The sequence below is a fragment of the Miniopterus schreibersii genome (assembly GCF_964146895.1).
Source record: "Miniopterus schreibersii genome assembly, chromosome: 3".
In the NCBI taxonomy this organism is placed as follows: domain Eukaryota; kingdom Metazoa; phylum Chordata; class Mammalia; order Chiroptera; family Miniopteridae; genus Miniopterus; species Miniopterus schreibersii.
In genome coordinates this window covers 12,925,022-13,205,026 of record NC_138103.1, presented here as the reverse complement: position 1 = coordinate 13,205,026, position 280,005 = coordinate 12,925,022, and the positions used below count along the sequence as shown (strand labels likewise).

The 280,005-nt window shown below is 49.2% G+C and overlaps 12 protein-coding genes and 1 pseudogene across 23 annotated transcripts in view; 9 read left to right on the top strand and 4 right to left on the bottom strand.

Annotated features, from left to right (window-relative positions):
- LOC308554718 (ectonucleotide pyrophosphatase/phosphodiesterase family member 7-like) overlaps positions 1-5,400 on the top strand; it is a gene marked incomplete at its 5' end in the record, with an annotated part of 31,639 nt that extends 26,239 nt beyond the window's left edge. Inside the window, 3 exons of the mRNA XM_081132169.1 lie at positions 1,485-1,722; positions 3,266-3,389; positions 5,061-5,400. Of these exons, the coding sequence (XP_080988295.1) occupies positions 1,485-1,722; positions 3,266-3,389; positions 5,061-5,130 (432 nt within the window). The 3' untranslated portion in view covers positions 5,131-5,400. The remainder of the gene's footprint in view (positions 1-1,484; positions 1,723-3,265; positions 3,390-5,060) is intronic.
- A 1,653-nt stretch (positions 5,401-7,053) lies between these two features.
- On the top strand, positions 7,054-23,470 carry EEF2KMT (eukaryotic elongation factor 2 lysine methyltransferase). Of its 2 annotated transcripts, XM_081133827.1 has the most exons (9): positions 7,054-7,174; positions 7,566-7,660; positions 9,437-9,496; positions 11,658-11,738; positions 12,927-13,028; positions 19,153-19,286; positions 19,368-19,663; positions 20,990-21,139; positions 23,302-23,470. In XM_081133827.1, exons 4-9 carry the CDS (start codon positions 11,679-11,681, stop codon positions 23,400-23,402), a joined length of 843 nt encoding a protein of 280 aa, XP_080989953.1. In that variant the 5' UTR covers positions 7,054-7,174; positions 7,566-7,660; positions 9,437-9,496; positions 11,658-11,678; the 3' UTR covers positions 23,403-23,470. The 2 variants fall into 2 exon arrangements, with proteins under 2 accessions (XP_080989953.1, XP_080989952.1); XM_081133826.1 differs by lacking the exon at positions 7,566-7,660 and having other exon boundaries at positions 7,060-7,174.
- Positions 23,471-24,965: 1,495 nt separating this feature from the next.
- ALG1 (ALG1 chitobiosyldiphosphodolichol beta-mannosyltransferase) lies at positions 24,966-36,073 on the bottom strand. The gene is made up of 13 exons (XM_081133825.1): positions 35,860-36,073; positions 34,882-34,959; positions 34,656-34,759; positions 33,045-33,193; positions 31,489-31,578; positions 31,039-31,149; positions 30,368-30,477; positions 30,142-30,180; positions 29,771-29,830; positions 28,900-29,010; positions 27,587-27,701; positions 26,620-26,695; positions 24,966-25,437 (listed from the first exon to the last, which is right to left on the bottom strand). The coding sequence occupies exons 1-13, from the start codon at positions 36,065-36,067 to the stop codon at positions 25,306-25,308; spliced, it is 1,383 nt and encodes a 460-aa protein (XP_080989951.1). The 5' UTR covers positions 36,068-36,073; the 3' UTR covers positions 24,966-25,305.
- Positions 36,074-41,987: 5,914 nt separating this feature from the next.
- LOC308554406 (UPF0764 protein C16orf89) lies at positions 41,988-52,832 on the top strand. 2 transcript variants are annotated; one of them, XM_081131682.1, is made up of 8 exons: positions 41,988-42,285; positions 43,674-43,823; positions 45,050-45,200; positions 46,402-46,519; positions 47,718-47,853; positions 48,470-48,574; positions 50,159-50,245; positions 52,408-52,832. In XM_081131682.1, exons 1-8 carry the CDS (start codon positions 42,081-42,083, stop codon positions 52,572-52,574), a joined length of 1,119 nt encoding a protein of 372 aa, XP_080987808.1. In that variant the 5' UTR covers positions 41,988-42,080; the 3' UTR covers positions 52,575-52,832. The 2 variants fall into 2 exon arrangements, with proteins under 2 accessions (XP_080987808.1, XP_080987809.1); XM_081131683.1 differs by having other exon boundaries at positions 42,025-42,285; positions 43,679-43,823; positions 52,408-52,731.
- Positions 52,833-62,771: 9,939 nt separating this feature from the next.
- On the top strand, positions 62,772-71,697 carry NAGPA (N-acetylglucosamine-1-phosphodiester alpha-N-acetylglucosaminidase). Of its 2 annotated transcripts, none has more exons than XM_081132142.1 (11): positions 62,772-62,871; positions 62,994-63,449; positions 64,370-64,509; positions 65,414-65,522; positions 66,782-66,910; positions 67,391-67,596; positions 67,700-67,747; positions 68,763-68,891; positions 69,095-69,226; positions 69,312-69,375; positions 70,686-71,697. In XM_081132142.1, the coding sequence occupies exons 1-11, from the start codon at positions 62,789-62,791 to the stop codon at positions 70,894-70,896; spliced, it is 1,707 nt and encodes a 568-aa protein (XP_080988268.1). In that variant the 5' UTR covers positions 62,772-62,788; the 3' UTR covers positions 70,897-71,697. The 2 variants fall into 2 exon arrangements, with proteins under 2 accessions (XP_080988268.1, XP_080988269.1); XM_081132143.1 differs by having other exon boundaries at positions 62,774-62,871; positions 70,767-71,481.
- Positions 71,698-75,984: 4,287 nt separating this feature from the next.
- Positions 75,985-123,629, bottom strand: SEC14L5 (SEC14 like lipid binding 5). The gene is made up of 16 exons (XM_081133525.1): positions 123,369-123,629; positions 122,603-122,717; positions 109,145-109,294; positions 108,660-108,791; positions 106,204-106,332; positions 105,349-105,553; positions 100,328-100,440; positions 98,671-98,860; positions 96,388-96,476; positions 96,229-96,299; positions 94,374-94,545; positions 91,515-91,649; positions 90,428-90,562; positions 89,815-90,042; positions 88,603-88,763; positions 75,985-79,724 (listed from the first exon to the last, which is right to left on the bottom strand). The coding sequence occupies exons 2-16, from the start codon at positions 122,663-122,665 to the stop codon at positions 79,619-79,621; spliced, it is 2,079 nt and encodes a 692-aa protein (XP_080989651.1). The 5' UTR covers positions 122,666-122,717; positions 123,369-123,629; the 3' UTR covers positions 75,985-79,618.
- A 14,599-nt stretch (positions 123,630-138,228) lies between these two features.
- Positions 138,229-183,263, top strand: PPL (periplakin). Of its 2 annotated transcripts, none has more exons than XM_081133522.1 (22): positions 138,229-138,443; positions 159,301-159,400; positions 164,350-164,504; positions 165,435-165,555; positions 166,135-166,266; positions 166,353-166,394; positions 167,452-167,613; positions 167,720-167,827; positions 168,915-169,010; positions 170,227-170,349; positions 170,480-170,626; positions 171,196-171,347; positions 172,287-172,384; positions 172,570-172,727; positions 173,531-173,709; positions 173,794-173,932; positions 174,711-174,904; positions 176,631-176,781; positions 177,540-177,623; positions 178,280-178,396; positions 178,898-178,990; positions 179,751-183,263. In XM_081133522.1, exons 1-22 carry the CDS (start codon positions 138,382-138,384, stop codon positions 182,412-182,414), a joined length of 5,277 nt encoding a protein of 1,758 aa, XP_080989648.1. In that variant the 5' UTR covers positions 138,229-138,381; the 3' UTR covers positions 182,415-183,263. The 2 variants fall into 2 exon arrangements, with proteins under 2 accessions (XP_080989648.1, XP_080989647.1); XM_081133521.1 differs by having other exon boundaries at positions 138,289-138,443; positions 179,754-183,263.
- Positions 183,264-183,896: 633 nt separating this feature from the next.
- UBN1 (ubinuclein 1) lies at positions 183,897-217,849 on the bottom strand. Of its 2 annotated transcripts, XM_081133523.1 has the most exons (19): positions 217,070-217,849; positions 215,830-215,935; positions 212,217-212,504; positions 208,429-208,515; positions 207,767-207,862; positions 207,293-207,427; positions 206,504-206,607; positions 205,367-205,805; positions 198,462-198,532; positions 197,055-197,184; positions 196,760-196,878; positions 196,481-196,609; positions 196,151-196,297; positions 191,960-192,010; positions 191,819-191,861; positions 189,432-190,649; positions 188,169-188,412; positions 187,798-187,887; positions 183,897-185,593 (listed from the first exon to the last, which is right to left on the bottom strand). In XM_081133523.1, exons 3-19 carry the CDS (start codon positions 212,463-212,465, stop codon positions 185,544-185,546), a joined length of 3,402 nt encoding a protein of 1,133 aa, XP_080989649.1. In that variant the 5' UTR covers positions 212,466-212,504; positions 215,830-215,935; positions 217,070-217,849; the 3' UTR covers positions 183,897-185,543. The 2 variants fall into 2 exon arrangements, with proteins under 2 accessions (XP_080989649.1, XP_080989650.1); XM_081133524.1 differs by lacking the exon at positions 196,151-196,297.
- LOC308554428 (Y-box-binding protein 1 pseudogene) lies at positions 192,527-194,213 on the top strand (annotated as a pseudogene). The gene is made up of 2 exons: positions 192,527-192,646; positions 193,345-194,213. The product of its transcript is annotated as a Y-box-binding protein 1 pseudogene (transcript).
- Positions 217,850-217,909: 60 nt separating the features above from the next.
- On the top strand, positions 217,910-255,271 carry GLYR1 (glyoxylate reductase 1 homolog). 4 transcript variants are annotated; one of them, XM_081131145.1, is made up of 16 exons: positions 217,910-218,021; positions 219,043-219,079; positions 219,980-220,059; positions 228,320-228,458; positions 229,011-229,253; positions 234,668-234,754; positions 235,495-235,551; positions 236,287-236,337; positions 236,428-236,501; positions 241,170-241,269; positions 246,210-246,320; positions 246,977-247,078; positions 248,059-248,221; positions 248,509-248,688; positions 249,005-249,129; positions 253,118-255,271. In XM_081131145.1, the coding sequence occupies exons 1-16, from the start codon at positions 217,984-217,986 to the stop codon at positions 253,190-253,192; spliced, it is 1,662 nt and encodes a 553-aa protein (XP_080987271.1). In that variant the 5' UTR covers positions 217,910-217,983; the 3' UTR covers positions 253,193-255,271. The 4 variants fall into 4 exon arrangements, with proteins under 4 accessions (XP_080987271.1, XP_080987272.1, XP_080987270.1 ...); XM_081131146.1 differs by having other exon boundaries at positions 217,912-218,021; positions 246,228-246,320; XM_081131144.1 differs by lacking the exon at positions 253,118-255,271 and having other exon boundaries at positions 217,912-218,021; positions 246,228-246,320; positions 249,005-250,087.
- A 152-nt stretch (positions 255,272-255,423) lies between these two features.
- On the top strand, positions 255,424-262,210 carry ROGDI (rogdi atypical leucine zipper). Of its 3 annotated transcripts, XM_081132250.1 has the most exons (11): positions 255,424-255,895; positions 255,973-256,044; positions 256,807-256,889; positions 257,054-257,108; positions 258,034-258,114; positions 259,108-259,203; positions 260,405-260,503; positions 260,842-260,955; positions 261,058-261,107; positions 261,194-261,320; positions 261,621-262,210. In XM_081132250.1, exons 1-11 carry the CDS (start codon positions 255,851-255,853, stop codon positions 261,660-261,662), a joined length of 864 nt encoding a protein of 287 aa, XP_080988376.1. In that variant the 5' UTR covers positions 255,424-255,850; the 3' UTR covers positions 261,663-262,210. The 3 variants fall into 3 exon arrangements, with proteins under 3 accessions (XP_080988376.1, XP_080988377.1, XP_080988378.1); XM_081132251.1 differs by lacking the exon at positions 260,405-260,503 and having other exon boundaries at positions 255,551-255,895; XM_081132252.1 differs by lacking the exons at positions 256,807-256,889; positions 257,054-257,108 and having other exon boundaries at positions 255,551-255,895.
- A 368-nt stretch (positions 262,211-262,578) lies between these two features.
- SMIM22 (small integral membrane protein 22) lies at positions 262,579-263,465 on the bottom strand. Its single transcript, XM_081132653.1, has 3 exons — positions 263,017-263,465; positions 262,835-262,929; positions 262,579-262,689 (listed from the first exon to the last, which is right to left on the bottom strand). The coding sequence occupies exons 1-3, from the start codon at positions 263,135-263,137 to the stop codon at positions 262,648-262,650; spliced, it is 258 nt and encodes an 85-aa protein (XP_080988779.1). The 5' UTR covers positions 263,138-263,465; the 3' UTR covers positions 262,579-262,647.
- A 5,197-nt stretch (positions 263,466-268,662) lies between these two features.
- Positions 268,663-277,767, top strand: SEPTIN12 (septin 12; the record flags this gene model as incomplete). The annotated part of the gene is made up of 9 exons (XM_081131720.1): positions 268,663-268,825; positions 271,069-271,197; positions 271,299-271,380; positions 272,952-273,089; positions 273,211-273,328; positions 273,420-273,515; positions 276,367-276,463; positions 277,432-277,483; positions 277,566-277,767. 9 exons carry the CDS (start codon positions 268,663-268,665, stop codon positions 277,765-277,767), a joined length of 1,077 nt encoding a protein of 358 aa, XP_080987846.1.
- Positions 277,768-280,005: the final 2,238 nt, after the last annotated feature.

The following is a 280,005-nucleotide window of genomic DNA, read 5'->3' as shown; positions in this document are numbered from 1 at the left end:
ATCAATACAAATTATGAGACATAAGTGAAATGGCGTGGTTTTTGTTAACTACCAACCAATAATTCATAACAGAACAAAGTTGAGATGATGTTTAAACATCACATAACAGACGATCATCTCAGGTATAGCTTGAAGAACCCCTGTCTAAGGCTGTGGACAGGAGCCAAACATTACAATTATGTTTGCAATCTGTATACTCTGGGCTTGCTACAAGTCCTGAGTGTAACAGGTATAGGAAAACTCATTGGGATGTTATCTAATGGTGGTGGAAATATTCACACTAAAATGCAACAATTTATTGGTATTTTACAACCCCTCAAGTAGCCTAAAACACTAAGGATGTGTGCCCAAAGCTAAGGCCTCTCCAATGGGAGATTCCAGAGTCAGTGGCCTCTTTATAAACCTGGTTCATGATGTAACAGGTTGCAAGTATTGTGAAGTCATTTAATGGAACGGCCACATTCCCAACATGACCAACCAGATACTTTGAGAAAATAGGATGCTATTTAATCTTCTGGCAAACTGACATTTGACAGAAAATCTTTTGATCTCAGTTCACCTCACTGAGCACATTTCTCAGATACCCATCCACCTGCCTGCCTTCAGGTGCGAAGTAGAGTGGATACTACTCTTTTCTCTTCAGGGACTAAGGAGCTTGCAAACCACATGAGGCCGTCACTTGGGCTTTTGATGGACTTCCCCGTGGCCTCAAAGGTCATTGGACTGGTTACTTTAGCGAGGGTGAGGGAGCCTGAGCTGGGTGACAGGAGATTTCTGTATTCACCAGGCCAAATACAAGACCGGCTTTCCAAAGTACAGAGCATTACATTTCTTACATGGTGGAATATCTGTTGGTCCTAATAAAATATAAACAGTGTAGTGACTGATGTTAGTCACCTGAAAAAGGGTACAAACAAAAACCTATCTGGCATTCATTACACAATTGCCTACAGTCTTTATTTCCTCCCTCCAAACCTCTCCTCTCTCCCTCCCAAAAAATATATACACACTTTTAGGCCATAAAAAACATACTTGGCTCTAGAACCAGACAGTCTGGGTTCAGATACCTGTTCTGAACCTTGCTACTACGTTATCTCAGGGCAGGCTCCTCAGTTTTCATATCTTCAAAACAGGGATGATAATAACAGTGCCCTTGCTGGGCCACTGTGAGGGTGAAAAGAGTTAACATGTATTTATAAAGCCCTCCGAACAATTCACGGTACACAGTAAGCGCTCTACGCCTGAGCCTGTCGTTATGGTCAGTACTGTTATCGTTGTCTTCTTGCTGTTTCTAACGAGTATGCTTTCTTTGTTCTCTCCTAAAGATCTTTCATTCCTTGCTCTTCTCTCTGCCACTGCAGAAAGCATACCCTCGTCATTTAAATTTTCAGAATTCATGGGTCCAATAAGCATGATATTAACTAAGGGGCAGTTTTCTTTCAGTGACCTGGAATCTAAAATGGCTTTTTGTTATTCTTTCTCAGCAACTTATAATATATTTCAACAAAGGAGATCATGGCTTTGATAATGCTCTCATGGACATGAAGACCATATTCAGAGCTTTCGGGCCAAATTTCAAGAAGAATTACCTGGCTGAGCCTTTTGACAGCATCCATATCTACCCACTGATGTGTAAGCTCCTGGGGGTTACTCCTGAACCCCACAACGGCTCCCTGGCAGTCACCCAGGATATGCTTGTGGAATCTTTCAACCAGCAGCCAGGTGAGATACAAAAGTAATCACCAGAAAATTGGCAGTGTGGCCTCTTCTGTCCTGAGAAAGAATAGATTCATAATGGGGTCTCCAGGAGGGGGTGAAATTGAGCAGAGTAATCCTGTTTCCCAGCAGCTTTGGCACCCCTGGCACAAGATATCAGCAGCTCTAAAAAGATAGCAGAGGAGGTAGGGAACCCCTGGACGTGCTGGTGACATTTTGCATAGTGCCTCTGGGGAAAAGGGAAGGCTCTCCATAGAGGAAGTCAGAGGATAACCCTTCTGATCCTCAAAAATCGTGTGCAGTCTGCCCCCAGATGCCCCTTGTAGATACCAAAAATTAGCCTTCCTTCTGCAACTCCATGCATGTTGGTGCCTGGATAAAAGCTGCTAACCACTTCATTCATTGCTGAAAAGGGGGGCAGGGGTTCCTGTAAATAAGACTGCTAATTTTTTTTTAATATGTCTTTATTGATTTCTGAGAGAGGAAAGGAGAGGGAGATAGAAACATCAATGATGAGTCATTGATTGGCTGCCTCCTGCACGCCCCCTACTGGGGATGGAGCCCGAAACTAGGGCATGTGCCCTGACCAGGAATCGAACTTCGATCTCCCAGATCATAGGTCAATGCTCAACTGCTGGGCCATGGCGGCCAGGCAAGGCTGCTAATTCTTAAGACTTCAAAATCCTAAATCTGGGCCCTAGCTGGGTGGGGCACCGTCCCGTACACCAATAGATTGCGGGTTTGATTCCTGGTCAGATTGCTCATGGGAGGCAACTGATTGGTGTTTCTCTCTCACTTCTGTCTCTCTCCTTCTCTCTCATCAATAAACATATCCTCAGGTGAGGATTAAAAACATCCTAAATCTGGGCGACATAAAAGAAGAAATTATCTCTGGGAATTCAGTTATTTGCAAATACCGGCCAGCTTTTCTTCTGCCAGGAGAGACTGAGATAGATACTGCCTGATGATTTAGCGAGTGCTTAGAGCAACCATACTCAATCAAAACAGAGTATAAAGAACGGCTTCCTGCACCCTTTTCCCTTCTTCCAAGCCACTGCCTATGATCTTTTTGTGAACTTACAGAAAGCAGGCCATTTTGCAGAAAACAAATTAAATAAATGAACACTTCACCAAATTACTGAGGATTTTCTTTTAAACTTTAGAGTTTTTCTCAACTATTTGGGCCCTACTTCTGTCCCATAGCACATTGGGAGGTGAGGTAAGGTGTGTTGGACCATCAGTCATTGATAAGCAGGACATCCCACCAACCGATTTTCAGTGAATTGGCTTTTAGCAAATTGGCCGTTCGGCAAAGTGGCCATTAGGCAAATGAGTCATTTGGCGAATAGGTCGTTTAGTAAATCGTCTTTCAACGACTTGCCCTGTGAGATTTCTCTACAGTGAGCACTTTCTTGGGTTAAATGTACATTTCATTTCCATAATTAATATTCACTAGTGCCTGGATGGGAAAGTTCCCAGGGACCCAGGAGCATCTGGAACAGCCTCTTAATAATCAGACAATTAAAAATCATCGCATTTTTTTTAACAGAAGCAGAGATGCAGAGGTCACCTGTTCTCCAAAATATAGCAATAGGTGTCGGGACTGTCACAGGAGTTCTTGTAGTTCTGTTCATTACTAGTGTGACATACACAGCCATTCGTCGGAAAAAGAAGTGAGTATCCTTGGGTTTCCTGTGGTTGGTGCACATTGTAATAATACATTTCAACCACTTCCTGCTGCAGGGGGTCCAGCACTTTGAGAACCCAGCAACCAGAGCCAGCTTGGGCCCAGGACTCAGAAGAGCCCCCAGCTTGGTTTAATAATCTACTGTCACAGTATTGAATTTCTTGATGTTTAACAAGGACCCTGCATTTTCATTTTGCACTGAACCCCCAAATTATGCACTAGTTGTATTAGTTTTCTAGTACTACCATAACAAAGTACCACAAACTGGGTGATTTAAAACAACAGAAATGTATTATTTCACAGACCTAGGGGCTAGAAGTCCAAAATCAAGGGTTCAGCAGAGCCATGGGCCCTCTGAAACCTGTAGGGGAGGGTCCTTCCTTGCATCTTCTAGCTTCTAGTCGTCGCCAGCAATCCTTGGTGATCTTCCTCCAATCTCTGCCTCCACTGTCACAAACTGCCTTCTCCCTGTGTCGCTGTCTTCTAAGGACACCAGTCATGGGATTTAGGGCTCCCTGTAATCCAGTAGGATCCCATCTGAATTTAATTATATCTGTAAAGACCCTATTTCCAAATAAGGTCACATTCCTAAGTACCAGGGATTAGGATTTTTAACATATCTTTTGGGAGGACACGATTCAACCCATATTATTGGTTCTGCCACCAATCAAAGCATTATATGAGCTGGTGCACTGCTTTCCACATCTCAGTAGTTTATCATTTGACTGAGCCTCCCATATTATTACACCCAATCCTGACCATTCTTCTACTTTGACATAGCATGGGGACCTCCTGAACACTATAAACTAAGGGAAGACAGAACTTTACTTAACCTTAATTCCATTCCAAAGCCCACATTTAAAGTATTTTATATTTAAACTATAAAATTTTCCTGTAAGTTGAAACATGAACTATAAAGGTCTCTACACCCTGAGGCAACATTTTAGAAAAGAAATCAATTGGTCCTTTTATACAGAAACCATTAGCCATACAGGAGATACAGGAAAAACTGCAATGTACTGATTGAATCGCCATGCCTACAGCATAATTTCTAAAAGGCGACCATTCCACACAGTTAAAATGCATTAGGTTTTTATTATTATTATTAAAGAAAGCCTCAGATCCAGAAGCGGAATCGTTAATCTAGCATGTGCTCATAACATCCCTCTTGCCACTGGAAGGACCACTGGGATATGTCCTAATGCTTCTCTCCATATCAGCGCCGCCCTGGAATTTTTACTCATTGCGTTAAATGACAGCCCTCACCTTCGCTTATGCCTGAACATACCACACCTATGAGATCCAGAGAACATTAGACATCCCTTCAGTGCCTTGATCCTTCCAGATGTATCACCTTTGTCCCTCCCGAGAGCCCGCACACAAAGATAAAGGTTTCGTCTGAGTGCAAATCAATGCTGCAGCCCACTCAGGGTCCTTCCCCAATCTGCTTCCCATCTATATGGCATGAAGAAAGGTTGGACCAGCCTAGGTTTATTAATATTGCAGTATTACATCACAGAGTATTGCTATGGCATTGACTATACATGTCCTTTCGCGCCTCAGAGGAAAGGTAATTAATAGCTGTTATGTGTGTTCACAGAACAAGGCCTGTATTTACGAGTTTCACTGACCTGTTCCCATTGGTTTTCTGCTGCAGGCAGAGAGATGACCAAGACATCAAAAGTCAACCAATGCACCTGACCAAGCTCCCGAGAGTCCGCCTTTAGGACCAAGACTCAAATCATAGTTAAGACTCATTGTTGTATGGCAGGCGACTCTCTCTCGGGACACTGTGATGAAGATGTATGCAGCACCTTGGAACCAGAAACCACGAGTTCCGTATAAAAACACAGCAATAACCACAACGCACCTTCTTTATTTAAGCCAACATGTGTTGAGGGAACGAAAGGTGAACAGTTTTTGCATCAGATCCTGTGCTCGCGTGCTTGTGGAAGAAGCACATCGGACGTGAGGGAATAAATGCATTCAGTTAGAATTAATTCTCTCTCGCTTTCTCATAGCCAAGCCGAGCTCCAGTGTTTCTCATCCAAAGGGGGTGAGGTTTAATCTGTCTTCCCATCTACCCTTCTGCACGTGTATTTAACAAATTAGCTCTCGAGATGCTTCTAAAAGGAGTTTGGTGAGAGATTTGTGAAGCTAACCGTGTAGACTTTGAACACAGTTCAAACTCCAGAGGCAGCACTGGTGAGCTGCGAACTGTCTGCCCTGCCTTTCACTCCAGACATAATCATGTCGAACGGAAATAATCATCTTTCTCTTTTCCTCCCCATCCCCACCTCTATATCACCCCCACAACACCCCAGAGCCCTCTCGCTCTCCTTTCAGACTCCTTTTTCCTGCAAAGCCAGCGCTCCCACTCAGCTCCGCGCCCGCCTGCCTGGCATATAAATGCCGTTACACGTCTGCACGTATCTGTGTGATCATTAGTTCAATGTCTCCTTCCCCCCCAAGAGCCCCTGAGCCCCTGGAGAGCAGGGACCCCTCCTGGCTTTTCTCACCTGCTGCATCCCCAGTGCCTGGCAGGACCAAGCACATAAGTGCTTCATAAGTATTTGGTGAACAAAGGTCCCTGTGGGTTAGAGAGCGAGACCGAAAGCCTGGTCCTGCCTTCTGTCGGAGGTCATCCAGAGGTCATCCAGAGGTCATGGCTGCGGGCTGACCCGGGAGCTGGCCCAGGGCACAGGCGGGCTCCTCACCCCTGCCTCTGCCCCGCTGTCCCCAAAGTGGGAGCCGATTCCAGGACACAGCCCTGAGAGAACTGGGGTGTTGGGGCCACCGGGACTGGGTCCGGGGCTGAACCGGTTAAGGCCTCTACAGAAACTTGTAGGATTCTGGCGGGCGGCGCGGAGGCCTACTCCTTCTAAGACACCCCAAGTCGCTTAAGCAGGTTCCCTTATTAAACCCGCCACCTCCCCATCTGGAGTGGCCTGCCTCTCTCCGTCTCTCTTTCTCCTCCGCCTACCAGCCAGTTTGGAAAACAACACCTTGACCTAAACGCCCTCTTCCAAGGAGAGAAAGGGGGGCCGCGGCCTGAGCCCACGGACCCCGGGCCTGAGGGGCGTGAGGACAGTCAGGGTCCCTTCTGCCCGTTCACACAGAGAGGTGACGCTAGGGCACGGCTCGGATAAGGCGGCAGGGCCGCCCCTGACCGAAAGACTCTCATGAAAGTGCAGGGACGGCGAGAATGATTACCGGGATCTCAGCCTCCCGCGACGCTCCCAAGGAGGCGCTCGCAGTCCTGCAAAACCCTAATCTGGCGCCAAACGCTGACTCCGCCCCGCCGGGCCGGGCCCCGCCCCTTCCGATCCTGGCCCCGCCTCCCAGAGCTCAAACCTCGCCCAGAGCCCTCCTCCAGGACCCGCCTCGAACCTTCCCCCCAAGTTCCGCCCCCTAGAACTCCACAGCGCCTTGACTCCGCCCAACACCGCACCCAGGGACCCGCGCACCGCCTGGCCCCGCCTTGACACCCCAGCCTCCGCACCCGGAGCCGGAGCAGCACCTGGCCCCGCCCCAGGCCCCGCCCCAAGCCCCGCCCCCGACACCACCTGCGGCCTCGGGCCCGCCTCAAGCCCCGCCCCCGGCCCCGCGAGCCGCCTCGGGCTGGTCCCGCCTCCTCCGGGCCCCTCCCCGCTTCCGCCCGGCTCCGCCCCCGCCATGGCGCCCGAGGAGAGCGCCGAGACCTCCCGCCTGCTGCACAGTTTCGAGCGCCGCTTCCTGGCCGCACGCGCGCTGCGCTCCTTCCCCTGGCAGGTGGGCGGCGGGGCGCGCGGAGGGCGAGCTGTGGGTGCAAAGGGCTGGTTGAGGGGGGCGCGCTGAGGGCTCCCGTCCCTGCCCTCCCCGCCGCGTGACGGCCTCGGCTTCCGCGGCGTCGGGGCCGCACCTCCCGTCCTCGACCCGGGGCTGCGCCCAGGGCCTCCCCGGCTGGCGGCGGGGAGCCGGAGGGGTACCTGCGCGCCCCGGGAAGCCTCCCTGCACCCAGCCATCGGCTCCCTCCTCCCTGGGCCCTTCCCGCCCTCGGCTACCTTTGCAGACTCGGGTCCCACGAACGGAAGGAATGCGGGGTTTCCTCCCAACTCTTTCACTCGGGTTTTTAGGGTCATGGACAGTTCCCCATAATTTTCATGACTTTACTTTTATTTAGTCAGTTACCATCCTGGCCACTGAGTAACAGCTGTTGTTGCCCATTGAAACAGTCAACGACTTTAGGACAGCTGGAGATCACGGTTCCCTGACCAGGTCAGAGACAACCCCCCTCATCCATCTGCAGACACACGCACACCCCTGGGCGTTCTCATCTGTATCATCAGCATTGGACAGAATCGTCTCAGAGGCAGCTCCAGGCTCTTAAGCCTCTGATGGAAGAGACAGGGAGGAACAAAACTGGCCAGAAAATAGATAGAGGTCTCACCTCCCCTGCCCTGGGGACCTGCCATTGTCCAACAGGCCAATGGTGTGGCTGCAGCTTTCTTCTGTCAAGGGGTGGGTGAGGGGGCCCTTCTAATGGCACTGCCTCCTTTATAATTCATGTGTGATGAGCTCACTGGGGTGACTCAGTTTGTATTCTTCCCTGGTCTTCCCCATCTTAAGGGGTGGTGATTAGTCACTTGTATTTTAATTGACATAAACCATTTAGCATTCTGGAGCTCATTTCCAGTCAAAAAGGAATATGTACATTTTTAACCCAAAACTTAAGCCTTAATAACACCATCTATGGGACCCAAATCCGTATCAACTAGAATTGTTCACATGAAATGAGAGCATACGCTATACCAGGACCATACTAAATGCACACTTAGCCTGGCCCACAACACCCATGTGGTGGGTACTATTAATGTCATTGTGTCTGACCACAAAGGTTGTTTGACTAGAAAAGAAGTAGAGTGCAGCAGTGGAGAGCTGCGAGCTGGGAGACAGCCTGGCTGCTTGGAATCCTGGCCCAATCTCATACAAGCTGTGTGACCTTGGGCAAGTGACTGCACACCTCTGGGCTTTAGTTTTCTTATGAGTAGAACAGGAAATATAATAATGTTTACCTCATAGGGCTGTTTTCATGTGTACATGAGAATAAAGCACCTGAGGCAGTGCCTGGCTCATGGTAAATGGATATGTTAGCCAGTATTTTTATTCCATCACCAAATGTTTACCAAATGCCTTCCACAAGCCAGGCACCAGGATCAGCAGCATACAGATGAGGCCCTGCTCAGATAGGAGAGCCAGAGAATAAACGCATAAGTGAATAAGCAAGAAAACACCAAGGGATGACTGGCTATAAAGCCAATAAAAAGAAAAAGTATCATCAAAGTAAGGGAATCAGGGAAGGCCTCCAAAGGGGACGTTTGAGCCAGAACCTGAACAGTGAAGCAGCGGACTGTGGGAGGTCTTGGAGAGCAGAGAGTGCAAAGGTTCTGCCAGTGAGAGCAAGCTGTTGCAAGGAGGCCAGTGTGGCTGGAGTGGCGTAAGCAGAGGTGGAATGGGGTGGTAGCAGATGAGGTAAGAGAGAGGGGCCAGAGCCAGGTCTTGTAGGGCTTTTAGGGTGTGATAAGTTGCCCTGGAGAAATGAAGTGATTTTCCCAGTGTCACATACCAGCCAGGCAGTCTGCCTGATTCTGGAGCCTGAGCTCACTACCAGGATGGAGTCCCCTGCAGGAGAGGACAGCATTATAGCTAGGCCTGGCAGCTGCATATTAACTCAGATGTCAAGTCAAAGGCAAGCCCATCAGGGGCTGATGTCGTGGCTGACCAGTACAGCCACCAAGCTGGTCTGTGACCCAGGTGAGGCTTAGCAGCCTGGGCTAATGCAAACCAAGAGTGTATCTCCTGTATTCTTTCTCCAACTCATCCAGTGTAACCTGGGAATTGTCAAGGTCAGGCTTTCAGCTGGCTGTGGCTTCCAATTGGCCCAGGTCCCTAGGGAGAGATCACTGAGCACTTTGCCAACATGTCCTATTGCATGTTTAATATTCCTGTGAAAATGTCTTGAGATTTCTCCCCCCCAATTCTGTCTTCAAATAGAGCCTAGAAGAGAAATTAAGGGACTCCAGTTCTGAGCTGCTGCTGGACATTTTACAGAAGGTAAGAATCACAGAATCACTGGGACACCTCACCAGCCTCCCGACTTGCCCATGAGGACATGACAGAAGTGCAGTAGGCGTGTTTATCTCCTTTAAAAAGGAAGAACACTGCATTTGGTGGTAGCACCTCAGAGATCTCTGGCTCTTTTGTTATCTTAGATGAAGATACCAGAATATACAAAAATCTACGTGAGAGGAGGGAATCTGGGGGATGTTTTTTAAACTGTCCACAGAGAAAACAAGTGACAGCTGTGGGAACTAGCATTTGCTAGCTATTCAGAGACTTTCTTCTTTACATTTAAGGAAAAAATAAAGATGTAAGTTTTGCCCACCTGAGTCCATTCTCTAGATGTTGGTGGTCACCTGCTTTTTGGAGGTGACTTTTAGATTCTAAGGTGCATGTGAGTGAGGGTATATATGGAACCACCACTCTGCCTGGCCTGGCACCAGCCTGCCCCTGGCCATGTGGATCAAGTGCAGAACACACTGCATCCTAGCTCTCAACCCTCTGAAGGGTCATGAACCCTTCTTAAAACCCAAAGCTGTGAACTCTCCCCCCAGGAAAAAAAAAGCACTAGAACACATTTTGCATACAGATTCAGGGGCATCACAGGTCTTCCTTCCACCACTAAACCAATCCAAGGGTCCCAGATTAACTCCTCTGTGGCCCTGGCCAGTATGGCTCAGTTGGTTGGAGCATCATCTCATATACCAAAAGGTTTCGGGTTCGATTCCCAGTTAGAGCACACATGAAAGGCAATCAATCAGTGTTCTCTCTCACATTGATGTTTCTCCCTCTCCCTCTCCCTCCCTTCCTCCCTCTCTATATCCCCCCCCCTTCAGGTAAGGATTTTTTTAAAAAAGAATTTCCTGTGTGGAGGGTAAACCAGGAGAGTATCCATCTGACCACCAAGTGAAGATGGAACTGTAGCTAGGGAGGACTTCCAGGGCAATCTAGTATTCAGAACTGTGAGCTCAGAGTAGTCCAAGGTCATTGTTCATGGTCTTGTAGCCTACTGTGATTCTCACCCCACCTAACACCAGCCAACTAGAAAGCCCCTGAGCAGTGTGTGGGTATTTTGTTGCCCTTGGGTAAAATCATGTCCCTCCAGCCAACAGGCCCCCTGTAACCTGGTCCATACTCTCATTGTTCCTGTCACCCTGCCCTCCCCAAAATGCCAGGCTGTGACTGCCTTGGAGCCTGCATAAACTATTCTCTCTGCCTGGATCTCACTCCCCTGCTCTTTGATTCTCTAGGTTTCCACTGAACTGTCACTCCTGAGAGTCCCCTTTCCCCTCCCCCATGTCCCAGGCAGAGCCCCCACCTTCCTCAGTCCTGGCCATCATAGCACTCATCACAGTCTGGCTCTTGCTCATCTCCTTGGCCCGGGATATGAGCTCCAGGAGGGCAGATGCCAAATATGCCTTGTTCCCACCGTTTGGGCTCTTGCCTCTTCCATGGAGCCAGACAATCCCACACTTGTCCTTACTACAAACTCTAATTCATGCTGGCTGCCCTGGGAGTGGGTATCTTAGTCCGGTCCAGCCGCTATAACAGTATACCATAGACTGGGTGGCTCATAAACAACAGGAATTTGTTTCTCACAGTTTGGGAGACTGGGAAGGCCAAGATTAAGGTGCCAGCAGTGTCTAGTGAGGGCGTGCTACCTGGTTCATAGAGGGCCATCTTCTCATCGGGTCCTCACATGATGGAAGGCACAAGGGAGCTCTGTGGGGTCTCTCTCATCCCACACTAATCCCATTCATGAGAGCGCCACCTTCATGACCTAATAACCTCCCCATGGCCCCACCTCATAAAACCATTGCATTGAGTGTTAGATTTAACTTGTGAATTTGGGGAAACAGACATTCCGTCGATAGTAGGTGTTAGCTTGGGTCCGTCTGCCTCATGTTCCTGCCCAGAATGGGCATTAGAAACACTGCCACAGTCTGTGCCTCTGCAGTAGGGAATTTTTTGGGAGGAAAGGGCTTATTCTGAAGACTTTCAGTTGTGTGAGGATCACCTGGAGTCGGCACCCCTGTGTCTGTACATGTCTTTGCTGAAGGATCTGGTAACTCGGGTTTGCCCTGTATTCATTTAAAGCTCATGGGAGACTTAAGGCCAGGTCTCTCCAGCAACTCACACGTGTCCTCTGTCACAGACTGTGAAACATCCTCTATGCATGAAGCATCCACCGTCTGCAAAGTATGCCCGGTGCTTTCTCTCGGAGCTCATCAGAAAGGTCAGTAGTGGGCACTGTCTGTATGGTAGCCAGACAGCGTCTGGGACTTTGCCTGTTGAATCTCAGATCCATCCCATGCCCTTTGGAGCTCTGTAAACCCCTGTATGGCAGGTGCTCCCTAGGCAACTGTCTCCCAGCTGGGTTTGACCAATGAAAGGCCATGGAGGGCAGGAGGAAGGGAAAAGCCAAGGTATTTCTCCCTCTCTGCTTTGAGAGGGGTCTCTGGCAGCAGCTGCATCTCCTCTGTGGTTCCTGTGTGAGTTCTCTTTTCTACCAGGCAGCCCTGAGGACCGAATCCCCACTTTCTCCCTCTGTTCTGCCACCTGAGAGGTTTTGGCAGTTTCTGCTGTTATCAACCTCTGGATTGCTGCACTGTCCTCATTGGAGGTTTTAGGTCTTGCAGTGCCTTTATAACTAGTTCCCCTTACTACCTTCCCCTCAGTGAACTACCTGGAATGGCACTTTTCCTGACTGATACAGGATGGATTTTAAGGGTGAGCCCATTTGCTGAGTTTCACATTAAACTGGACTTCAGAAAAGCGAAATCCTCAGTGGTCAGTGGCAGACCCAACATGTTTGGCCTCTGAGTACAAGGGCCACGCCTCACCCAGGCTTACATGGAATGATCCCAGCTTCTCCATTACCTCTATCCCCAGTCCTCACCAGCGTGGTGCATCTAGCAGTCACCAGCAGGTCTCCCCTATACCACTAGGAGAAGCATGGCCACCTGATGCCGCCCCACACCACCCCCATGGGGTGCAGAACAGGGTTGCCCACTGATGGAGCCACACCCTGAAGTGTAGAGGCCCATCCTATGGCTTTTGCCTGGGCCCACGTAAAAGCACCATTTGTTTTCTCTATGCAGGACATCATGGTCAAAGGGCAGAGCTCTCTGTCCCTGTCACACAGCAGCTCTCATGCCATTCCATTTCTGCTGCCCTAGACTACACCTTAGTCTCACCCTCACCCTCTCTACACCTCTTTGAAATACCCCAGGTCCCCCCACCAAGTGAAGTTTTTATATGCCAGGCGGCCTATATAGTGTCAGTCCATCCCAAACTGCCCCTCCAAATTTGGTGAAAATCCTCCAGCCATTTTTAGAAGTCAGAGTAAAAGCAAATAGTACCTTTGATTCATGCGGGTCAATATTTAGTGCTCTTGCTGAAGCTCTCACTCCACCCACTCCAGCACGAAGCTGTCCATGAAGAGCCTTTGGACGAGCTGTACGAGACGTTGGCAGAGATCCTGACAGCCGAGGAGCCCCCTCAGTGCCACCGGAGCTATCTGTTGGTAGGAGCCTTGTGCCTTCCAGTCCCCACACAGGCCAGACACCCGCCTCTGCACACAGAGTTAAAACTCCAGTCAGCTTCCCATGGGTTCAGAACCTGACTTATCAGCTCTGTGGTCTTAGATAAAGTCAGTTAACCTCCCTGAGCCTTAGTTTCTTCATCTGAAAATCAAGCACTTTGACAAATAATAGTACCTATCTTTTAGGGTGGCTGGGAGTTAAATTAGGTAATGCGCGGTATTTACACAGTAGGGACCTGGTGCTGAGTCCCTAATAAATACCTGATGGGTGGATGTTATAGGACAGCAGTCACTTCTTACTCCCCTGCCACCACCATCACCAGCCTAGACCAATGCTGCAGCCTTCCAACTGGTCTGCCAGCTTCTTGCCCCACAAAATTCCATTCTGCATACAACAGCCAAAGGGATCTTGAATGTTTTTGTCTGTTTTTTACCTTTTACTATAAAATAAAGTATAGATACAGAAAACCACACAAAAGAAGTATACAGCTTATTGAATCGTTGCAAGGCAGCCACCATGGTAACTGCCACTCTAGTCAAGGGACAGAACTTCGGCAGCCAGCCCACAAGACCCCCATTTGACCTGTCCCTCTTCCAGCCCCGGGTCCCTGCAAAAGTAACCACCATCTCCCTTTCAGACTAATCACTCTGAGGTTTTATCACTGCCCTGTCCACCTCTGGACACTACCATTTTGTCTTGCCCATTAACTAGGTGTGGTTTGAATCTCCCTTCAGGCGCAGGTACCCTACCTCCATCCCAGCTCTTTCTCTTCCTGGCAGTGCCTCCTTTGAACAGCCCTCATTGTTTGGCCTAGACAGCTTTCCGCAGGCTATCTTTTGGTTGCACACACATGGTGCTTTTCCACTTGTTCCTGCATCTTCTAGTTCCCAAAGATTGGTGTCTGGAGTCAGAGGCCCACTCAGATTTAGGTCCGTTTGGTTGCTTTGGCAGGAACACAATATGGGGTTACAGGAGGCACAACAAACCTGTTTTTCATGCCCTTAATGACAGTTGTTACGGACGCCCAAAGCTTATAGTCATTCACTGGAGGATCCAAAAGGGTGATTTCCTGATTCCATCATTTTGTTTTCATTCATTAACCAGAGAAATTTTATAAGGAGGTACCTCCCTTCATCCACTATTTAGTTACTCACAGGTACAGCTTGTAGAGAAAAGGCAGAATACAAACTTGATCTTTCCTTTTCAAAACAGTGAATTTGTTTCCTATCATCCCAGAAGGGGTTCAATCCATACAAATCGTGTCTTTATTGAAGCTCAAAATGTGCTATTTTGAGCTACTTCAAATAGGCTTCCGAACCCTTTTGACATTACCTTAAATAGTTTTCTTGCTTTCCTTTTTGTCAAACATCTTGTATATGCCTTGTCCAGACCAAGAATCAGCCATGTCATCAACAAGCCCTGGTTTCTTTTAGCGGGAAATGATATTTAAAGACCACAATCTGGGCATTAGGGTGCTCGTTGCTGCAGTGTAGGCCTTTCCAGTGAGCAGAACTGGATGTGAGTGGTGATATGTGTATCCATACTTTTTAACATAGGATACCATGAGTCCATGTTGATAGTCCTGATTCAAAATCAGAACTGCAGGGTTTCTTTTTTTTTTTATTGAATTTTTTGGGGTGACATTGGTTCACAAAATCATACAGGTTTCAAGTGTACGGTTCAACAAAACATCTCCCTGACTGAGTAGCTCAGTTGGTTAAAGGATTGTTCGTTACACCAAGGTTGCAGGTTTGATCCCCAGTCAAGGCATATACAAGAATCAACCAATGAATGTATAAATAAATGGAACAAATTGATGTTTCTCTCTCTCTCCCTCTCCCCCTCCCTCTCTCTCCCTCTTCCCCTTCCTCCTTCTCTCTCTCCCTGCCTCTATCTCAAATCAATATATAAATTTTTTTTAATATATCTTTATTGATTCCAGAGAGAGGAAAGGAGAGGGAGAGAGAGAAAGAGAGAAACATCAATGATGAGTCATTGATTGGCTGCCTCCTGCACGCCCCCGACTGGGGACCAAGCCCGAAACCCGGAATCAAACCCCAATCGCCTGGATCCTAGGTCGACACTCACCCTCTGAGCCACGCCCGGCCAGGCATATAAATTTTTTTTTTTTAATTTAACAGAACATTATCTGTACACTGCATTATGTGCCTATCACCCAAAGCAAAGTCTCTTTTATCCCCATTTTCCCCCCTTTGCCCTGCTCACCTATCCCCACCCCCCTTCCTCTGGCTATCATCACACTGTTGTCTGTGTCTGTGTCTGTGTGTGGTTTTGCTTAATCCCTTCACCTTCTTTCCTCCAGCTCCCAAGCCCTCTCCCCTCTGGCAGCTGTCAATCTCAGAACTACAGCGTGTCACTGAGCCTCTTACAGTGCATCTGTCTCCTTTCTCCTTCACTGGAATTCTGGTTTTCAAGAACACAAGGGATAATGCTGGCTATCCCCCAACTGCCTGTTTGCTTTATCCCAAATACTCCTGCAGCCGTCTCAAAACGAGAGTGCTAATCCCATCCACCAATTATGGCTGCTGAAAACAGTGTAAAATGTTTATACATGCTATCCCCACTCTCCCTCATTTTGTTTGTTTGTTGATGTACCATAACTACACTGTCATCATAAAGGCATTACATAGTATTACCACAAACTTAGCAGTCTAAGGCACATAAATTGTTGTATTGTCTTATAGTTCTGTAGGTCAGAAGTCTGGTGGGCTCAGCTGGTTTCTCTTCTTTGAGTCTCACAGGGCTAAAATCAAGGTGTCAGCAGGGCTGGGCTCTAAAGGGGAACCTGCTTCCAGGCTCCTGCAGGTCATTGGCACAAGTTCGTTTCCTGTGGCTGCAGGACTCAGGTTCTTTTCCTTTCTGGCACTTGACTGGGGGTTGTTCTCAGCTTCCAAAGGCTGCCCCCTGTTCCCTGATTCATGGCCTCTTCATCGCCAAAGCCAATAATAGCAGGTCAAGTTCTTCGTGCAATCCAAATCTCTTTCCTCTGCATCTCTCGGTCTTCAGCCGGGGAAAAATGCTCTACTTTTAAGGGCTCAGATGATGAAATTGGTCTCATCCAGATAATCCAGGATAATTTCTCCATCTCATGTTCGATAACCTTAAGCACACCTTCAGAGTCCCTTTGCCTCGTAACGTAACACAGTCACAGGGTTCAGGGTGAGGGCAGAGACATTGTTGACCTGGCACACATTCCATAGTCTCTTCCCTTCAATCTGTGTATCTTTAGAGCTCCCCCTCACTCCACATGCTGACGTGTCGCTAGCCATTTTGGTTGTCTGAAGTTCGTTCTCTAGTAGATTCTTAAAGGGCTTCTGGGATTGACCTTCCCGGAGTTCTTACATGTTGATAACACTTTGAGCCATTTATACTTGAATTCTGACTCACATTTTCTCTCCCTGAGTCTCTTAAATGTGTTTCTCCATTTCCTTTGGCATAAAGCATTGCTGTGGAAAAGCCTGATGGTAATCTAATTTTCTCTCCCTTTTATGCTCCGTGCCCTTTCCTCTTAGAGGGCCAAACTGTCTTCTTTCTTTAGAGTTCAGTCATTTTACTAGACTGTGTGTTGGGTTCATTGTTCTGGGCTGGTGATCCCAGATGCAGAGTGTGTGCTCCTCCAATATTATTTCAAATCGTTTTGTTTTTTCAGGAATGCTTTCTCGAATTATAATTTTTAGTATTTGTTCTTTGCTTTTGTGTTTCATTAAGAAATACCTAAACATGGGTGGCTTAAATAAAAGAAATTTTTCACCTCACAGTTCTGGAAGCTATAGCTCCACGGTCAGGGTGTTGACAGGATTGCTAGGGAAGGCTGGGTCCGGGCCTTGCTCCTCGGCTTACAGTTGGCCATCCTCTCTGTGACTCTTCACAGCATTGTCCCTCGTGGTGTTTCAATGTCCTGATTTTCTCTTCTTATAAGAACGTGGTCAGACTGGAGTAGGGCCCACCCCAATGACCTTATTTTATCTGGATTCCCCCTGTAAAAGCCCCATCTCCAAATACGGTCACATTCGGAGGCGCTGGGGGTTAGGACTTCAGCATATGATTGGGGGAGTACAGTTCCTCCTATAGCAATCTCTTTCTTAATTCATTTTCTATTTTTTAAACTCACTTTATTTCACCTCCTCTTTTGACTTTATCCGGTTTTTGTTTTGCTTTCATTCTCATGTTCCTTCGAGTAGTCTTTGTTTCTGAAATTTCTGTTACTGCCATCAGGACTCATCCCGGGTCCCTCACACTCCCTATGACTTGGTTAGTCAAGTTCCCTCCTAGGTGTTCTCACTGTTCTTGGCTGACCCCTGCATTCCCAGTGAGTGCTTGTGGCTCTGGGCTCTCCTGCCCTCAGGTCAGCCACATGCCCCCTTGCTTCCCTCATCTGTCTCCACAGACACGTTGAGCATGAAAATTGTGTCTGTCTGTGCTTTTCCCTCACCTGTTGATATTTTCAGGCTCACAGAGATACTTTGTTGTAAACGTCCCTATCTTGCTGCTCTGTCTGTTCTTATGTGGGGATTCAGGAAGATTCAAAACTATGCTGCAGCCATCTTCCACAGATTCCCCTGATTTGAGGTAAATCAGATCATGTCACTCACCTCAGAACCCACCAGTGGCTTCCCTTTGCACTGTGACTCAATTCTAACTGTTTATGTGGCCTACAAGGCCCCACATGCCCTGCCCCAGCCTTTCTCTCTTGTCTAGTTCCTTCTGCTCTGCCTGTGCTCTAGCCCCCTGGTCTTGTTTCTCTTCCTTGAACTCACTAACTGCAGTACTGCCTCAGGGCCTTTGCACTTGCTCTGTCTAGAATACTTTCCCCCCAGAACCTCACATGCCTCACTTCTCCTTTTCACCCAGCTCTCAGGTCATATGTGACCTCCTCAAAAAGGCTGTTCCTGACCAATCTATCTAAAATAGACCTTCCCTTCCCCACCCCCAGTCTTTTTTTTTTTTTTAAATATGTCTTTATTGATTTCAGAGAGAGGAAGGGAGAGGGAGATAGATAGATAGATGATAGATAGATAGATAGATAGATAGATAGATAGATAGATAGATAGATAGATAGATAGAAACATCGATGATGAGAGTCATTGATCAGCTGCCTCCTATATGCCTATCCCCTACTGGAAACTGAGCCGACAACCTGGGCATATGGCCTGACTGTACCTTGATCTCCTGGATCATAGGTTGATGCTCAATCGTTGAGCCACGCAGGCCGGGCTCCCTGCCCCAAGTCTTAATAGAAGATTGCATATTAAGGTGCCATTCTTAGCAGCCCTGGGTTGAAGAACACATTTCATTCAGGACTGGATGTTCCATGAAGCACATGCCAGCAAGCCATGAGTGGCGTCCTCTACCTGCTTTGGGAATGGGAATGATAGGAAACTCCAAAGGCCAGAGAATTCCCGGCCCCAAATGTAAGGTTGAACTCGGGAAGCCCCACACACTGAGACTGTTCACATATAGCTCACAATACCAGAGAATTATGACTTTTTTGGTTAATAACTCTAGATTCACAGAAAGCTACAAAAGTAGCACAGAGATGTCCCATGTGCCCTTTTCCCAGTTTCCCCCAGCAGAAACATCTGACACTCACGCAGCATCACAGCCAGGACATTGACAGTGGCGCAGTGCGTATGTAATTCTACATCATTCACCACATGTGGGGATCTGCGCAGACACCACCACAGCCTAGATACAGAACTGTCCTGTCACCACAAAGACCTCCCTCGGGCCGCCCCTTTATAGTCACACCCATGCCCTGTCCCCATCCTTGCCCCAGGCATCTCTACCACTGATCTGTTTCTCCATCTCCACAATTCTATAGTTTTGAGAATGTTAGATAAATGGACTCACGCAGTATGTGGCCTTCTGAGATTGGCTTTTTTCATTCAACATAACGCCCTTGAAGTTCATCCAGGTTGGTGTATGTGTCAACAGTTTGTTCTTTTTTATTGGTGTGTAGTATTCCATGGCATGGACATACCAGTTTATATAGCTATCCACCTGTTGTGATTTTTTTTTTCCCCTTCATTGCCAGCTCCTTGTTTTCTGTTAGCTGGACTATTCTCTCTACCTGTCTCCATCCAGCCTTCCGGGGACTCGGTCACACTCTCTGAGAGCACAGCCATCATTTCCCATGGCACCACCGGCTTGGTCACATGGAATGCTGCACTCTACCTTGCAGAATGGGCCATAGAGAACCCAGCGGCTTTCACTCACAGGTGACCTTAGGGCACAGGGCAGGGCACTAAGGCGGGCTTGCCCCAGCACAGTTGCAGAACGTGTCCCCTTCTCCTGCTCAGGACTGTTTTAGAGCTCGGCAGTGGAGCTGGCCTCACAGGCCTGGCCATTTGCAAGATGTGCCGTCCTAGAGCATATGTCTTCAGCGACTGCCACAGCCATGTCCTCGAGCAACTCCGAGGGAACATCCTTCTCAATGGCTTCTTGTTGGAGCCAGATGCCATCACCCCTGCGCAGCACCCAGGACACAACACCCACAACTCAGAGAACCCCAGGGTGATGGTGGCACAGCTGGACTGGGACATTGTGACTGCCCCTCAGCTCACTGCCTTCCAGCCAGATGTCATCATTGCAGCAGGTACTGTTCAGCCCTGGCCACTGGAGCCATGGCTTCCCTGTGGCGCCACCCAGCTCTCAATTCAGGGAAGGGGACTGTGGACACTGCAGGGGCAAAAGGGTACACAGGCAACTTCTGGAAGGGTCACTGAGCCTCCAGGGTGACATCAAAGCACAAGGTATGCCTCTTGGGTGCCCTAAAGCCACAGTCCTTCTTTTTGAGAAGGTGGCCACATGCACCCCCGTTGTAATGGTTCCATCAGATAAATGAACCTGACTCTTCCCTGCAAGGCCTGGGATGAACAGAACAGGCCCCAGGGCCTCATGCCAGCCTGACCTATTAGCCCAGCCACAGCCAAGTAGACAGACTTTTATGTCCCTCTGCAGCAGCCTGAGGGAGGCCACTCAGTTGCCATCTAGAACTTAAATAGCTAGAGCAGCCCCATCTTCAGGTGGAGTGGGTGCAAAGTGGCCATGGCAGCCTTGCCCTTTCAGGGCCACAGAGAACATCACAATTTTCCCAGGACCGTGTCTGATTCCTCAGTGTATCATGGCATTCATGGGCTTAGAGTCCAACTGTGGTGGGGTCTGACTCAGGGAAGACACTCTGAGCGCCCCCACCTCTGTCAGCACTGGTTTCCCTCTGCTCCGTGTCATTGCCACATGTCTGCGTGGCTCTGAGGAGAAAAGCTGCATGTTTCTGCCCCAGGTGCATACCTGTGTCCTGCAGAGATGAGTCCCCACAGAGGGGCCACCCACTTCTAGGGCAAGGTCCTTGAGAGAAGGGGCATTTGGCTTGGCCACCTACAGGCCCCTCATCTTCTGCCAAGCTCACCCCATCCCCTATCAGTTGGCAGTGCCGTCTGTGCGTCTGATCCTGGGCCACAGCCCTCAGACCCATAGGCACACTGGCCAGAACGCAGAGCCTGAGCAGCATGCCCCAAGGTGGCACCCATGCCTGCAAGCCCGGCTGTCAGGCAGGAGCGAGCTGATCCCCCCACACCACAAAGAGCAAAGTAGCAGGCCCCTGGAATCAAGCAGTCTGAAGCAGAGTCGGGACTTGCTTTATTAAGCACCTTCTAAATAGGCCAAAAGCAAAGAATTGATTTTTTTTTAAAGGAATAGCAGTGAGTCTTGGATATTTTTCAATTGTTGCCTTGTCTTTCAGCATCTTTTATTCTCGCCTAAGGATTTTCTTTTTTAACATCATTTTCTTTCCATCTAATAGAATTGCTGCTTTCCTGGCCCTTGCCCCACTGCTGCAGTTGGCACAACCCAGCACCCTCCATTCTGGGGTCCTGACTCCCAGAGGGAGCCCCAGTCAGTAACCTGGAGTTTCTCATTGCAGACGTGCTATACTGCCCAGAAACCATCCTCTCCCTGGTCAGGGTCCTGCAGATGCTCTCTGCCTGCCAGAAGGACCAGCAGACTCCTGATGCCTACATTGCCTTCACCATCCGCAACCCGGAGACATGCCAGCTGTTCACCACCGAGCTAGGTGAGCTCCAGGACCCCAGGATGGCTGCTGTCTCTGAGAGGCCATCCAGCGTGCAGGGCCACTGTGCTGGCCCCATATGGGACTCCAGTGAGGCAGAAATCAGGAAAGTAAAAGAATGCCCCAAAGACAAGTGGAGCTGGGCTGGGGCGATGACTCCCGCCCTCAGGTCAGCAGAGGAGGCAGAGCCAGAGAGTGGGCTCTGGGGGTGGAGGCAGGTCACACCGTGATCCTGGAGGGCTGAGACCAGCAGCCCTACTTCATGTTTAGAACAGGTTTCAAGAGCCTTTTGGCCTGTTTCATTGTCTGTAAAGTGGAAGGGATGGCAGATGCCAGTGGGTGTCAGGGTAGACAAAGTTCTAGCCACAGGCAGTCAGGCACAGCTCTAGAGGTGGATCCCACTACCCGCCCTGGTGGAGCTGGACTGTCACTGCCTCCGGGTCATCTGTACAGCAGAAACATCCACCTGAGAGGTGGAACAGGGCCTGGCTCACGGGAGCACCCAGGAAGACAGCAGCTGCTGTTACTGGATTAAGCACCCAGTAAATGGAAGAACAAGGGGTGACTTTAGAGAAGGGGTGGAGTCTGCCATTTACAGCCCTGAATTGGCATTGCTGTGGGCCAAGCACTGTCCTCAGACCTGACATGTGCCAGCCCCTCTAGCAGCTGGAAGGGATGTGCTGTCATCCTTCATGTCACCCATGGGAACACTGGGGTGTAGGGAAGCTAAGTAACCACCTGAGCTCCAAGGATTGGAGCCAGGCAGCTCGTTCTTGCTCTGTACCACTAACCCTCCACCCCACAACCACTGCCCTGCCATGCCCACCACATGCCAGGCCCAACTAGGACCTCCATGTGCCCCAACAAGCCCCCAGCAAAGCCCCATCTGCAGTAGCCTCTGCTGACACAGAGACCACCTGAATGCCCACCCACGTGCCCATGTCCAATTGGAGAGTACTGTGAGCCTCGAAAAGAGTGAAGTCCTCCTTCACATATTTATGGGGAAAATACTGTGTATGCGTATTTTTTATTTTTATAGTTGTTGATGTACAACATATTAGTTTCAGGTGTACCCCATGATTAGACATTTATGTAACTTATAAAGTGATCACCCCGGTAAATCTAGTACCCACCTGGCACCATACATAGTTATTACAATATTATTGACTGGGTTCCCTGTGCTGTGCTTTACATCCCCATGGCTACTCTGTAACTACCAGTTTGTGCTTCTCATTCCCTTCACCTTTTCACCCATCCCCCCAACCACACTCCCATCTGGCAAGCATCAAAATCTACAATATATTTTAGTGAAGAAAGCAAAATGCCAAACAGCATAGATAGTATAAGCCAACTTTTATTTTTAAAAAAATAACCTTTGTATTAATACTCATATGGGGGAAAATCTGGAAGAATATACACTAGTTAACAGTTATTATACTTGGACGTGAGGATTATAGATGCTTCTACACTTTTATCTCTCATTTCCTTTTTAAATATGTTCACTCAGTAAAAAACTGATGATAACATGAACCTCACCAACGGCTCTTCAGACATCTGTGCTCATGAAGAGGATGGGAGCCCCTTCAGGTTCGTGTCCAGCCTCTGTGAGGCGGCACTGGGCTGAACAGTCAGGCAGAGTGGGTTCAGATCTTGGCTGCACCAGTGACAGGGTGGAGGACAGGTGCAGAGCTGCAGGGAGCCAAGACAGGCCATGGCCTTCCAGGGATAGAAGTAGCCTGATGGGCAGAGGCGGCAAACCTGGCTGTCATGAACTTTTTAAAAACACAATTCCTGCCCGACCGGGCGTGGCTCAGCGGTTGAGCGTTGACCTAGGATCCAGGTGATCGGGGTTCGATTCCCAGTCAGGGCACATGCCCGGTTGTGGGCTTGATCAATGACTCTCTCATCATTGATGTTTCTATCTCTCTCCCTCTCCTTTCCTCTCTTTGAAATCAATAAAGATATATTTTTTAAAAAATATAAATAAATAAATAAATAAAATACACAATTCCTGGTCCTGCCCTGGAGGCTGATTCCAGGTGTCTGGATGGGGCTTGAAATTCTGGTTCGTACCCCATCCCCAGGCCTGTCCTACAGCCCTAAACTGATAGGGTGGTATCCTGTCCTCAAACCCCACCATCCTGAGACACATACTCTCTTTGCAGGCAAGGCTGGGATCTCATGGGAAGCCGCACCTCGTCACAACCAGAAGCTATTTCCCTATGAAGAGCACTCAGAGATGGCAATTTTGAAACTAATGCTATAGGTTTACAAACGTTTCTGAAAATTACCATGAAAATTAAACCACCTGGGAAAGAATTTTTATGTGAGAAAGCTGATAAAACTTTCATTGGACTTGAATGTTTGAAGAATGTTAAATTCTGAATCAGGGCCCGGCCAGGCGTGGCTCAGCAGTTGAGCATTGACCTACGATCCAGGAGATCGAAGTTCTATTCCCGGTCAGGGCATATGCCCAGGTTACAGGCTCAATCCCCAGTAGGGGGTGTACAAGAGGCAGCCAATCAAAGGCAACTCTCTCATCATTGATGTTTCTATCTCTCTCCCTCTCCCTTCCTCTCTCTAAAATCAATAAAGATATTTTTTTAAAAAAAAAATCTGAATCACAAACCACCAACTATGTCCTAATAAAATGTAACTGTTCAATGGGGGTGCCCCTTTCTGTCAGCAGTTCTGGTTTGTAAGCAAATCACTGTAAATCAGAAAGAAAGTTTTGGCTCAGAGATAAGCATTCCATTTGTGCAGGTAAAAACACATATATCAAGTATGTTTTCCCCCATCCTGGACTCACAGCCCTCATACAGCCAAGCCCATGGTGCACGTGACACACCTCTGCTTACAGTGCAATGGGCTGCAGGGCCTGTGTCAAGGCAGGAACCAAAATATCAGGGACACAGCAGATGCTGAAAGAGGCGGACACCAGGAGACAAAAACAGGGACAGAGATATTGAATAGGCCACAGGCAAACAACAGAAAAGTAATAAACAGGAAAGAAAAGACTCAAAGAAGAGAGGAAAAGAGAGAAGCGACTCAGGGATGAACCAGTTTCCTAGGCCACAAATTCCTGGCCATTAAATAACTTCATTCCAAGCCCAACACCGACACTTCCTCAGCTTGCCTGGTAAGCCTGTCTCTGGATGTCCAGATGTGCCAGGCCACCACATCCCCTTACTACACAGGTCATGTCAGCATCACATGTAGCGCTGTGGGAGCTCCATCCCGAAGTTTGAGATGCAAGGTGGCTACCTCCTCTCCCAACTTCAGTACTTCGGACTCCTAGTACATTGCTGTGTAAAGAAATCTTTATCACAAATTCTTTCCCCTTAACTGTGCCAATCACCCAAACCCTTTTGCCCTTGATAAGTGTGAAGAGCAGTGAAATGGTTTTCCATAGGTTTCCACTGACAATTTGCATTGGGAACTAGTACTTCACTTGGTAGACAACCTCCATCTTATTGAAAATTCCATTTGTGGCCCTTTGTTTTGAGATTTCGCCTCCATTTCTGATGTGCATTAATGTTGACTGACAGCCCAAGGCACACAACACTCCACTATGAGTAGTGGCCCACAGACTGGCTGGCTGGAGGTGTTTAAATCATTCTCAAAAACACAGGAAGTGATGGGACTTCCAACAGACTGTGTGCAGTGGACCTCCCAAGCTGGAGGCTGAGAGAGCAGCCAGCCTGAAAAGCACATCCCCGTCACAGAGGTGCGACAATGTCCGCAGTGGTGGGAAGCCATCTATACCAACACCAATTAAATGAAAACTTTCTTGCTGCCCTCACCTCTCTGTCCTGGACTGAGGCTGTTTGGCAACTTAAAAATGACCATGGGATTTTTTTATTGACCAAAAAGGTCATGAAACTGCCAAAATTTGCCTCCTGAATAAAGTTTAAAGGGGGGGGGGGGGTAACATTCCACAGGCGGCACCTGTTGCTGTCCTTGCGATGGCCACCCACTGGGAGGCGCTGCTCTGCAGTTTGCCCAGGGACTGGGCAGCAGCTGGAAGAAGCTGCAGGAGGGAAGCGGACCAGGTTTCTGGTGGCAAGGATAGGAGAGCAGGGAGGGGTTCGCATCTGCGTCAGGGTCTCCCTCTTTGTGACATCCAACACCAGGGCATGCTCAGGGGGTTCAGTCTTTGGCCCAAGGGGTCATGTGTCCACAAGCAAAGGGAGAACTGTCTGTTTCCAGCTCTCGTCCCAACGAAGCTGCTTAGACTCCCGAAGGTTCTTCCTGAACCGGTTCAGTTTGCCAGCAGGATCTGGAAACTTTGAGAAAAGCATCTAGAAGAAAAATGAAGACCAAAACGTCCCCATCACCACTTCCTGCCCCTTCCCTAGCAGCCTGGGCCCCTGCCACAGCCCAAACACCAGCTGTCAGGCCAATGACTCTGAAACCCTCCCCTGTGGCCACACTACCACCACTAGTGGCCTGGAGCCTCCAGTGGCCCTATGCCAGCCGCCCAGCTTCCACACAGTGTAGTGAACTTGTCTCAAACATCTCTGACCCCAACACCCCTGACTCAGCCAGCCCCCTCCCTCACGGGAGCCCTTACACCCCAGCCATGCTCCATCCCCTACTCTGCTCCTACCTGACAGCTCGGCCAAGCTGCAGTGCTCACCATCCATACACTGTGGCCTTCAGTAGCCCCCAGCCTCTGCCATGCTGTTCCTTCCACCAAGAGCACCCACCCCTCAGCCTCTGACCGGCACCATCCAGCTCATGGGCTGGGAATAAGACAATGTCTGTGTTCTTCCCAGTTTTGCTAAACTAAGGGTCCACAAACTAGAGCCTGTGAGCCAAAGTGGCCTTCCACCTATCTTTGTAAGTGAAGTTTTATTGGAACACAGTCACACCACAGATTTTTTTTAATGCTCACCCAAGGAGTGAGGATATTTTTTCCACTAATTTTTAGAGACAGGGAGGTGAGAAACATCAACATGAGAGAGACACATTGAGTGGTTGCCTCCCCCACACACCCCAACCAGGGGACAGGAATCGAACTTGCAACCCAGGTACATGCCCTTGACTGGGAATTCAACCTCTGACCCTCTGGTGCGCAGGCCAATGCTCTAGCCACTGAGCCACACTGGCCAGGGCACACCACAGATTTTTCTAGCTAGGCTTTCCAGAAAGTTTGCCACGCATGGTCTCAACTGTCCAAAATGATGTTATCACTTTTTGCAATAAGAAATAAGTATCCTCTGAAGACTCCCACCCATCTTGTAAGGCTGATCTAGGAAACTCCCTTCCCTCCTCCCTCTTCCCCGATTCCCAGCAGCAACCAAACTGACACACACAGTCGACCTCTGCACCATCATCTGCATGGTATAAGCTCACAAACCCAGGCCTCAGGTGCCTTAATTGTTCCGGGCCCACTGAGGCCCAGCCTCTGGGACCGCTGCTCCCTCCTGCTGCTTTTCACCCAGACCCTGCAAGCCCTGGCGAGGGGGCAGACACACTACCTGCAGTTGAACTGCCAGCTCCTCTGAGTCCTCGAAGACCAGGCCGTTTTCCTCATGTTTCACAAGCTCGTGTAAGCTGCAAAGAAAATTGAGGGAGGCCTGAGCTGCCTGGAGAAGACACCAGAACCCTATAGTGCCCACCTGGACCCCCACACCACCACTCCCCATCTGCAGGCTAAGCTAGCAGTCAGGAACAGTCAGCCTGGTTCCAACGAATCTGTTCTTAGATTTGACGTCTGAATAGAAAATAGGCCTGGGAAAATACACATAAAAACCCAAACTGATTCGGAGACAGAGGGGCAGTGAATGGGGATCTGGACCTTTTCTGCTCTATGGTCTTTTCAGTGAGAACACACTCAGTGGGTTCTGCATTTGTTTCTTAATCCCACGGTAGAGAAACAAGGTAAGAGGCAACCCCACTGGAGTAGGCTCAGCACATTAAGGATGACGCAGCGTGCAGAGCTCAGCTCACACCAGGGTCTAACATCCTGACTTCCCAGTCAGAGGCTAGCTCCTGAGCCCATGGAAAGGCACTGTTTCTACAGCCTCTCTTAAGACCATCCTCTCCAAACACCCACTTTTTCCAGGAAGAGTGGAGACAGAGAATTACACTCATTTGATGAATCTGAGTAAGAGTAAATGAGCTCAGACAAAAGGGGCAGAGAGAGAAGGAAATGAAATCATGTACATTGTGCGGGCAATTCCAGTCACCACTTTCTCCTGTGAGCAAGAGTTGAGTATAAGGAAACGTAGTTTTCATTCAACACGAGCTCTAAGTGGAAGCCAACTCCTGCAGTAGGGCTCAGCCCATCCAAGAGGACTGCTATTCCCCAGGGCCACCTGGCTGAGCTGCACAGGTCAGGAGGTGGAGCCTTTCTGGGGGGTAGCTCTGACCACACTGGTCCCCTTAGCTACTGATCTGAGAGCCCAGCTCCTAAATCCAGGAAGGTGTGGTTTCTGCTCCTACCACCGGAAGTTCATGGCACACACGGGCAGGCAGCATCCGAACATGTCCACCACCTTCATGGGCAGGTCCAGGCCACTGGACGACTTGTGTAGGCAGACGCCCAGGTCCGCTGACCCTGCAAGGTGAGGGGGTCGTCAGAGCACTGGCCATGCTCCCTTTGACCATGCACGCTGCAAGGACTGTGGACCGACGCCTCTGGTGGGAAGCAGGAGGGGGAACACTCCCAAGGCCACATACATCTGGCTGGAGCTGGCCAAGCAGCCCGGCGCAGGGCAAGGGCACAGCAGTGGCCACTCCTGGCCACTCAGCCCTATCTGAAAACTACTTGCCTATCACTAACATTTTAATTTAAACCGACTCCCTTTTCCTACTTAACCACAATTTATTTTAAAAGAACCCACAGCAATTACGCTGAGTGGGTTCAGAGTTTCTGCGTGGGATGATGAGACTGTTTTGGAACAGGCAGTGATGATGACTGTGAAACACTGAATATAATTCATGCCACTTGAGTTGTATGTACACTTAAAATGGAAAAATACTTAAAATGGCAAACTCTGTTATATATATTATCATAATAATTAGAAAAAGAGCCCACAGCAGACTCAACAGAAAACCAGCTGTCACTGTGAAAATAAAGCCAAATAAGCAACTTCGCATCACTAAACGCTGGCTAGAAATGCCTGCCTACCAAAGGCTCTCTGCCACACGGCTTCCTGGCTGCTGGAAGGTGAGCCTTAAGACCTATCAGGACCCAGCCAGCTCTTCCCTCCCCAGCATAAAGAAGACAGCAAGAGGGGAGGGGAGAGTCAACACTGCTGATGGCGTCATCTCTGCACTGCCCTCCCACACCTGGGGAACAGTGGGCCCCAAGCCAAGCCCAAGCCCAGCCCTCACGGCTGAATGGAAGAACAAGTCTGAATGGAGGGTGTGGAGGCTAAGAGGACATAACCCTCTTAGAATCCCTCGGCAAACAGCTCCTGAGCCCACACTGCAGGGAGGGCTGGCACATCAGGAAACGGCCCCATTCCTGGGGTTCAGCCAACATCTCCTCCAACAGGTTCTCTGTCCCAGGTGGCCCCTGGAGCAGGGCCCAAGGCAAGGCCCAACCCATCCTGAGGCCTATGTGTGTATGGCCCTTGAGCTGAGAATGGCTTTTAATTTTTAAAGGGCTGCAAAAACAAAGAATATGCAACAGAGGCAGGTAAGATATTTACAATCTGGCCACATTCAGAAAGAGTTTGTCCCCCAGCCCTAAAGCATTCCCTTTTAAACCTCAGCCCTCTCCCTGCAGGCCTCCTGCCAGGTATTCTTACCTAAAAGCAGGGGGTAATCCTCAGCCTCCAACCATGGGGTACAGACCTGGATGTGCTGGAAATGCTTCTGGCCAATGAGGCGGCTGTAATACTCCTTCAGAGGCCCTTTGCCTGGCAGAGAAAATCAGAGTCACTGCACTGGGCCCACCTCTGACTCTATCCCATGGCCTCAGGCCTGAGAAGCCCCTGCAAAGGTGTGAGCAGGAGGTCCACACTCCACAGCTCCAATCAAGCCTCTATCCAGCCCCTTCCAGAAACAACTCCCCAGGGGTGTGCACCCTGACTGCTAAGGCCACGGCAACCTGCACCCAACAGGCTGTGAGCACGGCCAGAATAAACTCTGGCCAGCACCAGAGTGCAAACCAGACACAGCTTCCCATATGGACTGCCCTGTGCCTGGCCAGACACCCCAGGTGGCATGGCACGTGCAGTGGGCTCCTGTCACCCTGGAAGCCCAGGGGCCAAGAGGAGGGGAGCAGGTAAGGTGGGACAGCTGGCCCAGGACCCTTTCCTTTGACCACAGTTCTCTGCTTCTCTCCCCACTGGGCTGCTTTGGAAGCAATTTTATGTCAGACAGTGGCTTTTTTTTTAAAAAAGTGTGCAAATCACTGCAGAAGTGAAAAGCTCAGCATCTCTGAAGTTGTGCTGAGATTCAAATCCAGACTCCATGCCCTGCCATGAGGCCCCTCAGCCTGTTTCCCTCTCTGTCAAATGGGTGTAGAAAACCCTATGTCAGAGAGCTGCCATGAAGATTAGCAAAACAAGGAGCATTATGTTCCTGACATCAGAAAGGACACCAGAAAGGCAGGTGCCTTCCCCCCTCCACTGCCCCCAAGCCAAATACAGGAACATGGAGGGTCCCAAGCAGTACCTGTTATGACACAGACCAGAGAAGGCAAGCTTTCTCCATTCAGGATCAGCTGTTCAAACTCTGTATTTAAGAAAATAAATACATGGTAACCAGGATCATCTAGTCAGGTGAGGGAGGGGTGGGGAACAGAAGTGGGGGAGGACAACTTCCAGACACAAGATCACTCTCCCAGAGGTGGCACTTCAGATCTAGGTCCCGGTCACTCAGTGACCCCAATGGGGACTCAGAGCCACCACCTCCACCACCCGAGTGCCCGCCCTGCAGCCCTGGGGGCAGGAACACTGCACAAGACACCATGCAAGGCGCAGTGAGCACCTTGCAGCTCAGCAGCCCCTCACAAGCCCAGCTCCTGATCACAGCCACACACCTACTTTCTAACGCTGCCAGCAAGATGGAGAAGTCTTCATCCTCTATAAGAAAAGAGAGCCAAGTGTCACGGCTGGTTTCTAGATGCCCCGCATGCAGCTCAATGCCCTCCCCTTTCTCTTCAGGGCCTCAGGGCACCCAGAAAATATGTGGGGCACAGCCCTGGCTGGGAGGAGAATACAGGCTCAGATGGGCTCGTCCAAGCCCCAAGTGCCCAGGGGGTTCTGAGACCTGTCCAGCTCGTGCTGCTGACCAACAGGGCCGGCCGCCCATGAAGGCGTGTCACCATCCCGCTCTTAGCATCCTTCTCAGTGAAGGCCGACCTCTCCGTGGCTTCAGAGCTGAAGGAGCAGAGACAGAGCCTGTGAGATGCCACAGAGCCAGCCCACAGGCCCCAGATGGCCGTCTCCCACCAGAGCAAGCCCCAGAGTCTCCTGAAGGTCAGATGTGGCCATGTCAGGGACACCTAGGTGACACTACTACCCTAGGCCTGGATTCAGGCATGCGCCTTGCTTTCTTTATCAATATTTATTTGTTGCTAGGTGCTGAGCTCACAACAGCAGACAAGACCACTCAGCCCCTGCCTTCCCCAGCTTCCTGTTCTTATCATTCCCTCAGCTTAGGATGATGCTGTGACCTCCCAACTGGCTCCCAGGTTACTGAAAGGGGCAAACAACTGGTGTGTGACAGCTGCTCAAAGGGCCTTTCCTGAGCCCTGGGAGACACTCCAAGAACACAAGGTCCAAGGACTGCGCCACGGGGTCAGGAATCTGCGGGCAGGGGGGCCTGCAGCCCTACTTAGCCAACCCGTGGATTAGTGGGTTCTCAGGTCTGCAGCAAAGAGACAGGGAGAAGCCAGGACAGCAGCAAACACAAGAGAAGACAGAAGATGGGAGGCCTACCTGGCCCTGAACACTGAGTAGGTGCGGCCCAGCTTCATAAAGAGCCGGTGTTGCAGGTCCAAGGGAGTCTCTTTAAAGAAAGATGCTGGCTTGTCGTAGAGAGTCACAGCTCTGCAATGAGATCATTGGGAGGCTCTAGGAGGAGTGGAGAATGGCCTAAGGAATAGAAGACCCAGGAGGATCCGGAAAAAGAAGGGCACTTGGGGGATGCGAGTCTCTGACAATGATAATAAGCAGCTATGAATTACTTGGGGAAGCAGAGAGAGAAGTTCTAACATCAGAACTGCCTGGGCCATCTGGCTGGCTGAGAAAGAAACTCCACCTCCTCCCTCAGCTTCCCAAAGACAAGGCTCATCTCCAAGGCTCCTGCATATTTCCAGATGCCTCGCCAACATGACACAGCAGCTGTGCCCAACCAGGCTCGGAACCCTTGCCCCTCCAGGTCCCTACTTGATGCCCCAGTTCTCTGCCAGGTCTTCCCGCATCTCACTGGTCACACACAGGTTCAGGTGGGAGAGGCGCCCGAAAAGCTTCTCGTACCTGAAAAGATAAAGCGGTGATCACCCAGAACCCTGGGCCAGGCCCCATGACCATAACCGCCACGCGACTCGAAACCTTCCCATACAGAAGAGGCTGCAAAGCTGGGGTGTCCCAAATCGGATGGCTGGCAAGGCAACTTCCCAGGGTTTGTACTATCTGAGTTCCACCTGTGCTATTATTTCCTTCACACCTTTCTTTACGTTGTATCGCTTTTCAGCTTAAATACAATTACTTTCAAAGGAAACCATATATCACTACAGAAGGGAAAAGCCAGTCTCTGTTGCCATAAAAAGAAGAAATACAATAAAGTGCCCCTTATTAAATTTCTGCCACACTGTGCTGATTCCTGCTAAGGCTGTGGGCTGAGGATGCTCTCCATGTGTTACAAAGGGAGTTTAACAAATGTTAGAGAGGCATTAACAACAGTCTCAGCTCCAAACTGAGACCTGCGACCGGATGACAGGGCAGAATTAAAAAGAGAATCAGAAAGGGAAATGAGCGACTCCAGGTTAACATCATTGGTGTATCAGGGATTGTTCCTAACTCAGGATGCAGGGAAAGCTCTGGAATTGAAAGGCCTGGGCCTGAATTTGGTCCTCACACTTATTAGCTGTGGCAAGAGTCTGCATAATGGTTCTCAGCCTTGGTTTCCACGCTTGTAAAAGGCAGGTAGTGTACACTGAATAGGATAAAGGACTTGGCCTGAGCCTGGCATGCAGCAAGTGCTCAATAATTGCTGTTACCACCATCAAGGAATGACCCATCAGGGGAAAGGTCACAGCCAATGGCTTGAGGCTACAAGTCCCCACCAAGGCAGCTGTTATATACTGGGGCTCAGAACAGACCAACTCTTCCTGCTCCAGGTCAAACTGGCTACCACAGGCGCTTCCTCCCTCTCCCTGTCTCATCCACTACAGCAAACTGTGGCCTGTGTCCCTATCTTCCAGCAGCAGCCCCAGTTTTTACTTGGGGACCTGGTCTGGGTACATCTGAGATCCCAGCTCTTGAAGTAGAGCACTTGTCCCAAGCCTGAGACAATGGGGTACTACAGCTCCTGGCCTCAGTGGAGGGGGGAGGTCACAGGATGGCAGGTGAGCAGGTGCTAATCAGAGGCTCACTCTCTCCACTGAGCCTGAGGGGGTGAGGCTGAAAGCAAGAGGAGCTCCCAGAAGCTGAGAAACACCTCCGAGAATCAGTATGGAAAGAGAGATGAGAGGGGTCCTAATGACACTTTTTTTGAGCTCAAAGTCAGTCGTTTCTCTGGACTTTTCTGTTTCATGAGCCAACAGACTCAGTCCTTGGCTTAAGCGTGTTTCCATCACTTTTAACCAGCATTAGCCCAATTTCCCAGCCTAACCCTTACTCCACAGAGTATACAAGGAACTGGCTTCACTGAGTCTCCGCACAGGCCCTTTTTCCTACTACAGGTTAGGGAAGGTGTCTGTACCATCCTCCCAGACCCTCACCACTTGGCCAGCAGAACGAGGCAGTGGCTGGGGCCGTGCACCAGACCCATAATGGAGTAGCCATAGTTGTGCCAGTCGATGACGAGCTTGCTCCCACAGAGGCAGCCCACAAACCAGCAGACGGCAATGGCAGGCAGGCCCGGGGGGTTCTGGGAAAAAGAGAGACGTGAATGAAGAGGAAACCAGACCATCACTGACAATAAACTGAGTGCAACATAAATGATCAATAAGCAGAAGACCCTCTTCTTCACTAAAAAAGGTATAAAAAGTCATAAAAGAAACAAAACTGACCAACCTGAAAAGTCCAAGATCATCAATAATCAAGAAGACAAAAAAATGAAACAAGGAGGTACATTTAGTTAGGTAGAAATTAAAATACCTAACAACAGCCAGTGGTAGTGAGTATGTGGGAAAGAGGCATCCCCTGGGTGGGGGATAAACTGGCCCAACCTTACTCCAGGACTATCCAGTAGCACACCACAGCATTTCTAAGTACATGAGTTTTGCCCTGGCTGGTGTGGCTCATTTGGTTGGGTATCGTCCCATGCACCAGGAGGTTGTTGGTTCAGTTCCCAGTCAGGGCACATACCTGGATTATGGGCTAGATCCCCCGTGGGAGGCATGCAGGAGGTAGTCAATCGATATTGCCCTCTCACATCAATGTTTCTCACTCTCTCTCCCTCTTCCTTCCTCTCCCTCTGAAAAGCAATTCGCTATTCTAAAAATAAAAATAAAGTGCATGAGTTTTGACCAAGCACTTCCACCCCTAAGAATTCATTCCAAGAAAGAGACTGGACCTGTGCACAAAACATACATTCACTGATGCTATTTACCACATTATTTGTAAAAGAATTTAAAAATTAGGAAGAATCTGATGGTCCATAAAGATGAGACTAAATAAATATATTAGGGTACATCAGCCAATTAAAAGAAGGTGCTTCTATATGCTAAAAAGTGATGGGAAGAAGTTAAGAGCATAACTCCAGAGCCAGACTGACTACCTAGTTCAAACCCTGCCTCCAGCACTTCCTAGCTGTGTGTCAATGGGCTACTTACTGAACTTCTCTGAGTCTAGGTCTCTTCATCTCTAAAATGTAAGTAATATAAGAACCTATTTCTTAGGATTGTTGTGAGTGACTAAATGAGTTAATACATGTAAAATACTAAGATGTGTAATAGGTGCATTGTATGACTTATCTAAATGGCATAGAAAAATAAACTGGATGGGTATCATAAATAAAATGGACACATACCATAGACTCCCATTCATAGTCTTAAAAGTTTATACACAGCCTGGCCGGTGTGGCTCAGCGGTTAAGTATCGACCTAGGATCCAGGAGATCGAAGTTCGATTGTCGGTCAGGGCACATGCCTGGGTTGCAGGCTCGATCCCCAGCAGGGGGCGGTGTGCACGAGGCAGCCGATCAATGACTCTCTCAACACTGATGTTTCTATCTCTCTCCCTCCCTCTCCCTTCCTCTTTCTGAAATCAATAAAGACATTTTTTTTAAAGTTTATATACACATATATGCCATTTATTTACCAACTTGTACATTTTTAGAGAAAACTGTTACAGTGATTCTCACAGAAAGAAGCAGGGCTGACATATACCTGGAGAAAGATGTAGGCTGCTGGCTGGCTGCACATCAACTTCCACAGCAAGTGCACCACCTGAAATACAACTTTGACTCCATACTGAAGAATGCGTGGCCCAGCTGCAAGTCAGAAAACAGCTGTCACTACCAAAGGAGTTCTTGGCAATTCACAGACACCCCCCCACAAACATACACACACACACACAGAGATTCAGAGGAATCTGGAGTTGACTGCATCCTACCTGCAAGTCTCTGAAGTTCTGTCAAATGCGTAATCCGGATTCTGTCACTCTGCAAGAACTCATCGTGGGGTTTGGAGTCTGAAAAGAATGTCCCCTTTAATGAACCAGACAGGACGATCTAATTTAAAGTCAGATGATTGGCCAACTCGGGCAAAATATTGGAGAGTATTTTGGAAAATAGGGATTTTCCACATAACTCTCTGTTCCTCAGTAGCCGGAACAGAGAAGGAGGCCAATTCTTGTCCAGATTCTACTAGACTTCCCACAGAGGGAGGGCCCAAATCTTATCCGCCTTTACCTAACACAATACCTGGCACATAGTAGGCCCTCAAACTTATCTCGGTTCCTTGGATGGTGGAATTATCCCACCACAGGGAGACCCCTATGAAGTCCCCCTCGGCCTGGGAGAACAGGGACCAAAGGCAACCAGCGCTATTATTACTGCTTTTCCCTGGCATAGAATTGAGCTACCCTTTAAAGATGTCACCATGGAGGGAGATGGAGGGACAGACGACGTGACCCCGCACACGAAGGGGAAAGGCTGGACACGCTGCGCAAAGGAAAAACACCCGCTGCCTGCAGAGCTCTGCCAGGAGGAACGCAGAGGAGACTCGGCCTGACCCGCGCGGCCTCGGAGAGGCGGTGCCTGTACCCCCCTGGAGTCGCGCCCCTGGGTTCCCGTCCGTCTTTCCACTTTCCAGGAGGGTTACGTGAGAACTAGGCAATGAGTTCATTTAGCTCAGCGCCGTCCTGGCACATGGCAGGCGCTCGCTTAAAGCTCCATCAGGCTGCTCCTAGAGACCCACCCCGCAGAGCCTGGGCAGAAACCTGACATCAGCTGTCCAGGCCAGAAGTGGGCTCATGCAATCTCGGAGGGCTGCCCGAGGGAGGAGAGAGAAAAGGGGCACCCCCGCCCCGGCCCCTCTGCGGTGATCAAAGCTGAGAGCGCTGCCTCCTTCCCAGGCCCCCGGCACTCACTGCAGAACCCCAGGAAGGTCACGGAAAAGCCACACTTGGCCAACGACAGCGCGTGGTACTGCATTCGGGGGCTGCGGCCCACGTCGCCCAGCACCACGACGACCACGTGCCGGGCCGTGAGCCCCCGCCGCCAGCGCTTCCACGCGATCAGCAGCAGCAGCGGCAGTGATACAAACAGCGCCAGCAGCGCCACGTAGGAGGCAGCCATCTTGGCCGGCTGGCCGCCGTCACGTGACCGCGCTCCCGCGGGGGGAGTGGGGGGGGAGCGGTGCGCAGCCGCACATCCAGCCCCGGAGGGGGGCGGAGAGAAGGCCGGCGAGGGCGTGGTTCCCTGAGCGCGGCCCGGGGAACCTCGAAGCGGTCCTGAGGTCCAAGGTTTAGTTGTATTACGGTCAAGTTTTTACCATGTGGAGCTCTAGGAACATTTTATTTCAAAGTTGAAAGGTAACTTCAAAATATGTTAGAACAGCCGGGCGGGCGTGGCTCAGCGGTTGAGCATCGATTTAGGATCCTGGAGATCCGGGTTCGATTCCCGGTCAGGCCCGGGTTGGGGGCTCGGTCCCCAGCAGGGGGCGTGCAGGAGGCAGCCGATCAGTGACTCTCATCATTGATGTTTCTCTCTCTCTCCCTCTCCCTTCCTCTCTCTGAAATCAATAAAGATATGTTAAGTGTATATATATATATATATATATATATATATATATATATATATTAGAATAATTTGAATGAATCTCATAAGCATAATCTTAAAAGAAGAAGCCAGACGCCAAAGAGTAAAATGCTGGCTGGTGCCATTTATATAACGTGAGAACTAACCTTCCATCTTTCAGTCAGACTGGCCGGAGATGCTTCTGGAGGTAACATCACCATGGCTGCCTAAGGAGAACCCCAAGTTCAGTTCAGACTTTTGTATTGCTTGGTGATGGCGGGACTGGGAAAGACGCTGGTGACCCATCACCCGGTGAATTTGAGAAGCGCCTAGCCACGCAGGCTGAGGTCCAGCCCCTCCTGTTACACACCAACAGAGGGCCTATGAAGTTCAGCGTGTGGCCAGGAGCGGTCCGGAGGGCCTCGCATCCAAGCCCAGTGTGCCATCCTAACGCTTGACGTCAAATCGAGTTACTCAGGAGAACGTGCTGATGTAGAGAGATCGGTGTTGGTGTGTGAAAACACCCCCATCGTGTTGTGTGGCAACAAGGTGGATGTGAAGGACAGGAAACTTAAGGCAGAATCAATTGTCTTCCGCCGAAAGAAGAATCTTCAGGGCTACCGCATTTCTGCCAGAAGAAACTACAATTCTGAAAAGCCCTTCCTCCGGCTTGCTGGGAAACGAATCGGAGACCCTCACGGGGAGTTTCTCGCCGTGCCTGCTTTTGCCCCCCCTGAGGTTGACGTGGACCCAGCTTTGGCAGCGCCGTCTGAGCACGATCCACAGGTTGCTCAGACCACTGCTCTTTCCGACGAGGATGACGAGCTATGAGAAAGGGAAGCTGGAGCCCAGCATCTGGAGTCTAGTTTTATAGGCAGCTGTCCTGGGATGTCAGTGCTGCAGCCTGTTTGGCACTTTATTTTACAGCTAAGCGGAACCTGTGCTTGACCTTTGGGATGCTGAAGGAGGCGAATGGGCTTCGGAGTGAAATGTGGCAGTTAAAAAATACCTTCATTTTTTGGACCTGCGTATTTCGCTGTTTTGGAACGCAGTTGTTTCCTTACTGAGTTTCAAATGTAAGAACGCTGCAGTAACATCACAATATTCAGTGGTGAAAACTTGTGTATTACTTGTCATTCCAATTCCTTTTTGTTTAAAATCAGAATAAAGTTTAATTTAAATATCTAAAGAAATTAATCTTTGCTGTTAGAAGTCAGGGGAATGGCCTGTTTGGAGAGTCGGGAAGTGAGGGGGAGGGGGCCAGTGGAAGCTGGGAGGGAGGGTGGTCACGCTCTGTTTCTTGGTCTGGGTGCTCCTAAGGTAGTGTGTTCCCTTGGGGAAAATTCATCGAGCATTCATTCGTTTTTCAGGATGTGTGTTGTACTTGAATAAAACATTTAAAATATAAAGAGAAAGGGGAAAAGACAGAGAAGAAAATAAAAACCATAATGATTTTAAGTATCCATAGCATTGAGGGAAAATTTTCCCCCGACCCTCCAATTTCACCTCCCAAAGTAGCCACACTAGAGTTTAGTGTGTGTCCATGCTACAACCTTTTGACTTTGAAAGGGGTCGCCTTGCTGACAAACATCAAGAACGTGTTGGTGAAGCCACCCCACTGCCTCTACCTTGGGAGCTGCCCCAGAATCTGCAAACCACCCACCCTCAGACCTGGCTCACCCAGTTACACATTCCACTAAGAAACAAAACAGCACCTCCTCCCTGGATAAGAGCCTGGGCAGGTTAGTGCCCACTGGACAGTACTGTGCTGATGCGTTTGCCCCGTGACCCTAGCTCCCAACTTGGCACATTTCCCATTTGGTTCTCACTATAGCCCTCTGACTCCCCTTTTTACAGATAAGGACACCAGGGTCACACCATTAATGAATATGGGGCAGAGGCGGGCCTTGAAACCTGAGCCAAAGAGGGGAAGGAAGGACGAGTAAATTCGTGCAGATGAGAGGGGTGGGCAGCCTCGTTATTGCCTCAGTTACCAGCGAGGCCCCCGCCTTTAGTTGCATGTGCCCTGCCCACTCCGTCCACTCTCTGTGGTGGGGTGGGGCTGGGATCTGGAGACCTCAGCCTCATGAGTTCCTTGATCTTGAGCAAGTCACTTCTGATCCATTGGCTTTCCTGACCTGTAAATTAAGGGAGGAGACTTTACATCTCAGAGAGCCCCTCTTGCTCTGACCAGGCACCACCGTTATGACAAATTGAGAGTAAACACCTTGCTATAGATGAAACCCCAATTGGAAAAGAAGTCGGGAACATTCTCTAGGGAGAGAGGAGCCAGGTGCATCGCCAGCTAGCTGCTAACGTTCCTTGTCCCGTTGATACATATCACAGATGAAATTCAGTCTTTCCAAAGGTCAGGAGGGTATTGCTTCCCCTTCCAGAGATGGGAGGTGAACCCTGGCAGGATTACCTGCTGCTGACCATGTCTACTCAGGAATTGGCATCCCTGCAGCACCTGGTACTGGCTATGAGACTGTGGGTCACAATAGGTCATCCCCTCCCCCCCCCGGAGCTAAAGATGTTTAAAGTATAAAAGGGAATATGACCCACTTCAGGGTTTCTGTAAGGATTAACAGAGGTGATGACAGTGACAAGCTTCCCCTGGAATGTTCATTCTCCGTGGCACACTCAAGAGGGCAAAAAATGGTTCTTGGGGAACAAAGAAAAACCTCCTCTTATGTATAAAGCCCAGATGCATACAGTGCATAAATAAATATACAGCATATCTGCAGTATTAACAGTTCATGGGAGTTCCGCGCAAAAACGTGTGCACGAGGAGCCCTCACAGTTCACCGGTGGGGATGTAAAATGGTGCAGCCGCTGTGGAAAATAGTTTGGCAGTTCAATAGTTAAACATAAAACATACCACGTGGCCCAGCAATTGCGTCCTAGGTGTATACCCAAGAGAACTGAGGACAGGTTTTCAAACAAAAACATAAATGAATGTCTATGTCAGCATTACTCACAGTAGCAGAAAGATGGAAACCACTCCAATGTCCATCAACTGATGAGTGGATAAAATGGAATATTCCTCAGCCACAGAGGACTGAAGTACTGACACCTGCTGTGGCGTGGATGAACCTTGAGGACGTTCTGCTGACAATACCTCCCACCCTTCCTTTCCAACTCGGGCCTGCGTGGTGGCTCCCCCAGAGCAGGGTGGCGAGAAGGGCCGTTGAGCCATGAGCAAGGTGGTGACCAGAGAACACACCATCAACATTCGCAAGCGCACCCGGGGAGTGGGTTTCAAGAAGCGTACCCCTCGGGCACCCAGAGAGATCGGGAAGTTTGCCATGAAGGGGACGGGACTCCACGTGGGCGCATTGGCACCGGGCTCAACAAAGCTGTCTGGGCCAGAGAAATAAGGACTGTCCCAGGCCCCGTCCAGATGCCGTTGTCCAGAAAATGTAATGAAGATGAAGAGTCACCAAACAAGTTCTATAGACACCTACATACCCGTCGCCACTTTCAAAAATCTGCAGACAGTTCATGTGGATGAGCATGAACTGCTGAGGGTCGAATAAAGTTATAAAACTGCCGGGGGGGAAAGAAGACGTTATGCTAAATGAAGGCAGTCAGACACGAAAGGTCACGTATTGTGTGATTGTGTTTTATGAAATGTCCAGAAGAGGTAAGCCCATAGAGATGGAAAGTAGATTAGTGGTTGCCAGGGCCGGGGGGCAGAGGGCGTGGGTGGGGGTGGGGAGGGACTGCGAATGGGTGTGGGCTTTCCTTCTGGGGTGATGGGAAGAGTCAAGGATGAGACAGTGGCGGGGCTTGCACAACTTTGTGAATATACTTTAAAAGGCAATGCCTGTACACTTTTAAAGGGCAAATTTTATGGTGTGTGAATTATATCCCAACAAATCTGTTATTCTTAAATGTTCAGGGAAAATGTCTAAAAAGTCTGGGAGTCAGAGATGCGGGAAAGGGCAAGAATGAAATAAACAAGTTGGGAAACCCTGACCTGGAGCCTGCCCACAAGGAGCGTCAGATGCCCATCCGTGTGGTGGCATTTTTATTATTTTTACAGATCTGTAATCTCTTAACAGAAGCCCTGGGGCCAGGTATGTTTCTGAATTCAGAATTTCTTGAGTTTTAGAAGGGTAATATGGTGCACATACACATGACAGTCGGGCAAGGTTTGGGATGGCACCTAATAAACCAACATTGAAATTTCCACAGGAAAACGGACATAGACGTGCTTTCACACTGGGTGAGTGACCTGAGGGCTCTAAGTCCTCACTGTCTAATAAAGAAGCACGTGTGGCTATCGGGCTCTCAAAACATGGCTAGCTGAGTTGAAATGTGCCCTGACTGTAAACACCTCTCCCCCTCCCCACCCAGATTTCAAAGGCTTCATACAAGAAAAATAATATTTTTAAAAGAATGTAATGGCTACCATCAACAAATCTTCAAATGACAAGTGCTGGTGGGAGTGCAGACTGGTACAGCCACTATGGAAAACAGTATGGAGTTTCCTCAAAATATTAAAAATGGAACTGGAACTGCCATTTGACCAGTGATCCCACTACTAGGAAAATATCCTAAGATCCCCAAAACACCAATCAGAAAGAATCTATGCACCCCTATGTTCATAGCAGCACAATTTACAATAGCTAAGATCTGGAAACAGCCCAAGTGCCCCTCAGTAGATGAGTGGATAAAAAGCTGTGGGACATTTACACCGTGGAATACTACGCAGCTGTAAAGAAGAAGGATCTCTTACCCTTTGGGACGGCATGGAGGGACCTGGAGAGGATTGTGCTAAGCAAAATAAGCCAGGCAGAGAAAGACAAGTACCACACGATCTTACTCATATGGGGGATCTAATGAACAAAATAAACTGATGAACAAAATAGATCCAGAGACACAGAAGCATGGAACAGACTGAGGAATCTCAGAGGGAAGGCAGGGGTGGGGGAGTGGGTGGGGAGAGATTCATCAAAGAACTTATTGAAAAGGTAATATTTTGGATCTACTGGATTAAATAAAATAAATCATTAAAATTCATTTCACTTGCTTCTCAGTTTTTTTTTTAATGTGGCTACTAGAAAATTTGTAAGTGACCGTGTGGCTTGTCTTTGTGGTTCATATTATGTTTCTACTGGGCAGGGGCCGCTCCAAGGAATCTTCCACCAGTTTGGCACAGGTGTGCCCTCAAATGAATTTATTCCAAACTTATTTAAAAAAAGAAGGCTTTGTATTTCAGCATGTTGGGATTTCTGCATTCTAATCACAATTGCTAGATCAAATGTGCAGCCTGTGGACCTGGAGAATCTGGTGAGAAGGAAAGGGTGGGAGCCCCTCTCCCAGCCTTTGGCCAGCTGGCTCCACAGCCAGGCCTGGCCTGACTGATGCCCCCACCCCCTCAGTCAGTCCCCTGCGAGTGCCCTTCCCAGAGCCTTCTGCCCAGGCCACCCCCACTGCTGGGTCAGCCCTGCCCAGCCACTTGTCTGCAGCTCTGCAGGAGGAAGGGAGGGAGGAAGCAGGGGGAGGCGCGTGGGGGTGGGCTGGCTGGGCTGAAGTCTCCACAAGCCTCAAGCAGAAGCCAGCCATGTCCAGCCTGGGACTCCTGCTCCTGCTCTTGCTTCTGCCACCGCCGCTATTGCCCTCCTCGCTGCCACCACTGGACACCCCAGAGGGCAAGGCGACCATCACTGGCCTCATCCTCTCGTCGCTGGAGAGAGCTACCTCCTTCTTGGAGAAGAGGCTGCCCGAAATCAACCTGGATGGCGTGGTGGGGTTCCGGGTGCTGGAAGGTGGGTCTGCTCCCGTTCCCCTGAACTGGCCGCCAGGAAAACCAGTTCCCACTGTGTCACCTGCCTGCTCTGCACCTCTGGGACCTGGCCACCTTATGGTTTAACCATAAGGAAAGGGGGATGGGGTGGGGGGCAGCTTGCTTCTTTGGGGTATCTGGAGGCCCTGCTATTATCAAATTTTTTAGAAGAGGGGAGGATTCGAAGGCCACATAAGAAGAGATTAGGAAATTATTATTTTCCCTGGAGGAAATGATCCATTCGACAGTCCCTCCCTCCTGACATGCCATGAACAAGGTGGGCTTTGAAGGGGTATTTATGGGAGGGCAGCCATGGGCAAAACCAGGGACCCCCAGGTAGGTTCTAGCCCCAGCACCCCCTACTTCCAGCCAAAGCCACCAGGAGGCTGTGAGAAAAGAGTCAAGTGTTTGTTCAGCTTTGAGAAATATAAGATCCCCGAGGAGGGAACTGGAGACAGGCCAAGGCAAACAGGGAGCCACCCCACACACACAATGAGTGGCTGCCACCCTAAGTGACAAAGAGCCAACTGGATATCAGCAGGGGACTCTGGATACCCCCCCCCCCCCCAGTCAGCCCCTCTGCGTTGCCAGTGCAGCTTGGGGCCCAGGACTCCAGGTCCCAGCAGGAGGAGGGGCTCGGGGACAAAGACATCTCCTTTCTTTTTGGCCACCACCATCTCTCCCACCCCTGCAGGGCCCACTGCTGGTTGGTCCATAGGGCACCTTTGTGAGAATTAGAAAACTCACCCCTTCCTCAAGTCACTTGACTGCCACCTGCTGGAAAATTGTCTTAATACGTATACAATCCCATGACAGGAACGTGTGTTGTCCTTGTGCCGTGTGCAGCTTGCTCTACTGCACATGGTGGTCCTTCGCCCTATGATCTGAATCCCTCCCTCACTTTTCTCTCCTGTATAACAACCCCATCTCCCTAATTAATACCAATAGCTAAATTTTATTAAGCACTTTGCACTGTGGACAATGCTAAGTCCTCTCCTGCATTAGCTTGATTAACCCGTATAAGCCCTCCTTCAAGAAGCAAGGACTATTTTACAGAGGAAGAAAATGAAGAGGAGGGAAATTAAATGATTCTCTGGTCACCCAACAAAAAAGCATTAGAGTCAGGATTTGAACCCAGGCCCACCCCTAGATATCTTAGACACCCACAGCCTTCTGTCACTCCAGCTCCAGCCCCACCACCCAGCTGAGCCCCACAAAGGCCAAAGGCCCTAATTTCCAACAAGCTCAGCAAACCCCCCCACCGGGAGTGGAGGAGGCAGAGAGGCTCAGTAAGCATTACACCTTGGGATCTTGTTTCCTCTCCGCGTGGTTTGTCAGATGGTGGAACGAGTGTTCTCTGTTCCCTCCCAGTGCAGCTAAAAGGCGTTGAGGAGGAGTGGGCCCGGGACCCCTGGCTGCAGCCCCAGAGCCTGCACGTGGGCCGGCTGGTGCGGAGGCTGGAGCCTCTCCTCCGCCGATCCATCTCCTACCTCGAGCTGAGTGACCCCCAGTACCTAAGAGGTAATGGCCTTCTTCAGGAACACAGCCTCTGGGGGTATTTACTGAAACAACAGCGCAGCTCCTCGGGTGCAAAGGGAGGGTCCGGGACGGCTTGTAACTAACTCGTCCTGGAGGCCAAATGTGCCACAGGCTGACCCTGGGGAATGTCTGTTCATCCTTGACTTCAGGTTGAGACGACCTCTCCCACCCACATAGAGGGGGTGGAAAGTAGAAAATGTCGCCCCTCGTTTGTTCAGCCTGTGCCCAAGCTTGGGGAACTTCCTCCCACGCCAGAGGGGATGGGAGGTGGGAGTCTAAATGGTAATTGGGCCCTTTGCACAGCAAATATTAGCGTCTTGCTAGCATAGCTCCTGTGCCTTATAAAGCTGAGTTCCTTCATCTCACCAGCCTTGAGCTGCCCAACCAAGGGCCCCATCCTATGAGCCTGGCCTGAACTGTTCCAGGGGCATAGACCCAGGAGTCATGCTCATCTGACCTGTCTCCCAGGCTCTCAGCTCACGTCAGGCCCCACTACATGTGGCCACAGCCCAGCCCTCCCTAGCCCTGGCCTCCCACTCTTCAGAGGAGAGCCTTCACCCTCTCCCAGGCCTGGTCCCTGAGCCCCTCCCAGCTCATGTCATCCTAGAAGCCCCTGGGCTGGGTATTTCCATTATAAGAGCTTCACTTCCTCACTGAACTGAAGGAACCAACTAACCCTTTATTTTTTAATATGTTTTTATTGATTTTAGAGAGAGGGGGAGGGAGAGGGATAGAGAGAGAAACATCGATGAGAGAGACATCCATCCGCTGCCTCCTGCACTCTCCCTACTGGGGATGGAGCTTGCAACTCAGGCATGTGCCCTGCCTGGTGACCTCTTGGTGCCTGGGATGACACTCAACCAACTGAGCCACACCGGCCGGGCCCAACTCACCCTTTTTATCCATCGTAAGCTTCCACGAATGCAATGGATTTAGCCAAAGGCAATTCCAACATTGTTCTAGTAAATTTTTGTATGGTTTTTTGTTTTGTTTTATTTAGACTTTAGAAAAAGAGGCTTCTGAGTGTTTCCAACAGTGCCCAGGCAGCAGGCAAAGCTTCGAGTCCTGAGCAGACACTGTGTGTGGTCAGGGATGCCCAGGGAGGATCACCCAGTTCCTTAGGTCCAAGCCACAAGAGCCTGGGGGTGGTTAAGCACAGCATGGCCCACTGCACGTGGGGCTCTTCCCCCACCCCTTCTTTCTGCCAGAGTTCCAGCCAACCGTCCAGCATGGATTTTGGAAGCTCCCACACGCCTGGACGCACACCAACAACTCCATGGTGTACCCCACGGTCGAGACCCAGGACTCCTTCTCAGAGGAACACAGTGACTTGTGCCTGGTGCAGCTGCTGGGAACCGGGTAGGCCCCCTGTGCTTGCCCCGCTTCCCAAAAACCCAAAAGCGCTTTCTCTCCACCAGTCCTCCTGTTCTACTAGCTCTCCAAGTCCCCAAGGGTTGATACAAAACCAGGAGCAGCTTCCCCAGAGCCACCCTGACACCGCCCTCTCCCACCCCCATCTCATGTGAGTCAGGGCCCACTCTCCACCCAAAGCTGCCACCCTGGCCCAGCCCCCCCCCACCTCTGCACTCCCACGCTCACCTCCTGACTGAGGGATCTTCTCAAAACCCACACCTGAAGCTTCCTGTTGTTCTCAAGACAAAGCCTTACCTCTTACCACCCTTCCAGGCCTCTCTGCTCCAACCCTGAGAGGCACCTTCCACTATAAGCCTGTCCTTTTGCTACGAATACACCTCTATGGGGCGCCCTCCCACCCCACCCACCTCACCCCTCTGCCTAAGTAGCTGCTCACAATTGAAGACCAGCCCCAGCATCCTTCCTCCAGAACCTTCCCTGACCCCACTGAACGAGGCTAACCTCCCATGATGGGCTGCCCCTCCTAACACCATAGGTAGCCACAGATGCAATATACATTTGTTTTGGGTTCTGTTTCCCCACCTGGCTGTGGGTCTGGAGAGCAGGACCCGAGCCCAGTTTAGCTCCCCCTTTCATCCTGCTGAGCCTTGGCCTTGGAGCATATCCCCAGGGCAACCCTAGATGCAGGGACCGCTGTGCAGAGGGGCAGCAAGTGCTCAGGCCACCATCCTCTCAGCACCCTTCAGAGAGGTGTTTGGGCCAGGACACAGCTGGGCTCATAGAGGGTTTGCGCTCCATCAAGCAAGGGACCTCCCCCCCCCCCCCCCCCCCGGGCCATTGCCCCATCACTTTTATGGGGCAGGCCTGGCACAGAGGGAAAGGGCATGCCGGGCCCAGACCCCAAGCTGTCTGGGCTCAGAGTTCCCGAGAAGCAATGGGAAGTTGCAGACTCCAGTGGCTCCTCCAACCCAAGTTAGCCCCGGGTCACCTCCCTGTGCTGGGGGTACGGATTTAGCCAATCAGAACCCAGCTGCCTGTGTTTCCTCTAGCAGCCCCTTGAGCCCAGCTGGGTGCCTGCAACCAACAGGGCTCTAATGACTAGTGGGGAATCGGGCCCAGGGAAGGGTCCAGGCCTTGGGGCTTCCTGTGGGACGCCCTCACCAGCCTGGAACCACCTCTACCCCAGGAACGACAGCAGCCCGCCCTGCAGCCTCTCGGACCTCTGCAGGACCCTCATGACCAGGCCTGGCTGCTTAGGTTACAGCCTGTCCCACCAGCTGCTGTTCTTCCTGTCGGCCAGGGCGGTGAGTGCCCCAGCCAGGCCCTGAGGAGGCGAAGGCACACGAAAGGGGGCTTGTGGCTAGTGGTCCTGTGGGCACCACACCGGGAAAACAAGCAGGGTTTGGGACTTGTGCTTTGGACATTAGAAGGGAGAAGTGGGAGTAGCCTGCCATCCGCTGGCCATAAAATCTAACCAAGCTGATGGGAGGGAGGGAGGGGGCGGGTATTGGGGATTCTGTTGCACGTAGAGCTTTGCATGCTGAACTAGGTTGTAAGGCATCAGAAAAAAAACAAAAAGAAAGTCAAAGAGAAGCAGCAGAAAGAACTCAGTAAATACCAACAAATGGCAAAGGACTTAGACTGAAGTTGATAGCTGCTTTCAGGAAACCAAATCAGGACCAACCGGCCCCGCCCTACCTCTCCAGCGCACAGTGCTCTTCCAAGTCCAGGAGCTCAAACTCTGCTTAATAATGATAATGACCATTTTAAAGCACCTAAATTTCTTTATATAGGAACGTAAGGCTCCCTATCTATATTCAAAAATGTTATTAAATGTCCAGAAATTGTAGCTGAAAAGGGACTTGCTGGGGTGGTTGTTTTTTTAACAGATTCTTTTATTATTATTCATTTGCAAACCATCACAGGCCAGGATTTTTGTAAATATAATAAAAACCAAATTACGAGGAACATTAGTCTATTAGATTCAACCAGTAGAAAGTTCCCCTGACACTTTGCTATAGAAGTTTTAAAGTCTTTCTCATTTGCTGCCCTCTCCCAGCCACGGTGGCCCACCCCAGAGTAGCGCTGAAGCCGGCAGCCCGGTGGGGCTGGGATCAGAGGAATCCTGGCCGCAGCCAGCGGCTCTAGAGTGCCCCCTCGTGCTGGGAATCCCGGCGGGCACTTTCTAGTATGGCAATGCCCACCCGTGTGAGCGCCCCTCCAGTGCAGCTCCCAGTAGCATGCCCTTTCCCTATAAAGACCCTTGAGGCTCCAAAAGGTTAACTTGGCAGGCCAGGGTCACATCGTTCCTAAGTGGCAGAGTCAGGACTCAAACCCAGCTCCCTCTGAGCCCTGGTGACTGAGCCTCCAGCAGGCTAGGTGTGTGGGTGGGGAAGAAATTCTGGGAAAAGGGGAAAAACCTCACCTAAAGGTAGCTATTTGAGGACCATCTTAGAAGTGCACATCTGTCACCTGTACCACCAACCTCCTTTGTCCCCACAGAAGGGATGCACGAGGGGGCTGTTCCGCCAGAGCCAGCACTATATGAACCTGTTCTGCGCCAACATGATGGACCTGAACCAGAGAGCTGAAGCCACCGGATACGCCTACCCCACCCGGGACATCTTCATGGAAAACAGTGGGCATTGCTCTCTAGGGACAAGTTAGCAGGGTGTCCCTGCTAATGGACACACACATGCAGAGTAGGGCTTCTCTGACTTCTGCAAATAAAGGTACAGGACGCCCAGGTAAATTTCAACTTCTCCAAAACAATGAATAACTTTTAGCATGAATGTCTCCTAAACATTGCAGGAGCTACACTTATACTTAAAATTTTTTAATTTGTTGTTTATTAGAAACTCAAATTTAACTGGGCCTCCTGTACTTTATCTGCCACTGTTTTGACTACTTCCTGCCCCCAAAGTCTGACCTAGTGACGAAGGTCTAGACGGACTGACTGACTAGCAAACAGACACACAGGCCTTAGAGATAAGGTAGAAAGGGAGTCCCAGGGTAGCCGCTTCTTGGCTTCGGTGTCCAGATCCCTCTCCTGGTCCTGACTCTCGATTTGCTTCAAACAAGGCCCTAAGTTGGAGGCAAGATCCAGGCCTGTCAGCCACTGTGTTGAGTGCCCATCTCCTGGCACTGCCTGGCCCTGGCTGGAGAAGGCAGATGGCACTGTGGTGGCCTTGGGGAGAGGGAGGAGATGGACTTGTGGGGGGAGGGCTGCAAGGGTGCCCTGTGTTTGCTTCTAGTCATGTTCTGTGGAATCAGCGGCTTCTCTGACTTCTACAAGCTTCGGTGGCTGGAGGCCATTCTCAGCTGGCAGAAGCCACAGGAAGGATGCTTTGGGAGGCCTGGTGAGCTGCCCTCTGGCCCTGGCTGGGAGCAGAGGGTGGTGGGGTCAGCATGTTCTAAGTCAGATGGGGAAAGGACGCAGTGGTGTTAGGGACACAAAGCGAGATCTGCAACACCCACACGAACACACACGCACATGTGGAAATAGGCTCGGAACTTTGGAAGCTAAAACCTTGTAGGACGGGAGTCAGTCATGTTGGAAGATGCTGGCCCCCCTGCACCTACATTAACAAACTCATTCCTTCAACGAGTATTCCCTGTGCACCTACTATGTGCCGGACACTGTGCTAACCTCCAGATCATCTCGGGTACTGTTTAGGCATAACCCACCTAAACAAGCCAATAAGTGAACAAACTGTGAGTTCTGAAAAAGCTGCGAAGGAGACACAGGCTGAGAAGGAAAAGAACATCAGGGAAAGTTCCTTAGGTGGAGTGGTCAGGGGGAATGTCTGGGAGAGGGTGACACAGAAGCAAAAGATGGAAGATGTAGTCCCTTTCCAGCCGTGTAATGCTCATTGAAGTAAGTTGCTTTACTTCCCTGAGCTTCAGCTTCCCCATCTGTAATTAAATGGGCATAATTCCTTTCTAAGCTGTGAGGAGCAGACATAATACATGTGAAACCACCTAGCCTGGCCTGGGTACAGAGAAGGCTCCCAGTAAATGCTGGCATCCTAAATGAAATGCTTGTGATGCTCAAAGCGGCAATGCTTTTGAAATAAGAGTCTGTTTTTTAAACAGAGTAGTTCACGAAATGAAGATTCTCAGGCCCCCAGACCTATAGATTCGGCAGGTGGGAGTGGAGCTTTAGAACATGCATTTTTTTATTTTTTTTATTTTTTTAAATATATCTTTATTGATTTCAGAGAGAAGAAAGGAGAGGGAGAGAGAGAGATAGAAACATCAATGATGAGAAAGTCATTGATCAAGCCTGCAACCGGGCATGTGCCCTGACCAGGAATTGAACCCTGATTGCCTGGATCCTAGGTCAACGCTCAACTGCTGAGCCACGCCCGGCCGGGCAGAACATGCATTTTTTTTTTTTAATTTAATATTTTTATTGATTTTTAGAAAAAGAGTAAGGGAGAGGGAGAGAGAGAAAATCATCGTTGTGAGAGCAGAACATCGATCAGCTGCCTCCTGCACGCCCCCTACTGGGGATCAAGCCCACAACCCAGGCACATGCCCTGACCAGGAATCAAACAGGCAACCTTTAGATGCACAGGCTGATGCCCAACCGAGTCACATGAGCCAGGGTGGAACCTGCATTTAAAATTTTTTTTTAATTTATTTTTCAATTGCAGTTGACATACAATATCGTATTAGTTTCATGAACCTGCATTTTTAATGAGCTCCTTTGGCCATTCAGATGTGGGTGGTTGGGGGAACCACAATTTCAGAAATACTAGTAGATGACAAATTTAGGCCTTGCAGAAGGGTCTGCAGACAGGTGCTCGAGGAAACTTCTGGAAGAGCCTCCAGATCCAAGGGAGGAGCTGAGTGGCTTGAGACGTTGCAAGGGGGAGGAGATTTAGCAAGTAATGTTTAAGAATCCATCTTGAGAAGTTCGTCTTTCCCCCTTCTCCCAGATGCTGAAGATGAGGCAGCATCCAAAGTCATTCAGCACCAGCAGCATTATTTGAAAAGAGTAAAGAGGCGAGAAAAACTATTTGCAGGTAATAAAAATACCCAAGGGACCTTGTTGGCATGAAATGGACATGTTCCAGAAAGGCTGCGCACAGATGGCCCTCAATGGGAAGCAGGCCCTAGCATCACTGAAGGGGCCGGGTCAAAGGGCACTTGTGTTTGGGAGGGAGAGGGGAGGCTAGGAGTCCCTGATGCCCTCCCCTTGGAAAGTGGGGAGTCCAGAGATATCTCAGTGAAAGGAGCACAAAAGAGAAGTTTCAGTGTATTGCTGAAAATCACAGAGAGAACCCTGCTCCATCCGAGTCTAATCAGGAGAACAGAATCCGTATGTGAAACTTCAAACTACGTTTCCCACGAGGAGACTGAATACAGGGAACTTGCCTGCTGCTGGTGGGCAAGACAGCCTGGGAAATGTAGGCTGAGGAGGTCAGTGCACTGGGATTTGGAGCAATGAAGGGCAGGGAGGGAATCTGAGAGCCAACACGCCAGTACCCCGCACAATCCCAGGGGCCACGTGTCCTGGTGTCCCCAGCTCACACCTGTTGCCCTGGTGCCATTATGAATAGTGCCCCTTTTCCTCCTGGTTGAAACGATAAGTTATGTGGTCAGCTCACCAAGTCAGGGAGACTGGGACTAGGATATAATGATATTGGAAAGGAAAGAAAGGCGAGATGTACATGGAATAAAGGGATGGGGGGAGGAAGAAAGTAGGAAGAGAGGACTTGATTTCAATCTTTTTATTAATAAAAAATAAGCAACTGCAAGGTAAAAAAAAAAAAGCAGGGAAGGAAGTGGAATAGCCAGTTCAGATGAGATGTCCAGCGTGTGCTGGGGGATAATTCCAGCAACTAAACATTTCCCCATCAACTTCATCAACCCCACCCAACCCCATCCTGCAGGTGGACAAGAGAGGGGCGTGAAATCACAAATCCAATGGGTCCATTTTGTAGCTGCCCCCAGGGGTTGGGCCGCGCAAGGGAGAGACTCTCTAGAGGCCCCCTGCCCCGGCTAGGCCTGCCTGACACAGAGGGGAAGGGGCTGCCTATGGGGGGTGGTAGGGAGCCTGCTTTGCACACCCTGGGAGTTGGCAGCTCCCTAAAGACTGACAGCTGGAGAAGGAGCTGGGGAAATTCAGAAGCCTAAGGCCCTTTCTGGCGTCCCTGGTGGTTGACCAGCAGCCTAGAACACTGCCTGGGAGGGAGTGACATGCTCCTTCCTTCATTTATGATGCACACCCATGAGATTAGGAGCACAGGATTTGAAGTCAGACTGTGTGGGTTCAAATCTGCTTCTGCCCTTATTCACTGTGGGAATCGCTCAACCTCTCTGAGACTCAGTTTCCTCATCTGTAAAATGGGGACCAAACAGTGCATCCTTCATAGGGCTGTTGGGGTTAATATCAGATCACTGTGCAAAGCACTCTCCATGGCATTTGGCATATAGTAGGCCACTGAAAAGTGTGGACTGCCAGGGTGAGTCATTAGGCTCCTTGAAATCTGCATTCTCCCTCCCTCCAAGGGGCCTGGCTGGGTTCTTCTTTTCTCCAAGTTTTTGAGGGGAGAGGAAAGTCTTGGCTCCCTCCACCTGCCTAGAGACTAAAAGTGGGCCACTTACTTTGAGTTCAGAGGACTAAAGAACATCTAAGGGGCTCCTGCTTCAGGCAGGTGCTCACGTGGGACCCACAGACCTGAGGCAGCAACATGGGAAGGAGGCTGTCGGGGTCAAGAAATGAGCTGTGGAATTACCAGGGCTGGGAGCTCAGCTCTGCTATCTGAGCCTCAGTTTCCCCAACTATAAAACAGGGCAATGAGATACTGAAGGTCTCAGAGGGCCTGAGAGCAGGGAAACAGGAAGGAGCTGGACAAGGGCATGACCTCAGGTCAGATCCTATGAATGGGGGCGCAGGCCTGAATTGAACCACAGAGTTGCACCCCAAGACAGGGGCCTGGCTTTTGTGTCCCTGTATTACCACATCATTGGGAGGAGATGTATCCCAGATGGCTGAGACATTTCTGTGGAGAAGGGAGCCATTTGCAGGCAACACACAGCAGCGGGTAGATGGGTGCCCAACCCAACCAAGTGGAGCTGCAGGCACCAGGCTGGCTGGGAGAATATCTGAAAAGTACTCCTGATGGAGCTGTGGCCCCACCCAGCACTCACAGGCCAGGCTGGACCCTGTCTCTCTCCCCAGATGGCTGCTCCTCCCACAACACAGCCATGGCCGTGGGGGCCCTGGGAGGCTTCCTCTACGCCCTGGCACAATACCCGCCAGCGAACAGAGCGCTGTGGCAAGCCACACCGGCACCACCACCAGCCACTGACACGGATGGCTCCGTTTCTGCCGCCCCAGGAAGATGAAGCCCACGCCTTCAGTCCTTCCTGAAGCCCTGGGTCCCGCCCTGCGAAGGAAGAACAAAGCACCCTGGCTTTATCCCTCTGGGTGCAGCGCCCGGGGGGGGGGGGCTGGGATGGATCCAGGGGTGGCAGCAGATGAATAAACTCGGTTCAGACGAGCGGGGAGTTGAGCCTGTTTCCTAGCCTTCTGGACAACTCCTAGAGCTGTGTTCTGAGTCCTCCACCCCACTCAACACAAATTCTAAAGAGATCCGAAAACTTGAGCCTTAGAGCAGTTTGTTCTGATGTCAACTATTGCCTCTTCCCCCGTGGGAGCAATAAGGGTCTTGAAAATAAGGGAAGTCATGACCTAGAACTCGAGATAGGAGCGCGAAAGGCAGCACATGAAATCTCTGTATCCTATGCAAATCCTCCGTGGTATCATGGGCACATTGTGGCACAGTCATGTCATTCTACCAAAGGCCATGGAGCATGATAAATAGTGAACGGCACGTTCTGTGCCCTGGCTGCCGGAGTCCAAGTCCCTGTTCCCGCTCATTAGCTCGGTGTCCCTGAGAAAAGTCATTTAGTGTCTCTGTGTCCTATCAGCACAATTGGGATGGATTAGAGCACCGACCTCAGTGCCCGCCCCCCTGCTGTGAGGGTTACATTTGTAGAGTACAGGGCACCTATGACACAGTGCCAGGTACGTGTTACCTGCCACCACGCCGTGGTGATGTCAGGGGACTGGGGGCTTGTCCCCAAGCAGCGGGAAGGGGCAGCTGACTTGTCAGCATTTCTCCTAACCCAGTTTGTGGCCCTTCCCTCATGTTCTGCCTCAGTGTGAGCACATTCAGACACGTCAGGGGCTCTGACAATAACGGAGCCTTCGAGGAAAGACCTTCCGGAACGTTCCTATGGGCCCAGGTTCTGTCTGTGCCGACTTTAGGCTGGCATCAGATGGGCATCAAATTAGATTCCAGGGTAGAAAAACCAGCTAAAACCCGGTCCTTGGGCCGGAAGGTTCTTTGGCTCTATCATCCTGCTTTGCTTCAAAGGGAGAAATCGCTGCTGATCATCCTTATGGGATAATTTAGTCATATTTGAGGGTCTGAATGAAAATACCCAGGGCAGGGGGACTTCTTCTGAATCTTTCCTTTGGGAGGCAGTCTCCTCTGTCTATTCCTTTGCCGCTGTCCCTGGAAGCTGTCCTGAAATTGCTCTTAAGTTGTCAGGCCCATAGGAACGTTCCTGGATTCTGTTGACGAGTTTGACTTGCTTTTGAGGTTGTATTTTTCTTGGGGAACCAGTGGCCAGAATTTAATACCCACTTGGCACTCGTGTGTGTGGGTGTGTTTCACGTTGCCTCGCAAAGTTCGCCAAGACAGGCGCACAGCCAGATTCGGGGGGACTCCCGCCTCATCTCCCTGTCCTTCCTGAACTGGGATGGGTTAGTCGCTGGGGCCTGACATCGATTCTTTTTAGAAGGCTTAAGGTACCAAACCAGGGGGGACGACCCTAGGAGGAACCGGAGCCTACAAGTCCCTCTCAAGAAGAGGGACTCCTAATGCAAAATGGGAAAAGTCGAGAGTTAAGACTTTCTCTGTTGAGCCACCTCAGTCTGAATCAGTTTGTGGGAACAATTTCTGCAGGACAGTTGTCTGAAACCACATCTGAGAGAACGAAGGGAAGAAAAATCACAATTAGGGAGAGCCGAGATGAGCCCAAGCGTCCACTCTTTCCCGTTTTCTCTCAATGGTTGTGCCTCTACTTCCCCCTCACACCCCATCGGTCAAGGGAACTGGGCCCAGAACATTCCTCCAGGGCCCCCTGCGTTTCCCAGGCCTTAACGCCCCTCCTTCCATCTGGATTCCCCGTCTGCTCCCAGCCCCGATTGAGTTAAGATTTTATTTGACCTTAAAGATTCAGCCCTAGCTGGTTTGGCTTAATGGTTAGAGCACTGGCCTGAGGACCGAAGGGTCCCGGGTTCAATTTTGGTCAAGGGCACATACCTTGGTTGCAGCCTCGATCCCCAGCCCCCCCACCACCACCAGTTGGGGTGTGTGTGGGAGGCAACCAATGGCTGTGTCTCTCTCACATCAGTGGTTCTCTCTCTCCCTCCCCCCTCCCCCACTCTGTCTGAAAAGCAATGAAAAAGATATCCTCGGGTGAAGATGGAAAAGAAAGATTCAACTGTAAGGTCACTTGTCCTATCAAATCTTCTCCCATCCTCCCACCTCCCTCCCTACCTACTTCTTGTATATACAGCTCTCTGGCACTTTACTCTGGCATTTATTTGTGTGCTTGTCGACTCTATCATCAAATTGTAAACTAGAGCATGGACAATATCTCTCTCCTCTTTATGTGCCTGGGACACAGAAGTGTTTAATAAATGTTTGTGGAATTAAATGAAGGGGGAGAAGAACCAGACTCTTTGGATCGTTGTATCCAAGTCTTAGCTAGTGGAAGAGACCTTGGGCTATGAGCATTGTTGAGTCTGATTTGGCCAGGTGGCAGCCCCCCCAACTCCACTCAGAATGACGGGGCCCTTAATGTCACCAGCACCCTCCAAGACATGGAGCATACGACAGAACCTCCTGCCTCTGAAAACCTCGAAGGTGGTTCTAGGATATTGTAAATACCCTTGTAGCACTTTATATAATAGATACAGAACACAATGCAAATATAAGAAAATGATCTCGGCCTATAATTCTTAAAAATGTTTTATAAAAAGCAACTTTGGTTTTCCAGACTCCAAAACAAACAGGCATCCCAACTTGAGAATGAAGTTGCTTCTAGGAGGGCTACAAGCTCATGCTTCAAAACCAGCTGCCCACTTCTTACAGCTGTGTCACCATGGGCCAGAGCCTGCCCTCTCTGTGCCTCCATTTCCTTCTCTGTATAAAGGATATCTTATAACACCCACCTTCTAGGACTCATGAGGGCATCCAATAAAACAGTGCAGGGTAAGCCCCTTACACAGTGCCTGAGGTTTAGATGAGCTCAAGTGGCTGTCAACTGTGACTTTTCTTATAAAACCCAGCATCCACACCACCTCTGGGGTTTTATCAGTCATCTATTATTTACTAACAAATGATGTCATCCCCATCCATTCGTTCAATAAATATTGACTGAGAGCCTACTCTCAGCATGGGAAATGCAGCTGAGAACACAAACAATGACCCTGTCCCCACCCATTTATTCAAGAAAAATCTGTGCCCTGGCTGGTGTGGCTCAATGGATAGAGGGTCAGCCCGCACACCGAAATGTCTCGGGTTCGATTCCTGGTTAAGGGCACGTACCTGGGTTGCAGGTTTGATCCCCAGCCCAGTCTGGGCATCTGCAGGAGGCAACCAGTCGATGTGTCTCTCTCACATGGATGTTTCTCTCTCTTTCCTTCCCTCCCTTCCGCTCTCTCTAAAAATCAGTGGATAAATATCCTCAGAAGAGGACTGACCAAAAAGAAAGAAAGAAAAAGAAAGAGAGAGAGAGAGAGAGAGAGAGAGAGAGAGAGAGAGAGAGAGAGAGAGAAAGAAAGAAAGAAAGAAAGAAAGAAAGAAAGAAAGAAAGAAAGAAAGAAAGAAAGAAAGAAAGAAAGAAAAGAAACGAAACACCCGTGAAGCGCCTACTGTGTGCCAGGCACTGTGCAAAGTGCTGGAGGAAAGCAGTGGCCTCTGTCCTCATAGATGTGACAGGCAAGGCAGGAGACAGACCTTAGGAATCAGTTTCAATCAAGCAGGTCGAGCTTATGGTAGGGAAAGACTGGATGCACTGCTTAAACATTTTATTCTTTCCCTCAAGTCATAATCGTACACCAACGCATAAATGCTGTTCCTGTTCTAGGTTAGTGGAGGAAACACAGACACTTGCTCTGTCAGAAAGCCTGTTGACTGCATGAAAAAGCTAAACAGCAACAGAGGAGGCCTCTTCAGGGAATGTGCGCCCCACAGCTGACCAGGGTGTGGAAACTCAGAGGCCAGAGCCTGTGGGCTGAGAGGGCCCCAGGAGGAGGAGTCCACAACCCTCAACACATCCTGTCAGCCTCAGGCTTAACACCCTCCCTGCAGTTCGCAACCACCCCCTGTACCCAGCCCCAGCTCCAAGCAACCACTAATCTGCTTTCTGCCTGCAAATTCGCCTTTTTTGGACATTTGATACAAATAAAATCACTTGACAAAGCTTTGGGTTGGGGGTGATTAAAATGTCCTAAAAATGCACTAAGGGATGCTGAGATATCCCTATACATTTAAGTGTACACTTAAAACAGGTAAATTTTATCTTATGGTCTATAAATTGTTCCTCAATAAAACTGTTAAAAAAAAAAAAAAAAAAAAAAGACTTCCAGTGGCTTCCTATTTTACTTGGGCTAAAATCCAAACTCATTTGCCTCAAGCCCTGTGAGATCTGGCGCTGGCCTGGCCCTCCCACCTCAACCCTCCCCTTTCTCTGCTCTCCTTGCTGGCTGATCTTTCTCTGCCTCTTGCCAAACTCTGCCCCACCTCCAAGTTCTGGCCCCCCTCTCCCCACAACTGTCCCTTCCTTCCTATCCTGTATGCCTCCATCTAAATGGGCTCACAGAGGCCTTCCCTGTCACCCCGGTGACACTGTTCTCTGTCTTCTTTGTTCCCAGCTCTCACCACGCTTGCCTTGTTTAGTGTCTGTTTCCCCATTAAAACCCAGCCCGGCCAGCGTGGCTCACCAGTTGAGCATCGACCTAGGATCCAGGCGATAGGGGTTCGATTCCTGGTCAGGGCACATGCCCGGGTTGCGGGCTTGATCCCCAGTCGGGGGCGTGCAGGAGGCAGCCGATCAATGACTCTCTCATCATCGATGTTCCTGTCTCTGTTTTCCTCCCTCTCTCTGAAATCAATAAAAATATATTTTTAAAAAGACTCTTTAAAAAAAGAATCTAAGGTCCAGGAGGGCAGGGGTGGTCTGTCTGTTTCATCAGCATCTAGCACATAGGGGAGCCCAACCTGTTGAATCCACAAATGACGGTGGAACCTGCATGAGGATGCTCAGCTGGGGCCGAGATGTTCCCAGTGAAGAACAGGTGTGAGCCCTGTCAGTCAGCTGGCTGGGCTAGAGCTGCGGGCCTGGGCTTGTTAAAAGATAAGCTGAGGCATATTTATCTTTTTATTCCTCACCTGAGGATATTCTTTCCATTGCTTTTTCAGAGAGAGTGGAAGGGGGGAGGGGGGGGAAACATCGATTGGTTGCCTCCCACACCAGGCAGGGATCCAGCCTGCAACCAAGGTACATGCCCTTGGCCAGAATCGAACCCAGGACCCTTCAGTCTGCAGGCCAACGCTCTAACCACTGAGCAAAACCGGCTAGGGCTAAGCTGAGGCACATTTAAAATTTTAAGAGTTTATTTGAGCAAAAATCGATTCAAATCAGGGAGCACCAAACGGGAAGTGGTTAGGAGCACTCGGCCACAGGAGCCAGGGAAAGCTTGCTGTGGAGAAAGTGGGGACGCAACGGAAGGAAGTTCACTGGCTACAGCTTAAAGCTTAGTGAACTGTTTATGAGGGGTTGTTTATGATAGCATTTCGATCTCATAACCTTGAGGCATTTGCATGTTTAAGTTTCGGTTTACTTACTTCGTGGGCAGCCATGGCATTAGAGCCCCAGCAGTCTAATAGCCTCCTTGTTTAATTAATATAACAGGCCGCTCAGTTCAAACGGAGCATTTTCTGTGGCTCTCATTTGCTTAGAACAACTTGGGAAAGGGCATAACTAACATCAAAGTAGGGAGAAGACCAAAGGTGAGACCTCGCTGGAGACTGCCTGCCACTTGCCAACTCCTAGTTGATACAGAGAAACTAGTACTGTAGAAGCACAGAAGTTGGGGACAGGCCGTGGCTTGTTTGCTGATGGTTTCTGGCAGCCTGGGTATAAAGAACAAAAAGACCTAATCCCTCCACATCAACATATCTGCGTCAGGCTGGTCATTTAATCCCCAAGAGGAGCAGTCGTTTTGAATGTGGTTAACTGAAGTGAACTAACTCTCGTTCCCCCACAGGCCTCGGGGATGCTCTTGGGGCCCATTTGAGGTCACTGACTGTTAGTTCAGAAATTAAGGTGTCAGCAGGCCTCTGAAGCCTTAAGGGAACAATCTGTTCCACCCTCTCTCCTACTTTCCAGCTGCTGCCAGCAATCCTTGGTGTTCCTTGCCTTGTAGCTGCCTCACATGGCTGTCTTCCCTCTGTCTCTCTCTCTCTGTGTCTCTTTTCTTATAAGGACACTGGTCTAGGGACCACCCTACTCCAGTATTACCTCATCTTAACTAATTGCATCCACAAAGATCCTATTTCCAAAGAAGGTCACATTCTATGATTCTGGGAAAGATAAATTTGGGTGGACACTATCCAACCCAGTACACTGACCCTTGAGAGGCTCTTAGGAGTAGTGGCTCAAAGAGGGGCCTGAGTTCAAGCACTAATCGTACTGACTGTGGACAGAAAGGGCCTGGCCTGGCCCTGAGGACCCGTGGCACCAAAGGCCAACCAGACTTCTGCTGGCTCCTAGGTGGCCCATGCATTGCACTGACACCAACAGTTGCCACCTAACCTTGGACACTGCCCTGGACCAGAGGCCTGAAAATGTTACCAGTAGGGGACCTGGTCCTGCGTGGGTCTGCCTAGGGCCAGCTGGTAGTGTGTGGGTTCTTGACTTCGGGCAGGAAAAATTTCACATCACGAGTCCAGGTGAGTTTTAGAGGACGTTTATTAAAGCTGGGGATGTGAAACAAGAAACGGCTGGGGAAATGAGCCTAGGCTGGTCTGCTTTTGCTCATTGAGAAGTTAGAGAAAAGGGGGCCTTGGGGACAGATTCAGGGTTTTTTTCTGGGATGAACTGCCACTGCCCATTGCTGCCCTGGTTGCAAGCCTCATGAGGTCCCTTAGAGTTCAGGAGATGCAGGCCTATGGGGAAAGAAGCGGGGGGGGGGGGGGCAGAGGGGAATAGAGAGTGGGGGAAATCGCCGGCGTGCTCCTGGAGACAGCACACACACAGAACCTTCCTTTTGAGAGTTTTAGAGGCTGGGCATTTAGGGGCGGTCTTAGGAGGGGATCAACGGAATATTCATCAGCTTTGTGCTGATATGCCAAAATGAGGTTTATTTCCATAACTTCATCTTGTCCTGGGTGTGGTTGGCAAATGGCACTAACTGGATCCGTGAGTAGAGTGAGTTAAGCTATTTACCCTCTGGTTGCAGAGAAGTGCAAACCATTTACTCTTAAGTGTCCCTGGTTTAGAGAAGATTTATTAGATGACTGCAACCTGCTCAGCATCTAGATTTTCTGGATGGCTGCAAACTGCTGTTTAACTATCTGTCTCAGTTTCCATATTCCACTTGTCCTGGCTTACTAACCTGTCTCAAAAAGAAGTATACTCTCAAAGGAATCTTGAAGTACATGCTACAAAATAACAGGCCAGTTTCATGGGCTTCTGACCTGTGGAGGTGCACAGGACCTGCACACAGAGGGGTCCCACACTTGCTTTCACAATCTGCTCTCGACATCTTGAAATTCTTAATATTTTAACAAGGATCCCTGCAAATTATGTAGCTGACCTGCCTGTCCTCTTCCAAAATGTCAAGATCATTAAGAGCAGGGTAACTCAGTTGGTTAGAGCATCATCCCAATATGCCAAAGTTGCAGGTTTGATCCCGGGTCAGCGCACATACAAGAATCAACTAATGAATGCATAAATAAGTGTGACAGCAAATCAATCTCTCTCTCTCTCCTATTCTCTTTCTCTAAAATCAATAAATTTTTAAAAATTTTTTTAAAGATTAAAGAAAAAGAGAGGCTGAGGAACTGTTCCAGATTCAGAGAGACCAAAGAGACATGACAATTAAATGCCACTCCTGGACCGCAGTCAGGCCCTTCTGCGACCTTCCGGCCACCCCAAGTGGTTTCCAGCGCTCTTAAGTGTTTGCAACTGGAGCAGTGGGAAGGGGCGCCATTCCAGGTACTCGGTAACATCACCAAGCAGCCCTACTGGTTCCACACTGAGTACCTGAAGAGTCCGAATGCAGTTCACCTGGAGGCGTGGCCATTGCAAGCAATCTTCAGCCGGGCAGAGAACACGTTCCTCACGTCCAGACTGTGTCACAGACCTCGCCTTGCATTAATCAGTGGGACCCTGAAGGCGAGGCTGAGATCTTGATATTTGGTCAGCCTTCTTACCAAAAGGATGTGTCCAAGATGATCATGACCTTGGCTTACTATCACCGCCAACTCTGTGTGCAAAGCTCAGGGAGGAATGCTGCCCAGGAGACAGAGACCCAGAGCTCCCCCATGCAGTCCAGGGGGTGGTGACCCAGTGGTCCCCCAATGCTACCCAGAGCCCAGTTCCCAGGTTATGAAGGCATTTGGGGGCCCTGGAGCACAAGCCAGGCAAAGTTCAAGTGGAAACCCCTATCTGGAGCTCCATTCTCCTAGGTCCTTCTTCTGCAGCAGAAGCTGGGCAAAGGATGGTGTGAGTTGTTCTTCATTCCCCCCCACCACCCCCTATGTTAAGTGTTTGCGAACACGAATCTAAAAAGTTCTAACAAGGAATCGAATTTCCTTAATAAAGAATCTAATTTTTTTAAAAATGCAACTCCTGGATTGGATCCTGGATTTGGGGGAAATAGCTACAAAGGATTGTTAAAAGAAATTCAACTACATAAATGTGAGGATCTAATTGGCTTTATTAAATGATTCTGAAATCAGGCAGCAGTCCATCTAGCAATTAGGGAGGAGCTCCAAGGAGATGTACAAAATGAAAGGCTTTTATGGGCAGAGGTGGAAAAAGAGTGCATTGTTTCAGGCAAGATCACCTCCTTCAAGAGACAAAAGGGGTATATCAGGCACATGTTGATATAAGAGAACCCAAACCTGTAGAGAATTTTTATAATGATGTATTTGAACAAAACAGAGGATATGCCTGGAAGCAAGGTCTCAAGAGACTGAGAAAAATGCTTCATAGAATAACAGTTTGAAGTTTCTTTTATGCATTTAAGATTAAGGAGGGATCATAAGGAAGAGTAAACGAAGGTGGGATAAAGTAAGGCAGGAATAGGATCATAGGACAGTTAAAATTTGTGCTCTCTTGAGGGTGGCCATGCTTTAGAAGGAGGGGCCTGAAAAGGGGGGGGGGTTCCAAAGGTGTGTTAACCTAGATGCACAGAAATAATGGACATGGCTTGCTTAAAGCTAAGATAAACCTTTTACTAGAGAAGTTATATGCCTGGGGCACGACTACCCACCGTAGCCTGCCCAGTTAAGAATCTGTGATGAGATCACCCCGTATGGTTACTTTCCACAGAACCACTTTTTTGTGTATACACATTGCCTCTGTAGTGCTGACCAGGAAAATCCAGACTGGCAGGTTAAGATTACCTTCCTGGGAGGGGCTGAAATTGCAATTAGGTTAGATGTCTCTATTTGGTGATGTGGGGCTTAGCACAAGTGACTCCATTTGGGGCCTTTTCTTTTCTAATGGGACATTATAGGGACAATTGGCAAAATTTGAATGTGAATTGTGGGTTAGATAATAGAACTCTACCGCCCAGCCCGCACGGCTCAGCAGTTGCGCACCGACCTATATGATCCTATCGCAGTTGGATTCCCGGTCAGGGCACATGCCCGGGTTGCAGGCTGCATCCCCGGTAGGGGGCGTGCAGGAGGCAGCCGATCAGTGATTCTCATCATTGAGGTCTCTCTCTCTCCCCCTTCCTCTCTCTGAAATCAATAAAAACATATTAAAAAAAAAAAAAAATAGAACTCTATCAATTTGAAATGTCCTGATTTTACCTGGCCTGTGGTTATGCAAGAAAATGTCCTTGTTGGTAGAAGACACATAGTGAATTACTGAAGTGAAGGATCATGGTGTCTGCAACTTTGCTGTAAATGGTTCAGGAAAAAAAAAAAAAAAAAATGCAGATGAATCAAGTACAAATACAGGAGCAAACGGAGAAACATTAACAATTGGTACATATAGGTCAAAGTTACATCCGAGCTCCTTATATTATCTTGCAACTTCCGTAGAGTCGACATTACATCATGAAAAGTTCCCGCGGCCAACCCGCCGCCGCGGCCCCTGCCGAGCAAGCGCAGTACCCTGCCGCCCGGACCGGCGGTGCACAAGCCCGAAGGCGGGCACCGACTCCGTGAGCGCCGGCGGCCGCCTCCGCAGGTCGTGAGTAACGTGGGTCGAGCCCACGTGACCGGAGGCCGGCGTCCAACATGGCGGCCTCCATGGGTCCCTGGCTTCTCTTCCTGACGCTGCTCAGCTTCCTCGGGGAGGCGTCCGGCGGCTTCGGTTGGGGGTGAGTACAGCGCCCGGGGATCGTGGCGTGGGGTGAGGGGTGAGCCAGGTTCAGGGGTGCCCCCTCCGCCCCGCCACCCCGGGCCACAGCCCTCCAAGCTCACGGCCGCCCCTCCCCCGCAGAGCCTCGCTGGACGACGACCTGCTGCCGCCCTACCCCCGCGCGCGCGCGCGCCCCCCCCGGGACTGCGCCCGGATGCGCGTGGGCCACGGCGAGCACGAGAGCTGGCCGCCCGCCCCCGCGACCCCCGGCGCCCGCGGCCCGGCCGTGCGCACCTTCGTTTCGCATTTCGCCGGCCGCGCCGTGCCCGGCCACCTGACGCGGGCAGCCGAGCCGCTGCGCACCTTCTCGGTGCTGGAGCCCGGCGGGCCCGGCGGCTGCGCGGCCCGGCGCCGCGCCACCGTGGAGGAGACGGCGCGGCCGGCCCGCTGCAGCGTCGCCCAGAACGGCGGCTTCTTCCGCATGGACACCGGCGAGTGCCTGGGGAACGTGGTGAGCGACGGGCGGCTGGTGAACGACGCCGGGGGGCTGCAGAACGCGCAGTTCGGGATCCGCCGCGACGGGACCCTGGTCACCGGGTGAGGAGGCAGGGAGCCCCGGGACTGTCGTCGGGAGAGGACCTGAAATGTGTGTTGAGCTGCCATGTTCAACTCGCCTACCCGGCTGCGCCGCCTCACCTGAGGACGGGATGAGTAACACCCTCCCTGCAGGGGGCAGGCGTCCTCCGCTCTCGCCGAGCCCTGCTGTGTGCCAGGCAGCGTGCCAGGCAGCGCGCTGTGCGCTGCGAGTGTGCGTAGCAGTGAACGAGACACACAGCCTTCGCTTCCACGGACCTCTCCCGATACGAGGGTCGATAAAAGCCAGGGAGATCATTAAGATGAATTCAGATTGTGTATGTGAAGTGAAGCAATGAACACGGTCAACCGGTTGTCCAGAGTGTTGGTTTTAGGGAGGGTGATCCGGAAAGGCTTGTTTGAGAAGGTGACACCTTTTGAGTTGAGGCCTAAATGTTATTCACAAATCAGCCAGGGTCAGAACTGGAGGAAGAGCATTGAAGTCAGAAGGAGCAGCAAGCGCTAAGGCTCAGAGGTGCATAGCGGCTTGGTGCTGTGAGGGATGAAGGAAGGAGCAGAGTATAAGAGGATGACAGAACTGAGTGTGATGATTATTTAAAAGCTTGCCTCTAACCCTGGCTGGAGACTAGTCTGGAGGGCTATTGTAGAAGCAAGGAGGCCAGTTAAGAGCTGTACAGACATCAGGTGGTAGTTTGGCCAGGATGACAGCCTGGGAAATTGAAGTATGTTTCTATTCAGTGACATAGCCTGGACTTACAGACTGTTTATAAGGCTGCTTTTGGGATTAGGACCAGGCAGGTTCCTGAGGCAGGAGGAGAAATCAAGCATCTAGGCCACTGGGGGTAGGGTGGGGAAGGGAAGGAGCCCCACTACCCACAGCTGCCCCTGCTGGTAAGTGAACTTCACACCTTCCCTGTGTCCAGGTACCTGTCTGAAGAGGAGGTGCTGGACACTGAGAATCCATTTGTGCAGCTGCTGAGTGGGGTCGTGTGGCTGATTCGAAATGGAAGCATCTACATCAATGAGAGCCAGGCGGCTGAGTGCGATGAGACACAGGAGACAGGTGGGGTGGGGGTGGCAACAGTGCTCCTGAGAACCAGGACCAGAGGGGCTGTAGGGGAAGTATTTCAATAAGTACTATTGTAGGTACTGGGGATCAGGGATTAAGGCAGATAAGATGCCTGCTCAATATATAAGAGAGAAAATAGATACATAATTTGCTAAAAAGAAGTGGTAAGGGCTAAGAGAAAAATAAAGTTGGGAGAACAGGGGTAGGTGGAAGGAAATGGAAATGGGGCTAGGGTCAAGGAAATGGAAGAGTGCTGCTAAAATGTTTGTGGACCAGCAGTGTCAGTGTCACCCAGGAGCTTGTTATAGATGCAGAACTTCAGGCCTCCCTCAAAGCTACAGATCAGAATCCCTGGGAGTGAGTCCCAAGCTCATGTTTTAACAAGCCTCATTGGGTGATTTTGATGGACGCTCAAGTTTGAAAACCACTGGGATGTGGAATGCTGGGGCAGGGAAGGGACACCCTGACCATAATGTGAAAATGGGCAGTTTTAGACTGAGCAGTCAGGGATGGCCTCATGGAGGAGGCTTAGATCAGAAGGAACAAACCAGAGAAGAACTGAGGAGAAGCACAGCCCAGCCAGAGGGAACAGAAAGTGGCTGCAGGGTGATGAGAGGGAAGCCCTGGGAGATATGGTAGGAGAACAGGCCAGGATGGTCATGCTGGGCCTTGGTAAAGTGTTTGGATATTGCTGTAAGCACAATGGAAGCCATAAGAGGCTTTTCACCTGGAGGCCGACATTACTTGATTTACATTTAAGAAGAGCCCTTTGACTCCTGTGTGAGGCTGGCTGTAATGGCGCAGTGGTGAGGCAGGGAAACACTGGATAGCATGGATTGGCAGGAAGTGGCAGACTGAGTCTAGAAGGCCTCCCAAAGGGCCAGTGCTTCTCTTTCAGGTCCCTTCAGCAAATTTGTGAATGTGATATCGGCGAGGACGGCTGTGGGCCATGACCGGAAGGGGCAGCTGGTGCTCTTCCATGTAGATGGGCAGACGGAGCAGCGGGGGTGAGTGCCAGGAACCAGAGCCTCTGGGCCTGGGCTGAGTCCTTTGAGGAACTTACACCCACCAATGGCTGCCCTCTGACTGCCAACTGTTTCCTGGGGATGTTCACACCCATCTGTTGCCTGCCTTCCCACTTCTAAGAACTTGTCATCTTCCACACTTTCTCTCAGTCTCCCCAGTTTAGGCTACCTCCCTCCTGAGTCTCAGTTGGGGTAAAAGGAAATGATCACAAAGTTAGCGAGGAGAAGACCTCAATTCCAGGCCCAGCTCAGCTGTCTGCTAGTTCTCTGGCCATAGACAAGTCACTCAACCCCTCTGAGCCACATGTTCATGCTCTGTGAAGAGAGTGTGTTATTGTGCTATTGCTGTGTAGCAAATGAGCATCCATTTGTTACATCATAGTTCTGTAGGTCAGGAGTTCGGAGGGCTCACTGGGCTCTGTGTTCAGGGTATCCCACAGAGTCAAGCTGTTGGCCAGGCAGAGCACTTCTGTGGAGCTTCAGGGAAAGAATCCTCTTCCCAGCTCACTTAGGTTGTTGGCAGAATGCAGTTCCTTGCAGTTGTAGGACTGAGGTCTTTGAGTCCTTGTTGGCTGACAGCTTGGGCCGTGGCTCCTTTGGCCACCCCTGTTCCTCCTCAGATGTGTACCCTCCCCATCTTCAAGCCAGCAGAGATGTGTCAAATCCCTCTGATCCCCTCAGATTTCCAATCTCTCTCACTTCCTTTTCCACCACTAGCCAGAGAAAGTTCTCTGCTTTTATTTATATTTTATTTACTAAACATTTTTATTGGTTTTTTAGAGAGAGAGGAAGGGAGAGGGAGAGAAAGAGAAACAGCAGTGTGAGAGTGGAACACCAATAGGCTGCCTCTGGCACGTGCCCCGACCTGGGATTGAACCTGCAACCTAGGCATGTGCCCTGACCGGAACTCTCCTGTTGTTGTACAGGATGATGCTCTATCAACTGAGCCACCCAGCCAGGGCAAGTTTTCTGCTTTTAAGGGCTCTCGTGATTCCATGGGGCCCACCCAGATAATCCAGGACAGGGTCCCCATTTGTGGGCAGCTGTGCCATGTAGCGTAACATAATCATGGGAGTGATCTCTATATCCGCAGCTTCTGGGATTAGGATGGGGGATCTTTGGGGGGCCATTTAGAAATTTGACTGCCACCATGGACATGATACCATCCACTATGGAAAGTAAAAAGAATTAAACAGGAAATGGTGGTAGGCACTGTCACTAGTGCTGCTCTTGTGCTACAGCATCAACCTGTGGGAGATGGCGGAGTTCCTGCTGAAACAGGATGTGGTCAATGCCATCAACCTGGATGGAGGGGGCTCTGCAACCTTCGTGCTCAATGGGACCTTGGCCAGTTACCCGTCAGATCACTGGTAAACACACCAGAGACCCCTTCTTGAGGTCTAAGTCTAGGCCTGTCTCTGTGTCATTCAACAAATACAGAGTACCTGCTATGTGTCAGGTCCTGAGGATTCAGCAGTGAGCAGGAAGAGCCGAGATCCCTGCCTCTCACTGCTTACAGGAAGCATATATAGTGTACCAGTACTACCTAAGCTGGTGAAGGAGGGTTGATTGGTCAGGAAAAATCTCTCTGAGGATAGTGAAGCATGAATGACATCTAAAGGAGGAGGAGATGGGTAGGCAGCAGGGGTGGAAGAGCCTTCTGGGCAGAGAGAATAGCATGTGCAAAGGCCCTGGGGTGAAAGGGACTGTGGGGGTTGAGAAGAACCTATGAAAGTCTGGAGATAGGACAGTGGTGAAAGGCAGCACTTCTAGGCTGCAGTTGAGGTTTGGGGGGACTGGCTGGTGATGGTCAACACCACAGCCTTTCTTCAAACTGTGTCCCCTTGCAGCCAGGACAACATGTGGCGCTGTCCCCGAAGTGTGTCCACTGTGGTGTGCGTGCACAAGCCCCACTGCCAGCCACCTGATTGCAACGGCCATGGGACCTGTGTGGAGGGGCACTGCCAGTGCACAGGGTACTTCTGGCGGGGTGCGGCCTGCGACGAGCTGGACTGTGGCCCCTCCAACTGCAGCCAGCATGGCCTCTGCACAGAGAGTGAGTGGACGCTGTGGAGAGGCAGCTCTAACCTGGGCTCCCAGCACTCCCTGCCCAGCTCTGCCTGCACCCTCACCTGACCTTCTTGGTCTTGTCTTGGCAGCTGGCTGCCGCTGCGAAGCTGGATGGACAGGGTCCAACTGCAGTGAAGGTAAAAGCCACTAGGCCAGCCCCTCCCCCACCCCGGGGCACGTGGGGAGAGGGTGAGTGTGGCAGCTGCCTTCATCCTCGCCTTTTGGTCTGCACATCGCTTGCCTTTTGTCTCTGTCGCTCTGTCCTCACATGTAAATCACTGCATTGGTGTCCTGGGACTGCTGCAACAAATTCTATAAACTGGGCAGCTTAAAACAACAGAAATGTATTCTCACACTTCTGGAGGCCAGAACTGCAAAATCCAGGTGTTGTCAGAGGCATTCTCCCTCTGGAAGGTCTAGGGGAGGATCCTTCCTACCTCTTTCAGCTCCTAGTGGCTTCCAGCGTTCCTTGGCTTATGGCCACATCATTCCAGTCTCTGCCCTCGTCTTCACATGGCCTCCCTGTGTGTTTACTCTCCCTCTCTGTTATCTTACCAAGGTCACTGAATTTAGGGCTCACCCTAAATCTAAAATGATCTCATCTCAAGATCCTTAAACTTAAGTGTATCTATAAAGACCCTATTTCCAAATAAGTTCCTGTTTACAGATTCTAGGAGTTAAGGACATGTCTTTTGGGGAGACTCAGTTCAACCCACTACAAACATCCACAGCTTAAACCCTTCAGTGGTTTTCTTTCACACTTAGTGAAAACCCAAACTACTCAGTGTGACCTGCCAGGCCCTGGGTGCTCCAGTCCCTCCCTGCTCGCTCTGCCCTCTGCTTCTCCTCTCTAAGTCTCAGCCTAACATCATGTCCTCAGAGGCCTCGCCACCACCCACCCCCTCAGTGGTTTGCTGCTGCTAAGAGGTTACGTCCCTGCTTTGCTTGTCCTCCCCATACTTGGACGTTTGCTTTCTAGCTTGCTGGCCACCTGCCCTCTTAGACTTGAAGCTCCATGAGGGCACAGTTTCAGGGAGAATATGTGAGCCCCAAGGCCACTCGGGGTGACTGTGGTCCATTTGCAACCCTGTTGGCTCCAGCCTGGGAGGGACAGGGCCAGATTTTGCAAAGACCTCCCTTCCCCCATCCCAGCTTGCAGCAGTGGCTCCTTTGGGGAGGACTGTGCCAAAACATGCCAATGCCAGAATGGAGCTACCTGTGACCCAGTTCAGGGGACCTGCACCTGTCCCCCTGGCTTCACTGGAGACAGCTGTGTTCAGGGTAAGCTGGATGGGCCCCTGAGTCAGCCAAGAGGGAACACCACCCAGGGCACCTCAGGTCTGGCTGGGGAGTGTATGTGTGGGGGGGAGGGGGTGCAACTCTCCTTAAGCTAGGCTCTGCACACCTGGGGCCTATCCTGTCAGTTCAGAGAGAGGCCCTGCCACTGGCACCTCCATTTCTATCTTCCTGCCTCTTCACTGCAGAGTGTCCCCTCGGCTGGCATGGGCCAGGCTGCCAGAAGCCTTGTGAGTGTGAGCACCAGTGTCCCTGTGACCCCCAGACTGGCAGCTGCAACCTCACCCAGGCATCCACCCTGAGCAGCATTTTCTCCCAAGGTATGCCCCCCACAAGTCCCCTGGGGGCAGGAGAGGGCAGACCCAAACCCTCCCAGACCCTCAACTTCACCTTGATTTTTTACAGTGAAGCAGTGTCTCCAGCCATCCCAGGTCATCCTGCAGACAAGAGAATTCTCCCTTCTCACTGGGTAGGTGCTTTGGTGGGACCTGGGGCAGAGGAGACCCCCTCCCTCTGCCATCGAGGGACTGGGAAGGCTAGCAGGTGGCAGCTGGGCACCCAGGTGACATTTCTCCAATGTCCCTGTGAGCACAGGGAGAGTCACAGTTGATGCTCAAAAGGATATGGTGAGAAGGACCTTGGTCACCACACAGGGGGAGTCGAGGGGGCTGGGCATGGGCTTACTGTCCTCAGGCGTGGCAACTCACAACTTGTTCTCAGCTCCAGGTCCAGAAGCCCCAAGGTACTTGCATTACTCCTCAGGCACCTGTGTGCACTCAGGCCTTGTGTTGAGGCTTTATTTTCAAGCCTAACCTCAGGGAGGAGAGTGTATCAAGAGAGTGCTGGGCTCCACCCCCGGCGTTTCTGCCGCTGGGGAGGAGCCGGTGCATCCGCATTCCCGATGATGCCCGCACTGATGGTCCGGGGACCTGCTATGAGAACCTTGCTGCTTGTGGTTCTCACCTCCCCTGGCCCAGGCCTGGGTGCCAGGCCTGACCCCCCACACACCCCGCCCCCTCTGGAGGTGGAAACCAGGTGTGGGTATGAATGAAGAGCTCCCCAGCATTGTTCCAGAGGCAACCCCTGGGAGCTCGTCAGTAATGCAGATGCCAGGTCCCTCTTGGGGATCCTGACCCAGTGAGTCTGAGTGGGGTGAGGCCTGGAGAATACTGAAAATGGGCTTTTGAAATGCACCAGAGCAGGGACAGGAGCTCCCAGGAATCCAGCCCCTGGCCTTAAGCTCAGTCTCCTCAGGTGTGAGACTTTGAGGACCCCCCTTCCCCACCCAAACCTGGAACCCATTGACAGCTACTTGCTGTCTGCTCTGAGGACCCTGGAGCAGAGTCCAGCCTCTGTTGTCAGCAAACATCCCGTGAAGCATTGGAAGCAGACTGATGCTGCCCGGGGCTGGGTTAGGTCATTTGAGTTGGTATTCCCAATTTAACTGTTGTAAAAGATTTATTAACAACATCTGAAAACCAGTAATATTCATGTAAAACTTTTTTTTTTATAGTTTATCTTGAAATATCAGGTGTGGCAGCACCAGCTGCATCCATGTATCAGCTGTCCCCACTGTTCCCCAAACATGTGTCTGGAGTGTGCCTGAGCCCCACAAGGCCCATTGCTCCTTGACGGTCCCTGTGTAGTCCCCAGAGGCCCCACCCTATGTCCATGTTGTGGGTGGAGGAGCGAAGTGAGAGGGAGGGACATCCCTCCAATACTCCTGAAGCCCTGAGTTTGCCCAGCAGTCCCCCTTCAGGATTTCTCTCCTGTCCGCAGGACCACCTGGCTGGCCCTCACCCTGGCCCTGGTTTTCCTTCTGCTGATCAGCATGGTGGCAAACGTGTCCTTGCTCCTCAGTTCCAGAGCCAGGTGGAGCCGGCACCTGGATGGGTCTTATGTGTACCACCCCCTGCAGGAGATGAATGGGGAGCTCTCAGTGGCCGAGAAGGAGCAGCCAGGTGATGCTGGCAACTCCTTCAAGGACTGAAACCTCCAGCTGCCCACCGTGGCCTGTTTTGGAGACTTTGTTTTGTCAGGTTCTGGCTTCTGCAGGGGAAAGTCCAAGGCCACTGACTCTGGGTGTCTCAGCCCCAGCACCAAGCCAAGCTTCCGACAGCACCTGTGCCTCAGCCCCTCACCTGGCCCTCGGCCGTCACCTGGATGTCTGCTGTGACTCAAGCAGCCTGAGCAATACAGTGTTCTCGAAGAGAGACTGCCTTCTCCCCACCTGCCTGTGTCTGCTGCCCGTGGGGCCCGTCCCCCAGGGGCCTCTGCCAAAGAGCCTCTGGCCTCCTGGGGCAGGGGCCACTAGCGAATGGAACTCACGTGACCGCATCGTGACCAAGTGGCAGGGTCCAGCCAGCCCCATTGGACTGGGGCAGATTAAAGAGACAATGGCCACGTCACGGGACCCTTTTCTATAGACCTCATCACTGCATTTGCCAACTAGAATTCAATTTCCTATCAGGAAACTCCTTGGAAGGGACAGGGGATGAAATCATGTTTACAGGCTTTCTATTTTGTCTCTTGCCACCGAGAGGGTTTTTATAATACTTGAATAAATTGATATAATTAAAGGAGCCCCTAGGCAGTAGCTGAATTTTGAATCATGAACTTCAGCGCACCCTTGGGTCTTAACAGGTGGGGCTGCTTTACCCGAGTCAGGAGTCCCCATCAGGCAGCCAAAGCACCTCTGGCTCCCTCATGTATTCCTCTAATTCAGGGCTTCTCACTTTAATGTGTACATCAGTCGCCTGGAGATCTTATTAAAATGCAGATTCTGGCCTGGGGCTGAGAGTTTCTAAGTCTAATAAGCTCCCAGGTGGTGCCAAGGCTGCCCCTGACCACACTTTGAACGGAAAAGGTTCAGTGCACACTGTATTTTAATAGAATTTAAATTAGGTACCAGAGTCTAAAAGAGATTAAGAACTCCAGAGGAGAACTCGGAGGGGAGCCAAGGTGTTTCTGGTTTCTCTTTAAAAGAAAGAGGTAGCAGCCCAGCTGATGCCCTCACAAGGCCACGGCTTGCCAGAGCTGAGAGTTTACAGCCCCAGCCTGGCCCTCTCCATTGAAGCCCAGCAGCCTGCTCCCCTCACCTGTGACCTCCCAGTTTCTGAGTACCAGTTTGTAACTTGTGGCCATGAAGCGTCTTCAGGAAGCCCCCCTGCTCCATGAATATGTATCACACTGTGTGCTTAGCAGCTATTTGGGGAGGGGAGATGGGGGAAGTGCCACAGCTTTCAGGAGTTCTTCAAACAGACCCATGCATATGATGAACTGCAAGCTTGTGTGCGCCCCAAACTCATGTTGAAGCCCTAACCTCCAATGTGTTGGTATTAGGAGGTGGGCCTTTGGTTTAAAGTTAGGTGAGGTTGTGAGGGTGGTGCCCTCCTGATGGGGTTGGCACTCATGACAAGAGGAAGAGACCAGAGCACCCTCCCCACATGCTCACACAGTGAGATGGCAGCGTCTACAAGCCAGGCCCTCCCCAGGAACCCAATGCGCCAGCACCTTGACCTTGAGAAATAATGTCTGTTTATAAGCCACCCAGTCTAAGGTATTTATCAGCAGCCCAGGCAGACTAAGACATGTCATAACCATAGTAGCCCGTGCCTCCTAAGAAACCAGTCCAAAACTTGGCTTAAAACAACAACCAGTTATTGCTTATTGTGAAAAAATAACTTTCTCATTATTCTAGGGTCAACTGGGTGATTCTGTTGATCTGGGCTGGGGTCAGCGATTTCTTGGGCTGGGCTGGGAGAGCCACAGCTGAGGAAGTAGTTCTGTTTCACGCCTTCCCTGTGGCCCCAAGGATTTTTTTTTTCATTGTCATGGGGGTATCTACTATCTTTGCCCGACATCCAGTGCCTCTTTTAGTAACTGCCCTGTCTGAGGTTGGGTCCTCCTAGCAGCAGAACCTGAGACAAGGGTGTGAGGGCAAGTAGTATATTTGGGAGGTGCCCCAGGAATCCCTGGGTGGGAAGCAGGGAAGTGAGGCGAGAAGGGAAGGCAGCCTGTGCATGGTACATTAGGGAGCAGCTCCCCACTGCGGGCAGCCAGTCTCACCTCGCTGGGGTCCCCAGGAGAGTAGAGCACGCCGGTGCCACCCATAGGCGGGGGAGGGGTAGCCTGCATGTTTACCAGCCTGTACTCATTTGGCATGGGCTGAGGGCTGCTCCTGGGGGCTAACTCGCACTTCCAGCCTGCTCTGCACAGGGGCCAAGTACGCTCGAGGTAGCCATTGGAGAGAAAATTGAAGTTTCATGCATCCAGATGCCCTTTGTGGTAGTGAGTGTCTAGGGAAGGTGGGCAGGGCTCAAGAGCAGAAACCACAAGCCACCTTCATATTACTTTGGAGCAGTACCTCTTCCCCATTCCCCAGCCCGTGGTTTGGCTGACACCATCCCTTCCCTGCAAGTCCAGGTGGCATCAGTGAATGGTTCAGAGACAGGTATATGTCCCAGTTGGCCAGTCAAAGCTCACCCTGGAACATCGGCTGGAACGAGGGGAAAGAAACTCTCCACTGGGATTATCCAGCTTCCAGGGTGTGGCCACATGGAGGAGGGAAGGAAAACCAACATGGAGAGCTGAACCCCTCATTTGAGCCCCTAGATCCAGCTATACTTGAAGCCAGTGTCATTCTTGGAGTTCCCAATTAAGTGGACCAATAAATCCTTATTTTTGTTTGAGGCAGATTGTGTTAGATTTTGGGGTCTCCGGCGACCCAAAGAGTCTGGCACTCATAGTGCCGTTCCAGGAGAGGCACATTTTGGACTCAGGCATTTGTGGAGCTTAGATGGGTCATGGAGCAGGAAGCAGAAAAATGCCTGAGATTCCAATACCTGCCTTTGGTGGTATGGGGACACGCGTGATACAGACATACAAAGAGCTAGTCATGAAGCTTCCGGATTGCGGGCTGGGGATTAACATGGTCTGGTTAAGGCAGTGCAAGGATCCCCTCCCCGCCTGGTGATAGTAATGGCGTGTGGATCGGAAGTCCAGATGCCTGATTTGGAACCCTGGGAGTTCAGTGTGCTGGACAGTTACCTGGTGACACAGAGCTCAGCTGCTGGGTTCTCTTTATAAAATGTTAGCATCGGGAAAGACTCCAGGAAAAAAGGTCCAATTCCAGAGCCAATGTGTGGGCAATGGAAGCAGAAGTCAAGCATGATGCCACAGCTTTCAACAGATTCTCAGAGAGATCTGTCTCAGAAAAACCTTGGCTCCAGAAAACTCTTAAGCCAGAGGTTTCAGATTGTGCTTTCTGGGGACCCCCATTCCTCAGAAGTACCCTGGGGGGGGGCACAAAGGGAAGGGAGGGAAGTGGGCTGGGGAGAAGTTTGAAAGCCACAGCTGCCTCTGATGTCCCTGAGGGTTACCCAGCGCCTTTCCTTCCTGCCCTTTCCGGCTCCTTTCCGGCCCTGCCCAAACCCCCACACCAGTGCCCTGAGACCCTCCACAGAGACCCCAGAGGTCTGCCTTTGATGCAAGCCCTGGCCTCGGAGGAAGATCTGGTCCCAGAGGCAGTCTCTGGACCCCAGGGAGCCCTGGCATGCTCTGTTCTCTCCAGACTCAAATCCCAGGGGCTTCTGGGGAAGTGATTCTGTGGAGACATCAGCAGTGACCCGTCACCTGCCCCAGGGAGCTCTATCTTTCTCAACACATCATATCGCTGAGTCAGTTGGCTGTTCCTTTGAGAGCCCTCATTCAGCCCAGCGAAACCCAGGGAAAGGCCACAGGGAATGAGTGAGTGCACTGTACCGAGGCAGGCAGGGCTGCTCCTCTCCCTCAATTAGATGTATTGGGCAGGGCTGGGTAACAGAAGCTGGTGTGGACAGGTGGCCCTAACACTGTCCCACTAAGGAGCCCCACCTCCTCTGCTCCCCAAGTGACGGTCCTTGGCCTCCTGATTCAAAACAAGGGAGCCTTTTCAGGATTGCATGGTGTGGCAGCCAGCACCCCTGCTGAGCTGAGCCCAAGGGAGCTCCTGGGAAGGACAGGTGTTGCCCTGGAAAAGGCCCTCCCCTTCCTGACGTCAGGACTGTGGCTGTCCTCAGATGCAACGCTGGGACTTGGGTAAAACTCCAGGGGACAGGGCAGAGTGGCCCAGGAAGATGGACATCAGGACCCTCACCTTCAGGGATACCTGGCAAGTAGAATTCAGGAACCTACCCCCAAGATTCCAAGTCGGCAGCACTGAGTGGGCCCCAGGGATCTGCATTTAATACCCTGGATAAATGCCACATAGATGTTTATGTGCTGCACGCGTATGCAGTAACTTGAATATGTCCCCTCAAATTCACACCCTCCCAGAGCCTCCTAATGTGGCCTTATTTGGAACCAGGGTCTTTGCAGATGTAATTAGTTAAGGATCCAGATGAGGTCACACTGGATTAGGGTAGTGTCCTAACAAGACAGGAAACAGGGGAGAGGGCATGGGGATGGAGGCAGAGGTAGGAATGCTGTGGCCACCTGCCCAGGAACGGCAGGAGCCACTAGAAGCTGGACGAGGCAAGCAGGATCCTCCCCTAGAGCCTGTTGACAGTGATTTCAGACTCCTGGCCTCCAAAACTGGGAGAGAATCAATTTCTGTTGCTTTTATGCCGCCTAGTTTGTGGCAATTTGTTACAGCATCCCCAGGAAACTAACACATCTGTGCTTTATATATTAAAAATGTGTCCTCTCTGGCTGTTTTGACTCAGTGGTTGAAGCGTCGGCCAAAGGACCAAAGAGTCTCGGGTTTGATTCCCGGTCAAGGGCACACACCTCAGTTGCAGGTTCCCTGTCCCTGTCGGGGCGCATGCAAGAGGCAACCAATCGATGTGTCTCTCACATCGATGTTTCTCTCCCCCCCGCCCCCTCCCTTCCACTCTTCCTAGAAATCAATGGAGAAAATGTCCTCAGGTGAGGATTTTTTTTAAAAGTGCCCCCCCCACCAGGGACCAGTTTGCATACCCTGAGGGTGATGCAAACTGTGTTGAGAAGGCTCCAGAGTCTTAGAAACAACAGCTGGGTAATTCTTGAACAAGCCGAGGAGAACCTCCAGGGTTTTAGGAAGTAGACAGTAGACGTATGTCCAAATCTAAAACATTTAATGCTTCTGGTGGAGCAAATATCAGGCCCACAGAAACCCCATGTTTTACTGGCCAAAACAGACTGTTTGGAAAAGAATTACACTATTCTCATTGAACAATTGGTGTTACAGTGGGGAAACCCAGGGAGTGAAGGGTAGGGGAAAAGTCTCACACTCCCCTTATGTCAACCTGTGGAGAGAACAGTCTCTAGCTGGTTGAGGAACACACCATCGCCACTCCAAATGGTGCTGTTCCGGGTGAATGGATTTGCCCCCAAAACGCAAGCAGTTTCTGAAAGGGTAAGTCAGAGGGAAGCAATATCCTGACACCTACTTTTCCCCCTGATATACCCAGCACTGAGCCTTCTGTCCCATGAAAAACAGTGACGGGCATCCTCAGGAAGGAGTCTGCAATCTTTGGATGAGAAACATTAAATAACCAGAATAACCGCTGACTTTTCTGTGACCTGGGTGCTGGGCTGTGGACTTCACAGCCCTGTTTTATTTCATCCCACGATGACCCAATGAATGAGGTAGGCACTGCTATCACCATTTCACAGATGAGGCAACTGAGGCACAGAGAGGTTAAGTCACCTCCTGGAGGTGACAACTAGATTTGAACCCCACCCTGTCTGAATTTTAAGACCCAGGGTCTGGGCAGGTCCTATTACAAGAGGGTTGTTTCTGTCCTGACCACAACAGGTTAATGGACAAGTTGGAGAAAAAAGCCATGCCAGCCCGGCCAGGGTGGCTCAGAGGTTGAGCATCAATCTATGATCCAGGAGGGCACGGTTCGATTCCCGGTCAGGGCACATGCCCGGGGCTGGGGGCTCGATCCCCAGCAGGGGGCGCGCAGGAGGCAGCCGATCAATGACTCACCATTGATGTTTCTATCTCTCTCTCTCCTCCCTTCCTCTCTCTGAAATCAATAAAGGCATATTTAATTAAAAAAAAAAAAAAAAAAAAAAGGCCAAGGAGCTTCCAGCTCTGGACCCAGGGAAATTCAGAAGCCAACAGCTTGGCAGACCTTTCTTGGATTTTTAATTCCAAGCCTCTCAAAGGTAAGAAGATGGCATATTGATTGATGATGTTCCAATGTGGGCCCCAGAGACCTTCAGCACAGGAGAACCGTAGCAGACACCAGACCATCTGTTGCTTCTCTGGCCTAGCACCCCTTGTCTTGGGTGACTGGTCCTCCCCCATACCATTGTCGCTTCTGGAGGGAATGCCAGTCACAGAACCCCATCCCCTTGGCCCGGACATCCACAGGAGTGAGCGTGCAACTTGTGCAGGGCCAGTCCGAGCCCTCTGTGGGCTTTGAAATGGAGAGTGCCTCTCTCAGCCTTAGGGATGGTGAACCCTGTGGCTGTAGGCTAGGGGGTGCTGGCAGCCACTTCCACCAGGTAGGGGAGAGGATGAGCCCGGTGTGCGAAGAGATGCAGAGCCCAGAGACATGGGTAAAGCCGAGAGGGAGAGGGGGGAGCCCTGGAGGGGGAAACTGCGTGGGCCTCGGGCCCCTTGCTCCACATGTAAAAGCTGGACTGCTGATGGCAGACCCTGGTCTCTGGAGTCAGCAGATCCAGATTCCAGTTCTCAAAAGCCACTTCTAACCCCAAGTCAAGGAAAGGCTTCTCCCTCCCTCACTGGGTGCTAGTCCTACACAATAAGTGCCCAGGGATTGCTAGGGCGGCTTACCCCAAAATCCTTCCAGGATAACACGTAGTTTTTAGAGGCAAGCTAGAAATTCATCCTAAAGATAGTTTATAGGATCACAAATTGCTCTCTGCAATAAGTGCCTGGTCGCATAGGAGCAATTGGTCTGAGGATGTCTCTAGTCTCCCTTCCTGTCTCTCTCCCTCACAAGTGCACACACACAGCTTGATGCAGGATGCAGTTTTAGATTTTGTTCCTATACCTGAGAAGCAAACGGAAAACTACAGAGGTGGACAAGGCTCCCTCCATTCAGGAGGAAGAGTGTCTCCTTCCCCCTGCTCCAGGTTTGGGGGATTGAGGCTGAGGTCGGTAGGGAGTAAGCTTGTTCTTCTTGCCCCATGGTGCCAAGCCTGCAGGGAGGCAACGATCCCCACGGTCATAAACCCACCCTTTGGGCAAGGCCCAGTGACTCTGGGCGTTGGCCAGAGACCACCCCCAATGGTAAGCAAGGTTATGAGATAACAGTAACGCTGAGCCTCTAGGACCCGGGCTGGAGCCCAGGCTGCCTGCCAAGTCATTTCAATGAGGTCTCTCCCAGGCAGACAACGCAAGTGAGTGACATGGGCTAGGGGTGGGTCTAGAGAGAGGGGTGGGGACTGGCGGAGCCCTTCCAGGGTAACAACTGTGCTTGTTGCCTTTACGTGGCAATGGTGGCCCTGTTTTGCCAATATTCCCAAATGCCTAAGGGAAACCAAAAATCCTGATTTCTGGGTGAAATGCCCCAATTTTTAAATCACTCTATAGGCAAAAAAAAAAACACCACTAAAGGCAGGCCAGATCAGGCTATAGGCTGCCATTTGGTGACCTGTTGTCTTTTTGGAGGCCCAGGAAAGGAAAAGAGAAATGTCCCCAGGCCCGAGGATATACAAAACTCTCCCATGCAGGACTCTGGGCCAGTTACCTGTGCCCGTGAATGGTTACCTTTTATGTGGGTCTCCATAACTTATAACCAAAAAATTCATAATAAAAGAGCTCCCAGGAGAGAAAGTAACCTCCAGAGGAGCCATCTCATCACAGCCTGAAACTTAACAGTAGCCCTGCACCTTCCCACCCTCTTCAAGTTAGGGCTGGTCAGGGGGAGGTTTTCCCAGCCAAGTGCTAGGAAAATGGACTTCAAGTCCAGGGTGCAAAGCCTGTAACTCATATAATTGCTCACAGTACTGGTCTTAGAACACAGGGCATTGCTATGGAATCAGATGCTGTGGTGAACACCTGTCATTTCTGCTTGTCCAATATTCTTTCCTCCTCTTCTTGGGGGGGGGGCCTACTATTCCTAGAGGCCCCTTGTGCTTTTTAGGCCAGGTGGTTGGCTCCAGGGATAAGCGTGGGGTCCAGGCTGGCCAATCACTGTACCCACCCCCTTCCCACTCAGTGACTGGTCCAGATTGGACACAGAACCCTGCTGGCCAGTGTTCTTCATTTCCCTGGCAACCTTGATTGGTTCAGGGACCAGCATGGGACCTGGGCAGCCGGATCAGACTCAATTCTGGGAGGTTGGAGGAACTTTGGGAGAAGGAAGTTCTCTTCTGGAGCTGAGCTGGGAGGAAAGAGGGAAGGAGTCTCGTGGCAATGCAGAAGGCACCTGAGAAGGAGGCTATCCCAGGGAAGGCAGAGGCGGGAGTAAAGGGGGCTGAGCTCCTGACATCCCTGAGCCGCCAGACCAGGCAGACCTGAAGGCGGTCCACCCACTCCTTGGCTTTTCCTTACACCAAGCACAAAGGAGATGGTCCTGACTTAGAGGGTCCCACCACACTCAGGCCACGAGCTGGATCATTGCTGTCAGCTCCAGACACCCTGACTTCAGCAGCGTCCAGACCTGGGCTGTGGCCCCCATGGTCCCAGGTGATGCAGCAAGCTGGCTTCTGGCTGTAGACACTTGAGGACACGGTAGGCGAGTGGGCTGCCCTGCAGGGCTCAGGCCTGGCTATCTGGAGACCAGGGAGCTGCTGTGGGACTGGCCGGAGGAGGAGGTGGTGGCGCTGAGGTGGGAGAAACGGCTGGTGCAGGATTCCAGGCTGGACATGGAGCCCCTAGGGAAGAAAGGCATATCATAAATATTGCATTCTGATGGAGACACAGCCCTGGGGCTCACACACAACAGAGGAAAAGCCGGTGATGCTGCAAATGAGGCCCGAGGGCTCTTTCCACAGGCTGGTAAACACCCCAGGCGCAGAGGGAAAGCGAGTGAGGCCAAGATGAGAAATGAAGATCCACCCATTTCCCTGCACCCCCTATGGCCAAGCAGAGCCCAACCTGCCACAAACCATTCAGGAGTTTCCCTGAACCAGGGACTCATCATAGCCCAGAGGGCATCCCACTCCCAGGGAGTCCCCAGCCCCATCTCCAGCCTCACCTCTCACCTCCTTTCAGCTCCTCTGACACCCACCTCTCCTGTCTTGGGATATTTGCATGTCTGTGCCTCCTGCCAGAAGCCTTTCTCTCCTGCCCACTTTATCTAGTTAACTCCCACTCCAAACTTCAGAGTAGAACCATCCAGAGTGTTCTGTGATGATGGATACATATCTGTTCTGCCCATCACAGCAGCCTTTGGCCACATGGGGCTACTGGGCACTTCAAATGTGGCTATTGAGACTGAGGAACTGATTTTTTTTTTTTTAATTTCATTCCACTCTAATAGCCAAGTTTAAAAGTGCTACCTGTGGCTAATAATTGGGTTGGACAGTGCAGCTTTAGGGCCTGACTATTCAAAGTGTGGTCCAGGAACCAGCAGCACTGTTTTCTGGAGATTGTTCAAGCATACACTCTTGGGCTGCATTTTGACAAGCCCTCCAGGTGATTTGTGGGCACACCACCTAGATCTCAACTCCAATATCACCTCCCAGACACTTCCCTCTCACCTCACTCACCCTGTGCCAGGCCCCCTGCTCTGTCTTGTCTGATTGCTATGACTAGGACTTACGATACTATATTGAATAAAAGTGGTGAAAGTGGGCATCCTTGTCTTATCTCTGATATTAGAGGAAAGGCTTTCTGCTTTTCACCATTGAATATGAGGTTAGCTGTGGGTTTGTCATATATAGTCTTTATTATGTTGGGGTATAATCCTTCTATACTCACTTTGTTAAAAGTTTGTATCATAAATAGATGTTGAATTTTCACAAATGCTTTTCTGCATCTATTGAGGTGATCATATGATTTTTATCCTTGGTTTTATTAATGTGGTATATCAGGTTGATTGGTTTGAGGATATTGAACCATCCTTGATTCCCTGGGATAAATCTCACTTGATCATGGTATATGATCCTTTTAATGTATTGTTGAATTTGGGTTGCTAATATTTTGTTAAGAATTTGTGCATCGATGTTCATCAGGAATATTTTCCTGTAATTCTCTCTCTCTCTCTCTCTCTCTCTCTTTGTAGTGTCCTTGTCTGGTTTTGGAATCAAGGTAATTCTGTCCTTGTAGAATGAGCTTGGAAGTGTTCCTTCCTCTTCAATTTTTTTGAAACAGTTTGAGAAGGATAGGAATTATTTCTTCTTTAAATGTTTGATACAATTCACCTGTAAAGCTATCTGGTCCTGAACTTTTGTTTGTTGAGAATTGTTTTGATTACTGCTAAAATTTTGTTGCTAGTAATTGGACTATTCAGATTTTCTGTTTCTTCCTGGTTAAGTCTTAAAAGGTTGTATGTTTCTAGAAATTTATCCATTTCTTTTAAGCTGTCCAATTTGTTGGCATTTAATTGTTTGTAATATCCTTGAATGATACTTTTTTTTTTTTTGATCCACTCATTCATGCATTTATTGCTTGATTCTTTTTTTTTTTTAATTTTTTTTTTTTTTACTTTTTAAATTTATCTTTATTGTTGAGAGTATTACAGGTATACCATTTTCCCCCGCAACTGACCCTCTCCACTGCGCTCCCACCCCCTCCCCAGGCCTTCGCCCCGTTATTAACTGTGTCCATGGGTTATGCTTATATGCATATAACTTCTTTGGTTAATCTCTTCTCACCCTCCACCCCCCTTCCCTCTTTCCTCTGAAATATGATCGTCTGTTGCATGTGTCAATGTCTCTGGATCTATTTAGTTCATCAGATTCTTTTGTTCATTAGCTTCTTCTTAAAGACGACCCCTCAACTTTTCCTGTAGTGCTGGTCTGGTGGTGATGAACTCCTTTAGCTTTTCCTTATCTGTGAAGCTCTTTATTTGACCTTCAATTCTAAATGATAGCTTTGCTGGATAGAGCAGTCTTGGTTGTAGTTCCATGTTTTTCATCACTTTGAATATTTCTTGCCACTCCCTTCTGGCCTGCAAGGTTTCTGTTGAGAAATCAGCTGACAGTCGTATGGGTGCTCCCTTGTAGGTAACTAATTGCTTTTCTCTTGGTGCTTTTAAGATTCTCTCTTTGTCTTTAACCTTTGGCATTTTAATTATGATGGGTATTGCTGTGGGCCTCTTTGGGTTCCTCTTCTTTGGGACCCTCTGTGCTTCCTGGACTTGAAAGTCGATTTCTTTCCCCAGGTAGGGCAAGTTTTCTGTAATTATTTTTTCAAATAGGTTTTTAATTCCTTGGTCTCTTTCTGCCTCTTCTGGCACCCCAATAATACAAATGTTGGGCCTCTTGAAGTTGTCCCAGAGGCTCCTTATACTATTTTCATATTTCTGGATTCTTATTTCTTTTTGCTCTTCGGGTTGGGTGTTTTTTGTTTCCTCATGTTCCAAATTGCTCATTTGATTCTCAGCGTCCTCTACTCTACTGTTGATTCCCTGTAAATTATTCTTCATTTCAGTTCCTGTAGCCTTCATATCAAATTGGTACTTTATTATGTTATCAATTTTCTCAGTTATTTCCCTAACCATTTGCTTAAACATCCTTATAAACAAAATTCTGAACTCTGTATCTGTTAGCTTGCTTGGATCTATTTCATTTAGTTCCTCTTCTAGAGATTTCTTCTGTTCTTTACTTTGTGACATGTTTCTTTGCCTCCACATTTTGGCTGCTTCCAGGTGTTTGTTTCTAGGTATTAGGTAGAGCTGCTATGTGTCCTGGAATTTGTAGAGTGGCTTTGTGTAGTAGGTGTCCTGTAGGGTCCAGTGGCTCAGCCTCCCCAGCCACCTGAGCTGGGCCTTCTAGGTGCTCCCCTGTGTGGACTGTGTGCACTGTCCTGTTGTAGTTGAGCCTTGGTTGCTGCTGGCGTCCCTGGGAGGAACTGACCCCCAGGCCAATCAGCTGTGAGGACCAGCTGCAACTACAGCCAAAGAGCTGCTGTTCTTGGAACACCCCTATGGAGCAGGATTTACTTCAGTGGAGCTTTGGTGTTCACCAGATGCTCCCCTTGAGTGTCACTCTTGGATGTGGTAGGGTTGTAATCCAGCGGGGTCGAGTCTGACCACCAGGTGCACTGTCTCTGGGGCCTCCCGGGAGGTGCAAAGTCAGCCTGTGCCAGTGCCTTGCCCAGGGCCACCCAGCATGAGCTACACAGCAAACTGTAGTTGGCTGCTACTTGTGCTGGGCTTGGAGGAGCCCAGGAGAGGCCAAGCTATGAGCCAGTGCAGCTGCCACTAGTGCCAGGCCTGGGGCCGCTTATCAAGCCGTATGGGGCACGCTGCTGCTTGGTTGAGAGATTTTAGGAAAGTCCTAAGCATGAGGCTCCAGAGGCCACTTGCACAGAAAAGCCCCTGGAAATGGCCTGGATGAGCTGCAGGTGGGGAGGGGCGGGGCCTCCGGGAATCACGGGGCGGGGCCGAAAGTGTGCGTCAGGTGCTGGCGATTCAAACATGGCGCCTGACTGCCGGGTGTGTGCGGGAGGATTTGCCAAAGGAGCAACGGCCTCTGCCAGCCCTTCTGCCTGGGAGGAAGCCGCCCCTCCACCTCTCGCCCGGATCTCAGGCAGGTTAGTTCCTCCCCGAGTGTCCCAGGTCCTTTCAGGCTGCTGCCCGGCGCTGGGCTCAGAGGGAGCGTCCGAGTGAGTCCGTGCGCGGGCCCTTTAGGAGGAGCTGCTGGGGCTCCCGCAGCCTCCGCGACCCTCAGCCACAGTCCCCGCTGGTTTCACAGCCCGAAGTTGTGGGGACGTCTCTTCCAGGCCCTGGAGCCCTGGACTGGGGGCCTGCTGTGGGGCTGGGACCCCTCCCTCCTCCGGGAAACCTCCCCCGCCGAGATGTCCCTCCCCCGTTTAACCCGCGGCCGCGTCTCCAATTCAGCCCCGATCCGCCCGCGTCTCCGCCCCTCCTACCCTCTCGGTGCTTCTTCAGCTCCCTGGTTGTAGGGCTTCTGTTCAGCCAGATTTCAGGAGGCTCTGAGTGATGGTGGTTCTTGTTTTAGTTGTAATTTTGATGTGGTTGCGGGGGCGGCGGGTGCAGCTGTGACCTACGCCGCCATCTCGTTTTTCCTCCTGAATGATCCTTTGTATTTCTGTGGGGTTGGTAGTAACTTCTCCTCTTTCCTTTCTGATTTTATTTATTTGGGCACTCTGTCTCTTTTTCTTGATGAATCTGGTTAAAGTTTTGTCAATTTTGTATATATCTTCAAAGAAACAGCTCTTATTTTCTTTGATCTTACCCATTATTTTTTAATTTTTGTCTCTACTTTATTTCTACTCTGATCCTTATTACATCCTTCCTTCTACTTACTTTGGGTTTTGTTTGTTCTTTTTCTAGTTCCCTTGGGTGCAAAGTTAGTCTACTTACTTGGGGTTTTTCTTGTTTTGTTTTTTTTTATATAGGCCTGTATAGCTATGAACTTCTCTCTTAGAACTACTTGTGATGCATGCCATAGGTTTTGGAAAGCTGGGGCTTCAATCTCATTTGTGTCTAGGTACTTTTTTTATTTCCTGTTCTACTTCCTCTTCAACCCATTGGTTGTTCAGTAGCATGTTGTGTCATCTCCACATGTTTGTGTTTTTTCCAGTTTTCTTCTTGTAGTTAAGTTCTAGTTTTCATACCATTGTGGTCAGAAAAGATGCTTAATATGATTTTAATCTTCCTGAATTTATTGAGACTTATTCTGTGGCCTAATATATGATCAGTCGTGCAGAATGTTCCATTTGCACTTGAAAAGAATGTGTTTTCTGGAGTGTTTTTGGATAAAATGTTCTATAATGATTAAGTCAACCTGGTCTAATGTGATGTTTAAGGCCATTGTTTCCTTATTGATTTTCTGCATGAATTATCTATTGATGTATGCGGGGTATTAAAGCCCCCTACTATTATTGTATTACTGCAAATTTCTCCCTTTATGTCTGTTAATGTTTGCTTTATATGCTGGAGGAGTAAATACTTACGATTGTTATAGCCTCTCCTTTGATTGACCCCTTTATAGTTACGCAATGTCCTTCTTTGTCTCTTTTTAGTCTTAGTTTTTAAGTCTATTTTATCTGATATGAGCATTACTACCCCAGTTTTCTTTTCATTTATGTAATGTCTTTTTCTATCCCTTCACTTTTGGTTTGTGTGTCTTTTGATCAGAAGTGAGTCACTTGTAGGCAGCATACAGATGGGCCCTGTTTTGTTTTGTTTGTTTGTTTTTAACCCACACCCGAGGACATGGTTAAAGAGAGAGAGAGACAGAGAGGAAAGAGAGCGAGAGAGAAGAGAGAGAAACATCGATGTGAAAGAGAAACACCGAAACATCAAAACATCGATTGGTTGCCTTCCACATGTGCCCCAGCTGGGGATCGCACCCGCAACCCAAGTAATTATTGATGGATACATATTTGTTGCCATTTTGTTCATTGTTTTTTGGTTGTTTTTGTAGTTATTCTTTGTTCCTGTCTTCTTCTCTTGATTTCTTACCTTTTGGTTGGCTGGTTTTCTTTAGTGTTTTGTTTAATTTCTCTTAATTTTTTGTGTATTTTTAATAGGTTTTTGGTTTGTGGTTTCCATGAGGTTCATATATATCCACCTATATCAGGCTGTAAATACATTTTTACTCCTTGCTTTACACTTTGTTTTTGACATCAGATTTGAGATCATTTTGTTTTGTGTGTTTCCAACCATTCATTGTAGTTATAGTTAATTTTGCTACTTTTTTCTTTTAACATTCGTACTAACTTTTTAAGTGGCTGATTTGCTTTGTTTATTATAAATCTGCTATTACCTGTGAGATTTTTTTTCTTTCATGTATTTTCTTATGTCTGGTAATGGCCTTTTCTGCTGAAAAAAGACATTTAAACATTTCTTGTAAAGACGGTTTAGTGGAGATGAACTCCTTTAGTTTTTGTCTTGGAAACTCTATCTCTTCTTAATTCTGAATGATAACCTTGCCAGCTAGAGTATTCTAAGTGGTAGGTTTCTTTATTTCTGCATTTTAGATATGTGCTGCCACTTCCTTTTTGCCTGTAAAGTTTCTGCAGAGAAATCAGCTGATGGCTTTGTGGGGTTTCCCTTTTATGTGAATACTTGTTTATCTCTCTCTGCCTTCAAGATTGGCTTTTAGCCTGGCCAGGCGTAGCTCAGCAGATGAGCGTCGACCTAGGATCCAGGTGATCGGGGTTCAATTCCCGGTCAGGGCACATGCCCGGGTTGCGGGCTCAATCCCCAGTCGGGAGAGTGCAGGAGGCAGCCAATCAATGACTCTCATCATTGATGTTTCTATCTCTCTCTCTCCCTCTCCTTTCCTCTCTGAAATCAATAAAGATATATTTATAAATAAATTAATTTAAAAATTTTAAAAAAGATTGTCTTTTAACTTTTGCCATTTTAATTACAATATGTCTTTGGTGTGGGCATCCTTGAGTTCATCTTGTTTGGAATTCTCTGTGCTTCCTGGACCTAGATGTCTGCTTCCTTCCCCAGATTAGGAAAGTTTTCAGCCATTATTTCCTCAAATAAACTTTCTGCCCCTTTCCTGCTCTCTCTCGTCCTACTGGGATTCCCTATAATGTGAATTTTAATGTGTTGGATGTTGTCCCAGAGGTCCTCACATCATTTTCATTTCTCTTATTCTTTTTCTTTTTGCCATTCTGATTGGGTTATTTCTATTCTATCTTCTAGGTCACTAGATCATTTTTCCGTATTATCTAATCTGCTGCTGATTCATTCCAATGGATTTTAAATTTCAGTTATTGTATTCTTCAGCTCTGATTGGTTCTTTATTATATTTTCTATCTCTTTGTTGAACTTCTCTCTGAGTTCCTCTATTCTACTCTCCAGTTTGGGGAGCATCTTTATGACCATTTCTTTGAATTATCAGGCAAATTACTTATCTCTGCTTGATTATGTTTTTTTCTGTGTTTTTTTTTTCCTTGTTCTTTCATTTGTGACATATTCCTCTATTTTCTCGTTTTGTTTGAATTTTTGTGTTTGTTCCTATGAATTAGATGAGATAGCAGTCTCTCCCAATCTTGAAAAAGTGACCTTGTATATAAGTGACCTCTGTGTAGGCTGTGTACCGGGTGGGTTAGAGTTGGGGCAGGTGTATGCGGTGCCTGTAGTGCTAGCTGACTAACTGGGAGGAGCAGGTTGGGCAGGATGGCCTGTTTTGCTCCTGCATGTGTGGTGCCTTCCTGTTGGTCTGGCTATCTGCAGCTGGAATGGGGTCCAAGTGGGGCAGCCCCATGCATGTGCTGCTGTGCCCTGTTGGTCCCACCAGAGCAAGCGCCAGAGAGGGTGGCACTCTGCTGTTTCAGTTGTCAATGGCAGGAGCAGGGCCCAGGCTGGGCACCCAAGCGCCCTGTGGGAACTACTAGAGCAAGCTCCACAGATGGGGCACCCAGTGCACACATGTGTGCATGGTGGTGCATGGTTGTTCCAGTTGCCTGTGCCCGGAGTGGGGTCTAGGCTGTGCAGCCCAGTGCATGCACACCACAACATCCTGTTGGTCCTGCCTGAGCTGGCTCCAGGCAGGGTGGCTGCTGTGTGTGTGGCAATGCCATGTAGACCTGGTTGTGTACGTGTGCCACAGCACCCTGTTGGTGCTCCTGGAAGGAGCTCCAGAGCAGGGTGGCCAGAAAAGCACTGCAGCACCCTTGCCTTGCAGGTCGGCTAGAACACCTGGATAAAACTCCCACCAGTGCTAGGTGGAGGGGGCATGTAAACAATAGTGCTCACCAGCACCTCGAATCTGAAAGAGTTCCCCCAGATGCCAGGGAGCTCTCGTGTTTCCCAAACCTCTAAATGATCTCTCTTCTTCTCTGTTGTGTAGAAGTTGTTCAATCAGCCCTCAGTTGTCTCTCAGGAGGAATTGCTCTAAATGTAGGTGATTTTCCAATGTGTTTGTGGGAGGTAGCGAGTTCAGCGTCCTCCTACGCCATCATCTTGGACCCGAGTCTAAAGCATTATTTTTAGACAGAAACTAACAGGTACTTCATGAAACAATGCAAAATCACATTCATTTTTAAAATATAAAACACAAGGCCTTAAAGAAGCTGCCTGCTCCACCTCCTCGCCCTCTACTTTACTTCTGCTATTGAGTGCTCACTGAAGGCCCAGGTGAAGGGCAGGCTTCCTCCAACCATTTTATCTCATGGCAATCTGCAACCTTGGGGCTCCAGTGGTCCTGAGGCTGAGAGAGGTGAAGTGACTCCTCTAAGGTCACACCGCAACCAGGACTCCCTGTCTCTCTGAAAGCATCTCTTGGGAAGAGTTATCTGCGAGGCACTATTCTAGACTGTTCTAGAATAGTTCAAACCCTGCTTTATGGAATTCTAGACATGAGAAGAGGTCCAAATAGCAGGACTTAGGCTCCCACAACCAATCAATCTGGTATGTTGGGCTTCTGTCCAGAATTTCATTTGAGAGGAAGGTTCTGCAGCCGAGGCAGAATTTGGACATCGTGAACAATTTCTCACACTCAGGTGCTGAACCACTGGAAATGTTTAACAGTACCAGTGTCCCACCCCTGGAGAAGCTGAGAGGCAAGTAGGAGAGGTGAATGCAATGCCCCAGCCTGGCCTGGAGGGGAGTTGGGGGCCCTTTCTGCCCAGGCCCCGTCTCCTAGCCCCTCGTACCTGAAGTCCTCAGACGCCAGCACCTCATAGTAGTACAGGAGTTTGCACCTGGGGCCAGGGCTGTGCAGAGCCGTCAGGACGTCCTCCACTACATTGCCAGGGGGGCCATGCATTTGCCACTGGAGCAGGTAGATGCCTGGCCACCGGGTCACATGGGAGCCCTGAAACAGCAGCCACTCTGAGGCTCTGGTCCTCCCGGGAACTAAGCCCCCTTCTCAACCAGCCCACGAGCAAGTCCTTCCTCTAAGAGCCTCCCAAAGCCATCCTTGCTCCCCTTGCACTGTTACCCCCATATCCCTGGCAGCTGAGAGTCTCCCTCTGAATCTGGGGAGGGGGCAAGGCCTGGGGGTGCGGCTGCAGGGCAGCAGAGGTGTGGTTTGCTTAACTGCCTGGATTTTGTTGGACTTTTATTCTGTTGAGTGGGCTTTGCACACTGAGGAGTCTGGAGAGGGATTTGGGAAGGGGAGCTCACAGGTGGTTGGAGCTTGTTGAGAACCAAGAGAAAACAATAAAGGTGGTGGTTAGCTGTTGTAAGAAGAGCAACTTCAGGGAAGGACTGAGGTGTTCAGTGGGACCCCAGAGGGTGCTGGTGTGCTAGACTCCCCATGAAACCTTCAGTAACATCTGCAGTGCTTGCCAGTGCATGTGTGTGTGTGTGTGTGTGTGTGTGTGAGCATGTGAGCATGTCTGAGCATGTGTAAGTGCATGTGTGTGTGTATGCATATATGTGTGTGTGTCTATGTGAGTGAGTGTGTGTATGTGGGGGGGTGAGTGTGTGTTTGGGGGCCTGTGATGTTCGACCTGCAAGCACTGGCCTCATGGAGGACATGAGGTCAGCAGGAGTGGCTCATGTTTGGGGCCAGGTCCGAGTTCTGTTTGCAAACCTCGTTTCTGTGCTGGGCCTGTTCTGGAACCTGTGCATTAGCAATAACCAGGGAAGGGGGAGGGGCACAGACCCCACATCCAGGGGTTCTGAGTCAGCCCCCAGGCTGGGGCCTGGAAACCTGAGTCTTTGGCACAATCCCAGGGGATTCTGAGGCTGGGGTCCTAAGGTCCAGGTCCTAGATCTGCTAGGATGTCTTTTTCTCCCACTGTCCCACAGGTCCCTAAGGCCGAGGACTGTTTGTCCACTGCTGTGCCCCCAGAACCCTTGCACACAGTGGACACTCAGTCCTGCATGATGAATGAATAAATGAACCAAGGAATTCGAACCTGGATGCTCTCCCCTTCCCGGCAGACGAGGGGGGCCTCCACGCAGCTGTAGTCTGCGCCCAGGGCCCCCCTTCTGTCCATCAGCTGCCCGCTGGTCCTGGGCCCGGGCTCACAGGGGCCCGGCTTGGGTGCCTGCTTGGCGTAGTACAGGCTGAACACCACATCCCCTCGCAGGATGTCGAAGTCCCAGGTGATGACTGACTCCGCCTCCTGAATCTCTACCACAACCTGCATGGGGACAGGCAAGGTCTGAGCAGGGACCCCCTCTCTATCTGAAATGACTAGGAGGTCCCACCTGCCTTGGGGGCTGACTTACAGCCACTGACTGACAGAGAGGAGGGTACATGAGGCTGGCAGGGCCAGTCTGTCGGGCTCTGCCTGCCCAGCGCTCCCCACAGGCCCGGCTGGGATGGACTGTGGCTAAAATAGCCTCCTAGCTTAGATTCCTGCCCACATCCTTCCTGCCCACACCTCTCCTTACAGGTTTCTGCTGAGAGCTTGCCCTCAGCAAATCGCTAGCATGAGAACCCTCGTTTCAGGCTCTGCTCTGGGGGACCCTGACCTATACCGACACTCCAGCCCTGTGGGCCCTCCCTGGCAGGGGGCCCAGCACCTCATGGGGGGTCCCGCGGAACACGCTGGCCGACTGGTAGGTCTCTCTCCACTGGTGCAGCTGATCTGCGTGCTCCTGTTCCTCTTCTGTCAGATAGAGGGACTTGGGGACCAGCCCTCCTTCGGGGACATTACACTGGGGGACAAAGACAAAGGTGGCAGGTCAGGGCCCAGCCAGGCCTGGCTGGCCCACAGAAGGGTGCTCTGTGATCCCTGAAACCACACTTATAGCAGCAGTCTCTTAGTGAGCTGGGCACTGAGCTTCCTTGACCCCATTTAACACCTGAACCACAGCAACACAGTGGGACCATTATTCTTCCCATTTCACAGAGGAGAAAGCCGAGGCTCAGAGAAGGAAGGCAGCAGAGCTCGTGCGGCAGAAAGTGGTTGAGCCTTTGTTATCAGGCTCTCAGGCGCAAGCTCCTTGCCACTACACTGGTCTTGCAGGCCCATTTGCTAAATATAAGTCATGTAGACATAGTGCAACAAGTGGAAAAAACAGGTGAGCTTGGCAAAATTCTTATGAAATCTGTTATTTTACCCCAAAATCATGCCAGTGTGCTAGTTGGTATTTCTGCTAGAGAAGGCAGAGGGGCCTGCCCTCCCACAGCCAGATGAGATAAGACAGCTGTGACCAGGGTCACCCCTGCCTATCATCTCACCCCATGGGGGGGCAATAAAAGGATAGGGCTAGGGCCACCTCCCCTGGAAGCAGTTGCCCAGTCATCCCATGCTCTGTGGTTACGAGTTGGGGAAAAACCCTTTGGGTATACGGCTCTGGGGTCCAGGCCTCTGGGACATTTGAGTCACATCTCCCTGTAGCAGAGGGTGTAAAAGGTAAACTCTGACCACATCCTAGCAGCCTAGACTTGGATGGGGAATACAGGGTGGGTAAGCCTTTGACTGGCCTGGTCGCTGGGCTTCAGGACACTCCGTCTCGCTCACTGTGTTTGAGAGAACCAAGGCTGCCCTCCTTCAGAGAGGAGCCACCGTGTTTTGGGGCAGCTTCTAAAACAAGCCCTGCCCAGCACCCCGGGGTCCTGCGGGCCACAGCCTGCCCCTCCCCCGCCGGGCGCCAGCAGCCTCACCATGCACTCTCCCCCGAGGAAGTCGGGGATCAGTTCTCTATCCAGGTAGTCCACGAGGCCTCCAGGGCCCTGGTAGTTGCTGCCACTGTAGATGAGGAACTTCTGCCTGGTGTTCTCATTGATGAAGGGGCTGATCTGAAATGGGGGGGAAGAGGCAAGATGGAAAGTTGTTTCTTTATTGAGGTATAATTCGCATACCACAGAATTAACCACCTTAAAGGAAACGATTTAGTGGCTTTTAGCTCATTCCTTATGTTGTGCGACTGTCACCTCTAATTCCAAGACATTTTCATCTCCCCAAAAGGACACCCCACACCCATTAGCAGTCACTCCCCCTCCCCCTCTCCCCCCAGCCCCTGGAAACCACCAGTGTGCTTTCTGTCTCTGTAGTTTTGCCTGTTCTGCACATTTTGTATAAATGGATAGGGTGTGAGGCCTTTTGCGTCTGGCTTCTTTCATTTAGCGTGATGTTTTCGTGGTACATCTGCGTGGAGCATTATCCATGCCTCCTTTTTATGGCTGAATACTATTCCACTCTATGAATGGCCACGTTTTGTTTATTCCAGATGGAATTTCAACACTGAGCTCTGAGCTGCATGTCTGTCAGGTTTTTCACAACATCCTCAGTGCTGGTGTGGTGTCTGATTCAATAAATAGGTGGAGAGGGAGGGAAGGAGGGAGGGAGGGAGGGAGGGAGGGAGGGAGGGAGGGAGGGAGGGAGGGAAAGACTGAGGCATGTAGCCTGGCAGGACACAGGCCAATTCAGCAAGGAATGTTATAGGCAAAAGACCAACTGGGGACTGGGATCCCACCTGTGTGGTCACTCTGCTTCAGCCCCCACCCGGGAGGCAGTCCCCTGCTCCATCTGTGTGGCCAATGGAGAGGGGCGGCAGCAGGAGATGGGAGGTGGGTACCTCTCCTCCCACCTCAGTGCCCTGGGAGCCACAGCCCCCCCCCTCACCCTTTTCCAGCTCTCATGGGCTCTGGTAGCAAGGCTGTCCCCCCCTTGTGTCCCTCCAGCCCTGGGCTGGTCAGGGCTTACTGCAGTGACTAGTCTCTAGGGGCCTCTCCATCCCGCCCCACCTCTGCGAAGAGTTCCTTTGTGTCATCCCACCACCACCGCCCCATTCGCACCTTCTAGCCAGGACCCCAACTGACTGGCTTCCACCCCTACCCAATGTATACCCGCTTAGGAAAACTCTAAACAGCAAAAGGACCGTAATTTTTATAAAGATCATGATATTTCGGGATAAAAAGCTTTAGTAGCAGATCCTATCTGTCTCTCCCACCGATCCTGCTCCTCAGCCTGGCTCTGACTTAGTCACAGAAGCCAGAGAAATTTCTGCCCCAGAAGTCTGCTCACATCTTCTCCTGCTGACAATCCTCTAAGGCTCCCTAATGCCCCAGTACAAGGTCCCACCATTGCCACAGCCTAGACCAGGCAGGCACTGGTCCCTGAGCATCTGTCTTCCCAGCCTCCTCAGGGCAGCCAGCATTTTTGCTCCAGTCCCCTGGACTGGCTTTTCCTTTCCTCTAAAGAGCAGTCCTGCCTCTGGGCCTTTGCCCATGCTGTGCAGGTTGCCTGCCATACCCTTCCCTCTGCCCCTCCCTGCATGACTCCTGCTTCTTCCTCAGGTCTCAGCTACAGGTTGTCTTCTCAGTGGGACCTTCCTCAGTTCCCCAATCTAAATTATGCCCCTGCGTGAACCCCTGCCTGGCTTAGTCTCTCCAAGAAAACTGAATGTCCTCTTGCCCTCATCACAGGGAACCACAAAGCATTTACTTGTGTAGGGTTATCTGGTTTCTCTCCCCTCCCCCCCCCCCATGAAAGTTGGTGACAGGGCACAGTGGCTGGCTTGTGTACTCCGAATCTCCAGGGCCTGGGGATGTGCCTGACACATAATAGGTGTTTAGTAAAACATTGAGTCCATTTAACTTTCAACTCTTGAATCTCTATCCTGATCAAACCTCTACTTACAGCAGCACTTCTCAGGCTTTTGTGGGCACTGAACACACAGACACACACACACACACACACACACACACACACACACGTACACCCTGTCACTGGGTAAAATGCTAACTCTGAGTCTGTAGAATTGGGAGAGGCCTCAGTGCAGTGATTCTAAACTGCAAGTGACAACCTGTCAACTTGTGAAATCAATTTAGTTGTATCTAGTTTACTGTGTGTGTGTGTGTGTGTGTGTGTGTGTGTGTGTGTGTGTACGTGCATGCATGTGCTGGGCTGCAACATAAAGTGCATTTCTTACGGTGGATGGTGGGCAAAATGTTTTAACATCCCTATAGCACAGGGTCCCAGCACCCCTCAGAACCAGCCCGCAGGAGTCCCGGCAAGCCTGGGGAATTCTGAGTGTGACTCTGGCGGCCACAAAGCAAGAAAAACGGATACATAAAATGTGCTCTATCCATACAGTGGACTGTTATTCAGACACAAGAAGAAATGAAGTACTGGGATATACTACACTGTGGATGAGCCTGACATCATTATGCTAAGAGAGAGAAATCAGACTCAAGAAACCTCATGCTGTTTGATTCCATTTATATGAAATATCTAGAATATGTAAATCCATAGAGACACAAAGTAGGTTCACAGTTGCCAGGAGCTGAGGGGGTGTTTGGGGGGGAGGCGACTGCTAATGGTTTCCTTTCAGGGTAATGAAAATGTTCTAGAATTAGGTGGTGGTGATGGTTGCACAACTGTGAATGCACTAAAAATCACTGAATTGTGCGCTTTAAAGGGGTGAACTTTATGGCATATGACTTAGAAGAAATGGCACAGGACAAGCAGGCAGGGCCGCCCACAGAGGGCCCCCCTCCCATCTCAGGCCCTGCTCTTACCAGCGTCCAGAGCACAGGGAAGACTCGGGGGGCGCGCACGATGAGCAGCCGGCCCAGCGTCTCCGGGTAGTTGTCCTCCACCACCTCGATCATCCGCAGGAGGGCCTTCACCCCCGGCCGCCACAGGTGCCGCATGTTGAGCCCTTCCAGGTCCACCAGGCAGGTCCAGGAGCTGTGGTAGACACGGTCCCCCTCACTCCACCTTGTTCTGCCGCCTCTCAGGGCCCCCAACGCCCCCTTGCAGGGACCCAGGGGCTGACAGGGACGGACAGAGAGGCTCAGTGAGGCAGGGCTGGGAGCAAAGGGGCAGGAGCCATAGGCCACTCTTGGATCCTGCCACCATGGCCCTATAGCAAAGAGGCTCAGAGCGTGGACTCTGAGGCTGAGCACCTGAATTCAAGTGTCACCTTCACCCTTGAGCTGTGTGACATGGGCAACTTCCTCCTGACATCAGGACAGTGGCAATGACAGTAACAGTCCTCAGCTTAAGCAACTGTTGTTAGGGTTAAATGAGATGATATATGTAAAGATCTCTGCAAGGACAGGCACATAGCACCCACTCAGGAAAAGCTAGTTATTACTACTGATTGTTGAAAAGACGCTGATGATGAAACAGAGTGTAATGCTAAGAGCGCACACTCCCAGGTTCAAATCCCAGCTTTGCCACCTGCTGTGTGGCCTTGACCAAGTTACTTAACCTCTCTGTGCCTCCATTTCATAAGTACTAATTCATTAGGGAAATGACCATTTGAGTGCTGTGCTCGTCCCTGGGAGCCCCTCTGTCCCAGCTTCCTTCCCTTCACCCTGCCGTACCTCTGTCACTCCCTGTGACACCGTCACCTGAGCCATCTGAGATGAATTCTGCCTCTGCCCAGGACCCCTAATTGACTGATTCCCCACCTCATCCCAGTATATATCTCCTTAGGAAAGCACCAAACAGCAAAAGAACGTAATTTTCACAAGGGTCAGGATAATTTGGGATAAAAGCTTAGCAGCAGGTCCTGTCTGTTCTTCCTTCCTAGGCTGTGATAAGAATGTTGAGCCCTTCCAGGGTGCTGAGTCAAGGTGCTGAGAAAAGTACCTGCTACATGGGAAGCTCTAGACACATGCATGTTTGCATTAACTCTTTTTAAATATATATATGTTTTTTATTGATTTGAGAAAGAGAGGGAGAGAGAGAGAAACATCGATGAGAGAGAAACATTGATTGGTTGCCTCCTGCACACCCCCCAGTGGGTACTGAGCCCGCAACCCCGGCACATGCCCTGACCAACAAGGAATCCAGCTGGTGACCTCTTGGTGCATGAGACGACACCTAACCACCTGAGCCACACTGGGCAGGGCTGCATCATCCCGTAATAAGGAAACCTCAGATCCAGTGATACTAGTCCCACTTTACAGAAGGGAGAGGTTCAGGGTCTTCGTGGGCGACACCACTGTGAGTATTGGTGTGGGAAACAGTTCGGGCATGGAAGTCGGGGGAGTCGGAGAGGAACAGTGGGTTACCAGATGTGTCAGAACAGCTGTGAGTCTGCAAACCTGGGAGACACAGTCAAGGTGGAACTTGGGGTGGGAAGTGGTCCCAAAAAGCAAAGGCCAAGAGGATGTATGGCATGAGCCTGAGCCAGACAGGAACAGGTTCAAACCCCAGCTCTGCCACTTACCCACTTAGCCCTTGGGAGAGCATCACTACTCTGAGCCTCAGTTTCCCCTCCGTAAAGAACAGGGACGATCCGGTCCCTGCCTCACGGGGTCACTGTGAGAACCAGGTGAGGCCACTTCTGTGAAGCGCCATGCTTAGTGAACCTGGGCTGTTTTTACTGTTCAGGGAATGTGTCCCCGGCGGGGCTCTTGCCTGATGGGACGGCCAAACTGCCTGGTGTTCCCTTCACACCTCTTCTGTCCTTCCTCGTTGACGGAAAGAACCTGGAAGGCAGAGAACGTGCTGGAAGACATGCGCCTGGCTGCTCACCGCAGGCAGCCCCGGGGCTCCAGGGAAGGGGCCCCCACTCACATGCTGCAGCAGCGCCTCCTCCCCCACGGCCTTCATCAAGCCCTTGGTGTCCATGTGGCCCAGGCGCAGGACGTACAGGGGGCGGCCATCTATGCAACGAGAGGGGGCTCAGTTTAGGGAAGGCTGGTGAGAGGGCAGGTCAAAGCCGGGATGCGAACTTACCCTCCCGAGAAGGCGCCAGGCTGTGGCCACCGAGGCCCAGCCACCCTCAGTTACTAACTCCCTGCCTGTTCCCACGCGGGGCCCATACCGATTACGGCGAAAGGAACAGCGCAAGTGTTAAAAACACGGGTTTACACCGGAAAGGAACTGGTGAGGGGCATATGGGAACCCTCTGTGTGATCTTAGCAACTATTCTGAAAACCCAAAACTGTTCTAACATTAAAACTTTAGTTTAAAAACTTTTTTTTAAAAAAAGGAGATGAACTATAATGAAGGAGCATGGAGAGAATAGATAAAAGTTGGCTATTAGCTTTCTGTCCGCTGAAGCCAAAAGGAAAAATATGGAATTATATACAAATAAGTTGGCTATTAGCTTTCTGTCCGCTGAAGCCAAAAGGAAAAACATGGAATTATATACAAATACAGACCCACTGCTTCTAGGAAAACACAGGCTTAGGTTCCTACCAGCCTCTAGTCAGAACATTTTGCTCAACAGATCAATACGTAACCTTGTTTTCTGTGTTTCTATCTAAGGACACCTCATTTAGCACACACTGTTGATTCAGTGGCATTGGACTCACGGCCAGCAGCACTGTACCGCACGTCTGAACGAAGCTGATCCAACACGCACATTTGCTTTGGAAGGCACATCGCAGCTGTCTTGCACTTAGAAACACAAGACAGCACCTCTGCACTGTGCTTGGGGGCCACTGTAAACTGCAAAATCACAACCAAAAGCACAAAAATGCAAAAACGTGGCACTAAGTAGACTGCGAAGGGGATGCTTGTTAACAGTACAGGAGCTGGGGCAGGAAGCGCAAAGAAGCCTCGCTCGACCTCAGCCAGGGACGTGCAGGTTGGGCGGCTCAGATTTTTTTGCCGCTCTGTACATGTCCGGGAATGACCACAAAAGCTTCCTGAGTATTGATTGAGGGCTATAAATAAACGTTAGTGGGTAGACAAATTCACAGCTATGCAGTACATGACTAGTGAGGACCGCTGTATATTGAAAGACAGTGTCCCAGCCAGTTCTTCCCCAGAGTCAACCATTCGCTCTACTCAACATACTGTGGACAATTGAACAGCAAGGTTTGCACTGCAAGGGTCCATTTATATGTGAATTTTTTTTCAATAAATATACAGTCAGCCCTCCATATCCCTGCATTTTACATCCATGAATTCAAACAACAACAGATCAATGGTCTGCCACTGGGAATCGGCAGATGCAGAGGGCCGACTGTATGCACTGTTCTACACAATTTACGTGAGGGACTTGAGCATCTGTGAATTCTGGTATCCTCAGAGGGTCCTGGGACCAATCCTCTGTGGATACCAAAGGATGGCTGTAGTTAAGTTTTGGGGGAGTCAAAAGTTACACGTGGATTTTCGACTGCATGAGAGGGTTGGCACCTCTAACCCCCGCATTGTTCAAAGGTCAACTGTACGTGAATTTTTATATAAAGAACATCGAAAATCATCATAGATATTGGCTTCAATGGCAGTTTAATTTTAAAAATCCAAATATATGTATAGTGGGTTGAATAACATCCTCCCACCCCCCAAAATTCACATCCACTCATAATCTCAGAATGTGGCCTTATTTGGAACCAGGGTCTTTGCAGGTGTAATTAGTTAAGGATCCAGATGAGATCACACTGGATCAGTGTGGGCCCTACATCCAATGACCGGGAGTCTCGAGAAGGAGAGGAGACACAGAGGATGCACAGAGAGGAAAGCCATGTGAAGGCAGAGGCAGAGACTGGAGTGACGCTGCCAAGCCAAGCAACACCTGGGCCGCCAGGAATTCTAAGAGATCCAAAAAGATTCTCCCCTACTGCCTGCAGAGGGGTCACGGCCTGCGGACACCTTGATTTCAGACTTCCAGCCTCCAGAGCTGGAAGATAAATGTCTGCTGTTTTAAGCCACCAGTTTGAGGCCATTTGCTACGGCAGCCCCAGGACGCTATTTGCCTCAAGCCCAGCTCTGCCTGCTTCATGGCTGGGCTGTCATCTCCAGATGCCCAGCAGAGTCAAAGGAAATCTAAGCATGAAAAGTGGTGGCCACAGTGCACTCGGCAGGGACCAACATGGGCACTATCCGCCTGTAGGTCAGGGAACGCACCTATGTCCTGGTAGTGCCAGCCCCCCGCATAGAACTCCTCCAGGAGGGCAGGGGGCTGCCAGGTCTGAAGGAGGAGGTCCACCTGGTGCTGCTTTCTCCAGCTCAGGGACTGGCACAGCATTTCCCGGGCCTTGTCCAGGTGGAAGTCACGAGCCCGCAGGAACCGAAGGATGTGCTGATCTTTGGGAATCTGAGAGAAGAAAGAGTAACCCAGAGAATGGTACTCCCTCACCCAGGAGACAGACTTATGGAAAATTAACCTCCTGTCTCATCTAGAAACACTGAGCTGGGGAAAGGACCATATGCATCCAAAGCCAAGGACTGCTAGAAGCTACCAGAAGCCAGGAGAGAGACATAGAACAGATCCTCCCCCAGAGCTTGCAGAAGGAACTGGCCCTGCTCTCACCTTGATCTCAGACATCTGGCCTCCAGAACTGGGAGAGAATAAATTTCTGTTGTTTTAAGCCACCCAATCTATGGCATTTTAATTCAGCAGCCCCAGGAAATGAATACACCCTCTTAACAGTTTGTCATATGAGCCAATAAATCATACCCCCCCTTTTTTTGCCTTCTTCAAGCTGCATTCCTGCCACACATAACCCAAAGAGTCTAAGAGTGAGGTGACAAGCTAAGGCCTCACCAGCTCTCCTTCCTTCCCAGGGCAAATACCAACAATCAAGGGAAAGCCAGCCCTGCGGGTGTGGCTCAGCGGTTAATGGTCGACCCAGAAACTAGGGGATCTTGGTTCGATTCCCTGTCAGGGCACATGCCCAGGTTGTGGGCTCGATCCCCAGTAGGGGGCATGCAGGAAGCAACCAATCAATTATTGATGTTTCTATCTCTCTCCACCCCTCCCTCCCTCTTTCTGAAATCATTAAAAAAAAAAAAACATACTAAAAAGCACCCCTTACATGTTTTAAACCAGACATGGCTCTAAGCACATTGCGTGGATTACCTTTCATTTACTCCAGGAGGTGAATACTAAGTCCTCCCCATTTTACAGATGAGAAAACAGGGCCAGACAGGTTACATCACAGACCAACACTAACTCCATTGTCTGCCCCCCAAAGTGGGGAGGAAGGGCCAGCAACTCATGACTAAGCAGGAAGTTCTTATTCAACAGAGTTGAAGGTCAGGTCCATGCTTGGGACCCAAATGCATGGCGGACTTTCATGCGATGGGGTTCAGAGTCTAAAGACAAAATCCACATGCAGTCAAAAATCAACCCTTGCAAGTTATTAAATCTCTTTTAAGAAGAACAGCATACATGGTTTTGTGACAGCAGTGGTTGCCAATTGGAGGTGACTGTGCCCCACAGGAGACATTTGGTGATGTCTGGAGCCATTAATGGTTGCCACAACCGGGGGTGAAGTATTCGTGGCATCTAGTGGGTGGAGGTCAGGGATGCTGCTCAACAGCCTGCAGTGAACAGGACAGCCGCCCCCACCAGTGTCAACAGTGCCAAGTCAGTGACAATGCGCAGCACGCGTTACAGACACAGACACGAGACCATGTGTAATGAAAAGAAGGCAAAGTCTAAGTATCCAGCATTGCTAATGATGCAGACTGACTTCCCTGGCCCTTCCTCCCAGCGCCTAGGCTGGGCAGCTGTAACCGAACATGCGTCTGCTCTGGCAGGCCCCAGGCCTGCACCCACCTTGCCTTTGTGTGTCTCCTGCAGCCAGCGCCGAAGCTGAATCAGGCAGCTCTCCTGCATGGGCGTCAGATGGCCCAGGCACCTCTCAATGTAGTCTGCGTCCAGCTTGTCCCCTGCAAGAGAAGAAGGGGGGCTTCAGGACAAGAGGGAGATGTTGCATCTCTTCACCACCTTGTCTGCCCTTTCTGGAACCCATACCTTACTGGCCTTTCTGGAACCCATACCTTACTGGCCACCGTGGATCTGAAATGTAGTTCCAAGCCACACGGTAAATGACAGCCACATGGGCTCCAGATCCTCTAGTCTTTCCAATCCATTTCCAGGGTGGTTCTGGAAAATCATGCTGGGACAACCCTGTTTCTCACAATGGCGAGTGATACGTCCCCTTTGACCTTTGGAAATAATCCCTACCTTCTGGAGCTATCTCACCCTCTGAATATTTTTTTCCATCACCCCCACCCTCTCCCCTTTGGCAAACATCAGCTTATTCTCTGTATCTATGGGTCTGTTTCTATTTTGTTTCATTTACTCATTTTGTTTTGTTTTGTTTTGTTTTGTTTTAGATTCCACATCTAAGTGAAATCACATTTTTCTTTCCCTGTCTGACTTATTTCACTTAGCATAATACCCTCTAGGACTATCCATGTTGTCACAAATGGCAAGATTTCATTCTTTTTATTGCTGAATAATATTCCATTGTATATATGTAGCACATTTTTATCTATTTGTCTATCAATAGCACTTAGGTTGCTTCCATATACTGGCTATTACTAGTAATGCTGCAATGAATATGGGGGTACATATATCTTTTTGAATGAGTGGGGAGTTTTTCTTCAAATAAATACCCAGAAGCGGAATTGCTGGATCATATGGTGGCTCTATTTTTTAATTTTTTGAGGAACCTCCATACTGTTTTCCATAGTGGCTGCACCAGTGTGCATTCCCACCAACAGTATACAAGGGCTCCCTTTTCTCCACACCCTCACCAACACTTGTGGTTTGGTGATTTCTTGATGGCAGCCACTCTGACAGGTGTGAGGTGATACCTCATTGTGGTTTTAATTTGCATTTCTCTGGTGATTAGTGATGTTGAGCAACTTTTTGCATATCTATTGGCCATCTGTATGTTAAGTTGTATCCATTCCTTATATATTTTGGATATTAACCCCTTATCAGATGTGTCGTTTGTGAATATGTTCTCCCATTCAGTAAGTCATTTTGTTGATGGTTTTGTTTTGTTGATGGTTTCCTTTGCTGTGCAAAAACTTTTTAGTTTGATGTAGTCCCATTTGTTTACTTTTTCTTTTGATTCCTTTGCCCGCGGAGATACATCCAAAATATATTACTAAGAGTGATGTCAGCCCAGCCCAATATGGCTCAGCAGTTGAGCATCGACTTAGAATCCAGGCGATCGGGGTTCGATTCCCAGCCAGGGCACATGCCTGGGTTGCCAGCTCGATCCCCGGTCAGGGGCTTGCAGGGGGCAGCCGATCAATGACAAATCTCTCATCAGTAATGTTTCTCTCTCTCTCTCTCTCCCCCTTCCTCTCTCTGAAATCACTAAAGATTTTTTTTTTTTTTTAAAGTGATGTCAAAGAGTTTACTGCTTATATTTTCTTCTAGTTTTATGGTCTCAAGTCTCACATTTAAGTTACTTATCCATTTTTAGTTAATTTTTTTATATGGTGTAAGAAGGTGGTCCAATTTCATTTTTTGCATGTATCTGTACAGTTTTCCCAACATCACTTATTGAAGAGGCCGTCTTTACCCCATTGTATATCTTTCCCTCCTTTGTTGCAGATTAATTGACCACATAAGTGAGGATATTTCTGGGCACTCTTTTCTATTCCAGTGATCTATGTGTCTGTTTTCATGAAAGTGTCATACTGTTTTGACTATTGTAGCTTTACAGTATAGTTTGATATCAGGGACCATGATACCTCCCACTTTATTCTTTCTCAAAATTTATTTGGCTATTTGAGTTCTTTTTGTGGTTCCATATAAATTTTAGGATTAGTTGTTCTAATTCTGAGAAGAGTGCCATTGATATTTTAATAGGGATTGCATAGTAATCTGTATCTTGCTTTAGGTAGTAAGGACATTTTAACAATATTAATCTTTCCAATCCATGAGCAAGGTGTATCTTTCCATTTATCTGTATCTTCAGTTTCTTTCTTCAGTGTCTTACAGTTTTCTTATAAATAACAGAACTTTCACCTCTTTGGTTAAATTTATTCCTAAGTATTTTATGCTTTTTGATCCAATTCTAAATGGGATTGTTTTCTTAATTTCTCCTTCTGCTCATTCAATATTGGAGTAAAGATTATTGACAATATGACATGCATCATCTCAGCGAGTTCTCCCAATACCCGTGTGAGGTGGGCGTCACCATTGCTTGCACTTCAGAGAAGACAAAACTGAGCATGAGAGAGGTCAAGTAAACGCAAATGAGTGAATGCATGTAGTGTGCCCAGCATAACAGGCTGTTGATATATACCAGTTTCCTTTGCCTTCCCACCTCCCCAGGCCCACTGTGGGGTGTGAGGCTTTTGGTAGACAGAGCCCTGACCCCAAAATGCAGCCCATAGCTGCACAGATCAATTCCACTGTTCAATCCTGTCCCACACAATTGGGCTGTTCGGGTTCAGCATGTGCCGGCATTTAGAGGCTGGGCCCAACCTGAGGGCCTGTGGCCTACTCTTAACCATTGGGGTGGCAGATGCTACCCCATGGTGAGGCTCTCAGTGTGTTAGCCTCTCAGCAGTGGGTGGAGACACTCTACAAAGAGCAGCACCATGGGCATAGCTCCTTTTTGTGTGCAAAAAACAAATGGAATGTCTGCACACTCAGCAGCAGGACCCAGTGGTTCCTTCCAAAACAAAGCCCAGGGCTGGGGTCACACCATCTGCTCTAGAAGACATCTGGGTAACCAGAGGCAGGAGGGATGCTGTTGGGGGCGACTGTCCAGACCCCAAAACACCCACTGAGAGATCAGAAGCAGAGATGTTGGAGGGGTCTAGGTGGGGCAAAGAAGAGCTGAGGGAGAAAACACAAAGGAGGCAGGAGATACCAGCATTCCTCCAGCCTCCAGGCAGCTGTGAAGGCCCCTTTCACCTGAACACAAAGGCTCAGTGATCCAGAGCGGGGGGGGGGGGGGGGGGGGAGGCATGACTGTGCCTTCCACCAGCCATCCTGAGTTCCAGCCCTGCTGGTGCACAGCACAGACGGAGAAGGAAGGAAAGGCCTCTGCAAAACAGGGTGGGCACATGGCATGACCTGCAGAGTGTATGCACAGGAAGGGGCAGAAGAACGGCAGTGTTGTAAAAAAAATTTTTTTTGATAATTTAAAAATATATATAATAGCAGCCAGCTAGTGCATACAGTTGGTGCAGAATAAATATTTGTTAAACAGATGAATTGTGTCCTTCCTAAGCACAGGCTCAGATGTGTTTTTGGTTAGATGGTGCTTCTCTAAGTCAGGCAAGCCGTATACTTCAATGTCCCCTAAGGAGACACTGAAGTGCTGAGAGCACAAGTACACATGGTTAAAACTGAATTCAGGGGTATGTGCCATTTTGTACCCTAGGGTTTTTTTCCTTTAACATCATATTGTGAACATTTTCCATGTCAATAAAAGTCTGAAATATGAAAAAGGGCTAATAGCCTTAATATGCAAAGAGCTCTCACAAAGTAATAAGAATTAATAAGCAATTAGGAAAATGGACAAAGAACAAAGATTCACAAAAATGTTAGAGTGACTAAATATGAAAAAATAATACTTGACCTCACTCATAGGAAAGAAGTGATCATTAATTGAGAGTGGACACTCTGCCTTTCAGAAGTTTAAAGTGTTAAATGACAGTCTTATGGGGAGCCAAGGTGAAGTCAGGAATAGAAACAGCTATACACTTTTGGTGGAACACTGCATAGTACAACCTCTTTGCGGGTTTAAGTGGTAAATCAACCGAAATTTTAGTTGCATGTAACCTTGACTCATCAATTCAACTTTTTAAATTATATGCTATGTATATACTCATGCAAATATTTTTTAAAAACAAAGATATCACATTATTTGTTTTTTTAAAAAAAAAGAAACAGCCTAAATATTCTTCAGTAGAGGACTAGCTAAATAAACTAATTAGAAATAATCAATAGCCCTGGCCGGTTTGGCTCAGCAGTTAGAGCGTTGGCCCACGGACCAAAGGGTTCAAGGGCATGCACCTCAGTTGTAGGCTCGATCCTGCCCCAGCCCGTCAGGGCAAGTGCAGGAGGCAACCAATGGATGTGTCTCTCTCACGTCGATGTTTCTCTCTCTTCCCCTCCTCCTTCCCTTCCACTCTCTCTAAAAATCAATGGAAAAAGTATCCTCGGGTGAAGATTTAAATAAATTAATAATCAATAAATGTTCATTAATAAATAAGTCCTGGTATAACCACACCATGAAATACTGCAAAGTGCTAAGACATATGCACTGATGCAGAAAGCTGTTCAAAAAACAGTAGTAAGTGAAAAAAAAAACCAAAGTATCAATTATTTTGTATAATATGCTCTCTTTTGTTCAACATAGGTTATACATGTATGTATGTATGTATGTATGTATGTACATATCATGTACATATAGATGCCTAGATAGCTTCACAAACACAAAACTATTATTGCCTCCAAGGAGAGCAAAGGGGTCTTACTACTTACTTGACACCTGAGCAATTTGAATTTTTTCCCCACCATGATCACGCATTACCCATATAACCTAAAACAGTGATTAAACCAGAGAAAAGGGGAACCCTGAGGCACCAGGTCAGGACAATTCAGATCTAGAAATAAACCAGTTTGGCTCTTGGTCTGGAAAAGAGAGAGCGCAGAGTAGCCGTGAGAGGGAGGAGGCCGAGTCATTCCAGGCCCCAGACCTGGATGTAAAATAGACCTGTCCCCGAGGGGATCCACGGCATTTCTCCCCCCACAGAGTGAGCAAACCCCATGCAGACTTCCCAAGACTTCAGGCCTCAGCCACAGTCACCTACCGTCGGTACCAACCACCTCCGGAGCGGGGCCCTGGGTGCTCCTGGGCCCAAGGGCCTCCAGCAAGCCGGGATCTCCCGGCCCAGCCTGGGAGCCAGCGCCCTCCTCTGGGACTGGGACTGGGACTGGGGCGGGCGTCCACCGGGGAATGTGAGAGATGCCCTGAGAGATGAGCTCGGTCAGGTAATGCTCGATAACCTCCTTCCCCTGGAAGCCAGAGAGAACCAAGACGCATCAGCAGAGGGCCCACAGGGGGGCAGGACAGGGGGCAACGGCGCCAGCCTGGGAGTCACCTCCACTTGGCCCTGACTCCAGCCCTGGCACATGGCTATTGAGCAGTTGCAATGTGGCCGGGCCAAATGGAAATGTTCTGTGAATATTAAATATCAACCGGATTTGCAAGACTTGGGTACCAAACGAAGAATGTAAAATAGCTCCCAAGTAAGTTTTATATTGATAACACAATTGGACAAAATATATTATTTAAGTGATTTCATCTGTTTCATTACACTGAAAGGCCTCTACTCTGTGATGGGTCTGAGATCTTTAACCTAAGCAGGGATCATTTTAACCAGGAAAAAGCACCGCATAATGTCCCTTCCTTGTCCGCAGAGTTCACACACAAGCCTGGGAGCAATCGGGACAGTGATTATGATGCCCCCATTATGGGCCTGTCCATCCATCATCTTCTGTAATATGGCCATTGTTAGAATACCCATTTTACCGATGAGGAAGGTTGAGGATCTTGCCTGATGTCACATGAGTTGCCAGGTGACAGAGTGGGGTTTGAACCAGGACTGGAAGCCCCCGAGGTCTGTGCATTTTCCTCCCTGTGACCCATGGAGCCCCGCTCTTACCCTGTTGACGTTGGCTGTGTACTGCTTCATGGCAATCTTCTCCAAGGCACTTTCAAAGCCAAAGAAGGACCGGATGTCGAGCGAGGCAGATTGCTCAAAGCAAGTCCATTCTTCATTCTCCGGGTGGACCTGAAAGCAAGGCAGGGGCAATGACACAGTCTCAGGGTGTGTCAGCACTGTGGACAGCACTGTCACAACTGGCAACACCGTAGGGGGTCAGCAGTAACAAGGGCCCCACCCAGAGCGCAACACAAAGTCTGAAGTGTTAGAGAACAGGCCCTGGCCAGGAAGCTCAGTTGGTTAGGTGTCATCCTGATACACCAAGGTTGAGGGTTCGATCCCCATTGGGGCACATACAAAAATCAACCAACAAATGTATAAATAAGTGGAACAACAAATCGATGTTTCTCTCTTTAACCGCCCTCTCTCGCTCCCTCCCTCCATCCCCCTTCCTCTCTCAAAAAACAAAATCAATAAAGCTCTGGCCAGTGTGGCTCAGTTGGTTGCGGTGATGTTCCGTGCACCAAAGGGTCTCTAGTTCGGTTTCCAGTCAGGGCACATGCCCAGGCTGCAGGTTCGCTCCCTAGTTGGGGTGTGGGAGTCAAATGATCAATGTTTCTCTCACATGGATATTTCTCTCCCTCTCTCCCCCTCTCCCTTTCTCTCTCTCTAAAACAATAAAAATAAATAAGTAAATAAATCAAGTATTAGAGAACAAAGAACCTTCTCAGAAGGGGCCAGAAGAAAGTGGATCTGATATCCACATTCCTGTTCCTTAAAAATTATATTTATGGAATGATATATATGTAACGTATTTATTATAATACATCATTATATATAGGTGAATTATACACAAATGTACATTTTAGATATATATTTAAATGTGTTATGCATTTATATATAATAAATAAATATTTATATATGTAAGCAAAGACAAACTTCATGGACAGAGCTACCATGCAGAGCCAGGCTTAGTGCCTCTCAAACTTCCATGGGCAGAAGCATTACCAAGGAGTCTGTTAAATACGCAGGTGCCTGGGTGGAATAGGTCCATGGCAGGGCCCAGGAGTCTGCATTTCACATGCAGCCTCGGTGAATGCTGATTCAGCTGGTGGCAGAACTTGCTCTGAGAACTGCTATACTAAATGGGATTTATAAAAACTCCCACCCACACCTTCCCAGATATAAACATCTGAACATCCTAGGCCTAGTTTTCAGGACACCCCCCAAAAAGCTGGAGGTGTGCAAAGAAAAAGCAATCTGCACTTACTGGACCCCTGCTGTATATGAGGCTTCATGGGACAGATGAATGAAGCCAGGTGTCCCTGGGGTGGGGGAAGCTGGGCGAGGACACATCAGAAATGCCTATAATGTGCCACACTTGCCACACAAGTACATTTGGGATCTAGCACAGCTACATTATCTCATTTGCTCCCCTAGCACCTGATGAGACAGGTTCTGCTGAGGTCCCTTGTCACGACATGGAAGGGTGGCCCAGGAAAGGGGAAGCAACTTGCCCAAGGCCACTCAGCAAGAAAGTGGCAGAGCTGGGTTCCAAATGCCCCCAGAGGCCTCATTCCAGCCCCGAGGCTAGCAGGACCCCTGCAGCCCTCATTCTGACCTCCCTCACCCACCAAAGGGTCTTCACCCCTGCTGTTCCCTCCCCCAGAATGCATTTCCCAGCCCTCGCACCCTTCAGCTCCCAGCTTTAATGGCACCACCTCAGGGAAGCCCCAGGGACACTGTTACAAAGACAGTGCCCTCCTCTTAATTTCCTTAATTCTATCTGCTCGAGCCCTTCTTCGCATGTGTGACAAAATTTTAAGTCTATATTGATTTTTTCCCCCTGGCCTATGTCTCCCACTGGAATGGAAGCTCCATGAGGGCAATGGTCAGGCCAACTGTCCCACCCCCGGATGCCCAGCACTTGTCAGGGTGCCTGACACATAGTAGGTGCTCAATCAGTATGTACTGGAGAGTAATAATAATTACCCTCAATTACATTAAAAGGTAACACACATACAGGGCTTAGTATATGCCAGGCACTGGTTTAAGGGGCTTGGGTATTTTATTTCCTCCAACCCTGACACCAGCTATGCGGCAGGACCATCCTTAACCCCGTTTTACAGGTGGAGAAATGAGGCCCAGTTTCATGAGGGCAGGAAAGGAAAGAGAAGACTGGAGGAGGGAGGCAAGTCGCCAGGTTTAGCCAATAAAATGTGGGAGGCCCAGCGGCATTTGAATTGAAGATCAACAACGAATAATATTTTAGCGTGTCTCAAGCAATAGTGGAGACTTCTTAAACTTAAAAGTATCAACTGTGTGTCTGAAGTGCAGATGCGAGGCGCAGCCTGCGTGTTATCCGAGAGGCCCTGGGAGGGAGGCAGGGAGGGAGGGAGGTGGCCTCGCAGGAGCTCAGGGCCCGGGCGCGGTGCCCCCCCCCCCCCCCCGCGCACCGTGTAGCTGCAGCTCTCGTGGACCACCACGCGGCTGGCGAAGGTCTCGTTGCGGGCTTCTATGCGGAGGGTCCTCTCCCTCCAGTTCAGGACGTTCCTCTGCACGAAGACCACGTGCTCCACACCGGCGATCTGCAAGGGAAGGGGCCGCGGGGGTGCAGGGGTGAGGGGTGAGGGGCACGAACCCCGAGGGCTGGTCCCGTCACCCTGAGACCCCGGGACCCCCGCCCCACGCCTGCCCACCGCCTGGCCCGGGATCTCCAACTCCATCTCCCCGAACCCCCTGTTCAGTCATAGCCCCCCCGCACCCCAGCCCAGCCCAGGCCAGCCCTTGTCCCTGGGGACCCAGACCCCACCGCTTAACTCCCCTTTGGGTAGCAACGTACACACCCTGGCCGCCGCCCCTGGCGCCCCAGTACCCCTCCCTGCTGCCCCCCGCCACCCCGTGGGGTCTCCTGCCCTGCTCCCGGGGCCTGGCCTCCCACCTTCCGCAGCAGCCGCGGGGCCTCCACGCGCAGCCGGCAGCTCCGCTCCACCACGTGCACCGCGCCGTCGGCGCTGCGGGACTCGCCCAGGACCTCGCTGCCCAGGAAGACGGGGATCTGCGGGCAGGTGGGGAAGCGCTTCTCGTAGGCCTGGGGGTAGAGGGGCGCGAGTGCGAGGGGCCGGCCGGCGAGGTCCCCGCACAGCCCGGCCCCTGCCCTGGCCGGACTGTCCTCTCACGTCTCATTTAACAGCGGGGGGTGGAGAGCGAGAACATTCCTGGCCCCTGGGGAGCGCAGGGGCCGCTGCTGTTTTACCAGCAAGACCATCACTTGCCGGCGCTGGGACTTGGCTGGCAGGTCACTTTTTGGCTTTACATTTGAGCTTCTGCCCTCAGAAGAAAGAGTGGACTCGCCTGGGACATGTTAAAAGAAAGCATCTTTCAGGGGGAAAAGAACAAAATCCAACACGTCTTCATGGTAAAAACAAGCCGGGAGAGAAGGGAACTTCCTCAGCCTGATAAAGGGCATCTACCGAAAACCACAGCGAACCTGAGGCTCAAGGGTGACAGACTGAACACTTCTCCCGGCAGCAGAGCAGGAACAAGGCAAGGCTGTCTGCTGTGGCCGATGCTGTTCTACACCCTGGAAGCTCTGGCCAGAGCAGGTGGGCAACTAACAGAAAGAAAAGGCATCTGGATGGGCAGGCGAGAGTGTGCCAGGTCAGGGAGCACCGGAGTCAGAGCCACTGGGGGGCGCGCGGCACTCAAGCGGGCGCTCCTGGGGCCTGTCACAGCCCACATGCCCTGAAATCAGAATCAAAGCAGCTCCAAATATAGCGCCGGCATCTGAGGACAGGCACTTCCACCCCCATCCCTCCCAGTAGAAAGGGGCACCCACCCAGCTCAGACTGGCAGAGGCGGGGGAGGGGGAAGGAAGAAATGAAACCGTGCCTGGTGCCCTTGGTGTTATCCCAGTCCCACAAGGCCAGCCCAGCGTGTCCTGCGTCCTCCGCCAGGGTCAGAAGGATAGGGCTGCCTCCTGCCATCTGTCAAAGCTGGTTGCTTTGTACAAACACACCAGGGTTAGAATAGGGAACACTGGTCCCCAGGGAAAAGTGCACCATGGGGCTCCCAGGAGTCTGGGCTCTGCGGGCTGGCAAGGAAGGTCTCCAAACCCTCTTTCAAAGGAAGGCATTTCCCCACTGAGGACTGAGCCTCAGTAAAGTGGATGAGAGTTGGGTGGAGTTCTACTCCTCCAGAGAGGCAAGTCCCTTGCTTTCTCTAAGTCTGTTTTATCTTCTGGAAAATGGGTGTATACCAAGCTTGTCTCCCAGAAGACAAAGCCAGACTGAATATCTCATGAAGAGCCTGGCACATCACAAGCACCCAGCAGTTTCCATCTCCAGACGACAGGACTCAAATGGTGGCACAGTAAAGGTTTGCAAGAATGGAACACAGCATCTTCCCAGCCCTTCCAGAGCACTCTGTTGGCATTAAATGCAGAAGGGAGCCAGAGCAGCCAGCTCGCCCACCTCTGTAATGGGCAGGTGGATGCTGACATGTTTTGAGAGTATACGGAGGGAAAGGGGTATATGTTTCCAAATTGGTCAGGTTCAGTTTGAATCTCTGCTACTTTCTCACTGGGTGACCTTGGGCAAGTCACTTGCCCTCTCTGAGACTCCATTTCCTCATCTGTAATGTGAGGACGTCACCAGATTGTGTCTCACAGTAGTTGGCACTCATAAAGCCTTGACTGCTCTTCCAGCTGTGTGTGGTCTTCCATTTAATCCTCTGCATGGCACCCTCATTTGACAATGAGGAAACTGGGGCCCAGAGGGGCTAAGTAACTTATCCAAGGTCACACAGTGAAAATGGTGAACCTGGATTTGAATCTCAGACTGGCTCAGCTTTCACTCCCTCAGGAACCCCTTGCTCAGCAGCAGGGCTTGTTCTCCCAGGCAGCTCGGAAACAAAGCCAGGCTGTCCCGTGGGGCTGTGTGGTCACAATTTCTTTCTCCACTGTCAGTCCTTCATCTCTTGTCAGGCAGTGGCCTCACTGCCCCTGAGCTTCTGCACTTCCACTGTGGAGGCCCTGGGAGATATGTCCCACCAGCCCACCTCCCACCCCAGTCTCCTTCACTCTGCCCTAGCCACGTCAACCTCGCTGTTTCTAAAACACGTTGTTAGGAGTTGAATTGTGTCCCCCCACACACACACGCACACCTCCAATAAAACTCATGTGTTGAAGTCCTAAACCCCAGGACCTCTGAATGTCACCTTATTTGGAAACAGGGTGGTTGCAGATATAATTGGTTAAGATGAGGTCATACTGGAGTAGGGGGGCCCTGACCCAACATGACTGATGTCCTTATAAAAGGGGACATTAGACACAGACACACACACAGGGACGTCATATGAAGATGAAGGCACTGATCAGGGTGATTCCTCTACAAGCCAAGAAACACCAGGGACTACCGGCAGCTCCAGAAGCCAGGAGAGAGGCCTGGAACAGCTTGGCCCGCACAGCCCTCTGAAAGAACCAACTCTGCCGAGACCTTGATCTCAGACTTCTAGCCTCCAGACTGTGAGATAAAAAGTGTCTGTTGTTTAAGCCCCCAATTTGTGGTGCTTTGCTATGTCAGCCACAGGAAATAGGAAATCCACCCACCAAGCTTGTTCCTGCCCAGGGCCTTTGCACTAGTTGTTTCCTCTGCTTGGGACACTGATCAGTTCACTTGACAGTGAAGGAGGGGAGAAGAGTCACTGGAGCTCCCAGACCATAGGAGACCAGGGTTGGGGCTAAAGAGATGCCAGTTTTTAGGGACTTGCCTGTCTCTGCTGGCCCCTCTTCCCGGAACATCCTCCCCCACCTCCCCCTACAAGGCTGCCTCCTCCCCTGTTCTCTGTCCTTTAGCCTGATCATTTACTCGATAGCACTTATGCCACCTTTTAACCATATATACTTCCTCGCTTGCATGTGGCATGCCAAAGGCCTGGGCTGCCTGCTTTTCAGCAGCACTGACCTTGCATCTGCATCCATCTCAATTCTTGGCACACACTTGGGACTCATAAAGAAATGCCAACAAGCAGAGAAAGAAATAAACGTCTCACTGAAGTCCCAAACAGCCCCAAAAAAGGTGTCAGAGGGGAATGACAGGCACTGGCTCAGCGCATGCAGCCCACTTAGGGCACTAAGCTTCACTGGCTAACTTCCTGTCATAACAAAGCTCTCATCAGAAGAGCCCCGTCTGGAGCCCCCAGATAACAGTATGGGGGCATGGGGGCTGATCAGCCTCGGACAGGCGCTTGGACACAACTTACCCTGCCTGTGCAAGGGAAGGCACTGCCTTTTTCAAGTAAACAGTGGCTGCTCCAACGACAGAGCCACCCAGGCGTTGGGAGGGGGCCCAGAGATCAGGCTCCATCTGGAAAGCAAGGGCTCCAAACTAAGGAGTCCACCCAGTGCCAGTTCTCCAGGGTCAGAGGACTCTCGCTGGAGATTCCCTGGTGTATGCGGTCTAGTGTCTAACACTGTTGTTACTGACAGTTACAAAATGCTAACTGCATTGTTTCATCCTCATGATGCTCTGATGAAATGGGAACTAGTGTTGCCTCATTTAATTTTATTTTATAAAATAATTCTAGAGAGAGAGAGGAAGGAAGAGAGAGAGAGAAACATCAATTTGTTATTCCACTTATTTATGCATCCATTGGTTGATTCTTAAATGTGCCCTGGCTGGGGATTGAACCTGCAGCCTTGGTGTAGCAGGATGAAGCTCTAACCAACTCAACTACTGGGCCAGGGTCTTGTCTCCCCATTTTACAGGTGAGCAAGTTGAGGCTTGAGAAGACATTACACGGCCACTGAAGTGGTAGGATTGGAGCCCAGCTCTGAGCCACCCTGTCCTGCCTCTAGGGGGACATTGGCTACATCACAAGTGTGGGTGGTCTGGAGATGCTGAGTCCTGCAGGCCTAAACCCACAAATCAAGGGGTCTTTGCCTTTGGTATATCACAGAGTCTCACAGGATCAAAGAGTTCACAGGACCCAACGTATGTTGCAAACCACTTCACTCAGCTAGTTTTGTCCCTGCCTAAGAGCCTCAGATGCTGACTGCTGTCCCCACAATCAGGCTCGAGCTTCTCCTTGATGGACAAACACATGGTTTGGCCCCCTAAGGGACACAGGGCAGCAGAAGGATTGTGTTACAGCCCTTCTGCCAGGCGTTTGGGAAGGGACACCCAAGCCTGCTGGCTCAGAAAGGAAGCTGGTCCAAGGCCCAGAATCCGCCCCTGAGGGCTCCGGCTGGGGCAGGCAGAGGCTGATGGAAACTTCCATTGACTGTCTCCCATATGCCCCCATCCTGCAAAAATCCAGGTAGCATGTGGAGATGGGGGACTGGAGTTAGGTAGCCCTGGACTCCTAGCTAAGCTGGGTAACCTGGAGCACAGCATGGCCTCTCTACCCTTCGAGCCCATCTGAAAAATGGTGTAATTACAGACCCTCCCAATGAGCCCTCACCTGTACCCTTTCCTTCCTTTGTGGGTCACAGCTGCTGAAGTAAGAGGTCATCAGACCCCCAGCAGTAGGTTTATTCACCTCTGAATCCCTGGTGCTTTGAAAAACGCCCAGCTCATAGTTGACACTCAGTGGGCATTTCCATGACAAATGAGTGAGTGACAGTATAGCACAGTGGTTAAGGCATGGGCTCCAGGGCTTGGGTTCAAATCTCTGCTCGGCCTTTGTGCAGCTCCGTGGCCACACGGTCAAGTCATCAAGCTCTCAGTGCCTTAATTTGTTCATGTGTTAAAAGGAGCTTGAGAAACGTGTCTACCTTGCTGAGTTGTCCAGGCAAAGAAAGGAGGCTGTTTTGGTGAAGTGCTGAGAACAGAGTCTGGCGCGTGGTTGGTTCTACATAAGCATTTGTTAAATAAATTTAAATTTTTAAAAAGAGCGAGATTCTATAAAGTACAGGAAAGCTATTTCTGCTAATCACTTGACAGCTGCTCCCTCCTCCTCCCTCCTTCCTTCCTGCCTTTCCTCATGCAAATTCAAAGGAAGCTGGAACCAGAAGCTCGAACCTTCCACCAAAACGTGGACAGAATACCCAAACCACATGAAGATAGTCTGGCCCAAAACGCCACCTCTCCTCTTCGTGCAGGCCGGATTCGGGGCACTGACCACCATGTGCCACCTCAAAGGCCTTCCTTGTGCACCCTCGAGCTCTCCCCTGCAGGCCTAAGAGACCCCGGGGCAGACAGGTAGCAATCTTCTAGCTCCCCCAACTCCTCTTTTTTCATTGAGAAGTCATTCTCATAACAGAAAATGCACCCTTTTCAAGTGTACAGTACAGTGGGTTTTAGTACATTCACAAAGTTATGCAATAATCACTACTATCTAATTTCAGAACATTTGATCACCCTAAAAAGAAACTCCATACCCATTGGCAGTCACTCCCCAAACCCCCACACACCAGCCCTAGGAAACACTAATTTACTTTCTATCTCTATGGATTTGCTTTCTCTGGACATTTCCTATAATTGGAATTATATGACATGTGGCCTTTAGTCACTGGCTTCTTTCACTGAGCATTATGTTTTCGAGGTCCATCCATGTTGTAGCAGGTTTGAGAGTGTTTCATTCTTTTTCATGGCTGAGTAATATTTCATTGTCTGGATCCCCCAACTCTTGGCCAAGTTGCTTAATCAGAGCTTGGTGAATGAGCCATCAGACATCCGATGGCAGCAGTGTCATCCCAACCGATGAAGGGAAGTGGGCATGGCAGAACCACGGTGACATCGTTCTGAAAGCCTCCTGAAATCACTGCCATATGCAGTGTATACAAACAGCTGTACCCAGATGGCCCTGTAGCTGAAAAACCTACCACTGTTCTAGGCAGAGCCAGCTCAGGAGATAGAAGGGACACAGGCAAAGGGTCAGAAGGGCACCCAGGGCACCCAGACTTGGTGAGGGGGCAAGTGTGGGGCGTGGTGGAGCAGCCGAGACAAAGCACAGGGTTTAGATGCCACCTCTGCCACTTGCCAGCTGGGTGACCTTGACTTAACCTCTCTGAGACTCAGTTTCCTCAGAAGAAAAGATAATGAGGAGGAAGGTACTTCACAGGGGTTGCTATGAAGACAGAAGGGAGATAATAGGTGTAAGGCACTTAGTACAGAATAGATATTTTAAGGCTATAAATCAACAGCTACTGGAATAGCTATTTGTGCACCTGTGTTCACAGCAGCATTTTCCACCATAGCCAACAAGTAAAAACAAACCAAATGTCCTTTGATGGGTGAATGAATAAACAAAATGTAGCCTATCCCTACAATGGAATATTATGCAGCCGTTAAAAGGAAGGAAGTTCTGGTCCATGCTGCAACATGGATGAACCTCAAACATGATGCTAAGTGAAAGAACCCAAACGCAAAAGAACAAATACTGTATGATTCCACTTACATGAGGTACCTAGAGTAGTCAGATTTATAGAGACAGAGTAGAATGGTGGTTACTGGGGTTGGGGGGAGGGAGGAACAGGGAGTTAGTGTTTAATGGGTGCAGAATTTCATTTTGGGAAATGAAAATTTTGTGGAGATGGATAGTGGCGATGGTTGCACAGCATTGTGAATGTACTTAAATGCCACTGAACTTAAAAATGGTTAAAGTAGGAAATTTTGTGTTACGTATATATTACCACAATTTTTGCTAAAGGGAGTAAACCATCTCCTAGGTGGTTTATAGCCCTACCGGAAGCATGGGTCATGATTTGGGTTAGGATATCATGCCTGTGTTTATTTGTTTATAGTCAACGCCTCTGTCTCTATGTCTGTTTTCTGCACCACTGTATTTCCCAGGGCCCTTGTACAACCTGGGACACGAGACACCCAGCCAATATTTGTGGATGGATGCCTGGAAGGAAGGAAGGGACGGAGGAAGGAAGGGACGGAGGGAGAAGGGAGGTAAGGAGGGAGGTAAAGAGGGAGGGAGGGAGGGAGGGAGGGGGAAGGAAGGAAGGAAGGAAGGAAGGAAGGAAGGAAGGAAGGAAGGAAGGAAGGAAGGAAGGAAGGAAGGAAGGAAGGAAGGAAGGAAGGAGCAGGTGCTGGGGAACTGGGGAAGAGAGCGGGAAGCTGGAACTCCCCTCACACATATGCCTAGGAGAGCAGATGGAGCAGTACAGGCCCCCTCCCAGCATGAGTGGGCCCCTGTCGGCCCCGCCGGTGCACTGCAGCAGGCACCCAGCCCAGAGGGTGACCTGTGCCTGTGTGTCGCTGTTTATTGCCCGCCCGTGCAGGGCTAAGTTCTGGAAGGTGCTTCATGCGCAGGTGAATAAATAAAAGCCGAGTAGCTCCCCTCTGGTCCTGACAGCCGCGCATCTGCAGCTATCAGCCAGTGAATCCTCCTGAACAAGGCGCAGGTGACCAGCTTTCCTGTTTTCCACAGGTCCCCAGGCCCAGGGCTGCGGCAGGGGGCAGTTAGCGCGGCCTAGGGCCCGAGCGCCTGCTTGTTTCTGCTGCTGTGCGCCCCCCTTGCCTGGCGGGGACCGTCTCCTCGTGAGGTCAGGCCGGCAGAATGCCTGGCCTCTCCGGCACGGGGGAGCGCGGCCTGTTGCCCAGCCCAGCAACTGCACATAATCCTGCTGTGGCTCCCACCCAGGGCCGGGGAGCGGGGAGGGGAGCCCTCCTCTAAACACTCTCCCTGCCCACGGACTCCCAAGATCAGCCGGTACCCCGATGGTTCCTGGAGGGATGAGGTGGCCGCCAGGCCAGCCCTGCGAGTCCCCACATTTAGCGGCGTGTGGGATCTTGATGGGAGGGCAACGCTATTTTAGGAGTTTCCAAGCGTCTCAGGAATGCGCCTGATCCCCATCACCTCTGTTCTCCGGGCTCTGGGATAGAAACCCCCATGGAACCACTTTTTGGCAGCCAGGTGACCCTCCTAAACCCCAAATCAGATCATGTCACTCCCCTGCTTAAAACCTTCCAAACTCCCAAAGTCCTGGAAGGATAAATTGCCCCGCCGGTCACTTTCTGACTCTCACTGGGGCCTGAGCTCACCACGTGCTTTTCTTTGGAGAAACCAGTTCTGCCCCCGGGGACCTCGTCCCCTCAGCTAGGCTCTACCTGCTGCCTTTGGGCCCTCGGCTGGAGGCTTGTTCTTTCCCCTTTACAAATCATCCTTCCTGGCGTTTGCCTCGCCTCTCCCCCCCCCCCCTCACACACACACACACACACACACACCCACAGTGCAAGCTCTGTGTGGGCAAAAAGGGATCATGTCAAGAAAACCAGGTCCAGACAGAACTAGAAGACAGACATGGTCCCCACCTTCCTGAAACTTACTTTAATAAAAAAGGCCCATATAAACAAGTAAACAAGCAAATTCCACATAAAATTAACATCATAATGATGCACTCCAAAAAGTACAAGGAACCAACTCTTTCATAGCCCCTGCATCTAGCCCAGTGCTTGGCATACAGTGGAAACTCAGTAAGTACTTGTGGGATGTATTCATGCATATGCACATGATCTAATGCATATGTAAACTAATAAATGAGACCCTAGTTTATTTCAGGCCCCCCTGATATCAAAAGATCACCTTTCTGGGCAGTGGATCGCCTCTGTTCTCCCAGCCCAAATCAGAGCACCTCAGAGCCCTGTAAGCAAACCAGTGTGGAAAATATTGCTTCTCTTAATCTGTTAGCAACGGATCAGATGACAGGCTCTGGGGAACTAATTTAAACTCATTTAAATAAGGACCCTGCTGCTTTATTAAAACTACGTCCATAACAACAGTTTCAACTGTGCCTGCCCTTGGCCTGGACTGCAAGGGTTTACCTTCAGAGGCTGCTCCTTATTAATATCCCATTTGCTAAATTACAAGCAGCTTATCAATACAAAAAGCCAGGTCTTTAAATATTTTAACACTTAATTGCTGACAACAGCCCTCACCCCCATAACCCTTCCTCCGAATGAAAAGCTTATTGCTTAGGAAACTCTACTCCATGCCACCTTCCATCTTCAGGTTTGCGGACTCTGAGATGACTTGAAGCCATAGGGGTTTGGAGCCCCACAGGGACCCCTGGGCAGGGAAGAAGGCGGCCAGGTCATTCCTGAAGCCGCAGAGGTCGCTGGTGCACAGATGTTGACTGAACATCAAGTCAGAATCCAGAATGTCTTGCTGTGAGCTCAGGCTCCGGGGTCAGATTCCCTAAGTTCAAACCTCTGCCATTTACCGATGATGCCATTTACTGAGAGTTATGGGCTGAATTGTATCCCCACAAAAGAGGTCCCCCAAGAACCTCAGAATGTGACCTTACTTGGAAATAGAGTCTTTAACAGAGGTAATCAAGATAAAATGAGGTCATTCCTTATAAATCCAATATGACTGATATCCTTATAAAAGGGGAAATTTGGACACTTACTTGGCCCAGACAGCACCCCCATAACTTCAGACCCCTCAGAAATAGCAGAGCTCATGGGAATATAAATTCTGGAGCTGACTGCCTGCAGTTAAATCCCCACCTGCCCGGTGTTCCCTTTGTGGCTTTGGGTAATTCATTCATCCTTTCTGTGCCTCAGTTTCCTCTGTAGCATGGGACTACCCACCGAACTGATCTCATAGGGTGGTTATGAGAAGTACATGAATTAATATTTGAAGGGGCTCAGAAGAGTGCCTGGGACCTAGGAAGTACTGTGTATGTGTCTGTTAAATAAAATTTAAAATAGAATTTTCCTAAACCCACCAAGTAGCCACCACCATTCACACCAGGGATTTCTTTGGAGGAAATCGGTCCACACAAAAACTTGAACATAAATGTTCATAGCAAGCCCCAAACTGGAAACAATCTAAAGTCCCTCAGCTGATGAATGAACAAATGTGTCCATCCATACAATGGAATATTATTCAGCCATAAAAAGGAATCAAGTTCTGAATCATGCCACAATGTGGATGAACCTTGAAAATATCATGCCAGACACAAAAGGCCACCTATTTTATGATTCCATTTATATAAAATGTCCAAAATAGGCAAATTTATAGAGACAGAAGGTAGATTTGTAGTTATCTAGGGCTGGGCAGAATAGGGGAGCTTAGGGGATTGTGACTAAAAAGTACAGGTTTCTTTTTGGGGTGATGACAATGTTCTAAAACTGACAGTGGTGATGATTGCACTACCCCATGAATATACTAAAAGCCACGGGCTTTTACCCTTTAGATAGGTGAATGGTATGGCATGTGAGTTATAGCTCACTAAAGCCATTCAAACAAATAATAATAATAATAAATATAAATAATATTTCATGAGCGTTAACAATGTGCCAGGCCTTGTCCGGGCACCCACATTTCTTCACTGAATCGTCACTTCAACTCTCTGAGGAGCTAGGCCTTTATCATCTCCATTCTCCAGGTGAGAAACTGGAGCAGGGACCCAGCTGGTGGAGAGCCATTTGGGCAGAGAGCCCAGGTAACCCAGAATCCATTCACGACAGGCTGCAGGCTGACCAGAGTGGCCTTCAGGACTTATGTGACCACAATCCACAGTCCAAGACAAGGCCTTTGTGTCCTATACACAGGGATCTCCACAAAGACCCACACTTCTGGTACCCACATTCAAAGGGAGCAAGGGCCCTCTCCAACCTTGGATAAGGCAGCTGTCTTTGTTGTCATAATTACCTTCCTTTGCTTTCCAATAGAATCCAAGCTTATTGTTTTGAACCTAACAATACAGAGTGCTGTCAAGAAAAAAGAAAATAAAATTCCCCTGGAATCCCACCCCTCAGAAACAGAATTCATGGCAAGGGATTTGGCCCAAGGAAAGAAACACCTGTTCGTTCAGTTAGTTAAATTTTTGAAATCAAAGAGAAAAATATATTTTTTTACTTTTTTTAAATATGGTGACGGGAGAAGACTTTGGGTGGTGAGCACACAGAGCAATATACAGATCTTGTAACACAGAAACCCACACCTGAAACCTATATGTTCGTATTAACCATTGTGACCCCAATAAATTTAATAAAATAGTAAACTATATATTCATAGACTTCAAAAAATTAATTTAATTAAATTAAAATTTAAAAAATTTAAGCTGGGTCTTGGCAGGTTGCCTCAGTGCTATTTTTTTAAATCCTCTCCCGAAGACACATTTATTGATTTTAGAAAAAGGGAGAGAGAGAGAGAGAGAGAGAGAGAGATTCAGAGAGAGAAACATCGTTCGGTTGGTTGCCTTCCTGGACCTGGGATCAAACCCACAACCTAGGTCACTCCAACCAACTGAGCCACACAGGCCAGGGCTACCTCAGTGCTATTTTATAACCAGTTCCACAAGCCCAATTTTAGTCTTTTGTGTCATCACTGGGGGCCTTTGGAAGAAGGGAGGGAGGCTTTGATTCTCAAGTCAGTTTTGTTAAACAGAAAAACCAAAAGGCTAGTTCATGTGGTCACTCGGATGTGGTAGAAACAGCTGAGTTCATCCAAAACTTCCCTGGCATCTGACCCAAACTGAGGGCAAGTGTTTAGCTGAGAAACAAAGACGGACATTAAGTGCAGAAAACCCCTTCTGTGCCCACACAGCGAGCAAGTTATGTTGAGTTATGCAGCTATTTTGGGGACAATGATGTTTTGTAAACAGTCGGCAAAGTGGCTTTGTCAGGGATGTTACAGCGGTTTGGAGCCCTTCCACTGACAAAGACTGTATGGAAGATAAGGCCACATGGTATTTAAAAATACACATAAATTAAATTAAAGCAGATATAGATAACAAATACCTGAAAACCTTTGTTTCCTACTGTACAAGCATCTATACGTCGACACCTAGAGACTGTTAACAGCTAGGGAGTAAACTGAGACCTGCCTTCATTTATGGGCCACGAAGCCTGCAAAATATGCTTAACATAGTCCAGGAAAGGTGACACTAGTCCTGCTAATACAGTCTTTAGTGCTAGAGACATGTAAATATTTTTGAGAATCCTAAACATGCTAAATTAAATTTACATTTATTAAGTCCACGCAATAAAAAAAAATTATTAGTTTTCCATCCTATTGTTATTTGTCTCCACTTTATGGCAGAGAACCATGGGCCCCTGCATTGTCCCAGAAGGGTGGGGACAGTGTCTCTTTTCTATTGAGTAAATGAATGAATGAACAAATGAGTCCTAGGGTCTTAGAATATGTGAGCTGCCTGGAGACTTAGAGGGCAATTGTTTATATTTAGCTGCCATCTATTGTCTGCTAGTATGGACCAGGCCCTGCACTGGGTCGGACACACACACACTAAACACCTTTAACCCTCATGACAACCTCATGAGGTGCATATAACCATCCCCATTTCACAAAGGAAGAAACCAAGGCCCAGAGAAATTCAATGGCTTCCCGAAGACACACAGCCAGAGCACCGCGGAGCAGCCACAGGGACCCAGGGCTTCTGGCTGCACATCCCCAGGCCTCTTCCTCACCTGCTGGTGTCCCACCCCCATTACAAATGAAGAAAAGTCACACAGCCACAGACAACAGCAATAACACTAACAAAAAACAATAATAGCTTTTGATCTATGCCAGACATTGCAGGGAATCTTTACATATATTGACTCACTGCATCCTCAGCAGGATGCCCAGATTTAGAAACTATGTAATTCTCATTTTAGAGATGGGGAGTGGAGGCTCAGAGAGGCTAAGTAACTTGCCCAAGGTCACCCAGCTAGTCAGTACGCCCCCTGCTTCTTTCCTGACCTGGAACCATCTACAGATAACAGCACAATATGTATGGAAACTCGGGGGGTGTTTTCCAATCCTTTAAGTGACTATAAACACATAGAATAAAATCAGGCAGGACACACACAGAGGGTGTGCGGACAGGAGGAGGACCCTGGGCCATGTTGTGGTTAAAATCATGGCTCTGGAGTCCTCCCTGGGTAGATCTGAGCCCCAGCTCTACCTCTCCCTAGCCACAGAACTTGGAGCCATCCTGTCACCTGTCCAAGCTTGGTTAGTGGAGGTAAAATGAGACTAACGAGAGCTATTGGGAATTAAATGTAAGTCGGTACATATATCCTTTGCACTTCCTGTACACCCTCAGTGAAGGGCTGCCATCATCATCATCATTAGTGTAATAGTAATATTATTACTATTGTTATCATTACATAAAATGACAGCAGCCGCTTAGCCCCTGATGGCCTTGTTTTCTGTCAGAGGATCCTGAGACAGGAGAGCATGTAAGCTTCGGCACGGAAAAGAAAGAAGACCTTATGTCTTGTCAGTGGGCACGGATTCCAGAAGTCATCGTGAAAGGTAGGATGGCCAGGCTGAGGGGTCACTGGTTAGAAGCTGGACCCAGCAGGTTAACCGAGTAGCTCCATAATTCCTTCTGATCCAGAGACTGAGGGGTTCCCTTTCCTTCCCATCATAGCTGACCTCCTGTATCCCCCCCAGCCATCATAGAGGGTCCGGAGAATCAGGGGTCACTCACCGCCATGACCAGCTCAAATGGGTACTTGTAGATGCGGACAGGAGACTGGTACTTCTGCACCATGTTCTCGGGGAAGCACCAACAGAAGCCACTCGGGTAGGAATGAGCACGGGGCCTAGGAGACAGGTGACAGGTAAGGTAGTGGCTCCCTCCACATGAAGCAAGAACCCTACCCACTGCTCCCCCATGCAAGGGGCAGGGCCACCCCCTCTGGTCCCACTCACAAATCTCCCCAGCCCTCAAAGCAAAGGACCCAGTTACTCTTGCCAGGCCCCAACACCTTCCTGGTCCATTACCCACTGCCCCAGACCACACTCACCCTCCAAGAGCAATCAGTACCCCCAAACTTTCCTTGGTCCCTACTGCTTCACATGGAGGCCCCCAGTAGCACCCCTCACCGCCACTCACATGGAAACACACACATTCGCAATTCTTACACTCCCACAATTCAACACCCACACACCCCACAGCTCGCCACAAGAGTCACTGTACCTTCCCTCCCATTTCCTCCAAGATACCTTGACACACACACAGTCTTTACCAAATTTCACACGCACTGTCACACACACACACGCACACACACACACACACACACACACACGACTCTCCTCCCACACGGGACCACCTTTGCACACGCTCGTAACTTTCACACAAACACACAATTCCTCTCGTGCACACAGATGTGTGTACACACACACGCACGGATGAGCACATGCACACTTACACACGAGCATGCACACACGCATGCACGCACGGGCCGGCTTACCCTTGTCCTGGAGTCTCCGGGGACGCAGCCCCGGGGCAGCGCGGAGCTCAGCCCGCCAGGGATCCCGAAGCCGCCCGGCCCGAGCGCAGTGCCTGGGGCGAAGCCCGACCACAGTCGCGGAGCCCGGAGCGTCCAGCTCTGCGCACCCTGGGGCCTGGCCGGCCGGGGAGGCGCCCGCGGGTCCGGGGGTGAGACCTGCGGAGCCGGAGCGCTCCAGGACCCGGGACAGCAGAGATCCCGGCCCGGCCCCGCCTCCGCACTGGCCCCACCCAGGGATGGCTCCGCCCACCGCCCCGCCCCAAAGCGCCGGGCTCCCTGATTGGTCCCGCCGCTGCCTGGCCCCTCCCCCGTCTTAGCCTCGCCTTTCGTTTTATGTTTCTTGCTTGACCACGCCCCCAATCCGGCTCTTCCTCCAGATTGGCCAAGGCCCTCCAACCCCCGCCTACTGGTCCCTCCCTAAAGCAAGCGACCTCGGGGACGGCGCAGCCCCAGGAAGACCCCGCCCCAAGGCCCCGCCCCGGTCCAGCTCTGCCCCTAGGCGGACCCTCACCCGCCGAGGCTTCCCTCCCCGGCACCATGCACACTTGGCCTCCTCTGGAACTCCATCGACCTGCCCCCGGGGCTCTGAGCCCCGCCCCTCGTACTGGCCTCGCCCCAGAGCCTTCAAGGCCGTGCCCCCAAGTCCTGCCCATGAATCATTCGTTCGCAGAGCACCTACTAAGTGTCGGGCACTTCTAGGCCCTAGAGAGCCATCAGTGAACAATATAGACAAAAACCCTTGCCCTTGTGGAGTTTACATTTCGGGAGACAGACATTAAACAAATAAGGCAAATATATAGCATGTGATACGGTGAAAAAGTGCCAAAGAGAAAAAAATAAGCAAGGAAGGGCTTCGAGAAGCCAGCGGAGTGAGGGCACAATTTAAAACAGGCCTGACTGGGGCCTCCGTGGAAGGGTGACAGTTGTCCAACATCTTCACCCAAACCCTTACAGCCATTCCAGGGCCCCTGGGGACCCAGCCTCTCTTCCATACGCCCCTCTTTTCTCTCACCTGTTTGGCCTGGAGGAGCCAAGAAGCTGGCTCTGGACAGGCTTGTCATCGTGTATTCATTAGACATTTACTGAGCACCTACTATGTGCCAGCCCTGGGTGACTTCACCCATTCACAAGGGGGAGTCAGACAGATGCACATGCCCTTGCATGGCCCACAGTCCTGGGCAGGGAGGGGGTGTGCAGGGAGGCAGACACTCGGTTTATCAAACGTATCTTTTCAGCCTGTGATACCCAGCCCCTGTTTTCCTCCTACCTTGTATCATACTCTGTAATCATCTTATTTACTCAATTTTATTTATTTGTGGGTTACTGACCGTCCCTTCTGGGAAGCTGTGAGCTTCGCAAAATCGGCCACCATGTCTGTCTTGTTATCTGCCCCCGAGGTCCGTAGAAACTTTATTATTATTATTATGATTACAGTTGACATTCAATATTATTTTGTATTAGTTTCAGGTGTACAGCATAGTGGTTAGACAATTATATAATTTACTAATTGATTCCCCTGATAATTCTAGTACCCACCTGGCACCATACATAGTTATTACAATATTATTCACTATATTCCCTATGCTGTACTTTGTGTCCCCGTGACTACTAATTTGTACTTCTTAATCCTTTCACCGTTTTCACCCAGCCCCGGGAACCCCTCTCCCACCTGGCAACCTTCAGTTTGTTCTCTTTATGAGTTTGTTTCTGTTTTGTTTGTTCATTTAATTTGTTCTTTAGATTCCACACATAAGTGAAATTATCTGGTACTTGTCTTTCTCTGTCTGGCTTAGGTCCGCGGGATCTTACGGGGGGCCTGGCACACAGTAGATATTCAGTGTTTTCTTGACGAGGGTTATCAAGGAAGGAAATGGAGCGCAAAGTTCCCATGCCTGCCACAAGGTGGCAGCAAAGGACAGTCCATGGCTCCGGCGGCTCCGCGTGCTGGGGAATTGAGGGAGATGGGTCCAGGGAGGTTTTGCTGTACCCTGGGCTCATCAAGGAAACTCGGCACGCTTTGCCTGGGTGTCAGTGCATGTGCATAGTGAGATTAACTCTTAGCTATTGTTACAGCCCGAAAGGCTTTAAATTGGCACAAAGTAACCACAGAACGGGATGTTTACATCTAGAAAGATGATGCGACCGTAGTTTGTCCCAAACTTTGCAGCTCCTAAGACCCCCTTCAGCAGGGTGCATGTTAATCTGCAGGTTCCCGGGGATCTGCTGGATGCGGGAGATCCCAGGATGTTCGGAGTAAATGCCTGCCCTGGGGAAGGAGCTGGTGCTCTCTTGAGTGAGGGCGGTCTGCTCATGAGCGTGCCTTCCACTCCCATGCATTCTCTTCCGCCCAGGCTGAATTTTCCCAGCCGCCCCGACCCACACGTGTCTCCCTTACCACAGAAGGTGACAGCTTGGGGGAGCAGCAGCGGATGTGGGAGATGCAGGGAGTGGGCCAAAAAGAGCAAAGGAGAGGCCCTGAGACTGTGGTAGAGGCTCCAGGTTTCCTGGCTCCATCAGCGCCTGCCACCCAAACAGTGAAGGCAAGACCCTGGGTGGGAGAAGGGGTTCGACAGTGGGTGGGTACAGAGAGCTCAACGTGGAAAATGGGGCCTAGAGGAGAGTGAGAACCGACTCCCCCTCCTGCAGCCCAAGAGAAGCAACTTAATCCCACCACCTGCCACTTGTTACATGTTCTGACCATTGCTCTGCTAATCATTTCTGCCATTTATTGAGCACTCATTGGCACTTGCTGTACCAGGCATTATTCTAAGGCTTTACATTCACACATTGAAAATGTTTTGGAACTTCACAGAGGTGCTGTTTGCACAGCACTGTGACTGCACTAAACGTCACCAAACTGTACACATCAAAATGTTTAATTTTATGTTATATGACTATCACCTAAATTTTTTTGTAAACTTTTTCAGGTCACAACTACTTTAATCTTCATTTTAAAGACAAGAAAATGAAGGTACAGAGAGGTTGAGTAATGTGCTGAAGGTCAAACAGCTAGTAAAGAACTCAAACCGAGGACTCTGGTTCTCCAAAGCCTTCTTCCCTGAGGGCTGGAGCTGAAGTACAGAAGATGTGACTTCCCAGCCTGGGCTGAAAAGATAGCCAGGCATCCTGGCCTTGACTGCAGAGGTGCCAGAGGATGGCATGAAGTCAGTCCCAGAGGCAGGACCTCCAGCTTCTTCCTACTTGCTGCTTCCTACTTGCCCTCTGGGAATGACCTAGCCAAGGCTGCCTTTTGGTGAGGTGTGTTTTGAAGAGTCCAGGAACCACCCTATGTCTTTGAATACCTCCCCTGTTGATAGGCCACTGCTGCAGAAAAGTCAACCAATTGGGATGCATTTTTATATACCGTTAAATCTATTACTTTTATTTTTTTATTTTTCAATCCTGAGGACATCCTTAGAAGGAGGGAGGGAGGGAGAGAGAGAGAGAGAGAGAACATTGATAAGAGAGAGAAACACCTGTCGGTTGCCTCCCATACGCACCCCAACCAAGGATCAAACCTGCAACCTAGGTATGTGCCCTGACTGGGAATCGAACCCACAACCTTTTGGTGTACGTGATGATGCCCAACCAACTGAGCCACTGGCCAGGGCAGTGATGCATTTATTTGAATAAACACTGGGCCCAATCCTAACATAGAAGTCCCTGGAAGGTGTCCTGCAGGGAAATGTTCTCGGTTGTGTAGCTCACTGTGACACCAAGAGTAGGCAGATGAAGGGGGGTGTGGGGAATGGAGTGAGAGGGTCCAGAGTCCAGACCCTTGTGGGGCACAAGTGGTCCTAGATCTGGGCCACTAGAATACATAAGGGCCCTGGGATAGTGCCGAAGCTGAAGAGAGTTGCGCGCTTTTTTTTAATTGTGGTAAAATACACATAACATAAAAGTTACCATTTAACCATTTTTGCGTTAAAAGCCACAATTAAGTGGCTTTTAATACATTTACAAGGCTGTGCAACCAGCACCACTATCTACTTCCAGAACACTTTCATGGCCCCAGAAGAAAACTGGGTTCCATCAAGCAGTCATTCCTTCCTCCCTCCCCCAGCCCCCGGGAACCCCCAGTCTGCTTCCTGCACCAATCTCATTTGTCCCGTGGCTGCCCCTACATTCCTTCTTCCCCTTCTCAGAGTGCAGCTCAGGGGCCTCTTGGATTTGGGAACCTGGAGGATCTTAAGGGTCATTGGCAGGGCAGCTGTGTACAGCTGTGCAGGCCGTAGCCCAGATAACTCAATGCAGAGGTCCTGGTCATTAGGTGGCTTTGACTGAGCAAGAGACAGGGCCTGGGGGAGCCTGACCCAGGGTGCTGCACAGCCAGGCCCCACCCATTTTGACCCCCAACCCACCTCCAAGCCCAGTCACTTCCACAAATGCTGCTTCACTGCTCTGGACTCCACCTGGAGCCGCTTGTGTCATCAGGGTCCAAAGGTGAATAAAAGGCCCTCTAGGCCCTAGGTGCTCCCCATGAGGAAGGAAGGGGGCAGGAACAAGGGTAGGGTGGCCCAGGGGAGTCCTGTGGTGCTTGGGAAGGGGCTGCGTTGCAGGGTGGTGAGTGGGGGGTGCTGGAGTCAGGCTGGCCTGGGTGTGCGTTCTGACCCTGCCACCTTCCAGGGTCTCTGCAGTGTATGTGGCCGCAATGTCTCCTCCTCTAAAATGAGGGTAACGTGGAAATTATTCAGCCTTAAAAAGGAAGGAAATTCTGACAGATGCTACAACACAGATGAGCCTTGAGGGCATTATGCTAAGTGAAAGAAGCCAAACACAAAAGGGCAATTATTGTATGGTTTCGTTTATATGAGGTTCCTGGAGTTGTCAAATTCATAGAGACAGAAAGTAGAATGGTGGTTGCCAGGAGCAGGAAGAAAGGGGAAAGGGGGAGTTAATATTTAATGGACACAGAGTTTCAGTTTTGCAAGATAAGAGAGTTGTGGAGGTGGCTGATGGTGATGGTTTCACAACTATGTGAAGTGCTAAACGCCACTAAACTGTGCACTTAAAGTGGTAAGGTTTACGTTGTATGTCTTACCACAATAATATTTTAAAAAATCAGCCCTGGCCGGGTAGCTCAGGTGGTTAGGGCGTCATCCGATGAGCCAAGGTTGCAGATCCAACCCCCGGTCAGGGCACATACAAGAATCACCCCATGATGTATAAATAAGGGAACAAGTTGATGTTTCTCTGTCTCAGCCTCTCTCTTTCCCCCTCTCTCTTTCTCAAAAACCAATCAATAAAAAAATTCAAATTGGAAACGTTTTTAAAAGAGGGGAGGGTAAGTAGTGCCAGCTTGGAGGGAGGGACCGTGTCCCGCGGGACTTTGTCCAGGGGCTGGCATTGGAGATGGTGCAGTGCAGGAAAGTGATAGCTCTGCTTTATTGAAACGTAAATCTTACACCAGGCAGCCCACTCGTTTACAGGTACAATCCAGGGTTCAGCATGACCACGGGCGCTGCAGTCGTTCCCTGGCAGCGGCCTCTTCCTCCATCCTCAGTTTGCATCCCTCCAACCTCTGCTTCAGGCAGGGGTCGCCCGGCCTTACCCTCTGCCCCAAGTGTCTCTGTGTCTCAAATCTCCCTCTGCCCTTTCTCTTATAAGGACACCTGCCATTGGATGCAGGGCCCACCCTAAATCCAGGATTTTCTCATCTTGAGATCCTCAACTTAATTACATCTGCAGAGGCCTTTTTCCCAAATATGGTCACATTCCCAGGTTGCAGGGCGTTAGGACTTGCATTTATCTTTTGGAGGCCACCATCAACCCGCTGCGGGGCCCAGCTGCCACTGCACCCTGAGTTGATTAGCTTCCTACCCCCCACCCCCCTCACACCCCCCACCCCACCCCACAAGCTCTTCTTCATGCCCTGATCCTGTGTCCTGGGGTTATTTCAAAAGCAAAGTCTTCGTACCCAAGCTCACTGGGGGACTGGGCCAGGGCAGCTGTAGACCCTGAGTCTCCCTGGTTGGAAGGGGATGTGTCGCCGTTGCCTTTTAGCAGATTAGATGTGACACCAACCCCCCCATCCTAGGTCAGGTTCTCTGGAAGCTGCTTGGAGTGGGGAACAGAGATGGGACCCACCAGAAGGAGAGGGAGAGAATGAAGGGGGTTAGACATAGTGCTGGAGCTGGGCACTCTAACAGGAAGAGGTCAGCTCAGATCATGACACTGCCCATCAAGCTGGGGTCAGACCAAGGGCTAGGCAGGTGGAGGGGTGGCCACAGGCACCCAAAGCTAAGCTCAGCCCCATCAATAGAGCAGACCCCAAGGGACCCCCTTCCCCCAGTCAGTCCCTGACGCCCCAGCTGTCCAACCAGCCCCCTAAGCTGACTCTACCTGGGGCTGAGGCCAGGGTCCCAGGATGTCCATTTCTTCATGCCTGGACCCAGGCTCACTCTCTGGATCCTCCCAGTGCCATAGCAACCAGCCACATGTGGTTGTTTAAATTAATTAAATGAATATGAACATATCATATATTTATATAAATAATAGCAAATATAATATAAACAGTAAAATTAAAAATTCAGTTGCACTAGCCACATTTCAAGTGCTCAATAGCTGTATATAGCTAATGCCTCCCAGATATATGTGGATTATTTCCATCACTGCAGGAAGTTCCACTGGATAGGAGTCGCCCAGACCAGTAGAGTTGGGTGCTTTCTGGGGAACAGGATAGACTGGGCTGGGCAGGAGTGGAGGAGGGACCCCAGACCAGGAAGAGGGGGTGTGTATTGAGAACTGGCTTGTGTTGACTCATCAGTTGTGAAGGCATGGGCCCCAGAGAGGGATTAAACCTGAGCCTGTGACCAGAGAGTGGCCTGGGAAGTCAGCCCATGGGGGTTGGCTACCCGGGTTCTGGGCAGGAATGTTTGACCTCAGCAGATAGAGTGGACAGAGGGCCCAGGCAGACCCAGCCCGAGGCTGGCAGCAGGAGGGCAAAGTCACTGAGATGTGGGGGCAGCTCTATTTTAAATCACCAATGGCAAAAATACAAAACCCAGTGGTGGCCCGCTTCCTTTTTCCCTTGCTATACCCAGGCGTCCTTCCTTGTGAGGCCTGTACGCCCATCACATTCCTGACCCCTGTCTACCCTCCAGACTGTGGCGGTTTCATCATGTATCAGCCACTCCCCCATTGATGGACACTTAGGTTATTTCATTTCTTAAAAATGTGGTTGTCTGCTTGCATTTTTCTCCCTCTCCCTTCCCAGACTGGGAGTATATGGGCTGTATCTTCTTAGCTGCTGTATCCCCAGGGCTAGGCATACAGTAGGTGCTTCATAAACGGGTAAGTACATGTGTGGGAGGCACTGTGAGGACAAGAGGCGGAGAGCCCCCCCCGACTCCCGTGGAAATGTCAGCGATGTGCAGGAGGGAGGAGGACGAGGGTCCCTCCTTCCTCGCCAGAGCTCTGACCACCCTCAGCCTGTGACCTGAGGTTTTCCCCACAGCGTCCCTGGGACCCTGCTCCATGACTTTGTCTGCCTGGTATGCCCTGTCCTTGGGGACACAGGACAGGTGCCATCTTCTATCCGCAGGTGACCTCAAACTAATACTATCCCCCCACCCTTACACCAGTCCTGGTCCTCTGCAGCACACTCTCCGGGGACAGGAACCTGTGTCTATTGAGCTTGACTTGTCACATAGCAGGTGCTCAATAAATATTTAATGAATGAATGAACGAACCCTTTCTCTTCTGCCAGGGTGTTGACTCAGGAGCTACTAACCCTTGGTTGGTTCTCCTCTGGGGACCTTCCCTGCAACCACCACTGTACACTGACCCTCTTGTTCCTTCATTTACTCTCTGTGCTAAGCACCCTGCTGAATGGCGGTGACGGCAGGGACAAGGGCTGGCTCAGACTGTAGGGTTTAAATCCAGAGTTTTCTCCTGACCACCTTGAGCAGGCATGTAATGTCTTGGAGCTTTGGTTTCTTTCCATGTCTGAAAAATGGGGAGAGGAAGAGGGCCAGTTCTTCATCTCCACTGTGGTGATAGTTTCACTGTTGGGTGCTACGTGAAAACTTACCAGATGTTACACTTTAATTAAGGGCACGTTGTTGTATGTCCTTCAGACCTCAATACAGCTGGGAAACAGTACCAACCCCCAAGACAAGCACTTAGCACAGGGCCTGGCACATAGTAAATGTTCAACAAAAGTGGTTGAAGTCATTATTGCGTGTCTGACTTCACTGAGTTCTTTCAAGACCCTATGGAGCAGGTACCAGTGTCCCCATTTTGCAGATGGAGAAACCGAGGTTCAGAGAGATGGAGATGTTTCCCCAGGGTGACACAGCTGGGAAACAGAGGAGCTGGGGCCTGACATCTACGCTCCTCGGCTCTTCATGTTACAGAAGGAGAAACTGAGTTTTAGAGAGGGTAAGCCACCTGCCTAAGCTCATAGAGTTGGATGCATGGCAGAGCCAGGATTCAAACCCAGGCTGGCTTAAAGTTAAAACCTGATTTGATTTTGTGTTTTGCCCCTTGTGACCTGGTCTGTCCATCACTCAGGCCCCCCGACCTCACAAAGGAATGGGATCCTAACCTCCTGACCTGGGCCATCCCCAGGGGCTGTCGCATCCAGGACACTCTTCCCAGAAATGCAGCCCTACCGGTCTGGCAGACTTGAATCCTGGCAGGGCCCTGTGAGGCAGGCGGGGTGGGAGGAAATAGGCTCGGGGAGGAAGTAGGCTTAGGTGTTGAGGGGAGGATGGGAGTTTTGGAGTTGGGTTGGGCAGCCTGTCCTGCGGGGATCCCAGGCCTGGCAGAGCCAGTCTGGCCCCACCCAGCTCCATCCACTCTCTGCCCTGACAGCGTGACCTCTTGCTGGGAGGCCCTCCCAGAGTGGTCTGAGAGGCCCAGGGTGAGGCTTGAAATGAGGTGTCCAGAGATGTGGGACAGGTTGTGCTGGAAAGTGGTCCAGGGTTCATGATGAGGCCTGGATCTGCAAGATGGCCTGATGGGTCGGAGTGGGTGCCAGCCTGTGGGTGAGGCAGGGTTGGAGAGGCCCCCTGCTGAGCTGATTAATCAGGACCTGGGTCCTGCAGGAAGGGCCAGGGTGGCCGGGGGCACCCAAGGCTCAAAGCGGCTGCTATTTAACCACTAGTGGGGAGCTGTTTCAATATTTTGATCATGGGCACAGCCAACAGGTGCACACCTGCATCTGGGGAGGGCTGGCAGGAGGTCATAGGGACAGTGACTCTCTGGGGGGGCAGCAGGGTGTGGCTGCCTGGCAGGGGCTCCCCAGAGGGTGGGCCCTAGGTACATTCTTGGTAAATGACTCAGGGTCAGGCAGAAGGGTGACTCATCACAGACCCTCTCCTGCCCCTGTTGCCAGGGCCCAGCCTTTCCTCTGGCCCCAGCCTGGGCTGCAGGGAGCTCACCAGGCCCCCAGGACTGAGTGTGAGTCAGCCCATGTTGGCTAGAGGGCCAGCTTGATTTTCCATCCCTTGCATTGTTCTGCTAGAAAAGTAAATATGTGTTACAAAACACAGGGTGAAGCTAAGCCAGCCCCCTCCTGTCCCTTTGGTAGGTGGAGAAGAGAGGGGAAGAGAGGAGCCTCAATGCCATTTTACAGATAGGGAAACCAAGGTTCAGAGAGGTTAAGTCACCTATCCCAGGTCAACACAGCTTGATGCATAGGGAGCCAGGATCCAAACCCAGGTTGGCTTCAAGCTACAGCCTGTGGGCTCTTCCCTGAGGGGTGTAGATCAGGCCTGAGCTTGTGCGGCATCTCTCTGTGTTCACAGCTGCGCTTCTCAGCGTGGCCCAGAAACCACCTGCTTTAGCGTGGGGGTGGGGTAGGTGTTTGCTAATACTCAGATTCCTGGTCCCTACCTAGACCCACCTCAGGGGGGGGAACCTCACGGGGGGGGGGGACCCTGGAATCTGCATTTGTAGATGCTCCTGGGGGGGGAGGCTGTACAGTTGGAGATGGGAAACTGGCTTTCCACAGGAGGGTGGGCCGGGCCCTGCCTGGGAGGAGCAGGCTGCTTGGTACTACACACTCCCCTCTCTCTGGGGCTGGGGGAATGCTGCCCTTCTTGTTTCAAACTGGTTCACAGAAACACCTCAAGCCAGCCAGTGAGTGAGCAAGCAGCTCTCCAGCTGCTGGGGAAACGACAGCAAACAAGGACAGTGTTTCCTGACCTTCCAGGAAAGTGGTGGCCTCCTGGGAGCCAGCAGCCTGGCCCAGCTACAGAGAGGGGACAGGGCTCGGGGGCAGAGGATGGCCTGGTTGCCAGGGAACCCGATGGCCCTGCAGGTTGCCATCTCTGTGGGGTTAACCATCAAACAAATGCCAGGAAAGCAAACACCCTCCCCGAACCCCCATCCCACATGGCAGAGGGATGAGTCACTTGGCATAAGAGAAAACCAAACAAATCCCATCTGCCCAGAGGAGGCCAGAATGCAGCTCCCACCCCATCCGCCTGCCCCAGACCGGTGGTGTGCACACGTGTGTACACATGTGCACACACAAACAGCTGCACCAGCTCAGAGGCCAGCTTTTAGAGAATGAGGGAGGAGCGATGGTGAGGCAGGGCTCAAATTCCTCCCTAAACCTGCTAATTCTCCTGAAGCTCCTGGGCCGGGGCCGGCTGAGTCAGCAGGAGCCTGGGGGGTGGAGGGGGTAGGGGGGTCCAGGAGCTCCAGCACTTGAGCAGGCTGACCTGGGGACCAGCGCATCAGGCACAGACCTCTCAGCACCTCAGTTCCCTTCACTGGGACATAAGAGAAGAGCTTCCTCCCAGCTGGGGAGAGCTGGTCTGCTTGGCCCCAGGGTAATGGGGGTGGTCCTTAGGGATGTCAGGCACACGCCCTGTTGCTTGGGCACAGAATCACCTTCAATAAATGAGAAATGGTATTAATATCATCAGTGTCATGGCTGTTACTCAGCAGCTGAGCTACAAGCCTGCTCAACTGGAGGTCCCTAGTCTGGTTCCCTCCCCTAAGTGGGCTTTTACTTTACTAGGAGCTGTGGGAAAGGAGATTTGGAAGTTGGGAGAAGTCCAGAGTTTGGACACAGTTTGGAGTTCTTGTCATTGCTTGTACCCCTCAGCCCCACAAGCATCGAGCCTCCAGCTACAGATATAACCACCCCTCCATTTGGGGAGCCCTCGCTAACTGCCCGGGGGCATGCTAAGCGCTTAATATAGGGGAGCTCACCCTATGAGGGGGTTGCTACAGTTGTGCTCATTTCACAGATGAGGAAGACAGAGGCTCAGAGAGGGAAAATGACTTGCCCACGTTCACGCAGCTGAAAGGGACCGAGCAAGGACTCCACCCAGGTCTCCCCAGGCTGCTCCCCGTCTCTGGAGCCCTGACAGGGCTCTTCTTTCCAGACTCATCCTGGTGGGCTTGGTACTTGTTTGTGTCTTTGTCTTGGCCCTTACACTCAGCAACTGAACAGGAGTAGAGTGGCTGCCTTCCTCAGCATGGGTTCTCTTTCCCTAAATTTTGTATCTTCCGTAATTTTTATCCACCCATATCTCCCAGACCTCTTCCAGCAAGGAAGGAGGTTGGAACCATAGAGTGTGGTGGGGCAAGAAGTTGAGGGGCAGGGGAGGGGGTAGAGGGAAGACTCCGGGAAGAGGGAATGACAGACTTTGGTCATTTTTAAACAAGTTTTTAAAAAGTAACTGGAAAAAGGCATTGAAAAAGCAATTCAAACACATACCTAAAAAAAAATTAATAATCAAAAAGCCATGGCCAGTTTGGCTCAGTGGTTAGAGAGTCAGCCCTCAGACTGAAGGGTCCTGGGTTTGATTCCAGCCAAGGGCACATACCTCGATTGCAGACTCGATCCCTGGCCCTGGTCAGGGCGTGTGTGGGAAGCAACCAGTCAATGTCTCTCTCTCACATCAATGTTTCTCTCTCTCTCTCTCTCTCTCTCTCTCTCTCTCTCTCTCCCTCTCTCTTCCTCTCTCTCTGAAAAGCAATGGAAAAAATATCCTCAGGTAAGGATTAAAAAAAAAAATCAAAAAAATTAAAAAATAATCCAAAAGCTAGATTTCTCTCTTGTCCCTCTTGTGGCAACTCATGGCTAAGTTTCTATGGATCCTTCCAGAAGTTTTCTGTGCACGTACATACACATGTATATTCATTCCCTCCCTCCCTCTCCCTTGCACTTTGCTTCTGGTACCTGATTCTATGCCTGTCTCAGCAGTACTCCGAATGGCTTCTCCCCTCCTCCAGGGCCAGGGTCTTTCCTGGCGTGGATGCATCCTGGGTTACTTAGCCACCCCCTCCCAATGGCCATCTGTTGGCTTCCTCCCCAGCAACAGTGCTGCCCTGAACATCTGGAGACCCCCACGGGAGAGCCCCCTGTAGGGAAAGGTAATGGGAGAGTGAGTAAGGAAAGAGTTTCTAGGCAGAGTTGTGACATGGGCAAAAACAGGGGGACTAACAAGATTCCCTCCTGAGCTCCTGTCTATGGCCCACTTGGGGTGTGGGGAAGGGGTCTTGGATGACCAAGCTCTGTGCCGAGCTGAGGCTTCTGCAGGTCTCAGGTGGGCCCCCATCTGTATTCTGAAGCTTCGACTCCTCCCTGACACCTGCTCCACACCATCACACCATCGGCTGGCTGGAGGCAAGTTTTTTGGTGCCCTCCAGACCCTGTACTAACCTCAGACCCTGGAAGGAGTTCACTGCAGGACGGAAGGAATTGTTCAAGCCCTTAGCTGCCCAGTGGGGAACTCCCCATCTTGGGGGGCGGGGGTGCCTGAGATTGCAGCCAGGCAGAGCCGAGTTCACAGGGGAAATGACAGGATTAGATTTGGGGGGAAGTTCTGTGAAGGGCTCCCCACCTGAACAGATGTGGGCTGCAGGAAAGATCCCTGGTTCCTATGTTCACACAGGGGGACTTGCCAAAAGTTCAGATTCCTGGGCCCCTCCCCACGCTCCCCTGTCAGGAGCTTAGGGGATCAAAGCCCTGAAATCTGCATCTGACGGCCCTCAGGATCCTGATGCACACCTTCAGAGCCATTGCATCTTGCAGAGCCCTTTATCATTTTAAGATTCCCAGACCCTCTGAAAAGTTAAGTTAAGGTCCGTCAATTAAAAAAAAAATTATTAGTATGTATATATCTTCTCTCCTACCCCAAGAGAAAGGCCCTTTGCTGGTTTATTTTTTGCTTGTTTCTCCCCTGTCTCATCAATGTAGCAGAACCAGGCAGCCAAGGCTGGGAGAGTGTTAGTCTGTTGAATGAGTGAATAAATGAACCTATTGAGAGTGATAGACCCTCCCCCAGAAAAATATACATGTGGACACACATTTTGAAAGCAAGTGTAGGGGGATTCACAGGCCCCCTTAAGCCCACCCACAGATGCCCCCTTAGAATAAGCTTTCTGGCCCTGGCTGGGTAATTCAGTTGGTTAGAGTGTCACCCCCAGTGCTGAGGTTTGGGGGTTCAGTCCCAGGTCAGGGCGCATACAACAATCAACTAATGAATGCATAAATAAGTGGAACAACAAATCAGTATTTCTTTCTCCCCCCCTTCCTCTTTCTAAAATCAATAAATTAAATTAAATAAAAAGAATAAGGTTTCCTAGAGCCTCTGTAACTGAAACCTCAGTGCTTTGGCGGCAGAAACAAGAGAAGGCCCAAAGGACACTAAGTGTTCTCAAAGGCTGCTGGGCCTGGGGCAGGGTAAGCCCTTGGGAATCCACTTCCCCACCACCCTCCTTATTTTATCAATAAAAAAACCGGTGGGGAAGGGACTGGTCTGAGGACCCTGGATGCCCAGTGTGGGTTCCTGCCTCCCTCCCCTGCCTACCTCATTTTGAAGCCCTAATAGCCCTTTGGCCATAATTACCTTGCTGCCTTCTGGAATCTCCTCTGGAGGTCGTGTGCTCCTCCTTCCTAGCTGGGGTCAGAGCCCCCAGTGCCCTCCAGAGTGAGACTGAACCCTCCCAGCTGTCCAGCCTCCTTCAGGCTCACCGCTGGACTGGGTTTACTGTCTGTCCAGCCGCGGCCTTCCCTGCACCCAGTGTAGCCGGGCGCATGCTGGCAGAATTGTGCAATGTGGCTATTCTGAACCAGAATCCAGCCGCTTTTATAACCAGCCATGAAGTAGTCTGTCCTGCCAGGGCCTGGAGTTATCGAGTTTCAAAGGAGTTTTTGTCCACCCTCGATGGCAGGATGATCATGATGGCAAAGCTTCCTGCGCGTTTGCGCCAGACGCTGTGCCAAGTGCTTTGTGTGAATTATCTACAAGAATCTTTTCATAACCCTTCGGGATGGGGGTGGTTATCCCTGTTTGACATATAAGGAAATTGAGGCTGGGAGCGCTAAGAAGCCTTGCCAAGGAGCCGGCCGCAGGATCTGAACTCCCGCAGGCGCGCTCCAGATCCCCCTTTTCTCAATTGCCACGGACGCCGCCACCACCTGAGTGTAATTCACTTTCTATCCAGGCCACAGTGACCCGGGCCGGTCCGCGCCACACCTGCCTGCAAGACCCACCTGGGTGTGAGCCAACACGAGAGGCAGCGGAGAGCAGCAGGGCCCTCGGCCAAGGTAACGCCAGGCCCGGGGGTGAGGGTGGGGCCGAGGGCGCTCGGGAAAGCGCTCTGTGCGCCCCCGCCCGCCTGCCCAGACCTTGGCTGGCGTGGGGGTGTCCAGAAAAGACCCCCGTGTCCCCACCCCCAACCCAGGCAGGGCGCCCCCCGCTCCCGCCCCGCCGAGGGCGCGGGCCCCGCGGGTCTGGAGGCCCCGCCCGTCCGGTGGCCCCTCCCTCGGGAAGGTAAGCGCCACCTTCCCCGAGTGGCTGGGAGAGCCCGGGCCGGCGGGTGCCCCGCCCCCCGCGAGTAGTGCTCGCGCACCGCAGCCGCGCCTCACTCGGGCTCCCGCGCCGTCGCTCGCCCACCTGCGCCCGCTGCCGCCCCTCGGTGCGCGCAGGGTCCGCCCGCCGCCCAGCGCCCAGTCCCCAGCCGCCACCCGCTGCCCGCCGGCCCTCGCACCCCGAGCGCCACCATGAACTCGCTCTTCAAGAAGAGAAACAAAGGCAAATACAGCCCCACGGTGCAGACCCGGAGGTGAGGAGGCGCCGGCGCACGGCTCCCGCACGCCCTAGCGAAACCCGCGCGCTGGGGGGCGCGCTGGGTCCGGGAGCGCCGCCCCGGGCTCGGGCGAACGGCGGGGCCCTGAGGGCTGCAGGGTGCCCAGGAAGCACGGTCGCGGGAGGCCCGGGGAGCGGGGGACTGAGCCAGGAGTGTGCGACACGCTGGAACGTGGGACCCGAGCGCCACCCTAGAGCTGGGAAGTCGGGCCGCAGTGGGGACGGGCTGGAGGCATCCGAGGGAAAACACTGTATCTGGCACCAGAGAGTTTAGGAGCCCGGAGAGCACTGGCTTAGCGCCTACAGGGCGGGGAGGGAGCCGGAGGTATAGGGGACCTCCGTGTCCAGAGTCGTCCCCGCGCCGGGGCCCCTTTGGGCCGTGAAGCACCGCCCAGGTGGGGAGAGCTGTGCCCAGGGGACGCTACACGCAGCGCCGGGGTGGAGAGGAGGCGCATGGGACCTGGGAAGCACTGTCTAGGGGCGCACGGGGGCGGGTAGATTGAGCCGGGGTGTGGGAGAGGGCGTTCCCCTCGCTTCTTGGGGAGCTCGCAGGTGCTCCAGGCGTTGGGGAGGCTAGAGGTGGGCAAGGCCAATTGGATGGGGTTTGCCACCTGCCGCAACATTAACCAGGACCTGCCACACTGCGCTCGAGCCTCGTCAAGAGGAACCGGTGGGTGTGGGATCGATTGGGTGGGGGGCACAGGCTGAAGCACCTCTTGTTCCCGCTCCCCGTTGGCAGCCACACCGGGGTCTGCGCTGCTGCTGGGCGGTGTCGGGACCTCCTCTGGCTGCGGATTTCTCAGGGGCGTGGCCCTCCCCCCCACCAGCCCCGAAACTGGCGGCGTCTCCGAGCCCGGGGTTCCCAGGGCGGTTTGGGAAAGGAATGACAAGTCTTGATGTGTTTGCGTTAAGAGGGCAGCCCACGTCCGTTTTGATAAGCCTAATGTATTCACTTAATAACCGGTTTAAGGGAGCCTCGTGGAGATGCTGAGATTGAGGGCGAGGGCGGGACCTCGGTGTCTGCCTTGTCCCCTCTCTAGGGAAATGGAGGTGGGGGTCCCATTTAGGAGAGAGCACTTTACCAAATTTCTCTCTAGAAGGGGATTCAGGCAGGTGGGGGACTCAGATCGTACAGCTCACCTGCCTGGGTACCCTCCCCAAGGTGCAGTCACCCTGAGCCACCCCCTCACCCCGACCCTGAGCAGCTCCTAACTCCCTTCCAGGCCCCAGATGAAGGCAAGAAAACTCTGGCCAGGGCCCCCACCCCTGCCCCTGTGGTCCAGCCCAGGCAGACCTGTTTGACAGGTGCTGCGGGGCCTGGGTGCTGGCTCAGGGCAGGGCATGTGGGCCCAGCCCTTTCAGAAACTCCACTGCCCAGTGATCCCACCCACCCCCACCTCTGAGTTGAGCTGTTTCAAGCTCAGAGGCATTTCTTCCCTCCCCTGTGAGGCTCCCCCCAACCTCGGCCTCCTTGGTCTTTCGCAATCCCAGAGATGGGGCAGGGCTCTGTACACTGTTCCTCTGTGGCTGGGTCCAGCTGGCTCTCAGACTCAACTGGGGTCCTGTCCAGTCCCTGAGCTGTTCTCTCTTGGACATTGCACAATTGCATGCTCTGTGCCAGTCAGAGGACTGCACTGTTCTCCCCACATCAAGACTAAGGCCCCTCCAGCCCTTTACACACGCACACACCAGGAGTTGAGCCAGGCCTTGCCCTGCATCCAGTCCCCCAAGGCCTGGGCTTGGACTGAACAAAAGGTTAGGCTAAATCCAGACAAGCTGAGAGGGACTTGATCTTTCCAGCAGACAATTAGGAAGAAAAGATTCCCATCCTTTATAGCTGTGGGGACTCTGAGGGCCTGGAAGTGGCAAGGACACTGGGTCCTGCCCCTCTCCATACTCCTGGCCCAAGGAAGCCACCCCCTGCCCTTGGCTGACTGACCTGATTGATCCCAAATCTCAGCTTAGAGGTGTCTTTCTCCAGGAAGCCTTCCTAGTTCTCTCCCAGGATGGGGCTCAAAGACTTCCTTCCTTTGAGCCCCCATGGCCTTACACAGTCACAACCCTGAGTAGGTGTCAGGTGCTTCTCCAAGTGATCTCACCAGCCCAGTGCACCCCTCTGCCCCTTCCTCTCCATGGCGTCAAGTTCATGGACTGGATTGTGGGATGGGGAACAGCCTCTTGCCCCATTCTCTCAGTAAGAATCTTTTGAGCATTAACCAGTGCTTAGCCCTGTCCTTGTAGCTCTCCGATGTGGTCACAGGTCATGGGTCACTGGTCCCCCAGTTATTCTTTCACCCTGAATTTCTGGGAGTCCTCTCCAGATTGCTTGGAGGAAGGTGGGCTTGCCAGTGAGATTCAGCTTGATATGGTGGGTATGAGCTTTGGGCCTGGGCAGAAGGCCTCGCTTCTGATTCTGGCTTTGCCACATCTGCTGTGGGCAAGTCAGGGAACCTCTCTGAGCCTTAAATTTGTCTGCAAAGCAGGAATGATGCTAATGTCTCCTACATGGGGCTACTGGGAGAAGCAAATGTGACAACGAAGATAAAACCCCTAGCACATAGGAGGTGCCCAGACAGTGGGTCAGCGTCACTGCCTCAGCTGAGGGGACCCAGGAGCCAGGAGTTGTGACCTTCACGCCAGGCTTTAAGCTGCGGAGATGCAAACTAGTGAACAGAGTGCCTCCACCAAGAAAACTGCACCTCCCTGTTTGTCAGCCTTTCTGCAGCTGAAACTGGGGAGGGCTGGGACAGGGTGTGAGCAGCTCTGCTGCTTCCATCACCTTGGTTCCTAATGACAGGTGTGGAGCTTATGTTCACACCTGAGCTAATGACAGACTCAGGCCTGATAGTGCAGGTCACCAAGGACAGCGTCCAGTACAACAGGGAGGGTCAGGAGGGCATCTGCTCCCACCTTCCTGCTCTGTGGCTAAGAGTGCAGCCCCGGCCAGCCCTTACTTCCTGGCTGTGCAATCTGAGGCGAGCTGCTTGGCCTCTGTGCCTCTGTGTTCTCACCTGTAGAATGGGCACAAGCAGAGTGCCTTCCTGGTGATATGGTGGCATGCGGATTAAATGAAATAATTTAGGAAAGAGTTAAGAAATATAGGAGGCCTAAATCCATGGCAGCTTTAATGAGCATAACTATTGAACAAATGCAGATAAGGCACTTACTGTGTGCCCAAACTGGGTATGCACTGCACAACTCCAGGGAGGCCATTCCTGAGGGGGTGTGGGGTATAGAGGAAATATTGACAATCTCCCTGCACTTAATTACGAGTATGGTTACAGGACTGGGTTTCGGGGGTGGTGGGAGCCACGCAGGGGCAGTTGTCCCCAGCAGGACATAGAACTGGACAGATGTTTCTAGCCCAGTGCTCTGGTGCTCCCTAACTGGTATGAAGTAAGCACTGTTAGAGTAGAGATGTCGGAGATCAGGTAGAACTTCCCAGGGAAGGTGTCCAACCTGTCATGGGGAGGAGTGGGGTGGTTAAGTTCTAGCTCTGAAGTGAGACTGAATTCTGCCTGTTTGATTTTGGCAAAGAAATTTGACCTTGCTGAGCCTCAGCTTTCCCATCTGTAAAATGGGACTAGTCTTGCTCTTCCACCCAGACCTGTGTCCCAGTAAGCACTCTGCAGCTCTGCAGTAAGCACCCTGGTCTCCCAACATCACTTGGACAGGTTGCTGTGAGAATGGCTTAGTCCTAATGTGGGGAACCTGCATGGGAAGCAGGGCCCAAGGCTTTTTAGGCTGGTGAAAGGGACATGTGCCCTCTTGGAAGTCCGCTGGGGTACCCTGAACTTCTTGGTGGTTAAGAGCACAGAGTTTGATAGCCAGGTGTGAGTTCAAGCCCCTCCTGAGCTGTGTGACCTTGGGCAGATCTCTTAACATCTCTGAGTCTCAGTTTTCTCATCTGTGAAATGAGAGTGATGATAGCAACCTTTCAGCTGGCGAGGTCAAATGTGTGTGATAGGCCCAGGCCCAGGCCTGGTGAGTGCTCAGTAAACTGTAGCAGCTGTTAAGGGTAAGCATCGTGCTAAGCCCAGAGTTAACCAGGCAGCTGGTCTCCTTCCAACTGTGGAGGCTGCAGTCAGGGTGGGGCATGGAGTCAGCTGACTCTCATCCATCCACCCAAACATTCATGTGGACCCTCACACCCCCCTTAAGCAGACACGTGGAGAGACACACATGCACACATTTATTAGTTACAGCTGGAAAGCCTGAACAATTAGTCAGGGAGGCTTTCCCTGTTGGCAAAGCCTACCTCCAACCGTGTGGGTGATTGGACTGCAGTGATCTGCCCAGCCATTTCTGCAGCACCTACTGTGTGCCTGGCGTGGCCATGGATGTTATAGCATCCCATCCTGACACTGCCTGCCATTGGTGGTGGTATCCTAATTCACAGAGGGTAACGCCGAGGCCAAGAGTAAAGGCATTCGCCCAGCCGGCTTGATCTCTCATCACTAATATTTCTCTCTCTCTCTCCCTCTCCCTTCCTCTCTCTGAAATCAATAAAGACATATTTTTAAAAATAAAAATATAAAAAAGGAAAAACTCTCCCTCCCTCCAAAAAGAAAAGTTAAAAAAAAAAAAGTAAAGGCATTCACCTTGGGTTCACAGCTCACAAATGGCTGATGCTGGGGGCTCAGGGTCCCCTGGGTAAGGAAACTAGGTCTCTCCACCGGACCTGGAGCTGTGGCAGCTGACTAGGGACTGCCCTGGGCCAGTCACTGACTTTTGTCTTCGCTGACTCCACCCCAGCAACCCTCTCCTCTTCTCATCTCTCTGCCCTTGCCCTCACTTGCCCAGTCCTTCTCTTGGCAGAGGGAATGAGACCTAATAAATTAAATTCAGAACAGAACCAGCTGAACTATAAGGAAGCTGCTAATGGTGGCATTTCAGGCATTGTCCGGGGCATTTATCTGGGGACAGGGAATTTGCGGGGAGAGGCTTAACTCAATTCACACCACTTAGGCAGCACCCTGAGGAGGGGGAGGGGAAGGGGCATCAGGAGGGTCCTGGGGTTGGGGGGGAAGCTGCCTTGAGAGCATTTCCAAGGTTCCTTGTCAAGGGAGGAAGACCCAGGATTCCCGTCTTGCCATCGCCACCTGCCTTGCTTCCATCCTGCCTGCCCGGCCTGTCTCGGCCTGTCTCAGAGCAGAAAGAGGGAAATGGCCTCTGGTCTTTGTTCTCTTTGCTTTTGGTTGGTCTTCTGTGTTACAGCCTCCGGAGCCTGGGGAGGGAGGCCCCTGGTGCCGATTTCTGCCCTCTCCCCACTTCTCCCTGCCTCCAGAGGTAGCAGCCCAGGCTGGGCCACCATCCCCTCTTGCCTGGGCACTGTAGTACCCTCTTCATAGTTCCCACTTCCATCCCAGCCCCCAGTCCCTTCTCCCCATGGCACCCAGGGAGCTCTTTGTAAGATGCAGCTCTGATCCTGTCCCCCTGTGGCTTTAACCCCTCCCCAGGCTTCCCTTTGTTCTCAGGCCCTGGGAGCTGCTGGCCTGCACAGCACAATACTGACTCTTCGCCCCCCACCTTTCCACACTGCACCCAGCCACCTTTGCACACTCTGTTCCCCTGCCTGGAACGCTCTTCCCATCCATCTTCGCTTGCTCACTTGTCTTCCTTTTCCATGGCTCTCTGCTGTTCCTCAGGAAAGCCCTCCCTCACCTCTCTGCTGAGGCTGACCCACCTCTTCTGTTGTCTCGCCGTCTCCTCTGTGGCTCTTATCTCACAGCCACTGGACTCTGTGGTGGCCAGGTGGGGATAAATGTCTGTTTGCCCCAGAAACTGGCTGGTGCAGTCCATGTGCTGAGTGACTGAATGAGGGTGAGCTAAGATTCTCTCCCCCTTTAAACATCTCACAGGAACAGACACACTGGTGCAAGCACACACACACCCCTGGGCCAGGAAGGTGGGGCTGGGTTTTATCTGTGGACAGAAATTCTGGGGCCAGAGCAGAGTGCCCACTGCCCTCTGCCCCCACCCATTCACCTTTGCAAGCTTAGTAAACAGATGGCAACAATGGGGGTTGAGAAGCTGAGACAGTGGGGCCAAAGGGGCCCTAAGCCAGCCTGGTGAGCTTCTGGAGGAGGGGACATCTAGGATCAGAAGAGAAAGCACTGAGGACGAGATGGCGAGCTGTGCATCTACCTACATCAACCTGAAAAGACACCCTGTTGCAAAACTAAAGCAAGGTGGCGGAGGAGGCAAAGAGTACGTTTGTGTGCATTTTTAAAAGCATACCTGCAGCACGATTCCATGCAGTGTTTCTAGACGCAGACACAGATATGCATTGAAAGTGTAAAAACAAGTTTAGGAAGAAACCAGCTCCAAAATTACTCTACTCCCGAGGAGGGGGCTGAGGGATAATGAACGAGAACATTTTATTTCTTTTTAAACAAACTCTGAAGCAAATCTAGCAACATGGGAACATTAGCTAAATTGTGGTGGTAGGATTCTTTCCGGGACTTTTCTGCATGTTCGAGTTAGGTCATAGGTTTTCAGGTTTTTTTGAAGGGGGCATGGGGGGGGGGGGATGGACCAGGAGAACTGGCAGAGGGAACACCTTGGGCTAGAGCCAGGAGGGGAGCCCAGCGTCCTGTATCAGCGTCCAGTCCAGTCGATAGGAAGAGAAAGGGTCTAGGGGAGGAGAGGGACGTGGCCCCAGGGGCTGAGGCGCCCAGGCATGGGCAGCAAGGGTGGAGGGCAAGCAGGGAGGTTCTGGATGGTAGACCGTGGAAACTCTGGTGGTGGGGAGGGGCATTTGGAAAGGTGTGAACATATAAGAGTGTCTGAGGTTGAGTCCCAGCTTGGAACAACTGCCCTAAATTATAATTGTTGTCTTTCTTAGATAAAACTACCCTCGGCTCTCTTTTCCAGGCGAGGCTGGGTTTCACTCACCTGCCCAAGGACTCTCAGCTGCTCTGACCTGGGCATTCTCAGCTGGGAGCAGGCAAGCCAGCTGGCTGGCTGCCTGTCCATCCTTTCCTGGGCAGAGGGATTTTTGTCAGGCCTTATGAGATAAACGCACACCCAGGGCAGTGGCTGGCAGCTCCACCCACTGCCTGCTGACCCTGGAAGGCTGCAGGCTGCAGGAAACAGTCACGTGCAGAATTCTTTGTTATCCCAGATGCCTGGGCTCAGGTTTCAGACTCATACCTTTTAAGGTTTTCTCCATACAGGATGTGGGGACTTTGGTTCCAGTGGAAGGTTGGGGAAGGGTTCTGAGTCTGTGCCACCAAGAACAGAGAGGGCTCCGGTCTTGTTGCTCAGGAAGAGGAGCTTGACTTCCCAACTATGAAATGGGCAGCTGATCCCCCATGTTACTGAGGGGGAAACTGAGGCCCACAGGCAGGGGTGTGGGGCAAGGTGGGCAGAGTAGGAAAGACCTGGGTTTGGGAGCCCAGAACCCGCCTTCCAGGCCCAGCTGTGCCATGTGTCAGCTGTGCCACGCCACATTCCTGCCCCTCTCTGGGCTTTGTTCCTTTTTTCTTTTAATTGATTTGAGAGAGAGATCGATTTGTTGCTCCACTTATCTATACATTCATTGGTTGCTTCTTGTATATGCCCTAACTGGAGATTGAACCTAAAACATTGGTATATCGGGATGACTCTCTAACCAACTGAGCTACCTAGCCAGGGCCTCTGGGCTTTTGTTCTTTGTTTTTTTATATATAATTCTCATCCAAGGATATGTTTTTATTGATTTTAGAGCTAGGAAGTGGGTGGAGAGCGAGAGAGAGGGAGAGAGAGAGAGAGAGAGAAACATTGGTCGGTTTCCTCCTGTACACTCCCCAACCAGGGATTGAACCTGCAACCTAGGTATGTGCCCTGGCCAGGAATCAAATCTGCAACCTTTTGGCTTACAGGACAATGCCCCAACCAACTGAGCCACCCAGGCAGGGCTGGGTTTTGTTCTTCATCACTGGAGTGCAAGCTTCATGAAGGCAGGGACTTTGCATGCTGTGTGGTTGCTCCTGGGCCCACAGAATGGTGCCTAGCACATGGTAGGTGCTCAGTAAACAGTGGTGGAAGGTCTGCTTTGAAAATTGGTGGCATGTGAGATTGTGGAAAAGACTGGAGATGATGTGTGTAAAGCATCAAGCATGTAGTAGGTGCTCAATAAATGGAGACCTGTACTCCCTGTCCAGTGCTCTTGAACCAGAAATGCTGTTTTAACATAACCCAGGGCACTGAGATCGGCTTGAGCTCCATTTAAACCTTGCAAAAATCTTCAAGACATTCCCTGGTGTTACCAAAAACAGCTTGAATTTCTGTGTGTGTATATAACAATAGCCAAAATGCACATGCCTGATACAGGCCAGAGGTGGGGTGACCTTCCCTGGGCAGAAACGACCAGGCCATGAAACAGTTGGTATAGTTACTATACCAACAACCCTCTCAACACTACTTCCCTGGGACTAATAGCTGGGTGTGGAGAAATTTACTGCCTAATTACCATGGAAGTTTCTGGTAAGGAGAGTATCAGTCAATTGACCAATCAATCTGGTATTTATTGGGTACTTCCTGTATATTGCTTTCTCACAAGACTTCCTTCCTGTAGAGATGGACAATTCTTCCTCAGTCTGCTCTCCCTAGTGCTGTAACACATTGCTCTGGGTTGTTTTCTCCTTCCCACCCTGGTTATACATTAGAATCCTCTGAGGAGTTTAAAAAAGCAATGGCCAGGCCCTGCTGAAGACAAATTGGGTCAAAATCTCTGGGGTGGGGCCCAGACTTCAGTCTTTTGATGTACAGCCAGAGGTGTGAGCCACATATTTACATTGATTACCTTGCTCCATCTTGTATTAGAGTTATGTACACCTGTATTCTCCTTTCAGTAGCCGTTACCCTGTGTGTCTCACTCTATTCTTTTATTCTCAATCTTCCCACATCATTTTGTTTCAGGTACGTGTCTTATAAAATGGCCTAGAGCTGACTTTTGTTTTATTTTAATATTCTCATCTGAGGGTCTTTATCTTTTAACCGGCAAGTTTGACTCATTTACATTTACTGTAATGACTGATGTGTTTGGACCTACTCCTGCCATATTGTTTTGTATTCCTTCTTATTATGCTTTCTCTTTGTTTTCTTTGTGTCCCTCTCCTGCATTTTAGTGGATTGAGCTATATTTTCACAATTAAAATTAGGATATAAGGCCTGAAAGGACAGAGCAAATGAAAATACCCTGACCCAGTTGATCTGAATCTTTGTAATTATAGTTATTGGGGTGTTTTTCTTAATCCTATCTCTGAGGCTATAAACCTTTTGACAATAAGGACTTAGTCATCTTTTAGGGGAGCCCTCCTGTAGCCCTTAATTCCAGGCCTTGCCTAGGCTTGGGGCTCAATAAATAGGTGTTAACTTGGACAGACATTTTATAGCATGTCTTCTATAAGTCCTGTCTACAGGGGCTTGGTAATGGAGAAGGGCCTGTCCCAGGCCCTGTAAGAAGGGCCCAATAATTGAGTATTTAAAAATATTGACTATCTAGAAAACCAACTGGGGTGGCAGCAGTCACCAGCATAGACAATAACTCTGTGGCTTGGGGCAGGTCTCCCCTCCTCCCTGAACTCAGTTTCTTCATCTGCCGTGAGAGCAATAATAGTACCGATGAGTTGTTATGAGGATCAGAGTATGAACCCGTGTCAGGCACCAGGTAGAGCATGGCCCAGGGGGTGTTCCCTTCGTGCTGGTTCCTCCCTCCTCCACCCCCACCCCAAAGGCCTGCTCAGAAGGACAGGCTGGGAGCCCCTCATGGGGTCTACTTAGGAGAATGACTCAGCCTCAGTTACCAATACTGGAATTAATTGTGCTGGTGAAGATATTCAACAAGATTCGAATCACTGTGTCTCCCCGAGTGGTGAACACCTTGCTGCATCTTCCTATTTCCCCATGTCTCCCCGATTCTCTCTCCCTGTTTGTGGATCTGTAGTGATGTTCCCGTGTTCTGAGGAAGTGAATCTGGAGCTTGTGAAAATTCTGGCACCACTACTTCCCAGCTGTGTGACCTTGGGCAAGTTTCTTAACCCCTCCGAGCCTCAGTTATCTTCATCTGGAAAATGGGGAGACAGGAGTCGTTGACTGCTATAAAATAGGCATTCAGTTCAACACCTATTTATTGAGCCCTAAGCCTATTCAAGGTCTGAAATGAAGGGCTACAGAAGGGCCTCCCAAAGATGAATAAGACTTATTGTCCAAAAGTTTATAGCCTAATAGGCAGGATTAAGAAAGTACCCCAGTGACTATAAGGGTGCCTACCTCCTAGGGCTGCGATTACAGTGGGTGATGCATGAAAGGGCTGAGCACCTAGTAGGTGCTCTTAGTGTTTAGTTGTTCATATTCACCAGTTATTTCCTGAGTGCCTACTGTACAGGCCTTTGTGTCAGGGACAGGACTATGCCCAGGAGTGACAAGCCTTTGCTCTTTCAGCCAGGGAGTGTTTAAAGAAGGTGGAGACTGGGGCCACCCAGCCCCCTAGGTGAGCCTCCCACCAGGTCTGGAGGTTTCTAGGGAGCCACTCAGGCCTTGGCTGGCCCTGGAAGCAGGCAGGACCCAGAAGAAGATGACAGAGGCCAGCAGGAGGCCAGGGCCCTTCTCTGGGCTCTGGGAGAGGCAAGATTGGTTACAGGGAAAGGTGTGCACCCCTTTACATTCCAGACATTCCATGGCTGGTGCCTCCTGCTCCTGCCTGCTCCTGCACACACCCACTGAGGCAGCATTAACCCCAAAAGGGAGGCACTGTAGATGCGATCAAGGGCTGGAACATGGTGACTGACTCAGGCCTGGAGGTCGAGGCAGCTTTAGCCAGGAAGGGAGAGCTGTCCCCACCAGGCATACCCTGTACCCGCCAGTTCTCACCTCTACACACGGAAAGCTGAGTTGTGACCGATGGGGGACAGAACATTCTGGGCAGGAATGGGCGGTCACTGGGGTGTGAACTGTTTTCTAGAGTGGGCAGTCCAGCAAAGGGGCCGTTCTCCCAGCCTGGAGGGAGGGATGGCTGGGGAGCAAGCCAGGTGCCCCCGGTATTGCCCCCATGGCCTGTAGGTAAGGATGCTGCAGCTCTGGGGGACTGGGAAAGGGTGTTGGGCTGCGTTCTGCATGCCTGGCACGCTGCACCCAGGCACCATGCTCTACTGGGCAAAGTAGGAGCTCTGGATTGTTTTGAAGTCAGGCATAGTACCCCCGGTATGTTTCCCATCTATTGAACGTGTCTTTCTGTTTGCTACTCAGCCAGGTGATACCATAGACAAGATCTGTAGACCTGGCCCTGGGCAGGCACCTGGCCAGCCTGTGTGGGTCTGGTGGGAGAGTGGCAGGGGGCAAAGGGAGCAACCGTTTTTTATATGTCCCTAGGTACCAGGCACTGAGCTAGGGAGATAAATGCTCCAAGCATCTGTCAGCTTCATTGGGGCAAGATTGATGGTCGCTATAGGCTTAGAGCAAAGTGGTCCAGAGGCCTCAGAATCATCCGAGCTGTACCATCCTGTACAGTAACCACGAACCACGTGACATGTGCTTAGAACATAGTAGATGTGCTGCAAGTGAAAACTACATGCCAGGTTTGGAACACTTAATGTGAAAAAAGGAATCTAAAATATCTCATTAATAGTATTCTATTGATTATGTGTCAATATAATATTTAGATACGTTGGGTTGAATAAAATGTCTTGTAAAAGTTAAGTGTACCTGTTTCTTTTGACTTTTCACGCTGCTACTAGAAAGTTAAACTACAAATGTGACACATTCTATTGGACAGTGGTGGCCTTGAAGTCAAAGTGACATAGTACCCCCAGTGTGTTTCCCATCTATTGAACGTGTCTTTCTGTTTGCTACTCAGCCAGGTGATACCATAACCCCATTGTATGGATGAGAAAACTAAGGCCAGGCAGGTGAAATAACATGCGCTGTTAACTCCAAACGCCAGGAGAAGCTCATTTGGCTGTTGCTGGGACAAGCTCTTTGCTGGGCGCTGTAGACATGGCAGTGAACAAAATAGGCAAAAGCTCCAGCAATCCTGAGCCTTTGTGATGTGACAGCCATGCCCTAGGTGCTTTACAAGGATTGTCTCCTTGAATTGTCTCAACCCTCTTGGGTGGGATCAATTCTTATCCCCATTTCACAGATGAGAAACCTGAGGCACAGAGAAGCTAAGGAACCTGCTCAAGCCCACACCCAGGTTGGGGCAACACCACAGTCTACATTCTTTCCCCAGGCCAGGCTGACTCAGTTTCTCTCCTTGCAGGCAGGATAGAGAGAATGAGCCAGTTGGTGCTACGTGACTTGGACAGGGAGGGCTAAAGGCAGCAAGCATGGGTGTCTCTGCTGCGGGCTGGAGGGTTGGCCATTCCTGGTGTCCTTGGAGGGCCTGTGTCTCTCCTGGGGCAGGAGGCTGGGAAGCAGGAGCTTCTGACAGCTGTAGAGTCCTTGGAGGAGGTAGAAAGACCAAGTGGGACAACTGGGCTTGCGGTCAGGAGACTGAGTCTCAGCTTGGGTGGTCCTGGAGGCGACCCACGAACAGAGACCAGAGAGGGCATGGCGCGTGCAAAGGCCCTGAAGCAGGAGAGAGCTCCACACGCTCAGGCAATGAGGCCAGGCGCATGGATGAGGGCTGGGGCCCTTGTGGGCCTGGGCAGGGGTGTGAGCTCTGTTCTGAGAGCGCTTGAGAGCACCGGCGAGTCTGAAACCAGACAGTGGTGTGATTGGCTGCATTGTTGAAAGATCTCTCTGACAAATATGTAGAAGTTGGCTCAGGGGGGGCAAGAGCCTGGGTGCAGGGAGATGTTGGGGTTGCCATTGCACTGGTCCAGCTGAGAGGTGGCAACCTTGATCAGGTGGAAACCATGGGGCAGAAGGAGGGTGGAAGCACTGAGAGCTGTTACCAGGTGGAATCAGGGGAGGGAGAGATTGGGATGAGGGTGATTCTTGGGGTTCTGGTTGAACAACTGGGTAGATGGGCCTTCCTTACCCTCCCTCCTGTGGTTCCCTCCTGCAGACAGGGGAGTGTTCTCAGAGCAGCAGAAACCCCATCAGGGAAACACCCTGTACCCCTCTAATCTCCAAATTTACAGAGATGATCCTTAGCCCAAATTCAGGATGGTTCAGCTGGGCCGGGCCTGGGATCCGTATCCTCCCAGCAGCCTCATTACCCATATCTGTGCGCCAGTCTCTCCCTGCAGGGGTTGGAGGAGACATTTCCAAATATTGAGGTTACTTGTGACTTCTCCACGCCTGGGTGAGGCAACATTCATGAGGCGGGACCAGAGTGTGTCTGGGCTTGCATGAACATCAGTGTGAATGGCGTGGGTGGCCTGGGGTCTTCCTTTAGCTCCTCAGTGCCAGTGGGTTCTGACGTCGGCCTCAGCTGCTGGCTTTTATCATTTCCTTAAAAGGAGCCCAAATCCCTGGACAGTGAGTGACTCCAGGTGGAAGCAGAGAGCCTGCGCTCCGCCAAGGCAGCACTTTATTCTCTCAATTAACCTCCACCCTAGCCCCAGTGGTGTGCGTAGTGCCATGACCCCCTTTGACAAATAGGGAAACAGGTTCAGAGAGGCAAAGTAATTTACAGCCTAAAAGGACTGAGCCAAGATTCAAATCCAGGACATCTGCCTTCAGTCTGGGTGCTTAACCAGATTGTAACTGCATAGAGCTATACAGCCAGAAAGGGTGAGCAAAACCAAAACAAGAGGAGGGGACTGAAGGGACCCTCGAGACACCTGTGTTCTCTTTCTTTGCCCATGTGAAGCATCCATAGTGACCTCGGGTGCCACCTCTGTCCCCACATTCCTGATGGCTCAATGACCAGACCATGGGCTATCCTAGGCCACACCAGGTGTCACATGGTCCTGGGTTCCAATCCCAGCTCCCCACTTTGCAGCTGACCTCTTGGGCTGTGAGTGGCCACCTGTGAAGCAGGTCGGACTGTGGTTATTGAATTTCTAACTCCTAGGGACGGAGCCAGAGTACCTTATGCAATGTGAGGTGCCTAGGCCCTCGCCACAGCTCCAGCGCTCTGAGTACATCCTGGGACACAAAGAGACGCCTGTTCCTGGCTGGCACCCTGGGCTCAGGCCCAAAAAGCCCTTGTTTGTGCCTGAGTGTGTCCTCAAACCCGGCCCCAGGGCACTGAGGCAGTGCCAGGCAGCACCCCCAGCCAGCCTGCACCCCGTTTTTCCCTCCTTGTGCCTGCAGTCTCATACACAGGCCAGGCCTAGTAAACAGGGCTGCTTGTCACGCCTTGGACAAGACCTGGACTTATACCAGACTCCAGCTTCCGCAGCCTGGGAGAGGAAAACCAGGGCTGATTCTCTGGAGAAATGGCCCCAATCTACCCGTGTGAGGAACTCACCTGGCTTGTGAAACCCACCTGTAGCCTTTGACTGCAGCCTGGGTGAGGCTGAGGGGGCCCTTTCTGGGGACAGCTGACTTCTGGGTCCCATCAGCTTTTATCAGGTGGCGTCTCAGGCCACAGCACTCCATCTCCTCTCTGCCTGTCCACAGGTGGGCATCTCGGATGCCTCATGGCCCAGAAGCACCCACTCCTGTAGGAGTTTGCTGGGAAATCCAGAAATCTAGAAGGAACCTTTAAAAAAAAAACTAAACTCTAAACTTTTTACTAATCCCCCAGTTCCCCCAGTGTCCATTTTCTGCCCCAGGATCCCATGTCCCATTTAGTTGTCATGTCTCCTTGGTCTCCCATCTGACAGTTCCCCAGTCTTGTCTTTTGTGACCTGGGCGCTTTCAGAGAGGTGCTTTGTAGACCCATCCTCAGTTTGGGTTTGCCTGCTGGCTCCTGGTACTGAAACGGAGGCTGTGTGCTGTTGGGAAGGATTCTGCAGATGGGATCCTCTGCCCCCTCGGTGCCCGGTGTCAGGAGTCCCACCATGTTGATGTATCCTCTCCCTGGTGATGTTAACCTTGCCATCTTCACTGTGAAGTGACTTCCAGAAGGAAGCAAGTGGGGATCCCCAGGAGAGAAACAATTCAGGGAGCAATGTAAAGGCTTTGCTCTGTTGTGGATGCAACCCCTGTGGGGAATGAAAGAGTAATGAATACGTGTAGCATGCACAGATGTCACTGTCACCATTTTGGAGCCCCTACAATGTGCTAGGTGATTTGCATTCCTTCATTTGATGCCTTTGGTGTACCAGGCACTGTTTTGGCACTGGTGAAAGAGCAGTGACACCCCACTTGTGAGTTTAAATATCAAATATGCTTTGGGACCCCCAGATGCTGCTCTGAACCTCCAACTCAGTCCTCAAACCCCAAAGTGGTCTTTGAAACTCAATTCTGCTATTTCTGACCCTCCCTCACCCACCTCACTTAATTAGGTAGGATGTGCCACCCCCATTTCACAGATGATGAAATCGAGGCTCAGAAATATCAATAGCCCCTCCAAGGTTGATGCAGTCAGGATTTGAACCTGTCTGGCTCCAGACACCAGCTGCCCCCTGTATGACCTTGGGCAGGTGCCTTTGCTTCCGAGGGCCCCGGTTTGCTCATCTGTGTAATGAGCAGGTGGGGCTGGATGACTTCCGAGGCAGCTTCCAGCGCCCACGGCCACTGCCCGCAGCACCAGTGTCCATGGTAAACCTCTGAGTAAGGGGAGGGAGGGGCAGTCATGTCCTGCTCCCAGCATGTCACTCAGATCCGATTCCCTTCTCTTTCCAGGTGGGTGGAGGTGCCATGTGAGTGCGTGGGTGGGACAGGACTGGCATGAGGATCATGGGGAAGGGCTGTATCTTGGCCTCCATCAGCCAGGCTGCTGGCCTCCAGGGTGCCACGTCTGGCTGCCCCTTGTGGCTTATTAACGAGATGAAAAACTGGGCCTGCCCAGCCAGTTCCCAGCCCTCCTGGGATCTGCACCCCTTCCCTGTCGTTACCTAACTGCCCGCATTCCTGCACTCCTGGCACGGGGCTGTGGAGCTCTCATGGGGACACGTGGGCTCCTGTGGCCAGCTTGGTGGCAGGAGGAATGCAGAACCCATTGGGGCCTCTCATTCAGGACCTCAAGCCCAAAGAATGGAAGTGTTGGGACCATGCTCCAGATGCCTGGATTCTAATCTTGGCTCTGCCCTGCTTCCTGGCAGTGGGACTATGGCCAAGTTATCTAATTGATCTGTGCCTCATCTTCCCCATCTGTGAAATGGGAGGACAGTGCTACTTTGGGGAGTGGTAGGATTAAATAACTCATCTACATGTGACTTGCTTAGCCTCAGCCAGGCACGTGGTCAACTCTCCACTGAGTGTTAACTAGCGTTCCCCAGGCAGCTGGGCGTAACCCGGAGCTGGCCCAGCCTCCATGGGACACAGGATAAAAGGGGCTGACTCGAGAGAGGCTGAGGGAAGAGAAAAACCCTGTCACTTAGGACTCTTGCCAGTGTTTTTTGGAAACAGCCCTATCGAAATAGAACTCAGATACCATACCATTCGCTCATTTAAAATATGCAGTTCAACGGGTTTTAGTGTATCCAGAGAATTATACAAACGTCAGTATCAATTTTAGAACATTTTCATCCCCTCAGAAACCCCTCTCCCTTTAGCAGTCACTCCCCCTCCCTAGCACCTGCCAACCACTCATCCACTTTTTGCGTCTGTGGATTCGCCTGTTCTGGATCTTTCAGACGAAGGGAATCGTGCGGTACCTGACGCTTGGTGTCCAGCGCGATGGCTTCAGGGTTTCAGTGTCGCCCGTGTACCAGCACCTCAGCCCTCTCCTGGCTGAGCTGTGTTCCCTGCGTGGTTAGACTGCATTCACATACTCATCAGTTGATGACCGCTTGGGTGGTTTCCCCTTTTCTGGCTGTTGTAAATAGTGCTCTGTGAGCACCTGTGCCCAAGTTTTCCTGAGGGCCTATGTTTTCATTTCTCTTGGGGAGGTGGCAAGGAACGGGCTTGCTGCGTCATGTGGTAACTCTATATTTAACTTTTTGAGGAGCTTCCAGACTGTTTTCCAAAGTAGCTGCACCATTTTGCGTCGATTTCTCCACATCCTTGTCAACAATTGCTATTGTCTGTCTTTTTTTATTATTGCCATCCTGGTGGTTGAGAAGTGGCACCCACTTTGGGGCACTTGGCATTTTAAGTTAATATTTTAAGTGCCTACTGAATGCTGGGAGCCCTTACAGCAGGGGTGGGGAACCTTTTTTCTGCCAAGGGTCATTTGGATATTTATAACGTCATTCTCAGGCCATACAAAATTATCAACTAAAAAATTAGCCTGCTATATTTGGTCAAACATTTAATTAACTCACCCCTAATGTGGTGGCTGGAACTGCTTCTCTTTGGCGAGGCCTTGGCAGGGGCAGACCAAATGATTTATCCACATGGACGTTCCCACCCCTGCCTTACAGGATAGCCACATGGGGTTGTTAATAGCCTGCACAAGGGACTTGCCTGGGTTGGAATTCTAGCTCTGACATTTAATTACTGTGTGACTAGGAAAGCTACTGAACCTCTCTGATCCTCAGTTTCCACATCTGTAAAGTGGGGATGATTAATGATTACCCGCTGGGCCAACACCTACCTCACAGGCTTGTAATGAAAATTAAGGAAGACGCGGGTGGGGAGCCTGGCGTGTAGAAAGTAAATATGAGCTCATACCAGTATGGTGATGTGGTGGTTGTATGTTGGCTCATGTGATTTTTCCCGAGTAGCTGTTAGCCCAGTGTTTGATCATGTGGCCTCTAGAGCAACACTGTCCTGGTTCTACATTCACAAGCTGTGTGACCCTGGGCAAGTGCCTTGGTATCTCTGAGCCTTGGTTTCCTCTTCTATAAAGGGGCATACAAACCTCCTCCAGGTACTTAGGGTGTGGATACTCTTGGGGTGGTGCCTGTGAAGTCACCTGATGTCTGTAAGTGTCAAATTACCATGATGCCTGTGTGGTTACCCCAGTCAACAGATGGGGAAACTGAGGCACATTAAGGGTAAGGTGCTTGCCTGAGATGGTCCAAACAATGAATAGCCCAGCAGGGCTTTGTGACCTAAAGCTCCCGCCAAACCCCTCTTTGTTGTCCACTAGGAGCCCAGGAGGCTGGCTGTCTCCATTCCCCTTTCTGCCCCATGTCCCCTTCCTGTGCAGGGCTTTAACTAGAACAATGGGCCAGCCAGGGTGGGCCCAGAAGGCACGTTCCTCACACCTGCCCCAACCATTGAAGGGGGAACTGGTCCCACGCCCAGAGGTGCGGCTGGGCTGGGCCCCGAGAGAGACTAAGGACACCACCTAACCCATAGTGCAGGTCCCTGATGGCGGCCCACATCATCACGGGTTAAATATTTGGGTTGAAACGCCCCACAGTCTCAACAGGCCAGGCTAAGGATCAGTGGTAAGGTGGGGCTGAGGGACCCAGAAGTGCCCACGTTCCCCAGGGGGCCTGCCCAGCCAGGGGGTGGGGCAGTGGGGGTTGCTCAGGACCCAGCAGCCCAGCCCTTCCCCCTTCTTACCCAGATCTTCCATCCACAGTCCCCTCTGCTGAGCCTTCCCGGCCACTCCGCTGAGTACCAGCTTTCTCTCCTGCAGGACTTCTCAGCCTTTGCTGACTCATGAACTTACGGAGGGGTTGGGGTTTCCTACCTGCCTTGACTTACAAAGGCTTCGTTCTGAGGGTGACTTAAAGGACTGGGATTCCTGGGACCCTGCTTTGGGAAAGGCTGCCTCCTTGGTTGACTTTACAGAGGGTTTAGCCTGGGTCTTGTTATTCTCCCCGCTGCCCCTATTCCCCCAGTTTCTGTGTGTCCAGGCCTGGCACAAAGCAGTCCCTCAGACAAGGTTTGGGACATGGGTGGACAGACTTACGGCTTCTGTTGGCCACACCCGTTTCTGCCTCCCGACTTCCCCCCATACCAGCACTACCTGCAGTGTTGTACCTCAAACTCTGAGGGTATTAGGGTCCCCTGAGGAACCTATAGAAACAACAGCAACAAGAATACAGCTTCCTGGGCCCAGCTCTGGAGATCCAAGTTCAGAAGGTCTGGGTTATGCCCGGGAATCTGAAGGTTTCATGCCACAGTAGGTGGGTCCCAGGCCTTGATTTGAGGACTTCCACTCTGAAAGCTGGCAGCCCCCTTTGCTTGTGTCAAGAGCTCTGCCCTGGGCCAACTGAAGGGATACTCCCATGGCCTGTTTCTTTCATGGCCTCTCCTCGTTGGAGCCTTCTGCCCACGAACCTAACTCTTCCCCATCCTTTAGAATCCAGCTACCACCACCTCCTCCTGGAAGCCTTCATTGATCACCCCTCTCCTCACCCAGCCCATTAAGAGGCTCCTCTGGGCATCCCCAGCCGCCATGCCCGCCTCAGTCTTGTGACTGTTTCTGTAAATGCTGATTTTTTTTCCCTGTCTAGGGGGTGAATTCTCAGAGGGGTGAGGCTGTGGTCTGTGTGTAGTGCTCGGCCTGGTACACAGTAGATGCTTAATGAGTGCAGGTGGAATGAAACTTCTGGATGCTTGGCTGATCAGGCCCCACTGCGGAGTTGGTACAAAGGGGTTTTTGATGGAGATTTGATGGAGCACTAATCTTGACCATCTGGCTTGCTGGGTGACATTGGCCCACTTGCTTTCCCTCTCTGATCTTTGTTTCTTCCTTTGTTTAAAGAAAACAACAGCAAAGGTGGGGCTGGACAATGATCAGTAAGGCTCCTTTACAATAATCACAAACCTTTGTGAGACTTACTAGACGTCCAGCTCTTTGCCTGAATAACCCCACTCCCATTCATAACACCCCTCCGGGAAAGGTACAGTTATTCCATCTGGCAGCGGAAGCAGAGGAACAGAGAGGTACAGCAGCTTGGCCAAGGCACACAGCCAGAACCCGCCTCTGATCCCAGGGCTAAGGTCTTCCCTGCCGTGATAGTGTTTGCCAGAGTGGTATGTGATACGGTTTCAGGGTGTCTGTAACAGAAGAGAACACAGAAACACCGCTTAAGAAAGCTGTTCTGATTTCAAGTCTCTTAGACACTCTGAGAACATCCGAGAGAAAGTCTCGGCTTAGTGCTAACACAGCTCTGAGTTGGCTGTGGCATGTGCCAACCTCTGCTTTTTAGCAAGAGAGGGCTTGGTCTCGTGCAGGCCACCACGCATCCAGCTAGAACCTAATGCTGTCATCTTATTTCCATGGAATTTTGGGGGGGTTCTTGCTTCCATTACGGCAGGGGTTTCTGGTTTTCTGTTTACAATGGGGGACCCAAGTTCACCTCTTAAGTAAATTTATTTAAATATAAAGACTCTGTAGATTGGAAGGAGAGTGCCGAGTATTTAACAATAAGGGTACTTGTACCCGAATGATTATAGTGGCATGATTCGTCATGGCCAAAAGGTGGAAACAACCCAAATGTCCATCAACAGAGGAACGGATAAACAATGTGTGGGCTGCCCTTGCAGTGGAATATTAGTCGGCCATAAAAAGGATTCGGTGTTTCTTTTCGGGGTGATGCAAGTGCACTGGAATTAGATAGTGATGATTGTTGTATAACCTTGTGAACATACTAGAAAGCACCGACTTATATACTCTAAAAGGGTGAATTTTATAGTATGTGAATTGTAGCTCGATAAAAAATATGGAGTAGAGGAAAAATAATAAGAGTGCTCTGCCAACGTGGCAAAATAGAGCGTTAGAGTGAACGACGGAACGGGGGCTGATTTCCCGCCCAGGTGCTGTCTTGTCTCTGTGGCTTTAGTGACTTCACCCGGGGGAACAGCCAAGCTCCATCTGAGGCTCACGGGGCAGTTGCTGTTCAGAGCCTGGACCTGGGGACAGCCTGGGTGGCGGGGCCCTGGTGGGGACATGGCCCCTGCCCTCCAGTCCCCCGGCTCACCTGCTCCTCTCCTGCCCACAGCATCTCTAACAAGGAGCTGTCAGAGCTGATCGATCAGCTGCAGAAGAATGCCGACCAGGTGGAAAAGAACATCGTGGATGTGGAGGCCAAGATGCAGAGCGTGAGTGCCCCCCCCCCCCCCGTGACCCCCTGAGCCTCCAGCCCCTCCAGGACCAGGGTCTTGCCTGACCCAGAGGTTCCCACCTAGGTCTTTCTGCCCCCTAGGGGACATGGGGCCACATTTGGAGACATTTTTAGCTGTCACAGCTGGGGGAGTGCAGTGGATGGGAATCTAGTGGGATGCTACTAAACACCCTATAGTGCACAGGATGCCCCCCCGCCCGAATGATTCAGCCTCAAATGTCAGCCGCACCGAAGTAGAAAAACTGAGGAGGAGCCTTGCTATGGCTGTTAACACCAGCCCCCACCCCAGGTACTAAGTTCCTGCCGCTTATGGGCCCTGGAAGAGAACCACAGGCCCAGAAGGATCCCATGATTAGGACCCTCTTTGCCACTTACTGTGTGACCTTGGGCAAGTCCCCTCACCTCTCTGTGCATGCGATTCTCTCTGAAGGGGTAGGAGTGATTGTCCCTATCGCCTGAGCTGCTGTAAAGTCGAGGAGATCATGCAGGCGCAGTGCAGGGCTCAGTATTATCATCAGTATCATCACTCTTCTCACATGACCACTGCATTACTCAGACTCATGATCCTTCTACTTTGTCAGAGGAGAGAGGGAAAGTAGCTGAGAATCACTTTCCCTTTCTGTGCCTCAGTTTCCTTCTCGTCTCTGTAACATGGGGATAACTACAGTCCTGAGCTGTAGGTTCTCCTAAGGATGCTGTACCACTTGGGACACTGGAGCTGCACTCAAACTGTGAGCTGCTAAAATGAAAACCACCAGCCCAGTGCAGTGAGTTTATACCCAATTTTATAGCTGGAGAAACTGAGGTTCAGAGATGGCCAGGGTAACTAGTCAGTGACAGAGCTGGCCCCAGAGGCATCCCAAGGGTGGGGTTGCCAGATTTAGCAAATAAAATCTAGGATACCAGTTAAAGTTTAATTTCAGAACAGAAATAAAAAGTTTTTTGGTATAAGTATATCCCATGTACTATTTGGGAAATACTTGTACTATGAAATTATCCGTTGTTTATCTGAAATGCTAATTTAACTGGGCGGTCTGTATTTCACATTGCCTTCCTACCCAGGGGGTGACTAAGAGGAGTGGGGGACTGTAGGTAGACGGGTCATAAGGGAGTTCAAGGTCTGGCTGGTCCCAGTGCTGTCCCCAGGGCCAGCTGAGAGCCAGTCCCAGGCAGCCCAGAGACCTGAGGGACTAGGCGGGCTGGGGATGGCACAGCTGGCGGTGAGAAATGGGGCCAGGAAAGGCAAGTGAAGACTCCGTGCCCTGCCAGGTGCCCTTCCCTGCAGTCCTTCCTTGCCCTCACCTGCTGGGCCACCTCCTGCCTTTCTTGCCTCTGTGCCCACCTTGCCAGCCCCCTTCCCTCCGTCGCACCCTGGAACCCAGCTCTGCTGGTGACTTTTTACTCCCTCTGTCATGCTGCTATGATTGTGTGTTCTTTCTTAAGTGAAAACAGCTTTCTGGGTGTGTCTTTTTTTCCTCCTAATAAAAGTAATGTGTTCATTATGGACATTGCAGGACTGGTAAACAAGTATAAGGGAGCAAATGAAAATCATTCATAATCCCGCACCAGAGAGATCTATCAGCTATTAACATTTTGGTGTGCCTGACCTTTTCGAATGTGCGTGTGTGTGTGTGAACAGGGTCTCGCTCTCTCGGTTTATTTGCTTAGAGTAATGATGCAAGACTAATGAGGAGGTATTTGGAAGATCATTTTTAACTGTTTTTTAACTTTAAATGAACAAACTCGAAAAAAGAGACCCCTCTTTGAAGACTGCATGAAGGCTAATATTTTTTCTGTCTTTTCTCTTGCTTTTTTTTTTCCCAGAAGAAAACATCATTATTGATTTTATTACCCCAGAGTTCTGTAGAATTTCCCTATTTCTTTAAAGATTTTTTTTTTTTTAATTGATGTGTAGAGAGAGAGGAAAGGAGGGGGAGGGAGAGAGAGAAACATTGATGTGATGGCGAAGTATCGATCATCTGCCTCCTACATACCCCCTACCAGGGACAGAGCCTGCAACCCGGGTGTGTGCCCTGACCAGGAATCGAACCAGCCACCTTTCGGTGCACGAATTGACACCCAACCAGCTGAGCCGCACAGGCCAGGGTGGATTTCCCTATTTTTTTATTGATGTGAGATTGACATAACATAACATAAAATAACCATTTAAAGTGAATAATACAGCCCTAGCTGGTGTGGCTCAGTTAGTTGAGTGTCATCCCGTGCACTGAGAGGCGGCAGGTTCGATTCCCAGTTTTGGGGCACATGCCCAGGTTTCAGGCTTGATCCCCAGTAGGGGGCATGCTGGACGCAGCTGATCAATGTTTCTCTTTCTCATGGATGTTTCTCTCACTCTCCTCCTTTCCTCTCTCTCTAAAATCAATAAAAACATTTTTTAAAATAATAAAGTGAGCCCGGCCAGGCATGGCTTAGCGGTTGAGCGTCGACCCAGGATCCAGGCGATCGGGGTTCGATTCCCGGTCAGGGCACATGCCCGGGTTGTGGGCTTGATCAATGACTCTCTCATCATTGATGTTTCTCTCTCTCTCTCTCTCTCTCTCTCCTTTCCTCTCTCTGAAATCAATAAAGATATATTTTAATAATAATAATAAAGTGAATAATTCTGCGGCATTTAGTACATTCGCACTGTTGTGTAACCACCACCTCTGTCTACTTCCAAGGCATTTTTGTCACCCAGAGGGAAACCCCACATGTGTTAGCAGCCACTCCTCCTCCCAGCCCCTGGCAATCACTAATCTGTTATACTTATTCTAGATATTTCACATAAACGGAACCATACAGTATGTGACCTTTTGCGTTTATCCAAGATTGTAAACGTGCAGCAGAGCTGAAAGATGGCATCCAGTACAGCCAGGTCCCTGCCACCCAGATCCCACCCGTGACGCCTGTTGCTTTTGGGCTGTCACTCACCTGTCCCTCACTATACCTGTGATGTATTAGATATATTGGTCTCTGTGATATTTTTTTTACTTTTAAAAACCTTATGGATCCAAATTTAAAGAGTTCAGCCCCAGGAGTTTTTCCATCAGTAGGTCCCTGCGTAACCACCACTAACGTCAAGATAGAGAGCGTTTCCCAGAAAGCTCCTGTGGCCTTTCCCATCAGTATCCCCCCAGGTAGCCACGGCCCGACTCTTTCGCCGCTGGCCAGCTCTGCCTGGCTTTGAACCCTTGAACACCGTCAGGGCATCTCTCAGCCACATGCCCCTTTCCCGTCTTGGCTTGCATGTTTTGAGAAGGCTTGCATGAATTAGGTAACGATTAATTTACTCCCTCCTTTTGCAAAATGAATCTTTGACACTCTAACTGCCCGGGAGAGCTTCAGATCAGCTGGTGATGAGGAAGCAGATAAAATTCCACCCAAGCCAAGAGCCATGAGGTTTTGTTGTAGTTTTTTAAGTGGCCAGGCTCGCCCCCGGGTAGGGAGATGGCCCAGCCCCACTGGCCTTCTGGCGCCTGGACCTCACTTCCAAGCCTGGCTCGCCCTGGCCCTCCTGGGGTTGGCCGGAGAGACGGCTTGGAGGCCTTTCCTTCCGAAAGGTCGTCACGTCTTCACTCTGCTCGGGCACCTCCACTCGCTCCTTTTTTCTTTGGCCATTCCTTCCTTCCTTGCTTTTCCTTTTTTAATAGCTTTATAGAGGCTTATTTTAGATGTCAGAAAATGCTCCCGTCAGTGTACGATGCAATGATTTCGGGTAACTCCACCGAGGGGCGCAGCCGTTTCCATAAATTGGTTCCTGACCGTTTTTGTCCCCCGGTAAGATCCCTTGTGGCCACTTACTGCTGATCCTTGTTTCCGTCCAGCCCCTGCACCCCTCACCTTGTTTCTGTCTCTGTGGATTTCACATAAATGGAAGCCTACACCACGTGGCCTTTTGTGTCTGGCCTTTCTCACTCCACTTAGTTCTCAAGGCTCTTCCTTGGCTGTGTCAGTGGTCCCAGCCTTCTGCTGCTGCGGGACGGCCCTCGGTCACTGTGGACCCTGCCTCTTCTGAAGCAGGTGTTTTCTTATTTCCATGGCAGAGACGGGGACGCTGAGACCCAGCAAGGGAGGGGCCTGGCCCCCTACACGGCTCTGTGTTACACTTGGTCTGTCCTCAGCCCAGTCTCTGGCTTGTCGTCACCTCCCCTGCTGGCCTGGGGTCCCCAGGGCCTGGCACAGTGCCCAGCCAGTCTTTGCAAGTGTTGATTAAGTGAATTAACGAGCTGTGTGCAGAAACCTGCTATCCTGCCTGCCAATCATTGCTCCCCCCTAAACAAGCAAGACCCTGGACTCAGCGACTTACTGATTGTTCCTCCCAGATTTCCGCCCACTCTGTTCATTCTCACCAGGTCGCAATGTGAGCCACCTCACAGAGCCATTCTGTGCTCTTGCTGCCGTCCCACAGCCCACAGGTCCTGCATGCTCTGGCCTTCCCTGCCCACCTCTCCTACTTCCTCCCTCATCTCACCTTTCAGCCGCGCTGGCTTCCATCACAGCCTGCCCTTTCCTGCCTCAGGGCCTTTGCACAGGCGGTTCCCTCTGCCTAGAACCCTCTTCCCTTTCAGCCTTCATTCTTACCTTGTGTCACCACCTCAGAGGGGCCTCATTGACCACTGGGGCTGAAACAGGTCCCCCTCATTCTACCTCTGGTGCGTTTCCTTGTAAACACTGACCTATACAAACTTGCAGTCACCTTTGTGAGGTTTATCTGTTGACATGCCTTCCTGGTGGTCTCCCCACTGGGCTGGGCTGCATCCCAGAGCTCCACACAAGTAGGCGTTTGGGTTCTGTTTGCTGAGTGGTGGAGGAAAGGGTAGGCACGGCTGGGGAGTCCCTTGCTGGCCCTCTCTTCCTGTCCCTCCCATTCTTGCAGTGCCCACTGAATTCCCATCTGATGTCCCCCCTCTCTTGTGACTCTCACAGGACCTGGCCCGGCTGCAGGAGGGCCGGCAGCCTGAGCACCGGGACGTGGCCCTGCAGAAGGTGTCAGACTCAGAGAAGCTCCTGTACATGCTGGAGGCAGATGCAGCCATCGCCAAGCACATGAAGCATCCCCAGGGGGATATGATTGCCGAGGAGTAGGTCCCTTCTGCTTCAGGTTCTGAGGGAGCTGCTCTGGGCCAGGGCAGGAGGGCTGCAGCTCGCCAGCATTCAGGAGCCACATCAGGGCTTGTTGAGGGCTAACTAGATGCCAGGCACATGCCAAACACTGTTATTCTCATGATAACCCATTTTGCAGTCAGGAGACAACTCGGAGCACTGGTATTCCCTGTTCTAGTCATAGTGTGACCCCAACTTTCTGACCACTGTGCTTCTGACCTCCAGGCTTTTGAGCACGCTTCCCTACTGCCTGAGGCCCACCTGGCTTCCCGTGCTCATGGCTCTTGCCTTAGCTCCAATGTGGATAAATTGGCACCCCAGACAAGAGGCAAGGGTCTCTCAGTGCCCCACACCTCCCTGTGCTTGTCCCTGTCATGACCCACACTCCCTCTGTGGCCCTTGCTGGATGGTGGGCTCCAGAGAGCAGTAGACCTGCCTGTTTCTTTTTTTTCTCTCTCTTTTTTTTAAATTGATTTCAAAGAGAGGAAGGGAGAGGGAATGAGAGAGAGAAACATCAGTGATGAGAGAGTCATTGATCGACTGCCTCCTACACGCCCCTCACTGGGGATCAAGCCCGCAACCTGGGTATGTGCCCTGACCAGGAACCGAACCGAGATCCCCTGGATCATAGGTCAATGCTCATCTGCTGAGCCATTCCAGCCGGGCAACCTGCCTATTTCTTCCAGAACCTTTTACAGTTTGGGGCACACAGTAGGCCCTGGGAAGCACTGATGGAGGAAGGAAGGTTAAAGGAAAGTGGACAGGAGGAGGGTGCAAGTGTTTGTCTGGAACCCAAGGCCCTGTCCCCCTGTCTTTCTAGGACACTGGGCAGAAAGTTGGGGGGGTGGAGCTCAGACAGTGCCCCTGCCAACTAGCCCACTAACCAGGTGGCCACTCTCCCCACTCAGCATCCGTCAGCTGAAGGAGCGTGTGACGAACCTCCGTGGAAAACACAAGCAGATCTACAACCTGGCGGTGAAGGAGGTGGATCCACAGGTCAACTGGGCGGCGCTGGTGGAAGAGAAGCTGGTACGGCCCAGGCGTCAGCTGGGGAGGGGCGCGTATGTAGCAGGAGAACCCACCATTTAATGCCATCGCAGTCATGCTAGGAGGGAGGCTTGTTCCCTGTGTTTTCTGATGTTTATGTCAGTGAGAAGAGCGAGGCTCAGAGAGGTGCAGCACCTAGCCCAGAGTCACACAGCGGAAGTGATGGAGATTCAGGCCCTCCTGGAAACATCCTCCAGCCTGGCTCGCTGGGGTCCTGGCAGGCTGGCAGGTTTCCCGCCAGCCGCTGTTCTCCCGTGCCCTCGCCAGCCCATCTCCACTGTGGAGAGGCGCAACTGCTGGAGCCGAGTCCTCTTTTAGCGGTGTGACACTGGGCAAGTGGGTCCCCCTGGCTGAGCCATCTGTGAAATGGACACAGTAACCATGTGGGCTTCTGAGGTCGCTGTGAGATTAAATGAGATAACATGTGTAGATAAAGGTGACAGCCTCTCGCTGCGTCCCTGAAGGGGCCACTTTGCTCACTCCTTGGCTGGTCCTGTGAGGCGAGTCTCCAACCCCCAGCCCACCCCCTGCGTGCGGTGTTTCCACCCCCCCCCCTCCCAGGACAAGCTGAGCAGCCAGAGCTTCGGAACAGACCTGCCGCTGGTGGACCACCAGGTGGAGCAGCACAACATCTTCCACAACGAGGTCAAGGCCATCGGGCCCCACCTGGTCAAGGACAAGGACGGGGGCAAGGTGGGCGCCGGAGGTGGAGGGGACCCGGTAAAGGAGGGGCTCATACCTGCACCCGCCCTAACCCATTTCCTCGGCTCTGTCCTCAGGAGCAGAACAGTGAACTCCAGGCCAAGTACCAGAAACTGCTGGTGAGAACGGGGTGGGAAGTGTGTGCAGTAACGTTTCAAACAGAACCGAGGGCGGTGAAGTGGGAAGAGATGCACCCAGAGCCCCGGCCTGAGAGGTGCCCCAGTTTTCCCTGTGCTCATGGAAAACCCCAGTAGATCCCATTCGTCCATTGGGGTACAGCCTGTCCTACAGTTTTCTTCTTTCTTCTTTATTAAGCAGAATCTTCTGTGTGCCAGGTATGATGCCACGTGCTTTATACGCAGAAGTTTTCTATTTCCGCTTTCAAAACCTTTAAGGAGTGAATTCTTTTAAAACTGCACAAGTGATGCATAAATGCTTCCTTGTTGCAGACGTTTCAAACTCCCCAGATGTGGGAATGAGGGGAGGCAGAGCACAGCCAGTAGCAGGCTCTGGAGCCAGACTGCCTCCACCCCTGGTTGGAGACCCTGAAAGAGCTACTTAGCTGGGAGCCTGTTTCCTCATCTGCAAAGTGGAGTTACTGCGAGTCCCTGTCTCATTGGATTGCTTTGCAAACGGCATTAGTTAATGTTGGAGAAGACCTTAGCATGGGTTGGGCTCATGGTGGCCCCATGTATGTGTTAGCTGCAGTCTTTATTTGCAGAGCAAAATGCAGATGTCCCTCCTCCTTCCCTGTCCTCCCTGCCCGCCCCCACCTCTTCTCAGCTGTAAAGCCCTAGCAATTTGCTACTGCTCTTCTAGCCATCTGTGCAATGACCTGACAGACATAAAAGTGGAAGCTGTAGTTGCTAACATTTATTGAGCACCAACTATATGCTGGACTTTGTTCCCTATGAGACCAGTGCTGTCATCCCCATTGTGCAGATGAGTAAACTGAGGCTCCCCCAAAATGTCAGTGCTGTGAGGGTTTGTCTTTTTTGTTCACTGCTGTATCCCTAGTGCCTGGAGCAATGCCTGGCACTGAGTAGGTGCTCAGTAAGTGTTTGCTGAGTGAAGGCGTTTCAGAGGGTCAGTGACTTTTCCAAGCAGGGTTCGCCTGGGCCAGACCGGCCACTGCAGGTGTGGAGGGAAGTCTTAGCCATGTCCCCCACCCCGCAGGCAGCGTCGCAGGCTCGGCAGCAGCACCTCAACTCGCTGCAGGACTACATGCAGCGCTGCACCAATGAGCTGTACTGGCTGGACCAGCAGGCCAAGGGCCGCATGCAGTACGACTGGAGTGACCGCAACCTCGACTACCCCAGCCGCCGGCGTCAGTATGAGGTGGGCGCTGGGGCCTGGGGGATGGGGGATGGGACTCAGGAGGGAGCACGAGGCTGTCAGGCTGGTTATTGAGCCCCTCTACTGTCCCTCTCCCCCACTACTGCAGAATTTCATCAACCGGAACCTGGAGGTCAAAGAGGAGAGAATCAATAAGCTGCACAGCGAGGGAGACCAGCTGCTAGCCGCTGAGCACCCTGGGAGGAACTCCATTGAGGTGTGTGTGCATTGGGAGGGGATGCCTCCTCCAGGGTGACCTCAGGGCAACCTCTGCTGTGGGCCACCTGGACTTAGGCAACCCCCAAGGTAGGGGTGTGTCCTGTGTCCATCTGTCTGTCTGTCTCACCATTTGCCCTCTCATCTTGCTCTGACCCTGCCTCCTTTCATCTTGATCCTTTGCCACGTCCTGCTCTCGGTCCCCAGACTTCTGAAGCCAATATGGTGCCTGTATCAGTCCCCTGGGGCTGCTGTAACAAATGACCACAGCTGGATGGCTTTAAACAACAGGAGTGTATTCTTATTCTCTCATAGTTCTGGGGACAGACGTGTAAAATCAAGGTGTTGCCAGGCTTGTTCCTTCTGAAGGCCCGGGGGGAGGATTCTCCTTGCCCCTCTCCCTAATTCCGGTGGTTGCTGGCAGTCCTTGGCTGGGGGCTGCATCACTTCTCTCTACGCCTCTGTCTTCCCTTGGCCTTTCCCCTGTGTGGCTCCTCTTCTTATAAGGACAACGTGGACTTAGGTGATTTCATCCTGAGGTTTTTAACCAATTACATCTGCAAAGACCGTTACCAAATAAAGTCACATGCATAGTTTGGGGTGGGGGTCACAGTCAACGTCGCAGTCACTCCAGTCGTACTGCATGCAGCCCTTGGCCTGCTGGTCCAGCCAGGACAGCTCATTGGTGCAGCGCTGCACGTAGTCCTGCAGCGAGCTGAGGTGCTGCTCCCGAGCCTGCAACGCTGCCTGCGGGGTGGGGGATACCATTCAACTCCCTGCAGTGCCTTTGTGACAATTATTTAAAAAGCACCGCTGTCTGGGCAGACACAGCCCCTACTTGTCCCTTGTGCGGTGTGCAGCCCAAGCGCCTGTGCATGGCAGCCCTGCTTGGCCCTGGGACATGACCCCTCTCTCCTCTTCCCACCCCTGCAGAGGAGCTGGCTGCCTCTGTGGGAGCCACACCCATGCAGATGCCAGATGCCCGATGCCCTCTGCCCCACCGTTCTCTGGTCTGGAATCCCACGATGCCTCTTTAGGTGTCCCCGGTACCCTTCCAGCGGTGACCTCCCTCCCCCCTTCTCTGGCAGGCTCACATGGAGGCCGTGCATGCGGATTGGAAGGAGTATCTGAACCTGCTCATCTGTGAGGAGAGCCACCTGAAGTACATGGAAGACTACCACCAGGTGCCTGTGGCCCTGGGCCCCAGGGGTGGGAGCCCTCAGTGCCAGTTGGCTCGCTTTGGCCTTGGCCCAGCTTCCTCCAGGAGCCTTGCAGGGCCTCCCACTGCCCACGCTGTAGTTCACGGGTGAGCCTCGAGCTTGCCCACCCCTCGTCAGTCTTCCCTGGGGGCCAGGGGTGGAGAGTGAATTCACCAGGTCAGTGTGAGGCCAGGAATGAATGTGTGGGTTTTCATTTTGGTAAAATATATATATGAAATTTGCCATTTTAGCCATGTTTAAGCATACAGTCCAGTGGCATTCATTACATTCACAATGTGGCACAGCCATCACCACTGTCTTTTCAAAACTTTTGAACCCGCTAAACAGTGATTCCCCATTCCTCCCTCCCCCAGCCCCTGGTAACCTCTGATCTATTTCTGTCTCTTTGGATTTACCTATTCTAGGGATTTCATATAAGTGGAATCACATGCCACATGGCCTTTTGTGGCTTCTTTCACTGACCATGTTTTCAAGGTTCATCCATGTATTGCATGAATCAGAGCGCCATTCGTTTTTATGGCCAAATAGTATTCCATTGGGTGGATAGACCACACTGTGTTTTTCCATCCATCCGTTGACAGATACTGGTTGTTTCATAGGAATGTGTTTTTTAACAAAAGCTGCAGGTGACTTATGACTGGATGGTCTGAGGACACTTGAACTCAGATGACACTTCTGTAACTCCTGGTTGGGTGTCTGAGCCCTGCTGGACTGTGAGCTCCACAGGGATCCCAAAGTGCCATTTGTGGGTGCTGCCCAGGGCACAGCTGGTGATGAGTGATTCCAGAGCTGATGGACTAAAGAATGGGGAAGAGAATTTTCTAGAACAAAGTGGGGAGGCTTGTCTTCCATGTATCAAAGATGAAAGTATATCATTAAGTCAGAGTGTCCCTGGCACAAAGAGGGATGACATTTAAGAGAACCCAAAGCTCACCGATGTGCACATGAAAGTTAACACGTCATAGAGGTGGACTGGTGGGAAGGGGCCTGGCTTCTTCCGCGAGGCCCTCTCAGGAGCCAGGCTGGGGAGGGCTGGGGTGTCCCCAAGACATAGAGCCTGTGAGCTCAGGGTGAGCAGGAGGCCCAGCCCCGACTGGGATAGGATTTGAAGCCACAGCCAGGATTAGCTCGGGTGTCCTCGTGGTTTCATGTTCCTAACTGGGGCCACCTGGTCTCCTAGTTCCATAAAGATGTGAAGGACGCTCAGGATTTGCTGCGCAAGGTGGATTCAGACCTGAACCAAAAATACAGCCCTGACTTCAAGGACCGATACCAGATCGAGTTGCTGCTGCGGGAGCTGGATGTGAGTGCGGTCCCATGAGTGACTCTCTGTGTCGCCTGCCTCCCCGCCTCTCCACAGCTCCCACCCGCTGTCTGCCCCATCACCCGGGGGAGGCTGCTTGGTCTCACCACGACATTCCCCCTGTTCTCAGGACCAGGAGAAGGCTCTGGACAAGTACGAGCATGTGGTGCAGGGCCTGCAGAAGCGAGGGAGGCAGGTGGTGCCCCTCAAGTACCGCCGGGAGACGCCACTCAAGCCCATCCCCGTGGAGGCACTCTGTGACTTTGAATGTGACCAGGTGAGCTGCTGCCCAGGTGACCCAGGCAGGCCTGACCCAAATCTGCCTCTTTTCATGTCACTGAAAGGTCTTAGGGTGACACGGCTGAGTGCAGGGCCTCAAACATTTTCAGGAACCTGTGCCTGTCATTGGGGTCACTCTCTGCCAGCCCCCGCCCCTGCCCCCCCACTAGCTAGCTGCCCTGGCCTTCTGTGCCATCAGCTTAGCCACCCCAGTCATTCCAGCAGGAGTGCCAGGGAGGGTTCTCATTGGCCCAATTTGACTCCTGCCAGCCTAAACCAATCACTTTGGTGGGGGGTGAGGGGGTAATGGCCAGGCCTGAGTCACATGTCCACCCTGAGTCGTAAAAGGCTGGGAATGGAGAAGGGAGAAGCCACATGGGCTGGGAATGGGGAGAGTTCCCCAGTACTTCCCAACTATGGCACGTCTTGGGAAAGATATGAGAGATGGACTAAGACTCCCCAGCTACCAGAGTTGGGGGGCAGGAGCAAGATGGCTTCTGGTCTCCCAAGTCACCGGCCAAGGCAGGTCTTTCTGTGCCTTCTCATTGTTTGGCCTGCCCATGCCAGGGCCTGATCTCAAGGGGCTACAGCTACACCCTGCAGAAGAACAACGGGGAGAGCTGGGACCTCACTGACAGCGCAGGAAACAAGCTGACCGCCCCAGCCGTCTGCTTCATGATCCCCCCCACCGACCCCGAGGCCCTGGCTCTGGCCGACAGGTATAGGCAAAGGAGGGAGCCAGCATGGACTGGCTCCACCCCCTGGGCCCCTCAGACCCTTTTCCAGCCCTGGGTAACACCCCCACACCTGTGCCCACTTGGAGGCTCAAGTGGGACAGGGGCAGATCCTGTTGGTCGGGCTGACTTGTTGTGTGTGAATGTCCAGATGTGGGCACAGTTCAGCAAGCAGTTTCTCTGCAAGTGCCTCTGGGCCTTTGCACATGTTTCCTTTACCTGGACACCTACTCACTACCTGGTCAACTCAAGCCTCTCGGCTTAAGACTCAGCTCCAGGGTCAGCTATTCTGTGAAGCCTTCCCTGACTGTCCCCTTGCCTAACACCCTGGCTCCAGGAGACGTTCTGCTGCCTCTCGGCTCTCAAGCACCTCCTCCCTCCTACTGCACATGCTGCTCTTTATCAGGGTGCTTTGTGTATGTGTCGGTCTCATGGGCAGGGGCTTCTGGAGGAGATTTACTGTCTCCAGGGCCTTGTTCAGTACCCGGTGCAAAGTAATGACCCAAGAACTTTGTTGAGTGATTCTAGGAATGCCTTCATTTATTCATTCAGCAAGTACTTATTGAGCACCTATGTACTGCTCCCTCAGGGGTAACATCTTAGTAGGGAAGACGAAAGAACAAACAAGATGGTTTTAGGTAGTAAGACTTGCTGTGAAGAAGAGAGACAGAAAGTGGGGAAGGAAGGGAGGGAGGGAGGGAGGGAGGGAGGGAGGGAGGAAGGGGTTCATCTGAACCCACAAGCAAAGATGGACCAGTGTCTCAGCAAACCCTTTATGTGTGCTGTGATTTAACTTTTCAAAGCATTTTGATGAGCCGCCTGACTCTTCTGGGCTGTCAGCCCAGGCAAAGTCCGGGGTCTTGTGTCTGTGGGTGGAGGGGCAGTAGGCTGCCCTGGGTCCCCAGCCCATTTTTGCTCTCACAGCCTGGGCAGCCAGTACCGGAGCGTGCGACAGAAGGCAGCGGGGACCAGAAGTGCACTCCAGCAGCGGCACGAGGTGCTCAAGGCAGAGAACCCTGGAGGTGGGTGCCGGGGCCACTACCCAGTCTATGGGGGGACAGGGGGGAGGTACTGGGACAGCACGGGTCGGGCATGGCAGGGGTGGAGGAAGCTGAGCCAGCCCTGGAGGTCCCAGTTGGCCTCCTTGGCCCCCTCCCTTGGACCCATGCCCCCAACTGCCACTGACTCTCTGATTTCCCTCCCGCAGATGCCTCTGACCTGCAGGGGCGACAGCTGCTGGCCGGCTTGGACAAGGTGGCTAGCGACTTAGACCGGCAGGAGAAGGCCATTACGGGGATCCTGCGGCCACCACTGGAACAAGGCCGGGCTGTGCAGGACAGTGCCCAGCGGGCCAAAGACCTCAAGGTACCACCAGGCTGGGGTTCCTGCTCAAGGTCTCATCCCCACAGGGGTCCTGGTGCTCAGTGGGGACCACCTGCCATGTGCAACAAGAATTCCTGAGTCGTGAGGGGAGGGGGCTGTGCTAGCCGGGGATCAAGGAGGTGCCTGAGCCCTGGTGCCCCGCTTCAAACACATCCCTGGGAGAGAGGCTTGGTGGGGCTTGTCCGCCTCTGCACAGTGTGGTTTGTCACCTGAGCCAAGCAAAAGGCTGAGAGCCAGCATCCTCCGCTCCCCTTCCGCACAGTCTCCCTAGTCCTCAGGCACCCTCTGCAGCGGGGGTTACCATTCTTGGTTTACAGAGGAGGAACTGGGCTTGGAGACGTGGCCTCATCACAGCTGGTAGGGGCCAAGTCAAGGCCCAGAGGATGCCTCATACCAGGGGGGTAGCAGAGGCCAGGCCCCACCACGTCCCTTCCTAAGGAGCTAGAGGGTCCCCAGCTGTGAACAGGGAGAGAAAAAGTGCCTACCTCATAGGGTTGCCCCTGAAGATGAATAAAATCGCCATGTGTGGTGCTTGGGACAGTGAGTGCTCGGTAACTGCCTGTTCATTTCATCCCTGGTGAGGCAGTCGCCTGCTTCAGAATCCCCGGGTGCTCAGTACAGATGGAGACTCCAGACCCCCGTCAGGCTCCCAGGCAGGGCCTAGGCCTCTCCATTTCAATCAGAGCTGCCCCCCAGCAGCTTCCCCTGCTCCCTGAAGCTTGCAGGCCACTGGGGGAAGGAAGCTGCCCAACTGTGGCCAACAGGAGGGCCTCTGGTCTCCACAGAACATCACCAATGAGCTGCTGCGGATCGAGCCTGAGAAGGCACACAGCACAGCCGACTGTGAGGCCTTCATGCAGGCCCTTCCGGCCAGTGGCACCGCACCCTTGCTAAAGACCCGGGTGGAGGACACCAACCGCAGATACGAGCGCCTGGTGCAGCTGCTGGACTCGGCCCAAGAGAAGTGGGTGTCAGGAGGGCAGCAGGGAGGTCAGGTGGGGTCAGGGCGCCAGGCAGGCACCCTCTCACTCCTGACCTGTGTCCTCAGGGTTGACATTGCCAACCGCCTGGAGAACAGCCTGCAGCAGGGTTGGGAGGTGCTAGCCACATATGAGGACCAGCTGACCCAGGATGACACGGTGCCGGAGAGTGGCCGTGCCCTGGACAGCAAGAGGCAGGAGCTGGCGGTGAGTCTGGGGACCCTGGGCCTTGGGAGCCTTTCTGGCCAGGCGCTCCCACGCATCAGCTCTGGACAGATGACAGCATGGAGGCCCTGATGGACAGGGCTGCAAGTCTCTCCAGGTTTGGATGCCTGCAGTGTGCCAAGCTGGAATTTGTAAATGGAGGCACATGGCACAAATCTCAGCTGCTCCTGGGGTTTGGGTGGCTTGTGGAAATCAGGTGCTAGTATTTTAAACTCTAAGATGTGCATACGCCCATCCCCGCAAGATTTCTAGTACCTCTGGAGCAGCTGCCCCCAACCCCCAGCATTTGCCTGCCTGACCGCTCCCTATAGGTACTTAAGTCTGTGAGCCCAAGGGAGGCTTTTATTCACACATCAAGTCACAAAATCCTGGCCGTGTGCTAAGACCCTCACCTCAGAGCTGAGGAAATGGGCTGAGAGTAAAGCCTTCTCCAAGGTCTGGAGTCTGGAGAGCAGCTGGCCATTCCAGTCCTGGGTGCGGCATCACAGGGCACATGCTGCCAGCCACAAGGTTTTTAGAAGTTAGTTTTTCCAGGTTTTGTTCATTGTAACAAAATGGAACATTGTAGAAATGGCCACCAGATTTGAGGAGAAACTCAGAGGCAAGGCCCCAGTCCCTTCCCATGCCCAGGCTTACCGCCTACCCCCCCCCCCCCCCCACACACACACAGAACAGGTGTCCCCAAGCACCCGGGGCAGTGCTGCCTTGACCCCTGCGAACTCTGACCACAGTGCCCACCGTCTGCCTCTCCATCCCCCAGGCCATGGCCTCTGAGCTGCAGGCCCAGAAGCCTCTCCTCAGTGAGGTGGAGCAGAACCTGCAGGCAGTCAAGCAGTGCTCCAGCTCCCTGGCCAGCCGCTTCCAGGAGCACTGCCCTGACCTGGAGCGCCAGGAGGCCGAGGTGCACAAGCTGGGCCAGCGCTTCGACAACCTCCTCCAGCAGGCTGAGCTCAGGTGAGGGGCCCAGGGTAGCCTAGGCTGAGCTAGTCTGCCTTGAGGCCAGAGTGGGTCTCTGCTGAGGCCACCGAAGGCTGTTTTCTAAATAATTTGTGCTTTTTGAAAAAAGTAATACAAAGTAAAATACTCAAAGTGATTATAGTGACCAGCTCCCTTCCCCCAAGGTAAGCACTACCAGTTTCTTATGAATCCTTCCAAAAAGGTGTTCTGTATAAGCTGGGGTCGGCGGATAACACCCAAATGACATCATGTACACTGTATCTTGCTATTTATCCTGTCATATATTTTACAGCCTCTGAGTCAGTTAAGTATTCCCTTCTCTTCTGTTTTCTGGAAGTTTGTATAGAACTGATATTACTTCCTTAAATGCTTGTAGAATTCACCAATGAGACTGTCTGGACCTGCAATTTTTTTGTGGGAAGGATTTAAAATATATATATATATTTTAATATATCTTTACTGATTAGAGAGAGAGGAAGAGAGGGAGAGAGAAACATTGATGAGAGAGTTGACATTGATCGGCTGCCTCCTGCATGCCACGTCCCCCACCAGGGAGCGAACCCGAAACCCAAGCATGTGCCCTGACTGGGAATTGAACCTCGATCTCCTGGATCATAGGGTGATGCTCAACCACTGAGCCACGCTGGCTGGGCATGTGAGAAGGATTTTAACTACAAATTCAACCTCTTTAAATAGATACTATTTGGTTTATCTCATTCTTTTTAAATATATTTTGATTTTAGAGAGAGAGGGAGAGAGAAACATTGATGTGAGAGAGAGACATCAATCAGCTGCCTCTTGCAGGCACCCTGACTGGGGATCGAAACTGAAATCTGGGAATGTGCCCTGACCAGGAATCAAACCAGTGACCTTTTGGTGCACGGGACCAACTAAGCCACACCGGCCAAGGCTCATCTCATTCTTGAGTCAACTTCAGTAGTTTGTGTCTTTCAAGGAATTTGTCCATTTCATCAAGTTGTTGAATTTACTGGCATAAAATTTTTTCATAATATTCTCTTATCCTTTTACTGCCTGCAGGTTCTGAGGGGGTATCCTTTCTCATGCCTGATGTTAAATCTTCTTTCACTGTATTTGTATAATCTCTTATTTTTTCCTGATCATTTTGAGGTTCATCAATTTATTGACCATTTTAAAGAACTAGCTATGGTTTCAATGATTTTTCCTATTTTGTTTCCAGTTGCACTGATATGTGCTTTTTATTATTTCCTTATTGTTGCTTAAATTAGATTTGCTCTTTTTATTTCTTAAGGTGGAAGCTTAGATTGTTGATTTGAGAGCACTTTTCTAATATAAACATTTAATCCCACACCTTTCCCTCTCAGCACTTTTTGCTGTGTCCCACACATTTTTATGTTTTTATTTTTGGTGAGCTCAGATTTCCTAACCTCCCTTGTGATGTCTCCTTGGACCTGTGGGTTATTTAGGTCCTGTAGTACACAGTATCTCTGCACATCAGTACACATGAACCTACCTACCTGTTCTTCACAGAGGCCACGGAGTACTCCAATTTAACGTTCCATAACTATTCCCTTTCTAATGAATGTTCAGGTTTTTTCCAGGTAAATTACATCCCCCCCCCCTTAAAAAAAAATGCGCACACACACACAAGAACACAGATGACTCCTTTAAAAAGGGACAAGGGAAGCTTTTAGTGAGACCTGTGCTCGCTGTGCCAGAGGCCTGACCAGCTTTGCTCCTATAGGGCTCAGAGCCTGCGGAGTGCCAAGGCTGCCTATGATGACTACCGCAGTGGCTACGACCACGTGCTCCAGTTCTTGTCCAACATCCCCAGCTATGAGCCCCAGGAGACAGACAGCCTCAGCCAGATGGAGACCAAGCTGAAGAATCAGAAAGTAAGACAACTGCTTCTGCATTCAAGGGATACGTCACAAGGTGGGGTCAGAGGTCAGTCCCATTTGTGGAGATGACCATGGAGTGGCTGTCACTTGCCCTGGCAGAGCTGGGATCTCACGGGACCTTGGCCCTGCCCGGCTTCCAGCATCTAACTGAGAACAAGGACAGTCTCGCTCACTTATCCCTCCTCAGTGCCCACCATGGGTCCTGGCTCAGAGTGGACACCCAATGCAGTTTGGCTGAATGAGCGAATGGCTACAGAAATACAAGAGGTGCCCACATGGGGGAAAATCCCATTTCCAACGTTCATAGTCCTGGGTCCTCAGGAGGCAGCAATGATGTGGGGAAGAAAGGGTGAGGGACAAAGAACACGGGAATCCAACAGCCTAAAGTCAAATCCCAGTTCACTATTAGCTGTGTCCCCTCAGGCAAGTCACTCAGCCTCACTGTGCCTCAGTTTTCTCATTCAATAAGCTAGATAATGATGGTACTTATCTCACAGGACTGTTGGAAGAGTAAATGAAGTCATCTAAGTTAGATATTAGAGTAGTGCCTGACATTCTGAAGCACGCAGTAAACATTCCTTTCCTGGCCCTTCTTCACAGGGCCTTAGAATTGCCTTTATAACAAACGTGTTTATACAAGGGTGCCATTCATACTTTGTACTATAGAATAATTATTTCAGATTTAAGGAATCCAGCTAATTTATCAAGGTGTGTTTTGTGTGTGTTTTTTTAAAGTCTCTGTTGTTTTACAGAACCTGCTAGGTGAAATAGCAAGAAGGGGACAGGAAGTACAGAAAGTCTGCGCTCTTTCCCAGCAGTACCAGCAAGCTGTCAAGGTGAGAAGCGAAATCCTGCCCAGAGTGTAAAACATCAGGGCCTCAGAAGAGAAGCCCTGGGCCTGACAGGGTCATCTTCAGGCCCTGCTGGCAGCCATGCAAACTGGCACAACCCTTTGGGAAAACATGGTAGTAGGCATCACTACCAGAAAAGGGTGTTCTACTGTTTGAAGCAGTAAACTGGGGGGAGTTTACCCTAACGGAAAAAATATAGAACAACAATATAGGATGAACAAAATCATCGTAACAGCATTATTTATAATAGCAAAATAAACAAACTAGAAATAACCTAAATGTCCAATAGCAGAGGAATGGCTAGGTAAATTATCATCCACCCACTTGATGCATTACCAAGTCGTCAAACTGATAAACCAGATGATTAGGAGGTGGCACATGAGTTGAATGGAGAAAGCATAATATCACTCTCTAGGTCTGAAGGGAGCCCTCTGGGGTGGCATGGGAACTGTGGGCTACCTTTTCTTATCTCACGTGTTGTTCAGGGATGTAGCTATGTACTGTTGATGTATTGAGAGTTCTCACAAACTGTTAGAACAGGGTCCAGCTGAGCAAAAGATCTCTGCAGTCAGCTGGAAGGGCTGTAAGAACATTATAGGCTCAACTGACCTTGTCTGCCCTCTGCCATGCCTCTTCCCCAGGACTACGAGTTAGAAGCAGAGAAACTAAGATCCCTTCTTGACTTGGAGAACGGAAGGAGCAGCCACGCGAGCAAGAGAGCCAGGCTCCAGTCCCCTGCTGCCAAAGTGAGGGAAGAGGTGAGCTCTGTGGATAGGCGTTCTCAGAGTTGTCCAGCCTTCCAGGGAGCACGGCACATAGACCTCAGAGATGCAGGTACAATAGGGAATCTGGGCCGAGAGCTTTCCTGGGTGCAAACAGGTTTGGTAAGAGAAGATAATGAACTTGTTCTGGGGCAGTGACATTGATATACCTAGAAAGACAGCCTGCTCGAGGTATCTGGGTCAGAGCCATGGATTAGGGAGGTTCCCACCCTGCTTCCCCAATATGTACACAGGAGGCTGAGGTTATTTTCTCTGTACACGAGAACATTAATGCTCAAAAGGAGATCGGCTCAAGGCCACTGAGAATTCAGACTTCTGACTCTAAATCCAGTTTTCTCCCCACCAGATTACTATAGAACTCCAGGTAGGAAGGGGAAAGATGCTACCCTCTGTTCCTAAAGCTAGACTTTTCAAAACCCGTCCTAGCTCTTTCCCGCTTAATCTATTGACTCCTGCTTACCAAATGCTCTCCTATAGGAAGCGGCTCTTGCTGCCAAGTTCACTGAAGTTAATGCCATGAACAGACAGAGGCTGCAGAACCTGGAGTTTGCTCTGAATCTGCTGAGACAGGTAATGAATCTTAGTGTAACACACTCTACTCAAAACTGTTCCAGGAGGTGAGAAACAACACTCATTCAGCCTCAAAGAAACAGCCTGTAAACTAGGGGGAATGTCCCTTGCAAACACAGCTGGGCAGCAACCAGTGCAAATACTGGCCCAAGCCAATGCCTCTGTTGATATAACTTACGTATTCTGTCCAACAGACATTTGCTGAGTACCTAGTAAAAAGTACACTTTAAAAAGTCCATGTTTATAATAGCACTGTAATAACAAGAAACTTGAAGCAACTCAATACTCATCAGCAATGGGTAATTAAATTATGGTCTGTCCACATGTAGCTGTTAAACATTGAAGTGGAGCGCTCTGTGGAATTCTCTCTCTCTGTGTGTCTCTCTCTCTCTCTATATATGTGTGTGTGTGTATATATATGTTAAATGCAACAAACAGGGTGCAGAATAGGGGACTTACCATTTGTGCAGAAAAATAAACATGTGGCACACACTAAAAATATACTTGTTATGACGGATACCCTTCATAGGACAGGACCACACACTCTTTTATACTTTTAAAATTTTACCAAATGCATTTTAAGAAAACCTAAACTAGTTGTTTTACCATTTTTAAAAGTAACTGTAGAACTCCTGTGAACCCAGCACTTGGGAGTCCCTTGGGGATCACAGAACAACCAGTCTGACCTGTTCACAGATGAGCAGGTGGGGACAGGCCTGCAGAGTCTGGCCTTAACCATGCACTGTCTTCTTCTCCCCAGCAGCCAGAGGTAGGAGTGACCCATGACACCCAGCAAGGGAGCCGGCCGGGCTCCAGAGCAGAGGAGTCGTGGAAGATTCGGAAGGAGCTGGACGAGCAGACCGAGCGGAGGCAGCAGCTGGAGAAGGAGGTCAAGAGTGCACAGGAGGAAATCCAGGTTCTGCAGAACCAGAACCCCCAGGAAGCAGTGGTGAGGAAGGAGGTGCTGAAGAAGGTCCCGGACCCTGCACTTGAGGAGAGCTTCCAGCAGATGCAGCGGACCCTGGCAGAGGAGCAGCACAAGAACCAGCTGCTTCAGGAGGAGCTGGAGGCTCTGCAGCTGCGGCTACGCGCCTTGGAGCAGGAGACCAGAAACGGGGGGCAGGAGTACATAGTCAAGGAGGTCCTGCGCATCGAGCCCGATAGAGCCCAGGCTGACGAGGTCCTGAGGCTGAGGGAGGAGCTGGAGGAGCTGAGGCGGCAGAAGGGCACCCGGGAAGCCGAGGCGGTCCTCCTGCAGCAGCGCATCGCTGCCCTGGCTGAGGAGAAGAACCAGGCGCGGGAGAAGGTCACTGAGAAGGAGGTGGTGAAACTGCAGAACGACCCCCAGCTGGAGGCAGAGTACCGGCAGCTGCAGGAGGACCAGCAGCGGGAGGGCAAGTGCAGGGAGAAGCAGGAGGAGGAGCTGAGCTTCCTGCAGGACAAGCTAAAGAGACTGGAGAAGGAGAAGGCCATGGCCGAGGGAAAGGTCACCGTCAAGGAGGTGCTCAAGGTGGAAAAGGACATGGCAGCCGAGAGGGAGGCCAGCGACCTGAAACGCCAGTATGAGGACGAGGCTGACAAGGCTCGTGCCCACCAGAGGGAGAAGAGCGAGCTGCTCCGAAAGATTTGGGCCTTGGAAGAGGAAAATGCCAAGGTGGTGGTGCAGGAGAAAGTGCGGGAGATCGTCCGGCCAGACCCCAAGGCAGAGAGCGAAGTGGCCAACCTCCGCCTGGAGCTCGTGGAGCAGGAGCGCAAGTACCGGGGCGCAGAGGAACAGCTGAAGAGCTACCAGGGAGAGCTGGAGGCACTGAGGCGGCGGGGCCCCCAGGTGGAAGTCAGAGAAGTGACGAAGGAAGTCATTAAGTACAAGACTGACCCTGAGATGGAGAAAGAGCTCCAGAGGCTCCGGGAGGAGATCGTGGACAAGACCAGACTCATTGAAAGGTGCGACTTAGAGATCTACCAGCTGAAGCAAGAGATTCAGTCCCTGAAAGACACTAAACCCCAGGTACAGACCAAGGAGGTCGTCCAGGAGATCCTCCAGTTCCAGGAAGACCCCCAAACCAAAGAGGAAGTGGAGTCTCTGAGGGCCAGACTATCAGAGGAACAGAAAAAGCAAGTGGATCTGGAAAGGGAGAGGGCTTCCCAGGAGGAGAAAATTAAACAGAAGGAGGAGGAGCTTTCCCAGGTGAAGGAAAAGGTGGTGCAACAGGAGGTAGTCAGGTATGAGGAGGAGCCGGGTTTGCGAGCCGAGGTGGACGCCTTCACCCAGAGCATAGATGTGGAACTCCGGCAGATCGACCACCTCCGCGGGGAGCTACGGCGGCTACAGCGCAGGCGGGCCGAGCTGGAGCGCCAGCTGGAGGAGCTGGAGCGTGAGCGGCAGGCACGCAGGGAGGCCGAGCTGGAGGTGCAGCGCCTGAAGCAGCGGCTGGCCGACCTGGAGAAGGAAGAGGGGGAAGCCCAAGAGAAGGTGACCCACAAGCAGAAAGTGGTGCTGCAGCAGGACCCCCAGCAGGCCCGGGAGCACTCCCTGCTCAAACTCCAGCTGGAGGAAGAAAGGCACCGGCGGCAGGTCCTAGAAAGCGAGCTCGAGACCCTAAAAAAGCAGCTTATCAACCTGGAGAAGATGGAGGTCAAGGAAAAGGTGGTCTTCTCCGAAAGCGTCCAGGTGGAGAAAGGTGACACCGAACAAGAAATTCAGAAGCTCAAGAGCAGCCTGGAGGAGGAGAGCCAGAACAAGAGGGAACTGGACGCAGAGGTGAGCCGGCTGGAAGCCAAGCTGTCAGAGCTGGAGTTCCACAACTCCAAGTCATCCAAGGAGCTGGACTTTCTCAGGGAAGAAAACCACAAGCTACAGCTGGAGCGGCAAAACCTGGAGCTGGAGACCCGAAGGCTGCAATCGGAAATTGAAATGGCGGCAACAGAAACACGAGACCTGAGAAACATGACCACAGTGGACTCTGGGACAAACCTCGACTCCAGACTGTGGTCCCTGGAGAGAGAATTGGACGACCTCAAGAGGCTCTCCAAAGACAAAGATCTTGAGATCGATGAGCTGCAGAAGCGCCTGGGCTCTGTGGCCGTCAAGAGGGAGCAGAGAGAGAACCATCTACGACGCTCCATTGTGGTCATCGACCCTGACACAGGCAGGGAGCTATCCCCGGAGGAAGCCCATCGGGCTGGCCTCATCGACTGGAACATGTTTGTGAAACTCAGAAGTCAGGAGTGCGACTGGGAGGAAATATCGGTCAAGGGTCCCAACGGAGAGTCCTCCGTGATCCACGACAGGAAGTCTGGCAAGAAGTTCTCCATTGAAGAAGCCCTACAGAACGGAAGGCTGACCCCTGCTCAGTACGACCGATATGTCAATAAGGATATGTCCATCCAGGAGCTGGCCGTCCTGGTGTCCGGGCAGAAGTAGGCACAGCCTTGCCCTCAGTCTCTTGGAAGCTGGCACTGGCTTTCTCCTACCCCATAACCTCCTGGTGTCTTCTCCCTGGCCCTGTGCAGGCTCCTAATGCAGAGCTGAGCATGCCACCCGTGGCCTCTCGGCCAAGCTACTCCGAACACAGCTCTCGCACAAGTGGAATGGTCAGTGGCTGCACCGTCACTTACCCAGTGAGACCAGCTTTGTCCTCCAGTGACGCAAAATCAAGAAGCCCCTTCTCTCCCTTTTCCTACCGACTCCCATCAACAGACTCCTTGTGTGAAACCTGGAAACAATTTGAACACGACTAAAGCACAAGCCAACTGAGGCAGACAAGCCACTCCATGCAGCATTGGCCTTCGCACACCAGATGGAGAAACTCTAGGGCAGGAAGGCCTCCTTTCTATACACCCTTCCGTTCATTAAAGGACTGGGCCCCTTGGGGCTGACCTGCACTCACCCCTCCAGGAGTCTGGCTGAGAGCCGACTTTCTGTCAGACTTCTAATGGTGAGACAGATCTGGGATCTGTGCCAGGAAAGGCGCAAAGAAACCAGCACAGGGCCCTCTGTCAGCCAGATTGTCCCAGGAGAACGCACCATTAGAGACTCTTCTGGTTCTGAAATTAAAGTGTTTTCACAGTGGACTGTGCTGCTGTTAGCCTTAGCTGAGTGCCCTACAAGTCCTGCTTATTCTCTAACTGGTACTTAGGTGTACTACACAGTTGACTTTTCACCAAACAAATTTCAGGTTCTCTGTATCTCCTGTATCACATAAGAAAACTGGAAGAAATAGGGAACTCTACTTATAGCGCAAAAAATAAATACCTGGTGGCTTGACTCTAATTTCATGCTAAGTGTTTCTTCCTCTTTTCCGCGCATGGTTTATTGCCCCACTCCCTCTTGGCTTTCAGCCAAGATATCCCATATGGATATCCATTTACCAGTTTCAATCACTTACCAGTTCCTATGGGAGAAATAATTATTAGCAAATATGGCAGAAAGAATGAGAAACAATGTATTGGAAACCTTGAAACAATTTATTAAGTTGCTTTATACAAGATTAACAATTTCCACACCACCCCCTAACACCAACCTAGTGGCTGCACCAAAGCCACAGCCCCTTTCACACCTAAGAAACGGCCGCACCAAGGAAAGCCCTGCAGCACCGCAGCCCCCAGGCCCGGAGCCCGCTCTGCCTGTAGATCTGCCTTGCCATGGCTGTTTAAGTCATTCACTCTTTCGTTACCACAAATAAAGCATAAACAAGAAAAAGAAATCTCCCCATCAAAGAAACGTTTCCCTGAGGCAAGAGGCATCACTAGATTCCTACAAATGAGGGTATTCTGCTCCAGCTGCACACTCAATGGTATGTGGGGAAGAGAGGGCACTGCAGGGAGTAACCGGGTGTCTTGCACAGAAAAGGAGCTCATGGGCGGTCTCTGCACGGCTCTGAGCTCAGCAATACAAATCTCTTCTTTGGCTCTTTTGCTACTTCCTAAGACTATTCTGTAAACAAACTGGAAATCCAAGTTGAAAAATATATATATAATAAAGGATAAGGAATCCATGTAGCCCCATGTGAAACATGTTGGTTCTTATGTAAAAAGAGCGGAGGCCTCACTTTCCGGACACCAGGCAAACCTCGGCATGAAGCCTGAGTTACTGAGCACTGGACCCTGGGCATCAGGAACCAAAAGAGCTGCCTGTCTCTCCACACAGGTGTACATTCTGAGAGGCTATTTACTCTCAACATACTTGAAATCACTTAGCTGGAACAGTCAGTTCAGACACGCCTTGTGGCACAGACTTCACAGGACAGACAGGCAAGTGCCCTAAAACTCCTTATGAAGCAGCCAATGGTTAAATGGGAACAGCGTAATAACTTGGGAGCTCCTGGGTTAATTGTCTTAGTCTGTCTGTCTCTAATGTACACTCCAAGCTCAGTGGTGTGTCACCCTTAAGTCAGGCACAGCCCCACTGCCTGGAGAACCCTAGGACTTCAAGGCTGTCTATATGGCAGATGCTTTACAAAGGCCCATACTTGCAGCTCCGTCTAAGAATGATTTCTAAATAAACTAAACTGGAATGTCTATCTGTAACTTGGAACCCCTCATATCCTTGCCGTCAAAGAGATAAAGAAGGCCTTTGGAGCTCTGCAGTCCACCTGTATGAACTCTGGAAAAACAAAACGGGGCCCCTGACTAAACTGGGAACTGGGATTTGGGGACCCAGATGACCTTTAACTCAGGACAGCACAGATTATGATGTGCAATGATAAAAAACCTCAAATAAAACTGGCTACGTCTTAAGTACAGACATCTTTTAAAAAGGTCTTCATCTGAGATCCACTCAGAGGGCCAAATGGATATGTGTCTAATTCTGCTCACCATAAAGGCACTGGGATTATGTCTTCCATATGATGTGTGAAAATATGACGTGAAGAACAGTCCCACTCTATCCAATGCATTTAATGGTAATGATAAAAACTGAGCCAAAAATAAGTGTCTTTAAAAATCCTATCACAATTTTGAATCTACAAAGGTCTTTTCTCTAAAAGAGCTTCACTGTCCTGTTTAGAGGGTAAACTGGCCCCCACAATGAGCACTCACTAGCTGTTCTGAGTATTTTTCAAAGGGACAAGGTAAGTCTCCCACCTGTGGCATTAGCCTGGGATTCTGTCCACTGAGCACACAGCCTGAGGATGGGATGGACACCATGGCCATCCAGGGATCCTAGTGTGGCCAAAAGAAGCCCCTGACCAGTAGGGCGCCATGAGGTACTCTGACCAAATGCCAGGGGGTTGGGCAGATTTACAACACAGGTGTGCCACTGCTCGGTCCTGCCACCAGAGCTCTGTACATGACCCAGTATGCTCCCCAACCTAGAGCTGCCCCTTGAACGATTGTCCGCGACAAAGCCATGAGGCCCGGATCACCAGGCCAGTCAGTATCTCTGGAGAAGCACCAGGCTGCTCCCCTAACTGAAGGCACGTCACAAGTGCCAAGAGACGTTCCACTTAGCACTCACGCCTTCTCCAGAAGAAAACCGATCGGTAGAAAGAGCGTATTGATTATCTGATTTCAGAGGCCTACGAGTTCAGCTTCGGCCTTTCCTCTGAAGAGGTCACAATTTCCGTGGAACACCAGGCCCTTTCCCATGAAGCTGAGATGCATCTGGAAAGGAATAAGCAAAAACAACGTACATCTTCAGGATCTCTGATTCCCCTAAAGGCAGCAGTAACCAAACCTCAAGGAGGTCACTTCTTAAACAGAAAAGCCTCTATGTTGAGTATTCTGAGGCTCAACCAAGCCACAAACACTGGACAGAGGTGATCTGAGTGTGCTGCTACTTGTAGAAGCTGGCAGTGTGCCCGGCCCTCTGAGCATCGTGAAGGCAGCTGCTCACCGAGTGTTGTGTTCACAGATAGCAACTCTACTATTCAATGTGGGCCACTTCCGTTCTTGGCTATAACTACCATCCCGTGGCAAACTGGGGTTCTATGATGGGGTTTGACAGTCACACTGAAGTCAAGGAGCAATCAACATTCTCACCATCAAAAGACCCTCAGGTTCTATAAAGACAAGTTCAAAGGCATTAGCATTCTGCCTGCTGGGCATGGCTCAGCGGTTGAGCATCGACCTAGGATCCGGGAGATCGGGGTTTGATTCCAGGGTCAGGGCAAGTGCCTGGGTTGCGGGCTCGGTCCCCAGTGAGGGGTGTGCAGGAGGCAGCCGATCAATGACGACTCTCATCACTGATGTTTCTATCTCTCTCTCCCTTCCTCTCTCTGAAATCAGTAAAAAAAAGGCACTAGCATTCTGTGTCCACATAGGAAAGAAAGCAAATCAGAAACAAATCACACAATTAAAATGCCCAGACAGCTTCTCATTTACAACCACTCAATGGAATCCTACAGCCTGAAGAATGTCTAAAGGAGAGAAGAGCCTATTCAGCCTGTTTTATAAAGCACAGATGCTTTTCTGATAGCCTCTTACTGCCCAGAAAAAAACAGGGAAGAAATGGTACAAGAAAGTACTTTCCCTTTTTTTGCTGAAAATACCACAAACCAACAATCATATTTCCAAAGGCTCTTCAATTATCTCTATTTAAAAGGGTGACATTCCTGAAAGTAGCAGAGGCAGTGCAATTTTTTTGAAAAACCACAAGTTCTCACCCAGGTAGCTCTGCCACCCCTACATCATAATCTCAGCTACAGTAGCAGCTGCCAGTTTGTAGAGAGAGTCCCCTACATTTTACTGCTTCTCCAGGGGAAAATGGGAAACTGCTGAAATAGGCTTAGCCCTAGGTTTTTCTCTGAGAAGCAACACTTCCATCTTGGAGGTCTATAATCCACTCTTGCACCCAGATAGCCTCTGGCACTTAATACAAATGCATCAGTCTAGGGACACAGGGGCCAGGGACCCACAGCAAATCTGGAAGGGACAGACTCGAGCAGTATCGGGGCCACTGCTCTCAGTGCAGTAGGTCTCAGGCATGCCCAGCTGGACAATTCTCCATTTACTCCCACCAGGTACCAGTCTGCCAGGGTGGCTCCATGCTCAGCTTCCTGAAGAATGGATCTTCCTGACCAATGTAGCCCCCTGGTTGTTTCTGGAGCAGGTCTACAGTAAGAGCAGTAGGCCAAAACCAAGATCCCTGAGGCTCTATAACAGCATTCCATTAGCTGTACCTAAGAATCAGGTCCCAGCACAGGGAGAGGCCAATCGCTGATGACGAAGGTACCAGCTTCTCACAGCTATAAACCTAGAGCTTGTAGAGGATCCCTTTCTGAAAGCCAGTGCTCTCTGAAAAGGAAAACTGGGAGGAAAAAAAGGGTATGTTGCCCCAACTCCTATTGCACCCCCAACTCTGCTTTTACATCTGAACTGAGTTGAAAGTTGCTCCTCTCTTGGATATGGGCTGACATAAGAGGTAAAGGTAACTCCTGAAGCCTTGCTACTGTGACCTGTCACTACTACTTAGACTTCTCCTTTCACTTAAACTAAATTTACAGAGGCTTCTGTTAGCTGGTACCACCTGGAAGGTGTAGCAGCCTGAATTTAAAGGCCTGTAATGCCCCATCTAGCCAAGGGTTGAGGATTCCTCCGCCTAGCACACAGGTAACCCTAACTACCTCTGTGATCACATGGGGTAAGACTGACCCAGTGGCAGAGGACCAGAGGAAATCACAAAGTGGAAGAAGCCTGTGTCACTCTGAGTACCCACAGAACGAGAAGCTCAAAGGGCAAACCAAGACAGCACAGTAACAACGAGGTGAAGACACTCAAATCTTTGACAGCAGACAGGGCATCTACTGAGTAGGGAGGGGAATGGCCCACAATGCACATGGCACTTTAACCACCTGGCAATTAATTACCTGACAGACTCTGCGGGACGTGGGTGGACACGGCAGCATGTGGGAGAGGTGCTGTGTGGGGCGGGCTGGAGTGCAAGCCAGCCAGGAGACCTGAGAGAAAACAGGAGGGGAGAAAAGAACAAAACACACACATTGAAGACAGGAACACAAAAGCATCCTCGGTGATTCAGAGCCTGACAGTCTACTGGCCAGTCCTGGGTAGAAGCCCCTCGGAAGGGGCTCAGCATGATCTCTGAGAACATTGCCCACGGCCATATACCAGACACACACAGGAACCCAGTACACAACAATGGAACTCACTGGTCACAGAAGAGGTCCTGGGGCATCTTCTGTGCCTCCAGAATGAGGAAAGGAATGGGAGAAGCACTTACTGTGGCTGAGGCCATGGTGAAACGTCCCAGGGGCAGGGCCTGTGACGATGGCATCCTTGGAGACCCCTGCTTTGGCAGAGGAGTCGGTGCTAAAGGAGAGCACACGGAGAGGAAATGGGGAGATAATTCCCAGGGAGTTTGAGTTTACAGTCCCCGGCAGCTTTGGGCTGCCTGTCTTGTAGGATGAGGACAGCAGATTTAAGGGCGATGAGCTGGTCAGCAGCACAGCCCCGCTCGTTCCTTTCTGGGGAAGAAACACACAAAAGGGTCAGAGCTCCAGCCTGTCCATGGCTGGCTCACAAACCAAACCTGTTAATGCACAGGGATGATGGCTGCCCCTTATGCAGGCACACTAGTCTGCAGCCCCAAAGAAGACAGACAACAGTCTCTAAACTGCTTAGAATGCCTCCCAGGACACAGTGTTCACTTTAAAAAGCAGGATATAAAACATGCCTTTGAGCAAGAAAGAAAGGGAGGAATATCATATAGACATGCACAAATGTAGGTATATACAAACATGTATGTATTTATATACATAAAACATACACACACACACATTATGTATTAATCTTTGTTTTTAGAAAGAAATGGAAAAACCCTAAAAACTAAGGAACATCATTACCTTGCTGGGTGATAGGAACAGGGCAGAAGCTGGTGAGACCTCACTGAACATACCTTTCTACAGTTTTATCTTTGCAACCACATAGTCATTTTATATAGTGGAAAAATGAAAAAAAGACACTCTCCCCCATTTCCCCAACCTGCACCCAAACTTCTGTAATTCCTGCAGGCAGGCCTCACCAGCCACTGAACTCCGTCAGATCACTATATCTGACCTGCAGAATCCTTCAAAACCCAACTGGGAGAATCGCTTTTAGACGGTATCTTCCTACAGCATGAACATTGCTACATTAACTACTGATCTGATAGGTAGTATTAATTTCACTGACTTGGAGAGACGGACAGGTAAGAGTCTATGAAAGGGAAGTTTTGCGGTTCATTCCACACCTTCTAGATTCATAGCCTCCCTGCAAACACAGTGCTGACCAGTCCTTTCTCTCCACTCATCCTCCTAAGAAGTTTCAGGCTCTCTTGGGATTCTTGCCGAAAGAGAAGGCGGGAAAACAGTAAACCCAGTCCTCCTTCTGATTTCGGGGCTCACTATACCTACCCAACCTTTAGTGTCAGTTCTGATGACCAGGGCAAAGCAGGTGGCCTTGTCCACGAGACCCACAAGGGCAGCTGCTATACCAGGATACTCACTGGCAAGGAGGTAGAAGATGTCACGCTGCTAACTGCACTGGGCTTCAGGGAGGAGGTCAGTAACTTGGCCACTCCCTGGGTCCCACCACTAGAATCTCCATTTGGACCACCGGGAGGGGCCACCAGGGTCAGCTTCTGGGAAACAGGAGGTTTTTTCACTGCAGAGCCTGGGACAGGTCGGCTGGCAGGCTGTCCTGTGGAGGCTGGCTGTGCACCGGGGAGCAGAGTCCCGGAAGTGGAGCTCTGGACTGTTGCTGCTCCCGAAGAGCTGCCAGAAGAAATCCCGTGTTTGGAGACAGAGCCTGTAAAGGGACTATTCTTGTAAGATGGCCCTGAAGAGCTGGCTGAGTGCTGTTTTGCTGGATGGCTCAGAGCAGCGGAGGACAAGGCTGGGGTCTTATGAGAACTGCTGCTGGAGGCTGGTGTGCCTCCTGAAGAGGCTGGTGTGGAGGGATGGAAACTCTGGCCTTTGGCTGCTGTCTTCACAAGCTGGAGGAGGGAACGATGACACTGTGGGGAAGAAGGCTTTGAGCCCTGGAGCTTATTGACAAATGGAGCTGGTGGGGTGAAAGTCTTTTGCTGCTGAGTGCCTGCATGAAAGACTTTTACTTGGGGACCAGACACGGGTGCTGCTGCCTGGGGTGCATGAGACGTCCGTGGCAAACCATGGTGTTTTGCTTTGGACTGGTGCCCTTCTGGTAGGCCCTTGCTCAGGGAACCCTGACAGGACAGCTCTTTATAGCCGGAACTCTCTGGTTTTTTCTCCTGAGAGGACTGCCCCAGTGCCAGAGCCTGTTCAGCCAGAAAATTGAGAGGTGACTGCAGGGAGCTAGAGGGTGGTGGGGCAGAAGGGCTGGCCTTCGAAAAGTTCCTTTTTTCTTCTGTACATAGAACACCTGCAACTTTCTCTGCAGGTGCTTTCGAGGGTGCAGGCAGTGTGAATTCAGAGCTCCCACTTGCTCTGCTGTTCAGCACAGCCAGTTCCTTGGACACAGCCTCCAACGAGGAGGCTGAATTATGGATCAAGTCTCCATCCAACGAGTTCTCCAGGCTGACAGGAGCAGGATTTGCAAGGCTGCCCAATGCCTGGGACGACAGCTCCCTGTTTGCAGCTCCAGTGCTCAGGCCTCCTCCCAGGTGTTCTGAAGGCAAAGCCAGGGGGCCACCAATCTGGCCTGATGGGACAGAAACCTTTTTATCAGGCTTAGTAGATGATTCCTAAAGGAAAGCAGAAATGCTGATGTTAAGAAATGCCCAAAGATGCCAATACTGGCTCTGTTGTGAGGATGCAAGCGTGAGACCACCACAAGGTCCCAAGAATCAGGCCTTCCTATGTAATCACAAACAAGGGGGAAGAGGGCAGGTGACAGGCTTCTATGGACTTCAACATATCCAGCGGGCTGGGGCTGGGCTTACCCAAGCATGTTCTGTTGCTAAGTACACATACACCCACAGGAAAATGCTCCTTTTCTCTGTTTCTGGAAAAATACAAGGCTTGGGCAAAGAGATACTCTCCCTATTGGCATTCACACTATCTCAGAATGCTCCTAGCTGTAATCAGAAAATGATGCATGGGATGAAAACTGCCTTGAATTTGTTTTCTTTTCCTCCTTGGTTTTTCCCAGCACCTGTCTCCTAGGGGGTTCAAAAGAAAAGTCCTTTCATGGGAGCAAAAATGGGGCCTATCTCATCAATCCTGCACTCCAAGTGCTAAATGCAGTGAGTCTTAGACATTGTAGAAGCTCAACAGATACTTAGGAATAAATGATTTACACAACTTCTTCTCCCAGACTGCTCTGGTATGGTTAAGGGCACTAGAAAGCTTTAGGAACTGGTAAAAATTTAGTAAAATAGCAATTTCTAGTACATTGAGAGGTTTCTGCAATATCTAAGATTATTTTCAGTCTCTATTCTCTAACCACTGTACTTCCTTTCATTTCTGCTAATTAAACTCAACAAGGCCACCTGTCCTTTTCATTGTAGCTCCAGGCTAACTTGCACTTGGCTAGAAGTGTGTTCTTTCATAAAAAGATCATCATCACAGTATAATATTCTCATATGCAGGGGCTTTTCACTTCTCAGAGGGCTGCCAGGAAGACCTCATTTAATCCCACAACCCTGGGAACTGGCCAGGTGGGTACTGCTTCCTAGAACCCAGGATGGAGGGTACCAAGTGCCCCAGCTCAGGTCTCTGCCCTGTCAACAACCCGAGGCCCCTCTGGAGGGCCTGGTCTGCCTCTTGGTACAACCTCAAGAGTGCCATCCTGAAGAACTGTCCCCCAGAGCAGCCAAGTTCAATGAGCTGCCATGATCACTCAAGAGGTTTCATGAGCATGGCTGGAGAGAGATGAGAACAGATGGCACATAACCTGAGCAGGTTGACTCACCTTCACCTTGATTTTGGAAGAAGCCATTACTTTCTTCTTGGCCCTATACAAAAGAATGAACACAGAAAAGGTTTAGAGGAGATCCACCAGAGAGATAGAAATGACAGTAGTTTTGAGAAATGAAAACACTGAGACACTCACAGGATTGATGTCAGATGCCCATGGCCTCGTCTGCTCTCCTTAAACAGAGTCCTGAAACAAACAGAGAACAGGGGGCAGTTTTCAAAGCCCCCTGAAAGCAGAAACACTGCTTCTAGAGCTCCCTACCATCCCCGGTGATCAGTACCTATTACTTGTCAAATGTCAGAGCATTAGTGACTTCACTGCTGGTGAGAGGATCAAAAGCGGCTTGCTGGCCACCTGAAAGCCAAGAGTCTAGGGTTTACCAAAAAGAGCTATGGCTCTGCACCCAGACTTCTCACAGTGACTGTCCCCTAAAGGCAGGAGTGCTTTCCTTGCTGCACATTCTCATCCCTCCCAAGAGTAAAATGTGGCTTGGCCCACAGCACGTCTCTTTCCAGGGAAATTCAACACAATGATCTTTATGTCCTTCCCTTCATACCTTCAAAAGTCCAATCTGTAAGGAGAGAAGGGCAATTCCATTTACAGGTGGGATACTGAAACAAGAAAAGGTTCCATGATTTGTCCAACCCTCAAAAGAACCAGGCCCAGTAAAGAACACTAGCTCCAGGGGAGGATTCTGGGAAGATGGCAAAGCAGGAAGCACCAGAACTAACCTCTCCCCACCTGGACAACTGCACTGGCAGAATCTCTCAGATAGAACTATTTTGGAACTCTAGAGACTGTTCAAAGCTTGCAACTTCCAGAGTAAGACTTGGATAGGTAAACTGTGGGTTAGCAGAGCAGCAGCTACCCATTCCCTAACCCCACAGCGGACAGCTGTGCACCTGCTCCCGATGTGGCTTGCACACAGCTTGCAGAGCTAGGGGAAAAGGACCCTGTCTTACAAATATCTATGCTATAATTATTGATTGCTGCTTCTGTTCATAGAGGGCAGCCATTGTTGTTTCTCTTCCCACCACTGTTGTGAACCCCTGCCCCTCTGGTTCAAGCGACTTTTAGGGGATTTAAAGGGCCAGTGCCCTTTTTAAAGGCCTTCATTTTTCAACTTTCTACTTTTGGAAGCCAAACATTAAAGACTAGGATATTCAAAACAACTGCATACATGGGTAAAATTAGAAAGTGACTATGCATGCCCAAGGAAGGCTCAGAAAAGACTTAAGAAAACATTAAATTTACACATCAGGCTGATATCATCAGCACATAGCCTACGTCAATCAAAAAAATAAAAATATTAATAAAAAAAGAGAGTTTGAGTTCAAGCAGGAGTGGAGACCGAACCCCAGAGAACCCTGAGCAGCCCCACGGCCACCACAGACCTAGTTACCATCACACCCTGGGAGGAACCACAGCTGCTGCAGCTGGCCCCAGTCACCATCACTGCAACCATGAGCAGGGAGTCTGAGACCCAGCAGTCTCCCCCGACCCCTCCACCCCCACCCTAGCACTACTGCACCAAGCCTGGCACCAGAGGCAGCAGCAGTGCGGGCAGACTCACATCAGCAGTGCCTGTTGGCGGGGGGACAAGAAGGTCTTTGCAACAAAGATTTTTGAATCAGTAAAATGGATCAGTGTAAGAAACGAATATGGTTTCAGTAATAGGAATGAAACCAGGGCAGATGTATTTGTACACCAGGCCGCCATGAAGAAGAAGAACCGCAGAAAGCACCTTCACAGTGTAGCAGATAGAAAGACTGGAGTTTGATGCTGTTGAAGGAGAAAAGGGTGTGGAGGCAGCAAATGTTACAGGCCCTGGTGGAGTTCAGTGCAAGGCAGGAAAGACACAGCAGACCTAACCATTATAGATGTGCTCCACGTCACATCGCGGGGTCCTCCATGCGATTACCGGTAGAATTACCAGAATAGTGAGAGTGGGGCAAGAATGAGGGATTGGAAAATGCTCCCAAAGTCCAAGCCCAACAGCACCAGCACTATAGCAGGTGATGGTTCCCACCTGACTACATGCGGAGAGCCTATGGGCGTGGACCACAGTATGCCAACCGCCTGTACAGGGAGAAGTGATGGAGGGCCTGATAACCAGGGTGCAGGAGAACAAGGTAGACCATAAACCACAATTCCGCAGGGGCCCTCCTAGCCAAGACAGCCTAGAGAGGACGGCAATAAAAATAAGGAAAATCAAGGAGATGAGACCGAAGGTCAGCAGCCACCTCAATCTCGGTACCACTGCAACTTCAACTACTGATGCAGACACCCACAAAACCCTAAACCAAAAGATGGCAAAGAGAGAAAAGCAGCCAATCCACCAGCTGAGAATCTGTCTGCTCTTGAGGCTGAGCAGGGTGGGGCTGAGTAAATGTAGGCTTACTATCTCTACCATCATCAGGTATAGTCATCCAACAAGAAATGAACATGAAATTCCAGCAATAAGAAACGAACAAAAGATTGGAGTTGAAGACCTTAAGTGCTTGCTTTTTGCCCACTGACGAGATAACTAGAACTACCTACATTATCTACACAGCATGGGGTTTTTTATTATTTTTACCTAAAGATGTCTCTTTTTGGTAATGACAAACGTGTTTCTATGATGTGTTTTTTTTTAAAAAGCCTTTTTCCTTAATACACATTTAAAGGTTTTTAAACTGTTTCATATCTGGTCAAGCTGAGATTTTTAAGAACCTCATTTTTAATTTGTAATAAAAGTTTACAACTTGATTTTTTTTAAAGTCAAAAAACTGCAAGCACCTGTTAATAAAGGTCTGAAATAACTGTAAAAAAATTAATTAAAAAAATAATAAATGAGAGAAAAAACCTTGGGGAAGGGAGAGTTAATTCCTAAACTTACCACACTATTAGATTTAAATGTCTAGTGTTCAACAAAAATATCACAAGGCATACAAAGAAACAAAAAAGTATAGCCTGTTCGAAGAAAAATAAACAAACAGAAACTACCTGAAAAAGGTCAAATGCAGCTATACTGGACAAAGACTTTATAATATCTATCTTAAAAGAGCTCAAAGAACCAAAGGAAGAGGTGGAGAAAGTCAAGAAAATGATGTGTGAACAAAATGAAAATATCAATACAGAGAAGAAAACCAAAAAGAAACCAAAAATGAATTCTGGAGCTGAAAACTACAGTAACTGCTCTGAAAAATTCACAGAGGGCTTCAAAGGCAGATCTGAGCAGGCAGAGAAAAGAACAAGTGAGCCCTGGCCAGTGTGGGCTGTTGGCTGAACATCGTCCCATGCACTGGAAGGTTGTGGGTTCAATTCCTGGTCAGGGCACATGCCTAGGTTTCAGGTTCAGTCCCCAGTTGGAACATGCATGGGAGGCAACCGATAAATGTCTCTCTCTCACACAGATATTTCTCTCTCTTTCTGTCCCACCCACCCTTCCCTTCCACTTTCTCTAAAAATCAATGGGAAAATATCCTTGGGTGAAGATTAAAAAAAAAATTTTAAAAAATGGTTAAGACCACAAATTTTATGCTAAGTATATTTTACCACAATAAAACTTTTTTAGAAAAAAAACACTAAGCCTTAGCCAGTTTGGCTTAGTGGTAAGAGTGTTGGCCTGTGGACTGAAGGGTGTCAGGTTCGATTCCGGCCAAAGGCATGTACCTCGGCTGCAGGTTGAAATCCAGCCCTGGTAAGGGCACGTGCAAGAGGCAACCACTCGATGTGTCTCTCTCACATCAATGTTTCTCTCTCTCTCTCTCTCTCTCTCTCTCTCTTTCTCTCTCTTCCACTCTCACTGAAAAAGCAATGGAAAAAATATGCTTGGGTGAGGATTAAAAAAAATAAAAAGAAATTAAAAAAAGAATACTAGCTCCAGCTAACTTTGTCTCTGTATTGCAGATACAGCCCATTCATGGGAAGCTACATAACACAAAGCAGCCTATGAGAAAAGTCTGGCACTTAACTCCAATAAGCTGTCAGCCCTACTACTTGCAAATGAGATTTCAGAACAGTAAGATGTTTCCGTCTCTTAGCTTCCAGTAGGAGCCATCATCTCAACACAGGAAAGGGCAAATTGAGGTGGGAAGGGCATTCAGCCAACTTTGAATTGAAATGGGAAAAAGAATGACAAAGACAAACCCACAGGTAACTTCATAAAAACCAGTATGCCCCCAATCCCTCACGTGAAATTAGAGTTAAGTCAACCAGTGATTCCCTGAAAGAAGGAACCTTGTTGACCTGGCACAAAAACAGCACTCAAATATTTCTTTACCCCAAGAATGTTCCACCTCATCGTCACTGCACTGACCATAATGGCTTTTCACGGGCACTCACCTGGCCTGCATCCAGCCTTTGGGCCAGAGAGGTCTGACCTCAGCATCCAGAAACACCTTCACATAGTCCTCCCAGGAATGGGCCTTGGGGTTCCTCTCCAGATCATAGCTCTCCAGTTTTATCCTCACCACGTGGCAGAGCAGCTCCCTACGGAGCAGCAGCAGTCAGAAACTTCAAACTACCCCAAATGCTTCTTCAAGGTTTTAATCATGTGCTTTCAGCAGCCCTGAGTAAAGTAAATGATTCTAACCTTCATTAGAAATACGGGAACATGCTCAGACACTGGCCCCACAAACCCTCCAATGAGGCAAGGACCCAGTTTGGGCACACCTGATTTCATCATTCCACTGAAATTTCTTCCGGGGTCCCATTATCCTCCTGCCCCCCTTTTCTTCATCTTCTTCCTCATCAGAACAAATCCGTTCTCTCTGCTCCTTGTCTTTCTCCTCTTCCAGCATCCTACCGGGCGAACAGAATTAAATGGGACCCTAAGGTCACCACAGGAGAACTGCTTCCTCCTGTGTCCACCACCTCCCCCTTCTCCCCCACCCCCAGGATTTCTAAGATAAGGAGGTGAGAATGCTAATGAGAGTGATGGGACATACTTACTTAGCAACCTTGGCTTGTGTGTGGGCCTGGCATTCATCCTGGTACTTGGCCATCTGCTCTGGCATTGCCCTGCCAATGGCTTCCTTAAGCTTCTGGAGAGGCTCCTTCAGACGCCCCCCCTGCAGAGAGCAGGACATATCATAAATCTGTTTTATGCGTTTCTTTTTATACTGAGGGCACACTACAGAAATAATCGCACAGAGGCAGTGCAGCAGCCCATGTGGTATCTGTAAAAACTTAGTCACCCGCTTCTCTGGACCCCAAAGCCAACAGGCTCCACTACAGAGTCACCCACCTGTTCATAGAGGTGAAGTTTTCGAGCACGTTTGACAAGGGTGTCCTTGCTGCAGGGCAGTAATGAAGCAAGATAGGCATACACCCCAGAACGAACCTGGCTACTCAGCTCCCGAGTTTGCACCTCTATGCTGAAGAACACAGAACAGTTATCAATGGGCCGCAGCTCAGGGCATCTTCTCTCATCATTAGGTCACCCTACCATGGACAGGAAAGCTAGGAGCCAAGACCAGGTCAAACTTTATCTCGTCAGTCATACAATGTAACAGAGTGGCCAGTGCAACAGACTTCCAACAGTCACCAAACAAAAATTCCCAAACCTGATGAACTTGGCTGGGTAAACTGGGTTAAGGCTCTCAGGTCAAAGGCAAGACCAAGTCAAAGGTCATCACAGCCCAAGAGAACAAGATCTGAAGTACTACCTTTCATAAATGAATAGGACACAAAAGCTTTCAAACTGGAAAGTAATTGAGTTACTTGGGGTCAATACTTTCCAGAAGCACTTCCTTACTTTTCCAGTTCCCAGTCCTATTCCTGATCAGGAAGTCAGGGAAATTCTCATCCCTCCAGTGTCCCCATCTAGATAAGCAAAATACTATTTCAAATAATCTTTGATCCCTCAAGCTCTCCCTGTTTGGCACGCGCTCTAGTGGGCATTGTGGACATAAAAGTCTTATCTGTGCTGGTCCTCAGGTGTTGTCTATAGCTCAGGCTTCCTGACCCAAGTGGCCAATCCCCATCCTGGCCAGGCGAGGTCCTTTGCAAGAATATTCCCAAGTCTTGACAACTGTTCTTACATGTGAAAAATCCTCAGCTGTTGAGCAACAACCTTCCTCTGTACATAATGCAAAATCTAACCAGGAGAGAAGCTGGCAAAGCTGGAGAGCCACATACAAAGAATCTGATTTGGATTTGTATGTGTGGTTTGTTTGCTTTTTAGTACAATTCATACAGTGTGGTGTCTCAGAGGTTTGGGGATTTAGGAAAGTGTTACAGGATGGTGCACACTAGCCCTGGGAGAAGTGAGAGCAAGAAGAGAATGACCAGGTACACTGAGGAGCACCCAGCAGAGCAGGCCCCTAGCTGTACCAAATCATCTCTTACTTTTCCGAGAGACAGGCAACACCACCTTCTCTCTCATCTCATATCATACTTGCCATGAATCCACTTCCAATGGGCCATGACTATGATATACAGTGTTCTAATAATGTCTGCTGCCTAAGATCAGTAAGGTATGTCATTTCCTAGAGACAAATATTTGGTGTGCCCCCCCTTAAAAAGAATAAAACAAAAAACAATTTTAAAAAAATCTCATCAGTGGTCATCTTTATGTAGCTCAGTCACACTCCCATTTCCCTAGCCTGCTCAACCCAAGCATGCTAACAGTAAAGAAACAAAAGATACTCACTCTAAGAGGATGCCATTAATATCCTGGGTGAAGAACTTCTGTCTGCTCTCTCCCTCAGCAGCTCTGGCAGCCTGGTTCATAGCAGACAGTAACATCCATTAGTGCACTTTCCCCACAGGGCCCTTACACTCACCCACAGGCGCGAGAGCAGTCAGTCCCTACAGAACACCTATGGATAAAATCCTCACCATGCCGTTCCCTACGTGGCTCTAAACTCAAATTAAGTTCACCTGTAATCACTACATGCTCTAGAAATGGTACTTCCAGCTCTTTTCAAATGCTGCTGAAGCATCTATAAACTGTCTGTTCTGCCCAGGACTTCAAAAAAAAGCCGCTTAAGCCCTTGCCAACTTGGCTCAGTAGTTAGAGCACCAGCCCTCAGACTGAAGGGTTCCGGGTTTGATTCCAGCCAAGGGCACATACCTCGGTTGCAGGCTCGATCCCTGGCTTAGGTCGGGGCTCGTGGGGGAGGCAACCAATCAACGTGTCTCTCTCACATCGATGTTTCTCGCTCTCTCTCTCCCTCTTTCTCTCTCTCTCTTTCCCCCTTCTACTCTCTCTGAAAAGCAATGGAAAAAATATCCTCGAGTGAGGATTAAAAAAAAAAGGCACATAAAAGAAAATCAGAGTCAAAGCAATCATTATGCATTTGATTTGGCCAGCTAGCTAACTCTTGTGCCCAGCATTCTATCATCTAAACTGCAAGTTGGAATTTCCATACATCTGCAATACAAAAACAATCAAGAACTTTTTTAAAACCTGCAATATTTGAAGGCCTGTATCTACCAAAATAATAATAATGTGCTGCATTAGTATTTAAGGACACTATAATTCTTTGAAAATTCATAATCTACTTACAGTATATCACAAACTACATTACCCAGATCATCGGAATTACTAACATACCTTACCACCTATTAACACAAAATATAGCAGGTTACTATACAGTGTTTTGCTTCCTATGAGAAGACAGTTAACACCTGCATGGCAAGCTTGGCAACCCCTGAAGCAATCATAGCAAGCAGCCACACCTGAAAGCACAAGTGAGGAACGCTAACTGCCAAAGTCTGAACCAGCGGTTCTCATACTTGGCTGCACACTGGAATCACTTGGCAACTTCCCCCCCGGACCAATCACATCAGAGTCTCTGGGAACGAGGTCCATAAATCTATATTCTTTAAAAAAGGCCCAAGTAGCAGTACTCTTTAACAGTAACTCTAGTGACTCTAAGGTACAGAGAGGATCGAGAGTCACTGATCTAAACCCAGGAGTTGCTAGTCCAAAGGCTTTAGGCAAAGAAAAACTTCAGACGGTGGTATACAGTATAATAATGATGGCAAACAAAGGCAATAAGGTGACTACCTAAAATGAAAAGATCAATCCTGATCAAGCCCTCTGAAATAGCAGGCACTAATAACCACCCTTCACTTTCATCTCACTCCACTTGCCTTCCTCACAGGGTCCTTGTCCTACCTCTGACTACTCCATCTGTCTCCTCCACTAGCTCTTTAATTATAGATGGACTCCCAAGGTTCTATCTAGAACCCACTTCTCCCAGTAACACCCTACCCCTCACAGCTTCAAAACAACATGAATGCATATAGGTCTCCCAAATCTAAACCTCTAGCATAAGTGCTTTTTTCTCCTAAGCCCTAATCAGAATTTCCAATTACTTCTAAGTAATTTCCAATTATTTCTATGAATGAATAACCCTCTGGTATGCAAACCCAACTTGCAAAAACCAAACCCACTAGTTTCTGCTCTCCTTATGTTCCCCACTTCTAATATAACAGCACTCTATTTTTCTTAAATCCTTCCACTCTGTTCTTCAGAATTCTTGGCAGCTCTTTCCAAACTCCTTCATGTGGCATTGAGGGTCTTCCAAGATCTGGCCCCAACCATCCACTCCTGCTCTCATCTCCTACCACATACCAGGGTGGCCCCACCATCCAGCAACTCACCCATCCTCAGCTCTGTGCTGCCCTGGCTTCCTAACATGAAGCTGACCAAGCCTATTGCCTACAGCCTGAGTCCAATGTACCCCCACCGAGCTTCTCTTACATCTCCTTAAGTCTGGCTGTCCACCTGACCATCTACTTGGCCATCAAAACATCACAGGGTTCATTTCATTCTTTTTTGTCCAACAGCCAGTTGTTTACATATCTACTGGTCCATTTATATAACAAGCTCATGGAGAACAAGAACTGAATCTTACTCATCAATGTATTTCCCACATTTGCATTTGCCTATCACATAATAATGCTTAGTACATGCCAGCTGAGTGGATGGATGAATGAACAAATGAACAGGTATCGCTGAAAGAATGCAAATTAGAGAAAGAAAAACTTAGTACCAACCAACCAACCAACCATAACTTTCAGCTTCTGCAAGGTCCCTTGGCTAGAGGATAGCACAGAAGCCTGAGATGAAAGGAGTCAAATGGATGGATGGAAATGGAAGAAAGAAATAGTACGAGTTTTAGCCCATTCATCTGCCAGTTTCTTACTTTCAGAAGGATTTAGAATTCTAACTTGGCCCTTTTAATGTACTGGAATTATGATTTAGTTTGAGAGAAAACAAAACCGAGCCATTCTTTTGCTTAAGCTCATACACTGCTAGTTACAAGATTCAGAAGCACCTTCATAGTAATTCAACCTAATTACTTCAACATGTATTTCAAATGACCCACTGTTTGTTAGACCCATCAACAGCTTAGGTTTCCAATCAAATTTTATTTTTAGGTGTCAACCATTGCTTCAGTATTTCAGAAGGTTCCTGGCTATATAATTTTTTTAATGATTTTTTCCCTGATACCTTTTGGATTGTGTAGACAGTATCTCTGAGGGTCTGGTTTTATGTTGAAGATAGTTAAGTGCTGCATTTTTATTTTTTAAAGGTTTTTAAAATTTTTACTGATTTTTAGAGAAAAGGAGGAGAAAGAAACATTGATGTGAAAGCAAAACATCAATTGGTTGCCTCTGCACACCCCCTATCAGGATCGAGCCCGAAACCTAGGCATGTGCTCTAACTGGGAATTGAACTGGCAACCTTTCTGTGCATAGGATGATGCCCAACCAACTAAGCCACACCAGCCATGGGGGGTGCTGCATTTTAAAATCAATCTAATTGAAAGAGTAGCTGTATATCTGGCTGGTAGTTTTCCAAAAATATGTTAGGTCCCTCAATCTTAAGAAGGGACATCCTTGCCCAAAGAACTGAATAAACTGATCAATCCGAGGTTAACTAGGAAGTAAAGTTAAACCAGCCAGATCATGTTGATCTACAATAGTTCCCATAGCCTTTTAAAAAACTGTTTTATTTTAAAAAAGCCACTTATAACCTTTCAGAACCTAGTTCAGAACCTTATATACTGTACCTGTTTTTGCTGATCTAAACCCAAGAGTTGCTGGTCCAAAGGCTTTAGGCAAAGCAAAACTTCAGGCGTGGCATACAGTATAATAATGATGGCAAACAAAGGCAACAAGGTGACTATGAAATCTGTCATGATTTTCTTTTTTAAAGAAGATCAAACAGGTTAGTTTTTTCCAACCTCATTCTCCTTGGATCCATGTCTCTTTGGATTTGTAATACGGGGGTTCTAACTCAGTAGGACAGTAAGCAGTGAGCAGGCAGAGCAGCAGGGTGGGTGACATAGGTCTTTGTTTCTTTTCTAGTCTTAGTATTGTTCCCATTGTATGCTTGACTGAAGAGGACCAAAACAGACTTGGGTCATCTGTATGGACCAGGCTGAGAAGCTGCCAAACTAAAGATAGTAGTAACCTTAGGGGGCGAAAAACCTGAGCTTTCCAACAACCAAAACAAAAGACATAATCAACACATAGTAAGAGAAGACAGGGTAAGGCCACTGAATCAGATCACTGGATTCTCTGGGGTCCATAAAAATGTACAGTACAAGGGAGTAAAAAATTAAAAATGGGCTAGTGTGAGAAGAAAACAGTAAACGCTGCTTGGGCAGCATTCGTCAAGGTCACTCTCTTGGGGGACCTCTTTGACATACTTAAGCTTTCAAAAATATTTTTCAAAGTTTTAAGTATCACATCTTAGCTAGAAGATAAATCTAATTTTTGCTTCCCAGAGAAAAAATTTTTCCCTAAGGGATCACATCAGATTAGAATCTGCTTATATTCCATGGTAGACTGCAAATAGGACCACAGATTCCTTCCCTCCCAGAACATGCATTCCTGCAGGGATAGGTGGTCTCTAGTTCCTCATCCCTCCAATCTGGTGTGCACCTGTGACTTGCTTTTCCAATATAGTGAGGTAAAAGTGATGTGGTACACACAACTTTTAAGGCTAAATCTTAAGGGCCTATGACGTCCACTATCAAACCTCTTGAAATGTTGCCGTGAAACTGCCAGGCACTGAAAAAGACCAGGAAGAAAGACCAAAGGAAAGAGAGGCCCCACCATCCCAGCACCCAGCCATCTTGCCAGTTGAATGCAGGTACAAGAGAGCACGCAGGTAGGAGAAGAGGAACCACCACCCAGCCAACCCACAGAGTCAGGAGAAATGAATCGCTGTTTGAAGCCACTAAGTTTTCGGGTAGTTTTTTAGATAACAGTAGAAACTGATACATGTATCATCTAAGGCCAAGATTTAAAATCTAAACAAATTATTATAATAAAAGCAATAAGGGGGGAAAAAGAAAAACGAAGGGAGTGAAAAAGTGAGAAATATATAACACTGCTAATGTTATAGTTATATACATCATTTAATTTAAGCTTTTAAAATGCAATATCCAGTTCAAGATCTAAGATAGGGCTCCTTATTAAGGATCCAAATACCCATGTATGGCTTTTGAAATTATATGCAATTTTTGTGTACACAGGCATTTTTCCCTGGGAACACTATCTTTCCCAGCAGATTCTCAGGAGGGTCTGGGTCTAGAGCATTCATGCACACGTGCAGGAGGCTCCAAGTGCCCCAAGTGCAGGACCCTGTAGGAACAAAGCACCTGGGGATCCTCAGGAGTGGCATTAGGTAACTTGCTAAAATAAGCCTTCTTTTTCATGCAACCATTAAAAGTGATGAGGGCTTTATAATATTTATTAAGTGAAGAAAGCAGGAAACAATTATTCACAACTATAATTACAACTACATAAAAACATATACACAGAGGCTAGAAAAGAATATGTAAGTTAAAAATAATTTTCAGATTGTCAGGATGATGGGTAATTCCCACATTCCACCTCATTTCCCAAAGTTTCTTAATGCTGTTATGGAAGGGTCAGAAGATGACTAAAGTATCAATTTCACATTTGAACATTATATTTTCAAGCCAGTACATCAATCTCTCCTGGTCACCACCGCCCCACCAGGACCCAAGCCTACCTTATCTATTGAATCTTGAACCCTGTCTCCATTGTGCTCAAGAGATAACCGAGACTTGGCAGTCACTGAGGAAGGACAGCTTGCTCAGTGTCCATCCAGGGCACTCCAGAAAGGGAGGCTTTCTTGACTCACAGCTCAATGCTCTTTCATGTTATGCCACTTTGTTTCAACTAAATTTGTCCCTCTTTCCCCAGAAAGGGAAATAATGAGTATAAGTTATTAGACAGAACACAACCTATGGTGGGAGTAGGGACACATCCAAGAATTGCTTTAACTTTTCTCTAAAAAAATGACTAGCTACTGCCACACATACCTTATTCAACTTACTTAACAAGACTTTCAGGTGCTACAAAACAATTTGATTACAAACCGGAGGACTGAAAAGAACAAGGTTCTTTAACATAAATTCTGAGAGCAAATATAGGACAGTATGCTCAAGCATGCTAAGTTCAGATTCAACTACTTCCAACTTAATGTCCTATTAAAATGTACTCTGAATTTCTGATGTGGTACAATTCATTTAGATCATTACATTCAAATAGAACACCTCACATGAGCTAATAAGAATGAATTAGAGATCTGAATAAATTGTTTTATTTACTTAGTATAGTGTATTCAAATATTTTTTGGAAGTGAGAAAATCATTTGTAGCAGTAGTTAACATTTACCCTGCCCTAAAACACAAGGGATATTACATCTACAGTGATTCTGAAACATTATGAGAATCACTGGTTTAAAACTTACAGCTATATAAAATAAAAATAAAAACAACCTTACAGCTATAGAGTATAAATGCCACAGGAGCTGTGTGACAAGCCATGATGCCCAAGGTGAAAGGTTATTTTAACTAAAGGGTAAATGTCATCATGACTAACAACCCATGCTTGGTTTATAGGTAGGAATACATTACTGAACTGATAGTCCTTAGCACTCTAGTGATCAATTCCCAGTCACCAAGGGAAAATAGCAATGGCTGCTCGATTCTGATGGTTGTTGCTGTTTTTAATAGGGCATGCACAGCATTTAAGGTTCTGCTCCTTTTTATTTATCACCATTTAGGTATACCTGTAATCAGCACTTAACATGGATGACATGCTAGTCTAGGGAGCAACTGAAACCCAGTGGCAATTAAGCATATACTCTCTGTGTAACATGTCAGCAAACTTTTGTGAATTTCCAAAACCTTCAACAGATTACTAAACAGGTGGATCTCTGCTTCAGCTGCCTGCTACCAACATTAGTGTCAGTCTATCACACAAAAGGAAAGATACTCTGTGGGAAAGGAACCTACAGGCAGAAAGTAAGAGAAAATCTCAGGAGAAAGAAAATTTTCTAAGAGTGAAGGAACCACAGAAGGTCTAAAAATGACAACTGACAAGCAGACCTTACACTGTTTCCTCACTTGGGATGAGAAGAGAGCCTGGAAAATATTACAACGAAACTGCCAACTCACTAAGGGTTGCTCTGGGCAGCAAGCTTCATGCGGTGTGGAACCAGTGTCAATCTGCCCAAACTGCTTCCAGGAAAGCCTGGCCACTCTTGTGTCACCATACCTGAGCCAGCTCCTTAACGCGCTTCTCCAGGGGTGCAGGCAGGCCTTCAGGGAGGGAAGAGGGCTGCCTGAATTCCTGGTCCAGTCCCACCCCAAGGGAATCGCTTTCATCATCCATATCACGGAAGGGGCTTCCTTCTGGAGACTCACTGAGCAGATGCTCCAAGTCCAAATCAGTCAGTGAGTCCATGGCAGTGGCTGCCTGAAGCAAGTCATTGTCAGAAGTGGAGCCGAAGAGCGACAGCAAGGGGTCAGAGGTGCCCTCCAATTCCCGTAGGCCCTGAGCTTCTGCTGACGAGACCGCTACAGGCTTATGTTCTTCGTCCCTTTTTCTCTGAGCCTCTTTCTCCTTTTGAAATTTCTTTAGCATCTCTTTAACGCTCAAAGCCCCTGAATATTTCTTTTTTTTCTTCTCCTTACTGGCATTGAGGGCTGTGAAGCTGCAAGTAAGGGAGCAATTGGTTACTAAGGCTGCAGTACTCCTCAGAAGGGAAATTCACAGGACTTCACCCCTGTTCCCAGCGCAGTGGCCTCCAGGAACCTCAGTCACACGTCAACCCTGTTACTCCTCCTCCCTCCTCTGGGCACATGAAGCTCCTTCTTGCTGGGACCAAAGCTTGAGATTGAAAAAAGGTTCGCAAAACTGTCGCAAAGTGCCACATACCCATGGGTTCTGAAAAACCACTGCCAGGCTGAAATAAAAGGTTGCAAAAAGGGGGTGAGCAAGAAAAGTATTTAAAGGGAGAAAGCAGGAGCAGCAGAGAGCAGCAGCAACATGAAGGGCAGCTGGGGTGAGTCTGAGGCAAAGAAAGCAGGACCAGAGAAGACAAAGGGAAACAGCAGAGACAGAAGGAAAACCGGGGCAGAGGAGGGGTGCCCAAGAGACAGCAGCAATCATACAGTGACAGAAATAGCCACCAACACTGACAGTGGGACAGAGAGAACTCTGGATGTCTGACACACAGAGATGTGAGAGCACTGACTATGCTCACAATGGCACTGTGGAGGCATGAGAGGGAATGCAAGGCCAGGCCCTGATGCCTCATCTGAAGCTGAAAGGAGGAGGGCAAGTGAGCTCCTAGTTGTCCTGCCCTAACAGTTCAGATTTTGTCCTAGCAAAGAAGCTGCTGCCTCTCACCCAGCTTTGGAAAACTTGGACTTTTTCGATTTCTTCTCCTTGTCATAAGTGTCATCTTTTTTCTTCTTCTTTATCTTCTCACCACCTTCCTTCAACTTCCGCTTCTGAGAATTAAAGAGAAGGCACAGTTACATAGCTTTCTCACTCAGGGAGCAAGTGGACGACACAATACTGGCCTTGCTCCGCCCAGGGCACATCCTGAGAGCTGTCCTATTTCCTTCATGAACAAAAGCTTTCAGATCAGTTCCTGGACCACAGATCTGTTGCAGGTCAATACAGCATTCCCACCAACAGTATCTCCTAGAAGCACCCGGGGCTGATACAACAGTGGCCATTGTGTAGCCAGAAACCTTTCTAGTTTGAAATGAGCTGTATGCGGGCCTTGCCTCTCATTTTAAACACAGGTAATGATAGGTTTCAAAATAAACTTATCTTAAGGCCAACTTGTTTTCATTGAGGTGACACTCCTAGGAACTGAAGACCTCTACATGTCCACAGAAGAAACACAGCAACACTGGTGGAAACTCTCCTCACTTCACACCCTTCACTGCCTTCATCCCCACCCTGAGACGACCTTAAGAAAGAAATCCTTGCCAAGCCTGCTAGGACTCACAGCGCCTCACCATGGCACAGGTGTGAGAGGTGAACTATCAACCTAAGCTCAACTCAGGCCTTTCTGCCAATCTTCTAAGCCCCTAAAATGGCACATATTCTGGCAAGTCACCCACTGACCTCACAAGGTTTGTAAAAAGAGCACTACTGAAGTCCAAAAGCAAGCAATGTTCTAACCTTTGGAGATTTTTTCTTCTTTTCTTTAATAAAATCATCCTCAGATTCTGATGCTTGTCTAAACTGCAGGGTTCCCGAGTTAATGTAAAATCCTCCATACTTTGTAGTCAAAGAAGCAGGAACAAGCTCATCGTACTGAAAGGGGAAAAACAGATAGTCAGCTCCAAGTGCTGGTACTCCAGTCCAAAGATGCAGAGCAGATGTTTCCCTGCCACATTTCAGACCGCACGCCTACACATGCTTCTGGTCAATCATGAACGTCTGAGCTAGGTGTTTTGGACAGATCTGGTATCCTTTTCAGTAAGGAAACCAAGGCCCAGATGAAGGGTGTCACTTCCTCTCTCATCAGTGTAGCTCCTTCCTCATGCTAAGGGAAGGCCCACTCTGACCCAACCCATCCCCTAGCCTCTGGGCCATTACCAGTAGGAGTGAGGGTGTGGTCGTTCCTATGTGGCATTTTCAGTAAGTACTTACCGCCTCAGAGTTATCGATGAAGGAATCAGATTCATCATAACCATACCCCATATCAATCAAGTCCTGTATTCGGTCTTTTCTACGTTTCTTTCCACCCTAAAATTTAAAATAGGTCATATACTTTTATTTTTGTAATTACGGTAAGACCACATAACATGAGATCTACCCTCTTAACAAATTTTTAAGTCTAAGGTTACGTGCTTTTTTTAATACACAGAATTGTTGCCTTGAATTCCATCAGCTAGTGACTAAAGGGTATAAAGCACTGAACAGTCACACTCACACCCTCACCCACACCCCCGCAAATCTCCTTCCCTAAAGACCTTTTAAAATAGGACAGATTTGTATCTGCATATGGCCTAAGACAGAAGGAACTAAATGACTTCATATGCCTTTTATCAAAACATTTATTCTACGGATAAATTCTAGGGGTAAAAGACCCTTCCTGTTCATTTGTCCATTTGGCTGTATACACTAGTCCTGCTGCATGCATTTTCTGTACCTTCATGCATTTGTTCATAACTGCATTCTGTTCTCTCCAAGCTCTACACTTGTTTCCACATCAGTGTTGATTAGATGATACTCCACTAAAAGAATGTGGAAATGTCTAGAAATCTCTCCCACCCAAAGAGGTTGTTTTGCTGCCCAAACAGAAATCTTACATATTTTTCTTCAAATTTCCGGGCAAGGGCCTCCACTTTATGCCTTTCCTTTTCTTCATCATTAAAAGGATCAGAGAGATCTTTCTTCTGTAAAGAGACCATTTCACAAAATAAGAGTTACAAAAAAATTCCCACCATGTATTCATAATACATTCACTGACTAATCAACACCTATAAACTGCATAATAGAAACTTTTTTTCAAAAAAGACAAGGAAGAATACATGTTATCTTCCCATCAGTGTTTGCCTTGGTTGTTTATGAAAGAAAAATTTCCATTCATGTAATTCATCAGAGCTCAATTAAATGCCTACAACTGCCCACCACAGCACTAGGTCCTGCAGAGCTCCAAACATGGCAAAGAGCCTTTAGTCAGGGATGCTCAACCTACACTGACGTGTGCTTCAATATAGCTGGTTTCTTTTGTCACCCTAAAAATTATTTTATGTATTTAAAAACATTATTCTAAGGAGGGATTCACTTCCAAAGCAGTCAGTTGCTCATAAAGGTTAAGAACCCACTGAAGCCCGGCCGGGTGAGGCTCAGCGGTTGAGCGTCAACCTAGGATCCAGGCGATCGGGGTTCGATTCCCGGTCAGGGCACATGCCCGAGTTGTGGGCTCGATCAATGGCTCTCTCATCATTGATGTTTCTATCTCTCTCTCTCCCTCTCCTTTCCTCTCTCTGAAATCGATAAAGATATATATATTTAAAAAAAAAAAAAAAAAAGAACCCACTGAATATAGCACAAGTTCTTAAGAGTTATTCTACTTTTTGGTCAGAAGAGTGGTATGAATTTGCTCTTCTCTCAGTTCTACTGAAAATCAAACCCAGGGTCACGGCAGTCGCTTTCTTTGGATACCTATCCTGAAGGATCAATAATCTCTTTCCTCCCAATCTAAATACTCACTCAAAATATTTTCATGCAGTTTTCCAAAAACTCCATAAACTTACTCCTCCATTTTTCTCATCAATTTTCCACAACTGAACCTTTAGCTTCTTTGGCAAGTAATCTTTTTTTAATTGATTTCAGAGAGAGGAAGGGAGAGGGAGAGAAAGAAACATCACTGATGAGAGAGTCACTGATTGGCTGCCTCCTGCATGCCCCCTACTGGGGATGGAGCCTGAAACCCGGGCACGTGCCCTGACCGAAAATCGAACAATGATCTCCTGGATCACAGGTGGATAATAAACTGCAGAGCCACACCAGCCGGGTGGCACTGTGCTAGACGCTGAGGACTATATAAAAGTGGAAAAGCCACTGTCCCAGCCGCAAAGAAACTTGCAGCCTTGTAGATGTTTTTCCTAAAACACCAGAGTTCTAATTTCAGTTCACCTATGGATTCAGTTTGAGCCCATAAATAAATGCCTTAACTAATCCCTGCTACTTTCTCTTCCTCTCAAGGATACTATCCTTATTTTCAAAAAGAAATTGTGAGTGAATTTGAAATTACTTTTCCTCATTTGCCCTCTGGCCCTCATACAAGTTGATCCTTGGCACAGACTCAATTGGTTTCCATTCAGCCAACCAGATCTTAATCAAAAAAACATTTTCTTTGAGCAAAGAAACTGTATAATCCTTCTAACCAAAGGTACTCACCCCAACCAGCACAACCATGAATTAGACTAAAGGAGCACTGGCCACCGAGGCACTCTGCTGGAAACTGCACCAACATGATCTCAGGTACCCTATGAGCCAGTTACTAGTCTAATCCCCATTTGATTAAGAGCCCACTCTAGAGAACAAAATGCTGCAGTGTGGGACCCAACCAACCTACCCCCAGAGCCTGGCATAGTGCACAGGTATACAGACGCTTACAAATACTCTTCACCTAGCTCCTGCCCATACTGCATGATTCCAACTATATAAAATACAGAAACAGGCAAAACTAATCTAAGCTGTTGGAAATCAGGACAGCTGTTACCCCTGAGGGTGGGGTAGTATTTTGGGAAGGAAGGAGGGGGGTTTCTGGTGTCCTAGAAAATGTTGTATTTTCTGATCTAGAGGCAGGTTACATGGAAATCCATTAAGCTGTACATTTATCATATGTGTACTTTCATTAAGTGCATAATTCAATTAAAAAGTTTTTAAAATTTATTATGTTAATGAATTGCCAAAACATCATTAGTAGTTGAAACTGAATGATGAGTACATGGGGCTTATTATACTATTCTCTCTAGTCTATAAATGTTTGAGAAGTTCCATACTAAAAAGTAAAAAACAAATCTGCCAGGAAAACAAATACAGTAAAACCTCAATATAAACAAACTAATTCGGGCGAGGGGATATCTGTTAAAGCTGAAAATCTGTTATATAATAAAGTATGTTTTCTGAATGCATGTTAAAAATTCACAAATTTGTTAGTTTACCTGTTTTTCCTTATGTAGACATGTTTGTGTAATTAAAATTAAGTATGTATGTAAAGTTTAATTTCACAGAAAAGTTTTCTATATGTATTACAGTAATTTTAAATTTACACTGAATATGTCTAGTAAATGAGTGCATTCACCAGTCACTGAGAGAAAACAAATGCACACAGCTGGGGCATGGCTTATTGAATGTGGGAACATCAACAACACGTGTTAAAGCTGCTGCAGAAAGTCACTTCTAGAGACAACAGAGCCAATTACAGCTAGAGATGCAGTGTGATCACATGCTAATCATTCACCAAACATTGTTTACAGGTGGTGACTCGTGTTTAAATATGTATGTAGACTATAGTTGTAATATTTGTATTTGTGAAATTACTACTGTGTTTTTTCCAACATATGGCCTATTCGCTAAAATTTGTTAAAAATAACAGTGAATTGCCCAGTGGGTGTGGCTCAGCAGTTGAGCATCGACCTAGGATCCAGGACATCATAGTTCGATTCCCGGTCAGGGCACATGCCCGGGTTGCAGGCTCAATCCCCAGTCAGGGGCGTGCAGGAGGCAGCTGATCAACGATGACAATGATGATTCTCTCATCACTGATGTTTCTCTCTCTCTCTCTCCCTCCCTCTCCCTTCCTCTCTCTGAAACCAATAAAAATATATTAAAAACAACAACAAAACAGTGAATTAATAGCAAACAAATAACCTGCTAATTTAATTATAAGCAAATCTGGTTAAAAGCATTTTAAAACTAACAGGGTGTTAATTTTCATATATGACATACGGACCAAAAATTCTGTCCGTTAAATCTAAAGTTCATTAAATTGAGGTCCACAATATCCAGGGTTTACTGCAGATCATTTAAAAAACACTTGAGAAATCAAACTGATTCTCAAAAGCTCCCCACCCCCAATAAATAAAACAAGAAAAATAGGTTTCTATTCCCCTAGGTAAAGTTAACTATCCAGTATATTACTGTGTTGAGAAGAGAGAGCAGTGTATGTTTTTGTCATCTGCCTTTACATGTGGCAGAGTGAATCCCTTGGAAACGAAAAATGTCCAGCATGAAATCCAGCACTGGGACTGGTCACATTTACATACGTGTAATATTCACAGCCTCGGCATGAAAAAATTTGCTGTTCCTTTTATTGATATTAATTAGCCATAATTCAAATTAGCTTAGGATGTGCCTTACATTTTCTCTAGCATAAATCAGAAGAATGGTTCTAGAAAGAATTCTATCCCCTCATGCCCAGGGGCAAAATCAGCAAAACTTAGTGCTTGCTTTGGGAAGGGTGCCATGATCTTGGGGCAGCCAAAGCCTCCCTAGTCTTGCTTCCACCTTCTGGAAGTCCCATTTGCACATGCTACCCTGAGCATTAGATCTGCAGAGTGAGTCTGGGGCCACTGGGGGGTACCTTGTCTCCTGTTTGAAGGCCTTTCACCTTCCCTCGTATGTTCTTCACAAGCTCTGGGTAGAAGAATTCTGGGCAGCGCTTGTGATCTGGCTCAAAGAGGGTGAGTGTAATCCGAACAGCTGCTGCAGCCGGCTCAGAGTCCTGATGCTGCTCTGCTCCCCCAATCTCCTCCTTCCGGGACTTCTTCAAAAAAACAGGATTCAGAGAACCTGGGAGAGAGGTGAACTGGACCCTGTGGGGCTCCGACATGGCTACCAACAATTCTTAGCAGATGTCACTGCATGGCTTCTGTTAACATTGAAAAGAAGAACCAGGTCAAACCAAGATTTTTCCTGTTCAGTTATACAGATTTAAGTTTAAAAGAATTTCATTGTCAAGAAGAATCCATTGTTCAATTTATCTTAATTACTGTTTATTGCTTTTTTTTGTTTAAATACTATTTATCTTAAATATAAAATTTTTTCACATATATATGAAAAGCACCCAAATCCTATCACGCAGAGACAATCTCTGTTTAGCATACTTCCTTCCAGTCTTTTTTCTATGCATATTCACTAAATCCGTGACATTAGAGAACCTATGCTGAAAGAGCCTTAAAGAATCCTCAAAATTGCACAGAACCCTAGAGAATATTGTTTTTTATATAATTTATCCAACACTTCTTTTTCTGGCTAAGAAAAACCTCTTTTGTAAGACCTCTTTATTTTCATCACCAGCAGTTTACTTTCATTTAGAGCCATTCTTCGCAATGACAAAGTTTCCATCAATTCAGAGTAACACCTACCCAGGAATAAGCAAAAACCCAGTGTCTCAACAGTGGTGTGACTAGGCTCACTTCCTAAGGCGCCAACTTCTCACCACCCAAACTCAGGTGTTGGCAGTGCCAAATTATCACAAGCCAGAACTTCAAAGTTACTTGGAAATGGTCAGAGTATACTGTGAACTCCAGAATTCCAAGAGTTTACAGAATATAAATATGCAAACACACACACATATTGTGCTTCATGTATAATTTGTGCCCTACTTTTTAAAACTCACATCCGAATGTGAACTTCTTACCACATCCATATGGATGGTCATTGCAGCCTTGTATATAGGAAAAATAATAAAAGCAACCTAAATCTGAATGTCCAGCATTATGGAATGGTTAAAAAATTAAAGCTTTTTTGTTGATTTGTAAGGGTTTTTGATATACCCTAAACATATAACATACATTATATACATATATGGGTATATATGTATATAGTGTTTGTCACGTCTCTTATTCTCTTCCTTCATTGTTATTTACCATTTATTTTTCTTAAGAATGAAGTATGATGAAAGAAACTTAAACTTTTAATGCTGTTAAAATTAGGGTTTTCCCTTATGGCTTCTCCCATTTCTTTTGTGCCTAGAATGTCCTTCTCCAACTAGGCTTTTTTTTTTTCTTTTAATCCTCATCTGAGGATACTTTTTCCATTGCTTTTCACAGAGAGGAAGGGTGTGTGTGTGGGGGGGAAAGACAGACAGACACACATCGATTGGTTGCCTCCCGAACACGCCCCGACCGGGACAGGGATCAAGCCTGCAACTGAGGTACGTTCCCTTGGCTGAAATCGAACCCCAGACCCTTCAGTCTGTAGGCCAATGCTCTAACCACTGAGCCAAACCAGCTAGGGCCCGGGATTCTTACATAAGACTTAACCTATCCAGTCTTTCACAGATATACCTTGCACACTGAACTCTAACCCAAGTTGAATTTACTATGCTATAACATGAAAAGTGAGGTTCTACCTTGGTTTCTTCCCAATATTAATCACCAAATAATCCTCTTTCCCCTGCTGATCTGGCATATATCTTATACAACAACTTGGGTATTTAAGGTCTATTTCTGAAATTCATCCTGTTATTTTGATCTAGTATCTAGAGATTCCTTAACTAATACTACGCTGTTTTGAGAAATTTTATGGTATGTGTTTACATCTTGAATTTTAAATTCATCTTTATTATTCTTCTTTTCAAAGTAATACTTGGCTGCCCTGGCCAGGTAGCTCAGTTGGTTAGAGTATCGTCCCTATGTGTCAAGGTTGCGGGGTCAATCCCTGGTCAGGGCACATACAAGTCAACCAACAGATGCATGAATGGGTGGAACAAGTCAATGTTTCTCTTTCTCTCTCTAAAATCAATAAATAAGATTATTTATTTTCTATTTTTAAATTTATTTTTATTGATTTCAGAGAGAGGAAGGGAGAGGGGGGCAAGAGAGAGAAACATCAATGATGAGAGTCATTGACTGGCTGCCTCCTGCATGCCCCCTGCTGGCTATCGAGTCCGCTACCCGGGCATGCACCCTGACTGGGAATTGAACCTCTGTCTCCTGGATCATAGGTCGATACTCAAATGATGAGCCATGCCGGCGAGGCAATAAATAAAATTAAAAAAAAAAAAAAGTAATACTTGGCTATTTCAGCCTGTTCATTATTTCAGATCAACTTTAGAATCATTCTGATAAGTTCCCCCAAAAAAGCTCACTGCATTTTGACTGTAAATGAATTATAAATATGAATTAATTCAGTAAGATTTACATACATTATACATATCCATATATATGTATGGGTATTTATAAAGTAAATGCAATATTCATTCTTTCTATTATGACCATAAAACTGTGATCTATAAAACCAGACAAGAAAGTAAAACATCTAAAAGAGTTAATATAATTCTAACTAGGCAACAAAGTGATAGCAGCAAAACAGGTTGGTGGTGCAAAAGACTATCATGCACTAAGATGTTGAAATTCCTCTAAAAGAAACTTTCAAGGCCCCCAGGACATTGTGATGCACTGGGTTGTGAAAATAAATTTCAGCTGAAGGTTGAAGGCTTAAAAGTCCCCTACTGATAAGAGCAGGCAAGGTCTCACTATAAGAAGAGAATCTGCAACTTAACCAATGGGATGCAGGAAGGTTATCCTTGAAGTGGCAACCAGGTCCCTGCCCCTACCCAGGCATTAAGTTAAAAAGGTAACCTTAATATAATTACAGACACTGTAACTTCAGTCCACCTAGATGGTAAAATTGTTTCTCTTAGTTGTTTAAGTGACTTTGCAGGCCTGAGAAGTTATAGATATAACACAAAAGAATAAAGTAAAACAAACCTATAGCATATTAACACTTAGATTTTGCCTTTTTATAATCATCATAACTGATACTACTTGTTACTAAGTCATTTGAAACATTTAAGAGAGTCAGACATTAATGATGTCAGACTTTAATTTGAAATCCTTAATATGTAACCTGACTTAAATTTGCACATTTATTTTGACTTACAAGACTTAAGTCCTTGGAAAGCATTTTACTATTAGGTTTATAAGGTCAATGTTTAGAAGTTTAAAGTATTTGAGAGAACAAGCATATAAAACTTTAAATGCAGTTTAAAACATTTAAGGGAACTTAACTTTGCAAAAAGAATGCATTGTTTAGGGGAATTTAATCTGTTAAACTGGTGCCTTAATTGAAGCTTTGCAGATTAAGTATTTTGGTTTTTATATAAACATTCTTAGATTTGTAAATAAGACCAGATTTATCAGTAAAACATATTGTCTTAAGAAAAACTAAGTATTTAAATACAAGCATACCTCAGAGATATTGCGGGTTCAGTTGCAGACTACCACAGTAAAGCAAGCCGTAATCTTTTTGCTGGTGGAGGGTCTTGCCTTCTTCAATTTGTAAAAAACGCAACATCTGTGAAGGGCAATAAAGTGAAGCGCAGTAAGACAAGGTATGCCTGTACTCACTTTTAATGAGCTAAACCTTATTCTAAGTAAAAGCACACTATTCTACAAAAAAAAAAAAAACCACCGTCTTAAAAACCCTCAAATGATGTTATCCAAGAAATGTTAGCGTCCTTTTGTTACCTCAGGTTAGTCCCAGGGATGATATTTTTTTACTATACATCCTCTTAATCATTGTATTTTCAAACTGGTTATTGGTGAAACACAGAAAAACTGAATTTTGTATGACTTTATAATTAGTCTCTTTACTGAATTCTTTAATGGTTTCCCCCTTTGTTTTAAAATAGGCTATCCTGTCATCCACAGAAATGAGAATTTTGTCTTCTTCCTGAAAAATTATGCTTATTTTTGTTTCATGTCTTATTGCATTGGCTAGAACTTCCAAGATAATATTTAGACAATATATTCTTTGCCATGTCCCTAACTCTTAACAGATATGCCTCTAGTCCCAGGGTAATGTTAAAATTTATATTTTTATCAAGTCATTAAAATATCCTTCCATTCCTCAAAAATTAAGTTTTAAAATTAGAAACGTGTGTTGAATTTTATGAAGTTATTTCCTGGAATCATAAGTATGCTTTAAATTATCGGTTTGTCTTTAAAACAAAACAGTAAATGACAGTTCCTGTAACTGACAGTACGTACTTCAGGGAAACTGAACTCCAATGAAAAACCAGGCTATGTACAAGCCAGTTCGCCAACCCCCGCATCTCTTACACCAGAGTCTCGGTATAAAAAATCGCCTACGGGAGACGCGTGTGTTGATCAGCCACTATTCAAGCAGGCACAACCCAAGAAAAGTCAGGTTCTAAGTTAAGTCAACCCTTGACTTAGAACCTTTGGAGTCTGCAACTGGGAATGGGACCTTTTGAAAATTTTTTATTTTCTATCTGGAATTTGACGCTTGGGCTGTCGCTGTGCTGAATTGTTCCTAGTTCCCATTCAACGGCTTAAGTTTTCACGTATTGAAACTGCGACTGGCATCTGCCTTCCTGTTGTCACAACAACCTGCTCCTAACTTCTCCAAAAGTGTCAGACTACAACTCAGCTTACGTGAGAGCCCGGTCCCGACAAAGACACGCACCTTTGTCCCCGGCGCGACGCAGGCTACGGACCCACGGGCCGCATTCGTCCTCCCGCGACCGTCCTCATGCCGGCCCGGGAGCCCGGGTTGCAGCGCTGCTAGCGGCGGGCCCCCGAGCCATGCCTCCAGGCGGGCGACCGGCCTGCGCCGCGGCCCATGGCCGGGTCCCCGAGCGCCTGAGGAAGCCTCGCCGGCCGTGCCGCCTGCCGGCCCAGGAGGAAGTGGAGAGACGCCGTCTGCAAGTCGAACAACTCGGAACCTCGGGGCGGGCGGCACGGAAGCCCTGGAAGAACTTGTGGCGAGGACGAGGGCTCGGGGAAGGAGTCGCTCCCCGAACGCAGCCGTTAGAAAGCACGCTCGGAAGAATCCGGCCGCCCCCCAGTTGCGGCCACGTAGAGCCCGACGGGCGCGGGGCCCCGGGTTCGGGCGGAGGCTGACTTCCAGGCCGCGCCGAGGTCCGTCAGGGCAGCAGCCGGCGCGATGATGCGGCCGGCCCCGGGGCCCGCGAGGGACTAACGGCCGTAACGGAAACACCCAGGTAGAAAGAGCTGGAGGCCAGGGTCCGGGGGCGGGGCGGGTTGCAGGGCCGACTCCCTCGCGCGCTCGATCCGCTGCTGAATCCTCACCGCCGCCGCCGCCGCCGCAGCCTCAGACCGCGGGTGCTTCGTTGTCACGAGCCAGAGGGAGGGGGAAGGATCCGAGAGTCGCGGGGCTCCGGCGCGCGGAGACGGCGGCGCCCTGGTCACGTGCCTCTCGCCCGGCCAATAAACCCCGGCAGGCGCGGTGACGTCAGAGCAGCCGCTGGGCCGATGACAGCCGGCCCCAGTCACGTGGCCGGGCTCACTCCAATGGGCGGCGCCAGGGCCACCTAAGGTTCCCGGCGACCCGTGCGTCGGTGGTGGTTGGGTGGTAAGATGGCGGCTGTGAGTCTGCGGCTCGGCGATCTGGTGTGGTGAGTCTGGGCGGCCGGGCCAAGCGAGGTGCACCGGAGAGCTGCTCCTCTGGGCGCAGAGTTCACGGCCAGCCCGGGAGCTGCCTTTCTGTGCGCTCCAGGCCGCGTAGAGGGAGAGATGAGGTGCCGGCGCTAGGAACGACGCCGGGCGGAAGGGACAGCCTGGCCCCGGGGGGACTAAGTCCGAGGGTGGCCGTGGTGGGCCCGGCTCTGAGCCTCGAGGCCGTGCGGGAGAGAGCTACGCTCCAGACCGGATGCTGGCGGCTACTGTGAAGGGCGTCCCCCGCGTCGGCTTTGGACGCCGGTTCTTCTAGGTCTTGCTGGGGTTCCCGGGGAAGCGGGAGAGCCGGGGAGCCCCCGGGGCCATCTCGCCCGGGCAAGCCCGTTAAAACCCGCGTTGCGATGGAACCGACCTGTGCGGGCGGCTCAGCCTGGGGTGTCGAAACCGGACTGGTGGCGCTGCCCCGTGAAGAAATGGAGGGGACACTTCTCCTTTAGGCTTGGCAGTGACCAGTACCTTCTTGTGTGCCTCTCGTGGTCTGCTTCTGTGTCCCAGACAACCGCCCGAACCAAGACTGACTGTCGCCGCCTCCCTCGAGCTGCGTAGCTTGTTTCTCGACCCAGAGGAAGGCTTCCATTAGCAATTGGCAAAGCTGGCGGGTCTCGCGGTGAATTAAACCAGACTCTGTAAGGGGAAGTCTGTGTTTACAGAGCAAACTGCCCCCCCAACCCCATCACGGCTCTAGACAAGTGACTCTTGGTGGTTTTCTTGTATCCCTTGTTACCAGAAGAATGCACATACCTTATGCACATATGTGTACAATTTTGCATTTCATTTCTGAGAGGTTTGGGCTTGTTGGGTCCATCCATGGAAGCGAGATTAATAACTCCTGTTTGCCAGCTTTTGTTCTGGCACTTGAGGGTGCAAGTAGAGATTTAGGAAAATAAATTGCATATTGAGTGGGCTGAAGGAGGTGGGCAGGCTTTTCCAGGGCAAATGCTGACTCTCTGTTTTCTCTAGGGGGAAACTTGGCCGGTATCCTCCGTGGCCGGGAAAGGTGAGTGCCTTGCCACTAGACTAAAGGAAGACATCTGAAGTTGAGTTTGAAGAGGTGAAGAATGTAAGATGCATTCCCCTCAATTTCTAGCATTGAGTTAAACTGTGCCTATTTAAATAACAACCAGAATTTTTTTCTCTAATATCAGTTCGTTTAGAAAAGGCAATATAAGATAAACCAGGTCATTTAATATGCAGTAATTTCTTATTTCTTGAATCAGAGATGGTTTTAGTGGAGTCTTAACTCTGGAAATCAATTCTTATTTGAATTTAGCTTTATACTTAAATCTAACAAAAGAGGAAGAAAATAAATTATCCAGGAAGAGAGAAATCTAAATGTAGGTTAGTGAAAAGTCAAAGTATTTTTGTCCCAATTCAGTTTAAATCTTCTTTCCATGCTACCATATGTGCTACTCCAGTGCATCTTTGCAGAAGTTGGCATTTCAGATTTTGCATGAGGCAATCCATCATAGCTTTCCAAATGTTCTGTGTTTATATATTCTTGCTAGGAGCCTAAGAAATGTCTTTAGACTGTCTCTTTGCAATATGGCATTTTTAGTGCCTCAGTTGTCTTTCATTGACACTATTACCTGTCTCAACTCTTCCTGCCTTGAAGTATTTTTAAAAGTGTCTTTTATATTTCTTCAGTGATGACAGGGTCACTTTGGGGGGAGGGGTGATGTTGGTCTTAGTTGTAACTGCTTTTAAAACCGGGCCATTTCAATAAAAGGGAAATTTTATGTACTGAACACTGTGCTACATGTTAGATATAGGGAACTTCTGTAGAAAAGTGCCAGGTCTAGACTAGGCCCTGGGTTTTTATTTTTAAGACATTCTTTTTTTTTTTTTCTCTTACCAACTTGAGCTGTGGAAAAACCTTTTTTTCCCTTTTATCCCCCAGATTGTTAATCCACCCAAGGATTTGAAGAAACCTCGTGGAAAGAAATGCTTCTTTGTGAAGTTTTTTGGAACAGAGGATCAGTGAGTAGTACTCACCAGGAGTTCACTTTCCCTTTTCTTAGCTGTTGTCTTGGGTCTGAGCTGCTTTGAGAATATTCTAGGGACTCTAGTTCAGTCTTACTATAGTCTATAAGGGTGGTATATCATTCTTGTCTCATACCTAAATAAAAGGTGCTATTCTTATCTTGAGGAAATTGTCCTGGGCTAATAACAATGTCAGTCAGGTGAGAACTAGGGCTCACCACCTTCTAAATATAATAATCACATTGAGATAGTTTCTGACATCTCTTTACCCAATACCATAGGCAGTTCCTTTTATAAAGCCCACATTTGGCTCTCATTTAATGGCTGTTTATCATTGTGGCTCATGCATGAGGTACACAGTGAAAATTAAAATATTAGTTATCTTAATAAAGGTAATTGTTTAATCAGCTTTCTTTTGTAAGACTGAATGACTTGCTCTAATATTGTAATAGTAATGCTTTTTAACCAGACCTGAGTTGAAATCAGAACCATTAACTTGAGATTCTTTGATAGTCCATATAAGAGGGGAAGAAGGTGGACTTGCTTGCGTGATTTGTTTAGCTTTCTCATCACTACATCAAGTTGATTACCTAGGTTGATTTCTTTAAGTAGTTATGTTTCTGTCTATGATTCTTACAGGAAAATGTAATTTAGGGCTAGGAAATGTGATTGTTCTGATAATTTAATACCAATGGTTAAAATACTCATTCCTAATTTAATACCAATGGTTAAAATACTCATTATATATTCAAAGCAATATATAACATTCCATAGGCAAATCTCTTAAAAAGAGTGTTCTTTATTCGCTCAGGAGTTTGTGTCAGAGTGTTTACTCACCTTGGTTTAGCGTTTGCCTGGCATCATACAGATATACTGATATACCCAGCCCCAGTTCTCTGTTACAAACCAACTTAGCAGCCTTCTGATGGCAATATTTCAAAGGGGTCACTATCCTGGAGCTGTGAGAACCAGAGACACTCTGGAAGAGAGAATGTTCTGGTATGCCATGGATTTCCCAAGAAAGATTGTCCTGATGCATAAAACAAGTGCTGATTGTACAACCACACTCCGAATTGCTTGACACCGAAGGGAACTTCCCAGGAAATCGAATGTTGTGGTGCCCTTCTTCCAGGAACTCAGGTGACAAGATGTAAACATTTAAGATGGGATTGAGTGCAGAATGAATGATTTGGGTAATTATTAAATGGCTCTAGAATATAGAGAGAGATCAGTGGAGAACAGCCAGGTCAAAGGCTGACGTAAGAGATGGAATTTGGATCAAACTCTGGGGGTGGATAGAATTTGTATAGGCAGTAAGGGTATTGCAGGCAGTGGGAATACTATAACTATCTGGGTTTTGAGTTGGATATGTGGTCAGAGAGGCTCCCCCCCTAAGGTAAGGAACTTGGGCTAGGGAATAACAGAGGCAGTATGGTTGGCCTAACTTGTTTACTTTTTCGTTTAGCTAACCAAGTATGAAAGAAAAATGAGAACTCATAGAAAGTGGGGACTTAATCAGATTACAGCAAGCCTGAGAGTCTGTGTTTTTATGAAATTTTTTTAAAAGTTCTAGAAAGTTAGAAAAATAAACTGTGGTCCCTGTGCATAAGAAATACTACAGGTAGGACACAGAAAAATGGAGTTCAGTGAATTTCCACGCTCAACCAGGTGAAGCCGATGAAAAGGATGCACTTACTGAACGAAAAAATAACCTGATGGTGTCAGTAGTGGTGATGATGTGATTTCTAACTAACCAAAGGCTTTTGAGGGGATTCATAAGCAAGTGGATGCAGGGAAACTGCTAGATTTAAACTTCCTTGATAAGAGTTCCATATAAAAAACTATTTAAAAATTAAGTTGCAGCAGGAATAACGTTATCTTTTTGTGGCTAGGCAGTTGACTTCACGAAAGGAAACAAAGGGTAAGGATCTACGGCACTTCTCCAAAGGGAGGAGGGTTCTTAGTGATCAGTATTATTGCAGATTTTACTTAGTATCTTTATATTATCTGGGTGAAATCTTCAGAATGTTGGGTAGCTGTGAATTGCTTTGGGGAAAGAGCCCCGGATTTGTTACCAGCCTGACGTGCGTTCATATAGCAGGTCCACCTGCTCTGATTTGGGCACGTGCTTTCACCTTCCTAGGACTCTGCGTCCTTATCCACGTGGGAATAACGCTCCCAACCTTGTAGTTACAAAGAAGCAGTGTCAACTTACCCATCGTGTAGTTTGGTATATACAGCAGGTGTCCAACAAACATCAGGTTAGGGTATAGACCTGTTATAAGAAAAAGCTGGTAAGAAGCAAGTGGCTTTCAGTAGGGAAACTGTGAGAGGCAAAAACAGACTCTGCCCATGAGAGAGAGAATCTGTATTTGAAAAGAAAGGAACCCGAAAGTTGGAGATTCCTAAGGACATCAGCAAGTCTGCTCTTTTGACCAAAAAGGCTTTGAACATAAAACAATTTGTTGTTCCATCTTCTTTCTTTCTTTCTTTTTTCTTATTTTTACATTCTCCCACCTTTATGTAAAAACTCTACTGTAAATTTCCAGGAGTACTGTGTACAGTACAGTCCATGCTCCCAAAGGGATCTGATGGAGAAACTTGTCAAGATCGGGAAAGGGGAGCAAATCAGGCAAAAGAGTAGGACTCCTTAATGTGAAAAAGTAAAGACTGAAAAAAGCACAATACAAATTGATGAGGTAATAAATGACCTTAAAGAGGTAAACACTGACTTGTTCATAACCCCCAGATGTTTCGATGGGACACCATGAGAAGAATAAATGATGTGTGACTTTAACACACATATAAGAAGTACAGTATGAAACACACGTTTAAGAGGTAGATTTAGACAGGAAATGTAGATTTAGACTTTTTAGGGATAGGGAGTACTTTGTGAAGGGCAAAGCCATAAGTGACTACAGAAGAAGTTGGACTCTACCTCACCTTTAATCGTTGATGTCAGGAAAGAGGCACCTGGCACATTCTGGCATGGCGGCCCCTCTGGTGATTGGGCACTGACCACAGTGGACAAGGTCTGACCAAATGGGGCTATTCCTGTACTCCTGAGCAATATAGGATTCAGTCACAGGTATTCAGTTTCAAAACTGACATACTCCTTATGGAGAATATATATAGACAGGATTTTTTTATGTTAGCAGGGACCTTTATTAAAGAGTAAAGAGAGTAGCTCCTTAAGATAATCGATGATTTCAATCTTTTAGAAACCTGATTTTTCTCTCTCCCTTCCTCTGCCTAAACATCTAACCTATTGTGTTCACATCCCACTATTAGGAAGAGAGGACCAGACTTTTCTAACCAGCCTTCCCTGTGACGTGAAGGACTTAGTAAGATGGCTGGATTTAACTCTCTGAGGCTGGATGGCCACAACAGGAATTGCCCACAGTTGTTTTCTGTTTCACAGAAATACAGAAGGAAAGATAACTTTAGCATAACTTTGCCAACTCCCAGGTGACTACAACCAAAGATTAAGTCTCAGGCACATGAGAGCCCAACTTGGACAGGTAGCTGCCCATCAGAGTAGAAACTGAGCTCAGAGTTTAAAAGTTTGGTCAGTGACTCTGGATGACAGAATGAAGGGAGTTCATTTAGTTTGTAGGTGCTCAAAACCACCAAAAACAAACCAGTTCAGAGATGACTGTGGGCAAACAGTGGTAGATGTAGAAACTGAGAGTCAGGAGATTTATGGATTTTAAGTCGTAAAATGTCACCCTAAGGTACTTTTGCATCAAGCCAGATAGGAGATTGGACAAGGTGGGTATGAGATGTGTGAGCGAGTACTCAAGTAACTCTTCTAGAAAAATCTGTGACTCGTAGCATAACAGATTGGAACCATCTGAGCATCCCTTTTTCTTTTTACCTGGCAACTGATTGACCCACTTTTCCCACATCTAACACCGTGCAATAGTTGGAGAATGGAGCCAAGTGAATAGTGAGGGCCACTGCTCTGCATATTTGGACTGAGCCAGCAGTGTCCTTTTGCCAGGGCTGGACAATAGCTATCCTAGAGAGCGCTGAGTAGATTCTTCTCACCCAGCGCCAGTAGCAGCTCCTGTCCTACAGGTGACTCCTTTGGTGGCTGAGGCAAGAGCAGGTGTCATGCACTGGAATTATAGAAACAGGCACAGAAAGGTACAGCTGACTGCCTTGGTATAGAGAGCACAGCTTGAAAACCTCATCCAGCATTTGGGAATGTTTTCAAGTTTTGGGAACAGAATCTGTATCTTATCTGCAAGTCTTTGTTGATGTTTCTATGATAATCATTGTTTGAAATTAACAGAAATTCTAAATTTTTGTGTGTGGTTCTTGGTTTTTTTGTTTAAATATTTTTATTGATTTCAGAGAAAGGAAGGGAGAGGGAGAGAGAGAGAGAGAGAGAGAGAAACATCAATGATGAGAGAGTCATTGATCGGCTGTCTCCTTCATGGCCCCTGCTGGGAATCGAGCCCACAACCCAGGCATGTGCCCTGACTGGGAATCGAGCCGCAATCTCCTGGATCATTGGTCAATGCTCAACCACTGAGCCATGTTCACCAGGCGGTGGTTCTGTTTTTTGAGTTGTGGTTTTTTGGGTGTCTTGATTTCTGAATGGCTTGGACTTGAACCTCTAACACCTCAGCCATACTTAGCCTTTTTCAGTGGTTTAGGGTGGAGGAGCTTACTATGTACTACTCACCAATTTCAGGTGGAGAAGCGAAGCCACATCTTTTGACCCTATTCTTGTCCTCACCTTTGGACCATGCTTGCATGTGTTCTCTGTCCCCCACCCACGTCATTGTGTCTGTGCGAAGTCTGAGACACACATGTGAGGGTGTTTGAGATTGTTCATAGACTGGCATCTTTGATATGATAGCTGCATGGTATGGTTTTAATTTAAGGGGAGAGCAGGTCAGAATTATGGAAGTTTTTGAAAATGTGATTTTTTTGTTTTTAATCCTCACCCAAGAATATGCTTTATTGATTTTAGAGAGAGAAGGAGGAAGGAAGAAAGAGAGAGAGGCATCGATGTGAAAGAGAAACATCGATTGGTTGCCTCTCGTACCCTCTCTGACTGGGCATTGAACCCGCAACCTGGGTATGTACCCTGACCAGGAATCAAACCCATGACCCTTCAGTGCACAGGACACCATTCCAACCAACTGAGCCATACCAGTCAAGGCAAAAATGTGATGTTTTTAAATTTATTTTGCGTGGAGTGTGTAATCTGAGGGTGGCTAAGTGGAAGGATTGTATTCACAAATGAAAAGATTTTGTAGGAGGTATATCAGAATACCAGGGTAAGTTAGCTCTTTTTGACCATACCACAGTTTCAGATAAACCAGCATCTAAGCAGTTACTATCAACCTGAGCAAACTTTACAAACAAGGAAGTAATGGGGAAAACCCTCTGGGCACTCAGAATAGCCCTTGTTCTACAGCAGAAGTCTTTATTGATTTGATGTTTTTTAAAGATAATACATGTTTATAGTTACCCCCCAAAAACTCAAGCTATAAGTGGTGAAAGGGTTCTATTCATCTGTCCCTCAGCCACCCAGTTCCTTGCCTACAGTCATCAGTGTTTTTTATGGCATGGCTCTCTAGAGATAATGTGTGTGTAATCAAGAAGCTACGTGTTCCTTTTTCCTCATTTTTGCTCATGCGGTAGCCTACTACACACTGCTCTGCATCTTGCTTTTTTCCTCAGCCAAATATCTTAAGGGACCTTCCATTTCATACTTTGTAATGACCTCGCTGATTGCTAGCTACTTTGTTTTTAGGTTTTTTACTTCTACAAACAATATGTAATTAACTTTCCTGTACATAAAAGCAAAGGCACATACTTGAGACACAACTTGACTAAGCTTGATTTGTCTGACTTCCCAGCCTACAGCAAGTTGGAAAAAGTCCAACTCCATCTAGGCATTGGGAGAATGACATAAGGGAAATCACAAGTTACAACTTATATCAAGGAAAGAAACAGCAGTCACTGAAAACATATACAAACAACAGCAACAACCACAAAAAGCCACTAAAGCCTTACAACATTGAACCCAGAGTCTCCCTGAATGTCCCTGGAAGGCATCGTTTACCCCGTAATTATTTATTGAGCACCAGTTGCATGCCAGGCCCTCCTGATGAGCCTTGGTGGATAGGAGAGTGGTGCATTATTGAAGCTCCTGCTGAAAAGCATACCCTCTTCAAGGAAACAGAGTTTTGCAGTACTACAGCCTTTAGAGAAAAATTTCTATTTAGACAGCCAAAGGGATTTCAGTTTGGTTTGCTTTCAAGAGGTACTTTTCCTGGGGCTCTGGAGGGCTGGCTTTTTATTTACTGCTTTTCTAATGTGACAATGCTTATCCAACAACAGGTTGATTTCTTAAGTAGGTTAACATTTCTTGCATTTATCCTTTTGAAGTCATTTATGCTGTCAGTTCATTTAGCAAACCATTTTCACTTTTCAAAGATGATCATGGAGGAAAATTTCATTTTATTATCTCAAGTGCCAGTCTCCAAGTTGAAAGGAATTTTGTACTGTTCTCCTGGCAGAAATCAGTAAAATGCTTCAATAAAAACATAGGATTGGATTTATTGGTGCTTCCTCCACAGATATCCCTTCCCTTCCACTTACTCTGAATCAGAGGTTGATATGGAGAGAGGGACTAGGAATTAGGATTCTTAGAGTGTGTTGTCCCATCTCAAGGGCTCCATCAAAACCACCCCATTGGTCTTATAATGGAACTTGTGCAGATCTCTGCCTCTGACCTGAAGCTCAGAAAAGGAAGAGGCCTGTCTTGAGGACTGTGGGTCTTTAAGCTTCATTACTGATACTTGTGTCACATTAGAGCCGCCAGTTAGTATGACAGCTTAACTTGCTTTTCAGGGCATATCTGGCTTTGTATCTGATTGCTCTGATGGTCTGTCCTTCGAAACACTATATATGCAAGGAGAGGCAAGAGGGTCAGTTCAGTAGTATACTTGCCAGACAATGTGGGGTCGAAATTTAATTCCAGTTTGCCTCCCTATAGATTGGACCCATTAGCTCTATTGTGTCAAATTTCAAACTTTAAAATGAATTGGTCACGAGAAAGGTATCTGCTTAACCCATTCAATGGAATCTCTTTGCAGTGAGACCAGTGTCTGAGTCCCTGTTATTCATTCTATCAAGTTTTGTTTACCCGTAGGTAACAAGCCTAGTCCTGGTTTGTTGTCACATTTGCAGGTTAATGGTTCCATGGCTGTTGTGTTTGTACAGACCCATCTTCACAACAATTAGCACAACACATAAAGCTATTTGTGGTTTGGTAGCACTATTTTTATGTACAGAGGTTAGTACTTTTATTATTACTGAATATTCTCTAGCTTTCTCTTAACAGAAAGAACCCTAAATTAGTGTGATAGTCCAATTTCTATATCCTTAACCTGACCCACTTTTGTTTCCTTTATGTTGTGAAACTGAACATCATTTAGGGAAACCACAGAAAGTCAGCTGGGGCAGATTTGTTCAGATAAGTATGGTTGGCCAGATATTCCAGAATTGAGGGCCTTTTTCACTTTCATGTGTTATGAACTGATGGTGGTAATTAAAAATTAAATATCAGAAACGTATATTTTTCTACCTTTAATCACAAGCAGAGTCTTGTTTTTAAAGGCCTTTGTGACTGCTGCCCTCATTCCAAGCGTCACGTTTTGTGTTGTCTAGTAGCCATGGATACAATCATTTATGAACAAATATAGGCTTCACAGCTGCAAATATCTGTAAGAGCAGAAGATTTTAGATGTTGCATTTCCTTTGCCCTCATAGCATCCCTGATTCTGAGTAGATTGACAGGTTGTCAGTCTGGTTTAGGTTGTTGCTGGATAGCAATGCTTCCAGGTGCCCTGATTTCCTGGTATCCATGTGTGGCCATCTATACTATGTGATGAGAATGGGAGAGCATCTCCGGGATTCCTCTTTCCTGAGCAAGTGCCATGGTGTATGTGGTTTAGTGTGGAAGGCAAGTGAATAGGAGTGTAAATAACATATGACACAGTGATTTCATTTGGAGGATGTTCTACTTGGCTTGTTCCAAGAAAACATACTTTAAAGCTCAAGAGTTTGGGATGGTCAGTAACATGTTTTGAAAAAATGGCAGGCCTGTTTCAAAGTCCAATGAAAGCAAATGGATACTTGCATTGCATTCTGCTGGGGTGAGGCCTTTGATACTTTCCTTTCTGGCATAGGCAGTGTGGATCATACCCTTTCTGTGTGTGTTATCTGCTAGTGCCTGGATCAAAGTGGAACAGCTAAAGCCATACCATGCGCATAAGGAGGAAATGATAAAGATTAACAAGGGAAAACGATTCCAGCAAGCTGTGGATGCTGTGGAAGAGTTCCTCAGGAGAGCCAAAGGGAAAGACCAGGTGAGAGACTCCATGGTTCTTGATTTATGCCAACGCCAGACCGGTTATTTTTGCATAGTAACTAACAGATTAAATGTCACCCAAACTTGAAACTCTATTCTTGTGAAATGCCAATAGAGAGAGAGCTACTTCAGTTCTGAGGTATCAGCATTTTGGTAATGAGCTTGAAACTCCATGCATGTGGCTGACCTTTCTGGAATAGATTATTGCTCTTAGGAAAGTCCCTTGGACCCAGGAAAAGTATCTGAGTGCAGCACAGGTCATTTCTCCTTTTATAGCTCAGAGATTAGGAGCACAGCCTCTGGGATCTATGCACTGCCTGTGTGTAAATCCCACTTCTTAGCTTTGGGACTGTGGGCAAGTGACTTGATTTTTATTTTATTTTTTTTAACTGCTTCCCCAGATGTAAGTGGGGATGACAACAGACCTGTTTCATAGGGTTGTGCAGATAATGCATGTAAAGTGCTCATCATAGGACATGGCTCGTGTAAATGGTGGTGGCGATGGCAGCGGCTGTTGTGGTGGTTATCATTATTATTATTAAACTTTCAGACATCATCCCACAATTCTGCTGATGACAAGAGTCGGCGTAATTCCAGTGAGGAGAGAAGTAGGCCAAACTCAGGTGATGAAAAGCGCAAGCTTAGCCTGTCTGAAGGGAAGGTGAAGAAGAACATGGGAGAAGGAAAGAAGAGGGTGTCTTCAGGCTCTTCAGAGAGAGGCTCCAAGTCCCCTCTGAAAAGAGCCCAAGAGCAGAGTCCCCGGAAGCGGGGTCGGCCCCCAAAGGATGAGAAGGTTTGTTTTACCTCTGCAGCTTCTGGGATTAGTGACTTCCTTTTGTATGCAGCAGAGTTGAGCTTTACAATATGCTTCAGTTCACTAAGTGAACATAGAGTCCTATGTTAAATGCTGTCCTAAAGAATCCTGCAGACCAAGGAAGGGATTCAACTATATGCTCAAGTCAGGAGAATGGTCCACCTGAGCAGTGTGCAAGGATTGGCACTGGAAAGGGCGAAGCAAGAAAGAAGGGAAGGCATTCCAGAGGTGGAGGGCACAGCTCCTGTGGGGCTTGACGTCAGTGTGGATAGTCTCAGTGCAGGCAGAGGACAGGAAGGAGAGCAGAGAGAGAAGTAGGTGTCACTGGATTGTGGAGAGCATGAAGGTCTACTTAAGTGTGTTGTGTTGTCATGAAGTCAGTAGGAGGCCATGAAATTGTTTGAGCTGGGTGTGGAGGTGGCAATGTGCTCTAAGCCGTAGTAATCCGGGAGGGCAAAGAAGAAAGGCTCAAAGCCAGTTAGAAGGCGGAACCCAGGTGTGTTCATAAGGCGCTCTCCTAAAGGGGTGGAAGCAAATATTGAAAAAAACTGTGAGAGGCACTTCAGAGAAAGAATTTATAAGATTTGGCAGCTGGTTATATAGGGGATGAATAGGAAAAGAGAAAAAGGGATGATTTCAGAATTGTCCCTGGAGAAATGGCGATGCTTTTCTTAAGAGCAGAGAAGTCGGAGGAGCTAGCTTATGGGTCAAGAGGTCCAGTTCTGTTCTGAGTGTGATGCATTTGGGGTGATGCCTAAACCACCAGGGAGAGTTGGAGTAGCAGGACAGAAATGTAGATGTGGGAAGCAAATGTGTAGGAAGAATGTTGGGTCCATAAGACTAGATAGGGTTTGTGTTTGGAAAAGTGAGGGAATTGAGAAGAGAGAGGGGCCAGGAGTAGGCTTTGCAGTGAGAGTGCCTATAGTTCAGAAGAAGTCAGAAAAGACAGCAAAATGAAGTAAAGCAGAAATAACATAGCTCTCTCCTTCTTGTAAAGATTTTTGTCACGTCTTAGATGCCAAGGGAGGAGAATTTGAGATGAAGCAGGTAGTCTGTCTAACACGGGAAATTGTGAGAGCAGGATCAAGGGGGTGGAAGCCAGATGGCTGGCAGAAACAGTTGGGTGATGAGGCTGTGATGAAACGTTAGACATCAGATCGAGACTTGCAAATTCAGACACCAGCAAGACCAGACAGGTAATGGAAGTGAGTGGAGCCAGCTGATGCAAGAAGAAATGCTCAAGCAGGAGATTCCATGGCCCTGCCCTTCCTCCATGCTGAGAGCATTAGGGGTGGCAGTGGCTGGTGGTCTGGGGAGGTCATGCTCTGTTCATAGAGTTACAGCCAGCTTTTGCCAGATAGTCTGATTTTTCTTAAGAGAAGCTGGAAATACACATTCTTATGTGAAATGTTCCAATTTTAAAAACACTTATTTCAGAGGAACATCTCTGGGCTGGATTCAGCCTGCGGGCTGCCACTGTGTGATCTCTCTATTAGAGAAGGTCCTTCATGCAGTCAAATGACCTAAGACTGAGAGTAACTGTAGTGGTGGGGACAGCCTTGGGTAACCATGAGCATAGGGAACTGCCAGCCACAAACACAGAAGGTTCAGAAAACTGCCAGCTGCAGTGTGTGAAAAACTTCTCAGGGGGTATGATCTAATTTGATCCAGTTGAATTTATTTCCAGGGATCCAGAGGAACCTGGGCCATCAAGTTTTACACTATTCTCCAAATTCACACTGTCTAGTGTCTTAAGCCGTGTATCTCGCCAACTCCTCTGCTGGCCCTGCAGAGAAATTACTTTTTGGATAAAGGAAAGTATAAAAGAGAGATTAGGAGGAAGGCCTTGAGTTTGAATCATGACTCTGTGGCTTGTTTTACCTGTGTGACCTTGTTTGCCTCAGTTTCCTCGTGTGATCATTGGGAATAATAAAGGCGCCTGCCCCTTAGGTTTGTTGTGAGAATTAAATGAATAACATGAGCAAAGCCCCTAGGACAGTGCCTGCAACGCATTACGCATGTGCTAAATGTGTCTTTGATATTTTTTGGCAGTAACCTGTTGTGCAGTGAGGGCACTGGTTTAGTGCAACCCTGAGTCTGGTGCCAGGCTTACTGTGAGGAACAACTCACAAGTTCCCAGTAAAAAGCAATTTACCCTTTGGTCTGAATTATTAATTGGGGGGGTTGTAGCATTTCTACTACTGTTCTCAGAGCCAGGTCTCTGTCTATGAGCTCTACCTGCTGTTGATCTTTAGGTGTGTTTTTTTTTCTACAAGGCCTCCATGGTTGCCTGGCCTCTAAAGCAGGATTTGTCAGGAGAGGAAAGAGCTGGGCTAGTGGTGCTGGGGAGACATGGCGATTTCAGTTCTGACCGTTGATCTTAATTAAGCACCATCAGGGATGTAGGGAATCTGCTTAGGTTTGGAATTTCGGTGCATTTTATGATCTGATATATCCTGTGGTCTAAAAAGAGTATGTGTGTGGCTATAGTAATTGTCATTTGGCTGGTGAGCTCCTCTCTGAAATAGCAGTACTCTAGGCTTATAACTGGGCAAAGCCCCAGATAATTGCCGTCCTGGGCCATAATCGCCCGTCCTGTGAGGATTAACAGAAAAGGCTAACCTTGATGGTGGAGGTGTCAATTACATGCAGGCAGACAGAGGCTGGGGTTGTGTCTAGACTTTCGTTCTAGTCCTGAGCTGAGAACTACAACTCTGGGCACAAAGCACCCTGACAGAATAGAACTGTGGCCCTCCAAAAATCCCAGACTAGTGTAGAGAGCACCAATTTGGGAGTCAAGGCCTTTGGTTAGTGCTATATGGAGAGCTGTGTTCTCTGCCTTACTCTCATCTGTCATTTTGGTCTTAGGCAAGTCATTAAAAATGTGCTGCCCCTAATCACAGGTGACCATTTACGTTTAAATTAAATATATTTTAAAATTCAGTTTCTCAGTCACACTAGCCGCATTTCAGGCACTCCATGGTGGACTAGTGACTATAGTATTAGTGCAGATATAGAGCGTGTCTATCATGGCAGAAAATTCTTTTTGGCAGTACTACATTAGGCCTCTTTTACCCAAACCTCTTTATTCAACAAGTGTCTAGAGAGAAAGCGAGTGAAAGATAGACAAGGCCCCTGTCGTGTTCATTTCTTCAATAAATGTTGAACACTGACTGTGCCAGGAATGATTCCCAGCATGGGATATAAAATAAACAGAATTGCCCGGCCAGCATGGCTCAGAGGTTGAGCATTGACCTATGATCCAGGAGATCGAATTTCGGCTCCCGGTCAGTCAGGGCAGCAGGCTTGATCCCAGCAGGGGGTGTGCAAGAGGCAGCCGATCAGTGACTCTCCTCATTGATGTTTCTACCTTTCTCTCCCCTTCCTCTCTCTGAAATCAATATAGATATATTTTTTAAAAATAAATATAAAAAAATAAAATTGGCAAAGTTCTTACTTTCATATTGCTTACTTAAAATAACATAGACCCTGAAGCCAAATTCCCTGGGTTTAAATTTCATCTACTACACTCATTATTAGTTCTTTGACCTTAGGTAAGGCTACTTAAGCTCTCTGTTTTTTCCTCTGCAAAATGGAGATGATGGTAGTTCTGTTTCATGAGGTTGTAATGATTATGTGAGAATATACATATAAAATAGCACACTAATGTTAGATACATGCTAAGCCCTGTAAAAGCATTTGCTGTCATCACAGCATCACATTTCCAGTGGAGGAAGATAGGTCAGGGAAAAGCACTCTGGTAAAGTGACATTTCAGTGGAGAGCTAAAGTGAGCATATGAACCAAGTTGGAAGAGTGTTCCCAGCAGTGCAAAAGCACTGAGGCATTTGCATGTTTGGTGTTTTTGGGGAATGGTGGTGGAGGGCCAAGGGGGTGCTTGTGGGCTGGAGAGTGGTCAGGAGAGAAAGTAACAGGACATTAGGTTGGAGATTAGCATGGAGTGGGGGTTGCAGCACATGTAGGGCCCCATAGGTCATAGTAACAAAGACACTAGTTTGACCATGTGAGACAGGACACCAGTTTTAGGCAGAGAAGTGGTATGCTTCACTCTGGCTGCTGTGTATAGATTAGACTGTAGGGGTCCAGAGCAGAAGCAGAGAGATTCCTTTTGCTATAGTCAAAGTGATAGGCAGTGATAGCCTGATCCTTGGGTGTTAGTAGTGAGTGTGCTCAGAAGAAGAGGTTGCAGATTCCCATTTGTAAAACCATAGTCATTGCCTATGGATTAGAGGAGAGTGGAGGGTAGAATCAAGAAGGACTTCAAGGATCTTGGCCTGGTAGTATGGAATTGCTGTTATCTGAGATTGGGACAACTGTAGAAGGAGCCATTTGGGCAGGGAAATCAAGAGTTCAGATGGGGCATGTTGAGGTTCCCATTGGCTATCCAAGTAGAAATGTCTGGAGGGCCACTGTGGCTGGAAGATAGCAGATGGAGAAAGGGAGAAGTAAAGTCAGTGGTGGAAGGACAAGAACACACCAGTGGTAAAGCTGGAACAAACAGTGCCTCTTTGCCCAGGATGGGTGTGGGCCACGCCTTTGATAAAGAGGAGCAGCTTCATTCCACTGAGTCCTCTCCTTGCATCAATCTGGGGAGAGAGCGGGGCTCTAGGCTCCAGACCACCCTGAGTTCTAATTCTGCTTTGTCACCTAGTATCTTAGTAGCTGAAAAATATTGGGCAGATTTCCTGAGCACCATATGGCCCTCTTAGTTTTTCTTGAGATCTGGTAGATTGCTTCTGAAGCCAGTACTATTTTCTTCATGCCTTATTTGCCATAAGGAATTTTGTCTGTGACCTGCTGACAACACTGCAGACCATAGTTGGGCTTTTCTCCATCTCACACACAAGAACATATTTTGTTATTTCAAGAGCAGAGACAAAAGGTCCACTCTGTCAATAAGAACTTGCCTTGTTTCTCCCAATGGACAGTCACCAGAACCATGGCTGGGGACATGGGCTTGAACTGATGCTGAGACCATAGAGCTGGCTAGGGTGTTTTGTTGTTGTTGTTTTTAATCCTCACCCAGGGATACTGCTTCTGTTGATTTTTTTAGAGAGAGTGGAAGGGAGGGAGGGGGGAGAGAGAGAAACATCGATGTGAGAGCCCCACACACACCCCAACCAGGGCAGGGATCAAACCTGAAACCCAGGTACTGCAACCCAGGTACATGCCCCTTACTGGGAACCGAACTCATGACCCAGAGGTGTGCAGGCCAACTCTCTAACCACTGAGAAACACCAGCCAGGGCAGGCTAGGGGTTTAGTTTGGGGTGGGATGTGACTAAAGTGAAGAGTTGCTCCCCAGTTTGGAGCAGGAAGACATCTGCTATTGAGGTCCCCACAAAGTCTTGACAATATGCTTTTCCCTCTGTAGGATCTCACCATTCCTGAGTCTAGTACCATTAAGGGGATGATGGCCGGACCCATGGCTGCATTTAAATGGCAGCCGACTGTGAGTGAGGTAAGGAGCTCTCCCGCGGACCAGGACAAGGCTGGCCTTGGAGCTGGTTTCCTGGGCTGACTGCCATGTGCTTTTCCTTTTCCTCTTTTTTGTGTGTATGAGACTTTTTTTTTTTTTTTTAATTACCAAACAGTAGAGAGGAGTATGAGGTAAAGAGTACAAGTATCCACCCTCGGGTGCTCACTGTTAAGTTTGATGTAATTCATTTCAGCCCCTTTTGCACACCCACTTAGCCATCATTTATTATATACCACATATATATATTGTGAAAAGCCCTTGAAAGGCCTGCAGTCACTGCCACTTTATTTCTATTAATATTGACCCTCAGTGAGACAAAAACACTCAAGGGTCTGGTACCAGACACAAGTAGGCCAAAACCCTAAAATTGGAAAAGAGCCCTCAAAATTGATTTGGCTTTGTCAGCTGTTATGCAATGCAACTAGTGAATTCTAGACTTTAAAAATACTAGTATGCCTTTTAAATATTTTCCCACACTGTTATTGGAATAATCTGTATACTAACCTGGCAGAAATATCTGCTTGAAGCCAGTTTTCCTTTAGCTGGAACAGAGGTCATTTACAAAACACTTAGACCAACAATGGGAAAAGAGTTCCCAGGCAGTTATAAAATTAAGACCAGCTCCCATGGGTGTTTCAGCCAGAGGAGAGCAGTTACCAGGCAGAAGGAAGTGACCTTTGGTGGAAGATGATTTGTTTTATTTAATAATTTTCTGGTTTCAGCCTGTTAAAGATGCAGACCCTCATTTCCATCACTTCCTGCTCAGCCAAACCGAGAAGGTGAGTTCTTGAAGTTCTCGATCCTTGGTCAGGGGCTGGCCTAAGGGAGAGTATTGCTCCATTGGAACCTCACCTTTCTAATCTGAAAAGTTAAGCTCTGCCTGTACCACTGCCCAGAGCAGTTAAAAGTCACATGGGGACCCACTCATGAACTGGGTGTTGTTAAGATTAAAAATATGCGCCCCCCCCCCCCAAAAAAAAAAAAAAGCTTTTAAAACTTGTCAGCTGTGTGCTTGAGACACTTGTGGTTGCCTTCAGAGTCTAGGGCAGAAACCAAACCTCATGATCCGTCAGCCACCTGTGAGGTAGCCAGTGCTACTGGGTAGACAGTCTCCAAAGCCCTCCAGGTGTAGAGGGAAAGTTTCCTGAAGTGACTGCAGGGCCACGGGTTAGGCCGAGCATTGATAGGATCTGCTGATAAGATGTGGCTTTGAAGCTGGACAGAGCTGGGTTCCAAGCCCAGTCATATTGACCAGCTGTGTAATTCTGGACACATGACTAAATGCCTTTGATAATGTCTTCATTAGCAAAAGGACCTTACAGAGTTGTGTGGAGAATTGAATGAGATAATGTGTGTTAACTTTCTGTGTCATCTGGAACGTTAAATAAAATTGAACACCAGATAAGATTTTGAGGTTAACATCCCACGTTAGGCCTAATTTTTAGGTAAATTATAATGAATAATGGTTGAGAGTTCAGTTTATTAAGTGGTGTTTTTTCCTCCCTCTTTATTAGCCAGCTGTCTGTTACCAGGCAATCACAAAGAAGTTGAAAATATGTGAAGAGGTACGTAGGTTCCACACCTTCTTGTTTCGATTTTCCACTGGGGCCTTGTGTGGGCATACTGACCTGAGGATTTGTGCTTCCTTTGCCTAGGAGACTGGGTCTACGTCCATCCAGGCAGCAGACAGCACAGCTGTAAATGGCAGCATCACACCCACAGACAAAAAGTATGACCTTTGATGAAAAGTCTTCCTTTGGCTTTGGTTCTGCTGGGCCAAGGGGGGAGGGATGACTCCAAGGGGGCTGTTTAAGGATTATGCCCCAGTCATTGCTGGAGCTGAATGTAAAGAAAGGAGGAAAGTTGTAATTCTTACTGATAATGATTTTCCTAGGAGTAAATTGATTTTCAGGAGACAGAAGTTGTCCTTAAGCATATGTCAGGGTTGGCTCTTTAGGACTCTGGTGAATCTGCGAGCAGAAAACACTCATTCTGTGGTTCTCAGACTTTCCTGTGCCTCAGAATCACCTGGAAGGCTGCTAGTAAAGCACTGATTGTTGGGTCCACCCCTGGGGTTTTCTCAGTAGGTCTGGGGTAGAGCCCAAAAAATTGTATTTTAGACAAGTTCCCAAGTATGTTGCTGCTGCTAGTCAGGAGACCACACTTTTTTTTTTTTTTAAATATTACAGATGTCCCTTTTTCTCCCCAATGACCCGTTCCACCCCGTCCCTTCCCCCTCTCCAGTCCTTCTCCCCACCTTTGTCCGTGTCCTTGGGTTGTGCATATATGCATATAAATTCTTTGGTTACTCTCTCCCTCTCCACCCACCTGCCCTCCTCCATCCCTCTGACATTCGTCAGTCTCATCTGTGCTTCCATGTCATTGAATCTATTCTGTTCATCAGTTTATTAAGTTCTTTAGATTCTACGTATAAGCGAGATCATGTGATGTTTGTCTTTCGCTGCCTGGCTTATTTCACTTAGCATAATATTCTCCAGGTCCATCCACACTGTCCCAAAGGGTATGAGATACTTCTTTACAGCTGTGTAATATTCCATAGTGTAAATGTCCCACAGCTTTTTTATCCACTCATCTACTGATGGGCACTTGGGCTGTTTCCAGATCTTGGCTATTGTAAACTGTGCTGCTATGAACATCGGGATACATATATTTTTTCTGATTAATGTTTCAGGATTCTTAGGATACATTCCTAGGAGTGTAATCACTGGGTCAAACGGCAGCTCCATTTCTAATTTTTTGAGGACCCTCCATACTGTTTTCCATAGTGGTTGCACCAGTCTGCATTCCCACCAGCAGTGTACTAGGGTTCCCCTTTCTCCAGCACATGTCGTTTGTTGATTTGTTGATGGAGCCATTCTGGCAGGTGTGAAGTGATACCTCATTGTGGTTTTAATTTGCATCTCTCTGATGATTAGCGACGTTGAGCATTTTCTCACGTGTCACTTGGCCATCCATATGTCCTCTTTGGAGAAGTGTCTATTCAAGTCCTTTGCCCATTTCTTAATTGGGTTGTTTGTCTTCCTCTTGCTGAGTACTATGAGTTCTTTGTACACTTTGGAAATTAGCCCCTGGTCAGATACATCCTTGGCAAATGTCAGGAGACCACACTTTGAAAACTCCTAGCTTAGTAGAACTCTGACAAAAACCCTGAATTTGTGGGGAACAAGAGATGAAGATATTTAGAATAATGCTCATCTTCTTGCCCTCCCTGGCTCTCTCTGCAATCACCTTCTATTCCTTCTCGTGCACCTGCCTGCTGCTCTCTGTCCTGCTCAGGCAGGTGGGAGAGCCTTGACTGTGGTCCCCAAACCTTAGCTTGCACCCACACTCCCCTTTGCCCTTTTTTTGGCCAGTTGTATTTTCAGAGTCATGATGATGAAAAAGGTTTTTTGCTGAGAAGGAGCATTCTCCTGAGCAAGATAACCTGAGCAAGAATTTCCTGTCTCTCTTTCCAAAAGGTTCTTTCTCAGACTAAAAACAGTACATCTTTTACTTCATTCCTAATTTTTTGTGCTATTGAAATCACTGATTCTACCAGTTATTTGGGGTGGCTTGTCTTTGTAGACTGGAGGAGATAGAGGCATGTTATGTGTTAATAAAAATGAGATGGGCCCTAGCCCATTTGGCTTAGTGGTTAGGGCATCGGCCTGCAGACTAAAGGTTCCTGGGTTCCTACCAAGGGCACGTACCTCGGTTGTAGGCTCAATCCCCAGCTCCTGTCCAGGCACATACCGGAGGTAACCAATCAATGTCTCACATTGATGTGTGTCTCACATCGATGTTTCTCTCCCTCCCCCCCCCTCCCTCCCTCCTCCCCCTCTCGCTTGCTCTCTTTTACACTCTCTCTAAAAAAGCAATGGAAAAAATAACCCTCCGGTGAGGATAAAAAAATATAAAAAGTAAAGGGAGATGAGTGTCACCCATTTGTTTGATAAGAATTATGTTGGTTTTAATTTTAAAAAAACAAACTATGACAGGTTGAATACAGTTTCAGTGCTTTCACCCAAGGCCTATATTGCCCTAATAGTCAAATACTTTTTTAACCTGAGTGTGAAACCCACTACAAAGCTAACCAGCTGTATTGTTCTTAATCCACTTAGTCTACATTCTCCATCTTGTCTCAAGAGCATCATGAAGGACTGTCAGTTGCCATGTAAAAATCCAGAGGCTTCATCCCCAGATCTGCTGGGTGTCCTAGAACACCAAGAAATGGAAAGAGAATTAGTCCTCATGATTTAGAATCATAGGGAAAACTTGCACGACCCACCAGATTGCTGTGAATGACAAAAGATATGTTTTTAAGCTTTGGCTTGAAACTTAGTGGACAAAGGCGCCATTTGGTGAGGAAGGTGGTAGGTTCCTTTTTTTCTTTTTTTTAATTTAAATTTTTTATTGTTGACACTACTTACCCCCTTTACTCACCTCCACTCAGCTCCTCCCCTCACCTCTCACCTCACTATTGTCTGTGTCCATGGACTATGCATGTATGTCCTTTAGCTAATCCCTTCACCTTCCTTTATTCAGTCCCCACCGCCACCCTCCCTCCCCTCTGACATATATCAGTCTGTTCCAAGTATCCATGCCTCTGGACCTATTTTGTTCCTTTGTTTATTTTGTTCATTAGATTCCATGTTAGTGAGATCATATGGTATTTGCTTTTCTCCAACTGGCTTATTTCACTTAGCATAATCTCCAGGTCCATCCATGCTGTCGCAAAGGATAAAAGTTCCTCCTTTTTTATAGCTATGAAGTACATATTCCATCATGAAAATGTACCACAGGTTTTTTTATCCACTCATCTACTGTTTCCAGATCTTGGCTATTGTAAATAACCCTGCTATGAACATAGGGTTCATATATTCTTTCTGATTGGTGTTTTGGGTTATATTGGTGCTTAGGAAAGGAAATATTTCCGGAAGTGGGATTGCTGGGTCAGAAGGCAGTTCCATTTTTAATTTTTTGAGGAAACCCCATACTGTTTTCCACAGTGGTTGCACCAGTCTGCATTCCCACCAATAGTGCACTAGGATTTCCTTTTCTCCACACCTAACTAACACTTGTTTGTTACTTTATTGATGGTAGCCATTCTGACAGGTGTGAGGTGATACCTCATTGTAGTTTTAATTTGCATCTCCCTGATGATGAGTGACCTTGAGAATTTTTCATGTGTCTGTTGGCCATCTGTGTGTCCTCTTAGGAAAAGTGTCTATTCAGGTCCTTTGCGCAGTAGATCCCATTATTTGATTCAAATAATTTAGAGCAGGCTGGGACAGAGAGAATGTGAGAAGTGCATATTCCAGCAAGGATTAGGGGAATTTCTGAGTACAAGAGCCAATTTGCAGAAGTGGCTGCAGATGTGACTCCCCGAAGACCAAAAATACTGAAATGATAACAGGTCAAAGTGGAGAAGCTGCAGAGAGTGTCTTGAGCTGAAAACTATAATATAACATTAACATAATAAGAAATGAAAGAGACATAGTGTAGCAAAGTCACATGCCAGGAGAGATAATAATGAAGTACAGGAACCAAGGAGAGACATTTGGGCAACTGTAAAAGCAGTAGTAGCTAATAGTCCCCAAGTTCTCAGGGTTGCAGAAAGGAGCAGGCCGTAGGAAGTGAAGGTAAGCAGAGATAAAAAGGATCAAAACGGGCCTGCAGTTAGGAGGGCCTGCACTTAGAGGGTGTAGTGGAGAGCAGAGAAGGGGATGGGCCAGCAAACAGTGGTAATGGGGAAAGGTGCAGGAGAAGGCAGACATAGGAAGAACTCATGCACTGGGAAAGGTTGGCTCTAAAGCTCAGGCAAAGCTTCAAAGAGCTAACAGGAAGAATGCAAAAGTAGTGTAGGTTTGGAGCCTGGAGAGGGAGAAGAAGACTGGGACCCTGATTTCTGCAATTGAGGAAAGTGGCTGGCTCTAACACATCACTTCAGTTACTTGTCATGGATCCTGATGTGCTTTCAAAAGGCATCTGAAGACCTAGAACTCAAAACTCTTGCAAAGCCAGAGACAAATGTCGCTTTCTCACTGTCATGGAACTGTAAGCACAGAGCTTCTGTCAAAGCAGCAAGGAAACGATTTGGAACACTTGCCCTAAACCATATGTGTCATACTTCTTTCTGTGGCAGCCAAGGGTTTAGAAGTACCCATTTAAATTTAGGGACACTTTTAAACAATGGCATAATAAGAAAAGGCACAGCCTGCATGTGCCACATCTGGCTCTGCACTCGTGGTATCAGGACACTGCTGAGCAGGGTTTCTGATGGTCTGAGGTCTCACCCCAGGTTTATGAGGAAGCACAGTCTGTGCTACGTTCAGGACACCTTCTTGCCCTGTCCCTTCCACTCCTCCCCAAACTAATCAGTCTCTCTCTTTTTCAGGATAGGATTTTTGGGCCTCGGCCTGATGGGAAGTGGCATCGTCTCCAACTTGTTAAAAATGGGTCACACAGTGACTGTCTGGAACCGGACTGCGGAGAAAGTAAGCATTAATGAGGGGTGCTTCTCAGGTAGGGTGGGATTGAGCCTTGACCTGTGGAATTGGGATAACTAAAGATGGGAATATCTTCCTGATGTCTTCACTCAGGGTTCTGCACATGGTAGAGTAGTAGAAGCCATGCTCTTATTCAGAAAGGTAGAGATGTAGATAAATAAGCTTCGAGTACAAAAACTAAATATTTAAAAATACCCAGGGTGCCCTGGCTATTGGTTGAGCATCATACCATGCACCAGTTTCCAGTCAGGGCACATACACAGGTTGTAGGTTTGATTCCCTGTTGCAGTGGATGCAGGAAGCAACCAGTTGATGTGTCTCTCTCACATTGATGTTTCTTTCTCTCCCCCGCCCCCTTCTTCTCTCTGAAAAGGCAATGGAAAAAATACCCTCGGGTGAGGATTAACAAAAATACCCATTTTTTTAAAAATGACCCAGAGATATAAAACAAAGTAAAAATTCACACTAGCTGGTGTGGCTTAGTGGTTGGAGCATCGGCCCAAGCACTGAAGGGTTGCAGGTTCAATTCCCGGTCAGGGGCACACGCCTGGGTTGCAGGTTAAATCCCCGGCCCCGGTTGGGGTGCGTGTGCGAGGCAACCAGTCAGTGTCTTTCTCTCACATTGATGTTTCTCTCTCTTTTTCTCTCTCCCTCCTTCCCTCCCCCCCTTCACACTCTCTAAAAAGCAATGGAAAAATATCCTTGGGTGAGGATCAACAAAAAAATAAAAACAAAGTGAGCCCTAGCCGGTTTGGCTCAGCGGTTAGAGCGTCAGCCTGCAGACTGAAGGGTCCTGGGTTCAGTTCCAGCCAAGGGCATGTACCTCAGTTGCAGGCTCTATCCCCAGCCCCAGGGGGGGCATGTGGTAGGCAACCAGTCGATGTGTATCTCTCTCACATCAATGTTTCTCTCTCTCTGTTCCACTCTCTAAATCAATAAAAACATTTTTTTAAAAAAGAACCGTGAAAATTCCTCCCTCCCTGCTGTTACCTGAGCCAGCTCATGTTACGTTTTTGCATCCTTTTTTCCATGCCCGTGGAAATACCAGTGTGTCTATTTTGAATTCATTTATCAGGAATGCATATAGATCTGCATCCTCCTCGGTGGCTCTGCTGCATTCAGTCGTTTGGATCGTGTTAACAAAGCTGTGCGGTTCAGCATCCTGCAGTGATAATGTTCTGTATCTGCACTATCTGGTGTGGCACCCACCAGTCACATATGGCTCTTGAACACTTGAATCAAGGCTAGTATGACTGAAGAATTGAGTGTTTAATTTTATTTCACTTAAATTTAAATAGTCCCCTTTGGCTAGTGGCTGCCATATTGGACAGAACAGATTTAGAAGTTCTTAACCTAAGGTGGCAGCCCACAGCTTCAAGGGGTCTGTGCGCGCCTGCCTTGGAATTCCACAGCTGTGAATGTGTACCTTTTGTAATGGGGAGAGGCCCTGGTTTCCATCAAGTTGTCATCCAAGAAAAAGTGAAAAAGAGCTATGGTCTGAGTACCAGAAAATTAGACACTGTACTTGCCAGGAACAAAAGAAGTGAGAGAGGACCAGCTACTTGAGGAACAAGGTGTGGCTGAGTATGTATTTGTGAAATGACTGGGTGCACGTCTCCTTATGTGCAGAGGTGAGAGCTGAAATGAAGTGTGATTGCTGAAGGAGTTGGCAGGGCTGATGGATTTGAATTAACAAAAATGTTCTAGGCAAAGTAAAAATTCACTTTGCTAACATAAAATCCTTTTCAAGAATAACAAAGAATTGGTTGAAGAGTTAAAGGGGGCTTGGGGAAGAGGACACTGAAGGCCGTGCTAAGGGGTTGCTTTAGGTGCTGGGCACTGTGGGGACCTAAGTCAGGAGGAGTGAGATCTCGGAGGCCTCCTCAGCAGGATAGGGTAACCAGGATATCTAGAGGTGCACAGTGGCAGAATGTCAGGAGAAGCAGAGGGTATGCTTATAAGTATATTCCCTTTTGATAGAAGTGCCTTTGGTTTTCCTGTTTTCTTGATTAGAATGCTGAAATAATATAAACAAGGTCACTCTTTCCAGATTAATTTACGGGAAGGCAGTGGAGCAAAGCAAGGTAGAACTTGGGTTTGGAATGGGGCAGACCTAAATCCAAGTCTCACTCTGCTGCTTGCCCTCTTCAGTGAGTTAGTTTACCTACCTAGGCCTGTAAAATGATGACAGCAAAAGCCCCTGCTTTATGGGGGTGTGAAGGTTAAGTGAGATGATGTTAAGTACTCAGCACAGTGCCTGGCACAAATTATGTAGTAAATGTCATCTTTAAAAAGCCATTTAATCCTTAGGACAATTCCTATGGAATTTTTATAAAAGAATCTTAGTAAAAATGATTCTGTGGTTCTTCTGGGAAAAGATGAAAACATTTTTAAATTTTCAGAAAGGGAGAGTAATGAGGCCTTCTCCCAAGCAGAGGTGAAAACATAATAATATAAATCCACATACTAAGAGGCCAAAATGCGTGTGTGCTATATATAGTAGACACGGACCCGTCAGGTAGCCCAGAAAGCCTGGCAATTCCTCAGAGGTGGCTCTGTGAGTCAGTGATATAGAAGGAGGATTGGGCAGTAAGTTATGTTCAGAATGACTGGTTAGAAATTTGAGGAAATACTAATCTCACTTTCTACAGCATAATAAAATATATTCCAGATAGGTTATTAACTTTTTTTTTCCAAATGAAAAACCAGAAGAAAATGAAATTAAATAGCTCTGGCAAATGTGGCTCCATGGGTTGGATCATCATCCCTAACACCAAAAGGTGGCAGGTTCAGGTCCCGGTCAGAGCACATGCCTGGTTGTGGGCTCAATCCCCAGTAAGGTGTGTGCAGGAGGCAGCCAATCAATATTTCTTGTCCATGTTTCTCTCTCTCTCTCCCTTCCTCTCTCTCTAAAACCAGTAAAAACATATTTTAAAAAAAGAAAACTAAGTATTGGCATAGGTCTTTCTAAGCTTAGATGCAATCTAACTCACTAAAGAAGAAGATAAAAAAATTTTCTCAATTACAGTTTACATTCAATATTTTTGTATTAGTTTCAGGTATACAGCATAGTGGTTAGACAATAATATATTTTACGAAGTGTTTCCCCCAATATTTCTAGTACCCACGTGGCACCATACAAAAGATGAACGGGTTTTTTTGTTTGTATTGTTTTTTTGTTAATCCTCACTCAAGGATATTTTTTCCATTGATTTTTTTTTTTTTTTTCTTTTTAGAGAGAGTGGAAGGGAGAGGGAGGGACTGAGAGAGAAACATCGATGTGAGAGAGACGCATCAAGTGGTTGCCTCCTGCACGTACCCTGACCAAGCCTGCAACCGAGGTATGTGCCCTTGACCAGGAGTCAAACCCGAGACCCCTCAGTCCTAGGGCCGATGCTCTAACCACTAAGCAAAACTGGCTAGGGCAAGATGAACAGTTCTTAATAATACTCCACACAACAAAAAATAAACAAAATTGAAAGGTACGCTCTAGCAGTTTGGCTCAATGGTTGGACCCTCAGTGCAAGTTCCCAGGTTCGATTCCATCTAAGGGCATGTACCGTGGTTGCAGGTTCAGTCCCCAGTCAGGGCGCATGCAAGAGGTATTCAGTCAATGTGTCTTTCTCACATCAATGTTTCTCTCTCTCCCTCTTCCTCTCTCTCCCTCTGTGTCTCTCTCTCCCCCCATTCCACTCTCTGAAAAGCAATGGAAAAAATATCCTTGGGTGAGGATTTAAAAAATAAAAAAAGGTACGCCAACTAAAAGTGCTAATAGTAAATATGATAGAAAAGGGTAGTATGTTGATTTCATGAAACACATAGTGTGATAACTCTTAAGATAAAAAGTAGCTCTCAAAAGAGGAAACAAAAAAGTATTTAAAAGGTTTAGTAATACGGAGTAATCAAAATATATCACACAGAAAGTTGCTATGTTTAGCTAGTTAAATCAAGTAGGATAAAATTTTAGTGTATTTATGGATGATTGTTTTTAAATGATGTACTTGTACTTGGTGCTGGTCATTTGAGACCTTCCTGGTAATCATTATATATTGACTCAGCCCCGTTGGAAAACCATTTATCTGCATTTATTAAGAGCATGAAAACCATTTGGAGTCTGTTTTATTCTTAGAGACCTAAGTTGAAAACATAGAGGGGAAGTATTATACATAAAGATATTTGTTTGAGTAATTTATAATTAAAAGCAGTCCAGATATCTGTAGGGGAGCCATTAGGTAAATCCAGATATGTCTCTTGTTGGAATATTTTGCAGCCATCCATCATAAGTGATAATTATGAGACACTACAATATGGATAAATGTAAGTCTTACAAAATATTAAAAGTTAGATACAAAATACAAAATGGTAGGTTCAGATTATTCTAATTTTTTTAATGCCTTTGGGAAAAGGTAATACATTAAAATATTAATGATGTGTATTGTCATGAGATGTTCTGGGTGATTTTAATGCTCAGAAAAGAAAATTAGTGTTTTTAGACCCCCAGAAACATCGCAGTAAGGGATGGCAGCCTCCCAGCCTCAGCCCTGCTTCCCTAGCACAGTGCCTATAACTCAGGGCACTACATGGTTTTGCCACAGCCAAGATAGCCACACATGGCTGCAAAAAAGGTGCTGTTCACATCCTGTCTTCAAACAGGAATTCTTCAGCAGACACTTGTTCTACTTCACAGTAAGCACAAAACATCAGTCTAGGCACCAGATATGCAAAAACACAAGACAGTCCTTAAGAAGCCCCATCCTCTTCCCTGAAGAAGTCAGACTGCCAGCTCTGGTATCCTGGGCTCCCAGCCTCAGCCTTGGTCTCCTGCCTTAGGAGGCCAGACAGGAGGACTGGGCACCGTGTCTCTGGCCTCGCTGTCGTGATTGTTGTGCACTGCCTGCAGCTCACGTTAGGATCTGTGACTTTTGCAGTGTGATTTGTTCATCCAGGAGGGGGCCCGCCTAGGAAGAACCCCCGCTGAAGTTGTTTCAACTTGTGACATCACCTTTGCCTGTGTGTCGGATCCAAAGGCGGCCAAGGATGTAAGGATCCCCTCCCTCCCCTCAGCGTCTCAGATTGTGGCCAGGAAAGCTGGCTGGCCTCCTCCCCTTCTCCCCTGCACACGGAGTGAGTGTCTGCATGTGGGGGGTTGAATTTCCCATCTGGGGGCCATCTCCCCTTGTGAAGGGTGTTTGCATAAATTGAATACAGACTTCCTTTCATTCAGAACAAAAAATGAAAATGATTAGGATCCCTGAGGTCTGTGATGTATTTTTATTGAGCTGGAAGCTTTGGGGCTGTGTGTGCTTTTGGTCCATGTGCCAAGTTCCTATGTTTAGCTATGGCTGTATTTGTATGTTTGAAAAGTTCAAGTGCAGTAGTCTTCTTGTTAAACTGGTGACTAGTCTAATCCAAATCAAAGAAGCCCCAAAACTTAAGCACTGAGGGTCCATCTTTTAAATGGGAAGTTTTTATTAGAAAGAAACATACTATTTTTAAAGATAAATGGGAATATACTAGAAATACTTTTCTTTCCTTTGCTTATTTACTTGCTCTTCTCTTTTTAGCCTTAATATTTATTAGTTCCTAATCAGGAAATGAACCAAAAAAGCAAATGGATTTTTACTTTAGGTCTAAAGGGGCTCCTGGGTGTCTAGCTGGGGGCCTGGGCTATTGCTTCTCCCTTGTGTCCCCACAGCTGGTGCTGGGCCCCAGTGGTGTGCTGCAAGGAATCCGCCCCGGGAAGTGCTACGTGGACATGTCAACAGTGGATGCTGACACAGTCACCGAGCTGGCCCAGGTAGCAGCCTTGTTCAGGCTGGCCCTCCAGCATCCTTTTGGTTGGATCCCAAGACCCAGGCTGACCATGCCGAAGTGTGGGCAGCTTGGTTACTTTAGAGCCAAAGCCAGAGAGGAGAGGAGAGGCAAGGCCAGCAGCCTTGGGACTAGCCTGCCTTCATTCTCTACCTTCAAAGTCACAGCTAGTCTGAGTGGCCATGAGAGGAGAGGTGGTGCCCAGCCGGGTTGGGCATCAGATCCTGTAGCTGCCAGCCTCACCGTGAGAAGCAATCCAGGCTGCCAGCACAGCCTGTTTGGTTTAAGCATCTATCTACAGTTGACACTAGCAGAGTATTCCTCCTTCCTGAGCTGCTGAATCCAAGTGAAGGGGTGGTAACTTCTGGCCCATGAGTGTATTTTGCTTTTGTTTTTAAATATGTCTTTATTGATTTCAGAGAGAGAAAGGAAGAGGGGGAGAGAGAGAGAAACATCAATGATGAGAGAGTCATTGATTGGCTGCCTCCTGCATGCCCCCACTGGGGACTGAGCCTGCAACCCAGGCATGTGCCCTGACCGGGAATCGAACCGTGATCTCCTGGATCATAGGTTGATGTTCCACCACTGAGCCACGCTGGCTGAGCCTATGTATGTTCTGAGAGTGGCTGAAGTCAGGGAAGGGCGGTGTCCATAGGAGGTGTGGTCAGCCAAGCATTTAGCACAGTCATGTTTGGTTATAATCTTTGGTTTTTATAAGAAATTCAGAGTAAATGGGAGCTTATGAGGAGAGCCCAGCCTCTCTCTGTTTACTACATGTGAGTCAGGCATCTGTTGGAGGATAGTGGCTGACCCTCCCACAGCATTAGTCCAGCACCTTTGTACACATGTCAGCTTTGGGGCCTCTTTGTGGAGGGCCAAGTACTCCCACCCGAGGTTCCTCTTTGCTCCCTGCCCAAGACCGTTGGGAGAGGCAAGTCCTCCAGAAGCTGTGACTTTCCTTTCCAGGTGATTGTGTCCAGGGGAGGCCGCTTTCTGGAAGCCCCGGTCTCAGGGAACCAGCAGCTGTCTAATGATGGGATGTTGGTGATCTTAGCAGCCGGAGACAGGGGCTTATATGAGGACTGCAGCAGCTGCTTCCAGGCAATGGGGAAGACCTCCTTCTTTCTAGGTAACATATCTGCCCACCTGTCGGGCCACATCCCTCTTAGACTGCACTGATGACATCAATCCCGCATGGCCTCTCAGCCTGGGGCCCCCATGGGAAGGTTTCCTTTGATTTGCACAGTCAGTGCCTAGAAAGACGAAGAGCCAGAGGGGTCAGAGCCAGTTGTGTCGGGGCAGGTGAATGGGGCCTTCCCTGAGTGTAGAGGTGGGTCTGAGCGGGGATGAGGGTGGGCAGAAAGTCCCTGCCTGCAGGCTTCTTGGGAAGTGACCATGATTCTTTGCCCTGGGCAGGTGAGGTTGGCAATGCAGCCAAGATGATGCTGATTGTGAACATGGTCCAGGGGAGTTTCATGGCCACCATTGCTGAGGGGCTGACCCTGGCCCAAGTGACAGGCCAGTCCCAGCAGACATTCTTAGACATCCTCAATCAAGGACAATTGGCCAGCATCTTCCTGGACCAGAAGTGCCAAAGTAAGTTGTCTTTGGCCTCTCTTCTTTGAATTTATTTTTTATTAGAGGAACTGGGTCAGGCAGCTGTCACAACAGTCTCTTCTTCAGGGGCTCATTGGGTATGAAAGATGCACCCTTTCCAGTCAGTCTGTGCCCCCAGGTAGAGAGGATCCATAGACACGGTAGATGTGATTTGGGGGTACAGGCTGGGAATTTGTTTCTTGGGTGTCTGGGGTGGGGTGGGGAGAAATGTTAGTGTTGAGCCCTGATTGTACTGCAGGTGGTTTCTTATTTAGGCCCCTTCTAATTCTTCTGATAAGTGGCTTTCTCTCCTCAGATATTCTGCAAGGAAACTTTAAACCTGATTTCTACCTGAAATACATTCAGAAGGATCTTCGCTTAGCCATTGCACTGGGTGATGCCGTCAACCATCCAACTCCTATGGCAGCTGCAGCCAATGAGGTAACTAACTGCAAGAGCCAGTGGCACAAGTCCCAGCAGCCTTCCCTTTGTTTTTCTTGTTATTCCTCCCTTCTACTTACTTTGGTTTTTCTTTGCTCTCTGGTCTAATCTCTCAGGGTGGAATGTTAGGTCATTGATTTTAGACCTGCCTTTTCTAACAGGACCATTAAAAGTTGGACACTTCCTTCTGAGCTGTGCTTATGTCTCTCGTGATTTCTTCTTTGACCTGTGAATTATTTCAAAGTTTATCAAATATTTAGAGTTTTCCTAGATGTCTAATGGTTATTGATTTCTAATATATCTGTTTTGTGGCCAAAGAATATGCTCTGTATGACTCTTAACTCATTAAATTTATTTGGACTTGTTTTGTGGCCTAGCAGATGGTCTGTCTTGCTGGGTGTGCCATGTGCACTTAAGAAGACTGTTTGTTCTGCAGTTGTTGGGTGCTGTGTTCTGCAGATATCAATTAGGTCAAGATGTTTGGTAGTTTTTTCAGATCATCTTTACTGACCTTTCCTCTGGTTTTTACAGTCGCTGAGAGAGGGATATTAAAATCTCCCAACTGTGATCATGGGATTGTCTGTTTATTTAATTCTGTCCATTTTGCCTAATGCCTTTGAAACTCTTATGTATCATGTTTTCCTGATGGATTTGCCCTTTTGTTCTTATAAAATGTCTCTCTTGATCTTTGTCTTGAAATCTATTGTCTGATTTTAATACCACTACTAAAGCCTTCTCGTGCTTACTGTTTTCATGGTATATCTTTCCCATCCATTTACTTTCAACCTGTGTTTTTAAACTGTATCTTTTGTAGACAATCTACCTATTAATCGTAGTGTTTAATCATTAACATTTTTTAATGACATTTATTAAGCACCTACACATGCACTTACTGAAAACAGATTTTTAGAAGTTCAGCTTTATCATCTCAATCTGATAGAAATGTAGTCTTTATTTTAAAAAAAAACAAAAAAAACCCAAAAAACAGCTGAGCATTGTGCCATACACCAAAAGGTGGCAGGCTCAATCCCCAGTAGGGGCTGGATGTCTCCCTCCCTCTTCCCCCCTCTCTCCCTTTCTCTTCCTCTCATCTCTCCCTTTAAAAACAAACCAAAAAAAGCTGAGCAATATTTGTCTTTATCATAGAGTTACAATAAAAGCACACTCTAGCAGGTTTTGCTCAGTGGTTAGAGCGTCACGCCTCCCTCCTCCTCCCCACCCCCAACCCAGAGTGAGGGGTCCTGGGTTTGATTCCAGCAAGGGTGTGTACCTTGGTTGCAGGCTCGATCCCCAACCCTGGTCAGGGTGTGTGCGGGAAGCAACCAATCTATGTGTCTCTCTCACTTCGATGTTTCTCCCCCAACCCCCCCAAAAAGCAATGGAAAAAGTATCCTCAGGTAAGGATTAAAAAAAGAAAAAAGCACATAGATTCATTTATTTTAGGAGCTGTAGTTTCAAGTGTTATATAAGCTCATACACATTTTTATTCAAGTTAAATACTTACAGGTCTCAAGTGGTTTATTCCAGAAAAAAACCCCAAAAACACCATATTGCTATTTCCAGACCTGCCTTTTCATAGTTTATAATCTTCTGTCCCTAATTCTGTCTTCTATCCCTTCCCTGCCTGAATATCTCAAAGTACTTATTTTGCTCTTTTAGGTTGCTCCCACTTGTGTCACCTGTGGGTTCTCTCTGGGCAGTAGATTCCTTGTGTATTTTATCACTTACTTGATGAGCTTGTTTTTAACTAGTTACTTCTGAAGGGGTTCTGTGTGGTTTGTGTTGGCAACACTTCTCTATGACCTGATGATTTCTGACTTGCCTCTACTCTCCTTCATTAGCTTGGAAATAGACATTTTTGTTAATTTCTCAATGTGTGAGTGGCACTTTCTGGCCATTTGTTTAGATAGTATGACTTGAGGCTCTCTACTGATTGGATCTTAAAGTTAACTAGTTCGTTAACATTTAGTCTGTCTTGAAGTCTGTTGTGTGGTTAGATTCAGAGCTACCAGTTTATTATTTCATTGCTGTTTCTCCCTTCTGGCTTTTGTCTGTTCCTCCTTTCTTGCCTTTTTTTTTTGGGGGGGGGGAGAAACATCAATGTGAGAGAGACACATAGATTGGTTGCCTCCCTCGTGCGCACCGACTGGTCTGTGGATCGAACCTGCAACCCAGGTACGTGCGCTGAACCAGGAATGGAACCATTCACCCTTCGGCACGCGGGCCAACACTCTAACCTTTGAGCCACACTAGCCAGCGCCTTTCTTGCCTCCTTTTGTGTTATTTGAGTATTTTTTTTAGAATTCCACTTTAGATATCAATTGGCTTTTTAATGATGCATTATTTTTCTTCTGTCTTTGCTCTAGGGATTGCAATATGCATTTACCTTCATGGTCTACTTAGAGTTAATATTCACCAAAAAAATAGGTCCATATACCTCTGTCTGTCCCTCACTCTTTAAGGCAGGGTTTCTCAACCTGGGCACTATTAATATTCTGTTGTGGGAACTCTCCTGTGCATTACAGGATATTAATAGCATCCCTGTCCTTTACCCACTAGATGCTATCAGCATCCCCATCGAAAATATCCAGACATTACCAATATTCTCTGAGGGAAAAAATCCCCCCCCCCCCCCAGGTCAAGAACCTCTGCTTTAAGTTACAGATGTCCTGTGTGTTATATATATGGATTTCAGAGAGAGGAAGGGGGAAATAGAGAGAGAGAGAGAGAGAAACATCAATGATGAGAGTCATTAATCACCTGCCTCCTGCATGTTCCCCTACTGGGGATTGAGCCCTGACCATGAATCGAACCATGACCTTCTGGTTCTTAGGTCAATGCTCAACCACTTAGACACACTGGCCTGGGTGCCTGCTTTTGTTTTAAACCCACCAGACAATGTTGAAATGTTTTGCTTTAAGTAGTCATATGTATTTTAAAGAAATTAAGAGGAAAAATAATTTTCTGATTTTTCTAATTTATGATTTCCAGTGCTCTCCATTCCTTTCTGAAGAATTTAATTTCTCTCTGGTGTTATTTCCTTTCAGCTGGGAGAACTTGCTTTAGCATTTCCTGTAATGCAGGTCTGCTGGCGACAAGTGGTTTTATCTGAAAAGGTCTTTATTTAGCTTTCATTCTGAGTTGATAACTTCACCTGCGCTGTAATGGATACTCAATTATGGTGGCTCCAACTGGACTGTGTGGTTTTTTTTAAATGCAGCCAGCCATGTAGGGGAGGAAGCTTTTGTCCAACTGCATTTCCTCGGCATGACTGGATGCTGTACCACCCTTGTTGAACAGTGGCTTTTTAATTCTTTTCATACTTCTTTATATTCATCTGGTATCTCCAGGGCAGCTATTAATTGCCAAACACCATACTAGGCTCTGGGAAGAGCTTGGTGTATATTTTAATGGAAGAAGGCACAAAATAAGCATATATGCATTTAAACAAATGAGAATTTCAGGTGGTCAAAAATATGAGTAAAATAAAACGGAGATAGAGGTGATCAGGGTAAAGTGGTGCAGCCGCTGCTTTAGGATGAGGTGGTCAGGGAAGGCCTTTGGGAAGGAGCCAGCCATGCTGAGGGAAGGGCGTCCTATGCAGAGGAAAGGGCAAGGACAGTAGCCCCGAGAATAACATGGGAAGTCCGTGGAGGATCTTCAGCAGGAAGAGGCATAGTTATAATTGCTGACAACACTGAGCTTTGTCTCTGTGCTGGCCCTCTGAACGTTATACATCCTTCACGCCATTTAACACCCCCCCCCCCCCCCCCCAACCCTGTTACCTTCTGCATGATATCAGAAAGCGGTGCTGAGGCACTTTGTCCAAGGTCAGGCCAGTCAGCAGAGGAGCCAGGGGTCACACTCAGACAGCCTCGACTTCAGAACCTACCTACCTAACTACATCTAGAACCACCTCCAGGAAGCAGATCCATATATTTAAGTCAGCTGTGTGATCAGAGTCTGAGCCCGTCTCATTTTTTTACAGGTGTACAAAAGAGCCAAGGCACTGGACCAGTCTGACAATGACATGTCTGCCGTGTACCGGGCCTACATACACTAAGCCCCCACTACTACAATTTTCCCTCTGACCCCCTCTTCACACGGGGTTGGGGTCCTGGGATTTCACTCTGGACCAGTCCACCTGTCTCCATCTCCTTTTATACAGACTTTGAGACTTGCCATCAGCACAGCACACAGCATTACTCCTCCCCTGAAGGTCCTTGGAGGGGGAGGGGTGTAGCAGGGTTGGCCTGTAGCAAAGCTCTTGAGCTGGGCACTGGCCCCCAAACCAGGTGGCTGTGTGTTCACACACACACACACACACAAACAAACAAACGTACACTCACACTGGCTCTTATTCAAAGATAGAAGCTGCCCGGAAACTGCTGCCTGCTTTCCCCCCCCTTCTTCCAAGCTTGTCTTATCTCAGACCCCTTCCAGTCGAGGAACTAGAATCAGCAGTGAGACCTGGAAGCCTTCCCATTGCTTCCCCCAGAGCGAAGAGGCTGTGGTCACATCCCCATTTCCGACTGGATCCCTTGCAGAGAGAGGTTCTGGGCCAAGATGAACCAGCACAGACTAAATGGAGGATCCTGTGGACCCTCCAGCCTCAGGTGACCAGCTGATGAGGATTGTCATGTTTAAGCTACCAACGTTTAACCTACTCTCCAGAAATGCCTTTGTGAACTGAAGAGATTGGCAAAGTCAAGTGAAGACAGGGCTTTGGCTTTCCAGGGAGAGCAGCAGTCAGTCAGCCTGTAGGCTGAGCCTCACAGAAGCCTGCTCTCCTCGCTGCTCTTCAGCACCCGTCCTAGAAGTCACCGTCACCATGGAGCCCTGGGCTGGGATCAGACTTCCTTGCTTTGGTGTAGGGGGATCTCACTCCTCAACAGGCTGTTGTAGTAAGATTTGCATTCCAGCCCTTGGGAAGGGGGTCCTGAGGGCCACCAGTGAGGAGTGAAGGGGGAGGGGGATGGGCTTCTTCCTGTTAACATTATGCCACAGACTTTGCTAGGTCCTGAAGAGGCACTCTGACCTGGGCGCCCTCACAGTGATCCCACCTTCTCCAGCCTGCCCCTGCACAAGTCCTCTGCATGCCTGCCTCTCTCCACCCTCCTCCTTTCCCCCTTTTCCTTCCATGGAGACAGTATTTCTTCCTGTCTGTTCCTTTGGCCCAGACCCAGCCTGACCAACGATGACCATTTCTTAGGCTCAGCTCTTGAAACGGAATGAGTGTCTTCACTTCAGCCAGCAGCTTGGTCTTTGGTGCTTCCAGGGCCCTGGGGTCTGTCAGGAGAGAAAAAGAGAACTGGGCCTGGCTTGAACCTGAACTTCCTGACCCTCAGAGGTGGATCCAAGACATCCTTGAGGACCTTGTACTTCTCCTTGGATAGGGGACCAGAGGGGATTGGAATGTGGTATAAGAACAAGGAGAAGTCACCTGAAGGTTGTCAGTGTTCTTTTCCTCTGCATGGGTTGGATTTTCCAAAGTCACACTTTGCAGGTCAGCATTTATAGTGAATATATAATTATATATAAAAAATGAGGTGGCCACACTGGTGTGGGTCCCTCCTCACAACTTTGGCCCTTTTCCACTGATCAGAACCCAGGTTATGGGATCTCGGAAGACATGGGTGGGGAGGGCAGGGAAGATGCCTGTGGGTTTTTGGCACAGTTGATTTCACTGGGACTTTGAATTCTTTTCTGTCAGAACACAAAGCCTGTTATAGTCCTAGCTGGACACTGGGGGTGGGGGTGGGAGTGGGGGAAGATGCTGTAATGAAACTGGTTAGTCAATGTTGTCTTAATATTGTTGACAATTCTGTAAAGTTCCCTTTTATGAATATTTCTGTTTAAGCTATTTCACCTTTGTTTTGAAATCCTTCCCTTTTAAGGAGAAAATGTGACACTTGTGAAAAGCTTGTAAGAAAGCCCCTCCTCCGCCCCCCTTTTTTTTCCCCTTTTAAATGACAAATCTGGTAATTAAGGTTGTGAATTTTTATTTTTGCTTTGTTTTTAATGAACATGTCTTTCAGAATAGGATTGTGTGATAATGTTTAAATGGCAAAAACAAAACATGATTTTGTGCAATTAACAAAAGGCTACTGCAAGCAGAATAAAACGTTTCTTGGTAACACAACTGTGACTGCTTACCTTGGAGGTGGCCCCCTAAACACCGACCGCCCGGCGGCGGAGTTGTGGAGGGAAAAGGGGGGCGGAGGATAAGTGACGCAGCGACCTCAGCCCCGGCTTTTTTCTGAACTTACGGAACTGGGGGCGGCTGTAGAGCCCGAGCTGGAGCTGCTACCCCGTCGGCCAATCGCCGTGCGCGGAGAGAGCAAGCCATTCTGCCGGCCAATAGAGCGCAAGTGGGTAAGGGCGCCCTGTCAGAGCCCGGAAGAGGCGGGGCGAGGGTCTCAGCGCTCCGGCCGAGAGCAGCCTCGGATGCGGCGCCCGCAGCGGGCGCCGGCGGCGTCCCGGGCGAGCCGGCGCGGGCGGGTTCTTACTGCAGCCAGCCTAGTTCCATTCTGCAGCGTCGTGAGCGGGGAGGGGCGGGCATCCACTCAGCCAATAGGGAGAGTGGGGAGGTGGTTCCAGGGCAGGACTGACTACCACTCAGCCAATCGGTGACGGGGGATGGGCCCGGGCCTTGAGTACTGACTGAGCGGCGGGTGCGGACCGCTGACCGGAGACGGTAGCTGCACAGCGTACGGCGGCGATGATGACCGCGATGGCACCGACGGCGGTGGAGCGAGCGGTGCTGGTGAGGCGCGCGGGCGGTTGGGCGGGGCAGGGTTGGGGCGGCGGGCCCCGGCGGCTGACAGCGGCCTGTCCTGCCAGGAGGAGGAATTCCGCTGGCTTCTGCACGACGAGGTGCACGCCGTGCTGAGGCAGCTGCAGGACATCCTAAAGGTAACGCCTCGCGGGGCTGCCCTGGGCCTTTGCGCGCGCCCACCCTCCCCCGTCTCCCCTGGCGCGGCTCCCCGCTCGAGCCGGCCGTGCCTGCCTCCCTAGCGCTGTGTACGCGTCGCGTGATGTTCAGACGGGGCTTTGTCGTCAGTGGACTTGTGGTCTAGTCGTGGGCGCCAGCAGATAATTACCCGATTCCACAAGCAGCTGCGTGAGCGCTGTGGGCCTGAGTTGGGCGCTGGGGTCCGGACGGGGGAGGCCTTTTTTGAAGCAGTGACGTTTAATCTGAGATCAAGGACCCCAACACTGTGACATTAGCTAAGTACTCAACCTCTCTGGCCTCCCTTTCATCATTTGCAAAAGGGAGGTAACAGCACCTGTCTCAAGGGTTGTGAAGATAAGCCAGTCAACTCACAAATGTCCAGGCATTGCCTGGTATGGCCAGCAGTGCGGGTTGCCATGACTACTTTGGTTCCCTGACCCTGTTCCTCGCTGCACCTTAACCAATGGGAGAGTATTCCTGTTCTATATCCCCATGTTGAGCACAGGCCCCAAGGGAATGTGGAAGGAGCAGGTACTGGCTCGGGTAAGACCTGAAACTCAGGCCTTAGGGGAGGAGCCAGAGCATCCAGAAGGTGCCCTGGAGGCTTGAGTAGGGTGTTCCTGTGAGGCCAGCCCACCTTGTTCCTCCCCTAGCCCACCTGGGAGTGGAAAGACCACTGGGCTGGATTGGGTGAACTTTGCCTCACTCCCCTCTGCCCCCAGGAGGCCTCTCTTCGCTTCACTTTGCCCGGCTCAGGCACAGAGGGGCCTGCCAAGCAAGAGAACTTCATTCTGGGCAGCAGTGGGTGAGCCCTGGCTTGCGGGGAAACCCCTGGGATGGGCTCCTTAGGAGAGGGGGGACACCTGGGTTAGAACATCTTGTGACAGACAGCCAGAAGCAGCCCACTGGGAGGGCTGGGTGGTAGGAGGGGTCAGCTGCAGGCTCTGCTCTCACCTCCATGTGTTGCAGCACAGACCAGGTGAAGGGCGTGCTGACTCTGCAAGGAGACGCACTGAGCCAAGCGGTGAGTCCCTGGCCCCCTCTCTCCTTTCCATGTTACTGGAGAAGCCAGTGGGGAAGAGCATGGGGGGCTCCTGTTTATCTCAGCTCTACCACTGGCTGGCTGTGTGACTCTGGGCAAGATCCTTAACCATTCTCAGCCTCAGTTTCCTTGTTTGTAAATGACAAAACCCCAGCCTTCTCATGAGATTAGTGTGTGGTTTCAGTGAGAAGTGCAGGAAGGGGGTGCTTTGCCCATCACCCAGCCCAGAGTCTGGGCCTGGTGAAATATAGGCACTGGCAGGATTAGGCTGGCCCCAGATCAAAGTGGAATCAGTCAACATCTGAGCTCCATCTGCACCCGGCCCTGTGCCAGGTGCCAAGGTTTAGGAGAAGGTCCCTTTCCTTCGTGGGTGGGTGTTCAGTCCATTGGTTCGTGCAAATCTCTGTCTGCCCACAGTCACACACCTTCTCCCAGCTGAGGCCACCTTCCCCTTTCTCAGCCTCTTTTCCCTTTCATTTCTTGTTTCATTATTATTATTTTTATTGATCTCAGAGAGAGGAAGGGAGAGGGAAAGAGAGATAGAAACACCAATGAGAATCACCAGTTGGCTGCCTCCCGCATGGCCCACTCTGGGGATCAAGCCCACAACCCGGGCATGTGCCCTGGAATCGAACCTCAATCCCCTGGATCATAAGGGACACCCAACCGCTGAGCCACGCCAGCTGGGCTCCCTTTCATTTCTTTGTGGTTCCTCTTGGGCCTGAGTTCCTGTTTCCTAATCTCCCTGTTTACCTCCAAAATGGCCAAGGTGTTGGTAGTCCTTCCCCCCACTGCCCCCCAGGAGTGGCCTAAACTACCACTGTTTCTGCCCTTGGCTCAAAGGCTCAGAATGGCCAAAAGCAGAAGGGCATCCCTCTGCCCAACTTATCCCACTCTCACCCATCAGGACGTGAACCTGAAGATGCCCCGAAACAACCAACTGCTGCATTTTGCCTTCCGGGAGGACAAGCAGTGGAAGCTGCAGCAGGTAACAAAGCCCTTCCCCAACCAGGGCTCAGGCCACAAGGGTAGGCAGGGGCAGGCCTGCACAGTGGTACTAAGGCCTCCAGGGGCTGGACACTGAGGATTTGCTGCCACAGAAAGCCTGTAGGGTGTTTCCTAATAGGGAAGCTGGGCTGGGTGGGGCCTGGGGCTCCAGAGCCTAGCCTGTGGGAGGTGGAGAACCTGTCTGTATGTCCCCAGGCCTCAGCCAGAGCCACAGGGAAACCCCCTGAACAAGTCTTTCCCTGCCCAAAGCCTCCAGGGCCTTCCCATGGCTCTTTTTTTTTTTATTATTACAGGTGTCCCCCATTTCCCCCACCTTTGCCTCCTTCCACCCTGCCTCTACCCCGCCCCCAGTGCTTCACCACATTATTGTCTGTGTCCATGGGCTGTGCATATACATTTTTTGGTTGCCCCATGGCTCTTGCGAATAAAGTCCATACTCCTATCAACTCCTACTTCACTGGGCCCCAGCCTCTACTCCCCTACAACTGGCCACCAGCAGTCTCCACCTCCAGGCCTTTGCTCTTGTTTGTCACTCTGCCTGGAGTACTTTCCACTATCTTTTCTCATCACAGTAGTGATGAGTGTCAGCTCAAGAGTCACCTCCCTAACCCCATCTAAAGAAGCTCCCCAACCCTCCTCCGTCACCCTGTTTATTTCCTTGTGCAAGTCATGCAGTCTGTTTCTTGTGCCTTTACTCTGTTACCATCTGCCCTCCTTTAGAAAGTGAGCTACCTGAGACCAGGGACCAAGCCTGCCTCAGTCTGTGCCATGTGCCAGCACCCAGCCAGGGCAGGAAGCCAACAGTTATGGGGGAGGAGTCAAACAAGCAGCACCCACCCACCGCCTCCAAGGATGACAGCCCCACAGAGTGGAGGCCCATGGGCTGTGGCCTCAGGACTGTGGCTGCTCTGAATCTGGCACCTCTCCCTGGTGGGGCCCAGCCCCCTGACCACTCCATGGGCACTGTTTTTAGATCCAGGATGCCAGGAACCACGTGAGCCAAGCCATTTACCTCCTCAACAACCGGGACGAGAGCTACCAGTTCAGGACAGGAGCAGAAGTCCTTAAGGTGAGCTGTCTGCAGGGACAGGGGAGCCAGGTTTCCCACACCCTGCCCTGGAGAACTCTGCCCCCATGTCCTCAAGTATAGCTGACAGTTAACCCTTCACCTCTCAGTGTACATATGTCCATCTGGCCACAGTCAAATGGCTCACAGCCCAGGCTCCAGAATCAGACCTGGGTTCTGATCCCAGAGCCTCCACTATAATCTGTGCAACCTCAAGTCATTTACTTAGCCACTCTGTGCCTTAGTATCCCCCTGTAAAAGGGGGACAAGATGTGGTGACTGCCAATTGTTATAATGCAGGTAAAGCAGCCTCTAATAAGTTCTCAGTAAATAGTAGCTGCTAGTAGTAGTACTAGCAATAGAAAAAAACCCTTGTAATTAACAAAGTCAATTCACAAAGCATAGAGTGGAGAACTGAGTCTGGATGCCCTGGACTTGCTGTGTGTCCTCAGGTGATTCACCTACCCTCTCTGGATCTCTGATTCTTCATATGAAACTTGAACTAGATGAGCTAAGGTCCCTCCTAGAACTGACTGCCTTGGGGAGGTATAAGCTACAGCCTCCATGCCTCCTCCCAATAGTTTTGCCTTTCTGGGAGCCAGGGCATCCTAGCACTCACAGCAACACCTGGAAAGAGTGGAAGCTGGGGCTCTGAGGAGTCCAATCCAGGGCTTTGCTCTATGGTAAAGGAAAGGGATGAGTTTAGATGGTTCTACTGTTCACTAGCTATGTGACCTTACCCCTTCACAGCCTCAGTTTCTTCACCTGTGACAATGGGGTTGGTGCTTGACTTAAGGCATCAACTCAACTCTCCCATTGCTTCCTCCAGGAAGCCCTCCCTTGCCCCTTCCACCCTAGCTAGATTAGGCCCCTTCTAAGCTCTTTCATTGCCATCCTCAAAGCCCTCATGCCCCTGAGACTAACTCCTGGCATCTCATTCCCCATTGGACCAGTCCCCAGGATCCTATGCAATAGAACCTCCTGGGTGGATGGTATACAATACAGACATCCTACCCTCCCCCAGTCAGGCCCCAATTACTTGCATTTTTAACAAGCCCCTGCTTTAGGGGAGTTCAGGTCCACCAGGGCAGGAGCTGGAGCCACCATAACTTTGTTACTCCCTGATACTGGAGTTGGGGGAGGACAGGATCAGGGCCAGGCCCTGCTGCCCTCTCAGCAACTGTGACCAGCCCCCTCCCTCCAGCTGATGGATGCTGTGATGCTGCAACTGACCAGAGCTCGCAACCGGCTCACCACCCCAGCCACCCTCACTCTGCCTGAGATCGCCGCCAGTGGCCTCACGGTCAGTGCCTTGGACCAGGAGAGTGGGTCCCCTGGAAAGCGATACTGGTGCCAAGGGGTCAGAAGCCCCAAATTGTCATCAGTAGGAGTTCTATATCTATGTCTATGCACAGTTTTCTGGGATAGGGTCCTCAGCTTCCCTCCTGTGTCCCCCCAGATACATCACCCCTGGTCTGAGTCAGTGATTCCCAAGCGCAGCAGAGCAGGAAGTTACCCAGGGCACCTGGGAAGAGTCTGGATGCCCCAGTCCATAGGATGAAGGCTGAGATTCCCCCAAGTGGTTTTTGGGGGGCCTCTACCTACCCTGCCCTCATCTCACTTTCCTGCCTTCTCCCGCAGCGTATGTTTGCCCCCGCCCTGCCCTCCGACCTGCTGGTCAACGTCTATATCAACCTCAACAAGCTCTGTCTCACTGTGTACCAGCTGCACACCCTGCAACCCAATTCCACCAAGGTGAGCAGGATCCCACCAACCCCTCACCCCCCACCTCTGCCCCCACCAGCCCATGCCCTGCAGCCCCAATGGTCTGACTGGGTCTGGTGCTTTTCTGCCTAGAACTTCCGCCCAGCTGGAGGCTCTGTGCTCCACAGCCCTGGGGCCATGTTGTAAGTACACTGTTGGGAGGTGTGCCCGGGAGCTCCTGCTACACCTCAGGGCCTGGGGGCTCAGGGACCCAACCCTCTGCTCGCAGTGAATGGGGCTCCCAACGTCTGGAGGTGAGCCATGTGCACAAAGTGGAGTCCGTGATCCCGTGGCTCAATGATGCCCTCGTCTTCTTCACCGTCTCCCTGCAGCTCTGCCAGCAGCTTAAGGATAAGGTGGGACCATGGAGGTGACCGGGGCTGGGCTGGGCCACAGTCTCAGACAGGCAGCAAGCTGCTTAGCCCCTTCATTTGGGGGGGATTCCAAGGGCTCTTGTTAAAAGCACCCCCAAATCTTAAGGTCTTTTGTACCCTCCACACATACCAGACTGATGAGCCATGGTGCTGCCTGCAGTACCCTCTCCCTGACATTGCCGTTGGATAACCTTGAAATCTCACCTGAGTCAGGGTGCAACAGGGGCCAGGCCCCCCAGCACCACCACTCACCATGCCCTCTCCCCCACCTTCCCTCCCTAGATCTCGGTGTTCTCCAGCTACTGGAGCTACAGGCCTTTCTAAGCAGAGCACCCAAGAGCCTGTCCCCCTGAGAAGTGGCTCCTACCCAGAGTATTCCTGTCCCCACCACACACACACCTTGGAGTGCAGGCCAGAGCCAGAGCCAGCACTATGGGTGATTTACTTCCCTCCTTGACTGTCCTGCCTGTCACATTTGCACAGATGGGAGTGAACACTGGAACCTCTGGAATAAAGGGAGGCTGACTTGCTTTTTGTTTTGGATGGGGGTGGGTCAGGAAGGTGGGGTCAAGAGGTGGCCCACATTGTAAGCCCTGCCCTTTGGACTCAAGGTGGAGCCCAGCCCAGGGCTCTCCCTCCCTGCTTTGCTGCCTGCCTGCTGAACTGCCCCCAGGTGAGGGGCAGCCACACTCCTCCACCCACTGGAAGGCGAAGAGTGGGTGGGGACCCTGAGTTGGGAGTTGGGAGTTGGGAGGGAAGGAGGAGGAAAGGGCAGAAAGAACCCATCTACCATGAGCTGGGGGTGCCCTTGACTGTTTACTCAGCAGCCCCACCAGGGCCTCCAAGAAATAAAGATCATCTGACTTGCCTGGACCCCTCTGTCTGTGTCTGAGTGGGGACCAAGTTGGGGGTCCCTGATTGTCAGGAGCTAGGTGGAGTACCCAGTGACTGAGCCCCTGGCCTATTCATGCCCCCTTTGAGAGAGTCCTCTGGCTGCTGAGGGGCTGAGTGGAATGGTGACAAGGGCTCTGTCTGGGGGTTTGGGCCCCGAGTTTGAGCCTAGCTTCCCCTCCCATGGATAGTTGCTGGATGACCTCTAGCAAGTTACTTAAGGTCTCCTGGTGACAGTCATGCCGCCTGAAGTCTGTGAGGGACCAGGTGGGCACCTAGAGGGAGCAGTGAGTACCTGCATTGCCCACCCCTTGATGGGAAGTTGGAACACACTTCAGACTCAGGCTTTGGGCAAACAAGGCCTTGTTACTGTTGCCCAGCAGGACATGTGAGCAGACGGGCTGAAGGATTCGCCTCATTAAGGTTCCAGAGTCAAGTTACTCACTCCCACAGAGTTCTCCTGTAAGAGAGGCACAGAGGGAGCCTGGTGGGCTTCAGGCCTTAGTTGCCTGCTTGCCCCCATCTAGAGGAGTCCCAGCAGCCTCTCCACCACCCCTCCTCCACTCCAGTGCAATGCCTGGCCTTCTGGGGTCAATGGGACTCACCTGCTTGGCACTCGCCTTCTGGGATCTAGAGGAGCAGGGGTGGCGGCAGCAGCAGCAGTGGAGCCAAACAAGCAGCAGCAGGAACAACACAGTGCCTGGGGGTGCGACAGGTGTCCAGTCATGGCCCTCACCTAGCACCTGGTATGGGAGGTGGAGGGGCCAGAGGCAGAGACCGTACTCACTCAGGAAGATGAGGAAGATAATGAAGGCAGCGATGTCCCACTTGCACTGGAACAATTGGTGGCTCTTCAGTTTCCCCAGCACTTCCTCTGCTGTGGTGTTCAGATCTTTCAGGTTGTCCATCTCAGCTAGAGGGTCCTGGGTGCCACCTGCCCCAGTCCCTGAGAGGGAGCCCCTTAGAGCCCTGGGCTCCTCAGGCCAGACCACATACAGGCTTCCCACAGTCCCGCCCCTGCCCCTTTCACACCATCTCTCTGGGCCCCAGTTCCTGCCCCAGCCTCTCCTCCACTCCTCTCCTTGCTCAGCCCCTCTCTTGGTCCTGAACCTGCCCTGGCCAGCCCCTTCCCCCTCCCACTCCCCCGTAGCAGCCCCACACCCAGACCTGAGCTGCCTCCGAGCTCCCCCAGCCAGGCAGTCCTAACTCCTGGGAGCTTAGGCTACTTCCTGCTTCCTGATCCACTGCCCCTGAGGCCTTGGCAACCGGCCCCACTCTCCCCAGGGCCACCCAGGGGCTGTCAGAACTCTGGGGGGTGTGGCCTGTGTCCCAACAGATGTGCCTCCTGCCTCCAACAGCAGCTGGTACTGCTGGTCCCAGGAGGACACAGGCCCATCAGTCTCCTCATTCCAGGGCTTTTTCACTTTTTCTCAGTAGACCATACAAGCAGGCGGGGACAGTGACCACTCTGCTGCTGTTGGCTTCATGAATTAAGGAAAGACAAAGAAAAAGAAGAGAGGGAGGGAGGGATGGAAGCAGGGAAGGAGAAAGGAGCCCTGGCTGGGTGGCTATTGGAGCATCCTCCTGTGCACCGAAAGGTTGCAGGTTTGATTCCCGGTCAGGGTACACACCTAGGTTCTGGTTCAATCGGCAGTTGGGGCATGTACAAGAGGCAACCAATCAATGTTTCTCTCTCACATCAATGTTTCCCCCTCTCTAAAAAAAATAATAATAATAATAACATATCCTCAAGTAAGGATTAAATAAAAAAATTTTAAGAGGAGAAAGGGGAAGGGACAGAGGGAGAAATTGTATCCATTCCACCGCCCGCCCTTCAGCAGCTGGGATGTGCCTCACAACATATAGAAATCTTGGATCCTTATTTTCTATTTAATCTTCACAATAACCCTATGGTTATATCTCAAATGAGCTCTTTCCCCAGAACTTGGGGCTTGGGGCCCCTAACCCTGCCATCCCTGACCCTGTCCAGTGAGACAGCTCTCACTTCTGCCTTCTTGCAGAGCACAGATGTGCCCAGGCCTACTGGGGGCCAGACACTACTGGGCACTTGAGGTTAGCTGTAAACCAGGCAGACAATTTTTTGTTCTTGTAGTGCTCATGGTCTAGCAGAGAAGAACATATCGGCCAATGTTAGGCTATATGTACATTACTTAATTTATTCCTCATGGCAATCCTACAGTGAGGGCCATTGCTATTCCCATTTTACAGATGTGAAAACCAAGACCTCAAGAAGCTCAGCAACCAGCTCAAGTTACACATCTAAGGGATTCATTTCCTATTGTTGCTGTAACATAATACCACAAACATAGTGGCTTAAAACAATACAAATTTATTACCTCACAGCTCTAGCAGTTGGAGTCTAAATGGGTTGGCAGGGCTGTGTTCCTTCTGGAGGCTCTAAGGGAGAAACTCTTCCTTGCCTTTTCCAGCTTCTATAGGACACATTTTTTTGGTTCATGCCCCAGCCCCATCACTTTAATTTCTGCTTCCATCCTCGCATCTTCTCTGACTCTACTTTCCTGATTTTCTCTTATAAAGAATCCTGTGATTACATTGGCCCCCAGGATACTCTCCCCAGCAAAATTCTTAGTCACATCCGCAAAGAATCCTTTTGCCACTTTAGGTGACATATTCACAGGTTCCGGGGATTAGGATAGAAATATCTTTAGGGGCCATGACTCTAAGCCAATCATGCCTGGTGAGCAGAGAAGCCAGAATTGGGACCCAGGACTTCAGATCCCAGAGCCCTTGACCGTCATGTTATGGGATTTCCTTTACTGGGATCCCCATCTTACACCCTACCTTTATTCCCTCCATCCCATTCTGAGATCTCAGATTCCTGTTGCAGAAGGAGGAAGGGTAGTTTTGAAATGACTGGAATACTCTCTTGCACAAACAGGGAGGATACAGCCACTATGGAAAACAAGTCTGGCAGTTTCTTAAAAAGTTACATATCGTGTTATCATATGACCTGACAATTCCACTCCTAGGTATACACCAAGAAAATTGAAAACAAGTACTCAAAGGCTGTACACAACTGTTCACAGCAGCACTAACCACAATAACCAAAAGGTGGAAACAAACCAAGTGTCCGTCAACTGATAGAAGGATAAAATGTGGTCTACCCATACAATGGAATATTATTCATAAAAAGGAATGAAGCCCTGACACATGCTACAACATGGGTGAACCTCAAAAACATGCTGCTAAGTAAAAGAGGCTAATCACACACATACTGTATGATTCCATTTATATGAAATGCCCAGAACAGGCAAATCCATAGAGACACAAAGTAGTGGTTGCCAGGGGATGGGACAGTGAGTGCTTAGTGGTTATCAGGTTTCTTTTTGGTGTGATGAACATGCCTTGGAATAGATAGAGGTGATTTTGCAACATTGTGAATGTATGAAATGCCACTGATATGTTCACTGTAAAATGGCTAACAGTTCATTCTATGTTACGTGAATTTTACCTCAGTTGGAAAAAAAAAATTGGGGAGGGAGGCCAACAACTTCAGCCCTACCCCCACCCCCCTTGGCCTGGCTGGGTGGTGAAAAGGCCCACAGTCCCCTCCCCTCCCCACTGGCCCTCAGTCTCACAGTCCAGACCCATGGGTGCCTCATTTCTTGTTTGTCATTCCCATTATGAAAGTAAAACCTCACCTTAGCGGGTTTGGCTCAGTAGTTAGAGCGTCGGCCCATGGACTGAAGGATCCTGGGTTCAGTTCCAGCCAAGAGCACATACCTCAGTTGTAGGCTCGATTCCTGGCCCCAGTCAGGGCATGTGCTGGAGACAACCCATCGATGTGTCTCTCTCACATCGATGTTTCCCTCTCTCTCTCTCTCTCTCCCCCTTCCACTCTCTCTGAAAAGCAATAAAAATATATCCTCAGGTGAGGATTTAAAAAGAAGAAGAAGAAGAAAGGAAAACCTTCTCATTAAAGAAAATCTGGAAAACTCCAATCCAAGGTGTTAAAATACAAAACCACCCATAGAGGCCCCAGACCCAAACAGAGCAATGATGGGGTGGAAGGGTTCAGTTACTCAGACCCCAGACTCGGATCTTGATCCCAGCTCTTAACACACACCAATGTGTGACCTGAAACACAGTCCCTGACACCTCTCTGCCTCAGTTTCCTCATCTGTAAGATGTGTGTGAGAACAGTATCCCCTCTCCTCAGGTTGCTGTGGAATAATCTTTAGCACAATGAGGCAGACTAGAAAACAGGCCCTAAGTGGCCATGTGTTACTCTCACTCAACTTGTGGCTGTGATTCCCTCCAGTTCTTTGTCCTTAGTATACATTTGAGCTTGCCCACCACCCTCACACTGCTCAGATCACTTTACCCTACATTTCTCCCAATCAACACAGCCAAGAGTATCTTCCAAATGACCGCCACTTTCTGCAAACCTGGTCCTCCAGTTCGCCATCCTTGTGGGTACCCACTAAGGCTTTCTTCCCAACATTTTTCAGAATCCAGCATCACTCACATGCGACGGTTTTCCTGGAGGAAGTGCTTTCTCTGCAGAGAGACCCATTCCCTAGGGGACATTCCCAGAAGCAGAAGGTGCTCCCATTCAAGGTCAGACCACAGGTCACGGGCACTCTGGTCATCTGCATATAAAGTTCTCATTTGCTTTGATGAGGCCAGCCTTGCTGAATCTCTCAAGAGCTATGGAGTTGTAACTTGAGAGATTTTTTTCTGCTGGAAATGGAACCATGTTCAGGGCAGACTCGGTCCCAGTCCTGACCCAGGCCCTGCCCAGCCCACTCCCAGCCTCCAAGCCTTGAAAGTAAAGGTTAGGCCTCTTGTCAGATGTGTAGAAGGTGGGGGAGTAGAAGAGTGTGGTCAGAGAGGGACAGAAGGCTGGTTGGAGCACAGGACTATTGAGGTAAGTGGATTGGGGCAGAGTTGGTGAGTCCCAGTGGACATAGTAGGGGTCAGTATACAGTTTTACTGGCACATAGTCATGCCCTTCCCTTTACTTTTCTGCTTTCCCAGCTGAAGAGTAGTTGCAACAGAGATTTTATGATCTGCAAAACATGAAATCTATATACTATCTGAGAACTATTAACATCTGAGACAGAGGGTTGCTTAGGGCTTGCAAACTCAGGTGCCAGGGAACAGATGAGAGAGAAGTGAGTGAGATGGACTTGGTATAAGAAAATAGGGAGACATTAGGGAGGGGTGAAGACTACGGCAAACAAGAGAGCCCTTGGGCCCTTGGCCCAACTAGAGAGCAGCTTGAGTTAGCTATGGGCTGGGTCCCAGGTTGCCAGGGCTTACAATCTCTAAGGTAACATTGGAAATCTAGATGTTTGTGTGAACAAAAAAAAGAGACCAGAGAAGATGAGCACATGGCCTCAGATTTCATCTTTGCCACTTCCTCACTGTGTGACCTTGAACAACCCCCTTGGCTCTCTTATCCATAAACTGGATATAATAACAGCACTTGTTTCATAGGGCTGTGATGGTTATTAAACAAATTCCCTTCCTAGGGCCCTTAGGACAATGCCATGCTCAGATTAAGTAAGGGATAAATATTTGCTAAATTAATGTTTGATTTTTCAGTGCTGCCCATTTAAAACACAATGGTGCCAGCAATGGGCAGACCAAAGAAAACACATGAATGTTCTGCTTTCTGGCCACAGGTCACACGTTTGTATCCCCTGGAAGAGTGGTTGGGCTGAAAGGAGCCCAACTCTAACACTATACCATCTAGGTGACCTTGGGGGAGGGAGCTGCCCTGGGCACCTCAGGTTCCTGTCTATAGTACTAGGCCAAGGTCATTGTGAGGATTACAGGGTAGTGTCTCCATAGGGCCTGGAGGAGCAGCTTACCTGCCCCTGCCCTCGGCTCCCTGATGCAGAGGAGCCCCCAGGTGGGCTCATGGGGAGCAGGTGGGGCTCCAATTCTTCAGTTAACTGTCACCCACCCCTCCCCCTCCCCACAAACACAAGGATCTGCCCTGACAGGACAGCCTCTAAAGCTCCCATAGGAACCCAAAGCATCCAGGTGCCACACGAGGCTGCTTCTCACTTTCTGTCCCCCACAGGTCTGGTCCTGGGCTTTGCTGGGGGAGTGTCTGAGCAGAGAGTCTGCCTGGGCCATGGGTGGGTCGGGAGTGGGAGCCGGGGCAGGGAAAGAACAGATCCCTGGGACTGGTGCATATCAGAATGGGAGTTCAGGCTCCCTCCAGAGGCAGCTCCCCTAGGCACCTCTCACCAAACCCCTTGGGCCATGGGGGCTTAGAGGATAGACAGATCAGGGGGCATAATGCGTGAGTGTCTGGAAGCATAACTAGGGAGTCAGGGTTCAAAAATGAGAACTCAGGTGGTCCCCCTCTGGAGCCCCAGCAACTCCCTTCTCCCCACCTCATCCAGGTGACGGGCATCATTGTGCCCTTGGCCCCATGGACCCCCTGAGGCGATCCCCTTCCCCCTGCTCATCAAGGCCCTCCAGCCCCAGGACCCCGCCCTGTGAGATGCTTGGCCACGTGGGCATCGAGGCCGTGCTGGACCAACTGAAGATCAAGGCCATGAAGATGGGTTTTGAGTTCAATATCATGGTGGTGGGTGAGTGAGGGGCAGGGGCTCACAGGAGGACAGATCAGGGGGCCAGGGCATGTTGCCTCACCTCTTGGGGCCTTGTAGTTGAAATCTGGGAAACAATGAGTCATTAAAGGACAGAAGTCACCCATGAAGCCCCAGCCAAACCCAAACAGAGCAAACAAAGGGAGTCTGAGGCGGGAAGTGGGGAACACCCTCACTCAGGTCCTGCTCCCATCCCGAAACCCATCAGCCCACCAGGATGTAACCTTGGGCATGGTCCCTGACCCCTCTCAGCCTCCGTTTCCTCATCTGGCTTAGCATAGTGCCTGGTGTTAATAGGTTCTCCATGGGTCAGTTTATCTGGAATTGCTTTTTTTATTTTTTTTATTTATCTTTATTGTTGAAAGTATTACAGATGTCCCCTTTTTTCTTCCCATTGACCCCCTCTACCCTGCACCCACCCTGGAATTGTTTTTTATATATGCACAATTAATTTTGTAGGTCAATACTACACTTTTTAAAATTCTTTTATTGATTGATTGACTTTAGAGAGATAGAGAAACATCGATTTGTTGTTCCATTTACTTAGGCATTCATGGCTTGATTCTTATATGTGCCCTGACCGGGGGTCGAACCTGCAACCTTGGCGCATCGGGATGACACTCTAACCAACTGAGCTACCCAGCCAGGGCAATACTACACTTTTAACAAAACAAACTAGATACAGCAGGACACAAAATATCGGAGTGTGTATCACCAATTAAGGGCATTATTCTGAGGCAGCACTGTATAATAGAAATGTAATGTGAGCTACATGTGTAATTTGTACATTTCCCAGTAGCCACCTTTTAAAAAGTAAAACAGGAGAAATTAATTTTAATCATCTATTTGATTTAACCCAGCATATACCAAAATGCTAGTATCTCAACATATAATCCATATAAAAATTATTCGTGAAATCTTTTACGTTCTTTTTGTCTTACCAAGTCTGTAAAACCTGGTTTGTATTTTCAATCGAGTGCACATCTCAATTCAGATCTATCATATTGCCAGTTTCGATAGCCAGGTGTGGCTCCTGTGTTGGACAGAACAACCTTACGGACAATTTTGGTTATATACACAAAGGTGTGTACTGCGTTGTAAAGTAGGATGTTTCCTCCTGGGGACGTAGTCCGCAGAGTTGGAAAAGCACCTCACAACCTACAGGCAGGATGGGCGAATCCTACCAAGTAGCAAAAGAAGCCAGACACACAAGAGTACATGCTGAGTGATTCCCTACATCAAGGGTGGGCAGAACTGCACCCTGTTGATAGAAGTCAGGAAAGCAGCTGAACCTGGGGAACGACTGGGTTAATAGTCACTGAGATGGGGCATGAGTGGGCTTGGGGGGAGCTGTGTGTTCTGTTTGTGACCTGGTGCTGCATATACAGGTTGTTTCGTTTGTAAAAACTTGTTGAGCTGCCCATCAACGCATGAATGGATAAACACAACCTGGTATGTCCTTCCAATGGAATATTATTCAGCCATGAAAAAGAATGAAGGGGTACCCTGGCTGGGAGGCTCGGTTGGTTGGAGCATCGTCCTGTACACAAAGAGGTTGTGAGTTCGATTCCCAGTCAGGGCACATACCTAGGTTGCAGGTTCGAGCCCCAGTTGGGTCACGTGGGGAGGCAACCGATTGATGTTTCTCACATCGCTGTTTCTCTCTCTCTAAAATTAATTTAAAAAATCACATATCCTCGAATGAGGATTGAAAAAACAAACAATGAAGTGGTGATACACATGACAGCGTGGAGGGACTTTGAAAGCATTATGCTGAATGACAGAAGCCAAACACAAAAAGACAAATACTACATGATTCCATTTATATGAAATATCCAGAATAGGTAAATCCATAGAGACAGAAAGTAAATTAGTGGCTGCTGGAGACTGGCAGAGGGAGAGGGCAGTGACTGCTTTAATGGGCACAGGGTTTCTTTTGGGGGTGACATAAGTGTTTTGGAGCTAGGTGTGGAGCTACACAACACTACAAGTGCACTAAATGCTACTGAATTGTTCACTTTAGATGGTTACTGGTAAACTTTTATTATATGAATTTTGCCTCAGTAAGAAAGGGGGTAAGCATTGAGGTGGACACTTGGGATAGTATACATTTTTCTATATTTACGTTATACTTAGAAAACAGTTTACTTTCTAAAAAGATTTAAGAGTTTGGGAAACACCGCCTAAAATGTCCACCGTCATTGCTGTCATCCGGTTGCTCCCAGGGCAGAGTGGGCTGGGCAAGTCCACGATGGTGAACACACTGTTCAGGTCCAAGGTGTGGAAGTCCACCCCGCCGGGCCTGGGGCAGGGGCCCATGCCCCAGACGCTGCAGCTGCACTCAGTGACCCATGGTGAGTGAGACCCCCCCCCACCCCCCCCACCCCCACCTTCCCCCCCACCCCCCCCCACCCCATCAGGTCCAATTTCTTCTTCCTCCACTCTCCCTCCACAGTCATCGAGGAGAAGGGTGTGAAGCTCAAGCTGACGGTGACTGACACCCCTGGCTTTGGGGACCAGATCAACAACGACAAGTGGTGGGTTGTATGGGGTGGGGCTGAGCCTGCTTGCCCTGCCCCGCCCCCCCCTCCAGCCTCTGGGAGACATCCCAGCCCTGGAACAACCTGGCTGTGGTTTCCTTGAGCCTCGGTTTATTGGTCTGTATAATGAGTACACAACTCTGCCTTCAAGGTTGAAGGGAGTCGCTGTGTAAAGGTTTTAGCCTCTGCCTGGCACACAGTAAGAGCTCGGTAAAGGTTATGATGTAGCAGGGCCTAGAAGCCCACACTCCAGAGTCCAGACCACTGGGTTAAACCACTTTCTAGCTGCACAACCTGAGACCAGTCACAGAAGCTCTCTGAGCCTTGGTTTCCTTCTCTGTGACTTGGGAATGATGACACCCACCTTGCAGAGTTGTTCAAGGCTCTAAATGAGACACACACATGCACACACACACACACAATCGGGACTGGCTGCATAATTTGTGGGACCCAGTGTGATGAAAACGTGAGGTCCCTTGTTCAAAAATTATCAAGAATTGTAAGACCACAACGGCAGAACATTCAGCTAAGCACAGGCCCTTCTAAGTATGGAGCCCTGGGCTCCATTCACACTCCTGTGAAGCTGGACCTGCACCAGATGCTTTACTGAGCATTTACTATGTGCAAGCTCTGTTCTAGAACAGATGTAGGCAATTCCATGTAGGTAATAAACAAAAGAGAGGAACATCCTTGCCTACATGGAATTTACATTGTCACAGGGGTGAGGGACCGACAATGAACAAAATAATCAGCTATACGGAGTGTGAGCCTGAACTCTTATCATCCAAACAGGACATTTCTGAGAGTGAAAGGGGTACAGAGCTGTAGGGTTTGCAATTTTAAGCAGAGTGATCAAGAAAGACCTCCCGGAAAAGGTGACATTGGGCACAGACTTCCAGGAGATGAGAGAATGAGCCATGTGGACAAGGGGAAGGAGTGTTCGAGGCTGAGGGTGGCATGTGCAAAGGTCCTGAGGTAGGCAGGCGGGTGTGGCTGGCAGGGCAGGAGCAATTGGGAGAGGAGGAGGAGAGGGCAGGCAGGAAGCAGTGGGCGGGGGGAGTATAGGGCGTTGTAGGGCCCGGTAAGGACTGGGGCTTTTGTTCAGTCCCTGGAGGCTGAGCAGAAAAGGACATCATGATCTAGCTCCTGCTTTCGGAAGGATCTTCTTGACTGCTGTTGACCACAGCCCACAGAGGGAAGGGGCCCCTGGAGAGGAGCCAGGAAATGTTTCCACAGTCAGGTGGAAGTCCACGGGGCTTGAATCAGGCCAGCGGCAATTTCTCTTGCTTAATGCTCACTCCACCCCACACGAGATGTACTTCTTGCCCCCATTTTATAGACAAGAAGATGATGCCTCAGCTCAGAACGGCAGGGAGCGTCTCTGATAATTCGGGGGCGTGGGGGGGGGCATACTTGAGCACCCAAATACCTCAAGTTGTGCAAGACTGAAGGTCCTGTGTCCTGGGCGAACAGGTTAACCGGTCATCTGCAGGGGCGACCAAAGGACCTAGGGAGACAGCTGGTGCTCCCGGGCACAGTCCTGAGGTCAGGCCCATCTCCCGCCCCAGCTGGGACCCCATCCTGGGCTACATCAATGGACAGTACGAACAGTACCTGCAGGAGGAGATCCTCATCACCCGCCAGCGCCACATCCCGGACTCCCGGGTGCACTGCTGTGTGTACTTTGTGCCACCCACCGGACACTGGTGAGGGGCTGGGCCGCCCGGGCGGGGGGGGGGGGGTTCCCGGGCCTGCTGTGGGCGGCACCCCTCCACTCACACGCTGGCTGCTGCCCCTGCGGCCGCCGCCGCTGTCCCGCCTGAGCAGCCTGCGGCCCCTGGACATTGAGTTCCTGCAGCGGCTCTGCCGGACGGTGAACGTGGTGCCCGTGATCGCCCGGGCGGACAGCCTGACCATGGACGAGCGGGAGAGCTTCAGGCGCAGGGTGATCTGGGCGCCTGGGGCGGGCGCGGCTGGTGGGCTGGAAGGGGGCAGAGCGCGTCGGGGGAGCTGAGGTTACTGCATGTGGCCCCCAGATCCAGCACAACCTGAGGACTCACTGCATCGATGTGTACCCACAGACGTGCTTCGATGAGGACATCAATGACAGGATCCTCAACAGCAAGATCCGGGTAGGAGGCTGCGGGGGGGCAGGGAGGTTAGTGGGACAAAGACAGAGTGACTTCCTTCCCGCTCATTCTTTCCATCTGAAGATTACAACTAGGAGAAAGGTCATATGTTTCTCGCAGGTATGAATAGCAACAACTCCCAGGATAAGAGAAAATGTTTGCAAATGCCGTACCTGATAAGGGACTTGTATCCTGATTATATAAAGATCTCTCACAAATCAGCAATAAAAGACAACCTAATTTAAGAATGGGCAAAGGATCTTGAATAGACATTTTCCCGAATAATTTATACGAATGGCCAATGAGCATATGAAAAGATGGGTGGACATAATTAGACACAAGGGAAATGCAAGTCATTTCACACCCACTAGGATGGCTATTATCCAAATGACAGACAATAACAAGTGCTGGTAAGGATGCAGCAAAATTGAAATTTTGCACACACTGCTGGTAGGAATGTCAGGTGGGTACAGTCCCTTTGAAAAACAGTCTGACAGTTCTTCAGGAACTTAAACACTGCTCTGGCCTGTGTGGCTCAGTTGGTGGAACATCATCCGAGGCACCAGGAGGTCGCTGGTTCAATTCCCAGTCAGGGCACACGCCCGGGCTGTGGGCTCGATTTCCAGTAGGGGGTGTGCAGGAGGCAGCCCATTGATGTTTCTCTTTCTCCCTCTCCCTAAAATCTCCTCTAAAATTGATGTTTCTCTCTCTCTGTTTCCCCCTCTCCCTGAAATCTCTCTCTAAAATCAATAAAAAAAAAATATTTTTTTAAAGGTTAAACACTAAGTACCATGTGACTCAGTAATTTCTCTCCCAAAAGAAATGAAAACCTCTGTCCACATAAAAACTTGCACACGAGTGTTCGTAGTAGAATTATTTATAATAGCCCCAAAGTGGAAACAATCCAAATGTCCATTAACTTGTGAATGGATAAACAAATGTGGTCTATCCACACAATGGAATATTATGGCCATAAAAAGGAATGAAGTTCTGATCGACATGGATACACCCTGAAAACATGATGCTCAGTGAAAGAAGCCAGACACAAAAGGCCACAGGTTGAATGATTCCATTATACAAAATGTCCAGAAATCTATAGAGACAGAAAGTAGATTAGTGTTTGCCAGGGGCTAGGGGTCAGGGTGAACAGGGAGTGACTGCTAAAGAGTAGAGGGTTTCTTTTGGGGGTGATAGAAATTCTTTGAAATTAGGTCATCGTAATGCACATCTGTACCTGGAAGCCCTGCTTCCCATCGGGCATCCAATTCTCTACACTTGCACAATCTTGTGAATATACTAAAAACCACTGGGCTGCACCTTCCAAAGGGTGAAATTTCCAGTATGTGATTATATCTCAATTATTTTCAGTATGTGATTATATCTCAACAGCCTGGCCACAGCCAAAACAGAGCTAGAAGGACTACTTGGAGCACCCTATTAAATTAATAGCTCAATAAATATCTCAAAATAATATTTTGAGATATTAAATTAATATCTCAAAAGGAAAGAGGAAAATAGCTCATGCCTTCATTTTCTCTGAATTAACTGAATTCCAACTCCAAGCCCCATGCCGCTATCCTGATGGCGCAGTCAGTGTCAGTGCACTGGAGCCAGCCAAGCCCCTGGCTGAGGCCTGGGTGCATCATCCATAGACCCAGACCTCAGCTCCCTCCCTGAGGGGCCCTGCTAGCCCCCCCAGCTCTTTTGCTTGGATGGGAAAAAGGAGACAGCTTCCTTCACAGTTGGGGGCCTACCCTTGATTTCAGCCCTATGTCGCCTCAGGATCAGTTGCCCTTGGGCACTGCACAAACTGCACATCTGTACGTGGAGGCCCTGCTTCCCATCGGGCATCCGATTCTCTCTGCTTTCCTCCTTTCCCTCCTCCCTGAAGCAATGAACAGGATTTCCCAGGAAGGTTTCAAAGCACTCCACCCTCACCAACTCTGCATTCTGCCCTGAGGCGGGCAGAAAACAGCCTGGCCACAGCCGGAACAGAGCTAGAGGGACTACTTGGAGCACCCTATTAAATTAATATCTCAATAAATCGTCCAACATAACATTTATTGAGGGTTTAGTTACTACCAACTGGGGCATAATAAGTGTCCCACAAATGGTTGTTGTTATTAGCATCAATATTATTCCCCATTACAAATCAATTCTAGAAATAAAAACAAACCCATACACAGCACTTTGGAGTTTACAAGTTTGAATCTCCGCTTCCGGCCAGGAGCAAGTAAACAACTAGAATTTAGTACAGGGCTAGCAAACATTTTCATGACAGGCCAGACGATGGTAAATATGTATTTTAGACTGTGTGGGCCAAACGGTCTCTCGCAATTACTCAACTCTGCTGTGGTAGCGTGAAAGCCACATAGACAACAGGAACTGAATGGACAGGGCTGTGTTAAACTTCGTAGAGGAAACCGGGAGGTGGGCCGCGTTGGCCTGTGAGCCATGGGTGTCCACCCTGGTTTACAAAGTTACCATGGTAACCGTTGAATGCGATTACTGTTCCTATTTCATAGGTCAGGTAAGAGACTGACGTTAGCAGTATCTTAGTAACGTGGCTGTTAATAAGGACACAGTTCAAGGGATACTCTGTTAACCCTTAAAAATGCTAAGCACTTCTCAAGCATTCACAAAGCTCTATGTCAGTTCTGTTAAGACGTTCACGCTACAGATGAGGAAACTGAGGCACTGATTCAACTTCGCATCTTCTAACTCATTAGATATCTCATGCTCCTTCTACCACTTTCTTTCCCCACAAAGGACAGTGCCCCCCACCCCACCGTGGGATCTTCTCTCTCCACGTGCCTGGCTAGGCCAACCTTCTGGTCTTGTCCCCTCCCCGAAGGAGCGGATCCCCTTTGCTGTGGTCGGGGCTGACCAAGAGCACCTGGTGAACGGGAGGTGTGTGTTGGGCAGGAAGACGAAGTGGGGCATCATTGAAGGTCAGTGCACGCGTTTGGGGAGGACACAGGTGAGAACGGGTGGAAACCAGGGCACAGCCTATTGCCTTTGGGATCCTTAGCACCCATCTCAGGGCCCCAGTGATTAAGCCCACAGCCAGGGAACAGACAGACCTGGGATCAAGCCCCTCTTTGCAGCTGGGAGGCCTCGGGCAATTTACTGACTCTCTGGACATCAGTTTCCTCACAGCAAAATGGGCATGATGGTAACATTAATCTCATAGGGTGGTTGGAGGGGGCAGAACCACCACTTCAGACAGTGCCCGGCACCCAGGAGGTGCCCTATTTGTGCATCAGAATTTATTGAGGGCCTATTATGTACCGGGCATACTATGTGCTATTCCTAAGGGGGAGACAGGGAAGATAGGACCAACAGGGTCCCTGTCCCTGTCCCCATAGAGCTAGAGAAATGACAACAGGTGGGAGAAGCATGATGAAGGAAATATGTGCGGTGGGAGTGGGGGCTACCTCAGGGAGCAGAGGATGGCCTGGCTGAGGGAAAGACTAGCAGGTAAAAGAGCAACAGTCAGAGCCCGAGCCCTGATTTATCAATATAATTATTAAAAGTAGAATATATGTTATTCTTATATATATACTATAACATATATTATACCATATGTCATATAATGTATGTTATACCATATACACCATATGTATATATTATATGATATACAGTATAATATACATAAGATAATATAGTCATTATTAAGTATATAATAATAAATGACCAGTGGATTCATCGGTTTAACAACTATTTGTAGGAGCCACCTGTACCAGGCACTGGAGACACAGCAATGAGTGAAGAATGAATGAGTGAATGAATGAATGAATGAATGAATGAAGAACGGGAGGTGGGATAAGAGTGAGAAGTGTGGGGAAGGGTGCTGGTGGGTACCAGGTGTTGGGCAGCATAGAGTGGGCACTCCCTCCGACTGTGTCCTGTCTTGCAGTGGAGAACATGGCACACTGCGAGTTCCCCCTCCTGAGAGACCTGCTCATCCGGTGAGGGTGCGGGGCCCAGGGGCTTCGGTGGGTCCCGGGGTTGGAGCGGCCAGCTCAGACTGCCCTGCCACCCATTTCCCAGCTCCCACCTCCAAGACCTGAAGGACATCACCCACAATGTCCACTATGAGAACTACCGCGTCTGCAGGCTCAACGAAAGCCACATGCTGCCCCGCGGGCCTGGCTGGGTGAACCTGGCCCCGACCACCGCCTGCCCCCCAGCGACCCCTGGGCCCTGGAAGGCTCGCCGACGGGCCCGCGACAATTCCTCAGACGAGTGCTGAGCACAGCCTCGGCCACTGGGGTTCCCCAAGTGCTCAGCAGCCCCTCCAACACACGCCTATGTACTAGAGCATGTATTAAAGGTGGACATTGCTTTTTATGAAAAGCTGTGCTTTGAAAACAAAAGGAGTTTCATAAATGACTTCTTTGAGATATCCTCAATTAAAGAATGGGGTTTTTTTTTAAGTAAGAGCATGAAACCCCAGGCCCTGGGGAGTCATGAAGATCTGGGAAGGAGTGCCTTGATGACCAGCCCCTTCTGCCCCAGAACCAGGGTCAAGTTCCAAATCAGACTCTGCCCTCCATCCTGACCCTCCCTTGGGCCAGGGCCTGGCCCGTGGTGCCATAAGCACTCCCATCTTTTACCATCTTCCCCAGCTCTGTTCCCTGCCCCTGCCCCTGCCTTCCTGCCCTGCCCTGGCCGACCAGCACTGTGAGAAACAGCTCCAGCTTCGGAGTCTGACAAAGCTGATGTGAAATTCCCGCGCTGCCACATGACCTTCAGCAAGTCACTCTTCCTGGGCCTCAGTTTCCTCATCTATAAAAGGGAATGGTAGCATCGCTCTTCTAGTGTTGTTGTAACTTCTAGTGGAGCAATTTGTGTAACATGCCTGCCATGGCCTGCAAAAGGCTTTCAGACAGAGGTGAGGGGAACAGGAGAGAGCTTGGTTGGGGGTGAAGGCTGTGCCTACAGAATGTGTGAGCACTTCCCAGGACTTTCCAGAACGCTTAAAAATAAAGGGACTTCATAAAAGCCCACCTGGTTGGGGCCTGAAGCTCAGTTAGTTTGGTTAACAAACGGACAGGTGACTCCTAAGATCCAGGAAGGAACACCCAAGCCCCTGTAGGGAGAAAGCATGTGGTGAGCATCCAGCAAGTGACAATGTGTGTATCAGGGTCCTCCAGAAAACAGACCTAGGCTTTCTGATGTCCGAGGGCAGCAGATGGATGTCTCAGCTCAAGCAGAGAGAGAGAATTTCCTCTTCCTTGGCCTTTTCGTCCTGTTCGGGACCTCAGTGGACTCTGAATTATACCCACCCGCACCGGGGAGGTGATCCTCTTTACTCAGTTTACTGAATCAACAGATACACCCAGAAATCATGTTTACCAGCCATCTGGTCATCCTTTGGCCCAGGCAAGTTGACACAAAATTGACCATCATACCAGCTAAAAGTTTCCTTTTAATTGAATTTATTGGAGTGACAACGGTTAAAAAAATTATATAGGTTTCAGGTGACACCATCTAAAAGTTACCTCCTCCATGAACCCCTCCTTGACTTCCCCAGGCCGATGTACTTGCTGCCCACTCTGTGCATGTATCACGTGGCTTGTTTTCTGGTCAGTCTCCCCCATTAGACTGGGAGTTCTGTAAGGCAGAGATGTGTCAGCTTCATTCTGCACCTGACAGCTGCTCAAGATCCAGCTATTAAATGAATGAACCCTTCAGTGCCTGCCCCATAACTATTTCCCCATCAAATTCGCAACGCAGCTGACTCCAGGTCTGAGGGGACCCACACCAGGGACTGAGCACATTCCCAAAGTTAACATTAGCCCTAGGCAACATGGCAATGTCTACAGCATTTTTAAAGCACACGCCCATTGACCCAGCAAATGTATTTCTAGGAACAGATCTTATAGATAGACCAGGGTTTTTCAACCTCACTATTGACGTTTCGGGCCAGATTACTCAAAAAGGATTATTCTTTGCTGCTAGGGCTGTTCTGTGTACTGTAGGATGTTTAGCAGCACCTCTGGACCTCCATGCGGGAGATGCCAATAGCACCACCCACACGTGACAATCAAAAATGTCCCTGGACATTGCCTGCTGTCCCCTGGGAGGCAAAATCTCCTTGGCTGAGAACCACAGGCAGTAAAGACGAGACATAGCCTAACTGTCCACCAGGAGTGGACTGGAAAATAAATCATAGGACATCCATACCATGTGTATTATTTTCCTATGGATGCTCTAACAAATTAGCACAAACTGGGAGGCTTAAATGTCACACATTTATTCTGTCATAGTTCTGGAGATCAGAAGTCTGAAATTAGTATCACTGGGTCAAAATCAAGGTGTCAGTAGGGCGGTGCTGCCTCTGGAGGCTGTGGAGGAGGATCCATTTCCTTGCCTTTACAAACTTCCAGAAGCAGCCTGCATTCCTTGGCTCATGGCCCCTTCTTCCATCTTGCTTCAGTTGTCACATTGTCTTTTGTAGTCAAATCTCACTGCCTTCCTCCTATAA

Excerpts from the sequence above, each read along its gene's own strand:
- SEC14L5 (XM_081133525.1), bottom strand. The coding sequence starts at position 122,665 with ATGGTGCAGAAGTACCAGTCTCCTGTCCGCATCTACAAGTACCCATTT. Across the intron at positions 109,295-122,602 it reads CATTTGAGCTGGTCATGGCG|GCCTACGAGAAGCGCTTCCC; the intron begins GTGAGTGACCCC and ends CTCTACCCCCAG. Across the intron at positions 79,725-88,602 it reads CTGGCGTCTGAGGACTTCAG|GGGCTCCATGTCCAGCCTGG; the intron begins GTACGAGGGGCT and ends TTTCTTCCCTAG.
- ROGDI (XM_081132250.1), top strand. The coding sequence starts at position 255,851 with ATGATGACCGCGATGGCACCGACGGCGGTGGAGCGAGCGGTGCTG. Across the intron at positions 259,204-260,404 it reads CAGGAGCAGAAGTCCTTAAG|CTGATGGATGCTGTGATGCT; the intron begins GTGAGCTGTCTG and ends CCCTCCCTCCAG. Across the intron at positions 260,956-261,057 it reads TGCAACCCAATTCCACCAAG|AACTTCCGCCCAGCTGGAGG; the intron begins GTGAGCAGGATC and ends TTTTCTGCCTAG.
- UBN1 (XM_081133523.1), bottom strand. The coding sequence starts at position 212,465 with ATGTCGGAGCCCCACAGGGTCCAGTTCACCTCTCTCCCAGGTTCTCTG. Across the intron at positions 192,011-196,150 it reads AAAGGCTGGATGCAGGCCAG|GACTCTGTTTAAGGAGAGCA; the intron begins GTGAGTGCCCGT and ends TGTTTGTTTCAG. Across the intron at positions 185,594-187,797 it reads CGTCCCGCAGAGTCTGTCAG|ATGCATCTCAGCTTCATGGG; the intron begins GTAATTAATTGC and ends ATTCCTTTCCAG.
- GLYR1 (XM_081131143.1), top strand. The coding sequence starts at position 217,984 with ATGGCGGCTGTGAGTCTGCGGCTCGGCGATCTGGTGTG. Across the intron at positions 218,022-219,042 it reads CGGCTCGGCGATCTGGTGTG|GGGGAAACTTGGCCGGTATC; the intron begins GTGAGTCTGGGC and ends TGTTTTCTCTAG. Across the intron at positions 228,459-229,010 it reads GAGCCAAAGGGAAAGACCAG|ACATCATCCCACAATTCTGC; the intron begins GTGAGAGACTCC and ends TTAAACTTTCAG.
- SMIM22 (XM_081132653.1), bottom strand. The coding sequence starts at position 263,137 with ATGGACAACCTGAAAGATCTGAACACCACAGCAGAGGAAGTGCTGGGG. Across the intron at positions 262,930-263,016 it reads TATCTTCCTCATCTTCCTGA|GCACTGTGTTGTTCCTGCTG; the intron begins GTGAGTACGGTC and ends TCGCACCCCCAG. Across the intron at positions 262,690-262,834 it reads AGAAGGCGAGTGCCAAGCAG|GAGAACTCTGTGGGAGTGAG; the intron begins GTGAGTCCCATT and ends CCTCTCTTACAG.
- ALG1 (XM_081133825.1), bottom strand. The coding sequence starts at position 36,067 with ATGGCTGCCTCCTACGTGGCGCTGCTGGCGCTGTTTGTATCACTGCCG. Across the intron at positions 34,760-34,881 it reads AGAACTTCAGAGACTTGCAG|CTGGGCCACGCATTCTTCAG; the intron begins GTAGGATGCAGT and ends TCTGACTTGCAG. Across the intron at positions 25,438-26,619 it reads AGCTGGCAGTTCAACTGCAG|ATGCTTTTCTCAAAGTTTCC; the intron begins GTAGTGTGTCTG and ends TTTTTCTTCTAG.
- EEF2KMT (XM_081133826.1), top strand. The coding sequence starts at position 7,079 with ATGGCGCCCGAGGAGAGCGCCGAGACCTCCCGCCTGCTGCACAGTTTC. Across the intron at positions 7,175-9,436 it reads TGCGCTCCTTCCCCTGGCAG|AGCCTAGAAGAGAAATTAAG; the intron begins GTGGGCGGCGGG and ends GTCTTCAAATAG. Across the intron at positions 21,140-23,301 it reads GCTGTTCACCACCGAGCTAG|GCAAGGCTGGGATCTCATGG; the intron begins GTGAGCTCCAGG and ends CTCTCTTTGCAG.
- PPL (XM_081133522.1), top strand. The coding sequence starts at position 138,382 with ATGAACTCGCTCTTCAAGAAGAGAAACAAAGGCAAATACAGCCCCACG. Across the intron at positions 159,401-164,349 it reads TGGAGGCCAAGATGCAGAGC|GACCTGGCCCGGCTGCAGGA; the intron begins GTGAGTGCCCCC and ends TGACTCTCACAG. Across the intron at positions 177,624-178,279 it reads AGTACCAGCAAGCTGTCAAG|GACTACGAGTTAGAAGCAGA; the intron begins GTGAGAAGCGAA and ends CCTCTTCCCCAG.
- NAGPA (XM_081132142.1), top strand. The coding sequence starts at position 62,789 with ATGGCGGCCTCCATGGGTCCCTGGCTTCTCTTCCTGACGCTGCTCAGC. Across the intron at positions 65,523-66,781 it reads GGGCAGACGGAGCAGCGGGG|CATCAACCTGTGGGAGATGG; the intron begins GTGAGTGCCAGG and ends CTTGTGCTACAG. Across the intron at positions 69,227-69,311 it reads GAGCAGCATTTTCTCCCAAG|TGAAGCAGTGTCTCCAGCCA; the intron begins GTATGCCCCCCA and ends GATTTTTTACAG.
- LOC308554406 (XM_081131682.1), top strand. The coding sequence starts at position 42,081 with ATGTCCAGCCTGGGACTCCTGCTCCTGCTCTTGCTTCTGCCACCGCCG. Across the intron at positions 43,824-45,049 it reads TGACCCCCAGTACCTAAGAG|AGTTCCAGCCAACCGTCCAG; the intron begins GTAATGGCCTTC and ends TCTTTCTGCCAG. Across the intron at positions 48,575-50,158 it reads AGGATGCTTTGGGAGGCCTG|ATGCTGAAGATGAGGCAGCA; the intron begins GTGAGCTGCCCT and ends CCCTTCTCCCAG.